Source organism: Triturus cristatus, chromosome 10 (assembly GCF_964204655.1).
Source record: "Triturus cristatus chromosome 10, aTriCri1.1, whole genome shotgun sequence".
Classification (NCBI taxonomy): domain Eukaryota; kingdom Metazoa; phylum Chordata; class Amphibia; order Caudata; family Salamandridae; genus Triturus; species Triturus cristatus.
In genome coordinates this window covers 62,539,760-62,828,117 of record NC_140593.1, presented here as the reverse complement: position 1 = coordinate 62,828,117, position 288,358 = coordinate 62,539,760, and the positions used below count along the sequence as shown (strand labels likewise).

Here is a 288,358-nt window from a genome sequence, read left to right as displayed (position 1 = left end):
TGAGTACGTCACAGACCACTATAAGTGATTTCTTGGGTGAGGCAAGATACAACAGGATGTCATCAGCATAGAGCGATATACGGTCCTCGTGTTCAGGCGACCATCTAAGTCCCCGTATATCCGGGTGCCAGCGCATCCACGCAGCCAGCGGCTCAAGGGCGAGGGCAAACAACAATGGCGACAGGGGACAACCTTGCCGAGTACCCCTCCCAAGCTGAAACGGAGTCGACGCCCGGCCATTTACCACCACACTCGTGAGAGGGCCCTCATACAGCAACCTCACCCAGCTCACAAAACCGTGGCCAAAGCCGAACTTGGTCAAAACGGCCCACAAATATGCCCATTCCACCGTGTCAAAGGCCATCGTGGCATCGAGAGACGCCACAATGGCTGGTTCACGCAGCGTGCCCGCCCTGGCGATTACACCATGAAGGCGCCGAAGATTTAACGCTGTGTTACGGTGCGGGATGAATCCGGATTGATCCGGGTGGACCAAGTCACCGAGTACCCTAATCAACCGGGCCGCCAGGATTTTAGCCAGAATTTTCGGCTCTGCGTTAAGGAGTGAGATAGGCCTATATGAGGCGCACTTATCTCGGGGTTTGCCCTCTTTGTGTATAACCACAATCGTCGCCAGTCGCTGATCCAACGGGAGGGCCCCACTCCCCCGCGCCTCCACGAACATGGCGCGCAGGTGAGGGGCAACCCTATCCGGAAACAGCTTGTACAGGTCGACCGGCAAGCCGTTCGGACCCGAGGCCTTGCCCGAGTTCAACGCGCGGATAGCCCCCGCCACCTCATCGACCGTTATGTCACCATCTAGATCGTCCCTATCTATATCAGAGAGACAGGGCAATGCAATATCACGCAGGAGGTCACGCGAGTCCTCGGGCGGCCTGTCCGACACTGAGGCATAAACCATACGGAAATAGTCCGAGAAACACTGCACAATCCTCTCAGGTTCCACAATCACCTCTCCCCCCTCTCCCGTCAACTCCGGCACTACTCTATTGACCCGTTCTTTTTTGTCCAGCCAAGCCAGGAGTTTCCCGGCCTTGTCACCAACATCATACAGACGGCCCTGCTGTTCCCTACCGAGGGTCTTAGCGGCATTCGTCACCAGGTCCTTATACTCGGATTGCTTCAAGCACAGCTCATGCAGTGAGGCCTCTGTAACCTCCTCCTCCAGCGCTCCCTCCAAAGCCGCGATCTCCTCCTCAACCTGCAAAACCTCGCCATCTCTCCGCCGCTTGGCATCCACTACAAGGGAGAGGGCTTCCCCTCGCAACACGGTCTTAAATGCTTCCCACAGCGACACTGCCGAGTCCACGGATCCCTGATTGTCCTTGAAAAAATGATCTACTGTCTTTACCAGCGCGCTGCGCATCTTGGGGTCTCGGAAATACCAAGGGTTGATAGGGGCCACCCTACCCCCTCCCTCTCGACCCAGATCCAGCCTGACCCACACCGGCGAATGGTCAGATATACCACGCGCCATGTGCCTGGCCTCAGACACCAATGAGGCATGCGCAGCCAGAGTGAGTAGGTAGTCAATCCTAGAAAGGCTACCATGCGCCCCGGAGTGGAAAGTGTATTGGCTCTGTGTGGGGTGCCGGAGCCTCCAGCAGTCTATCAGGCCAAGCGTATCTAGAAAGTCTGGAAGCCACTTCTGAGCCCCCCCAGTGTCTCTGGGCGGGTATCTATCCAGCAGGCCGGAGCCAACAGCGTTGAAATCACCTCCCACTACAAGCATACCCCCCGGGAGATCCAGCAGGGCCCTACCCAGATCTGTGAACGTGGAGGCCTGCAGGGCCGGCGGGACATAAACCGAAACTAAAACCAAAGTTCTTCCTTCCCACCGCCCCGCCACCGCCACAAACCTCCCCCTATCATCAACAATGGTGGAGTCCACCTCAAATGGTAGCGAGGCTCTGACTAGGATGCCCACACCCCTGGACCCAGAGGAGAATCCCGAATGAGCTATGAATTTATAACCCTTCCTATTCAGGGCATAGCACGTATTACCTATAAGATGCGTCTCCTGCAGCAGGGCAACATCCGGCAATGACCGTTTCAAGAATTGCAAAACAATCCCACGCTTAATGCGATCCCCCAAACCATTAACATTCCAGCTTATAACACTTAAACCCCTACCCCCATCCCCAAACGTAAAGAGGCCCACCCCACACCCAAAGAGCCACCATGGAGCAGTCCTGGAAACAATCAATATGCCTTGCGGAAACAAACCCCCCAACAACAAACCCAAAATCCCGGAAACCCCCCCCACCCTGCTCCCCTGCTGCAGCTTACAAAGCCCCCCCAACTTGCAGTGTGCCTGTCGCCCTACCAAACCCAAAATCTACAAAAAGTACCCTAAGGGAGGAAAGAGCTCCCCTCGTCCTCCCACAACCTCCGTATTTACTGCAAGTCATTATCTAAAGTCAGTCCGAGTCAGTCCGGTTCCGAAGACATCAACCTTGTTCATCCCGGCCACTGTCCCCGTCTACGGCAGTGTCCTCTTCCGTGCGTCGTCGAGGCAGAGCGTCCAGCCATTCATCCGCCATGGCAGGCGACTCAAAAAAGAATGTTCGGTCTTCAAACACCACACGTAGTCTGGCAGGGAAGAGCATGGCGTATTTCAGTTCCCTCTCCCGATGCCTCCTCTTCACCCCCAGGAAGCCCTGCCGCCGCCTCTGCACCTGCTGGGTGAAGTCAGGATAGAAATTCACCGACGCGTTCTGGAAGGGGACCGGGCCCGTTACCCTCGAGGCCTGCAGGATAGCGTCCCGGTCTCGAAAATGAAAGAGCCGGGCGACGATCGGCCTCGGTGTGGCTCCCACCTTGGGCCACCCACCCGGCACTCTATGGGCCCGCTCAACTGCGAAGAACTTCCCTAGACCCTTAGGCTGCAGATGATTGAGCACCAAGTCCTCCACGAGCAGGTCCACTGAAGTCTCGTCCGAGGACTCCGGGACCCCGATAACGCGCACGTTGTTGCGCCTGGCCCGGCTCTCGAAGTCCTCCAGCCGACGGGCGGCGAGATCATTCTCGGTCCGCAACTTACGGACCTCGGTCTGCAGGTCCGAGACATCATCGGCGAGGCCCGTGGTCTTGATGTCCAGGGATTTGACCCGTTCATTTGTTTTGCCCAAATCCGCGCGGATCAGATTAACATCCACCAAGATGGTATCCACTTTGTGCGCCAGAGCATCAAACTGTCTCCCAATCGAAGTCTGCAGCCCGTCGAGTGCACCCATGACATCCTGCAGTGAGAGCTCCGGGGCCAAGGGTGAGGCAGTCTTCTGTGTGTCCGGGGACTGGCTCGGTGCACCCGGTGACCCCTTCTGCTGGGCGTAGCGGTCCATGTTATTGGCTTGAGTGTAGGCTCCCCGCCTGGTGGCCTTGGGCTTCGGCCGGTCCACCTCTGCTTTGCCCGACATGGTGGGCTCAAGCAAGTCGGGTCAAACAGGACTGCCCTCTCTCAGCGAGAGAGATCAGGAGTGCTCCGTCTTACGATGGGTCGCCAGTGTGGCATGCAGAGCGTCCAAATGATAATAAAGCAGACGCGAGCACTCCCTGGGCTGGGCAGACAAAGGGCGAGAAAGTGAAAGTGAAAGGATAGGGACCTCCGTCCGGCAGTTCACACCTCGCCTGGCCGCTGTTGTTCAATTAGAGGTCGGGCATCCTGCCAACTCAAGCCCCTGGCATCCCTCGGAGATGGGCCTCAATCTTCCGCCATGCATAACTCCGGTTCCCGGTGGGCGATTCGACCTCGGGTGGCATCGATCGCCTCCCTGACAAGTCATCTACACGATGCCATGCATACAAACAGGATTATATACAGGATAGACGACGGAGGGCACGAGGGTCTCGGGAGCTCAAAGCTCACGCGGCCATCTTGGTCAAGCGCTAGGCTCCTCCCTTCTCTGAGAAAGTTAGTCCTATCACACGTTTGCTCAGGAAGAAAGAAAGATTCATTTGGACGAAGGAAACTGAGGAGGCGTTTCAGTTATTAAAGGAAACCTTCATCACAGCACCAGTTTTGCAACATCCAGATTTGAAGGAACCCTTTTATGTAGAAGCTGATGCTTCAAATCTTGCCATTGGGGGGATTTTGTCCCAAAGAAATAAGGATACTGGTCAACTTCACCCTGTTGCCTATCGCTCTCGTAAATTGTCAGCTGCTGAAGTAAATTACTCCATTGCAGATAAAGAATTATTGGCGGTTAAAGATGCATTTCAAGAATGGAGGCATTACCTCCTGGGTGCTAAACGTGAAGTAACTGTTTTCACCGACCATCGAAATTTACAGTTTTTGAAATCTGCCAGAACTCTTACCCCAAGACAACTCAGATGGTCGCTCTATTTTGCGGATTATAATTTTGTCCTGACTTACAAGCCTGGTTCAGTAAATGGGAAAGCGGACGCTTTATCCCGTTTGAATACTGGTGATGGAAAAGAAAAGAAAGAAGAAGGTCATATAATTCCTGAAGAAAAAACTGTGAGTACAATTGTTTACCCAGAATTGGAAGACAAGATTAGAGCCAACCTTCCTGATGTAGATTTAGCAGTTTGGAAACTGGAAGGTCCAGATCGAGAGGTCAAGAATGGAAAACCATAATTTTAAGGAAAACTCTTCGTGCCAAATGAAGATTTAAGGAAGAAGATCATTCAATTGTTTCATGACAGTCCATTGGCAGGCCACAAGGGAGTTAAGAAGACACTGGAACTTTTGAAACAATCATTTCGTTGGCCATCAATGGAAGCTCAGGTGAGGCAGTATGTAGCATCTTGTGAACAATGCGTAAAAGGCAAGGTGGCTCGACAGGTCCCCCAAGGTCTTTTAATGCCCCTACCGGTAGCCCCTTATCCCTGGCATACAATGTTCATGGATCTTATAGTAGATTTACCTTCCAGTCAAGGCTACTCTGTAATTTGGTTGGTAGTGGATAATTTTTCAAAGATGAGCCACTTTATTCCCTTAGAGGCCCTTCCTAACGCTTCTCAATTGGCCACCTTGTTCTCTCAACATACAGTAAAACTTCACGGAATTCCAAAGATTGTGATTACCGACCGAGGGTCACAATTTACGTCCCGATTTTGGAAATATTTCTTGAAAGGATTAGGTGTGGATTCTAGTTTGTCCACCAGTTTTCATCCACAAACTGATAGACAGACTGAGAGAGTAAACCAAGACTTGGAACAGTACCTGCGTCTGTATTTAATGGATCAGGAGGGTGATTGGCCCATGATGCTAGGTACAGCAGAATTTGCTTACAACAATTCAGTCAATTCAGCTACTGGTTACTCCCCCTTCTATTTGAATTCTGGGAGGCATCCTAACATGTTATTTTGAAAAGTAGAGGAAGATGTCCCGGCAGCTGGGGAGGTAATTCAGAAATTGCAAGGGGCATATCAAAAGGCGTCAGAGAATTTAATTAAGGCCAAGGAATCTTATAAGAAACAAGCAGATAAGAGTCGAAAAGAAAATCCAATTTTTGAACCAGGTGATCAGGTCTGGAGTTCCACTCGACATATGCGGTTGAGGGGAAATCGGAAGTTTCAACCAAAATTTGTGGGTCCATTTCCAGTAGTAAAGATGGTGAATCCTGTAAGTGTCCGAGTTAAACTTCCCAGTAAGTTTAAGGTGCACCCGACCTTTCATGTTTCCCTAATTAAGCGAAGCCCCCCAAATCTTAGATTGGTTGGTTCTCCCGTTCCTATTCAGGTGCAATCAGAAGAAGAGTTTGAAACCAAAACTTGAGGGTGGAGGCTGATCAAATCTGCACACAACAAATGAATACTGTGTCTTATTATTAAATAGTGCACACAACCAGGGAGTACTCCCCTCTATACTCCCCCCCAAAAATAGGAACAAGTCCTACAACAACATTCAATACAAAGAGTTTCAGCACTATGTACATTTATATTAGCATAACATAGCGTTATTCAACAATAGTGGCGCGTGAAGAAGACGTCTAACTCAAGATGTCTGTTTCTTAGAAAAAATGTTTCTTCTATATTTTTCACAAGTAGATGTTCTTTACATTCCACATATCGTATCCTCATAGCCAACGCGTTTCGTCTACAGCGAGACTTCTTCAGGGCTATTAGAAAAATATACATAAATATGATTCTTTAATTTTCTTGTAAATCATCCTAATCTTTTTAAAACATTCTTTTATATTTTTATTTTTTATATCATATATGTATAAAAGAATGAGCCTAAACTCATCAAAAAATAAAGCATATATACATTACTACAAACTTACAGATATTTATAGACATATGTACAAATATTTATTTTTAACTGTAGCCTATTCATGTTATTTATGAAATATTCAAACAGTCAAAAGACTTAATTCCATAAGGCACAGTCATAGAATCAATATTTATCTCCAAACATATTCCATTTATAAATCAGATAACTAATAACAGATCTTAAAGATTAATGACATAGTTAACAAGCATTTGCAATGCATCAGGTCTCGCATTTACGTGAGTTTGAGCTATTGGCATTGTAAATGACAATGCCTTTTATTTATGGTTTGGTTTTTGAAACATAAACAAAAACGCATTGTCATTTACAATGCCAATAGGTTAGACTCGCATAAATGCGAGGCCTATTGCAAATGCTTTTTTGTTGTTGTTGAGCGGACAGTCTTGTCACAGCACACCACCCATTCATGAGTTCATTAATTAACCATGCTCTCAGCCACTACTTCATTCATCCATCAATGCATTCACACATCCATCCACCCGTTCTCACATTCCCCCACTCACCAATCAGACACACAAATTTGCCTGCTTCCAGAAGGGGAAAAATAAAGGGTAAAACACGCTGGACAACATGCAGTGGACATGAGGTGGTCACACTAAATATGTAATTGTAATGGTCCGATAACTTGCGTAACCGGCACCATGGCAATTATCAGGTTACTTGTAATAGGGTAGACTGGTGTGGCTTTTTGTAATCGAAATAAATCGGTCAACAGGGGGGCTACCTCTGCTGTGCTGCCCATACACAAAATGCGAGACCTATTGTTGGAAGTGGGGTTTCTATATTAATATAGCCATCTAAAGTAAACACCGAGCATGGCGTCAGTGATTAAAGAGTCTGCACATGGAAAATGAACCAGAGCAAACAAAACACGAACGCGTCTCACTACAGTGCAGGCTAACATAACAAGAGAAAGGCTTCATGCGAAAGAAATAAAAAGTTCTACTTACACGATGGCCCCTCGCAGCATGCCGCTTCTTATGCCATGCAAGACTAAACAAAAGCACTGGTTTACTAAAACAGAACATATGGATGCTCTTTTAGATTATCAATATGGGCGCATGTGAACAATGGCGGCTCAAGCCCCCTCCAGCTGTGATTTAATTGAAGTTTAAACAGGAAGGCGCCACAAGGCACTTTACATAAAGCAACGTTTTTGCAGAAATTCTGCATGGGTGCGTGTATTTTGTGGCTCTGTGGAGATGACCTCTCAGAAGGGGATACTTGCCCCCACAAGGTGATGAGACGAGTGGGAGGGGGGCTGGCCTCTCAGAGGCCTGGACATTTGCTCAATGTGGGGATGTGTCTCGGGGCTCAGTGGGGAGCAAGTGACTGGCCTGTCAGAAGGCACGAAAGTTCACCCCACCGCGGGGCTGTGTGTGATGGCTTCTATCGGGAGGGGGTCACCTCTACTGATTCTTGCCCACCATGGGTCAGTGTATATGGAGGCTGAGTGGGGCCATAAAACTGATCCCTCAGAAGGAAAGGTTACATATAAAGACACTTCTGTCGTCGGCATGTTTCTTCCGGGTCACTTGTGCATGTGTACTTCCGAGACGATTCTACCCGAGGCATTTTCTAACACAAATGCAATAGCCAGTGGTGATTGCTTGCAAACTGCGTGGTGTGTTTAATTTGGTACACCCTGTGATTATTTTGAATGCTGAACACCAATCTCCGGACAGAGCCTGAGTGCTTTAAACATTACCGCGTTCGGGCGCTGTACTGTAAATAAATAGTTCATTTGCATAAATACAAAAGCTGGCGCATGGTCCGGACATAGCTTGTGTGTTTTAAACATTACCGCGTTTGGGCGCTGTACTGTAATTAACTATGTCATTTGCATAAATACAAAAGCGGGCGCATTGCGCAAGCAGCAACAGGCAGAAAAGCACACGCGGGTACAAAGCTGCAATAAAAGTAGTCCCTAAATGGAATAATAACAGCCCAGCAGCGTACCTACACTGTAGTTGGTCGGTGCTGCTTCCTGCAAAACGGGAGCAAAGCGGAAGTGACGTTTCGCATCGTGAGCCAACCATAAGCAAGATAAGAAAGAGCAATACAATGTTAAACAAATGGTGATCAACAGGACATATTAGCTGCCAATAGGCGGAGTTTCACCCAACATAGAAATTACTTCATGCCTCGGAGAGGCAGCGCATGCGCTGCCCTTTGCGAGACCTAAAAATGGAGCGTTACATTGCAAAAACAGGAAGAGAAACTACCTATCATTATTTGAACATTGATAAAAAGACATCCCATACCTTACATGTATGGCATACAACGTATTTCTTAGAAATCGTGTGATTCAGATCCAATGGTCAATGGTTGTCTATAGATTACACAGTTCTCTACAAAAAATGAACATAAAAAATATAAAGTAAAATATCCCATCTCATTGTGTTCTTTAATAATGTGTATATAATTTCTCGTATACCTCTAGATTCTCTAGGTTTAGTTTTATATTTAGACCATTCTGTCTACCTATACAATATTTCGCACAATTCTTGAATCTAGAGCCTCTCTCCAATTCAAAGAAGTAATATTTAAAAAACTTTATCTGTCTTCTATCACCAACACCGTATTCGGATTCGATTGTCCTGGCAAAAAGCAGTAAAGCAGGCAAATCAATACCCGATAGAGTGTATTGTACTCCAGAATAATTAGAAGCACCAGAGTCACATTCTTAGTCAACACATTTATTACAATGTCAATCTGTGACTATTTATGTGATGAGAGCAAAACCTTCAAGATTATTTCCTAATAAACAGAAACTCTGCGTCTTGCAACATGGTCTGGGACTCATTTAAAGCCTGTTTTAGAGGTGAGGTGCTGAGCTATGGGCTTTTTTTTTTACAGAAACAGGCGAAACTGACCATTTTGGAGCTATATAATCAACTTAAAAAAGCAGAAGAAAGACTGTCTGGTGGTTTGGGGGCTGGCCAGGATGTGACTGATTTGCTGGATAATTTGGCACATTGTAAGGCGAACATAAATCGAATATGGTCCCAGGAAATTGCATTTAAGCATCAGATTTATTAGAAGCAAATGTATGAGTATGGGGAAGCTACTGGTAGGTGCCTTGCCCGGAAAATCCGCGCCAAAGAGGCTAATCAAAGAATACAAGTGATTAAAGATATGGGAGGTTCATTGGTTTATGACCCACAGGAGATTTTAAGTTTTCCATACGTTTTATACAAATTTATATGCAGAGCAGGTCTCTGGCAAACTTCCCCTTGATCTGGGACTACCTCCTTTGCCGTGGGAGCATCTGGACCCTGCAGATTTTGAGATGTTAGAGAGGCCTTTCACCAGAGAGGAGCTGGAACATGCTGTGAGCTTTGTGGCAGGGGGGAAGGCTGCAGGGCCTGATAGGCTCCCCGCGGAGGTATATAAATAGATATGTTTGTTGTATTTCAGGCTGCCCTCCTTGGTAATGCCCCGAGATCTTGGCAGGAAGCTAACATAGTTATTTTTAGGAAAAAAGACAAACCTGCTGACCTCCCAGGTTCGTATCGCCCAATCTCCCTGGTGAACTGTGACGGCAAGCTATATACAAAAATGTTAGCTAAAAGATTATCATTGGTTGTGCCATCCCTGGTCTCGAAGAGACAACACGGCTTTATACCAGGGCGAGGGACGGTCAATCATGTCAACAGAGTCGTGGCTCTTCTCGACATCGCACAGGTCGAGTCTAGGATGTTGGGACTCGTGCTGCTCGATGCCGAGAAGGTGTTTGACCGGGTGGCCTGGGGATTTCTCTGGGGGGTTTTAAACCGCATGGGATTTGGCCCAGGATTCATCCAGGCCCTGCAGGTTCTTTACCGGTCTCCCACTGCTAAGATATGTGCAATGGGATATAGTTCTAAGGATGTTTTGATATCTAGGGGTACGCGACAGGGGTGTCCGTGCTCCCCGCTCCTGTTTGCGTTGTATATCAATCCCTTTTTAAACATGCTTGAACTAAGTAACCATATTCCACCGTTTATGGTGAATAATGAGCATTTCTCTGTGTTAGCGTATGCGGACGATATTGCTGTTATAACAACTGACCCAGATATAGCTATTCCAGAGATCGAACATTTAGCTGGTAGATTTGGGGTTATGTCTGGATACAAGTTAAATATTACTAAAACTCAATTAGTCTGTACAGATCGGTCATGGGTAAAGGATCAGAGAGTAGTGGAAGAAGCTATGTATCTGGGCATTAAAATTAGACCCTGTTTAAAAGATTTAGCACAGGTAAATTGGGACTCCATAGTGGATAAGACTAAAGCAGCTCTGACAAATTGGGAAAGTTTGCATCTTTCATTAGTGGGAAGATCTAACTTATTGAAAATGGCTATCCTCCCGAGAGTTATGTATTTTTTTAGGGCGGTACCCCTTGGGATTCCCAAAACCCAGATTCAACATCTTCAATCATTATGTGCTAGGTATCTTTGGGCTCCAGGGAGATCTCGGAGAGCTGCTCGATTTATGACTCTACCAGTGGATCGGGGTGGGTGGGCAGTGCCAGACTTCTTTGTTTATCATATATCTTGCCTATTGGCTAATATGCGTATATTATTGAACGGGGAAGAGGTGAGCAACCCCGCAGAGTCACCCTCTATCTATCAGATGGTATTGGGTCCTGTGACATATAATTGTCTATTTTCCAGACCTGACGGAAGCTACTATAAGAGGACTCGATTCAAAATTTTGGGGGCTGCCTTTGGGGTGTGGGACATTGTTAGGAAAGCATTTCAGATTCCTAGACTCTCCTTATACACACCATTCTCAGCAGATCAATTATTACCCTCCATTTTCTGTGATCATATAGTTAGGGACTGGAGATTAAAAGGCATTATACGCTTGGGTGATTTTTATGCTACTGATGGGGTTTGTGTTTCCTTCTCTAATTTGATGGATACATATAATGTCTCATCTACACAATTCTTTAAGTTTTTGCAGATTCGTGATTTTTTAATGAAACATGTCTCGTCTGTAAATTCCTATGAAATAGTTGAGGCTATCAGGCGTAAGGCAAGGATAGGAGTGTTGTATCAAATATTGCTAACATCTAGACGGGATGACATGGGGAAAGTCAATCTTAGATGGAGGGATATCTTGGCAGACAGCGTGATTTCGATTGAAAACTCCATTAAAGTTGCCAGAAAAGTATGTCTTACAGCTTCATTGAGGGCACAGCATTACAAAACGGTTTTTAATTTGTATCGTACTCCTGCCGTTATGATGAAATGGGGTGGGGCGGTGAATTTTGTAAATAATGGGAAATGCTTTCGCTGTAGGGGTGACAATGCTGATATGGTGCATATATTTTTCTTGTGTCCCAAGCTTGGACAATTTTTGGGTCACATTGAAAAATGTATATCATTGATTATTGAAAGCAGATTCGATTTTCTGCTAGTATGATGCTGTTAGGGATTGGGGAGGATCTTAAGGAGGGTCAACCTCTGTTTAAACACCGCTTTTTAATTTTTATAGTGGCTGCAGTGGCTCGACTCTGTATAGCCACTTCTTGGTTACCACTTCTTGGTTACAGCCTGAGGCCCCCCCTTTTGAAATATGGCAGGCAAAGTTTTATAACATCTTTAATTTAGAAGTCAGTTTATAAGCACTTAAAAACCCCAGCAGATGAAAGTATGGTTTTGCGATATGGGAACCCATGATTGAGTATTGTAGGGAGTAGCTATCGGTATTAGCGGCGGTGGTATTAATGTATTACTGGATCACTGATCGACCCCGTTGTCATGTATTATATCTCTATGGTGTTTATAATTGTATACAAATGTAAAAATGTTGTTTTTCTTAAAACTATGGATACATAAATAAAGTTATGGAATATGATACTGAAATAATATTAAATCCAATATGTTCTGTGAAAAAAAAAGGAAACACAGTCAATTCCACCCAGATTTGATAGAATCAGGACGGAGGTAACTAAAACTACAGCGGCTGGAGCTTGTGAGGAACCCATGCAAATTGGTACAGTGCGAGGTCCTCTCACCAAGGAAGAAAGAGAGGCAAGTTGTGTATGTATTGTGGCGGAGCAGGCCATTTCATTAATGAGTGCCCGAAGAAACCCAAGAACAACGCATGGGTAAAAGACAGGCTCCACCAGTAGAAGGAGTTGCTCTGGAGGAAGCTGTAAAGGAGCCAACTCCGAATGCTCAGCTTTTAGTGAACACCATGCAATCGTCAGCTCCTCATTTAATTATTTCTAGTCAAATCTTGTTTCGGGATGTAGAGGTGGATGAAGTGTCTGTCATGATTGATTCAGGGGCTACTGGACATTTTTGCGATTTAAAATTTGCTAAGACACTGGGAATTCCTTTAGTCAAAAAGGATAAGCCGGAACCAGTCAGAGCTGTGGACGGCACCAACCTTTCTTCAGGTCCCATCATCTATGATACCGAAGAGATAATCCTGATTAGTCTAGGAAGACATCCAAGTTGGTTAAGTTTTAACCTCATTGATGCCCCTCAATTCCAGTTGATCTTGGGTCTTCCTTGGCTGAGTGGACATAATCCGAAAATAGATTGGGCCAGAAGAACCATAGAATTGAACTCGGAATACTTCTCAGAACAATGTTTTCGCTCTGAGATGATTGAGCCTCGACCAACTCCATCATCTTGTCTGGCAGAACAAGCGCGGATGATTTGTACTGTAGGCGTGCAAAGTATACCAGAAGAGTACCAAGATATGGATGATGCAGTTTTCAATGAAAAAGAGGCCTTGAAATTACCTCCACATCGTGAATATGACTGCAGGATTGAACTGGAGCCTGGAGCGTCCTTACCTTGTAGTCGTATTTATGCATTATCAGAATCTGAGAACAAGCATTTAAAGGAATATCTGGATCAATATTTGGCCAATGGCTTCATCCGGCCTTCACAGTCTCCTGTTTCCTCTCCTCTTTTTTTTATTCCTAAGAAGGATGGGAGCTTGAGAACGTGTATAGATTATCGTGCATTGAACCTTGTCACCAAGAAGAATCGGTACCCTCTACCTTTAAGAAAGAGGCAACAGACGTGCAGAAAGAGGGAAGAGAGGTGCAGAAAAAGGCAAGAAAAGTGCAGAAAGAGGCAAATGAGGTACATAAAGAGACAACAGGGGCACAGAAAGAAGCAAGACGTGCAGAAAGAAGCATGGAAAGAGCAGAATGAAGCAACAGGGGTGAAGAAAGAGGCAAGAGAAGTGCGTAAAAACAGGCAAGGGAAGTGCACAAAGAGGCAAGAGAATTGCTGAAAGAAGCAACACAGGTGCAGAAAGAATCTAGAAAAGTGCAGAAAGAGGCAAGTGAGATGCAGAAACAGGCAGGAAAGTTACAGAAAGAGGGAAGACGAGTGCATAAAGAGACAACAGGGGTGCAGAAAGAAGTAAATGAGGTGCAGAAAGAGGCAAGAGAAGTACAGAAAGAAGCAACAGAGGTGCAAAAATAGGCAAGAGAGGTGCAGAAACAGGCAATAGAAGTGAAAAAAAGAGACAAAAGAGGTACATAAAGAGACAACAGGGGTGCAGAAAGAAGCATGACAGGTGCAGAAAGAAGCATGGAAAGTGCAGAATGAAGCAACAAGGGTGGAGAAAGAGACAAGAGAAGTGTAGAAACAGGCAGGAGAAGTGCACAAAGAGGCAAGAGAATTGCTGCAAGAAGCAACAGAGGTGTAGAAAGAAGCAATAAAAGTGCAGAAAGAGGCAAGTGAGTGTAGGAGAGTAGGATCTGCTTCACATGTTTACCCCCACGAATTGCTGGTGTTTCACTGTTTTTTGACTTTAGTCTGGCTGGGTCCCTGCTATTCAGGGCCCCAGCCTAGCTGCTTCCTCTCTAAAATGATTCCATGTACTTTAGGTACAGTTCAGATTGGATCTGAGGTGCCCTTATAAGTCCCTAGTATATTTTATACTATGTAGCCAGGGCATAGGTACCCCAGAGGCCTACTAGGGGCTGAAGCATGTATTATGCCACCCCTGGAAAGCCACCCAAAATGACACCACAGGTCTGCTACTGCAGCCTGGGTAAGGTGGTGCAGGCACCCCTTACTGAGATATAGGTTCACTCTGTCTCACCATATACTGCACATACAAACCTATCAGTCACCCCTATGGCAGTCCTTATCAATCCTGAAGGCAGGGTGCTTGGTTATATGTGAGGGGGTGCCCAGGCATGAACTGAGCCCCTCTGCAGCCTTCGGAATCTCTTCTCCGGGGTTGTCAGTAGTGCAGTCTGACCATATACAATTAAGTGCATTATAACCAAATGGTAAATGCTAACTTTGGGCTGGCTGCACGGAAACATGTCGTGTTTGGTGTCAAAAACCTTGGAATCATACCCCCACACCAGTAACTGGTGTGGGAGTATGATCCCACCCTTCTGTAGGGAGAGACATGACAGCACTGGTATACCCAGTAGAAACTTAAGAGAGCCCTGGCATCACAAAATGGATGCTGCAGCCACAGACACGGGTCCGGCCTCCTGCTGCTGACCGAAACTCCGGCCTGGACAATAGGTTTCTTGTCACAGGGAGGTGTAACCACCTCCCAGACAGGATTATGTGTATTGGGGTTGGGTGGGAGCACTCCCTAAGTGCTTTGAATTCCTGCACTGGTGGCACATTTGGTGTCTCTGTGCATAGTCCAGCTCAAACCAGTTCAGGGGCTTCCAGACCCTGCTCTGGCGTGAAACTGGACAAAGGAAATGGGTGTATCAACCCCTCTTTCCTAACCCTCTGATAGGTGGGTCCCCAGAGTTAGTCCAACCCCTTCCTTAGGTATAAGTAAGGAACCTCTTTAACCAGAACTTTAGATTACCCTGGATAAAACTCTGAATCCAAATCCTGGACCTTCGACGCTCTGCTCAAGACCAGAGGACTGACGAAATCTCCCTTGGGGTCAAGGAGTGACTCCCCTGCTTGGCAGGCACCTACGAAGCAATTTGCCGGTCTGCATTTCCAAAGCTCCCGTCAGACTCTGAAGTATTTGCAGCCCAGTAAGTAGATTTCCAGACATCTCAGAAATTGACTCGAGTCCCCAGCGAAGCTGAGACCCGCAGCCCTTGTGCGTATCGTGGAACTGGAACTCCTGGTCCCCATGCATTTCTGCAAGTGCATCGACTTCTCAACGTCTCTTGAAGTCATGCTTGAGCTGACTTATAGCCCCCACCTCGAGCACTAAACCCATTGAAGATTGTCGGCCTGGTCATTCTGAGTGACCCGTGGGCCACCATTTTGTGTTTTGTCTTGAGGTTCCTTCGCGATCCCTGGTCCATTGACTGGTGGGTCCCTGAGGGGGTAACTTTGATTTTCCTTGGACTTCCCTGGTTGCTCCAGATGTGCCCCGACTCCCTACCAAGTGGTGAGTCCCACAGACCTTGCTGGTCTGCACGGAAGCATCTTTCTCGTTTCTGCATGGGTTGCTGTTGCCAAGGCTTGTTGTGTTCAATCTGGGCACTGATGCAGCAGCACTCGACATTCTTTGTGGGACAGCTCAAATCCAGCTCCTGGTCATCCTCGACACCTCCGGGTCCTCGTGGCTGAACAGTCAAGCTTCACCTCTTTCACCTGAAATCACCTGACATCGGTGGGCATCTGTCCATCGCCTTCCTGGTCACTGGCTAGTAACCCAGACTGTGTCCCCCTCTGCTTTCACGTTCTTCTCATCTTTGATCCAGGGTTGGATCTCTTTGGACACTTCACATCTTTATGGCAGCAGCAATTCTTCGCCCGCTTCCATTGAAATCGACGACGTAACCCGACACCAAAAGACACCTATGCACCCGGCTTCCCTGGGTGAGGTAACATGAGTACTCCGGTGCTCCCGTGGGTGTTAGCCCTAGAGCTTCCTAATTCCAAAAGGGTTTAGTCCTGACTCATTTCTAAGTGTCCCTATTCTTTAAAAATCTAACCGCGACTTTCCCCATAGAAGCTAATGGGAGCTCGCGGCTGTGTTCACACACTGAACATGGCCCCCATGGGTCCCCTGTGTCCCTACCTTGGGTGTTTCCTTGGGGTCCCAGCGATTCTACAGGCTCTAGGCCTTGTGTCTAGTTAAGTCGTGGTTCTTATACCAGTATATGGTTTGGCTTGCCCCTAGGGCCTGACGTGTATTTGTGCTATTTTACTGTGATTGTTTAAGTGTAACTTATGTGTTTTGACCTCTAGACTCATAAAGACACTAGGAGGGTGTGTTTAGTAAGAAATACATATATTTTATATATATACCTGGTGTGGATATCTTTCATTTAGTGACTCAAGAGATTATAGACTGGTAAAACAAGCTGCTTTTCATTCCTTCAAGACTTAGCCTGAAGGCTGCTCTCCATAGCTACCACTAGGATAGCTTTCAATAAAGGTTGTCTTTAACCTATAACCAATAAGGGCTTGTTTGGACTGATACAGGGTGCCCACTATAACTTGTGGACAGCATATATCAGGCCAACTTCTCACATTGGTGTGCAGTGTGTGGGATTCCAGATTGCTAATGTTTTATCAGATAATCTCAATTGAGTAACTAACTGAAAACCACTAAAGGTACCCTAGGTACATATAATACAAGCTTTAGAATACAGTAAGTTCTACTGAACTTAGAGTTGTGTGTTAAGGGCTAGCACACCCTTTCTACAACTCAAGAGAGTTTAGTAGGCCACACTAGAGTAGGTAGTGCAATACACCACACCACAATAGTAATGTATTCAAGGCCACAAACCAGTAGGTCCTTGCCAGAAGCCAATGGACTTCAAGATTCCCAGTATGATAGCCTCTCATTCATGGAACTGAGAGCATTATGTACAACTAGGAAACTGAAGACAGGGAAAAGTCCAACCACCCAGCATCTCCTAGAGGTACTCAGGCTGGATGACCTCAGCAGATCTTTAGGATCTGAAGGGTTAGGCAGAGTGGGTGGGACAGCACCTGCGGAAAGGCCTAGGGGTGTAACTCCCCACGACCTGACCTCTGAGGCTGGCCAGGCAGATAACAATGATCTGGACCCGGAAAATCCAATTCCCCTAGACAGTGATGGAGAGGACCACAATGGACCCCTATTTGTCCCTCCTGGGAGAGTTGGTGGTGGGCCTAGAAGGTCAAGATCTTCCTCCAGGGAGTCTAACCATTCCAACTCACCTGTATTGACCGCAATCTCCTCTCATAGGTGGGAAACCTCTCAGGAGAAACGGAGAGACTGCTTAATTATGAGGAAGCTCAGCTTGAAATCAGAAGAAAACAGGTAGCCCTAGATAGGGAGGCCATAGAGCTCTACAGAGCTAGAAAAAAGGAGGAGTAGGATGATTACAACAGTCTGAAGAGTGCCTTAATTGATGGGTTTGGCCTAACCTCTGAGCAATACAGGTTAGAATTCAGGGATACCCAAAAGGCACAGACTCAGGACTGGGTAGACTTTGTAGATTGTGTTACTAACACTCTGGGTGGTTGGTTACTTGGCTGTAAAGTGCATGACTATCAAGGATTGTACAATTTGATTATGAGGGAGCAGATCCTTAATAATTGTCAGAATCAGCTGTTGCACCAGTACCTGGTGGACTCAGATCTGACCTCTCCTAAGAATTGGGAAAGAAGGCAGACAAGTGGGTCAGAACCAGGGTGAAGCAGAAGTTACAGAACCAAGGTGGTGAACCCAAGAAGCAAGATCCTAAAAACTCTGACAAGGGTGGGGAGAAAGGTAAAGAGCAGAAGTTTTCACAAGGGCCCCAAAAATCTTCTTCAGGTGGGGATTCACAGTCTACCAAGGAAAAAGGCCAAAAGAAACCATGGTGCAAAATGTGTAAAGAGAAACCTCACTGGACCAGTGATTGCACCAAGTCCAAAGAATCTACTCCAGCCACCATTGCCCCTAAGTCAACTGTTCCCCCTAGTGCAGCTACAATTGGTGGTGGTAATGCGCAGAATAAGGGTGTAGTAGGGTTAACCCTGGGTTCTGAGATGGACTCTGGACTAGTCAGAGTTCCAACTCAGGCTGTCCTAGTCTGTGATGGGGGCATAGATATGTCCCCCTTTGTGAGGCCCAGCAATCTGGGCAAATACAGACAACAGCCTTTAATAAATGGAAAAGAGGCTTTGGCATTCAGGGACACAGGAGCAAGTGTCACAATGGTGACAAAAGATCTTGTGGATCCTGGGCAGATTATACTTGGTGAAATGTACCAAGTGACCAATGCTAGCAATGTCAGAACAGACCATTCTCTGACAGTTGTTAACTTCTCCTGGGGAGGGGTAACTGGCCTTAAGAAGGTTGTGGTAAGTGCAGACCTACCTATACAGTGCTTGCTTGGCAATGATCTAGAGACTTCAGCCTGGGCTGAAGTGGAGCTCGGTACACGTGTAGAAATGTTAGGGATCCCTGCTCATTTCTTTGCTGTGACTAGGTCACAGGCCAAAATGTCTAAAGCTGGGCAGGCCCTGGATTCTGGAATAATGGACCAGGTGCCTCACAAGAGGAGGAGCAGTAGGGGTAAGGCAGAGCCTTCCCACCCGACACAGAATGCTGATCAGTCTCCTCAGGGTGATGATCTTGAGGCTGAAGAAGGAACTGTCCCAGAGGAGCTTGAACCTGACCAGGTTGAGTTCTTGGGAACAGGGGGCCCTTCCAGGTCTGATCTGAGCCAGAAGCAGAAAACCTGCCCCTCTCTTGAACCCCTCAGAAAGCAAGCTGCTGAAGAGGCTGCTGGGAATGCTTGTGGCACCCATAAAGTTTATTGGGATGATGGACTCCTTTACTCAGAGAGTAGAGACCCCAAGCCTGGTGCATCCAGGAGGTTGGTTATACCTCTGAAGTTTAGGGGCTTCCTATTGACACTAGCCCATGATATTCCGCTAGCAGAACATCTAGGCCAGAACAAGACTTGGGACAGAATTGTCCCTCACTTTCACTGGCCCCACATGTCTGAAGACACAAAGGAGTTTTGTCGCTCCTGTGTAACTTGCCAAGCCAGTGGCAAAGCAGGTGGTACTACAAAGGCCCCCCTGATACCACTACCTGTGGTGGGGGTACCCTTTGAAAGGGTAGGGATTGACATTGTTGGTCTCATGGATCCCCAAACAGCATCTGGGCACAGATTTATACTGGTGGTGGTGGATCATGCCACCAGGTACCCAAAGGCAATTCCCCTAAGGACCAGTACAGCACCCGTGTATGGCAAGAGCTCTCTTGAGTGTATTCTCAATAGTAGGATTTCCTAAGGAGGTAGTATCTAACAGGGATGCAAACTTCATATCTAGTTACTTGACTGCTATGTGGAATGAGTGTGGAGTGAACTACAAATTCACCACACCCTATCACCCACAATTCAAAGGTTTAGTTGAGAGATTCAACAAAACCTTAAAGGGCATGATTAAAGGTTCCCAGAAAAGCTTAGGCGAAAATGGGACCTACTCTTGCCCTGCCTTTTATTTGCATACAGGGAGGTGCCTCAAAAGGGGGTTTGTTACAGCCCATTTGATCTTTTGTTTGGTCACCCTGTCAGGGATCCATTGTGTTTGGTGAAGGAAGGATGGGAGTTACCTCTCAAGCCCCCAAAGCAAGACACAGTGGACTATGTACTTGGTCTTCGCTCCAGGATGGCTGAGTACATGAAAAAGGCAAACAATAAACTTGAGGCTTGCCAGGAACTGCAAAAAGCCTGGCATGACCAAATGGCTGTACTGACTGTTTACCAGCCAGGAGAGTTGGAGCTTGTGGCCCCAGCAGCCCTCTAGGACAAATGGAGTAGCCCCCATACAATTGTTGAACAGAAAGGGGAGGTTACCTACTTGGTAGACCTGGGAACCCCTAGGAGTCCCCACAGGGTACTTCATTTCAACAAACTTAAACCATATGTTGACAGGGCAGACATGGGCTTGCTCATGGCTACTGGTGGAGGACAGGAGGAAGAGAGTCACCCATTCCCTGACCTGTTTTCTCGGAACCCTGATGATGGGTCAGTTGATGGTGTAGCCTTGGCAGGCAGCCTCACTGCCCAGCAGCAAACTGACTGCAGAAACCTTCTCAGCCAGTTTAGACATATGTTTTCTCTGACTCCAAGTCAGACCACCTGGTGCACTCTTGAAGTGGACACTGGGGACAGTCTACCTGTGAAGAATAAGATCAACAGGCAACTTGACCATGTCAGGGACTGTATAAGGACAGAAGTCCATAAGATGTTGGATTTGGGTGTGATTGAGCCCTCAGTTAGCCCTTGGGCTAGTCCAGTAGTCCTGGTACCTAAACCTCACACCACAGATGGCAAGAGAGAAATGAGGTTTTATGTAGACTACAGGGGTCTCAATGCAGTCACCAGGATTGATGCCCATCCCATCCCCAGGGCAGATGAGCTAATAGATACTTTTGCCTCAGCCAAGTTTCTAAGCACATTTGACCTGACAGCTGGCTACTGGTAGATCAGACTAGCTGATGATGCAAAGCCAAAGACAGCATTTTCTACCCCTAGTGGGCACTATCAGTTTGTGCAAATGCCCTTTGGTTTAAAGAATGCACCTGCCACTTTCCAAAGGTTGATGAATCAAGTCCTTACGGGCCTGGAAGACTTTAGTGCAGCATATCTAGATGATATTGCTGTCTTCAGCTCCACCTGGGGGGATCACCTGGTCCACCTGAGGAATGTTTGGAGGCCCTGTAAAAGGCAGGCCTAACTATCAAGGCTACTAAGTGTCAGATAGGGCAGGGCCAGGTTGTGTACCTAGGCCACCTTGTAGGTGGAGGCCAGGTTCAACCATTGCAGAGCAAAATCCAGACCATAATGGAATGGGTTGCTCCAACTACCCAGACTCAGTTGAGAGCCTTCTTAGGCCTGACTGGGTACTATAGGAGATTTGTCAAGGGGTATGGATCAATAGTGACATCCCTGAATGACTTAACTTCTAAAAAGATGCCCAAAAAGGTTTGGTGGACAGCTAGCTGTCAAAAGGCATTTGATGACCTGAAGCAGGCCAGGTGCACTGCTCCCATTCTGCAGAGTCCCGACTACTCCAAGAAGTTCATTGTCCAAACTGATGCATCTGAATTGGAGGTAGGGGCTGTACTATCACAATTGAATGATGAAGGTCAGGATTAGCCAGTAGCTTTCATAAGCAGAAGGCTGACCCCTAGAAAGAAACGTTGGTCACCCATTGAGAAGGAGGCCTTCCCTCTTATGGCTAAAAAAAATAAAGGGTGAAAACTAGGGGCGGGCGGAATTTTCGAAATTCACTTTCGCAAATTATCGCGAAAATGTTAAAAATCTCCGCAAACACGTGGAAATATTGCGAAGACGCTGAAGTTTTCTTCCCGCCCGTTTGCGGTATTTTCTGCGTGTTCGCGGCTCGCCAACTTACCCATGCGGTTGCTCACGGGCGCGAGATCTCAATCATCTCATACTCTCGCGGTGCATGATCGCGAGAAGAAAGACGTGATCGCGTGACGAATGACGTGATCGCGTGACAAATGACGTTAATGCGGGCGCAAACTGTCGCGAGACAGCGCAAATGGCTACCAACAATCCAACATCTCGTGGAGAACGTGACCGGATCGGGAAAACTTGTCGGCGAACGCGGGGATTCAGGTAAGGCGATCGCGCGCACGCGAGAATGTATTCTTTTTACAGCGCGAGCAAGAAAATTTTTTCCGGTAAGATGCGGATTGCGGAAATTTTGACATTTTCGCGCTCTCCACGGAACGTGAAAATGTCAAATTATCACAATTTCCGCGAGCGGAACGGAATTTTAGCCCAGGCCTAGTGAAAACCCCAAACTGCTTAGGTGGTCCATTTCCCTACAGGGGATGGACTTTACAGTGGAACATAGACCTGGGACTTTCTATTTCGACTAGAAGATGGAAGAAATCTCCCTTGGGGTCAAGGAGTGACTCCCCTGCTTGGCAGGCACCAAAGAAGCAACTGTCCGGTCTGCAATTCCGAAGCTCCCGTTTGACGCCAAAGTCTCTGCATCACCAGAGGTGGATTTCCTGACTTCCCCGAGGCTACTCTGAGTCCACAGCAAAGCTGAGGCCCTTGGCTATTGTGGGTGATGAGTAAGCCTGGGCAAAGCACTACGCTACGCTCGCGTAGTTTGCGAAGTTCGCGCTACTTCGCACTACGCGAACTGCACGTAGCACAGTGCGAACACGCGTAGCGTAGTGTTGCGTAGTGCTGCGGTCATTTTTTGCTTGCTCGCGGTCCACAACGCCAAGTTGGCGACCGCGAGCAAGCAAAATGACATCCCGGCGAGACTTTTTCCTTCTTCGCGATCAGCAACATCAAGTTGGCGATCGCAAGCATGGAAAATAAACCTCCCGGCGAGATTCCCAACGCGAGGAGGTCAGGTTTCTCATTGCGAGTGGTCGCGTATGCTCGCAACCGCTCGCGATGAGAAACTACCAGTTCGCGTTGAGAAAGCTGCCGCTCGAGTAAAAATCTACTCGAGCAGCAAAAAACTACAGCTCGCACTGTGCAAGATGCCATTTTCAATGATTGCACAGTGCCGATTGCTTGTCCGCACTGTGCAATCATTGAAAACGACATCTGGCACAGTGCGAACAAGGTACTACGCAGTTCGCGAAGTGCTACGCGTAGCTCGCGTAGTGCGAACTGCACTTTGCGTAGCTTCGCGAAGTGCTACTTCGCGAACTACGCCCAGGGTTAGTGATGAGGAACCGTGACCCCTTGGCACCGCGTACTATTGCTTTGAGCGCCGATTAGCCCCAGCCTTGAGCACTGACAGCACGGAAGATCTCTGGCCTCCACTCTACGAGTGACCCGTGGGCCGGGTTCCAGTGCGACCGCTTGAGGCTCCTTCGCAATGGCTAGCCCGAAGGCAACTCCTCTTCTGCTTGGCCTTCCCTGGTTGCTCCAGACATGCCCTGACTTACCCTCGCTGGGTGAGTCCCTCAGACCTTGCTGGTCTGCACTACAGTCCTTTCTCTGATTTCCAGTAACTTGCCGTTGCCAAGGCTTGTTGGGTCCAATCTGGTCGTCGACACCGCAGCACTCAACAGACTTTGTGGGACATCTCGAATCCAGCTCCTTGTCATCATCGGCACCTCCTGGACTTCGTGGCTGAAGAGTCATGACACCCGTCAATTTCACCTGAAGCACCCGACATCTGTGGGCTTTGATCCATCCTGGTCTCGGTCACTGGCAAGTGACCCCGACTCTGTCCCCTCTGCTTTCAGGTTCCTTCCATCCTAGATCCAGGGTTGGATCTCTTCGCATTTCTCCTCTTCACGGCAGCAGCAGTTCTTCGCCAGCTTCCATTGAGATCGACGATGTGACCCGACACCAAAAGACACCTATGCAACCGGCTTCCCTGTGTGCGGTAACACGATTACTCCAGTGCTTCCGTAGGTGCTAGCCCTAGAACTTCCTAAGTCCAAAAGGGTTTGGTCCTGACTCGATCCTAAGTGTCCCTAATCTTTAATTTTCCATCCGCGACATTGCCCATAGAAGCTAACGGGAACCTGCGGCTGTGTTCACACACTGCACATGGCCCCCGTGGGTCCCCTGTGTCACTACCTTGGGTGGTTCCTTGGGGTCCCAGCGATTCTACAGGCTCTAGGCCTTGTGTCTAGTTCAGTCGTGGTTCTTATACCACTTTATTTGTATATGGTTTGGTACGCCCCTAGGGCCCAAACGTGTATTTGTGCTATTACTGTTGATTGCTAACTTGTAAATTAGGTACTTTGAACTCCAGTCTCATAAAGAGACTAGAGGGGTGTGTTTTATCTTGAATACATATATTTTAAATATATACCTGGTGTGGTTGTCCTTTCATTTGATCATTCAAGAGATTATAGATTGGTAAAACAAGCTGCTTTACATTCCTTCAAGACTTAGCCTGAAGGCTGCTCTCCATAGCTACCACTAGCTTTCAATAAAGGTTGTCTTTAACCAATTCACCATAAGGGGTTGTTTTGACTGATACAAGGTGCCCACTAGAACTAGTGGACAGCATATATCAGGCCGCCTTCTCACACTCCCCATCTATTGTTTTTCAGTGTGGCAGCTGATGTGCTTGTCAAGTGCGTTTCTTGTAATAGACAAATATCCACTGCGTGTCTGGTCAGGTAGGAGTGCACCAATCTGTTTTTTCTACGATCATTCAACCCCCATATATTCCAGGTAAGGCATGTAAGTGCTGTCATGGCATTTCTACATAGTGTGGAGGACGTTGAGTGAGTGCATCAGCCATGCATGTTGTCTGTTACCTTGCGTGTCTGTGGTGTATAATATAACCTGGATATATGGCCGTCTATTACTGTCGACATTTGTGAGCATGTGCCTGTGTACGATTTCCTCCCCTTTTGCATTCTTCAGGTGTAGTTTTCGGCTGTAACATTTTACAGTTAACTCCCTTCCCCCTCCCTCCTCCCACACCAACCCCCCAATCAGGTTGTGTTCTTCCCTTTGTCCCCCCAGACAACTTCAACAGAACTCCCAAACCTTGGGAGTTTTCGGGAATCATCCTTCGGGGCTGCGTGGGGTTGCCAGCGAACACCCCTGCCAGTTCCCGCAGGGTGGCCAAGCACTCAATGTATGACCTGGGGTCTATGATCACATATGGCTCCCTGTTGCGTCATTGATGTGACTTCATAGCTTTCTTCCCCAAATTCCCGGACCCCATCCCAGCAATTTGTCTCTATATTGTCTTACAAAGAGTATATTATCTGTTCCAAGATGTAAAACATGTAACGGACCACTTATCTGCGTGTTCATGTGCCCCTGCTGGTTTTCTTGAAATCAGTCATTGTCGCTGAGGTGATTCTCTGTACGATCGTCTGTTGCTGAGTTTCGCTGTTTCTGATCTTTTGCCATCTGTTTAGCATAGTTCAAAGCTGCCTTTGCATCCGTAAAGAAGGTGGGTCTTCCATGGCCATGGATTTTGAGCTTTGCGGGGTAGATCAGAGCATATTTGGTACCAAGCTGTTGGAGTATCTTTTTGGCCTGAAGGAATTCTCTGCGTGCGGCCTGCACTTGTAGTGTACAATCCGGGAATAGTGATACCCCATTGCCCTGATATTGGAGGTAACCCCGTTCTCTGGCTAATCATAAAACCGTGTCCTGATCGCGATAATTCAGAACTCGTGCCAAGATTGGTCATGCTGGCGCTCCTGGCGGAGGTTTAGGGCCCAGAGCATGATGCGCACGTTCTATTAGAAACATTTTGGAGAGCTCGGACCCAAACAGCTCATTTGGCATATTTTCTATGTATTTCTCCATATTTGTTATATCTGTTGATCCTGGAATTCCTGTAATGCGTATCTTGTTCCTGCGTGATCTTGCCTCTAAATCTTCGTTCTTGGTTTTTATAATGTTTAACACTGCGTCCATTTGTAGCATTTTGTTGCACGCCTCCGTTTGGCTGTCCTCTGCTTCCGAGACTCTCCTCTCAAGGGTGTCTAGACAATTTTCATGTTTGTCTACTCCTTGTGTTATTCTGTCCATGTGCCCAGCTAGAGTGTCTATTTTAGAGCCTATCTCTTGTAGGCTTGTTTTGAGGTCTTTGAACATGGCACAGATGTCTTCATCTGGTACTGGGCCAATAGCTGCATCCTCTGCATTTTCTGGTGCGATGTTGTCCCCCTCAGTCTGTTTGCTCATTTTTTTGTCAAAGTTGAGCCGATATTGTCGAGCGTCAGGTTTCCCCATTGTCACTCTAGTTAGGAGTGGACCGTCTTGGAGAGCCTCCACCAGTCTCCCCACGCGGCGTCTGCTCTTTGCGCCGGTGTTATCCACGGTGTTTGCTGGTAATGACCCGGCTAGTTCTTGCCCTACACGCGTGCTGACCAGCCCAGTGGAACTCCTCCTATATCCTCCCCCGAGTATGAGCTGTGTCCACAGTCCCCACAAGTGGCGTCGGGTGTTACCTGTAGCTGCTTGGTTGTGTCTTAGACATTATCGCAACCCTTGTACATACACATACGCTCCCCACCTCGGTGGCTCTTGCGTTGCGCTTCTGTTGCTGTCGTTGTCTTCGACACGTCCTGCCTTGATGTGCCTTTGGATTTGTTGTGCTTCACTATGGAGCTGTGGCCACTAGATTGCAGCAGATCGCGTTTATGTCGTCTCTCCGGTATCAGTTTTGCTGGCCAGCCCAGTTTAGTGTGGCTTTGCTGCTTGTGGGGAGCGGTATGCAGTTTTGTGGGTATGCCCTCAGTTATGTGCCCGGTTCACCTCCGTCTTCGCTGCCTTTCAACAAGATCGCGGCTTGTCTGTCACCGAGCTGCCCTTATCCACACTCCGCCCCTTGTACTCTGTGGGCGGCCTGTACTACGATCGGTCTAGGCCCAGTCAGCACTGTGTATCCTCGCCTCTCTACTGAATGCCTTTTCCGACGGGGACAATGGGCTAATGTGCTGTACCTTGGAGCGTGCGGCCCCAGCAGCGCTGCCCAGCTCCATGTGGTGCTGCTGATATCGCCGCCGCTGCAGGCTTCAGTAGTGCCTTGGATCAGGGGATTTGATATTTATTGTATTTCCCTTTCGGTTGGTAGGCCTCTGAGATGCGGGGTAGCCCCCCCCCCCTGAATCGCCGTGCCGCTTGCTCTGTCTGTCCAGTCGATTTCCTGCGGCTGCCCCCGCGCCTCAAGTTAAAGCACTCACCGCTATTTGCTGAGAAGATTACTGGCAATCGTTGGTGTATTGTTTTGGGCCGCAGTGTTCGTCTCACGGTGTGCCGTGCCGCTTCGGCGATCACTGCTTCATGCTCTCGGCTCCTCCCGCTGCCACCGTGGGCCTGGCGCCTACTTGAGCCCCCGGCTGCTGCCTCTCAGCCACGTGACAAGGCCGCTTCCGGGCCCGGCGTATGTTGCAGCTTCTATTTCTGCAGTGGAGACACGCGGGGCTTATTCACCTTAGTGATGTTACCATGCTTGGTTCTGCTCCGGATTCCGAGTGGTTATGGCAATTTTCCCCTGTCCTGTGTGCGGATAATTTGCGGATTTTGGACTCGGCCGGCGGAGTCGCCTTACAGTGCGGCCATCTCGCTGCTCAGCATAGCCATGCCCCCCCCCCATGTTTTTTCATCTTTAAATCACTCAGGAAGGTTTTTCCTTTTATCCCTATGGACCTGCGCGAAGGAGTTGTCACAACACTGATCTTTTCTAATATAAATTACTGCAACGAGTTCTCTTCCCGACCGCCCATGAGAAAGTCCTGGACAAACTACAAATGGTCCAAAATGCGGCTGCTAGATTGCTTTTGGGAATTCCAAGGGATCAGTCGTGTCCAAGTCCCTCCCCCTACTCCACAGGCTCCCGGTAAAAAAGAGGGTTATGTTCAAGGCCTTGTGCATAGCCTTTAAGGCCCTCCACTCGGAGGGTCCAGCCTCTATTAAGCAACTCTTCCATCTGTACAGCCCTGCCAGAACCTTAAGATCGGCCTCCCAGGCTAACCTGCTTGTTCCCAAGTTCAAAAGAGCTACCTGGGGAGGCAAGAGCTTTTCAGTGGTCACTGCCAAACTCTGGAACACAACGCCACTAACACTCAAAACTTCAGGAAATCTATTCACGTTTCGGGAAGCTCTAAAAACTTGGTTATTCAACCACTAGTTTATCGTGCTCCTCCGCCTCTCTTGTGCTTCACTAGGCTGGTGTTATTTTCATTCGGACCCACCCCGTTTTGGCAGTCAGTGCCTAGACATCCACAGGTAGTAGTGCACTTTAGACATCATTATTTCATTTAATTTAATTTCATTTCATTTCACTCTCCCACGTGAGATCTACAAGCCATGCACCATCAGGCAGTGATGTGCTTTAGTGGTGTGTGGTGCAATATGACTAATAGCTCACGTCTATGTATTCCTTAGGTCGGCTATGGTGCCATGGATCCAATCTTCAATGACAGACATCGTTTTCCATCCTTTTACCGTACTGTCCCCAATGAGATCTACGAGACACGTGCAATTGGCCGGCTGCTCAAGCACTTTGGCTGGATCTGGGTTGGTATCCTGACATCAGATGATGAAAGTGGCAGGAGGGCTGGTGAGGAGCTGGAAAGAGAGATCACCAACAGTGGGGGTTGTGTGGCCTTCTTACAAAGACTTCGCAAGCCCCCTCACACTGGGTGGGGAGAGATGATGAAAATTGTTAAAACAATCGGTGGTTATTCTGTCAATGTGGTGATAGTCCACTGTTCGAGAGCTTACATGGATCCAGTCCTCGTTTGGTACTTGAAAGACCTGCCTGCCAAAGTTTGGATCGCTTCTGCAATCTCATCACATTTGAAAGATTTTAGGTATTACACTGGAGTAAATGTTTTCAATGGCTCACTGGAATTTTCCATTCCCAAGGGACAGATTCCTGGACTGACAGATTTCCTATACAATGTGAATCCTTTCAAATTCTCAGACAATTCCTTGTTTGTGTACTTGTGGGCGCTAACATTCATGTGCGCTCCTGCTTTGCCGGATGGGACTTTTGCCTATGAATCCTTCCTCCCTCGGTGTAAAGGGAATGAGACAATGAGAACGTTGGACCTCTCTAAATATGATGCTTACAATTTCTACATTACTTACAGTGTTTACACTGCGGTCTACGCTGCTGCTCACGCTTTACACAACATGATCTCAGCCAAAGCCACCTCAGGACATTCCTCAGTTAGTGAAAGTCTGAGGAAGGACTTCCAACCATGGCAGGTAGGAGAGGCACTTTTTTATATTTCTAAATGTATATCAACCACATATTGTTACACTCAAATAATGCACATTTTATGCAATTCCCCAAGAGATAAACTCATTTTCGTAACTGACATTTGGCACAGTGCTGCCTGTCACGTTGAAGTCTCTTCTTGAGGTCCTCGTGCCATCGACCCCTGCGACGGTCCTCCTGTCCAGCTTGCCCGCAGACCGTTATTCTCTGCTGCCTTATGTTTGTGCCTCCTCTGCTCCTTTTCTGCCTTCTTTTCTGGTCACTTTCTGCTCATTTGTCTGCCTTTTTCTGCACTCTATTTTTGCCTCTTTCTGCTCATTTCTGACCTTTATTTTGTCTCGTGGTTCTTGTTTCTGACTTTTATTTTGACTCACTCTATTTGCTTCTGACCTTTATTTTTCCTTTGTGCTCATTTCTGACCTTGATTTTTTCTCTTTCTGCTCATTACTGCCCGTTTTTTATCCTTTCAGCTTGTTTCTAACCTGGCTCTTTGACGGAGACGTTGCATCAACAGCACCCCGATACCCCTACGGGTGACAGTGCTGCGCTATACAAATGCTGATTGATTGAGTGATTGACTTCTTGGCCCCTGTCATAATTGGTAAACCCAGGTTCTTGATTTAAAGAGAGCTCATTAAGCCTTTGTGACAGCGCTGCACCACAGCAAGTAATAAAAACTGGAGCGGATGATTGAGAAGGGATTACTGTCCAGTGCAAACATGGATTTTAGGGGCCAATTTATGAAAATGTCATGCAAAGCAAAGCAAAGTAAGTCACTTTGCAGCGCTGCGTGACAGGGAGAGGGCAGGAATGTGCCATATCTAAGACAATACGGCACATTCCTGCCTTTTCCTCTGCACTGGTGCCCTTTTGGCAGCCTAGCGCAAATGAAGGCACCCTTGTAACTTGGTGCATGGGTGCCTGCGTTGCATGCAGGATGGTCTTTGCACAGGATAGAACACCTTCCTGCACAAAAACAATCCTGAGAGGCACATGCCTCCATCTTCCTCTATGTGTGCAAATGAGACAAACATAGAAAGAGGAAGTAATGAGGAGTAATATAGATATTTCCCCTCGTTACACCTCATGTGGGGAGGTGTATCTTTTTGGTGCATTTCCAGTTTTACCAGTTTAAGTAAATCCGGCAGTGTGGAGTTGAGTAGGATAACCCATGCAATGCCTATGGAACCCTTTGCCAGGGCAGAGTAAGGCAATGCAGCGATTTGCGCTGCGTTACATTACTCCAGATTTAGGGAGCCACTCAGTACCATACAAAGTGGCTTCTGTGGTTCAATAAATCTAACTTAAGGTTTACGTCGCTCTTGCAACACGTGTGTTGCAAGAGTGATGCAAACCAGCTAGTAAATAGACCCCTTAGTTTAGTCTTACAAGCAGGAAAAGGGCATTGAAGCTCTCAACTAGCAATATAATTTTGCTAGCTTCAGCCATTTGCAGGGGGGTTGCTGGATGGGATGTGAAGCTGTGCTCTGTTGCAAGTAAGATGCTGACCCTAACAGGGATCCCAGGGTTTCTTCCAGTCAATCTAGACTAAAATGCACTGTATTGTAAAATTGATATTCGATTCTGTCAGTGATGAGCTTAGGAGGCTTTTTTATTGTCAGCTGGCTCCTGAAGGTTGAGGCTCTCTAGGAACTTGAGTTATACATTTCCGAAGTTGGTCAATTAACTTTTTAAATAGACACAGAGGTGCACAGTTTTTCCAAAGCATGAGTCCTTGCATGTTAACACCTGAGAGTACAATATTGATGTGAGGATGGCATGATCTACAAAGCAGATATCTACTTTGAAAGTGATTCCTAGGGTCCTTTCCTTCTATCGGGTCACAGGTGGAGTGTCCATATCTCTTCACTGCAGGGCACATCTGTAGGTGAGCTTGAGACCCTGGGGGTCACCAGGTGAGTGGGATGTGGCCTCCACTTTCCTCACAGAGAACCGTCTGCCCCAGTTGGAGAACCCTACTTTCTAGCTACGGTCCCATCAGCGGCTCCTCTATAGGTTCAGTGAAATGTTGAGCATGCACCATGTTGTTTTGAACCCCGCTCAGCATTTCTGTCTGTTCTAGATAATTATACTCCCAAAGTGGGAATTTGTGTTAAATAATCAACAGCCTTGATGCACTATGAGATGTTTTCCTGCATCTTAGGGGCAATTGATGGATTTCAATACCTGCGACCATCATGCTTCTCATGGGGTTCAGAGGAAGGGAAATCTAATGATTGTTGCCTCATCCTAATCAAGGGATCCAAGAACCAATAGGACAAGTGGTAGGCCAAATGTTTCTGATAGAGGAACCAGCTGAAACTCCACCGATAGAACCACAGACGTTCGCACACCTCTATACATGTTGGCAGAACAGTGAGTTTGGCAGACGGGTGAATTGCCAATTTATGGCATTCCACTTGCTTCCCCAAACTCTAAATGACCCCCTAGTCACAGATATACTTGTCAACTTGTTAACTCACTTACTTGGCCTCTCCAGTACTAACTTCCAACCTCCCTTACTGCTTTGATAAACCTCTTACATGCTCAATGATTTGATCACTGACTCACTTTCCACTCGGTTACTCCCTTTCCACTCACTCACCCAATCACTCACTTTCCACTCACTCTCTTTCACACTTGATTTTTACCCTCAATTTGTTTTGACATGTGCCCTTCAGTGGGATCAAACAAACTCAGTTTTGAAGAAAGGGCATAGTCCAGTGATGAGTGTAGGAAGCTGGCTCTGTATATACTATACCAAAGTGAGGTATAGTATGCACAGAAACCAGGGAGTCCCCAGAGGTATAGCAGAGGCTAAATTAGACAAGTACTAATAGATCTCTTTGTGGTAGTGCTGGTGAGCATTTAGGCTGATCCAGAGGGTGTTTTAAGCATTTATTGTATTCACTCAATCAAGGACTGATTCTACACACTCAGAGACAGAAGGCAAACCAATTAAGTGTAAAAAAGACATACTTCTGCTTTATTTCTAGAACCAAACAGGACTTGGCACAGGTAAGTAAAATATACTTTCAAATGCAAAACTTTACACGGAAATGCAGTTATAGATGAAATTGCAATTGTTACAGGTTTGTATTGGGTTTCAAAAATAGGTTAAATTGCACAGTAATTACTTTTGGAATACTTTTAGATTACTTTGGATTACTTTGGATTACATTGACTACTCGGGTGGAATGCCTAGATACCACACTGGGTATCTCACAATACAAGGTACGTAAGACTTTTTAAGATTTGCAGATCTTTCTACTTTTTCTTTCATACAAAGTTCCACTCAACACAAAACATTTTTAGGAACACAACTCGTAACATTGGTTCGGGAGAAAAAAGGTTAACGGTTCTCAGGTAAGGAAACGACTAATGAGTGGGCTTTTTGGGGGTTAGGAACAAGGTTACCCAAGGTCTTACTAGGTACTCAAATTGTACCACCAGTGGCACTTGGGTGGCCGGATGCAGAGTGCAGGGGCCCAACGTTAGCCAATGCAGCTAAGGGGGCCTTCGGTCAGGGACTAATTTGAGCAGGCCACTCAGGTGTGGGAGCAAATCTCCTGGGTTAAAGCCAGCACTGCAGGAGTCAACAACCAGCAAAGGATCTGCACCACAAGCAGCACAGGGGTGGCCGGGTACAGTGTGCCAAGGAGCCATAAGGGTCCCTGTAGATTCCAATCGAGACCTTTGGCTCAGCAAAGATGCTTCAGGCTGGGGCAGGGAAACATTCTGAAGGTGACCACAGGCTGGAGAGATAAGTTGGGATCTTGGGAGATGCCTGGACACCATCGCTTGGGCCATACAAGTCCATGGGGCGTTGGGTGCTGGGGTGTCAGGTTATTTTTCCCAGCTCTGGTTGCGGTCGGGGGTAACCCTTTAGGATCAGGCTGCAAGCATCGGCTTGATGGAAGTCAGGAATCACCAGATCCCCGGTCAGGATCACTGGGTAGACCTCCTTGTGGTGTTGGGCCACTCGAACTCGGGCGGTGGGCATCGGGTGCAGAGTGGCTCAAAATCGCAGAACCACCTGGATCTGGATTCTGTGGGTGAGGTTCTCCTGCCTCTGGGGAGCTGCTATTCACACCGGGATTTTGCTGCAGTCAGATTGGAATCGGGACAGGCCGGTAGGGCTGGGGCCAAAGCAGTTGGTGTCCACTTCTTCCTGGGTCAGCATGCTTCTCCTTTCCTTCCTCTTTGTTCCTCAAATCTGAGGAGGCAAGGTTCAGGGTCACCCCTCAATACTACATTTAGGGGTGTTAAAGGGATTTGCTGGTTGGGACCAATGGGTCTCTTCCTTGGGGTGGGTACACCCCCTATCACACCACCCTCCAGTGGGAGGGGGACATGAGCCTCTTCCTAATTGGCTGGGTCCTTTCATCTTCAAGATGGAGGGGACTGAGATGTGTGCTTCACCTTGCCTCCCCCACCTGAGGGGTGGGGTTGGCAAAGGTGTGCATAACTCTTCTCCTAGCTTGGTTTTCCAGCCGATTCTCCCTCCCAAAGTGGGGGACAGAACCAGTGGGAGCCAGTTGCTGGTGGCAGCAAAAGGCAGGGACTGCTTGCAAAGGTGGCAGGCCTCTGAAGCTTCCTTTTCATGAACCCAGCCCATCCTAGGGGAGTAGACATGACATCTCGGCCCCGGATGGGCTTTGTTTCTTGACCCAGAGAGCAGAGGCTATCTCCCCAGCGGTCCAGAAACCTGTCTGGTGGTGGAAAAGGGCAGGCAGCCATTCAGGAACCACACCAGGGTTGGTCGTTTTTCAAGGGCCATTTTTAAGATGCTCTCTGAGTGCAATTTATATTAAATCCCACACTGGTATCATTGTGGGTTTAGTGGGCTGAGAAGTTTGCTACCGAACGTCCTAGGTTTTAGTAAAGCCATGATAGAGCTGTGGAGTTTGTAATGACCAGATACCAGACCGGATACTCCTTATGCATTTACTGCACTTACAATGTCTAAGAATAGACTTAAACACTGTAGGGTTACAGAGCTTATGCCTCTGTACTCTCATTTGATGGCTAGTGCACCCTGCTAGAGTGGTGGCATACCTAGGCCTCAGGCAGTGGGTTGTAGACATGGCACACAGGCATGTGTGCCATGTCGACTCTTCAAATGTCTCTGCACCAAAAAACATACCCTGCAATGCCAGTGTGTGTGTGTTAAAGTGTGTGGCACAATAGGTGCTGCAACCCTTAGGGGTCTTCCCTGGTCACAGTTCCCTTGGCACCCTAGTTACCTTTTACAAGGGGCTTACCTGTGGCCAGGGGTGTGCTAATTGTGGGTTCAAAGGTACGGTTTTGGGAAAGAGCACAGGACCTGGGAATCTGATTGGCAGGGACCCAGGGCACATCGAGTCAAGTTTCATCAGATGTCAGGCAAAAAGTAAGTGGGGGTAACCATGCAAAAAGGATCACTTTCCTACAATGAGGCTCCAAGGAGTTCACTTCTATCTAGGGTCATGAAGGGATCTCACAAACCTGCATAGGCAGTGGATTCAAGTAAGAGGTATGCTCCTAGTCCCTTTAGTGAGCCCTGCTCACACTAAGACCATGTGGACACAATGATCGCCAAAAACTGTCAATGTTCAGGCTGAGAGAATAAATTCATGCTGAGATCCACACTGTTTTCAGATAAACTTTACAGACTAGCCCAGAGAAGAGAGGAAACAGGTTAATGTCACTGCAGATTCCTAATGTGGACCCCATTTAGACTGTAACTCCCTTTGTAAGACCAGACTCAAGATGTCTAGCTTAGTCTAAAACATAGAGAGCAAGAGAAAGAGAGAGAGAGGTAGTGTTTGAGTCAGTTGAAGTTGTAACTCTTTCACACCATCCTCTGATTAAAGTAAAACATGCCTGGCAGCCTATTATTTTACTACCAGGGAGTCTTATTCGGGAGTTAGTGACCGGTAAAACTGGGCAGCAGCCCCAACATTGCTTTCACCAAGAAAATCCAAAGATTGTAGCTCAACAATAGTAACCAATGGGGAAGCTCCGTACATGTTAGCTAGGTTATATTTCTCACATTCAGTCATCCACAGCCACTTTTGTATCCAACATACTGCCCCATTTGACAAGCCCTCATGTATGAATCTAAGTAAGTATGTTTGCATGCATGTAGAATTTAGTGTAAATATAACCAAGAAGCAGTCGAGCTCTGTACAAGGTCATAGACTAGAATGAAGTCCAGGAGCGACAGGAGGGGTAGTTGATTTTTGGCCAACTTTTTGCATTGTGACGAAGTGTTCTTTAAAGATGTGAGTTTTCAGTTTTCATCTCTTTCTTAAATTGGAGAAACCTGGGGCGGCCCTGATGGATACATGGATGTGTATAAATAGAAAAGGCCTGCTGCCTTATTTTTTTCTTTTTTAAACTTCTTAGGTGCCGATTACGATCCGGTAAAAATTTTCCCCGTACGACTCGTATCCGGTCTTTTTACCGTACGAATCGTACAAGTGCCGTACAAACTGCCAATTACGATTCGCATGGGAAAAAGACCATACGAATCGCATTGGAAATTATTCCCCACACGTCCTCGGGTCGGAAAATGTGTCCGACACGTCCTCGGACGATTTACCGTACAAATGTGAAAAGTGAAGTCCGACCGCGGAATCACGATCCATCCCGTGCGTCCGATGTTACAACCGTATGGAAAAAACACCGTCCGCACCGAACTCCCATAGCAACCATGGAGACATGTGCCCGCATACGCGGCCAACACTCCCCCCAGCCCCCGTACGTTCGAGTCGTACCCCCCGTGTATGTACACCCCCACCCGTGTATGTACACCCATGTACGTGTCCTACCCCCCCGTGTACGTTCGTGTCGTACCCCCCCCTATTTACACCCGTGTACGTTCATGTCGTACCCCCGGGTATGTACAGCCGTGTACGTGTCGTACCCCCGTGCATGTACACCCGTGTACGTGTCGTACCCCCCGTGTATGTACACCCGTGTACGTGTCGTACCCCCCGTGTATGTTCGTGTTGTACCCCCTGTATGTACACCCGTGTACGTGTCGTACCCCCCGTGTATGTACACCCGTGTACGTGTCGTACCCCCCGTGTATGTACACCCGTGTACGTGTCGTACCCCCCGTGTATGTACACCCGTGTACGTGTCGTACCCCCCGTGTAAGTACACCCGTGAACGTGTCGTACCCCCCATGTATGTACACCCGTGTACGTGTCGTACCCCGTGTACGTGTCGTACCCCCGTGTATGTACACCCGTGTACGTGTCGTACCCCCGTGTACGTTCGTGTCGTACCCCCCTGTATGTACACCCGTGTACGTGTCGTACCCCCCGTGTATGTACACCCGTGTATGTGTCGTACCCCCCGTGTATGTACACCCATGTACGTGTCATACCCCCCGTGTATGTACACCCGTGTACGTGTCGTACCCCCCCCTGTACGTTCGTGTCGTACCCCCGTGTATCTACACTCGTGTACGTTAGAGTCGTACCCCCACCCGCGTATGTATGGAGCGTACCCCCACCACAACATTCTAAGTACGGAGCGCACCCCAGGCCCCAACATCACCACCGCATGTACGAGTCGTACCAAGCCACACACAAGGACAGCACTGTACAACAAAATGGCCCATGTACACACCGTACACACACAAAAAACGCACATACACAACCAGGACAAACCAAAACAACACAAGAATACACCATTCGAATGGCACAAAGCCACAAAACATGTCCAACAACCACTAAAACAACACATTCACTGACCTGCAACTGCCAAAAACAAACAGAGGCCCAAAACACAACCACTCCTTATAACACACCCACCCAAAGTTCAAACACAGCCACACCCACCAATGGACCAATAAAAAGGGCCCACACACACAAACCATGAGCCTTTGCAACAGACTCACTGCTGCCAGACCCCACAGACAACCTACCGCACCATACTAGAAGCTTTACCACACCTTACACTTGCACACCTTCACACACACAGCTTCACAAACACCCCCTCATCACATTCACATTCACACACACACCTGCACAACCACAGCCACACACCCACAACCATCCACACACACCCCCCCACCATCCACACCCACACCTCTCACCATGCCCACTAACAAGAATCCAAAGTTCACTAGCCGAGAGTTGGAGGTCCTTGTCGATGAAATCCTCAGAGTCGAGCCACACCTCTTTGGAACATTGGTCAGACAGACCAGCACTTCAGCAAAAACAGCCATGTGGCAGACCATCGTCGATGCTGTGAATGCTGTTGCGGACACCAGAAGGAACAAGCAGGAATGCCAAGCAAGGTGGTACGATCTGCGGAGGAGGGTCCGAGCCAAGATGACCGATGAACACAACCAGGCCAACGTCACTGGAGGAGGGCCGTCCCGCAGACCCGTACACTACCATCCCTGGGAGGAGAGGGTGATGGCCATACTGCCGGTGGAGGCAGTGGACGGATTAGAAGGACTCCGAGACCCGGGTGAGTACACAAACAACTCACCTCACATGGGGGGAACGTCATCCACAACCAAACTCACAAACAGGCACGCAACCACCCCAAGCTATCGCATGACTCAACCACACTCCATGAACACGCACATGCCACTGGCGCCACTATGCCCCATGCACCCAGCTGGACAATGTCAAGTCACAGGCCACAGAAGACACAAACACATGACACGGTAAGCCGGATGGCGGGAGGGTGGGCCCCAAAAATCACATAGTGCAACTCAGAAGCAGACAACAATGCCCCCTGCCCATATGGCCTAGGTCACAGCCAGACAAACAGTGTGTCCCAACACAGGAATGACTTGCCAGCAAATGGCGGACGCCTTGCATCAACACATGGGGGTGACGGCACGTTCTTGCACATGACAGCAGCGAATGAACAGCCAACACTGTGAAAGAGTGGCAGCACACACCACCACAGCAGCAGTGCAGACACACACACTACACCCAATGGGTGCCTGGAGATCAGAAACAAACTCACATCAACAATCCAAGGGCCATTCAAAGATCTGCTAACAGTGTGTGCACAGTAAGCTGTGCTGAGGTGACAGAGGGTGACACACAGAGGGAGGGAGAGGGGGACAGAGAGGGAGGGAGACACAGGGAGAGCAAATCAGCCTTGTGGTGTGTGGGAATGTCTGCCTATCAGCAGGTGTACTGCGTGCATGTAGACAAGGGTGGCCAGTGCCAGCACCCCCCCTCTCCTCCATGGCAAAACACAGGGCCATGTCACAACCTGTGCACGAGCACAACGACAGCTACCTGCATCATATAAGTGTGTGGAACAACTTCAGGTGCCCACGTACAGTGCTACACGGAAGGCGCCAATGCACGGCTCGCCACACCTGCCCACTCCGCTGCTGACTGCAGTCACACTTGACGCAGCAAGTAAGACTGTGCCACACATAGGTAAAGTCGCCAAAGCTGTGCCCAAGGGACACACCCATGCACAAGTGCACTGTGAGTGGAATGCAAGACATATCCAAATTCCCAGAGGAAATGTTCCAACTTTGAAACGAATGAAACATGAATGTTGCATGGAACAAAATTAACATTGTCTCTCTCACACACAGGTCAACATCGTGGATCACCCCCCAACACTGGGGGGGAAGACTCACAGGACCCGGCTCGGCGGGATGAAGGAGCCACCGGCAGCGACGACTCTCACCACTCTGTGGACCAACCCGACCCCGACCAACCTGGCCCCTCTGGTGTCCAACGACCTGCAGCACCTGCGTCAGGTACAACGGGGCCAACCACCACCCCCACTCCTGCCACATCCCAGGAGACACCCAGGATCCCTGCCCCACCACCACAAAGCAGCCAGGCTGGCCAGGAGGGACACGGTGTCCCGGGCACCCAGGAGGAGGCAGGCGACAACGGCAATGCAACCCCTCAGGGGTCCCGGAGACCCGATGTGCCCACAAGGGCAGGCCAGGTGCAAGTGGGCAGGGGTGGTGGGAGTGGAGGACGGCGGAGACGCCAGCCTGACCAGTTGGCTGGGGAACCGGTATATTCCCATGTCCGAAACATCCTGGACACATACCGGCAGGACACCACGGGCATGGCCCAGGTTGTGTCCACCCTCAATGAGAGGAAGGGGACCCTCGATGAGATCAAGACCCAGCAGGCCCAGCAACATGCGGAGCAACATGCCTGTCTACAGCAACACCAACGGCGGATGGAGGACAGACAGGCTGAGCTTGTGACGGTGTTCACGGGAATTCACAGTACACTCCGTCGGATGGCCGACAACATGGGCAACCCTCCCTGTGCCAGCAGGCGTAGAACATCACCACCCACAGGGAGGGTTCAGGGGGAGGAGGAGGTAACATCCGATGGAGCATCCCAAACATCGTCACGGCCTGCTTTTGAGGGTCCCCGCAGGAGGGCGGGTCATCCACGTAAAAGACCGTGAGGGTCGGCGCTACAGCACCATCTCCCAGGACACCTGGCCTGGCACCTGGCCCACTGGAGCAACAGCAGCACAGCATCAAAAGACATTCTCTGCCACATGGCCTTGCTGGTCACTGTCTGACCAATGTTGACAAAGACTGTGGCATGGACTCTGAGGATTTCAAATGGCAAGGACACCAACTCCCCTAGTGAACTTTGGATTCCACACACCCGGAAAGCCCCTCATGTCAAACCCCCCCCCCCGAAAATAAAGAGTCACACCATGAAGAGAAGATGCCTGCTGGTTGCATTATTACCTTACATGTGTCTTGTAAAGTCTAAACATGCCTGAGTTCTCATTTGACTTCAACCATCCACACCCTGGGGCCTGAGTCTGGCACAGGACACACGGGTCACAGTGTATTAGGCAAGACAGACATGGAGCACCATACACACCCGTGATGGGCCCAACCAGCTGAGGGGGTGGCCGCACAACCGTGCCGACAGACATATTGAGTACAGCAACAGTCATGCGCAGAGGTCAGGGATCATGTCGAGTGTCCTGGGGGGCACCCAGGTATGTGTAGACAGGTGGCCGAACCATGTCCTGCAAGCTTGAGTCAGGTGGATGCAGAGAATGGTGGCCTGGCCAACGTTGGATGCATGGGGATGGCACATGTCACAATACCCACACAGTCATGGACATCATGCACAATACACAGTCTAATCCCACACAAAAAGCTTGCATCTTGCTACTCTACACATAGACACATAGCCACTATCACGGAAAACCATGCCAGATATGCCGGATGCACCGTGGCAACACACCAGCATTGACAGAGAAGAGGCACCTTGGAGGCATAGGGACACCTTTATTAGTCATGTATTTGGGATTGCAGAGGCAACTCGGAGTACACATGAACGGGTCATGTGGAGTAACATGTGGGTCCAATACTGGCACCCCCCTTCTGCAGCACAATAGCGTGATATCCATGGAACTGGCACACAAGTGTCGGCTAACAGCTAAACACCCCCTGCTGCTCACGGAGAGCCTGCCATACACCATTGAACCGCTGATGTGGAAGTCCCACACCATGTCAAGCCAATGCAAACCGTATGTGTCCGAGGGCAGTGTAACACACATTGATGCCATCATCACATTCCACAATCCCATCACTGATGACTGTCAACAAGTCTGACCATCTATTCAGGTGTACCCAGCTGCATGTCATGTGTACCATGGTGATGCAACATGTCTGCTGAGGAACCAAACATCGACAGGGGCAGTGTGCATACATCGTGAACAACTGCCACACCCAATACACCCCTGATGCATCCCTTACCCTAAGGAGACTTCCAAACTTGTCCGTGCGTGTAACGCTGAGTCAGCACACGATGACGTGTCCATGAGGAATAGCAGTGCCACAACAATGCAAGCAGCAGACGGCATGCGCAAGTACCTGGGGAAGAGTGACACACAAGAAGTTAGCCACAAAAAGCACAGCCACTTGCATGTGCATGTACTCGACACATGTATGGATGACAACATGCCAGGTCACAATTATGACTGGGGAAATACACTCATCACTGGCACCATCACTCCAGTGACACATCCACACACACCTCTGACTCACGTGGCATACATGCAGATGGACACACACATCGCAACACATGCCACACGGGGACCAATGCGTGCACACTCAGACACTGGTACTCACCACTAAGCAAAGAAGTCGCGTATGAGCCGAGTCCGGATGTCCTCTTGCGGCTCCACATCCTCCACATCACTAGCCCCATTGCCAGGCCCTTCGTCCTCCACGGGTGGATGGTCCTGATCATCTTGATCCAGGATGAGTGGCACAGCTTTCTCAACTGCCATGTTGTGCAGCATGCAGCAGACCATGAAGATTTTGCAGACCTTCGCCGGGGCATATGGGAGTGCGCCGCCGGTCTTGTGGAGGCATCGGAATCGGCTCTTCAGGAGGCCAAACGTCCTCTCTATCACTCGCCTTGTCCGGCCATGGGCGGTTGTTGTAGCGGAGCTGGGCCGGCGTGATGGGGTTGCGGAGAGGTGTGATCAGCCATGGCATGTTGGGATAGCCAGCGTCCCCTACATGGAAAGCACATGGACATAAGTAGGACAGGAGAAGCGGTCGTGCTGGAAGTCTACGCAAAATACAGGACAGCCAGACTGTACCCACCAACAACACATGCTCATTCGTTGCACAGCTGCGTCATCATTTCAGGCACCCTGCTACGCCTCATGATGTAGGCATCGTGTGCTGATCCTGGAAAACGAGCACAGACATGTGAAATCACCATGTTGAACAGACACACCACAAGGGCATTGATGGAGTGGTAGTGCTTGCGATTCCTGTACGCTACCTCCTGTGCCTGTGGTGGTACCAAAGCCACATGTGTCCCATCTATGGACCCAATGACATGGGGCATCCCTCCCAGGGCATAGAATCCACGCTTGACCCCAGTCAACATTTCAGGGGTTGGGAAATGGATGAAGTCATCCAGGTGAATCAACATGGCCTCTAAGAAATCATGCAGCACACGGCAGAACATGCTCTGGGACATGCCACCAACATGAGCTATGGTATTTTGAAAGGTACCCGTGGCAAGAAAATGTAGGGCTGCCATTACCTTCAGCTTGGGTGTCAGTGCCGTAGGATACCTGTGCAGCGGTTGCAGGTGTGGTGCCAGTCTCGCCGTCAACTCCAGAATCAACCGTTGGGGGAAGCGGTAGCACCGGATACAGTCATTCTCCCGCATGGCAGCCAAGTCCGGAATTGGTCGGGGAAGAGGCGGCGCTCTGCAGTAATTTGGAAGTGACAAGGAAGAGTGAGTGCACCACAACAACAATTTATTTGTACTGAGCACATGTTAATCTGTCAATACACATATGCTACATACGGAGTCAGGTATGTGCCACATGCCCTGGACACGTATGGCTGCCAGGTGACACTCCTACCAAGACCCAGCTACACACGGAGATTGTGAACCTCCACATGCCATGGCATGGGATTAGCTGTGTCCCAGTGTAAGTGAACAGCCAGACGCAAGACAGGAGTGACATACATCCACACATCAGCAGAAGTAGGATGTCGATTGCAGAGACTGGTAGCGGAACACTAGAGCCACAGGTCACATGACATTACACTAGGACAGCCCACACACCTTGGCATGAAGGTGTACATGTGATGACTCACCACACATTCATAGAGAGGATGCAGACATGTCCTTGTTACGCTACTCCGTGTCCCATGCATACATACGCACCTCACATCCGATACGACATGTGGCATGGTGTGCCGAACAGTGTGCAATGTCAATCTACACACAGACACATGTTGGTTGCTGCAACAGCTGCAGCTTTTGAGGGAGCTCCAACATCAAGCTAATGGGAATCCCCCACACATACATGACATAGTCACATCGTGCACCGTGGGTAGTGACATGTCAGGTGTGGTAACCCCTGTACCGGCCCTCAGGGGACACTTGCGTGTGTTGTTGTCTGTGCCATGCCAGTGACGCTCATCCCAAGTGTGCAGTACGACATGCACACATGTCAAAGGAGTCAAGGGCATGCCTGGCACACATTGCACCATCACACATTACATTTGTACACATCTCATCATACATCTGGTGCCTTCTCGACTCAGGAGTAATGCGCCACATCACAGCCTTTCACACCTGTGCCCCACACATGTAGTACTGACCAGACAATGCCTTGATGTCCATCCATGGACAAGTATGTCAGCCCTATTCCTTCCTGTGTGCTGCCTGTCACCACTGTGATGTGTGAAAACCACCGTACTTTCGCTAAGAGGGCCTGTGTACGTTCCCGTATCACTATGAGAGTGCTGCCGTATGTGTACCCATAGTGATGGTGAGCGTACAGGCGTGTGTACGGTCCGTACCACCATGAGTACGCATACGCGAGAACACCCATATTGGTACGGAGCGTACACGTGTGCGTACGTTCACTATCACTATGGGAGTGCTGCCGTATGCGTACCCATAGTGATGGTGAGCGTACAGGCGTGTGTACGGTCCGTACCACCATGAGTACGCATACGCGAGCACACCCATAGTGGTACGGAGCGTACACACGCCTGTACGGGCCGTTGCTATGCATTTGGGGTGCCCCAGGGCCCCGGAACGCACCGTACCTGTGTGTGAAGCTCCAAATTACATAGGGACACATGAGGGACAAGTATAAAGGCCTACATGCATGCTGGTTGTCATGGAGACCAAGTTTAAAGTTTGAATTTGTTCTGGAAGGTGCACAGCAGAAGTCAGTTGGAATGAATCTACTTTGTTGCAATGTGTTTGTGGGGTTGACATCATGCTGAAGTAAAAAACACAATAAAAACCCACTGACTGTGCTAGGTTTGAAGGGATTGGAGGAAACATAGGATGCAAATGTGAGTGACCAATCACTCTGTACTCCTGTGCATGAAACAGGCCAGCAAGGCAGATATAAGGCAGCCAGGTCCCATGAGGGAGCACTTGCCTGCACATCTTTGTATTCCACGACCCAGCTGCTGCTACTGATTCCCTGGAACCATGTCAAGGTCTGTGGAGAGGTCACAGCCCTTCACCCTGGAGGAGAACCTGGCTTTGCTGGATGTGATCCTCCCACAGTACCCCATGCTGTATGGGCGACCAGGGTATCAGGTGAGTGCAGAGTCTACCAGCACAGACTGTGTCCCTTTTTAGTGAGTGTGACTTCTGGCATTGTGTCCAGGTGTGGCACACATGCTATGTACTGTAGGGGGGGTCCCGGGGGGAATGCCTGATGTCTCCCAGCCAGTGCATGCTGTGGTGCATGTCTGCCGTCCTCACTTGCATTGTGTTTACTGTGACAATCACTGCATGGTGCATGCCACATTCTGCCTGTCTTGTCCTCCTGGGAATGTAGCCTCTACAGTCCTCATGTGACTCTGTGCTCACACCAGTGTGACAGGTGACTGTACCCACAGATGTGTGTTAGTTCTGTGTACCTGTGCTGAGAGTGTCCACATGATGTGTTCGTACCCTGGACATCGGTGTGTGTGTAAGTCCCCTGTCATGTGGGTGGGTGCATATGTGGAGTGGAGCACCCCAGCTGCATGAGGGATGGATATACCCTGGCCATGTGATGTGAGCAGGGAGCAGTGCTGTGTGTCTGACGTGCAGAGCCAGCCCCACACCTGTGAGCCCCCCCCCAGTCTAGTGGCACATGTGCAGAGTGAGGTATGTCGCTGCATTTGGCAATGGCAGGTGAATGTCCTGTGCCTGTGTGTGTCTGTGTACTCTGCTGTGGTAGCGTCAGTGGCCTGTGGCATGTGACTGCTTAGAGGTGCTGCACTTTATCCTGGTGTAGCTTGTGATGCACAGTGTGAGCCTGGATCATTGATTGTGTAGTTGCCCTCATTCCACCTGTGTACTTTCAATGGCACGTACTGCTTTTGCCCTACCCCAGAGGATCATGTCCCTATGACAAAGGTGCAATGCGTTGGATGCATACTATGCCTTGTTGTAAACAGCAGATGTGTTCTAATATGTGTCCCTGTGACATGTGCCAGGTGTATTGATGTAGTGTCACTTGTTCATCCTCACAGGTAGGCGCCTCTGCCAAGGAGCAGATATGGCTGACCGCCGTCAGCGCCGTGAGGAGTGCGGATGGTCGGAATGCGCGCCTGTCCCAGGTGAGGAAACGCTGGCAGAATATCCGGTGCTGGACGCGGAGGATCGCACGGGTCCTGCTGGGGGACTCACCTGAGAGCCATAAGAACCGCGGGCGCCGCCGACTCACCCACATCCACAAGCGTGTGCTGCCGGTGGTATTTACAGACTTGGAGAGGCGCTTACAGGAGAAGCAGCAGCAGGAAGGGGGTAGGTACATGTGTGCTTGTTGTGTTTCACCAGCATTTGTAAGTGCACAGTTGCATGGATACACTGCCAGGGTTTAAAGGTGCTGTGCAGATCCAGTTACCCACAGTATAGCTGTGCTCTCCTGCCTCCCGTCCCCTCCTTGCAATGTGTTCCCTGGTCTGTGTGTAGTCACTCCTTCCCAAGGTAATGTAGGCTGGCTCTTTCTCCACGTGAACTATGCCTGTAGCATCATGTGTGGGGGTGGTGTGTAACAGGTTTTGGGACCTTGCCTGTGCCCTGTCCAGTTCAGTACTTGTGGGTTCCATGTCAGTTGGCACTTATGCTGAGTCCAGACATGGGAGTTAGTCTCTCAAGTGTCATGCCTTACAGCACGCATGTCCTATGTTGTGGCCTGTGACATGATGTGCATGAGTGTGCGATACGCATAGTGCAGGGATGGTGGCGTGTGTTGCAGTCATTCCCATTCAGGACCATGGAGTTGTGTTGCCACTACTGTCCCCTGGGGCATATTTTCATAGGTGTCATGTGTGTCATCACAAAACGTGGACACTCTCAGTGTCTACAGCATAGGTTGTGCTCTGTGCCATTGTCCCCTGGCACCATGTATATTGACGTGAAATGTAGTACAAGTGTCCACTGTACGGCCTGACCTGATTTTCCTTGTTCATAGTCACAGTGGCCAGTGCCTGTGTGTCTTGTTACAATCATCTGATGATGGCCATTTGTACATGATTATTTGGACAGGCGCACCTTGGGTATTTGGCGTCCAATCTTGCATTTATGCATCCCCTGTGTATTTCACCCAGACTAAGAGATGTAAGTGCCACCTGTGTCTCAACAAATTGTCTCATGTAGGCGGTGGTTGGTGCGGGCCAAGCCTACATGTCAAAACCAGAATTCTTCTTGCTAGGTCTGGCCAGTGTGTGATGTTTGTCTGGACATACACTCAAGGTGCAGTGAGCCAGTCATGTTGGGCATGTTTTCAGTATTACCTATGCAGCATGTGCCTCAAGCTCATGGATTTGGTCCCTCCTCATCCCTATTGTCGGCAACGCTGTGTGGTGCAGATGCAGTGCTGGATTGTCACCAGGGCCTGGCTCCTATGTCAAACTCCATTTCATGTCATTTGCTATTGTGTCATGCTCTCCATGGATTTTCTGTGGCATGGTGGGTCAACCAACTGTGTGTTGCATGCCCTACATCTGTACGTTGTTTTGTAGATGTTACTGATCTTTCTTTGCAGGCTATGCACTGTGACCTATGTAGATTGGACTCATGTGACATATGTATACAGGTGTGTGATTAATTCCTGTCTGTTCACCTTGCCCACAGCATCGTCGGGGGACACGGAGGGAGACATGAGCACAGACGGAGCGGAGGGACCGAGCACCAGTGCCAGCGTTGACATCGTGGCTGGCACATTGAGTGGCACAGAGGCGGAGGAGAGTGAGGCCGAGGACCTGTCCACTGGCACCACCGAACATGAAGCCGACGGGTCCGAGGATGATCTCTCCGAGTGGGCGGAGGCTGCACCAGCAGCTGACAGCGGAACAACATCGCACCCCGCCCCCTCCATTGCCATCAGCCGCCTTCCACTTGCTCGTGTCCCTTCCCAACGTCCACGGTCACCACATGTCTCCTTCCTGCCAGGCACCGCACCCCCTGCCCCTGTCTCCACTGCTGCCGCCAATGCCGAGTCTGTGGACATCCAGCGGCAGTTGCAGGTTGGTCAGGCTGCGATCCTTAATGTCCTCCATGGCCACAGCCAGGTGCTGCACAACATGGAGGCATACTTGGAAGGCATTTTTTCGTCGCAGGCTGACCAACGCCAGTTGCTGAGGTCCATAGACTCGACACTGACTGCAGCAGTGGGCCTCCTGCAGCGCTACGTCCCACCCCCTACCCCTGCCCCATCCACACTTCCCACTCCCATGCCTGTCCCACATACACCCAGACGTACGCATGCACACACCACAACAGACACAGGCACCACACCAGCAGGGAAGGTCATACGCACACCTCCTGGCACGCACACATAGGGTGAGGTAGGCACACCCACTGGGTCGGGGGGCAAACGTAAGACACGCAGCCAGAGTGGGAGTCCACATTCCACCCAATCCACTCCCTCCAAATCCCCTCCCCTCAGCTCTCCTGGCCACATATCAGGCAAGGACTCCTTCATGGCCGCTCTGTCCCTGAGCCCCACTGTGACACCACCCCGCAAGCGGTCAAGGGAGTCCCCGGTCAGGGTGGTTGAGTCGCCCCCCCTGTCCACACCCTCCCCCAGTGGCGCTGCGACCCATCCCTCCGCCCCCCCCCCCTCCTTGGGGCCTGTGGTTCCTTCGGGTGCAGGGAAGACGCTGGAGGACCTTGCTAAGGTGTGCAGCGAGATCCTGGCCTCCGCCTTTGGCCCTGCCCCACCCCCTGTGGTGGAGTCCTCCATCCCTACACCCACGATGCCTACCCTTCGCCCTCCTGTCCCTGCGGTGCCTGGTCCTTCCCCCCAACATGATGCCCTCCCCACTGTGGAAGATGAAGGAGTCTGACTGTGCAGGCAAGCTAGGGGCCAGCTGTGACTCTTGGACTGCCCTATGGGCTTTGTAAATATTGAACTTTCTACGAACACACTATTTAAGATCATGCTGATTAAAGCCATTTTTGTTTCCTTTGAACACTACTGCTTTTCTGATGTTGCTGTTGGTGGGGCTGCTACATGATTTTGGGTGTTAATCATGTGTTGGGTGTGTGGGAAATGTAGTAGTGTGCTGGTCATAGGGGGGACCCTGGTATCTGTGTGCCATCACACAGTGTTGGCTAGGTTTCTCTGTTCATGTAAGCAGTTACTGCATGGTGAAATTGTCCCAAGGTGTATTCCTTCCTCTGTGTACCCTGACATCTTCCCTGCAGGGTGTTCCCAATATTGAGCGCTGAGCTGTGTGTACATTAGCTGGGTGTGTGACGGACTCCTTCAACTTTGCACATGCATGCTGAGCAATGTCTCCACCTGCATCATTCGTGGCATCCTTGGTAGTCATTGTACTTGTGTATGTGGACTATTGACATGACTTCATGTGGACATGTTTTCTTTTCAGCGCTATGCATGCGTATACTCCCAGCCTCGCACACATGTGGTACATGTACTGCAGGGTCTTTGTGCACCTGACTGACATTTGTGGGCATGGTATCTGTGGCTACTCCACCCTTTGCGTTCCATGGGCACTGCTGGGAGTGTTAGGCACACACCTCTCCTGTCTCTGGGCACTGCTGGGAGGACTCTGCACACACCCCTCCTGTCTCTGGGCACTGCTGGGAGTGATAGGCACACACCCCTCCTGTCTCTGGGCACTGCTGGGAGGACTCTGCACACACCCCTCCTGTCTCTGGGCACTGCTGGGAGTGATAGGCACACACCCCTCCTGTCTCTGGGCACTGCTGGGAGGACTCTGCACACACCCCTCCTGTCTCTGGGCACTGCTGGGAGTGATAGGCACACACCCCTCCTGTCTCTGGGCAATGCTGGGAGGACTCTGCACACACCCCTCCTGTCTCTGGGCACTGCTGGGAGTGATAGGCACACACCCCTCCTGTCTCTGGGCACTGCTGGGAGGACTCTGCACACACCCCTCCTGTCTCTGGGCACTGCTGGGAGTGATAGGCACACACCTCTCCTGTCTCTGGGCACTGCTGGGAGTGATAGGCACACACCCCTCCTGTCTCTGGGCAGTGCTGGGAGGACTCTGCACACACCCTCCTGTCTCTGGGCACTGCTGGGAGTGATAGGCACACACCCCTCCTGTCTCTGGGCACTGCTGGGGGGACTCTGCACACACCCCTCCTGTCTCTGGGCACTGCTGGGAGTGATAGGCACACACCCCTCCTGTCTCTGGGCACTGCTGGGAGGACTCTGCACACACCCCTCCTGTGTCTGGGCACTGCTGGGAGGACTCTGCACACACCCCTCCTATTTAACAATATGTACGCTTAGAACATACACGTGTGTGGGTTTGCTCCATGCATACGAGGTGGGGGTACGGGTCGTACTTACACTGTTGGGGTGGGGGGTACGCTACATACGTCCGCGGGTGAGGGTACGGGTCGTACTTACACTGTTGGGGTGGGGGTACGCTCCATACGTCTGCGGGTGAGGGTACGGGTCATACTTACACTGTTGGGGTGGGGGTACGCTCCATACGTCCGCGGGTGAGGGTACGGGTCGTACTTACACTGTTGGGGTGGGGGTACGCTCCATGCATACGCGGGTGAGGGTACGGGTTGTACTTACACTGTTGGGGTGGGGGTACGCTCCATACGTCCGCGATGAGGGTACGGGTGGTACTTACACTGTTGGGGTGGGGGTACGCTCCATACGTCCGCGGGTGAGGGTACGGGTCGTACTTACACTGTTGGGGTGGGGGTACGCTCCATACGTCCGCGGGTGAGGGTACGGGTCGTACTTACACTGTTGGGGTGGGGGTACGCTCCATGCATAGGGGGGTGGGGGTAGGGTCTGTACATATCCGTCCCCACGCTATGTGATGCTTGTGCGGGCCGTACCCAGGCCTTTGCCACGTGGGTACAGCCTTCCCGCCATTGTTGGGGTGACGTAGGTGTGGGCGGGGTATGACTCGTACCCACGCTCTTAAGGCGTGGGTACGGGACGTACCTGTATTGTTGTGTTGCCGGTTCGCGTCGTCCAGCACTTCCGTTGTGGCGGACGCTGGCTTTGCTGGACACGCCCCCACCCCCTCGTAGTGACCAGGGCCTGGGGGTCAGGTATGTCCAGGGCATGTGTGCTGTGTGACTTTGGTGGGGGTTGTGTGGCCTGCCCCTGGTCCTGCCCCCCCCCTTTCCCCCCTCCCTTTGTTGTTCTGACCTTCTGCGGCGTCTGCGTCCGAACCTGTAGAGGAGGTCGACTGCTATGAGGGCCGGGATGACACGTAGGTTCGGGTCCATGTCTGTCCGTCGCGTGCAGGTACTCCTTGTTCGCGTCGTCCTGATTTCCCGGCAGTTTTTGGCAGCCGGAAAATATTCACCGTGCGGGATGACGTCGGTGCGAATCGTAATTCCTGGTTCGTGAATGGCAGGCTGCGTGCGTCCCGACGTCACGTCGGCACTTTCCCGGATCGCATTTGTATATTTATTTTCGTCGGTCGGGGTTTTGTACGAATCGTACGGAAATGGAGTTTCCGTGCGATTCGTAATTCCATGTTTGTAAGTTTTGACGACCGGGTACGCGTCGGACGGAGAATATGCTCCGTCCGACGGTTCGTACCCGGTTTTTACAGGATCGTGATCGGCACCTTAATCTGTAGCCTGACGGTGACCTGGCCATGGATGCACAGAGATGGTGAGCTTGTCTGCAAGGTAAGCAAGTTGCTGGTTGTGATGGCTTTGTAAATGATGCAGCTGGTTTTGAAGATTGTGCAGGCCTACAAGGGGAACCAATGGGGTTCCTCCAGGATAGGGATGATGTGATCATATTTCTTCAGACTCTGAATTAAATATGCTGCAGCATGTGGGATTCTCCCAAATAGTGCCCCAGGGGCATATGAGAGGCCATGGCACATGGTTTTGCCACCATCCTAATGTGAGAGTATAAGGGCTCGAGCAGCAGTTCTGAAGCTGTTTTCTGGAATAAATAGTTTTATTTTCTTTAGAGGAGATAGCTGGGTGTTTGGCTGGTGTTCATAGTGAATACAAGTAACTTGGAATTTGGTGAAATTTGGGGCTTCAAACCATCAGGGTTCAAGTCAATTAAATGAAATGAAATGAGGAAGAATTTATAAAGAGCTACACCGACCCGCAGGTATCTAGGCGCTAGATAGACAGGCAGGCAGAGAGGTCGAATTGTCTCGTAAGTTAGTGAAGCCAGGTTTTCAAGCTGCTCTTACTAACTTACCAGGTTTGTACTGCTTATTGCTGGCTGTTCTTGACAAATAACAGGAACCATGTCTTGGTTGAACTGAGCTTCAGGTAGGGATGATGTACAGGTAGTGTTTCAGGCATTGGATGCCTGAAACAAAGGAGATGTTGAAGTAGAGTTGTGTTTCATTGGCATATTGGGAAATCCTGATGATGTTTTTTATGAGTAGAGTACTAAGCATGTAGTTGTTGAAGATGACATTGAACAGTATTGGACCCAAGATACTTACAAGGTGATACCGATCTTTTGGGACCTGAACTTGCCCATGGGAACAAACTTGTGCTGGTTTGGAATGTAGGAGGAGAAACATTGAAGGACATTGCTTGTGAATCCTATTCAAGACTCTAGGGTGTATATGAGTGTAGGAGGGTAGAATACATCGAAGGCAGCTGAGAGGGAGGCAAGGTGATCCTCAACTATGATCTGGAGGGCTTTACCTACAATGCGTAAGCCAGTGATGTCCATGTTGCTGCATGATCTGAAGCCAGGCTGGCCCTCATAGTTCAGAATCTTCCCCTCCCTCTTCTAAGGCATTCACATACTGTAAGAAAGTCCCATTTTGGTGTGGGCATCCCATTTTATTGTGAACTAATGCTGTGATTTTTCAACTTTGCACACTTGGCCCTCCTCTCCAGTGTATGTGCTCTGACCCCTAAAAGATAATAAATTGTCTAACTACTTGGATAATGTAACTCCTCAGGAAGGCCAAAATATATGGTGCAGGAACTCCACTAAGGGCACGGAAAGTTAAATTTCACCTGTGGACTGCAGCACAGGGTGTTTCATACACTAGGCTGAAAAAGGAAACATGGGTTCAGGCATACCACTGTAGTCTCACCCCTGCAGCCTTTACACCTGCAGCTGACAGTGTCACAATAAAGTAGAAATCTTACTTTTAAATATTAAATATGTCACCTCTAATTTGTCCTTGTAGCCACATGGGAGGGTGCCTGGTATTTAAAAGTGGAACATTTAAAGATTTAATATTTGTATGGTACATCACTGATTAGCCCCCAAAAATATATTGTTACTATTAGGGCTGCAGCTGTCATATGAGAAAGTACCAAAGTTCAGATAGAAGCTGATTTGCTATTTTTGTTTGCCACAAGCAATATAGCTAATTTAACCAATATTTTTCTAATATTTACTAAAATCAAATTCATTAGTAAAGTAGATGTTCTGAAAATATTTAGAAAAATTTACTTTTAAAAGGTTATCTTTTAATTGTCTGACACTTCAGTTGGCTAATAAGCAGTAACCTAATAACAAATGGCCTGCCAGTGCCTGCTTATTTGGTGTGACAGCTTCTCCCAGAGTAAGATCAAAGGCTTAGACAGGATGACCTGGGGTAAGAAAGGGGACTCATCCGATTCCAGGAAATACAGATGGGGAGTCAGCAGGAACTTCATTACTTTGAAAGAGACTAGGGTAATGCCTGTCCATTCACTGTTAAGTGTAAGGGAAGACTTGAGGAAGGGAATGTCTTTGTTCAGACCAGTGGGTGAGGGGCTGTGCCAGAACCAGATTGGGGTACCTGGTGAAGGCTGAACTACTCATTACTCTAAACACACCCCTGGCAGGGCCACAGGCTCCCTTCAGGTACAGAAGGCCTGTGTCATCTTGAATTTCTCTTAGAGAGGTCCAACGTGCAATAGTTTGCAGAAGGGCAAACAGGATGTGCTGCAAAAGTGGTAAGGGTTGCTCCCAGAGACTATTTTCTCAATGGCTGAAGAATGCCCAGAAGTCACCCCCACTCACTGACTAATAAATCTACAAAAGTTATATCTCACCCACATATCATTAGAGTGGACTGGATCTACTATTTGAGACTGGTTTAGTGACATGAAGTGCTGGACCTGCTCCCACTGTTGCTCGGGTCTATGAAGTGGACTCTAAGGTTGTTGGCTGACCCCACTGTGTGGCTATAAGGACACAAGAAGCTGCAAGAGGCCCTTTTCCTGAAGTGCCCAGCTGACTAATAGCGACTGGAACTGGACTTAAACCTTCTCTTGGCCTCTGATGAAGTGAGTCCTGTGCCTAAGTGGTGTCTCTGAAGTCTTGAGGACTTTATAATTTATTGAGAGGAGCTGTTCCAGAAATTCTGAAATTTTTTGACTTCCAAGAACATTGGGAGTCAGTGGGACCTCACTGCAAAGGTGTCCACCTTCAGTGCAACTTTGTCAGCTACAACTTCAGGCATGTCCCACTGGAGGATTTTGAGTGCCATAAAAGAAGGGGATGATTTAGAGCTTGGCAAAGAGGATACTTGTTAGAAATGAGGGGGCTCTGGTTGACGCAGGTGTGAACCCACAACAAGCAGGGACCCTTTACTTCTTGTCAGGGCGAAGGATGACTCCCCAGAATAACCCCTGTTCACCCTCTAGGTGCGTGGCGCGAGCAGTCTAGGCTAAGTCTCAGGCGTATACGGTTAAGCAAATGCAATTACAGATACAGTAAACCCCTTGCATGCACCACAAACGGACACCAATCAGGAAGTATATAAAAATAAGCTTTTATGTAGATTCAGCAGATTCAAATACAAGGCCCAGTAACGTTGAACTGATGGGGCCACAATTCTTAGGAATACGGTAAAGTTCTCTTTGTTACGGAAAGTTCTTTAGGCGGGCACAAGGTAACTGTAGGCCTCAGTGCACTTCGTGCTGAGGCAGCGCCCGGGAAGCACGCGGTAGATGACAGGGAAATCAGAACGTTGCGGACCCTGGATCCGATGCGAGCTCGCGGTCGAGTTCGTAAGTACAGTACCTTGTTTCTTGACGCGAAGGTGGGTGCGGGATTTCAGCGGCTCTTCGACATAAGGGCGAGGCGGCGTCCGAGGCTCCCACACTTCACGATGGGTGTCTGATCTTCAGGCTCACGACAAGAGCGGGGTGTTGCAGGTGGCGGGTGAACAAAGCGGGGCAGCCGGCCTCGCAGATACGTCCGGGCCGTCCGAGGCTTGGAGATGCTCACAAACGCCGATTCCGGCGGGAGGGTGAAGGTGCACAGCGAGCCTCCAACGAGCGAGGTGACAGGGGCAGTCCAGCACAGCGTAGGGGGAGCGGCTCCGATCGAGCGAGGCTCTTCTCAAGGCGGGGGCGGCTAAGCAGTCCTGGTCACGGCTCAAGGAGGGACTGGGGCACGAGGGTCACAGCTCCGGCGAGGGAAAGGACACCACAGTCCAGCGGCAGGCGAGTGAAGATCAGGTAGAGCCCAATGGTCCTGGGGCTCAGTTCAGGGGGCAAGCTCAGTTCCAAGCCCTTGGAGATCGTTTTGGAAAAGCACAAGTTTTGAAAGTAAAAATAAAGCAAAGTCTTCAGCAACAGTTTCTCTTCTCCCCTTTGGCAGCAAGGTCACCACTGTAGGCCAATCCCCCAGGACAGGGACAGTCTTCCTCCTACAGCTTTCCCGGTGCCTCCTCCTCAGGCAGAGATTCTTCTTGGTCAAAAGCGGATCTAGTTTCTCAGGAGCAGGGCTCCTCCATTTATACAGCAAATCTTTTGTTCTCCCAGGCCAGGGGGTCCCTTGCCTAGTTCAGTCCGGTTTCTGAGCACTTTGTTTACGCGATGCAGGCTTCTTCTTTCAGAGTGCAGGGCAGAGTCCTCAGACGCTCCACAGGGGACGGAGCCGGCATTGAGGTGGCAGAGCACTGTCCTATTCAGAGCCTAGGGATACTCCTCCCACCCATCTACCGGTCGATCGTCCTATTCACCACCAGGCTACCTAGCCCTGCCCTTCTGGGTTCCCCCAGCCCTGTCACTCACACCAGCCAGACATCAGATACACATCACGCAGAGGCGGCTGAAATGTTTAGGCAAGCAAAGGCCAGCTTTCTAAAAGCGGCATTTGCAAACCCGGAATATTAAAATAAACCTTGCGAAAAGATGTACCTTATTATTCCGAGTTCAGGCATACTAAACTCGATCTTCTACCATGTTCCCTGGGTCGGTTAGGATCATAGGGTGTAACAATCCAGGCCGCCCATACTGGCCTATGAGAACAGGGTAGCCTTGCAGTAGTGAACAACAAGATGGCGGTCATTCACTACTAGGACACGCCACGCATCCAGGCTTGTCCTACCTTAGGCTTACAACGCACCCTGCCCGTGGGCCTACCAGAGGGGTGACTAACATGCAGCTAAGGGAAGGTTTCAGGGACCGGCAAGTGTGGGCACTTGCCAGTCAGCATGTCAGTACCAGACTGCACGCAGGTTCTGCGATGGCAGACCTTAGACGTATTTTACCGGCCGCTTCTGTGGGTGGCACAACCCGTGCTGCAAGCCCACCAGCGGTGTTTGTATTTACATGCCCTGGCGCTCCTGGCGCACTTTACTGGGGTCTGACAGTAAATCAAACAATCCAATCATGGAATCCAACCAACATATACAATTTACATAGGGAGCACTCGCACCGCGACACTGGTTGGCAGTGGCACAGCGCGCTGAGCGGCCAACACCATAAAAACACATGAGGCACAGCGAAAAAAGAGGAAGGGAGACTCACGCCAAGGTGCCAGGTCTAACAATACTCCATCACAGCAGTGGCAGAGTACCCTTCCTGCGAATTCCTTGGTCTGCTCATCTGATATAGAGGTGGACTAACTGCCAGATTTACACTGACAGAGTACAATTTACTCCATCAAACTTTCTTCTGTTGACCTGAGGCAGATAAGCCACCTGACCATCTACTCTACTTTTAGAGTGGGCAGGTGGATGGCATTTTATTTTATTCTCCAACAAAGGACACTAAATATAGAAAAACTATTGCCACACTGTGGGAGGACACTCCACTGGTGTGGCTGTCTTTAGTTTTTTATTTTTAAAAAGAAACTCCTGGTTTTGGACTTTGTTTTTGAAAATAAAAAACGTTAGAAAAGTTTGATGGCCGAAAGTAAAACTTTTCCCTCATTGACAGGAACTTCCATGACAGCAGTTCCTGCCAATCTATAGAGATATCTGCAAAGCCAGCAGACTTCTCCTATTGTGGTGGGTGGACTAATGGTAGGGTGGCAAAGGTAAAGTCCTCTGCTACCCTGTCATCCTTTACTCTGTCCCTCAAACCCTAACTCAGGCACCACGCTTGAAAGTAGAACCCTTAACCAGGTGATGGCACAGAAAAACATCCCCTGACATGAGTCTGAGTTTTTCCTGCTAAAACCAACGACCTCAGGAGGACCTAACTCGGTGGCTATCCGAATTTGAGAGGACTTTGGCAGATACAATCTGCAGCCTTTTCCTGCTGGAGGATTGCAACTTCCATTTGAGACACTAAGTCAGAAGGTAAAATCTTTGACTCACATGAACCGCTGGGTGTATCTGACTCATGCTCTCTTGCTGTCATTCTGAAATTGCGCCTACATCCTAGTTTACTTTTTCCTAGCACGTTGTACTTTAAATCTTTGAAAAATCCTATCTCTGATTTCCCTTATTGGATTTTTGTAATTTTGGTTGTCATTTTTCTCTATTTTTCTAAATAAGTTGTGGGGTTTTCATTGTGTTATGTTTTGACTTTTTAACTGTTTTGTTACTACTAAATTCTTTACATATTTTCATCTGTTAAGCCTGTCTGTTCTATTGCATAGCTACCAGTGGCCGAAATTGAAATTATTGGAACTGTCTTTTTCTCAAATTTCTGTTTATTGGCATTTAGGTATTAAATACAATTCTAACCAATCATGGCTAGTAGTCATCTCAACATTCCAAAAGCTATTCATAGCTAATTCAGTCACAGTAGCTTACCATATTGGAATGGTCGACTAATGCGGCTCATCAGTAGCTCTTAATGTAAAGCATTCACAAAAAATACAAATAACTAAAGACCCGAACTCCCAACCCCTCCCTCCCTACCCCCTCTCTGTGGTGGAGGAGAAAACCCATCCCTCCCTTGCTACCTCTCAGGTCTGACTGGTGAAGTGCATTTTTCCCGTGTGGTGTCTGATTAGTGGCATTCCCTTATTCATTAAAAGCCATCTGTATTAACCCTATTGCCAAATCTAAAATTAGAACAGGTGTAGCCCTCTCAGTATAGGTGGACAGGCTGCTAGCAGGAGCCCTTTTGTAAGATATGTCACCAGTGGACCCCACTTATATTCAAAATTCTTATATTCATCTCTGAATATGTCCGACATACGCTCCATCGTGAGTATTTTCCATAAGCGAGAGTGCCATTGCACCAGTATTGGTGCATCTTTTTTCTTCCAGTTAGCCGCTATTGCCTTTTTAGCTGCTCCCAAACATGCCCACATAATTGCTTTGTCCGCATGAGTTTGGTGTTCTAGTGTGTTATCCCTAAGGCCCAGTAGGATTATATCTATGGAGCTCAGGACGGGGTATCCTAGCACATCTTTCATTTGGACCAAAATTTCTTCCCAGAATGGTTTAATTGTCGGGCAGTCCCACCAAATCCCGCACCCTCTCCAGCAGAGATTTGAGGTGAGGGGGAAGATCTTCTTAAGTTTGGAAGGTACTAGGTACCAGTCGAATTACATTTTGTAATGTGCCTCCCTCAAGTCAAGTGAGTGAATAAATTTAGTGATGTCTGACCATAGGTGTTTCCATTCCCCTTCAGTTGTCTCCCTCCTTGGGTCTGTTCCCAGGTAGATCTATGCTAATGCTTGTTTTTGTTGCTGCTTCAACTCATCCCTCCTCTACCCCCACCTCCTATCTGTCTGCCAAAAACAGAGCATTCGATAACCCCGGTGTCACTGGCTGGCTGTTCAGAAAAGAGCAGAGAGGAAGTAAATCCTTGCAATTACTGCACGGAAAAAAATCCCGTCTTTAGGCTAGTCTCAAATCATGATGCTGGAAGACTGAATCTGCCTGTGCGAATGTACTGACAAATGCTGCAGTTTCACGAGCACCAGGCACTCAGTAATTTACAGCTTAGCACTGCAGTCACTGCAAAGTCCTTTTGCTAAATGTGACAAAACGGACCAAAGCCCCTCAACATCAAGGGGTGCTGGTCACCCACCTGCTGCACCCTTTGCCACCACCACCACAGCCAACGGGAAGATTTTCATTACCATTGCTAACAGCCCCCCTCAATGGGCTTTGCTATGACTAAAACACGATCTGCTGTACGGTTCAACCCACACATTAATGATATAATGGGATTTCTTGTCACAAGGCTATACAAAGTTTTCTGGTATAATAGACCAATAGTAAATATTTCACCAGTGTGCCCATTGGTACAAGTGCCTCACGGAACTCGCCTCATAGCACATAGTAAAATAGCATTGAACAATACATCAAACAGTATGAACACTGACAACAGATCATCATGACTGTGGCCATTGGGAAATCCCTGAATACTCAGATTCCCAAAGTACTGCGACATCATGCACGGTGTAAAGAGCTATATAACTGTAGTAAAATAGCATACCATAGCGTGCACAGTGATCCCCATCAATGCCAGGGGCCACCGACACCATCTATACTGGTGCCCGCAGGCCCCATTAGTAAGAGCGCAGCGTCACCAGCTGTGCCAATGTCCAAAACCGCATCGGGAGTCAAAGCAGGGTTCTACTGCAGTGAGGTAAAACGTGCTAATTTCTGGAGAAGACACCTTCCTCCTTCAGAACATGTTTCTTTCTTTCTTTAAATTACCAGGATTAGAAACGCCTGCTCAAAATACTAGAACGGCCTGGAACGCTATCCGACATAAAACTGTGGATGGATAACTGCGAATAAACGTGTTTTTTTTATCTAAAGCATCCTGAGACATCGTAGACCATGCAAGCATCGATCTTTAGCTTAAAAATTAAAAGATCCGATAGCTTGCATCGCCGAGCCTCTAAAGAGAAGAGCTATAAAATTAAACATTTCTGCAGTTTCGTAAAAGTCTTGTTTTTTACAGACTGAATACAACCTGGCTGACTGGAAAGTTTGCCGAACGGGTGAGTTGTACTGGAACACTGTGATTGGTATGTCACAACAAGCCAGCGAGTGCCGCTGCTAATTAAAAACAGATGGCACCAGGCCATGCTGCTGCTCGCTCCCGAGCTCCCTAGGCCAGGGGAGAGAGAAGGTAGGACATGCCCCCGCCTTTGGCCAATTGCATGCTGTCTTTCTTAGAAAGATGCACGAAAAGGCCACTGGCGTGTGATGAAAAAAAAGCACAATCACGAGCGTGTATTCCGAGTTGAAAGGTCCTTACTAGAAGCCTCGCAGAGAAGGCAATGTGCGTTGGCTCAGGCGAGACCTAAAAAGGAGATTGTGCCCTTGGTCGTACTAGCTTTCCACACTAAGGTTTCTATAGGGGTCAGGTTTCTAGTTGCCCCCTCTCTAACCTGTGGATGTAAGGCCCAATGTTTAAGTTGCAGGTAGTGATAGTGCTCTGATGGCGGTTCCCCAAAATCCCGTTGACCACTTTCAAAAGAGAGAATGTCGTAGTTGTGGAATAAATCTGAGAGCATTCTGCACCCTCCCTCTCACCGTGCGTCAAATGGCCTTTCCTTTAGTGCAGGTGGGAAGTCCGGGTTACATTTTATAGGTGTATAAGGAGATGGAAAAGAGGTCCAGCCCAGGTACCTATTTACCTCGTCCCAAATCCTAAGCGTGGTCGTGGTAGGAGTGCTTAGGTATGCATTAGCTGGTCTATCCTTTTAGGGTTTCCACAGCACATCCCAAATTGTCCTACCCACGATGGCCCGGTGCATGTGTAGCCAGTGCTTGTCTGATTCCCGCATGGACCATTTTGTGATAACCCTTAACTGTGATGCTTTGTAATAGAGCTTGATGTCTCGGAGAGCCACTCCTGCCTCCGCTCTAGGTCTCCTTAAAACGTGGAAGAGTAACCGTGCTCTACCATCCTGCCAATGTAGCCGAGTATCATAGATCGCACTCCTTTTATATAATCCTTATTGAGTTCTATTGGGAGTGCCTGGAACAAGTAGAGCAGTTTAGGGAGAAGGGTTATTTTGACTGCATGAATCCTACCCAGCCATGAGATAAACAAGGGTTTCCATCGCTATAGTTTCTGTTTTACCTGTCTAAGTAAGGGTGGGAAGTTAGCCCGGAATAATCCTTCTATACATGGGGTGATCTGAATCCCCAAGTAGGTTAAACTGTGCTTAGCCCATGCAATTGGGGATTCCTTCTGTACTAGTAGCCTCTCCCCCTCTGATAATGTTAGGTTTAGTATAGAAGATTTAGAGAGGTTGACCCAAAAGCCTACCACTCCCTCAAATGCTTTTTATTCCAGCTGTAATGCTCGGAGGGTCGATCTAGGCGCTGTGCGAGTTAACAGAATGCCATCTGCGAATTGTGACACCTTATGTTCATCTCCCCCAAATCTGATTCCTTGAATGTCTGAATTCGCTCTAAGTCGGGCAGCCAGCGGCTCGATACCTAGAGCGAGCAGCAGAGGGGACAAAGGGCACCCCTGCCTTGTTCCTCATCACAGCTCAAAGAAAGCCGAGCTCACCCCATTAACCTGAACTCCAGAGCGCTGACTTGAATAGTTGGCTCTTATCATTTGCAAAAACCTATCTCCAAAGCCAAACCTCTCCAGGGTAAGAAACAGGAAGTACCAGTCCACCCTGTCGAAGGCTTTTTCTGCGTACAAGCCCAACACTATTGCTGGAAGTGAACTTGTTGGCTTTTTCTATAAGATGAAGCATCCTGAGGATGCTGTCATGCGTCTGACTCCCTTTTATAAAACCGGACTGGTCCGGGTGGATAATGTCGGGCAATAGATTTTCTAAACAGGTTGCTAAAATAGCTGAGTTAAGTTTGCCGTCTAGATTTAGGAGAGCTATGAGGCGCAATGTTGCGGGTTCTTCCCCTGCTTTTGAATTACTGTGATGAGTGCTTCTGACATGGAGGGGGTGACCGCCTGTCTCGTTGCTATGTCATTAAATAGCTTTATCAGATGGGGTAGTAGTTGAGATGCGTATGTCTTGTAAAAGAGGGCTGTTAGTCCGTCCGTCCTCGGAGACCTATGATGTGTGACTGCTTCAATCGAGAGTCGCAACTCATCTTCAGCGATTGGGGCATCCAGCTGTTCTTTCCAAGTTTCTGAGATCTTAGGGAGAGCAAGCTAGTCTAAGTAAGTCTTCTGCGCCGTAATGTCAGGGGGTGCTGCTTTATAAAGATCCTGGTAGAAAGCACCAAACAGAGAGGCTTTACCCTTGTCATCTAATTCTAATTCGCCCATCATTTTTTATTCCTCCAATAAACTCCCTCGTCCTTTTTTCCCTAAGCTAGATGTGTGCCCACTTTATTTCCCTATGCATAAGCACTACGACGAAGATGGAGCAGTGTGAATTCAGCTCTGTTTGTATAGATTGCCCCCTGTTTCCCTTTGAGAGTACCCAGCTGGCGCTTTAGACTACGTGTGGGGTTCTTTTTGTATTCCTTCTCCTGCTCCTTTGCTCTTTCCTTGTTTAGTGCCGAAACCATTGCTATACACTTCCCCCTAATGACGGCCTTAAAAGCGTCCCAATTGTTCTGGGCGGAGGTGTCACCCAGGTCATTCATTTGAAAAAACTCTTTAATCGCTAGTCGTAGATCGTCACGGAGCTACTTATCTCGCGTCAGTGAGGCGGGGAGATACCAATACATGAACCCCTGCGTCTTTCCACCCCAGTTCGACAAAACGTTCTTGGACTAGGGTTAGATAGAGAGATGGGAAGGATATTAGCTCCCTGGAGGTAGCCCTGTAATTCTTGGGACATAAAAATGTAGTCTAGTCTGGAGTTAGTTTGATGGGCATGTGAATAGTACGTGTAGTCTTTGGTGGTGGGATTTAGAAATCTCCATGCGTCAAAGAACCCTAGGTTTTGAAATGCTTGTATTAGGGATTTAGGGAAGCTGCCTCCCGAGGACCTATGCAGCTGTGAACTATCGTCTGGAGGGTGCCAGGTGAGGTTAAAGTCCCCCATTACAATTATTTGACCCTCAGCAAAACCACTCACCATATTCAGTAGCAAATTCACAAATGTCCTGAATTGGGAACATAGGCCGAGACAAGTGTCACAGATCTACCCCTGAGCTTTCCTTTCACCATTACCACCTGTCTGTCTTTGTCCATCTGAATGCCTTCAGTCTGAAACTTAGTGCTGTTTTGGAACATCTACGGTACCCCATTATGTTTCGTTTTGGCGGATGACCTATATATAAGTGAATAATTTTATGTGTAAGCCTCAACTCTTCCGATCTTTTAAGATGAGTCTCTTGGAGCGCCACCACATCAAATTGGTGGTCCTCCAGATACTTCCAAATTTTTTGCTGCTTGATCGGCGAGTTCAGGCCCTTCACAGTCCACGTTGTGATTGATATATGGGGTACCCCCGCCCCTTCATCGTATGACCCCCTTGGATATTCCGTATCATAGCTCCCTGCCAGTTTCCTCTCGCCAATGCCTTCTCTCCTCCGATTGCATAGATCACCATTTGGTGTAGCAATATGACCCCCATCCCTCCACTTCTCCAACACCCCTCCCTCCACCTGAACCCTTCCATTGAAGTTAAAACATAACTTTAACGAATAACAGTGTTTATCCGCAGGACCCTTACGTGCCCTCCCATTACGGCAGTTCTCGTTAAGAGCGCCACGCCGGGACTCGGCCCTCGCCCATCACCTTACTGTTTCTGTATCGATATCCAACCTAAGTATAGATCAGTTTCAGCATGAGCCCGTTCTGCACGCTTCGTGACCACTCCTGAGAGATGTGGGGCATACCATACCCCACCCCAGGTCCTTTCTTCTCTCATCAACCTTGGTGCGCAGCCTTATATTGAGCGTCCATAAAGCTCCAATCACTCCTAAGCACTGTGTCATAAAATTTCCGATCTTTCCCCATTGCCGTGTCTGTCCCGTAGGCATCGTTCAGTCAAGGCACGTGTTCAATTTTCGTTGATCGCATCAATACTTTGGGCTGATGTAGGCTAGATTTAGCTCAAACCTCTGTCCTCCTGTGCCTTGTCTGTCATACTTTATGTGGATCCTTTCTTGCACGTTTACAAGTATCAGGCCTTCTCGTGTGTGTCATTTTCTAGTTAAACCTCCCTTTCCCTCTGCTGTCTTCGAGTCAGGTCCTGGAAGAGCAACCTTTAGTGATTGTTTTCCACTGTGTATAGTTAGACCAAGGGGGGTCACTTCTTCCAGACTGTGATCTGGATGCCTCATCTTCCGGTATTGGAATCTTAAGGAGCTCCATACCTTCTTTGAGCTCTGTGACATGCTGCTGTCTATTTTTATATTCAAACGCTAGCCCAAAGGGATAAGTCCATCGATATCTTTTTCAGTCCTTTTGGAGCTTTTCTGTGAGAGGTCTGAAGGATTGTCTTCTCTGAAGGGTCGCCTACGCCAGGTCTTGGAATAGGACACAGCAAAATCCTTGAAAGGTTATGGAGTCTTTCTTTCTGGATTCTTATAGGATAGCTTCTTTAACCTTATATGAATCAAGTTTGACAAGGATATCTCGGGTGCGACGCCTCTCACCCGGCAGAGCAAGACCCACCCAGTGCACTCTTTCGATTTTAATTTTAAGTCGTTTAGGCTGAAGTATCTCTGCAAAGAAGCCTCCCAAAACGCCTCCAAGTCTGGACCTTCTGCCTTCTCCTCCAGGTCCCTGATGTGTATATGCTCTCACCTCGACCTGTTTTCCAGGTCTTCCTTCTTCAATAGGGCCAGTTGGAGTTGCGAATGTAAGAGTTGTACCTTGTTGTTCGTGTCCTTTGTTTGTTTGTCGAGCTCCTGGGTTTGAGACTCCGTATTCAGCAATCTTGTTCCGATGGAGTCCATATCCTGCTGTAGAGCGGTCATTTTTTCTGAGAGATCCGGTTTCAATTGGGCCATGGAGGCCGGCAGGTCCCCTTTTAATTCAGAGTGCAATTCTGCTTTGAAGTCCTTTAGGGAGCTGAGCAGGTTTTCCTTGGTAAAGACCATGACTGGATCGGGGGTCTCCTTCTCCTGTGCTTGTGTCTTCTCCGCAGGCGCAAAGTAAATGACCACCTTAGATGTCGTCTTCTTAGGTGGCATAGATGCGGTCTCTAATGTGATCCCGAGCTTCCTCAGTCTCTCAATCCTCTTCTGTGCGCTTATCTCTTGTCGCTGTGGTCACTCTCTCAAAGGTCCCTGTGGCCCTGTAGACAAATGCTGGGCCCCTCGCCCATGAGATGGGTAAGAGTGTTAATGGGGAAGACCAGCCTTTGGCAGCCATCTTAAGGGTCAGGCACTCAGCATGTGCTCATGGTGTCCAAATAGAGACGCAGTGCCCACTGACCCCCAAAACCGTTATTTGTTTGTGCCCTAGCTGGATGCCATGTAGAGTTTAGGCTTTCATCAGTGGCTCTGTTAGGGGAAATCGATGTTGTGGGCTCAACTCCGCCATTTTGGAGTCAGGCATTGCAAGATAGAGGCTCCCCACCACACTGTCACTGTCTTATGGAACCCCCTTTGCCTCCATTTGCCTCCATTTGGGTGTCTGTAGCCTCTAGTATGAGGCAGGAGCCCCGGGATACCTCTGGAGCATTCAGGAGCCTCTCAGCCTTGATGGACCCCCTCGATACGCACTGACCCTTCTCACGGTGCGGAGCCTGCCAGCGGTATGTCTAACCGCAGGAGTACCCTTGACTGCTTCCTCTCTGCTGTATTGGGCAGTTGCTCTAAGGGTCGCGTAGTGTTGCAGTTCTGGTGTTGCTGTTTCCAATCCTGGCTTGAGGCTCTGAATCAGTCTGAGTGGCCATGCGCCGCCATCTTGGACCTCGCCATCCTTCTCCGCATTCCAGGCTCTCCTGCGGCCACAAAGTTTTTTTTGGGCTATTCTGCTGAGAGCACCATTGCTACTGCAGCTACCCACGCTTGTTTCTCTGCTTCTAGGCTATATTGGGCCTTCAGGGATGCCCACGTCAGCCTTGTGGTGACAAAGCCGATGCAGATCATGTTCGATCAGCCATCTTGCGTGGCTACGCACCCTGGAACTGTCTTTTACTTGAACGAATTAGGAGCCTTAGATCTTGAGGAAGACTTAAATCAACCCCAATTAATGACTCACTTTCTTACATATGCAAAAGAAACAATTAATGGACGGGTTGCTAGACAATGCAAACATTCACCCCCAGTCACAAAGCTCTGGGTTTAATCCATCATTCTCTTGCTCACCACACCACCCCAGTTTGGACCCAGGTATATATGCAAATCAGTCTTGACCCTGTTCCTTGTGGGAACAGTCCAGCCTGAACTGCCAAGCCAGGTACTCCCTGGACTACAAACAAACATCCTGGGACCGTTTTCAGGGCATCACCCTTCATCAGCCAGGCTTGCTTGAATCCAGTGGTGTAGTGAGCACAGGACCCACGTCTGGGCATACCCTTCCAACTTAGGGTAACATATGCAAAAGAAACAATTGATGGACGGAATGCTAGACAATACAAACATTCACCCCCAGTCACAAGGATCTGGGTTTGATCCGTCATTATTTTACCCACCTCACCACCCCAGTTTGGACCCAACTATATGCAAATCAGTCTTGACCATGTTCCTTGTGGGAACAGTCCAGCCTCAACTTCCAAGCCAGGTCCTCAAAGGACCGGAAACAAGCATCCTGGGACCGGTTTCAGACCATCACCCTTCATCAGCCAGGCTAGCTTGAATCCAGTGGTGTAGTGTGCACGGGACCTACATCTCGGCATACCCTTCCCACTTAGGATGACATATGCAAAAGAAACAATTGATGGACGGAATGCTGGACAATGCAAACATTCACCCCCAGACACAAAGATCTGGGTTTAATCCATCATCCGTTTACTCCCCACACCACCCCAGTTTGGACCCAGCTATGTGCAAATCAGTCTTCACCCTGTTCCTTGTGGGAACAGTCCAGCCCGAACTGCCAAGCCAGGTACTCCCTGGACTGGAAACAAGCATTCTGGGACCGGTTTCACGGCATCAACCTTCATCAGCCAGGCTAGCTTGAATCCAGTGGTGTAGTGAGCACGGGTCCTACTTCTGGGCATACCCTTCCCACTTAGGGTGACATATGCAAAAGAATCAATTGATGGACAGAATACTGGACAATGCAAAAATTCAGCCCCAGTCACAAGGATCTGGGTTTAATTCATCATTTGTTTGCTCATCCCACCACCCCAGTTTGGACCCAGCTATATGCAAATCAGTCTTCACCCTGTTCCTTGTGGGAACAGTCCAGGCCGAACTGCCAAGCCATGTCTTCCCTGGACCGTAAACAAGCATCCTGGGACCGGTTTCAGGACATCAACCTTCATCAGCCTGGTTAGCTTGAATCCAGTGGTGTAGTGAGCATGGGACCTACGTCTGGGCATACTCTTCTCACTTAGGATGACATATGCAAAAGAAACAATTGATGGACGGAATCCTGTTAAATGCAAACATTCACCCCCAGTCACAAGGATCTGGGATTAATCCATCATTATTTTACTCACCACACCACCCCAGTTTTTTTTTTAGGAGTTTTATATAGCGCAAACTTGATCCGAGGTCGAGAGCCCTAGCCGTTAGCCCAACTCCTCTGGACCCAGCTATATGCAAATCAGTCTTGACACTGTTCCTTGTCAGAACAGCCTTACCTGAACTGACAAGCCGGTCGTCCCTGGACCGGAAACAAGAATCCTGGGACCGGTTTCAGAGCATCACCCTTCATTAGTAAGGCTAGCTGGAATCCAGTGGTGGAGTGAGCACAGTACCCACGTCTGGGCATACCCTTCCCACTTAGGGTGACGTATGCAAAAAAACTATTGATGGACGTAATGCTAGACAATGTAAACATGCACCCTCAGTTACAAGGATCTGGGTTTAATCCATCATTCTTTTGCTCACCACACCACCGCAGTTTGGTCCCAGCTGTATGCAAATCAGTCTTGCCCTGTTCCTTGTGGCCACAGTCCAGCCCGAACTGCTAAGCCAGGTCCTCCCTGGACTGTAAACAAGCATCCTGGGACCGGTTTCAGGGCATCACTCTTCTTCAGCCAGGCTACATTGAATCCAGTGGTGTAGTGAGCACGGGACCTACGTCTGGGCATACCCTTCCCACTTAGGATGACATATGCAAAAGAAACAATTGATGGACGGATTGCTGGACAATGCAAACATTTACCCCCAGTCACAAGGATCTGGGTTTACTCCATCTTTCTTTTGCTCACCACACCACCCCAGTTTTGACCCAGTTATATGCAAATCAGTCTTGACCCTGTTCCTTGTGGGAACAGTCCAGCCCGAACTGCCAAGCCAGGTCCTCCCTAGACCAGAAATAAGAATCCTGGGACCAGTTTCAGGGCATCATCCTTCATCAGCTAGGTTAGCTTGAATCCAGTGGTGTAGTGAGCACGGGACCCACATCTAGGCATACCCTTCCCGTTTAGGGTGACATTTGCAAAAGAAACAATTGATGGACGGAATGCTGGACAATGCAAACAGTCACCCCCAGTGACAAGGATCTGGGTTAAATCCATCATTCTTTTGCTCACCATGCCACCCCAGTTTGGACCAAGCTATATGCAAGTCAGTCTTGACCCTGTTCCTTGTGGGCACAGTCCAGCCCAAACTGCCAAGCCAGGTCGTCCCTGGACCGAAACAAGCATCCTGGGACCGGTTTGAGGGCATCAGCCAGGCTAGCTAGAATCCAGTGGTGTACTGAGCACGGGACCCACTTCTGGGCATACCTCTCCCACTTAGGGTGACATATGCAAAAGAAACAATCGATGGAAGAAATGCTGGACAATGCAAACATTAACCCCCATTCACGAGGATCAGGGTCTAATACATCATTCTTTTGCTTTCAACACTACCCAAGTTTGGACCCAGCTATATGTAAATCAGTCTTGACAGTTTTTCTTGTGGGACAGTCCAGCCCAAACTGCCAGCCAGGTCCTCCCTGGACCGGAAACAAGCATCACCCTTCATCAGTCAGGCTAGCTTGAATCCAGTGGTGTAGTGAGCACGGGATCCATGCCTGGGCATAATCTTCCCACTTAGGGTGACATATGCAAAAGAAACAATTGATGGACAGAATGCTGGACAATGCAAACATTCACCCCCAATCTCAAGGATCTGGGTTTAATCCGTCATTCTTTTGCTCACCACACCACCCCAGTTTGAACCCAGCTATATGCTAATCAATCTTGACCCCGTTCCTTGTGGGCACAGTCCAGCCCAAACTGCAAAGCCAGGTCCTCCCTGGACCAGAAACAAGCATTGTGGGACTGGTTTCAGGGAATCAGCCAGGCTACCTTGAACCCAGTGGTGTAGTGAGCACGGGACCCACTTCTGGGCATACCCTTCCCACTTAGGGTGGCATAAGCAAAAGAAACAATTGATGGACTGAATGCTGGACAATGTAAACATTCACCCCTAATCACAAGGATCTGGGTTTACTCCATCATTCTTTTGCTCACAACACCACCCCAGTTTGGACCCAGCTCTATGCAAATCAGTCTCGACCCTGTTCCTTGTGGGAACTAGGTCTGGGCGGTAAATTCCATTCCGCTCGCGGAATTTGCAGAATTGGGTAATTTCGTGTTTCGCAGAGAACGCGGAATTGCCCACAATTATGCCTTCTGCAGCTTTGTGGAATGCAGACCTGTACCTGACTTGGCAGTTCGGGTTGGACTGTTCCCACAAGGAACAGGGTCAAGACTGATTTGCATATAGCAGGGTCCAAACTGGGGTGGTGTGGTGAGCAAATGAATGATGGATTAATCCCAGATCCTTGTTACTGGGGGTGAATGTTTGCTTTGTCCAACATTCCGTTCATCAATTGTTTCTTTTTCATAATTCACCCTAAGTAGGAAGGGTATGCCAGACGTGGGTTACGTGCTCACTACACTGCTGGGTTCAAGCTAGCCTGTCTGATGAAGGGTGATGCCCTGAAACTGGTCCCAGGATGCTTGTTTCCGGTCCAGGGAGGACCTGGCTTGGCAGTTCAGGCTGGACTGTTCCCACAAAGAACCGGGTCAAGACTGATTTGCATATAGCTGGGTCCAAACTAGGGTGGTGTAGTGAGCAAAAGAATGATGGATTAAACCGAGATCCATGTGACTGGGGGTGAATGTTTGCATTGTCCAGCATTCCGTCCATCAATTGTTTCTTTTTCATATATCATCCTAAGTGCAAAGGGTATGCCCAGAAGTGGGTCCCGAGCTCACTACACCACTGGACTCAAGCTAGCCTGGCTGATGAAGGGTGATGCTCTGAAACCAGTCCCAGGATGCTTGTTTCCGGTCCAGGAAGGACCTGGCTTGGCAGTTCAGGCTGGACTGTTCCCACAAAGAACAGGGTCAAGACTAATTTACATATAGCTGGGTCCAAACTGGGGTGGTGTGGCGAGCAAAAGAATGGTGGATTAAACCCAGATCCTGCTGACTGGGGGTGAATGTTTGCATTGTCACCCATTCCGTCCATGAATTGTTTCTTTTGCATATGTCACCCTAAGTAGGAAGGGTATGCCCAGACGTGGGTCCCATGTTCACTACACCGCTGGATTCAAGCTAGCCTGGCTGATGAAGGGTGATGCCCTGAAATCGGTCCCAAGATGCTTGTTTCCGGTCCATGGAGGACCTTGTTTGGGAGTTCGGACTGGACTGTTCCCACAAGGAACAGGGTCAAAACTGATTTGCATATAGCTTGGTCGAAACTGAGGTGGTGTGGTGAGCAAAATAATGATGGATTAAACCCAGATCCTGCTGAATGGGGGTGAATGTTTGCAATGTCACCCATTCCGTCCATGAATTGTTTCTTTTGCATATGTCACCCTATGTGAGAAGGGTATGCCCAGACGTAGGTTTCGTGTTCACTACACCACTGGATTCAAGCTAGCCTGGCTGATGAATGGTGATGCCCTGGAACTGGTCCCAGGATGCTTGTTTCCGGTCCAGGAAGCACCTGGCTTGGCAGTTTGGGCTGGACTGCTCCCACAAGGAACAGGGTCCAAACTGGGGTGGTGTGGTGAGCAAAAGAATGATGGATTAAACCCAGATCCTGCTGACTGGGGGTGAATGTTTGCATTGTCACTCATTCCGTCCATGAATTGTTTATTTTTCTTATGTCACCCTAAGTTGAAAGGGTATGCCCAGACGTGGGTTCCGTGGTCACTACACCGCTAGATTCAAGCTAGCCTGGCTGATGAAGGGTGATGCCCAGATGTGGGTCCCGTGCTCACTACACCACTGGATTCAAGCTAGCCTGGCTGATGAAGGGTGATGCCCTGAAACCGGTCCCAGGATGCTTGTTTCCGGTTCAGGGAGGACCTGGCTCGGCAGTTCGGGCTAGACTGTTCCCACAAGAAGCAGGGTGAAGACTGATTTGCATCTAGCTAGGTCGAAACTAGGGTGGTGTATTGAGCAAAAGAATGATGGATTAATTCGAGATCCCTGCGACTGGGGGTGAACGTTTGCATTGTCCAGCATTCTGTCCATCAATTGTTTCTTTTGCATATGACACCCTAAGTAAGAAGGTTATGCCCAGACATGGGACCCGTGCTCACTACACCACTGGATTCAAGCTAGCCTGGCTGATGACCTGAAACCAGTTCCAGGATGCTTGTTTCCGATCCAGGGAGCACCTGGTTTGGCAGTTCGGTCTGGACTGCTCCCACAAGGAACAGGGTCAAGACTGATTTGCATATAACTGGATCCAAACTGGGTTGGTGTGGTGAGCAAAAGAATGATGGATTAAACCCAGATCCTGTTGACTATGGATGAATGTTTGCATTGTCACCCATTCCGTCCATGAATTGTTTCTTTTGCATATGGTATGGGGGATTTGTAAAGCGCACGGCTACTCAGGAGAGGGTCCCAGCGCTAAGGAGGTACCCCTTGAGAAGAGAGATCCTGAAAATGTCCATTCCAGCCCGACATAAATTATTGGTGGAACAGCCAGGTCTTAAGTTGGCATCTAAAACTAAGGAGTTCTGGTTCAAGTCTGAGGGAAAGAGGCAGTGAATTCCATAATTTACCTACAGCCACTTGAAAGGAACTTCCTCCCTTCCTAGCTTGAAGAAATTTTGGCACCACTAACAGATGTTGGGCCGAAGATCTCAGTGTCCTAGCCGGACAATAGGGTGTAATTCTCTTTCTGAGATACTGTGCCCCGCTATCATGAAAGGCCTTACAAGCCAACACCAGCGCCTTCAAATCAATTCTATTTTTCACTGAAAACCAGTGTAAAGTTTTCATATGAATTGCCAAATGGGTCCTGGGCCCAACCATCAAGATAGCTCTAGCAGCCGCATTTTGCACTATCTGAAGGCGACCTAATAACTATTTCGGAATACCCAAGTACAAAACATTTGGCATAATCCAGCCTTGAGGTGATCAAGGCTTGTACTACCGTCTGCCTATGAGACAGAGGCAGTAATGAGAGAAAGTTCCCCATCATTTTTAGGAGCCTAACGCACATGCCAGTCACCGATTGAACCTGCGACTTCATAGAGAGATCTGAATCAAGTAAGACGCAAGATTTTTCACAGTGGTGACAGGGCTGGGGGGGGGGGGAAGTTGGTCCTGAGGTCACCAATTTCGCCATTCATCACCAGGTGTATGTCCAAAAAAGATAATTTCAGTTTTGGCGGAATTGCAAGAGAGTTGGTTCTGTCGAAACCAGTCAAAGACATTGGTCAAACATTGATAGATTTCACTTTCATTAAATGGTTCATCCTTTCCGTATGTAAACAGAAGTCACCCTAAGTGAGAAGGGTATACCCAGACATGGGACCCGTGCTCACTACACCACTGGATTCAAGCTAGCCTGACTGATGAAGGGTGATGCCCTGAAACCAGTCCCAGGATGCTTGTTTCCGGTCCAGGGAGGACCTGGCTTGGCAGTTCGGGCAAAACTGTTCGCACAAGGAACAGGGTTAAGACTGATTTGCATATAGCTGGGTCCAAACTGGGGTGGTGTGGTGAACAAAAGAATGATGGATTAAATCCAGATCCTTGTGACTGGGGGTGAATGTTTGCATTGTCACCCATTCCGTCCATGAATTGTTTCTTTTGCATATGTCACCCTAAGTGAGAAGGGTATGCCCAGACGTGGGTCCCCTGCTCACTACACAACTGGATTCAGGCTAGCCTGGCTGATGAAGGGTGATGCCCTGAAACAGGTTCCAGGATGCTTTTTTCCGGTCCAGGGAGGACCTGGCTCGGCAGTTCGGGCTAGACTGTTCCCACAAGGAACAAGGTCAAGACTGATTTGCATATAGCTGGGTCCAAGCTGGGGTGGTGTGGTGAACAAAAGAATGATGGATTAAATTCAGATCCTTGTGACTGGGGATGAATGTTTGCATTGTCACCCATTCCGTCCATGAATTGTTTCTTTTGCATATGTCACCCTAAGTGAGAAGGTTATGCCCAGACATGGGACCCGTGCTCATTACACCACTGGATTCAAGCTAGCCTGGCTGATGAAGGGTGATGCCCTGAAACCAGTTCCAGGATGCTTGTTTCCGGTCCAGGGAGGACCTGGCTTGGCAGTTCGGGCAAGACTGTTCGCACAAGGAACAGGGTTAAGACTGATTTGCATATAGCTGGGTCCAAACTGGGGTGGTGTGGTGAACAAAAGAATGATGGATTAAATCCAGATCCTTGTGACTGGGGGTGAATGTTTGCATTGTCATCCATTCCGTCCATGAATTGTTTCTTTTGCATATGTCACCCTAAGTGAGAAGGGTATGTCCAAACGTGGGTCCCCTGCTCACTACACAACTGGATTCAGGCTAGCCTGGCTGATGAAGGGTGATGCCCTGAAACCAGGTCCAGGATGCTTGTTTCCGGTCCAGGGAGGACCTGGCTTGGCAGTTCGGGCAAGACTGTTCCCACAAGGAACAGGGTCAAGACTGATTTGCATATAGCTGGGTCCAAACTGGGGTGGTGTGGTGAACAAAAGAATGATCGATTAAACCCAGATCCTTGTGACTGGGGGTGAAGTTTTGCATTGTCTAGCATTCTGTCCATTAATTGTTTCTTTTGCATATGTCATCCTAAATGGGAAGGGTATGCCCAGACGTGGGTCCCCTGCTCACTACACAACTGGATTCAAGCTAGCCTGGCTGATGAAGGGTGATGCCCTGAAAACGGTTCCAGGATGCTTGTTTCCGGTCCAGGGAGGACCTGGCTCGGCAGTTCGGGCTAGACTGTTCCCACAAGGAACAAGGTCAAGACTGATTTGCATATAGCTGGGTCCAAACTGGGGTGGTGTGGTGAACAAAAGAACGATGGATTAAACCCAGATCCTTCTGACTGGGGGTGAATGTTTGCTTTGGGCAGCATTCCGCCCATCAGTTGTTTCTTTTGCATATGTCACCCTAAGTGGGAAGAGTTTGCCCAGGCGTGGGTCCATTGCTCACTACACCACTGCATTCAAGCTAGCCTGGCTGATGAAGGGTGATGCCATGAAACCGGTTCCTGGATGCTTGTTTCCAGTCCAGGGAGGGCATGGCTTGACAATTTGGGCTGGACTGTTCCCACAAGGAACAGGGTCAAGACTGATTTGCATATAGCTGGGTCCAAACTGGGGTGGTGTTTTGAACAAAAGAGTGATGGATTAAACATGATCCTTGTAACTGGGGGTGAATGTTTGCATTGTCCAGCATTCCGTCCATCAATTTTTTCTTTTGCATATGTAACTTTAAGTGGGAAGGGTATGCCCAGACATGGGTTCCATGCTCACTACACCACTGTATTCAAGCTAGCCTGGCTGATGAAGGGTGATGCCCTGAAACCAGTTCCAGGATGCTTGTTTCCGGTCCAGGGAGGACCTGGGTTGGTAGTTCGGGCAAGACTGTTCCCACAAGGAACAGGGTCAAGACTGATTTGCATATAGCTGGGTCCAAACTGGGGTGGTGTGGTGAACAAACGAATGATGGATTAAACCCAGATCCTTTTGACTGGGGGTGAATGTTTGCTTTGGGCAGCATTCCGCCCATCAATTGTTTCTTTTGCATATGTCACCCTAAGTGGGAAGGGTGTGCCCAGGCGTGGGTCCATTGCTCACTACACCACTGGATGCAAGCTAGCCTGGCTGATGAAGGGGGATGCCCTGAAACCGGTCCCAGGATGCTTCTTTCCGGTCCAGGGAGGACCTGGCTTGGCAGTTCGGGCCGGACTCCTCCCACAAGGAACAAGGTCAAGACTGATTTCCATATATCTGAGTCCAGACTGGGGTGGTGTGGTGAGCAAAAGAACGATGGATTAAACCCAGGTCCTGCTGACTGGGGGTGAATGTTTGCATTGTCCAGCATTCTGTTCATCAATTTTTTCTTTTGCATATGTAACCCTAAGTGGGAAGGGTATGCCCAGACATGGGTCCCATGCTCACTACACCACTGTATTCAAGCTAGTATGGCTGATGAAGGGTGATGCCATGAAACCGGTCCTAGGATTCTTGTTTTCAGTCCAGGATGGACCTGGCCTGGCAGTTCGGGGTGGACTGTTCCACTTGGCGCAGGGTCAAGACTGGTTTGCATATGGCTGGGTCCAAACTTGAATGGCATGGTTGGCCAAAAAAACGATGTATTTAGGCCCAGATCTCTGTACTGGAGTGAATGTATGACATTGTTCTGCATTCTATCCATCAATTGTTCTTTTTGCTTTTCTTACACATACACTAAACAGCAATATGCCAGGTTCTCTAGTTCCATGAAGATAATCTATAGGAAAGGTACCACTGGCTAAACAAAGTGCATCATACTACTCTAGGTAACTGTTCATCTTTTTCACTGTGACACTGATTATGTACAGGTTGGACCATTGCAACATGCTCTACCAGGACATTAATAAGACAGCCATTGACAAGTTGCAGCTTGTTAAGAATGCATCAGCAAGACTAGTTTTGGATCTACCTAAGTATCTTTCAGTCTCTACTGCTATTCGGAAGCTACACTAGTTCCCAGCGGCAACATGAATTGCATTTAAGGCCTTATGCATTATTCATAAGGCACCTCACAACGCAGGCCCTGTGGGAGTTAAGCATCTCTTTCAATGAAATGTTCTGACTAGACAGTTGTGCTCTGCTGGTAAAAACCTGTTGGTTATTCCTAGGTTTCTGAGGGCAAGATGGTGAGGGAGAGCTTTTGCTGTGGCGGCATCTAAGCTTTGGAATACTCTCCCTCATTTCATCTCTTGCCTGTAAACTCATTTTCCTTTCAGTAAGTCCTTGAAGACCTGGCTTTTTGCCTTGCAATGTCTTTTTAGTGTAAGGATAATGCTCTTGCCCCCTGGTAGACTAACCGCTTTCATGCCTTGAAGCCCTCTGGCATTTTTTCGTACTTTATAAGTTGCTAAATCAAATGAATCATTGTTGCTGCTTCCTTGTCCCCGTTACTTCAGAAGAGACAGCTGTAAGATCTGGCTCAGGTGGGTTTCAATCCTGCTCACAGTAGTGAATGCATCTTAGAGGCCACATTCCATGACCATTAGATGCAGGGGAAAGCCCTAGCAAGATGCTTTTTTTTCTCTTTGTGGCTTGCTATTGACACAGTAATTGAAGGCATTTTGCTATGGATACAGTGTCACTACATTTTGCTAATTTCTGCACTCAATGATTTTCACTATTTGCATTGCTACTTGAACTTGGGTCTGCTCCTCTGTTTCCTATTCTGCTTCTTCAGTAATGATCCTTAGCTTACAAGTCGTGGTTGACATCATTACCTCCTTCCAAAAACAAACTAAATAGCCCAAAGAGCAATGGTTATTTACTACCCTTATGCCCCAGTGGATACCTCCCCAGTGATGATATTTCTTTTGTTTACCCCTCGCCTTGCCAAAGTACTTGAGGTTTTGCTTACCGCCTTGGTGCTCTGGGTGGAGGAATTATTTAGAGCACCTTGCACTTTACCCAATATGGGAGGTTATAGCATTTACTATCTCATTCCTTTCACAATCAATGGGGAGTCTACATGCTCCAGATTATGCTCTACTAAACATAGGCAATACTTCTTTACATCCTCTGTCCCTCAGAAATTAACAACCAACAAACACTTAGTAAAGCTTGCTCACTTAATTGGTTGGGACAGACTGTTTAGGTAGTTTATTGCTTAAGCACATTCTGCAGAGAAGTAAATGCATCAAGCTAACATTCACTAGATTTGTGAGAGTGTGCAATCTGTTCACACAGATTTAAATCATCTAAATATGGCTTAGAATAGGAATGAATAAATGATGAGATTTATAAAGCGCACGGCTCCTCTGAGGAGTATCCCGGTACTAGAGTTCAGAAAGGTAAGGAAAATGGAAATAGCCACTGAGTGAAGATGGGAAAAGGTGGATATTTAAAGCTTTATGTAAGGCTGATTCGTGTGGCATCCTGAATAGCCCAAGAGGAAGCTAATTCCAAGTTGCACTGGCTAGAACAGAGACGGACCAGCCTCCACTTCTTGACCGACTGAATCGAGGGACAGTGAAAAACATGGCCAAAGTGGAGCGCAAGTCTCTCAAGAGGACCTAATGTTGCAATTGCGATGCAAGATATTTTGGACCTTCATGATGAAAAGTATGATAGGTGATCGTAAGAGTTATGAAAATAATTCTCTTCCTTGGAGCCTATGTCATTTTTGCAGATGTAGAAAAATATGATCTCTTCGGGAAATACCTAAGATCAAATTGGGTGCTGCATTTTACACAAACCTGTATTTTGATCAATTTATCTGATAAACCAAGATAAAGTACATTGGCTAGGTCCACTCTGGATGTGATTAGCGCATGCACCACTGATTTGCATGCAGACATCGGTGAAAAGCCTGAAGGTTTGATTAGCAATCTCAGAAGGGAAAAGCAAGAAGCTTCTACAGAGTTTTACCTCTATTTTGATTTACTAAAGAGGGAGACTTCAAATGTGGCGGCAGTCTGAGGGCCAGCAATCAAACAGCCACTCATCTTTTATATGGCTAAACAGAAGTATCCCCATTTTTATCCCCATTGCAAAGCAGAAGGTTAGCCTTCAGCAGCAGGTAGGCCAGGGGAAGGGGTGGAAATATTAACCTTTAAGAGAGGCTGATTGTCATCTGCGTAAGAGATGTTCTTTAGGCCAAATGATTAAAAAAACTTTGCCAATGGAGCTAAGTACATGTTAAATAGACCGGGGCTTAGTAATGATGCCAAACCTCAATTTATTTGCAGAAGAATGGAAAGGGGGCATCCTAACGCACTGCTCCCTCCTCCAAAAAGGATATAAGCCATCTCCAGGCCTGATCACAGATCCCAATCTCAGAGAGACATTGTAATATTATTTCATGAGAAACTGTATCGAGCGCTGAAGGCAAATCCTAAAGGATCAGAATAGCACCTCTATTTTGCCTCTTTCTGCTCATTGCTGACCTTTATTTTACCTCTTTCGGCTAATTTCTGACTTTGATTTTTCTTCTATCTGCTCCTTTTTGTCCTCTGTTTTGCCTCTTTCTGACCTTTATTTTGCCTCTTTCTGCTAATTTCTGACCTTTATTTTGCCACTTTCTACTAGTTTCTTATCTTTATTTTGCCTCTTTCTGCTCATTTTTCACCTTTACCTTGTCTGTTTCTGCTTGTTTCTTACCTTTACTCTGCTTTTTCTGCTCATTTCTGACCTTTATTCCACCTCTTTCTGCTTCCTTTGCTGACCTTTATTCTGCTCATTTTGTTTGCACATCTATGGCCCTGGTGCCCAACCTTTTAAATAATAAATTTTAAATAAGTGGGGGGGGGTGATCCGCCTGCCCAGGCCGAATGTGGCCCCGGGGAGTCCATCCCCCAGGGTCTGGCCATTATACTATGAAGAGGGGGGAAGTACGCCCCTGGTTCGATTTCTGCCCCGCAACCACATCCCCCAGGTCTCCGCCTTATAAAAAAAAACAATTATTAGCATAGGGTAGGGCTGCACTCCCCTGGGCCAATTTTGACCCAGTGTACCCCATCCCCCGGGGCTCAGTCATTCTACTATGGGGAGGGGGGCTGCACTGCCGCACTGCGGTCTGGTTTTAGCCCCATTAACCCCATCTCCCAGGGCCTGTCAGAGCAATGTTTTCATCTGTTTCATTACAAACATATTTGTGCACAGGGAAACAGATTAAAACTCTGCTTTCTGAAAGCCGGAGCTGTTTGACAGCTGCTTTTTTTGCCCAGCGAGGTATCTGCAGGACCCCCCCTAAAAGGTCTAGGGGCTATGGTATTCCTACCCTGCCCCCTTCTCTTTTTTTAAACTTTTTTTTCTCTGGGACTTGGCTGAAGCTATGTCCTAAGATGACTGCCAACACTTCCTGGTTGAAGTCTTGGCAGCCAATCAGATCTCAGCACGAGATCGGGAGGGTTTGCAATGCCTTTGCGTCCCTATATATACAAATTGTTGTTTCTCTTAATACCTTAAAAATGACTGAATGGATTTACGCTAATTTACAAAAGGAATGCTTTCTGGACCAACAACTCCCTTTCTGCCAAATTTGGCGTAATTGCGTTTAGCTGTTCAGGCTGTAGTTGTGTCTAAGATCTCTAAGGGATTTAACATGGGGAAAACATGTTTTGGGAACCTCCCTTTTTCTCGGCCCTCGCTTGATGGATCACCACAACACATTCAAGGCAGCAGCAGTGAGCATCGAATTAGTTTGGAAAATTATGCAAGGATTTGTCTAACAACGCCAGAGTTATTGGCAAAACAAAAAACACTCTTCCTGTAAACTAGGTCTTAACTATAACTACCTACTGGGGACTGCTAATTTATGACTAGTTTGACTATGGAAAGTTTGAGTGATCTATCAAGTATGGGCCGAGAAAGAAGTGGGGTCCAAACATGCAAAAATCCTTATAAACGTATTGAGAACGGACTACAGCAAAAAGTGCTGAACAGAATTACACCAAATTTGTCATGAAGCGTGATCGTGGTACTGAGACTGTGCTTTTTGCCATTTGGTGTAAATCCATTCTGTAGTTTTTGAGGGATTAAGGTTAAAAAAATATATATGGACAGTAGTTGTCCAGATATGCTCTGATCCACTGGTTAATTTAAAGGGGACTAGTCAATCCTGATTAGTTGATTTCAACCTGAACAATATGCTTTGGTAGCCATAACAAAACTCAGGGACTCGGTCCCTATGTCTTGTAAATTAATTAAAAAAATATGTAGAGGGGACAGAGTGGGGTTGGTCCCAATGTGACCCCCCTCCTTATTGGCTGACCACTACATGGACAACATGCTGTGGCAGCCATTACAGGACTATGGGACATGGACTCGATTGAAATGCATTGTAGTGAAGGTGAGGTTTTAGGGTCACAAAAAGTAGCAGTTTTGAAAGGATTTTAGTTATAATATAAGTCATTTGCTGGTGGTACAATACAAATTTTAGGAATTGTGGTGTGTTCTAAAGTGACTTTACCCTGTAATAAATGCTCACCATGTACTGGGGTTTCGTGAACCTTGTTTGAGAGAAGGGAGTTTTCTCATGATTTTCTCATAGAGGTTATGGAAGGTACTTGAGAAGCTAAAATGGCAACATATTTTCTGTAAATCAACACTATCTTTCTTTGCCATGTGAAGACAAAGTCTGACATTTCCAGTAAATATGTATTCTATGACAGGACCGGAGGTGAGGATTAAGCATAACTTTCTTCACTTTTTATTAACAGCAGATTCAAAGTTAAACAAACAAAAAGCACTGTCCACACTAGGCCTGGGCAGTAAATTCCGTTCCGTTCGCGGAATTTGCGGAATTTGGGTAATTTGCGACCAAAATTCCGCTTTCCGCGACTTCGCGAAATTTTTGCTTGTTCGCGTTCTCAAAATGCGTGTTCGCGAGATATTTCTCCCCGAGCAGGCAAACAGCGATTGTGAACAGGAAAAAAGCATCGCGAACAAGCAATTCCGTGTGTTCGCGGAATTTCTGCATGTTCGCGGAGATTTTTTACCGTTTCGCGGAGATTTGCGTAACGCGATTACGCAAATTCCGCCCACCCCTAGTCCACACTACAACTCCCATGTGTCCTTGGGAGGAGTCCATGGCAAACACAAGCTAATAGCAGTAAAGTCCGTCCCAGTACATGAATCCTCGTTGTCAACAGTCCTTTTTCTTTCTTCTCTGCTGTGACAGTTAAGTCCCTCTTTTCAATCATCCCTCTCTGGGGTTTTCTTTGTGCTTGGGGGTTTATAGGATGGTAAAAGCATGGCTTGTAACTTTTGTGATAGGCACATTGTACATTATAATGTTTTAGCGCAATTTGGGTAATTGTGTGGATCGCGCAGAACACTCTGGCCCAAGCGCTTGCATTTTGCTACTGCTTGGGCCCTCTGGGGGTGCTGCTTCTCGACATCCACAGCCTGTCAGGCGCATCGCAGCCTGTGAGGTAGTGCGCAAGAAAATTGATTCCACTCCTCAGGCTCATGAGCGCAATAGGGAGTTTTGGTGAGCCAGTTACACCCAATAAATGATCATGCAGATTGCGTGGAGACCTCTCCCTCTCTAGCAACCCTGGCATAACACCGCATTCACGGTAGGAACTAATGCTTTGGGCCTATATATATTTTGACATATTCAGACTAGAATTCATTTTCTTTTCAGAGCACCTGCAAGGGGGTTGCTCTCTGCATTTATGGGGTGTTTTTGTTATTTTTCTGATGCTCACACCCTCAGTACAAATGGATCCATACAGGTATCAAGACTTCTCTTCAGTTCTAGGCTTGTAGAGGAATGGCCCCCACAGCACCACCTCCCTGCAGCATCTATCTCAAGCAATTTCTAGGGCTTTGGCACCCCTGTAGGAAAGTGTGGACAAGCTCTCATCCCATGTCTATGGGGGTCCTGGGATCCTTGAGAATATGGGGGCAGAGCCTACATCATATATCAACTTTCCCATCTTCAAAGGCCCATAATTGTAGTGTGGGGCACCTGGAAGGGCTAGACTGATAACTGGGACGACTTCTGTAAGAGTGAGCGCATGTTGCAGAATGCACCCTACCGGAGCGAAGAGTTGCCTGGAGATACTGGCGACAATGTTGCTTTTATTGCAGACCCTGATGAGGGGTTCCCTGATCCGGGGAGGGTGGTGCAGATGAGGAGGGGCTCTCGGATGAAGGATATTCAGACAGGCCTTGGCGCCCCACGTTGGTGGCCTCCAGTTCCTTTGGAGAGGATACTACCTCATCCGACATGTTTGAGCCAGAGGGGATATCTCATTCAAGATCCTCCGAATGGCTCCCAGACCCTAAGGTGAAATTAAATGAAATCCAGTATTTGTAAAGCGCGAACATTTACCCAAGGGTATTAAGGCGCTGGGGGCCGATGGGAAGGTTAAGCAAGCTATTGCTCAGAGTCACATGGTGGTGGGCTAATGGTACCGGCGCTGGATATCGAACCGTGAGCCCAGGTGATCCAGAGTCACCAACACTGGCCGCTGTGCCACACCTCTTCCAGAATATGCCAGAATCTGTGGCCCCAAAAATACGCCAGCCTATGGACAAAGAAGTCCGGTCCAGTCTTCGGGGGGGGGGGGGAATGTCCTAGACCATCCTTAGAAGGAAAGGTGGTGCCATCCCCGACATTGACCCCAAGTTGTCTCCGCCTTTTTCCAAGTGAAGGATAAACCTGGGCTGAGATCACGTAACAGTGCTATGCGGAACTCCGCTAAGCGGTAAAAAACTCTGCAGCGCTGCTTAGTCTGCCTGTTTGTGAGACGTTTCTGCCATATAGCAATGCCGATTGTGTGTTCGAGGGGAACTTCACCACGCGGTCGCGCACTGGTGTGGCCATCTTGTTTTTCTACTCTTGTTTTGGTTCTGGGGCCTGTTTTGAATCCTCCCTAAATCTTTCCAATCCTTTTTCCCAAAACTTTTTTCTGATCCTTTTATTTATTAACTATCCATCTCTTTTCTTAAGTGTATATTTTGCATTTTTTCTACGTTTTGTGTGTTTTTTTACTGCGTTTTGTACTGTTTTTCTATATTACTGCTTTTTCTTATTTTTTACTTCCTTTCGTCTTCCCCTCCCTTACTTTTTTACTTTGTACAATTCTCTTTTCTGCCCTCTTCCCCCCCCCCAGCATCCCGGCAGGGAGTGAAACCCAGGGAAAGAGCAGCCGCCTTCCTTGCATAAGGCAGCGCCCGGAAGGGGTACAGCCCGAGCCTATTTTCAGAGGTGGAGGTGGCAGCTATTGTTTTTTTCAGGCAGTGCCACCTCCCCTCCACTCTGGAAGCAGATGACAGGTCTGGGTCCAGGTACGGGCTCAGGGAGCATAATCAGCCGTGGGTGAGAGAGCGTTGTGCAATGTTTCGCTGCTTTGGGGTCCGGTGCACCCATAACCAAGTGACGCACCTGTGGTCCGATATCCTGGACCGAGAGAAGGACCTGCTGAATGTGTTAGATGGTGAGGTCACGGGGCTTGGTGAGTAGCTAATTATTATTATTGTGTGTTCTATGTTGTTGTGAATAATATTTTTTTCCCAAATAGCAAGAGGTAGTATGCGATGTAATGGAATGCGTTGTAAAGGTAGTTTTTAAAAATGCGTTGTCGTGTCATGCTATGTAATGGAATGCGTTGTAGTGGATGTTGCGTTGTAAAAAATGCGTTGTAAGTGTAGTGCGTTGTAAAAGTTGCCTTGTAAAGGTTGTTCCCCCATGCAGGTAAGTTACATTTAAAAAATCTTCAATTATGTGATTGTTATTCTTCTAGGCAGGTGTTCGGTGCTACTAATCGTACTTGGAGTTGTTTGTAATTTTGCACTCCCTTAAGTTAGGTAATACAGACTAGAGAAACTCCTTTCCTTTATCCTGTCACTAAGATAGTTGGAGTTAGTTACTTAGTGTTTGTTAGTAATTTAGTGGCCCACGTGATGTGTCCTCTCACGTGACTTTAGTCCTTGACTCCTCAGTCCTTAGTAGAACCTTTCGTTATAGTTTGTATAGTGAATGAATAGCAAGCAACCAATTTGGTGTATGCAATATGCATGCCTTCATCTAAGCATTTAAGAAGACTAAATGCAGACTAAGTGAATTGGCCCTTTGAAAGGGGTTGAGATGATTGCAATTGAGATTGGAGATTTGGATTATTTAATATTTATTTAACACCAGTCATTTTTTGTCTCTTTAATTATGTCTTGCATGATCATCAGCATCCAGGGGGAGAACACAACGAGGTCTTCCGAGGCGGGTGCCGGAGCTGGAGGGGTCTCCCATGGGCAGGAGCGCACCTCAGAATATGGCTCTGCTGGACCCAGTAAATCCACTGTCCTGTTATTAATATTAATATATATTTCCCTAACTTTTACCGCTCCTTATGTTGAACTATTATTTCCGTTTCCTAATTCTAGTTTTTCCCAAATCCTCTTCGATCTATCAGTTTCTGAATTCCTGTTATCCTTGCATTACCTTCTAACATAGTTATTTATATATTTCTAGTGTCTGTTTTTTTTTTACCTTAAACTGCCTCTGACTCTGTATTAGTCTGTCTGTAGCTTGCTTTCTTCTGGTTTTTCAGTCAGCTTTCCCTCACCCCTCATATATATTCTGTGGACTGCCTAGTGGTGGTACTGTGAGACTTGGAGAACCCATTGCTCCTTACTAGTACTAGTACTTTGCTGTGCAAATTGCATGCTCAAGTAAGGTATTCTACGCATGATTGTTGAGATAAGAAGCCTTTCTTTTACTTTCGCATGCTCAACTATTAAATGATGGCCACGTTGGACACCCCCAAGGCCTAGCATATTAGCAGCAGTTTTTGGTGAACTGATTACGGTGCGCCATGGCTGGAAGGAAGTATGAGGAGTGCAATAATGTGTGTGGTTTATGTATTGTATTTTAAACCTTGCTTGTGAAAAAAATAAATAGTGGGAGGCATATCTGGCATCTAAAAAAGTGTAATTTTTTTCTAGGCGTACCAGCCACCAGTGCCAGCGGGGAAGGCAACACCAGCTGGAAGGAAGCAAATGCGGCAGCTGCAGGGAGTGAGCCAGCAGCAGTGGCGGGTGCTGGTAATTCATATTCCTTGCTTATTGACTATCAAATTTATACACTCGCTGTACAGTCACTGTACTGTCGAGACTAAGTTGTGAACAGTTCAAGAAGACACCCTTTACCTAGCATTAGCGGCAATTGATGGCCTCTTCAACTCGGCAGAGAAAGTTTTACAAAGAAGACGAAGAGTCAGACCTTTGATGGGTTGAAGGAAAAGGGAAGAAAGAGGGAAGGAGGAAGGACAGGTGACATGTAATATATGAATGCCTGAGAAAGGATGCATGGGTAAAAGGATCCAGGGTTTGCATATAGGTGGCTGAAAGGATGCATGTGTGGTTGAAGGATGGGTGAAAGGTGAAAGAAAGGATGCCTGCCTGGGTGGGTGAAACTTTATAGGTGCAAGGAATCATCCGGGGGTTTGATGGGTCAAACTTCAAGGCATGCAAGGTTGTGTGGGTGGTTAAATGATAAATGTTGGTGAAAGGTTTGTTGAGAATAATAGCCATGTTTGGATGGGTGGTTGCCGAGATGGAATTCAATCATAGTTGAAGACTGGATGAAGAGAATGCAAAAGAAAATTAAAACATGCCAGAGTAGCAAAGCCAACAGTGAAGAATACAAATAATGTTAAAAGGGAAACATCCCTCGGAAGAAGTATAAACAAGGAATATTTTTTCCCCAAGGTTTTGATTCAAAAGTTTGAGGTTGTATTTCAGACTACTCGCTTGACTCACAGTAGTTTGCAAGTACAACATATATATTATGTATATACCCACCCATCATCAATCACCTCCCTCCGTCTCCGAGGCCCACTCCCTCCCTCCCCATGTCATCATTTCGACAAGGTGAGCCATGGGTGGCCTATTGGATGCATGATTGATTACAATAGTAATACCTCATGTCACGTGACGTTGTGCTGTATATATCATTCATATATTCATCTCATCTGCCTTGTAGTAGTCAGGGTGAAAGTGAAATTTAGCATTTGCCAAAATAGAAAAAGAGATACTTGAGTAGTACAACTGCACCACCTGCAGACAATATTAAAGTAACACAAGTCTGTGACATGAGTATGTCTGTCTAGGGCACAAGCTGAGCTTGCATTCCTACAACTACAAGATTAATTTAGCTAAACAAGAGAGATAAGAAGAATACTTGTCTACTCCATAGTGCCTAATGCCTAAAACTCTAATTTAATCCAAATGAGGAATCGAGAATACCACAAATGTAATGTACTGCTAGTGCTTCTGTGCCACTATGTAATAATTGTATGTGTTACTGTTTTGCTAAGAGTACTGGTTCCAATTTATCTTTTTTCTTTCTTGATATAGCTACTCCTGCCAAACAAACATCTGACAGGCAGGAGAGAGCAGCCAGGACCCGGAAAAGAAAGCTGGCGGCCACAAGGGCTCAATATCGGCGGCTGGTGGTCCTGGAGGAGGAGGAGGCAGCAGCTGCAGCCTCCAATGCACCGGGCCCCAGCCAAGCCCCAGTAGTGCCTCCAGTGGTACCGTACCATGAATTACTGGTGCGGAGGGTTCCTGCTGAGGGGCAGAGTCCGGGATGGTAGATCATTCCAATGGAAGGAATCGGGATAAGGTCATATCCGGTATCAAGGAATCCGGAGTCACGAAGGCCCTGGAAGAGAACGGGTGTGTGAGTATGAGTGCGGCAAGGACTGTGAGCATGGGCTAAACCACGTGTGTCAACGATGCTCCAAACTTACCAGGAAAGGAAGCATGAGCCAGAAGTTCAGCAAAAGTTGATGATAGGGTCAGAGCCCCAATCCACAGTTGGCCGGCTGAGGCGGGAGGTAGAGGAGCCATCTAGTGTGTCCTCCCTAAACAAGGGAGAATGGTGGGGGGGGGGGTCAAAGACAGGTGTCCAAAGAGCATGCCGGGTGTGGAAACATGGTAAAGTCAACATCTGGGCTGTAGGGCTTAACATAAGAGAGAAGAATCAGTCCGGGCGTGGAGTAAATCAAAGTCGATTTGGATCCTTGGTCGAAGTGTGCGATCTCCACGAGGCTGCCACGTTTGTGATCTGCTTGAAAGAATCCAAAATTGCAATGAGAGCCGGGCGTATATGAAGAAGTGCACGGGATCCCAATTAGAGCGTGAACGTCACCGCGCAAGTGGGTGAAACGTAAAACATCATCGCGCAAAGGGGCGTGATGGCCTGATGACACCACGGTTGCCAGGGGGACTAGGCAAATGCTAGCGGTGCGGCTGGGAAGAATTACAGAAGGTGGGAAGTGTGCCGTGTCAACAGTAGTGTTGACACCATGGCGCAAGGGGGGGCGTGAAGCGGCGGATGTGAGCCCGGTGGTCAAGGAAACTGGGCAAGTGCTGCAGCGTGATAGGGCAGGCTGTAAGGCATGAAGGAGGTAGTGATGGGAACGTGTGGAAAAAGGAGGGGGGGACAGTTTAGGGTTGGTGGGCTAAACGGACATCAATTGAACAATCACTAGGTAAACATAGTACAAGTATATGCATGCATAGCTCAAGATATTTGCGATTCCTCATAATGGAAAATCGAGGGCACATAAAGCATATATGCTGGCACATACTACATATATACTGGTTCAACTCAGGATTTTGCCAGTTCAACGTGATGGGATAATGTGGGCAGAACTGGATGCAAGTAATCCAACCCAGATGAGCCCACTGTAAGCACGAGGGCTCAATCTTGTAGAGCATGGTGTAGCAAGATTATACCAAAAAGGGCGGGTTACTAGGTTAGTGCAGAGGGCCCAGTTGGATGTGTTAAGCTGCTGGGGGTAACACTGGGTGAAGCCAAGTAACAGTAAGTATTTAAGGCAGATGAGATCTGGGAGTTACACTTGGACAGTACTGTTCCATTCATTAATGGTGTTGAGTCCAACATTTACTGAATTGCATCTAGTGATCCATTTGCATTCTCTCCTGTTTAGTAGTAGTTGAAGGTTACCTCCCCTAGATGGAAGTGAAGGTTGGTCAATGACCTGCCACATAATTTCCAATTTGCGGTGTTGTTTCTTGATGTAGTGTAACACCAACGGGGCGATCATAACCTTGCAAACTCTTGTGTTGTTTTATCCTCTGTTTGACCATTTGGGTTGTTTGACCAATGTAGATCAGGTCGCAGGGACATCGGATGGTGTAGATTACATTACTGGAACGGCAATTGGCGGAGGTTTTTAGTTTGTGGGTCATGTTATTAGTGGTAAATTCCTTAGTGTTCACTGTAAGGCAACAAACCACACAGTTCTGGCATCTGTAGTGTCCAATGATGTGTGGCAGGACCCATGTGACAGTAATAGATTCCTGTGGGCTGGGTTTTGTGGGCTATGTGATAGCATGAACAAGACGGTTGGAGAGGTTGACGTCTCTTTTATAGGAAAAGAGCGGGGGTTGTTGAAATGGTTCATGTGTTCTCAGTATAGATCAGTTTTTCTTGATGATCTTGCTGACCTGATTACTGCAAAGGCTGAACATAGTGACAAAGGGAATCTGAGTGTTGGCTTGTCTGTTCTGGGGCATAAGGAGCTGTTCTCAGTGAGTATACCAAGCTCTTTTGCGAGCTCGGGAGACCAAACGTGGTGGATAACCTCTTTGGAGGAGTTTGTTCGATAGGACGGCGGCTTCCTGAAAGTAATTTTTCCGCCACTTACAATTTCTTCTGATGCAAAGAAATTGCCAGTAATGGAGGCCATCACGAAGACTGCGAGGATGGTAACTGGAGTAGTGTAATAGGGTGTTGCGTTTGGTGGGCTTACTATATAGGGTGGTCCCAATTTTTCCATCCTCAGTGTGCAGGGTGATCTCTAGGAAAGGAAGATCATAAGATCTGCAATCCAAGGTAAACTTTAGATTAAGTTGCGACTGATTCAGCCAAATCATGAAGGCATCTAAGGTATTGGTCGGACCCTTCCATAGTAGGAGAATGTCATCTAGGTAGTGTCGCCAAAGCAAAATCTGGTTTTGGAAGGGATTATGAGGCGAAGGGAAGGGGGTCTTTTCTAGGTTGTAGACGAATAAGATAGCAAAGGTGGGGGCAAAGCATGCCCCCATTGATACTCCCTTGATTTGAAGGTAGAAGGTGTCATGGTATAGAATGTAGTTATTTTCCAAAGCAATTTTCAATAAGTCCATGACAAAGTCCATAGGGATCAAGGTCGGCCTAGATCTAGTTTCAAGGAGGTCCTGAATGAAACTTAGGCCTTCCTTGTGGGGAATGTTGGTGTAAAGAGACTCTATATCGAGTCCCGCCATGAGTTCGGTGTTGGTGTCAACCGGTCTATCCTCAGTGGTGTTTATGAGGTCCATGCTGTCGCGTATGAATATTTCCGTCATGGGTACAAAGTCTTTAATGTCTGCGTCGATGTATTTGCCCAAGGGTTCTAGGACGGAACCACATCCAGATACAATGGGGTGGCCGGGTGGGTTGGTACTATCTTTATGTGTCTTGGGCAATACATAGATAACCGGTGTACGAGGGTGTTGGTTGTCTAGGAATGCAACCTCTTTAGGTGCAATGATGTCCTTGGTCCTGGCCTGGCTGGTTACTCTTTGGAGTTTGGTTTTCAGATCTGGTAAAGGGTCTTTGACTAGTGGACGGTAGTGGCAGCCATTGGCAAGTTGCCTCTTGATTTGTTTATCGTATTTGTCGGTGTCCATAACCAAAATACCACTGCCTTTGTTGCCTGGTTTTCTGATCAACTCCGTCTTTTCTTTTAAGTTAAGTAACGCTTGTTTTTCAGGCCATGGGAGGTTATACGGGATGTACTCAAATTGATTCTTGAGGTCAGCAACTTCTCGGAGGACCAGACGTTCAGATGAGAGTATTTACAGGGGCATGCAGGTGGATGTAGGGTTAAAGGTGGAGGGTAGGTGGAAGGGGCTTCTGGTGGTTAGTTGTGACAATGGTTTGTCAAAAACAAACTGTCGTAGCCTGATGCATCTGAAGAACTGAAGTAAATGTTCTCTGAGGTCTAAGAAATTACTCAGTTCAGAGGGTACAATGGTAAGGCCTCTGCTCAAGAGTGTGGTTTCCTCAGAGGATAGGGTGTGGCTGGATAAGTTAAATATTGGTTTCAACTGCAAGTCCAGGTTGTTTGTTAGTGGCGTACTCATGGTGGACGGGTTCCCGGTGTCAATGGGATTGTCTATTGTGGTGGACCCTTTCGATAGAACTTTCTTCAGGTTTGTCGTTCTCCGGAGTATTGACACTGGTAGTTGTTTCGTGTCCGTCCTCTTCTGCTGCAGCGTCCGTGGCTCTCTTCTAAAAAACGGAGAGGCAGCAGTGGTGGTGGTCTATTGGGGTTCCTAGAGGTGCTGGGACGGGTTTCTGGGTCGGAGTCTTCTATGGAGGCATTGGAAGAGTCAGAGAAGGTGATGGTTTGGTTGTTGCCCAACCTGCCCCAATTGTGAGTTCTTGGTGGATTGTAAGGGGTGTTGTATAACTCGTCCCGTAAGTATGAGTATGTCTTTTCTTTGTCGTAGTTCCTTTTGTCTTTTTGTATTTTCTTGATCTTTTTATTGAGCTCAAAGGTATTAAAGGTGGCAATTGTTGTGTTGATTTTTTCTCTGAGGTTTTTGGCATCTGGTAGGGTATTGTCCTCCAGAATGAGTTTTTCAAGCTCGGCAATCTCTTCCAGTTCCTTATGGCTATGATCAATGGGCCTATCGATGCCTAGCACCATCCAATGATGTGAGCAGGTTGTCGCCAGGAGACTGAAGCCCGTACGGAATTTGGGGTCCTGGGTGAAAATTTCGGGGGTGTTGCGGATTTGTGATCCCAATGGGAGATGTTCGATTTAAGATATTCCGTTAACATGCATGCATGGAGGTTAGTTCCGATTTGTTTTTTCTTTAGTTTTTCAAGTCTTACCAAAAGAATCCTGGAAGTGTTGGTTGCAGGGGTAGAGGAAGTGGTAGGAAGGGTGACAGAAAGTAAGGAGGGGCCACTGAGTATTTGTATATAATCATCCGAATAAGATGGAGTCTCCCTAGACAAACTGTTTACAATAAATCTAAACAATATATGTCAATTCAATTAGCTCTCTCAATAATACCGTTTGAGACATTGTTGCTTTTCTACACTTCCTTACCCAGATCTCAACCTGGTCTATGGGTTCACTCCTGCTGTTTATTGCTATTCTTATGGTGGTAGTCATGTCACGCCCTGAGTCATTCCATCAATCATCTCTGATCCTCCTGACTCTCACTCCGAGTACGGTGTCCAACTCCGAACCAACAGTGTCCCGAGTGAGTCCAGACTCTCCTGACTCAAAATGCAATGGTTCGACCAGTAATAGTACAATTTTGTTATTGAACAATAAAAATGGAAGGATTGACTTGAGTCACTTTTTTGTGTGTGTAGATTATAGTAGACATAATTCACAAAAAACAACAATCACTCAGCGTGCAATGCATGCGATCATTTACCTGTTTTTCTGGGTCGGTCCCTCTGGGTAGGAAATGATAGATAGATAGTCAGGGACCAGGGTTAGAGGCAGGCACCCACTTGTTTTGTTTGTATTCTCCATTCAGTGTCTGGCTTGAGGGAAATTACTTTAGGGCAAGGCTGGACTCTGCAGTCGGGACTTACTTCTTCACTGACTGCACACAGTTGTAAATCCAATCTTGCAATAAAAAAGCAAGACAGTGGGGATGTATTTGTGCTAAATCTTTTTGGTTCTTTTTTGGGCGTCATAGAAAGAAAGAAAGACAGTAACTAGAGAAACTAAAGCCTAATTATCAGGGAAGTAGAGATCGTCCTCAAACTCTGGTGCTTTGCCCAGGAGTGGGTCACTTAATATACTGCTTCCCTGACTTGAGATGTCGTCATCCTCTTCCTGCTGTACTACTTTAGGTATGGTGGAATCCGGTGGTAAAAAGTGCTAATTCATTGTGATCATGGTAAGCCTCTCAACTTTTTGGGGGCAAGAGACTGGTCCTTCTCACTGTCGGAATGGCACCAGCAGCACTGAAAACACACTTAGCAGAGATACTTGCTACCGGGCAAGCCAGGTAGTTTATCGCCAGCCTGCTGAGCACTGGCCATTGGTGCCTTTTCCCATACCAATACAGCAATGGGTTTTGATCAAAGTAGACCTCTAATGAGTCCTCCAGATAGGCCTGGACCATCCACTCAATGATCATGGGTGCTCCGCTTTGCTTGGACTCTTTGGCCTTTGCCTCAGCACTGCCTGTTGAAACCATTCCTTTGCCGATTTTGGGGCTGATGCTCCTGTTCTTGATGTTGTTATTGGTAGTTTTGGCTGCTGTGAGCCAACCACACTGCCCTCAGGCTCTGAAGTTTAACTAGAAGGCTGCCCTGCAGTACTTGTTGTGCCCTGGAGGAGTGGGCCTCAGATTTCTGGCAGTTCTTTTTCAAGCTGACTTCCTTGCACAGTTATCCAAGTTTTGGAGTTGGCAACATCCCCGTCTGAAAAAGGAATGCAAGTGTCCAGTAATGGTTTGTACCATGGATAAAGAATTGTGGCACAAATATAATGGTTGGATGACACAATGTCTCTTTGCAACCTTGTATTTGCAGATAAGCGAAGTATTGAGCTCTCCACCAACTTATATGCTTCTTTTTTTCCTCCACACCAGTGTTCATTGCAGACACCTCCTTTAGCTGATCCTGTAGCATGTGCAACATTGGGATAGCTTGGCCCTTAGTACAGTCCTCCTTGCTGACTACATGTGTGAACATCTCGAAAGGAAGCAGCATCTCAGTTAGGCATTTAGCTAGGTCCCATTGGTCCATCTCAATGATCATGCCTTTCACAGATGCATCCCCCCTTCATTTATTGATTGGTTTGTACTGCTAAAACAGATGTTCAAGCCTGTAATAAGTTGAGTTCCAACATGTTGGCACCTCCTGGATGAGTGCTTTTACTGGCATTCTATTATCACATTGAATGATCCTCAGATGCTTCCGGGCTTTAAAAGAATGGCTGAAATGTGTGTGGATTTTTCTGCAGGTGGTCAGTAAGTTGCTGACTCGGTCTTCTTTTTTCAGAAAGTCTTGAACAATGATGTTAATGCTGTGCGAAACACAGGACCCCGAAATAGCCAACATTGTCCATGGCCTTAACTATATCACTGCCATTGTCCGTGGCAACAAAACCAATGTTAAGCCCTCTTGGTCACAGTGATTCAAAGACTTTAGTGTTAAAGTCTTCCAAAATGTTTGCTGCAGTATGGGATTTCTCCATGCCTACTGTACCATGCTTCCGAGTATCATTAGAAATGTCAGCAGTGCCAACACCTGCAGGCATCTTTTCTCTAACCCCCAAAAAAGAGATCCAGTGTGCAGTGATGCACAGGTAATCAATGCCTTGGCAACTGGTCAACATGTCTGTCATCAGGTGGTTAGTGTGAACAGCACTATGCGGCAAGTCTTGTCCAAGCACTTCCAGTACATCGTGATGTAGTGCTGGACCAGCAACTCTGGCGAAATAGGACCTTCCATTTCGGGCAGATTGCTGCCACAAATTCTAGAGAACCCACCCCTTCCACAAAAGAAAAAGGGAAAAGGGCCAGCACTAACATTTTAGCCAGTTTCGTGTTGTACAAACGTGCCGCTGGGTGATTACGTTTGTACTGCTCCTCCGGCCTAAACATGCTGAGAATTGTAGCGAGGATTTTTTTCTTTTCTGGTGCCACTGATGCCGGTGACTTCTTGAGACCCGATATGCTTGTTTTTTTGTTGCGGTACTCTCTTGCCTTGGACCCCTTGGTTTCTGGGCCTGATTCTTTTGCGAAGCTTCCCATGATGATATGGGCAGTACCACTGCACTGCTGGGGACAGGGCAGCTTTGTGTACCGGAGACAATGTCTCCCTCTTATTCACCTTCCACCGTGATCGGATGGCCATCCCCTCCACCAATAACACTTTGCAGTTTTTTGGCCGCTAAGGTGCAACTCCCACTGGATCTAGTGGTGTTTTCTCAAATAGGTTGTTTGGTCTCCATTACCATAGTTTGTACCAAGCTTACCCTGACTAACGCCTACTCCACAAATGGAGCATATAGCAATGTTCACCTCCTTCTGGCTAACTAAAAAGAATCCCCAAACCGTGGAGATCAACTTTCTGACACTGCTGGTGCCACTTGCAATGTTCGATGAACTGGTAAGTAGGTGTGACGTTTTACTCTCTACAGTACCTACTTCTACTGAGGTGATGGTGGTGGATGTAGGTCGCTGCCTGGCCTTTGTAAATATGGCAGCTGGAGTTGGTGTTGGTGGTATCTGTGTTAGTGGTATCCGTGCCATATCCCTCACATCAATTTGGGATGGGGTAATGTTGTTCTCCACTAGGGCAGGGCTAATGTCCATGATTATTGGCTTGTCATCATCCTTCTCTTCTACATCTATCTTCATAATTCTATTGCTTTCTGAAACCTTCCCTTTCCTTAGTCTTGTGTCGTGGCATGTCTCACTCTCAGACTGAGGTGGGATCTAAGTGGCATCTAGATCATCAGAAAGGGGGCTTGCAGAAGAAGTTGATGGACTCGCCCTCCTTTTCCTTGCTGGGAATCTGTAAGACAATGGATCTTCTGAAAGAGTGGCTTGCTCTTCTTCTTCTTCTTCAGGAGGAAGCTCGATCTCCTGAACTACCCCTGCTTCCAGAGGGACTACTACCAATGGGGGTGGTTGCGGCTGTTGTTGCCCACTTATTTGAGTTTCCTGCATTGAATAAGTACTTCTTTGCAATAATGATAAGTCAATTTCAACATCACTGCTCGTCGGCGTAGATGTGATTAGACTTGCTGCCTCTGCGACAGACATTGGCTTGGACCTAGGTTGGTGGGGTGGGATCAGTGATGCAGGGGTGCTGCTCCCAACCTGTTTCTCGGGGACACTGCTACTGCAGGCTAAATTTTTGGTTTCCCAAAAAAGGTCTTGGGTGACATGCCAGTGGTGGTAAGTGGCAATCAATCAATCAATCAATCAATCAATCACTGCATTTGTAAAGCGTGCTACATACCCGAGAGGGTCTCAAGGAGCTGGGGAGGGGGGGTGCTACTGGTCAAAGAGCCAGGTCTTGAGGAGTCTTCTGAAGGCCAGCAGGTCCTGGGTCTGTCGTAGGATGGTGGGGAGAGTGTTCCAGGTCTTGGCGGCGAGGTAGGAGAAGGATCTGCCACCGGTGGTGGTTTTTCGGATGCGAGGGACTGTGGCGAGGGCGAGGTTGGCTGAGCGGAGGCTTCGGGTGGGGGTGTGGAAGCTGAGTCGGTTGTTGAGGTAGGTGGGTCCGGTGTTGTGCAGTGCTTTGTGTGCGTGGATCAGGAGCTTGAAGGTGATCCTTTTGTTGACGGGGAGCCAGTGCAGGCCTCTCAGGTGGAGTGTGATGTGGTTGCGTCGGGGGACGTCGAGGATGAGTCGGGCCGAGGTGTTCTGGATGCGTTGGAGTCGTCTCAGGAGCTTGTTTGTAGTTCCTGAGTAGAGGGCGTTCCCGTAGTCGAGTCTGTTGGTGATGAGGGCCTGGGTAACGGTTTTTCTCGTGTCGAGGGGGATCCATTTGAAGATCCTGCGGAGCATACGGAGGGTGTTGAAGCAGGACGCGGAGACGGCGTTGACTTGCCTGGTCATGGAGAGAGTGGAGTCGAGGATGACCCCCAGGTTGCGTGCGTGGTCCGTGGGTTCCGGGGCTGTGCCTAGTGACGTGGGCCACCAAGAGTCGTCCCAGGCTGATGGGGTGGGTCCGAGAATGAGGACCTCAGTCTTGTCTGAGTTCAGCTTCAGTCTGCTGTCCCTCATCCAGTCGGCTACGGCCTTCATTCCTCTGTGGAGGTTAGCTTTGGCGGTGTGGGGATCTTCGGTGAGGGATATGATCAGCTGGGTGTCGTCGGCATAGGAGATGATGTTGAGGTTGTGTTTAGGGGTGGGCGGAATTTGCGTAATCGCGTTACGCGAATCTCCGCGAAACGGTAAAAAATCTCCGCGAACACGCGGAATTGCTTGTTCGCGATACTTTTTTCCTGTTCGCGATCGCTGTTTGCATGCTCGGGGTGAAATATCTCGCGAACACGCATATTGAGAACGCGAACAAGCAAAAATTTCGCGAAGTCGCGGAACACAGGTTTTTGGGCAATTTCGCGTTCTCGCGGAACGCGAAATTACCCAAATTCCGCAAATTCCGCGAAAGGAACGGAATTTACCGCCCAGGCCTAGTTGTGTTGTCGTGCGACGTGGGCAAGGGGGGCCATGTAGATATTGAACAGCGTCGGGCTGAGGGAGGATCCCTGTGGGACGCCGCAGATGATCTCAGTGGTTTTGGAGCGGAAGGGTGGGAGGCGAACGCTCTGGGTTCTGCCGGAGAGGAAGGATGTGGTCCAGGCCAGGGCCTTCTCTTGGATACCGGCGTCATGGAGGCGTGCTGATAGGGTGTGGTGGCAGACCGTGTCAAAGGCTGCTGATAGGTCCAGGAGGATGAGGGCAGCTGTTTCTCCTTTGTCCATCAGGGTCCAGATGTCGTCAGTGGCGACGATGAGGGCGGTCTCGGTGCTGTGGTTGCTGCGAAAACCGGATTGGGAAGGGTCCAGGATGTTGTTAACTTCGAGGTAGCGGGTCAGCTGTTTGTTGACAATCTTCTCGGTCACTTTTGCCAGGAAAGGGAGCAGGGAGATGGACCGGAAGTTCTTGAGGTCCTTGGGGTCCGCCTTGGGCTTCTTCAAAAGGGCGTTGATCTCGGCGTGCTTCCAGCTTTCTGGGAAGGTTGCTGTCTCGAAGGAACAGTTGATTGTTTTCCGGAGGTGGGGCGCGATGGTTGCGCTGGTTTTGTTGAAGACGTGGTGAGGGCAGGGGTCCGATGGGGATCCGGAGTGGATGGAGTTCATGGTTTTGATGGTGTCTTCGTCGCTGACGCTGGACCAGACGGTCAGGCGACTGGTGCGAGTGGTAGTCACAGGGGTGGTGGATTCGGTGGTGGGTACGGGGGGGTCGGAGTTGAAGCTGTCGTGGATGTCGGTGATCTTGCGGTGGAAGAAGGTGGCCAGGGAGTCGCACAGGTCTTGAGATGGCGGGATGTCGTTGGTGTTGGAGCTGGGGTTGGAGAGTTCTTTCACGATGCTGAAGAGCTCTTTGGTGTTGTGTGCGTTGTTGTCTAGGCGGTCTTCTTGGCAGTCCTGATGAGTTGGTGGTGTCTGCAGGTGGCGCTCTTGAGGGCTGTGTGGTTGTCTGGTGTTCGGTCGTGGAGCCATTTCTTCTCCAGCTTCCGACAGGTGTGCTTGGAGATCCGGAGGTCCTCGGTGAACCAGGCGGCTTTCTTGTTGGTGTGGTTGGTTGTAGAGGTCTTGAGAGGGGCGAGGGTGTTGGCGCAGTCGTTGATCCACAGTGTGAGTTTGAACGCGGCGGTGTCTGGGTCGGTGGGGTCAGTGGGTGGTCTCAGGGCGAGGGCAGTAGTCAGTTGGTCCTCGGTGACCTTGCCCCAGCAGCGGCATGGTAGCTGTTGGGTGCGGTGGTGTGTAGTGGGTTTTCTGAAGGTGAAGTGGACGCATCTGTGGTCGGTCCAGTGTGGTTCGGTGGTGTGGTTGAAGGAGACGTGGGGGCTTGCGGAGAAGATGGGGTCGAGCGTGTGTCCAGCGGCATGAGTAGGTGTAGTTATGAGCTGTTTGAGGCCGAGGTTGGCGAGGTTGTCGATCAGGGCGGTGGAGTTGGCGTCGTTGTTGTTCTCGAGGTGGAAGTTCAGGTCCCCGAGGAGGATGTAGTCTGTGGAAGCGAGGGCGTGGGTGCTGATGAGGTCAGCGATGGTGTCACTGAACTGTGGGCGGGGTCCGGGAGGTCTGTAGATGAGAGTTCCTCTGAGGGTGATGTTGGGGTCGGTGTGGATCTGGAAGTGCATGTGCTCGGCGGTGGTGAGGGTGTCATCGGTGTTCGTTGAGATTTTGATGGAGTCTTTGTGGATTATGGCGATTCCTCCTCCCACTCCGTTGGTGCGGTCTCTGCGGGAGATCTTGTAGCCCTATGGGATGGCTATGGAGATGTCTGGTGCTGAGGTGGCGTTCAGCCAGGTCTCCGTCAGTAAGGCGACGTCGGGGGCGGTGGAGTCTAGGAGGTCCCAGAGTTCGATGGCAGTGCCTTCCTCTTCTCACTGGCAACTTGGCACTTTCTTGGTACTGGCACCTTTCTTTGGGGCCATCTTGAAGATGTCAGTTAGCACACAGCAGCACTTGTCTTAGATTCACAGTCTGAAGAGATGTCTGAGGCTATACTTCATGTGACGTCGTGTGCAAGGTGCAGGCCTTCTGCCTGGCAGTACAATGGGTGATGTTGTCTCCTCCTCATTTGTGCACCTAAAACAGAAGCATGAAGAATATCAGTAAAGCTTGGCATTGTTGTGGTTCGATTACTAGTACAAATAAATATAATGTTATTTAGTGACTGGTCATACTCGTTAGTGTTATTATCTCAGTTATTAAAACAATTAATAATACAGTGTAACCATTTGTGAGACTTTGACAACAACAAGGGCTTTGATGGTGTAACTGTACAGTACACTCAGGAAGGATAGGAAAGAAGTAAAAGAACAACAAAAATACAAATGTAATTGTTTGGCATTGTGCATCACGTGGGGTGCAGCACTCAGGGGGCTACAGCTGACAAATAACAATGGAAGCAATAAGCCATAAGCCAAGGGGAACAAAGGGATGACAGACATACAGGCCTATATTCCAAAAGCACACTGACTGCCTTCACAAAATGGCCATCAACAACAAGCAGGAGGCCTGAAAAACAATGAACTCAACAGGCCTATAAGGACACATACTTTACAAAATGGACCCTGGTCATATGGGGAGGCTCAGCCAAGACAAATTCTGGCCACTATTACAAACACACTCAGACACTGGCCAGACAAAGGAGGCATGCTAAACAATACATCTTTAATGGAACACTGACAAAAATGAAAATCCACAGGGCTGAAAAGGTTTACAAGTTACAACCACACACATCTAAAAAAAGGCATTTAATTAAAAAAAAAAAGGAAACACACATGAAAACAAAGGTGAAATACTACCAAAAAAATCATTTTGTATTTTTAATCAAATGCCATCCATGGCAAAATGCTATTTAAACTCAACAGACTCCACAGAAACAGTTTGTTTCAATCACCCATGAGTAGCTCCGGGCATATTTTTTGGAAACCCCATTGGCAGGCTAGGCCACATGGTGAATCAATTCAAATCAATATTGCAAATATATCAAAAACATGGATAAAATGTGGTGAACTGTGCTACATTTTTGTTGAATAAAAGAAGAAAGATTTGCATGCAAAATAACAACCAGCAAGAAGACATTGCCACCACAAAGAAGGCATACAGGCCTATGGCAAAAGCACACTGGCTGTCTTCACAAAATGGCCACCAGCCACATGACCAGGCCACAACAACAAGCAATAAAAGGCCACCAGCCACATGGCCAGGCCACAACAACAAGCAATAAGCCTACAAAGGGAAAACAATTCAGGCCAATGGCAAAAGCACACTGGCTGCCTTCACAAAATGTCTACCAGCCACATGCCCAGGCCACAACAACAAGCAATAGGCCTACAAAGGGAAGACTATGCAGGCCTATTGCAAAAGCACACTGGCTGCCTTCACAAAATGGCTGCCCACCACATGGCAAGGCCACCACAACAAGAAGCAATAAGCCAAGAGGAACAAAGGGAATATGGCGAAAGCACACTAACAGCCTCCACAAAAAGGCCGCCAGCCACATGGTCAAAACAGCAACAAGCAGAAGGCCTGGAAAACAATGAACTCAAGCAGGCCCATATGGACACAGGCTTTACTAAATTGCCCCAGGCCATATGGGGAGGCTCAGCCAAGGCAAATGATGGCCTACTATTACAAGAGCACTCACACACTGGCCAGACAAAGGAGGCATTGCAAACAACACATCTTTAATGCAACAATGCCAAAAACAAAAATCCACAGGGCTAAAAAGGTTTGCTAGTTATAACCACACACAACCAACAAATGCATTTGATTTAACACACATATAACAAATGTTTAATGCCACAAAAAACACATTTTGTATTTTTAATTTAATGCTATCCATGGCCAAAATGATGTTTAAATTCAACAGACACTACAGAAACAGTTGTTTTATGCACCCATGAAAAGCTCTGGGCCTATTGGCTGAGAAAGGCCAATTTTGGCAGACTACTGGGCTACATAGTGAATTAGATAAATATTGCAAATTGATTTCAAAACATGGAGAAAAATGTAGTGAACTTTGCAACGAGTTTTCTTTATAAAAGAAAAAAAATACTTACAAAGAAACAACTAGACCCTACTGAAACTACAGGCGACCCCCACCATAATACATTTTTTAAAAAACAATAAAAACAATAAAAAGTACAAATAAATCTAGGTACATGGCCCCAACCAAACAAACAACACCAATGTTCCAACTTATTTGTGAAATCTCAAATTTAAAGTCCTCAAATCCAATTATATATTATGCAGCAAACACAAAGAGTGATCCTTCCAGCTCCAAATCCAAAGGAAAAGTGACTAGGAGATGGACAACGCACTGGGAGGAGCCTGCTGGACTGGAACAGGAAGTTGGAGACTCTGGGTCATGTCCTTCCTCTTGAAATAAAAGTAAAAAAAGAAAAAGGACTCCTTGCACAAAAAAGTATAGCCAAATATCAATTTGATGAGTTTTTTACTTCAAATCATCATTTCGAGAAGGTTTTGATTCTGCTCAGGGAGAGAACCATCTCCAGATTGTAGTTGTGGTAGATCCTGCACGTTTAGAAATGTGATCTTCACAAAACCCCCGCCGGAACTCCACTAGCTCACTCGAAATTGTGGGACCATGCGGCTGCCTAGCAAATCTCTTGGCACTTGTGAATTTCTTGGGAAATCTCGTTGGTGATCGCAGGCACCAAGTAAGTGGCTCCAGCACGCATGAAAACACGTTTGCGGAGTGCAGAGTTTTTCGGAAACTCCGCATTCTACTTGGAACACGGAGTTGCCAAAACTCTGCAAAATCCACGAGTGGATCAGAGTTTTATGTCCAGGCTTAATGAAGGACCCAACGAAGGGTATTGACCGCTCCTGGAGGGCATGTCAAGACAAATTACTTGACTTTATGGACCCCTTACCAAAATTATAGACCTAGCTGAACAATCTAAGCAATCAGGGAAACCCTTACCTGTGGATATCGTAGCTGGTTGGGCGCAACGGGCAATTCGCCTTTTGGGCAATGCCAATAGTGCCTTGTAGGCTGAGAGCAGACACTCCCTTCTTTTAAAAATATAGAAATAGGAGAGCTCTCCTCATCTGAAGCGGGGGCCATAGAGATGGGTAACTTGTTCAGGGATGCTTTCGTGAAGGAGCTGGGTAAATTTGTAGCCACCTTTTCAGCCCTTGATAAGGCCCGGTTCTCCATCAAAAACATTCTTCCCGGGGAAGTTTTTTGCCGGTGCCAGAAGAGGCAGGGGTCGCTCCTCCAGCCGCGGTTCTCAGACACACTCCTACAGAGGCCAGACCCTCTAAAAAATGGCTGGAATGATTGCAGACAGAGCACCTTCTACCCTAACCAATGAACTGGAAGAGGCAGAGCCAACCAAGCCAGAGGTGAAGCTAATGCCCCAGGAGGTTTTAATGATAAGAAATACCCTTTCTTTCCCTCAAGATTTAGGAGGGAGACTACAAATGTTCGCTCTCAAGTGGGAAGAGATCACGTCAGACCTGTGGGTCCTGGAAAAGGTAAGGGGCTATCGCATAGAGTTCTACAGAACTCCGATCTAGTCATCTAGACTGCACCCTTTAGTTTTTCCAGATGCAGATATGGCACTGATTGACTCAAGGTCCAGGATCTTTCTTCCAAGGGAGCAAATTGGAGGTTGATCCTGCAGCCTCTGGGTTTCCTGAGCAATCTCTTTCTGGTAGTAAAGAAAGAAAAAGGGTTTCGACCGCTGATAAACCTAAGAAGCTTCAATGAGTTGCTGGTATATCGCCACTTCAAAATGAAGGGCATCCACCTCGTAAAAGATATGTTATTACAGAATGACTGAATGGTGCGGATGGACCTCAAGGACACCTATCTGATGATTCCCAATTTCCTAGCTCATCACTGGTTCCTTCAGTTTGCTTGGAGGGTTTCAGGTGTCTGAGTTCCAGTCTCTACCTTTTGGCCTTTCCTCAGCACTATGGTGCATCACAAAACTGCTCAAACCAGTGGTGGAGATCCTCCAGATGAAGGGCATATGGCTGATCATCTATCATGACGATCTTCTCTTGATGGAACAATCGCAATCCCAGCTTGTGTCCCATTTGAACATGACTGTCGCATTACTCCAAGTGTTAGGGTTTGTGATCAACAAGCAGAAGTCAGAATTGACTCCATCTCAAAACTTGATATTTTTTGGATTCCTCATAGACTTCATGATGGCCACACTTAGGCTACCGGAGCTGAAGATCTAAAAGATCAAGAAGGAGCTGACCAAGGTCTTACGCAGAGACAGGATCTCTCTCAGGCAGTTAGCTAGGACATTTGACTTATTATTGTCTTTGATCTAAGCCATCTTTCTAGGCCCACTCCACTACCGAGCACTACAGCAGCTCATCAGGAAAGAATTTCAATGGTGGACAGACCACATGTAAGCGTGAAATGGGAAGGTGATCTTCGGTTCCCTCTCAGACTTGTTGATAGAATCAGTTGCCAGAAGTCTGGCCTGGCGAGACAGATGCAGGGATGTGTCCATGGAGGGGACGATGGAAAAGACGAATTGAACCTACACATAAACTGTCTTGAACTTTGCGATCCACTCTTTGATGAGGGACAGTGGTTCAGCATATCAACCGACTGGGGGGTACCACATTGATGGCACTGGCAGAGATGGCCAAGGACTTATGGCACTACTGCCCAGAACAACAGATCTCTGTAACGGTGGAATACCTGCCGGTTCCCTGAATACAGTGGCGGACAAGAGCTCCAGACATTTCACGGATACCAGCGATTGGCAAATAGAACCAGTAATATTGCAGGCCCTGATGGGATGGTGGGATCCCTGCTCCATCGACCTGTGTGCATCCAGACTTAACGCACAGATTCATCAGTACGTATATTGGAGACTGGACATTGGAGCTACGGCAGTGGATGCTTTCCTGCAGGACTGGATGAGGGGGCAAGCTTACACATTCCCACCTTTTATCCTCATACACAGAGTAGCGGTTCAAGTCTGACGTCAGAAGGCATCTTTAATTCTGGTGGCACCAATCTGGAGATCTCAGGCATGGTTCCCCTGTCTTCTGGTGCTCTCAAGGATGTAACTACTTTGACTTCCATCATTCCCCGAGATCCTGCAGGATCCCCAGGGCCGTCCTCATCCTATGCCCACTTTCAGCTCATGGCGTGGAGGATTTGAAGTGATGCTGGCAAGACGGCAGACTTTCGGATGACACTGAAAGACTCATCCAGCGGACATAGGCCCTTGGGACCACCAAGCAATACAGATCGACTTGGAGACAATGGATTCGTTGGTGTGTAGAGAGATACCTGGATCCAGTAAGGGTGCAAATTACTGACATCCTGAATTTTCATGCTGAACTGGCTGGCTCCGGTCTAGGTTATTGCATGGTCAATTCCTTCTACTCGGCCATTTCTGCTGGGCACCTGCCCATTACCAATACCCCAGTCGGGGGATCACCCATGGGTGTGCAAATCGCTGAATGGTATCCAAATGTCTCATCCCCCAGAGCCTAGATACTCGGGCTTGTGGTATGTGAACCAGGTGTTACACTTTTTGATGGGCTGGCAAGATAACCAATATCTATTTAGGATAGAGATTTCTGCAAAGCTGTCCATGCTTCTCTGTCTCATCTCTTGCAAGAGACTATCTGATGTCAGAGCCCTAGATATCACAGCACAAGTATTTACCCCAGAGGGGGTGACATTCATCATCTCTAGGAGGACCAAGACTAATACCAGGTCGGTAAATTATCCTGCTTTTGAAGTGGGTCCTAAGCTTTGTGTAGTAAGGTTTCTTAAGGCCTACAAGGAGATGACCGTGGAGGTTAGACCTCAGGGTGAGAAACAATTACTGATCTCTCTTAGAAAACCATCCAGGGCTGTCTCTTCTCCTTCCATTGCCAGGTGGCTATGATGGATGCAGCGAATTGATCTTCAGAATCCACCCTTAATAGGTTTCATTTCAAACCAATCCATGAGGCCGCATCTTTGGTGGTAAGTAAGCTTTAAACATGCATAATCCTCACCACCGGTCCTGACATAAAATGAGAAATGTCTTAGCTATAGTCAGCTGCGGCCTATGCAGGTAAGACGGGCGACAATGAGGGAACATTAATTATTTATTTAATTTTCTCTCGCTGTCATCTTTCAAAATACCCCCCACCCTTCCCCACTGCCTCCTCCCCGCTCTTACCTGAACGGCCGCTGCTGGCTATAGTTAAATAAAACTTTTAATTCTATTAGGGACGCGGAGGCGAGGATTATCCCACCTGCTACGTATTTACGACAAGCTGCCCGCCCTCTGGTCTGTATTACAGTAAGTATCTCTTTATCTCCTGCGTATTACTGATGGAACCCCATGTCTGGTGGCTAACAGGAAGTATCAATCTGATGATGATGTTTCCTTGGTATGTTTTGTACAGGTTTCACTATGTTTCATATGTTATATATGGCATTCATGACAGGTAAAGCTTTTGAGTAAATGTTCAAATCTAGTTATCATGTGGAGATGGTGTTCATTTATATGTGAATAATTATCTTCGGAATGAATTCACTTAATGAGTTATTTTATTCGTAGGCTCTGATGCCAAAATGGAGTGACTCCGCATGACTTAACTTCCTGCAGCAAGAAAGAGGAAGGACTGCTGACCACAAGGATTTATATGTTGGGACAAACTGTTCTGCCATTAGCTTGTGGTTGCCATGGACTCCTCCCAAGGACTCATGGGAGTTGTAGTGTGGACAGTGTTTTTCGTTAGTTTAAGTTTAAATCTGCTGTTAATAAAAAGTGAAGGAAGTTATGCATAATCCTCGCCTCAGCATCCTTATTAGAATTAAATGTTTCCTTCACTATAGCTAGGAAATTTCTCATTTCCATCAGCAGCTCCTGTCAGATGATACCCGGTGTTCTACTTCAGGCTTCCAGAGTGTTCTAAATAACAACTAGAGCGCTAACAGTCTTACTTATGACAAAAGTGTGGCACACCTGAAGTCATTTTGGGTGAATGAAACTGGTAAAACATAAAAGTTTTCATTTGGAAAGAAACACAACATCAAAATGATGGTTGTGCTGTAAAAAGAACAATTAGGACACATTTTAAATGAGTTCTCAAATATTATACTCTTCTTATTAATTAAAACATTCTGACATACAGAATGAAACATGCACTTTCAACACCAGCAGCAGACTGCCTGTTAACTCCCTGGTGATCAGCAGCTTTCTCATAGTGTTTTAAGGAGGAACTAGATTCTATGTCAGGACCGGAGGCTCCGATTATGCCTCTCATTTCTTTGCATTTATTACACAGCAGCCAATAAAAACACTTTTTTATTACTAAAACTACAAATCCCATGAGCACTAGAGTACCCTATATAAGGTCTCACAGAGGTAATCACTTCCTCTTTCTTTGCTGCTCGGCAGCCAGTTAAGTGCCTCTTCCCTTATTATTCCCTTTATGTGGTAGTGTATGGGTTTGGGGTCAAAACTATTGGATTGAGTGTTTACGCTTATGCTCTTTATATATTTACTGTGCTCAAACCATTTCTGGTAATTTATGCAGGCTTGCAGTCCTTATTTACCTTGTGGTAGCCTTCAGTGTTCAACGCGGCGCTCCCCAGTGCATGGTGTCTTGTAGCACTCGTTTCTCGCGGGTGTTGGGAGCACGTTGGCCTCCGCCTCGTGCCCAAAGCAGAGTCAGGTGGAGTGCGAGTGCGGGGCAAGGACTGTGTTTCGCACAATCGCGCGAGTTCTCTTTTCATTATGAAGGACGGCCTCTACTGCCCATGCGTGGTGGCCATTTTATGTCACTCGCAGGCTGAAATTGACTAGTTTACCGGAGCCGGAGATTTCTCCCAATTTGAAAGTGCCTGTTCCGTCTTTTTTGCCCCGGTGATGCCCGACGTGACTGAGACGCGGAGGGCTGTATAATAAGCATAGGCCTTGCCTAGAGAGGTCTGGCAAGCCCTCCCTCCAACACAAAATATACAGTTTATCGCCTGGCTTGCCTGGGGCTCCTCTCCCCCTGACTCCTCAATACCTGTGGGCACACACTCAGTTGGGTGTTCTATATCTAATTTGGTGCCCTTTCACTGTGGATCATATACATTAGCCGAATTCTTCTTCGAAGATGATTATTTGGAGGACGAGCCGTCCGGCTCTCTGGAGAACGACCTCGTGGAGGCCTTGGATGCCGGGGTGCAGCATTTACTAAACACTGCCCTAGTAAGAGCGATTGCAGCCCTTAAGCGGCATTTGAAAAAGTATGCGATCCAGCAGGGGTGGATTCCTGCATCTAGCACCAGACCGCCAGCCAGTAGTAAAAAAAGGTCCTAACCCTCACAAAGAGGATTTTACTCGGCACACCAGGTCTTTGGCGAATGACCATCCATATATGGCGTCTAACGAGTCTACCGACTCCGTTCAGGGTGAGAAAGGGTACTCTTCATCGGACAAGGAGTCAGAGGAGGATGAAGCACCCCGACCAGCAAAAAAGTCTAGGAATGAGCACCACCTTGAGGTTACCAGTCAGCCTAAGCTCCTTACGTTTGACCCGATGGACATTGTCCACCCTAACTCCACCGTGTGGCTCCCGTCGAAGGAGGTGGTGGATTACGTGCAAGCGCACCTCTGGCGTCCCTTTGACAAGGACGTCAGGACCCTACTGCGGCTGGAGTGCCCGAGGCCTGATTTAGCGGCGCAAGTTGCGGAGACCCCCAAGGTGGACCCTGCCATGATCACATATTTGAAAAAATATGCCATAGACCCCAAGAATGGCATAGACCGTGCCTGGCAGACATGTCAGGTTAAATTACTAGATCTATCCGGACCACTAACCAAGATACTGGAAATAGGATTTCAGGCCAAGGAATCCAGATCCCCTATAGATCCAGATGACCTGATCGAGTGGGCACAGCGGGCAGTGTGCCAGTTGGGCAATGCCAGTTGCACCATGTCAAGTGAACGGAGGCGCTCTATCCTCCTCAAATTGGATCCAAAGTTGGCAGAGTTGTCCTCCTCGGAGGCGGGCCCTGTGGCCCAGGGTCTTCTTTTCGGTCAACCATTTTTGAAGGAATTGACCAAGTTTGTGGCCACCTTCAGTGGCCTTGACAAGGTGCAGGAATCACTCAAGCGCGCCTTTCGCCCGGTTTTCAACATGGCTGGACGAAATCGAGGGCGGTCGTTCGGCCGTGGGTACAATCAAGGAGCCCCACGTGGCCAGCAGCACCAAAGAGGAGGCTACCAGGATCATAACTCCAGCAACACCTCCTTCTATCCCTCTAGAAGAGATTGGAACCATTTCAGAAAAGGCCGATATGGTGGCAATCAGGGAAACCACCCAGACACCAGAAAAACAGGTGAGGCTCATTCTGTGTTCAGAAGTAACTTTAGGAGGTCGGATTTAATCTTTCCTACAGGTCTGGCAGACGATCTCGCAGGATGCTTGGGTCTTGCAGACGATTCAGGGGTACAAACTGGAATTGTACGATACTCCCTCCCAGGGTTTCCTTCCTCCTCCCATTCATTTTTCCCATCAAGATCAAGCTTTCATTACAGACGAAATCCTCGCCCTTCTCAAGAAAGGGGCTATCGTGGCCACGCAACCCCATCCTCGAGGTTTCATCAGCACGGTTCTCTAAGTAGAGAAAAAAGGGGGCGGATCCAGATTGGTCCTGAATCTGAAAGAGTTCAACGGGAAGATAATTTACCGACACTTCAAAATGGAGGGCATCCATTTGTTGCGGAAACTTCTACAGGAAGGAGATTGGATGTTGCGTCTCGAGCTGAAAGATGCCTATCTTTCAGTACCCATCTACGCTCCGCACCGGTGGTTTCTTCAGTTTCTCTGGCAGGGCGTCTGCTGTGAGTACAAGGTCCTTCCCATCAGACTTTCGCCGGCACCTTGGTGCTTCACGAAACTCCTATGCCCAGTCATGGAGTCATTGCGAGCTCGGGGAGTTCGCTTGATCGTCTATCTAGACAACATCATTATCATGGCCCGTTGCCATTGACTGGTACTCATTTACCTAGAGTGGGCAATAGACTTGCTTCAGAGCCTGGGTTTCGTGGTGAACCCTCAGAAATCCATTCTGTCCCCCATGCAATCTATAGAAATTCCTGGGTTTTCAGGTCGACTCTCGGAGCTGCCAGCTTCTCCTTCCCGTGCAAAAGATCATAGCAATCAAGAAAGAATTGAGATTGATTGTGAACAAGCAGATTGTATCCTTGAGGGCGGTGGCTCGAGTTGTGGGCCTGTTAGCCTCATCGATCCAGGCTATATTTCCGGGACCTCTGCATTATCGAGCACTCCAGCGCTTGAAGACCCAGCATCTCCGCAAAGGCCTCGGATATGCAAAACAGATTCCTCTTTCCTAGGAAGCGAGGTGGGAGATGTCATGGTGGTTAGATCACATGGAGTTGTGGAATGGCAGAGCCATATTCGGATCGAGTCCCGAGATTGTGATCGAATCGGACGTCAGCTGCGGTTCGATTTTGACAGGGGGTCGGTGGCCTCCGGAAGAGCTTTACCTACATATCAATTGTCTGGAGCTTCTGGCAGGCTCTTTTGCAATTCGCATTCTCTCCCCCCAGAAGACGAACTGCTGTATCCTCTTACGGATGGACAACGTATCGGCAGTCTGATATGTGAACAAGCTGGGCGGGACAAAGTCACGGATTCTTGCAGAAATCGCCAAGGTTTCTTGGCATTATTGTCTGCAGCGCAAAATATCAGTTGGGGCGGAATATATCCCAGGGCGCAGCAACGAGGTGGAAGATTGGCACTCTTGTTACCTACGCGATTACAGCGATTAAAGGCTTCATTCTCGAATCTTTTGCTTCCTGAATCAGACATGGGGTCCTTGTCAATTAGACTTGTTCGCATCTCGCCTAAACACACAACTCCCGAAATATTTCAGTTGGTGTCTGGACCCGGAGGCGATAGCATCGGACGCGTTTCTGCAGGTCTGGCCTCCCGGCCTTTGCTATACCTTCCCACCATTTGTAATGATCCCTAGAGTCCTGGCGCAGGCCAGGCGTCAGCAGGTGGAGCTTCTTCTGGTCACCCCGTTGTGGAGAGCACAAGCTTGGTTCCCGGTTGTACTGGAGATGTCTTGTGCTGTGCCAATGTTACTCCCACAGACATGGAACCTGTTGCTGAACCCTCTCAAGCAACCCCATCTCTTAGTATTAGCAGAGCAACTCCCTCTGGTGGCATGGCGAGTTTCAGGGATAGATGGCAGATCCCTGGCCTTTCAGGAGACGCTACCGCCTTCATTAAACAGGCTTGGTCCGATAATACCCACAAGCGCTATTCATCAGCATGGAACAAATGTTGTAGCTGGTGTGCTCAACGGGATATCGATCCCACTACTGCAAATGTCTCCATGATCATGAATTATCTGGCTTCCCTGGCCACTTCAGGTCTCGCTTACTGAACAGTTAATACCTTTCGATCTGCGATATGGGCAGGACATATTCAGCTGGATGGCAAACCCGTGGGAGAACATCCCTTGGTCTGCAAGCTGCTAAGGGGGATTCGTATGGTAAACCCCCCCATGCCCAAAGTACTCGTTCCTATGGGACGTCGCAGTGGTTCTACGATTTGTAAAATCCTGGTCTGCTAATAAATATCTATCGCACAAGCAGATTTCGGCCAAATTGGCCATGTTGTTATGTTTGGTCTCCTGCAAGAGAGAGTCTGATATCCGAGCTTTGGATTTGGCTGGTCGCCGTTTCTCCCCAGAGGGGGTCATTTTTAACATATCCAGGCGTACCAAATGCAATACCACCTTCGTTTCATATCCGAGTTTCCCGGATAATCTGAAATTATGTGTAGTTCAATGTCTTAAAGCGTAGGAGGTAAGTACAGCTGAGTTTCGTTCTAACATGCGAGGTCAACTGTTTATTGCTTTACAAAAACCATTTCACCCGGTGACCCCAGCACTGGGTGCGTTGACTCATGAGTGAGGCAGGTATTGATGTTTCTAAGTTTGGGGCTCACTCTGTTCGAGGGGCAATGGCCTCTAAGTCACATGACCTGGGAGTAACGCGTGCCGATATAATGACGGCAGCGGACTGGTCGACAGAGTCCACATTTAAGTCTTTTTATTATAAACCGATTGTGGATGTGGCATCGGTAGTGGTGGCTAAGCTTTGAAGAAGCATAATCGGAGCCTCCGGTCCTGACAGAATTAAAGATTTGCAAACAGTCATGACACGAATTTTCAATTCTATTAAGGACACGGAGGCAAGGCTTATCCCACCCAAGAGTATATGTTATTCTGAATCATATGTCATGAATTGCAATTTGCTGTCAATGTTACGTGATCGTATTATTGACTTGTATTTCCCACCCTAGTCAAATCATTTTGTATACGACAAGTTCTAGAGTGACCGTTATTACGGGATTTTCTCTGTGTTTCAGATACGAATAGTAAGTAAACACTTCTGCCTTCGCCTTCCTGGTTTCGTTGGAGTGTTCTTCCTCCTTTGAAGTGCGGCAAGCGTTCGCCGATCTCAAGTCGCAGAGTTTTTCCTCCCTGAGAGCTGGAGTATCCCTGTTGGACTTCAGGATTTTGGTTACCGTTCTCGATTGTCTGGGTTAAAGACAATGTTCAAGATTGAATGGTTATCTCGAGACTTTGGACTTGATGGTTTTTCAAATGGATCATGCAAAAAAAGAGGAAGTGATTACCTCTGTGAGAATTTATATAGGGTACTCTCTATGGTTATGGGTCACCTAGTGCTCATGGGATTTGTAGTTTTATGAGTTAAAAAGTGTTTTTATTGGCTGCTGTGTAATAAATGCAAAGAAATGAGAAGGATAATTCTCGCCTTCGTGTCCTTAATAGAATTGAAAATTCTTGTCACGACTTTTGGCAAATTTTTAATTACTGACGTTCTGAATTTATGCTGAAAGAGTGGGAAATGTGTAGGTCTGGCTAAATTTTCGTTCCGCTCGCGGAAATTGCGATAATTTGACATTTTCGCGTTCTGCGGAGAGTGCGAAAATGTCAAAATTTCCGCATTCCGCAGCTTAGCGATAATTTGTTTCTTGCTCGCGCTGTAAAATAATACATTCTCGCGTTCGCCGACAAGTTTTCCTGATCCGGTCGTGTTCTCCACGAGATGTTTGATTGTTGGTAGCCATTTGCGCTGTCTCGCGACAGTTCGCGCCCGCAGTAATGTCATTGGTCGCGCGATCACGTCTTTCTTCTCGCGATCATGCACCGCAAGAAGAGTGAAAACAAGATGGCCGCGCCCGCGAGCAACCGCATGGGTAAGTTGGCGAGCCGCGACCACGCAGAAAATACCGTGAACGGGCGGGAAAAAAACTTCCGCATCTTCGCGATATTTCCGCGTGTTTGTGGAGATTTTTAACATTTTCGCGATAATTTGCAAAAGTCACTTTCGCAAATTCCGCCCACCCCTAGAAATGTGACCGCTATCTTGATGGAATCAAAGTGGAAAACTGAAAGTATTTTCTACTGAGGATAGTGCAGTAAATGAGGAAATTTGGGAGCTTCATAACAAAAGGGTTTCCAATGGGCGCAGAGAAAATGGGCCCAAATGTAGCACACATATCAACCAAATGTAGCCCAAGTATATGCAATGACACAAGTGTGAAAAAGGCTTAGTTTTTTTTTTGCACATTTATATAGCACAGACTTGACCCAAAGATATTGGCGTGCTTTACATGAGCATTGATTACATTACACAAGGACTCATTCATTTTGGTTTTAGGCATGGGGAGATTAAGTGATTTCCCCACAAAGACAGAGGTGCCGATTCCGATCCGGTAAAACCGGGTACGAATGGCTGTATGGAGCGTATTCTCCGTACGAGTCGCACCCGGGAAATGCACCTTACAAACCAGCAAGTACGATTCGTACAGAAATACCATTTCCGTACGAATCGTAAAAAATCCGGGACATCGCGTACGTGACGTCCGGATGGAGTGAGGCAGCGTTCTACAGACCAGCAAGCATGATTCGTGCCTACGTCACTCCACACGGATCATTTTTTACGGCAGCCAAAAACTCCCGGGAAAGTGAGGACGAAGCGAAGAAGGAGCTGCGGGACGCGACGGACAGCCATGGACCCCATCCTACGTGTCATCCCGGCCCTCCTAGCCTATGACCTGGTGCACAGAAACCGACGCAGATGCCACAGAAGGTCAGCACAACATCCAGGGGCAAAGGGGGGGCGAGGGGCAGAAAACATAACCTCCACCAAATTTGTAAAATACCATATACTGTCCTAACATTACCTCCAGGGTCTGGTCACTTTGGTGGGCATATCCACCAATCCCCGCGTACGCGTACCCGTCACCACTACAATGGTGGTGCGGGCCATAACCACGCCCTCAGAGCGTGGGTACGGCCCGTACCACGCGTACCCCTACATCACCACTCCAATGGTGGTACGGGCCGTACCCACACTCTGAGGGCGTGGGTACGGCCCATACCACCATTGGAGTGGTGATGTAGGGGTACGCGTGGTACGCGCCGTACCCACGCCCTCAGAGCGTGGGTACGGCCCGTACCACCATTGGAGTGGTGAGGTAGGGGTACGCGCCGTACCCACGCCCTCAGAGCGTGGGTATGGCTCATACCACGCGTTCACCTACTTCACCACTCCAATGGTGGTACGAGCCGTACCCACGCCTTCAGAGCATGGGTATGGCCCGTACCACCCTTGTAGTGGTGATGTAGGGGTACGCGCCGTACCCACGCCCTCAGAGCGTGGGTACGGCACATACCAAGCGAACACCTACTTCACCACTCTAATGGTGATACGGGACGTACCCACGCTCTGAGGGCGTGGGTATGGCGCGTACCACGCGTACCCCTACATCACCACTACAATGGTGGTAAGGGCCGTACCCACGCTCTGAGGGCATGGGTACGGCGCGTACCCCTACATCACCGCTACAATGGTGGTACGGGCCATACCCACGCCCTCAGAGCGGGGGTACGGACCGCATCACCCGTACCTCTAGGGCACCAGTACATTAGTGATACAAGGTGTACACATGCCACAAATGTTGGCTTAGGGCCTGGTGCAGCATATAACCAGTATATTGGGGTGTGTACATGGCCAGGACAGCAGTGTATAGCACCAAGGGTACGGGTGGGTGGGTGTCTGCCAAGGAGTCCCAGCAGTGGACATAGACATGTGAGGGGTGGGTGCAGAGGACTCCCAGCAGTGCCCAGACATATGAGGGGTGGGTGCATATCACTCCCAGCAGTGGCCAGAGACATGTGAGGGGTGGGTGCAGAGGACTCCCAGCAGTGGACAGAGGCATGTGAGGGGTGGGTGCAGAGAACTCCCATCAGTGGACAGACATATGAGGGGTGGGTGCATATCACTCCCAGCATTGGACAGACATGTGAGGGATGGGTGCACATCACTCCCAGCAGTGGACAGACATGTGAGGGGTGGGTGAAGAGGACTCCAAGCAGTGCCCAGACATATGAGGGGTGGGTGCATATGACTCCCAGCAGTGGCCAGAGACATGTGAGGGGTGGGTGCAGAGGACTCCCAGCAGTGGACAGAGACATGTGAGGGGTGGGTGCAGAGGAATACCAGCAGTGGACAGACATATGAGGGGTGGGTGCATATCACTCCCAGCATTGGACAGACAAGTGAGGGGTGGGTGCATATCACTCCCAGCAGTGGACAGACATGTGAGGGGTGGGTGCAGAAGACTCCCAGCAGTGCCCAGACATATGAGGGGTGGGTGCATATCACTCCCAGCAGTGGCCAGAGACATGTGAGGGGTGGGTGCAGAGGACTCCCAGCAGTGGACAGACATATGAGGGGTGGGTGCATATCACTCCCAGAATTGGACAGACATGTGAGGGGTGGGTGCAGATCACTCCCCGCAGTGGACAGACATGTGAGGGGTGGGTGTATATGACTCCCAGCAGTGGACAGACATGTGAGGGGTGGGTGCAGACCACTCCCAGCAGTGGACAGAGACATGTGAGGGATGGGTGCAGAGGACTCCCAGCAGTGCCCAGACATATGAGGGGTGGGTGCATATCACTCCCAGCACTGGCCAGAGACATGTGAGGGGTGGGTGCAGAGGACTCCCAGCGGTGGACAGAGACATGTGAGGGGTGGGTGCAGAGGACTCCCAGCAGTGGACAGACATATGAGGTGTGGGTTCATATCACTCCCAGCATTGGACAGACATGTGAGGAGTGGGTGCAGATCACTCCCAGCTGTGGACAGACATGTGAGGGGTGGGTGTATATGACTCCCAGCAGTGGACAGACATGTGAGGGGTGGGTGCAGACCACTCCCAGCAGTGGACAGAGACATGTGAGGGGTGGGTGCAGAGGAATCCCAGCAGTGCCCAGACATATGAGGGGTGGGTGCATATCACTCCCAGCAGTGGTCAGAGACATGTGAGGGGTGGGTGCAGAGGACTCCCAGCAGTGGACAGAGACATGTGAGGGGTGGGTGCAGAGGACTCCCAGCAGTGGACAGACATATGAGGGGTGGGTGCATATCACTCCCAGCAGTGGACAGAGACATGTGAGGGGTGGGTGCATATCACTCCCAGCAGTGGACAAAGACATGTGAGGGGTGGGTGCAGAGGACTCCCAGCAGTGGACAGACATATGAGGGGTGGGTGCATATGACTCACAGCAGTGGACAGAGACATGTGAGGGGTGGGTGCAGAGGACTCCCAGCAGTGCCCAGACATATGAGGGGTGGGAGCATATCACTCCCAGCAATGACCAGATACATGTGAGGGGTGGGTGCAGAGGACTCCCAGCAGTGGACAGAGACATGTAAGGGGTGGGTGCAGAGGACTCCCAGTAGTGGACAGACATATGAGGGGTGGGTGCATTTCACTCCCAGCAGTGGACAGAGACATGTGAGGGGTGGGTGCAGAGGACTCCCAGCAGTAGACAGAGACATGTGAGGGGTGTGTGCAGAGGACTCCCAGCAGTGGACAGACATATGAGGGGTGGGTGCAGAGGACTCCCAGCAGTGGACAGAGACATGTGAGGGGTGGGTGCAGAGGACTCCCAGCAGTGGACAGAGACATGTGAGGGTTGGGAGCAGAGGACTCTCAGCAGTGGACAGACATATGAGGGGTGGGTGCATATCACTCCCAGCGGTGGACAGAGACATGTGAGGGGTGGGTGAAGAGGACTCCCAGCAGTGGACAGAGACATGTGAGGGGTGGGTGCAGAGGACTCCCAGCAGTGGACAAACATATGAGGGGTGGGTGCATATCACTCCCAGCAGTGGCCAGAGACATGTGAGGGGTGGGTGCATATGACTCCCAGCAGTGGATAGAGTCATGGGTGTGTGTACATCATGATCAGATGAGCACAACTCCATGGGTGTATGTACGCATCCGTAATGTTCGACTATGTTGATAGTTTCATAACAAATGCACAGGAAAAGAAGCCGTTGCACACCTTTTTATCCATTTCATCTTAGTTATCGATATAATCCTTTTTTTCATTTTATGCGTGCAGTCTGGGGCCGCGCCTCACCTCAGTGCGCAGATTATGTATTAGACATATGAGGGGTGGGTGCATTTCACTCCCAGCAGTGGACAGAGACATGTGAGGGGTGGGTGCAGAGGACTCCCAGCAGTAGACAGAGACATGTGAGGGGTGTGTGCAGAGGACTCCCAGCAGTGGACAGACATATGAGGGGTGGGTGCAGAGGACTCCCAGCAGTGGACAGAGACATGTGAGGGGTGGGTGCAGAGGACTCCCAGCAGTGGACAGAGACATGTGAGGGTTGGGAGCAGAGGACTCTCAGCAGTGGACAGACATATGAGGGGTGGGTGCATATCACTCCCAGCGGTGGACAGAGACATGTGAGGGGTGGGTGAAGAGGACTCCCAGCAGTGGACAGAGACATGTGAGGGGTGGGTGCAGAGGACTCCCAGCAGTGGACAAACATATGAGGGGTGGGTGCATATCACTCCCAGCAGTGGCCAGAGACATGTGAGGGGTGGGTGCATATGACTCCCAGCAGTGGATAGAGTCATGGGTGTGTGTACATCATGATCAGATGAGCACAACTCCATGGGTGTATGTACGCATCCCTAATGTTCGACTATGTTGATAGTTTCATAACAAATGCACAGGAAAAGAAGCCGTTGCACACCTTTTTATCCATTTCATCTTAGTTATCGATATAATCCTTTTTTTCATTTTATGCGTGCAGTCTGGGGCCGCGCCTCACCTCAGTGCGCAGATTATGTATTAGAATCAACAAAATGCAGCCTAAATAAGCTTATACAGAGAGTTTCATAACAACACATCACTGACAGCAGTGTCCCACTCCCATGAGGATGGCTGTCTTCCCCCCACTGCATGACACACCACATGTGGGTGTGAGGACAAATAACACATGCATAACCACCCCTGGCGGATGCAGCACAATACACACACAGAGATCATGCCACAAGACTGTATAGTCATGTGAATGGCCACTACACTAAGAGAGCCAAAGGGAACACACACTGTCACGCACATCCCAGGACTGATAGGAATGTACAGGTGCCGGGACAGCCACCAAGATGTTGCCCCTCATGGAAGGAATAGGGTGGACTTCCCACAGATACAATGCCCACAATTGTCAGTCAGGTGCTCAAATACCCTGCAGAACAAGTACCAAATGTGTGCTAGGCTGGGATAACACACATGCATAGTGTGGAAAATGCTGATTGTCGCCATTAAGGCATGACAACATACTCAATACACAAGTACAGTGACTAGCAAGGATGGCACAGAGGATGCAGCCGGAGACATTGCTGAGCAGGCATGGCCATAGTTGAAGGGATCCGTCACCAACAAAAGAAATGTAGACACAGGTCAGCACTACAAAAGTGCAACTCCCTGCAGGGTAGATGTCAGGTGCCACAGAGGAAGGAACAGTCCTTGGGACAATGTCTCCAAACACAAATAGCACACACAACCCAATATACCTTGCAGAGACATTGTGATGGCAGGCAGATACCATGGTCCACCCCATTCGCATCAGACGACAACTTTCTCCTGACACATAACACATTACCACCACCCCAACTCCGGGACCACCAGCACCCACATCAATACCTGAAATGCAAATGTGTTTGAACGGAAAACAAAATGCTTTATTCAGCATTAAATGAAAAAGTAGTTAACAACACTATTAACAAAGGCACATAGCCAGTCCAGATCTGAAGTCCTTGGGGGGGACACATGGCCACGCGTCTCCCCTAGCTTGCCTGCACATTAGAACCCTCAGGTTCCTCGACTGGGGGGGGGTATCATGTGGGGAAGGACCAGGCACCGCAGGGACAGGAGGTGGAAGGGTAGGTGTGGTGGGTGCAGGGACGGACGCCTGCACCACAGGGGGTGGGGCAGCACCAAAGGTGAAGATCAGCTCGGCGCTGCACACTGCTGCCAGGTCGTCAAGCGTCTCCCCTTCACCCGAAGACAACACTGCCTCAAAGGAGGGGGGGGTCGGAGTGATGGGGTGCAGCGCTATTGGGGGTGGGGAGGGACAGGGGGGCTCAACTCCCCCACCCGTGCAGTGCCGTTCCCGTTTGCGGGCTGGAGAGACAGAGGGGCTGAGGCCCAGCCCAGCCAAGTAGGCCTCTTTCTCTGGATGTGTGGTAGGGAAGCCGAGGGGAGTGCCTTTGGAGGGACTGGTTAGTGCGCCATGCGGCCTCGGACTGTGGCTGTGTGTATGCCTGTGTACGCCAGACCCAGTGGGTGTGCCCTCATCCCCCTGAGTGTGCGTGCCAGAAGGAGTGCGCTTGCCCTTACGTGGTGGTGTGCTGGCTGCGTCTGGTGGGGTGCGTGCTAGTGAATGTCTGTGTGTGCTTGGGACAGCTATGGGAGTGGGAAGTGTGGACGGTGCAGGGGTAGGGGGGGACGAAGCGCTGCATGAGACTCACTGCTGCCGTCAGTCCATGGACCTCAGCAACATCCGTTGGTCAGACATCGCTGATGACATGCCCTCCATGTACGACACCATCTGTGTCATCATTCGGGTCTGGCCATGGAGAACATTCAGCAGCGATGTCTGTCCAACCTGCAACTGACGCAGAATGTCCACAGACTCTGCAGTGAGGGCAGCAGGGGGGACAGGGGCAGGGGGTGTGGTGCCTGGCACGAAGGAGACACGGTGTTGCCTAGCACGGACAGAAGGTACTGGAGCAACTGGGAGGGCGGTGATGGGAATGGAGGGGGCGGTGACAGATGTAGTGCTGCTGCCAGGTGTCATAGCAGCCTCCGCCCCCTGGAGGAGTTCAGCATCGGACCCGTCTGCGTCGTAGTCAGTGTTGTCAATAGACAGGTCCTCCGCCTGACTCCCCTCGCCCTCCGTGCCACTTGCTCCTGCAGACTCCGCAGCAGTGGTGGCAACGGTGCTGGATCCCTCTTCCACGTCCGTGCAGGTGTCTCCCTCGGTGTCCTCCGATGATGCTGTGGGCAAGGTGAAGAGACAGAAAATAATCAGTCACCTGTATACAACAGACACATGAGTCCCAATTAAATTGTCACAGTGCATATCAGGAAATGCATCATGAGTAACATCTAGGATAGTCCGCACATATGTAACCCTGCACTCCCCAGTTGGTTGACCCACCATGACACTTGGATACAATGGATTTCATGAAACAACAGCAAATAACTTGATATCGAATTATACTGAGAAGCTAGCGTCTGGGGACAGTTGAGCACAGCAAGAATATTAATCCATGCCACCTCTTCTTCACTGTGAACGAAACAGTATTGGTGCACCCAAGGCCAAATAACACACCTCAATACTGAAGGTGTCCCCACACTCTGAGACCTGCGAGTACTTAGGAAACCATAGCCAAAAACATTGCAATCCCTTGGGACTCACAACACTTTACACAATGTACATGTTTAGAATGTGTGAATGTGCCACTTTGTGAAAAGAAGACACATCTGCCTGCATGACAGAAGTCACACAATGATGTGCACACAAAAATACTTTTACACAGTCATTGTATGAGCTGGCAGCCGAATTCTAAAAAGCCACTGTAAATAAGAAATGGTGTATAAGTAAGTACATATTCATGGCACCACGGTGGTCTGGATGACTTGACACTCGTAAGTTCGTATCAGCACCAACCAAGGACTAACACACATGCAAACACACTGTGTGAACATGGATATGTATATTCAGAAGACAAGTGGTAATCAAACTGTGCCTTCCAGTGATATGTGTCTGCGTGTCCACGGAAAGTGTAAAAGTACTTTCTTTTGCACTTCCCTGGGAGACATCTGTCATGCAGGCACATTATTGTCCTTCACAAACAACTAGAAAAAAGAAGCATAAGAAAAATGCAGACATGTTGACAAGTGTAGTGAGTGCCAAGGTACAATACCTATTGACTGAAAACTTGAATCATGCCACCTGTCACATGGCCATCCGTACCATGATGACACAGTTGGCAACACATCTGACCCACTGCCTGTCATGTGGAGTGGCACACATGTCCAAACACAGGACAATGCATTAGCTAATGGGCCTGCAATGTGTCTGGATAAGGAGCACCTGCACTGAGGAGACACCCTCATGGCAAGAAAGAATGTCCACACAGATGTCAGCACACACAGACCAAACTACGTAGCATCTCGCCCACACACTGGTGGCAGAAATGGATGAGCATGAGCCATGTATTTCCATTGTTGACACATGCTGCAAATCACAAACATTAAACCCAGCACAACCTGACTGGCTCACTGCATGTAGAGGGTCTGTCCAGACAATTATCACACACAGGTCAGACACGGCAAGGAGACATAAGGTTTGGACATGTAGGCCTTGCCCGCACAAACCCCCCATACCTGAGACAATGTGATAGAGACAGATCAAGAAGTGACACCTCTTAATCTGGGTTTACTCCAATGTGCATCACACATTTCTAAATGTACTCCACATCACCTCGTGAGGCTGCCAACACATATTTGTGACTAACAACCATCAACAGATAGTTGTACATAGACACACAGGCACTGCCCAGTGTGAGGATGCACAAGCTAAATGGGGTCAGCATGTACAATGGGCACATGTAGCACACTTCAGAGAAATACAAATGAGGGCAGGGAAATATGCCACAGAGGCCAAACTATGCTGAACACACAGAGAATGGGCACAGTGTTGGATGACACACATGATTCTGAGGCAAGGGTGTCTCAGGGGACTGTAGTGGGCACACTGCTCCATGGTCCTGGAATGATCTGACTGTAACATGAGCAACCGTCCCGGTACTATGAATATCTCCCACTCATGCACATCATGTCTGAGGCCACAACATTGTTAATGCATGCTGCAAGTCTGTTCATTTGAAAACTCACACTCCTATGTTGAGACTCAGCATCAGTGCCAACTAACATGGACACCCAAATGACTGTACAGGACAGGGCACAGGCAAGGTAACAACACATGTCTCAGACCCACCCCCACATGATGCCGAAAGCAATGTGCACTTGGATTAACTGGCAGCCTAGATGACCATGTGCAATAGTGATTACACACAGACCAGGGAACACATGTCATTTAGAGGAAGGGAGGAGGAACAGCCCTGTTTGACTTTGGGGAACATGATATGCACTGCACAAATTAACCCTCGCTGTGTATCCAGGCAGCTGAGCACTTACAAAAGCTGGTGAGACACAACAAACACACATGTACCTACCCCCTTCCTGCTGCTGCAACTCCTGTAACCGCCTATCCAACTCAGGGAAGACTGCCGCCAGGACACGCTTCATCTGTTGAGTCAGTCGTCGCCCCCCGCCGTGCTTGTGTGGAGGTGAGTCCTTGAGCTGCCACCGGGCGATCCTCCGGGTCCCGCACCGGATGTCCTGCCAGCGTTTCCTCACCTGGGCGAGGCGCCGACTGCGACCCTCCACAGATCTCACGGCCCTGACGGCCTGCTTCCATATCTCCCTCTTGGCGTAGGTGGTTACCTGTGAGGATGACAAAGTGAGACAACATCACTACACCTGCTCCATGTCACAGAGACACACATTTGAACATCTTTGATATTTAGAACAGGGCATATTATGCTGGCAACCAATTACACCTTTCTCATAGGGACATTAGCCTATGTGGAAGCCCCAAAGCAGTACATGGCATTGAAAGTACACAGGTGGCATGAGGGGTGCAACACACTCCATGATCATGGCACACGCTGTGCATCACATGCAACACCAGGCTGATGGACAGCACCTCCAAGCAGTCACATGCCCCAGGCCACTGATGCAACCTCAGCAGAGTACACAGGCACAGATCACTCACCTGCCATTGGCAACAGCGGATACAAACCTCACTCTGCACATGTGCCACTTGCCTGTGGGGTGTCACAGGTGTGGTGCTGGCTCAGCAAGTCAGACACTCTGCACGGCTTACTTAAACCCCTCAGATGGGTGGAGCTGTTGCCTCCTCCATGCAGCTGGGGTGCAACATTCCACATAGACACTCACCCACATGACAAGGAACATTCACACACATCAATGTCCAGGGGGCGTACACATCATTTGGACACTCTCAGCACAGCTCCACTCAACTCACACACATCTGTGGGTACAGTCAACTGTCACACCGGGGGGGCCAGGGAATCACCTCTGGGCAATAGGACACCATTTGGCATAAGGATTGGGTAGGCTGAATGTGCCATGCACTATGCAGTGAATTTCACAGTAAGCACAATGCAAGTGAGGAGTGCACACAGGAGCTACATCATGCTCTGCATGGGAGACATAAGCCATTCCCCCCCGGGACCCACGCTAAACAACATTGCATGTCTGTCACACCTGGACACAATGCCAGAAGTGACAGTCACAAAAAAGGGGCACAGTCAAAGCTAGTGAAGTCAGCACTCACCTGCTCCCCTGGTCTCCCAGACAGGCTGGGGTACTGTGGGAGGATGACATCAAGCAATGCCTCATTCTCCTCATGGCTGAAAGGCTGTGCCCTCTCCACAGTCCCTGACATGGTCCCAGAGGAATCACAAGCAGTAGCAGTGGTGTCGAGTGTAAGGTAGTGCAGGTAAGTGCCCTCTCATAGGTTCTGGCTGACTTATATCTGCCTTGCTGGGCTGTTTCATTTACAGGAGTACAGAGTGATTGGTCAGTCTCATAATCTCATTTGCATCCTACGTTTCCTCCAATCCCTTTAAACATACCCCAGTGAGGGCCTTTGCATGGTTCAAAATTTGAGCATGATGTGAAGTCAAGAACCACTTTGCAACATTGTATTTAGTTGGCAACTGCCTATTCCAGGCCACATGATAGAAAATTTTAACTTGAAAATCGGTATCCATGACAACCAGCATGCATTTAGGACCCAATACTTGTCCCTCATGTGTCCCTATGTAATTTAGCTATCCACACACAGGTACGGTGTGTTTCACACGTACTCCTACCGCACCAGTTGCACATTGCGTTAGCCACGGACGTGTACGACCAGTGTGTATACGTATGTGGACTACCAGGGCGTACACGTACGTGTACGACCAGTGTGTACATGTACGTGGACTACCAGTGTGAACACGTACGTGGACTACCAGGGCGCACACGTACGTGTACACCCTGGTAGTCCACGTACGTGTTCACACTGGTAGTCCACGTACGTGTACGCCCTGGTAGTCCACGTACGTGTACACCCTGGTAGTCCACGTACGTGTACACACTGGTCGTACACATACATGTACGCCCTGGTAATCCACGTACGTATTCACACTGGTAGTCCACATACATGTACGCCCTGGTACTCCACGTACGTGTTCACACTGGTAGTCCATGTACGTGTACGCCCTGGTAGTCCACATACGTGTATGCCCTGGTAGTCCACATACGTGTTCACACTGGTAGTCCAGGTACGTGTACACACTGGTCATACACGTACGTGTACGCCCTGGTAGTCCACGTACAAGAACGCCCTGGTAGTCCACGTACGTGTACACACTGGTCGTACATGTACGTGTATGCCCTGGTAGTCCACGCACATGGTCACACTGGTAGTCCACATACGTGTACGCCCTGGTAGTCCACGTACGTGTACACACTGGTCGTACACGTACGTGTACGCCCTGGTAGTCCACGTACATGTACACACTGGTAGTCCACGTACGTTTACGCCCTGGTAGTCCGCGTACGTGTTCACACTGGTCGTACACATACGTGTACGCCCTGGTAGTCCACATACGTGTTCACACTGGTAGTCCACAGTGTGTACACACTGGTCGTACACATACATGTACGCCCTGGTAATCCACGTACGTATTCACACTGGTAGTCCACGTACATGTATGCCCTGGTACTCCAGGTACGTGTTCACACTGGTAGTCCATGTACGTGTACGCCCTGGTAGTCCACATACGTGTATGCCCTGGTAGTCCACATACGTGTTCACACTGGTAGTCCAGGTACACGTACACCCTGGTAGCCCACGTACGAGAACGCCCTGGTAGTCCACGTACGTGTACACACTGGTCGTACACGTACGTGTACGCCCTGGTAGTCCACGTACGAGAACGCCCTGGTAGTCCACGTACGTGTACACACTGGTCGTACACGTACATGTACGCCCTGGTAGTCCACGTACGTGTTCACACTGGTAGTCCACATATGTGTACGCCCTGGTAGTCCACATACGTGTACACACTGGTCGTACACATACGTGTATGCCCTGGTAGTCCACCTACATGTACACACTGGTAGTCCACGTACATGTACGCCCTGGTAGTCCACGTACGTGTTCACACTGGTCGTACACATACGTGTACACCCTGGTAGTCCACGTACGTGTTCACACTGGTAGTCCACAGTGTGTACACGTACGTGGACTACCAGTGTGTACACGTATGTGGACTACCAGGGCGTACATGCACGTGGACTACCAGGGCGCACACATACATGGACTACCAGTGTGTACATGTACGTGGACTACCAGTGTGTACACGTACGTGGACTACCAGGGCGTACACGTACGTGGACTACCAGGGCGTACACATACATGGACTACTAGTGTATACACATACGTGGACTACCAGGGCATACACATACGTGGACTACCAGTGTGAACACATACGTGGACTACCAGGGCGTACACGTACGTGTACGACCAGTGTGTGCACGTAGGTGTACAACCAGTGTGTACACGTAGGTGTACACACTGGTCGTACATGTATGTGTACACACTGGTCATACACATACGTGTGTACGGTCCGTACACACACCCGTACTCCAGCGGGAACAACAGTGTGATGATACGGACCGTTCGCAAGCCCTCAGACCGTGTGTACGGTGCGCTTCACAGCTTACACAGGTGATAGGAGGCGCACACGAATGGAATGGAGGTGTCAGACTCGTTCACGGCTGTACATCAAGTCATAGTCATTCCAGTCCTACATGTGCAGGGCCTAGGTGTGTCAGGCAGTGATGTGGCACATGTCTCCTCATCTTTTAGCACAATAGATGTGTTATGACCTGTGTACACATGTCATGTGTGATGGGGCAGTATGTGGCACACTTCCCCTTCCCACAATGCACATGTGTGCATGTAGTACAAACGTGTCAAGCACTGCATCACTGGTATGGCACAGTCACCAACACCCGCAAATGGCCAGGGACAGGGACACTAACACCTGACATCTAAGTAACAGCTTGCCCCGATGTGAACATGTCCTGTGTGTGTCATGTGTTCCCATGAGCTTGCTGGTGTTGTTCCGTCAACTGCATCTGCTGTTGCTGCATCCAACATGTGTCTGTGTGTAGATGGGCATGGCACACATATACGCACACCATGCCACATGTGGATTCACACGTTACGTGTGTCTGGATGCTTCAAAGATGATTTTATGACATGAGGACATATCTGCACCATATCCATGTCTGTGTTTTCGTTTTTTCACGTGTACCCCTTCATCGCTATGTATATGATCTGTACATTTCCAATGACATGTGACCTGTGCGACTAGCTTGCCGCCAGCAGTCTGTATGAGATGACATCCTTCCAATGCAGATTTGTGGATGTATGTCACTCCTGTGATGTCTCTGGCTGTTCACTTACACTGGCCCACAGCTAGTTCCGGGCCATGTCATGTAGAACGTGACTATCAACGGGTGTAGCTGGCTTGTCGTAGGAGTATCACCTGGCTGGCATACGTGTCCTGGATGTATAGCACAGACCTGACTCTGTATTTAGCTGATGTGTAGTAGCAGTTGAGCATGTGCTCAGTTCATTGACATTGATGTTGTTAGGTACTCACTCTTCGTTCTTCCTTCCAATTATCTGCAGGGCACCGCCTCTCCCCCGACCAATGCCAAACTTGGCTACCATGAGGGAACGTGACTGCATAAGACGTTACCGCTTCTCACAACAGTTGATTGAGGACTTGACCGCAAAGCTTGAACAACACCTCCAACTGCGACACAGGTATCCTACTGCGCTGACCCCAAGATGAAGGTGATGGCAGCCCTACATTTTTTTGACACCGGTACGTTTCAATTCACCATAGCTGATGTTGGTGGTATGTCACAGACCATGTTCAGCCGTGTCCTACATGATTTTTTAGAAGCCATGTTGGAGCACCTGGATGAATTCATCCATTTTCCAACTCGTGAGCAGTTGACAGGTGTCAAGGGTGAGTTATATGCCCTGGGAGGGATGCCCCATGTCATAGGGTTTATTGATGGGACACATGTGGCTTTGGTACCACCACAGGCACAGGAGGTGGCCTATCGCAACTGTAAACATTACCACTCTATAAATGCCCTTGTGGTGTGTCTTGCTAACATGCTGATTTCCCATGTCTGTGCACGTTTTCCAGGGTCAGCACACGATGCCTACACCATGAGGAGTAACAGGGTGCCAGAAATGATACTGGGGCTGCACAACGAACGAGCATGTCTTGTTGGTGGGACCCCAGAACAGCTGCAGATCACCGATACAACAACACACATGGGCAGACCAGGCGAGTGATTGAGAGGACGTTTGGCCTCCTAAAGAGCAGATTCCGGTGCCTTCACAAGACAGGCGGGTCCCTCCCATATTTCCCGGTGAAGGCCTGCAAGATCTTCCTCGTGTGCTGCATGCTGCACAACATGGCAGTGGAGAAGGCTGTGCCACTCATCCTGTATCCGGATGAGCAGGAACCTTCCCCATGGAGGATAAAGGGCTTGGTCATGAGGCAAGTGACGATGAGGAGGAGGAGGAGGACAACATCCGGAATCAGCTCATACGCAACTTCTTCTCATAATGGTGAGTCCATGGGTCTGAGTGTGCACGGCTGGAGCCTTGTGTGGCATGTGTTGCAATGTGTGTGTCCAGCTGACTGTATGCTAAGTGACTTAGATGTGTGTTCAGATGTGTCACTCGAGTGATGATGTCCTTCCACACATTTTAGCTTACACACTCAATTGTAATATAGCATGGTGACAGACTTATTCCTGTAGAGTAAATTACCATGCATGCGGATGACAATCTCTTCCCTGACTTCTTCTGTCTCTGTCATCCCCAGGTTGTTTGGCATGCTGTCTGCTCGTGTCATCGTTGGACTCCCGCTATTCCTCATGAGTATTGCAACATGTGCTGAATCAGCGTCCAATGCACGGACATGGTGTTGTGTGTCTTGCTAACATGCTGATTTCCCATGTCTGTGCACGTTTTCCAGGGTCAGCACACGATGCCTACATCATGAGGAGTAGCAGGGTGCCAGAAATGATGCTGGGGCTGCACAACGAACGAGCATGTCTTGTTGGTGGGACACCAGAACAGCTGCAGATCACTGTTACAACAATGCACATGGGCAGACCAGGCGAGTGATTGAGAGGACGTTTGGCCTCCTGAAGAGCAGATTCCGGTGCCTTCACAAGACAGGCGGGTCCCTCCCATATTTCCCGGTGAAGGCCTGCAAGATCTTCCTCGTGTGCTGCATGCTGCACAACATGGCAGTGGAGAAGGCTGTGCCACTCATCCTGCATCCCGATGAGCAGGAACATCCACCCATGGAGGATAAAGCGCTTGGTCATGAGGCAAGTGACGATGAGGAGGAGGAGGAGGACGACATCCAGAATCAGCTCATACGCAACTTCTTCTCATAATGGTGAGTCCATGGGTCTGAGTGTGCACGGCTGGAGCCTTGTGTGGCATGTGTTGCAATGTGTGTGTCCAGCTGACTGTATGCTAAGTGACTTAGATGTGTGTTCAGATGTGTCACTCGAGTGATGATGTCCTTCCACACATTTTAGCTTACACACTCAATTGTAATATAGCATGGTGACAGACTTATTCCTGTAGAGTAAATTACCATGCATGCGGATGACAATCTCTTCCCTGACTTCTTCTGTCTCTGTAATCCCCAGGTTGTTTGTCACGCTGTCTGCTCGTGTCATCGTTGGACTCTCGCTATTCCTCATGAGTATTGCAACGTGTGCTGAATCAGCGTCCAATGCACGGACATGGTGAAAAGTCTATTTGGTTAAGGATTGCTGCACGGCATTTTGGTCTTGGTAGGTGTTTGTAATGTGTGGGCACTGCTCCTGTGCATGTTGTGTTACTATATATACATGTCGACTCACCATGGGGCACATGACATGTTGCATGACTCCAATGTATTGATAGTCACCCTTCGTAGCAGTCATCTGTGATGGGACAGTGGATTCTGATGAAGGCATCAATGTGTGTACAACTTCCCTCTGAAACATATGGGATGCTACGGGTGGACATAGTGTGGGACATCCCCATGAGAGGATAAATGGGGAATTGAAGCCCCTTCGTGTGCAGCAGGGGGTGTTTGGCTCACACACTTCACTTGTATGCCAGTTCAATGGATTTACAGCATCTGTGTTGTGAAGGGGGTGTCCAGTGTAGGTCTCACATGTTCTGCCAAATGACCTGTGAGTCTGTTCCTATTGATGCATTTCCCTAGGTGTGAACCTGAGTAATAAAGGTGTACCTCACCCTCCAAGGTGCCTCATCCCTGTCAATGCTGGTCTCTTGCCACTTTGCATGCGGCATCTCTGGCATAGTTGTAAAAGATTGGGCATATGAGTCTATGTGTAGTTTAGCAACATGCATGCAGTTCTTTAGGGATTAGAATATTCATTGTGCATGATGTCCATGGTTGTGTATGTATTTGAGCATGTTGGTTGCCACAAAAGACCGTCAACACCTGCTGAGGGTGTGTATCCTGTGTGCAGCTCGTCCTTCAGTTTAATGATCCGGTGTAAGTCATCTTTGGGGATTGTGCATCCATTGTCTCTGGGTGTGCCATGGGGAACCGGACACTCCTCCTTTACATACACCTGTTGCAGTAGTCCTTTCTGACATCCTTGTCTTTGTGTGCAACTAGTGGCATAGTTTCAATGTCATGCCGCCTGCTCCTGCAGCCCCTGCAGAGAGGGCACTGAGAGTTTACAGATTCGGCAACACACATACCTCAAAGATGCTCCTTCCTTCCTCCCTCCACCCATGCATTTGTCTGGCATCAGCTTGTCTGTGCCACTGTTGCGCACACGCGGTGCCAAAGGCTGGACCTTAAGCACATGCAACATGCACATTGCATGAACCTCATGTCCTCACATGACCCACATCACACTACAGTCTGATGTTGCAGCCACCCTCCAAGCATTCTCCATCCAAGGAGCTACCGCCTGCTCTCAGCCATAGCCTAGACGGACACACAACACCTTTGCATGATGATTGTGCAACTCCAAATGCCTACACAGCGCTGCCCCGCCTTCCAGGCCCTGTCACAGCAACCAGGTAATGTCCCTCCTAATCCCCACCGGCTCCGTACACCAGCAAGGCCATGGGAGTGGGACTCATGCCTTCAGCATGTAGTATAGTGGCATAATCTGGCACATGGCCCAGGTATCATCTCTCAGCGTGTCAATCCTCAATGTGTCCAGGTCCCCCTCACCGGCATCACATGCACACAGCACCTCTTCATCAGCTCGTATGCCATTGACAGCCAGGTGCTCCTCACACTCACCAAAGACGCAGCCATTGACAGTTCCAACATTCAAGAAGGCATGAGATCCATTGATGAATGGCTGAACATCAACCACCTGAGGATGAACTTGTACAGGACTGAGGTAATCATCTGAGGATTGTCCCCTTACAGGTGGCTCAACTGCTTGTGTCCCACCCGCAAGAGCCCTGCACATGCACCCAGTGGCCACGCACACAAGATGGTGTGCATCATGGAATTGTCACTCACATTTGCCATGCTAATCACCAGCATCTGTACCTCAGGGTGCAACACCCTCTGCATGATGCACATGATCCACAGATAGATCCACTCCAGGGAAAGACAGACCATGCCCCAGGAGCACAACACCAGCCGTGTCAACTACTGCCCCGCCCTCTACAGAGCAAGTACATCCTAACACCCGGGAAACCAGTCCACATCCAGGCTGCATGTGCACAGCTCAGCTTCAACATCATGCGCCCCAGCCACCTCACCGTCCACCGGAGATAGCTGCAATGTATCACTGTGTGCTGCAGGATGACCTTCTGACTCCTCACCCACACTCAGGAGGCAGGACACAACCCCAGAGCCCACACCAACCATGGCCGTCTGTCATCCGAGACCCCGTTGTGCCACCTCCGTGCATCCAACCTTGCCCTGGCCACCATTCTTCACATCCACCGTACTCCAGCATGCTGGACATAGTTCTCCCACCTGGCAAGACATACCTGCTACTCCCTCCTCGGCAACATCCACATGAGCCATGACCTCTACGCCTTCAGGATACTCTTCCCAATTGGTCTGTCTGCACAGTAATGCATGCCCCCCCTCAGCAGCTTGAGGCCATCACGGGTGAGTATTGTGCTCCATGTCTATATAGTATGATACATTGTGACCCATGTGTGTCCTGTCCCAGACTCAGATTCCAGGGTATGGATGGCTGGAGTTAGTTCTAGGGGTGGGCGGAATTTGCGAAATTAACTTTCGCAAATTGTCGCGAAAATGCTAAAAATCTCCGCAAACACGCCGGAAATATCGCGAAGACGCGGAAGTTTTTTTCCCGCCTGTTCGCGGTATTTTTTGCGGGATCGCGGGTCGCCAACTTACCCAAGCGGTTGCTCAAGGGAGCGGCCATCTTGTTTTCACTTGTCCCGCCCTCTCGCGATGCTTACTTCCTGTTCCGGGTCGCGCAATGCATGTTCGCGCCCGTTCGCGGTCGAAATTTCCTGTTCGCGACCGCTTTAACTTGATCGCGTTGCTTTTTGCTTGCTCGGGGAGAAAATATCGCGCGAACTTGCGCACGTGGTCGCAATGGGCGCGGCCATCTTGTTTTTCACTCTATTGCATGGTTCTGGGGCCTGATTTTCAATCCTCCCAAAATCCTTTCAATCCTTTGTTTATAGCCACTTTTTTTGGATCTTTATTACTTATTATTTCTCTAACTATTTTCTTGCTTCTATATTTTTGGTTTTTGTCTACTTTTTTTTTGTTTTTTAGCTACTTTTTCTCTTTCTATTGCCTGCTATTTATTTCCTTTACTCCTTTATTTATTTTACCTTTTCTTTCCCGCCCCGTCCCCAGAACCATGTCCAAGGGTAGGGCTGTTCGCCGGCGCAGCCAGAGCCGCGACCGCCTTCGCCCACAAGGGGTGCAAGCACAGGCCTTATTTGGGGAGGAGGAGTTGGCTGCACTAATTTTCTATGCGCAGCGCCACCTCCCCTCAACCCTGGCAGCAGGTGGCAGGCCTGGGTCCGGGTACGGCCTCCGGGAGCGTCGGCAGCGGTGGGGGAAGGTGCGCCGGGCAGTGTCGTGCATCTCTGGGGTCCGGCACACCCAGGCACAGCTGACGCACCGGTGGTCCGACATCCTGGACCGTGAGCAGGACCTGCTGGACCTGCTAGGAGTGGAGGTCCCGGGGCTTGGTGAGTACATATTTAATTACTACAACTTTGTGTCTGTTCTTCTGCTCTGTGTTATATATTGCGAATATTTTTTTTCCTTCCAACCAGCTAGAATGTTGCTGCTTACAATACATTCCAGGTTAATAACGTTTAAAAGTCTTCTGTGATTATGGTGCTCTTCTGCGCTACTACTAATCTTACTTGTTTGCAGCTTTGCGTTTGCGCTTGCTTAGCGTGATTCTTTACGAGTTTATTTTAGAGAAATTAAGTTACGTAATGCTACAGTGACTCTAGTCCACTCCTTACTTTGTCCCGTCACTAATAGATAGGGGCGGATTGATGTTTAGGTACACTACTTTGTATGAGCTTCTAATTTGTTAGTGGTATGCTTGATGCCCCCTCACTCAGTTACGTGACGTGCTGCTAGTACGGCAGTCTTTAGAACCTTTTCTAGTTTGTTCAATGAGTGGTGGTAGGCTAAGCAGTTACTTGGCAGTAGCAGATCAGCATCAATCAAACCAAAATTTGGTGTATACAAAAAATGTAGTCATGTTCATGTGTCCTCCATGATTTGACCATACGCATTGTTGAGGAATACAGTGGAAATGCATACTTAATGTACAATTGGCATGCCTGGAATAGGTGGGCTAGGTTGGGTGGTACGTTGTACTTAGGCTTAGTTGTAACTTAGTTTTCTGGAATCAGAATGGAAGACTGGATTACTGTTGATAAATAGTAACTTAAGTAGTCGAACTGCGAATCCCCCGATATTACATGTTGACCAGATGAGATCGGTCAATGTAGTTATTGCAATCGTTGTTTACATAAGTGTTTTTTGACCGTTGTTGAAAAATATTGTATTTGTTTGACACCATCCATCAATGTTTGTCTCTTTCTTATATCTTTCCTGTTCATCAGCACCCAGGGGCAGACCGACAGGGACTGGGCAGTCGGCGGGACAGGAACAACACCACCAGGAGGACACCGCTGAAGGCTCCTCTGCTGGCCCCAGTAAGTCTTCTTGTTTTTAATAATATTTCTTATTCCATAACTTTTACTGCCCCATATTTTTCTTGAACTATTGTTGGTTTCCAAATGCTATTGTTTTACCACCAATTATCCTTCGATCTGTACGGTTTCAAAAATCTTATCCCTGCCTCCGCTATGATGACTCTGAGTACTACTACTACTACATACTATCAGTCTGTCTGTACTGTAGTAGCTAGTCTTGCCCAGTTGGCCAGTGCCACTCTTTGTGAAAGGTTGTAATATAAAACTCATATTCACCAGTAGCTCGAGCCATTGAGTCCAATCCGTTGGGTCGTCGTCTTGTACTACTTTTACTCTTATTGATCTTGAGGCTTTGAAAATTCACAGCAACAACAGCCCTACCAGATTTATTACTATTTTGATATGATACCCTATAGGACATACTACTGTTGTAGGGATCTTGCACATACATTTGCACCAGAAAATAGGATGTTGGTGATGGTAGGTTGGACCTTCCTTGCACACCTCAATCAGAAATTCCGCACCCACCACAATTCCACTGCTTGACTATAGTACTGTCTTGTCATAACTATTAGGTCTCGGAACCCTCCCCCCAAGATACCCAACAAGTAGACAACTCAGAACATAACACACCCAACCTCTCAGTCGTGGAAGCAATTCACATGCACACCCTTACTTTAATTTGCTCACTCGTGTAAGTTAGTCCACACCAAATACCACCAAGTCTATGTAAGTTCAAACTGTTTATTTCAATTTGAGAAGGTCTGTACACTGTTTTCTTAGCAGCACCAACCGGAAAATCAATAACATTAAAACAATATACAGTGTTACACTTATACAGTTGGGAATTAAATCATGATAACTGAACAGTGGTGGAAGGCAGCACCACCATCCCATAGCAATTTAGTTTATATAAATTTATAAAAGAAGATGTGAGTGAAGGGACCCCTCACCTTAGAAGAACCTAGTACTGGTAGTTGTTGCATCATTCAGAAGCTCTGGTTCGTAGAAGGGAATCTTGCGTCTGTAATGCGAAAAAAGAAATGGTGTGCGTTAGTATATTGCAACTTGCAAGCATTTCTCAGCCGTGCCAAAAAGTGTAGCATCTATGGATAAGCAATATGGACTAACAGTAACAGTAGTACACCAGTACTTCCTAAAAAAGTGGCTTGTTAATGTTTGTGGACCGCTTGTACGCAGCGCGTAGACTAGACAGTAGCAGTGTGAGGCAGGTCATGTGGGCTTAAAGGTGTCTTAAGAAGCTGCAAGGTAAAGGTAACGTCACATGTGCAAAAATAAAAGCCACAAAGGTAAAATGGTAGCATGGCTAGGGCTAATTAAGCAAAGGCTACAATGATCATATATAACTATTAGTGTCTACTCTACTACTACCTGATTTGTACTAGTGATGTATGTTAGTATTAACTCATTTTTCAACCTTGCAACTGATCAATAGGGGGGAGGTGTATATGACGCCCAATAAATGTGTAATGTTTTCTAGGCGCACTACCGACCACCAGTGCCGGGGCCAGCGAACAAGGCGATGCGGAGGGAGAGGATGCGGCAGTTGCTGCCGATACCGAAGATGGAGCGGTAGGGGGAGTGGCAGCACCAGTGGCAGGCGGTGGTAAGTTAGATTCATAATCCTTAACTATTGTTGAACTTGACAGCACACTCACTGCAAGGGTGTACTGTATGTATATGTATACTGTACAGTTGTGACTTAGGGCCCCATTAGGATGGTGGGCGTATTGCCCCCGCCGGGCTGGCTGGAATTCACTGCCGACACCGCAGGGGCAAACCTCCGCCATCCCTGTAGAAATTATTCAGACCCCCCACATGTCGACCAGGCGGAAAAGGGTTCAATATGCCGGAGGTGTCTCTCTGAACACACCGCCAGCCATATAATCTGCATTTTGGAATGCCTTTGCATGGCGGCATTGCCGTCCGCCACGGAAAGGCATGCAGACATTGCAGAGTATGCTTGGGTGCCCCCATGGAGGGTACCTACCTATGCTATGGTACCCCCCCCCGCCTTTCCAAGCAAAACGTGACAGGCTCCGTGCGGGGCCCGTCATGTTGTGCTTGGAAAAGCAGCACAACATGTATTTTTAGCATTGCTTTCGGCACCGCCAACCAGAATGTAAAAAAAACAGGATGCGCCAGCCACTGTGCCGGGCGCATCATCCTAATTAATTGTCCCCACGGGACCCCCACCCTTTTCAGCGTGAGGATGGCGGGCGGACAAAGTCCGCCCGCCATACGATGTTGTAAGTAGTAAGTATGAGTTGTTGTGAACGTTTGAAGTGTGAACTATAAGACTGGAATCCCTTTAATTGGCATAGGAGCGGGAGTATTGAGTAACCAATGGCCTCATCTATCTAATTTCAACTCCGCTTTGAAAGTTTTATGGAGAGGAGCACCTGGTGCACTGTTCAACTAAAAAGTGAAAGACGGGTGGAAGGAAGAAGGACGGGCGCGATTTAAAATGTTATGTACTACTGTGCTTTATAGTGCTACTCTACCATGCCACTATGTGTATAAATAATTAACTTGTCTTACTGTTTTTCTAAGAGTATATTTTACAATTGTCTTGTTTTTTTCTTTTTGATACACAGCTACTCCTAAACTAAATCGAAGGGAGTTGGCCGCCAAGGCACGGCGCCGGAAGCTGGAGGCAATCCAGCGAGAATACCGGCGGCTGGTGGTCTTAGCCGAGGAGGAGGAGGAGACTGCGGCTGCAATTGGGGAAGCCTCCTCTCGTGGCCCGGGCCCCAGCCACCACCCTCCAGTGGTATGGCGCCACCGTCTGGCGGCTGCCCGCCGCCACCGTGCCATCTCCGGTGCCCCCCCCACTGTGGCTGCAACTGCCGCACCCTTAGATGCCGCGTCGCCCGTTTAGAGGGCGAGATGCGCCAGATGCGTGTCCTCCTCGAGTCCCGCCCCACCAGTTTGTCCCTGTCATCCTGTTCTGCCCCTTTTTTAATTCTTGTTCTTAACTTGTTTGGGCGTTACAGACTTTTTTCTACTATGGACAGTGGTTGGGGTTAGGAAGGGGGGTGGGTCAGCTTTTGTGGGTTTAGTTTATTTTTGTTAGGGTAAATTAAATATATTTTTCTATGTTACATGCAATGTTGTTAGTGTTTTGTAGGTGGGGTAACTGTTTAAAATCACACTGTTTCCTTGCTGGTGCATGGCCGCCCATAGCCTGTGTATGATTTCAATAATTGGCTGACTGTATAAGACACAAACAGATAGATGAGAGACACACCTCACTCATTGACTGGTCCTTCTAGTACTTTGTCTGTCCTCTAGTCTATGCATTCTTTGTACTGGTGTGTGAAAACGAAATCATTGACATGTCCATTATTAATTCTGCCTCCCCCAAACTTGTCTCTTACCGGTGCTTGATGTTTATGTCCAACTGTGTCACAGCACTGGCTGGATGGTGAAGATGGTTTCCTTTTTCATACATGCCATGATTGGGGTGGTGGTGGTGGTGGTGGTAGTATAGTAGTAGTAGTAGACACTGGCAGGGCGGCAGCATTTCCAAAAAAAGAAAAGGAGACAGTCTTTGAGAGACTGTTAGAGGAGTAGTTGAATGAAGTACAGTACAGAACTTACCGAGGAACAATAATATGCTCAAATATTTGACAAAAAAACTGAATGGTGGTTAGGAGGATAGCCTACTAGACAGAGTTACAAACTATAGTTGTGTCGAGTCACTTGACTATGCCTACAGTCTAACAGTTAGTGCTGTATATGAGGAATGACAACAAACAAATCCAATCAATGCCGGCAATTCATGCTGAGGTATATGTGCCTTTGTTAAATAAAATAACCTCTGAAATATCCCACTCATGGGTGGCCAAGCAGAAGAAGATCATCGCTCTGCCGTGAAATTGAAGTAGTGTTGCTTTCTCCACATCCGCCCCAGCAAGTGTGTGATTAAGTATTGGTGTACATTTAATTAGTTACACCTCGACAATCAGTCTCACAGCCCGGGGGAAGAGGGTTAGGGTTTGTTGAATGGATGGGAAGGGGTTTTTTGGGAAAGGTTTGACATAGAAAAACAGTATGCATACATAGACAAACAAACGACAATCATTGAAGACTACCATATCCATATGTTAAGGGAGAAAAAGGCAATGCATGCATGATGATGAGAGACCCGGATTACATACACTTCTAGTTCTTGTTCTGTTGTTCCGGCATTAATACTTTAACACATAGCAAATAGAAATTTTAAATATTGGTAGGGAAGAAACGTAAACACAGAGCACACCTAATGATGATAACAACTCCAAAAACACACTGTTGTAAAGATTGTATACAAGATAATAATCAAATTATTTAAAAGAAGATAAAAGTGGATACTGTTACTGTCTTATCCCGGTCAAAAATGTGGACTGGATTTGCATCTCGGCATTCCTCTTGCTCCTCTCGTTCATCAATCTTGGGTGTGCCTCGCCACTGCCCGGCTGGAAAAAAAAAGGTGATGGATTGGTAAGGTAATTAATATGCATTGTAATGTTTTACAAAGTTTAGGGCAAGGCCCGGCCTGTAATTGTAGATGGAAAACCAAAGGGGATATTGAGAAAGAAAGTGAAAACAAATGCACAAGTGATGGTGTAGTGCAACAAGAACACTTTCCGGGGTGGCATGTATGCATCATCTCTACTCTAGTCTGTTTCCAGCATTGACTTTCAACAGTAACAGGAGAGAGCAGGCCCACAGTGCTTAGCATTAGCACATCCTACGTTCACACTTTAGAGTCCTTTTTTTTTCTCTCAAAGAGTTGGACAAACGCAAAGCACATTATCCATTCCAAACATAGCATTTTACAGTTTAAGTTAGTAAAATCAATGCACTGCAGTCATCCCACCGCTACACTCTATTCAACTTCTACACAGACATTTGGGTCTGCTGTGGTTGTTGTTGACGTGTTTACCTTTAGGCTTTTCCGTTTTATGCCACTCCTGAAACATCCTCCTGACTTCATCATCATCTCTGATACTTTTACTGACTGACTGAAGATCGGCCTGCAGTATAAGTTAAATTTTTATGACACAACAAGAGTAGAAATATAAATATTACTGACTTGAGTCATTCTTTATTGTGTACAGAAAGATAGATTACTACTAGTACACTTTGACATCACTTTGTGCACAACAAACAAACAACGCAAACACAAAGACCAATAGCTCAGAGTCAGGTGTCCAATGCATGCCATTATTTGTCATCATTCATTACCTGTTCCTTCTCATCTTCAGTTAACGGGCCATCTCTTTCGCCATCATCATGATGGACGGTGCTGTTGAGTCACAGTCATTTGCATTGCGCAGATTGAGTGAGTCCCCTTCCTGTATTGAATTAAAAGCAATGTATCACCAAGATGCAGGAGAAGTACACATTTCTTATTTGCAAGAAGGGGAAAATTAGTGTGTTCTGTAGAAAGTTGATTAGTGGCAGTGCACAATTACATAAATTCATGTGTAACAAACACAACAAAATCGACATCATTCAGTCTGCGACTCTGCGGCCAATGCATGGCATCAATCATTACCTGTTCCATCTCATCTTGATAACGGGCCGTCTATTTCGCCATCATCATCATGGACGGTGCTGTTGTCTCACAGTCATACGCATTGCGCAGATTGAGTGAGTCCCCTTCCTGTATTGAATTAAAAGCAATGCATCACCAAGCTGCAGGAGAAGTACAAATTTCTTATTTTCAAGAAGGGGAAAAATAGTGTGTTCTGTAGGAAGTTGATTAGTGGCAGTGCACAATTACATAAATTCATGCACAACAAACACAACAAAATCTAAATCATTCAGTCTGCGACTCTGCGTCCAATGCATGGCATCAATCATTACCTGTTCCATCTTATTTTCAGTTAATGGCCAGTCTCTCTCGGCTCTGAAAGGAGGATAGCTATAGTAGTCATCTAATTCATGGTCCACTTGTTTTGGAAGGAAGAGGAAAGTTTGAATTTGTTGTTACCATCATCCAATCATCATTCATGAGGGCAATGGAATTGAGCAGGAGATTCAGTATGATCGAGCGGAGGAGCTGGATTCGGAGGACTGTACTGTCAAATGGCAGACACCTGAAACTTGTATATTAAATTAGAAGAGTAGAAGACGGTGATAATGGATTTGTTGCGATTCACAAGTTTATAACCGGAACGACAGACACATAAACAAAGGGGGAAAAAAGGGAGGAAGACAGTAAGTGCGAGCCTAATTGTCAGGGAAGTATTGCTCGTCCTCAAACTCTGGGGGTTCTTCCAGTAGTAGGTAATCATCTGACACAATACTTCCGTCACCTGAGCCGCTGTCCTCATCTTCCTCTGTTGATTCATGTATTCTGTAATTCGGTGGTATGAAGTGCTGATTCATTTTGATCATTGTTAACCTCTCCACGTTTTTTGGAGATAGACTGGTCCTTCTCAATGTTACAATGGAACCAGCAGCACTGAAAACACGTTCGGAAGAGACACTTGCGACAGGGCAAGCCAGATAGCTTATCGCCAGCCTGCTGAGCTGTGGCCATTCAGACCTTTTCCTATACCAATACTGCAATGGGTTTTGATCAACGTACACCTCTGTTGGGTCGTCCAGATAGGCCTGGACCATCCGCTCAATGTTCAGGGTTGCTGATGGTAAGCTTTTGTGCTGTTTTTTCTGTGCATCAGCACTGTGCTTACAATAGCCCATCTTTACATACCAATCCTGTAATGATGATGATTGTACTCGGCCTAATGATCCAGTTTTTGTTTCTGTAGTCGATAGTGATGGTGAGTGTTGTGATTGTGAGCCAACCGCACTGCCCTCAGCCGACAAAGTTGCACTTGATTCTGCATGGCCTGCTTCAATATCAGTACTTGTTGTGGGTTGATGTGGCGGGCTTTTAATTAGCAGCCCTTCGTTTTCAAATTAATGGCTGCTTCAGCTATACAACTTTTGTAGCGGGCAACATCATTGTCGGAAAAGGCAAGGAATGTCTTCACTAGTCCTAATTTTGCACGTGGATCCAGAATTGTGGCACAAATGTAATGTTCTTGTGACGAAATTTTATTTTGTATCCTTACATTTTCAGTTAAGTGCCTGGATAAGCTCTCCACCAAGTCATGGGCTTGCCTTCTGTCCTCTACACCTTTGTAGGATTCAGACACATTATTCAGCTCATGCTCTAGCATTTGCAACAATGGGATAGCTTGGCCCATTGTACAGTCCTCCTTGCTGACTTCACGTGTGAAGACCTCAAAAGGAGACAGCATCTCAGTCAGGCATTTAATTAGGGTCCATTGCTCCCTCTGAAGAGTCATGCCTTTAACACTAGCATCACTGCTTTTGTACCAGACATATTCATGGAGGGACTTGTGCTGTTCGTACAGACGATCAAGCATGTAATACGTTGAGTTCCAACGTGTTGCCACCTCCTGGATGAGTGCCTTGACTGGCATCCTAAATTCACGTTGGATGATCCTCAGCTGCTTCCGAGCTTTAAAAGAATGGCTGAAATGAGTGCATATTCTTCGGCAGATGGCCAGTAAATTGCTGACTATGGGTTCTTTTTTCAGAAAGTCTTGCACTATAATGTTTATGCAGTGTGCCAAACACGGAACCCTGAAATAGGAACCAAGTTCCATGGCCTTAAGTACATTACTGCCATTGTCTGTGGCAACAAAACCAATACCAAGCCCTCTGGGCCGCAGCCATTCCAAAACCTTGGAGCGAAACTCTTCTAAAATGTTTTCAGCCGTATGAGATTTCTCCATGGCGAACATGGCTACAGTTGCATGTTTCAGAGTACCTTCAAAAATCGCAGCTGTGTCAACAACACCTCATGCAGATAGTTTATCTCTAACCCCCACAAAAGAGATCCAGTGTGCAGTGATGCACATGTAATCTGTGGCTTGGCAACTGCTCCACATGTCTGTTGTCAGGTGGATATTGTGCACAGCACTCTTCTCCAAAGCTTGTCCAACCAATTCCAGCACATCATGATGTAGTGCCGGAACAGCAATTCTTGCGAAATAGGACCGGCTGGGAACTTTCCATTTCGGGCAGATGGCAGACAGAAATTCAAGGAAACTCACCCCTTCCACAAATGAAAAAGGAAGAAGGTCCAGCGCTAACATTTTAGCCAGCTTCGCATTGTACAATCGTGCCGTTGGGTGGTTGCGTTGGAACTGGCCCTCCAACCTAAACATGCTCTCAATGGTAGGCTGGCTTACTTTCCTTAGTGGTGCTGTTTTCATTAACCCACTAAGGCTCAACGACACAGATTGTCTCATTGAGGTACTCGCCGGTCGCCTTGGTGTCTCACCCACACTCTGAGTATGGCTCTTACTGCGGTGCCACTCTGATGTTACTGAGGAGGATGTGGGCGTTACCACTGCAGTGACTGCACTACTGGAGACAGGGCTAGAAATGCCTTACTGTTCTTCACCTGCCACCACAATAATATCGCTCCCTGATTCTGAATCCTGACCAACTTCAATGGGTTTAGTTTTTCTACTTTCTTTTAACTTAAGTAGGTGATCCTCCCACACGATAGTGTGGTGTATTCTGAGATGACTTGCTTGTCCTCCGGTACCATAGTTTGTACCAAGCTTACCACGCTGAACACCTTGCCGACAAATTGAGCATATAGCAACGTTCTCCTCCTTGGCGCTAACAGAAAAGAAGTCCCAAACTGGGGAGGAGAACTTTCTGGCACTGCTGGATGTGCCACTTTCTTTTTTTTTTTTTTTTTTTTTTTTTTTTGAAAACCTTTATTGACAGTTCAATCAAGAACAAGTATGGGCCTACAACCCCCCGGGGCCGGCCTCTAAGCAGTCAGAGCAAAAACAGGCAAGTGTAAACACAGGCAGCACTTCGGGGAGCAGAATCGTAATGCTATACTGTAAACAGCGTAGGTAGGGCACCAGGAGAAAAAGGTTTTCATTTTATGATGAAACAAGGCAGAAGGATCAGGTGCCAGACAATTTCAAACAACAGGTACAGGCATGCAGGGTAATAAACGTAAGCGATTTATAGCAATCCATTAAGTCAATGGCGCAAGCACAAGTACATCAGGATGGGGAAGAATATCATAAGCAGTCGCGCCTGCAGTCCCACGCCAGAACTCCCGGAGAGCACCCCGGAAATTGTGGTACACATGGAGCAGCAACGAGTCATAGCAAAGGAGGCGTATCACACTGATCCCAGAAAAGAAAAACGAAAAGAATCAGAGAAGAAAAAGGAGGCCATGGAAAAGAGATAAAAGACTAAAGAACCCCCTCCCCCAACCCCCCACCCTGCACCTCTGCAGATGAGTACGGCCCCCCCCCAGCAGTGTGCCTGTCGCCCTGGAACCAGACCCGAAATATAGGAGAATAGGGAAAAAGAAGTAGGAAAAGAACCCCACCAGACGGGGGGGTAGAGAAAGTATTAATAAACTGGAGGAGGGCCTTCAAAACATACCCCCGGCTTCTCCCACCCGCACGGTAAGTTTCCCCCAAAGTGAGCAATACACGGCACAAAATCTGTCTTCTCAAAGAAAAATGGGGAGCATTACGCACCTATTATGCTGTTAGCTATGCCAGGAGAGCACGCAACCCCTGAGCCCGCCCGTCCACTAGATGACCACCCCTGAAGGATCAGCCTCATCCCTGACCACTCTTCGGGAGTCTGCCCATGCCTACCCCTCGACCCAGCACCATATCCGATGTTCCAAGGTAGAGGATTGTCCAAAAACGTCCGAGGAGCAACGCACACAGGTGGGGTGGAAGTCTCTGAGCATCAACACAGTCCGCAGCGTGGAGAAACCGGCTTCCCAGTGCTGCCCAAGGATATACACCGCACTCCAGGTCCAGGAAGGCAGAATCAGCCAAAGCAGACAATAGTTGCTGGAGTTGTCTCTGGGTCGCAGGAGGGCACGTACGGGAAAAGGCTACCACATCCCACTCAGGTCTAATGCCTCCGGGGCAGATCAGGTCCTCCGCTGGACGAACACACTGTAGCATATCGGCCGGAGTGTCCAGCTGTGCACTAACCTCAGGGGTGGCCGCCAAAGTGTCCTCCTGTGCGCAGTGTGGGTAGTCCCTGTGTACGTGCGGACAGGCGGGCCGCCGCTGCCCCAGCGCCGACGCCACCCCGTCGAGCTTACTCCCCAAGACCCCGACACCATGAATCAAGGAGGAATGGAGAGCACCAAGGGCCTCGAGGAGGTCGCCGTACCCCGGCACAGCTCTCTGCGATCGCGCCGCAACACTCCCGAAAGTTGCACTCTCACAATCCCGCTGCGACCCAGCGGACAGGATGGTAGGCTTCATCGCAACAAGATGGCCGCCAAGTATGCCCGACCCTCACCGGGGCCGGGACCCTGGGACAAGCGTCTCGATGTCCACGTCGCTGGTGACCGGGTTCCGGGGGCAGGCGAAAAGTTATCCGTTGCGTGGTCACGGGCAACAGTCGTCCCCACTACGGAACAGCTCCCGTAAAAAATTCGGGGGCGGCCCACAATGATCAGGGCAGGATACGGGCGGCGGCCGGGCAGCTCACCATCAAAGGCAGGGGCAGCCACCGGAGGGTCTGAGCATTGCACCCCCGGGCATGCACTCGGTCCGCCACGCTAGACAGTAGAGACGGTCACGACGAAATGTAGGCCGAGTTTGGCACCGCTCCGGTGGACCGACACCACCCAGCCACAACAGGCCGCTGTTGTTGAACTGCCACCCGGCCACGGCGTCCACTCGAGGTCCCGGCTCCAGGGCCGCACAGGCCGCAGAGTTCAAATGCCCATTTCTCCGGCGATACCGCAGCCAGAAACTTCGGAGTCACACAGTCGGGTGCCACTCTCCTTCAGAGACACGACCGCGTAGCACAGGTTAAGGATCTCGTGCAGGATATCCGTGCGGGATGCGGAGGTTCACGGAGCCGGGAGTCTACGCTGCCGTCCCGGTCGCCATCTTGGCTCCTCCCCCCGGATGTGCCACTTTCAACACCAGATGAACTTGAGGGGGTGCTTGAAAATATGTGACCCTGTCCACCTACACTGTGACTTTTACTACCACTTCCTTCTGAGATGGTTGAGCTGGATGTAGGTCCCTGACGGGCCTTGGAAAATATGGCAGCTGGAGGTAGTGGTGGTGTAACCTGTGTTGGTGAGATCCGTGCTACATCCCGCTCAGTAGCAGCCTTTCTGGATAGGGTGAGAATGTCAGTCTCCAATCCCTTTGGGGCGGGAGTAATGTGCGTGATGACTGGCTCGTCTTCATCAACATCATCACCCCCCTCTTCTACATCTACCTCCATAACTCTAAGTTTTTCTGGGACCTTCCTTATCAGAAGCATTGTCTTGTGGCGTATATCACTCTCAGACTGAGCTGGTGGGACCCAAGTGTCATCACGATCATCAGAAGCGGGGCTTGAAGAAGAAGATGATGGACTAAGCCTCCTTTTCCTTGCTGGTGGTCTGGAAGACAATAGATCTTCTGAAACAGTGGTTTGACTTTGCTCCACTTTGTCTGCAGGAAGCTCGATTTCCTGAAATGCCCCTACGTCAGGAGCAACAACTACTATGGTGGGCTGTTGCGGCAGCTGCTGCTGTTCTTGTTGCGGCGGCTGCTTTAGTTCTTGTTGCGGCGGCTGCTTCTGTTCTTGTTGCGGCGGCTGCTTCTGTTCTTGTTGCGGCGGCTGCTTCTGTTCTTGTTGCGGTGGCTGCTGCTGTTCTTGTTGCGGCGGCTGCACACTGATCTGCTGAGTTTGCGCCTGCGTTGAACTTGATTGTGTACTACTTTGCGGTAATGACATTTCTTCAACATCGCTGCTCGTTAGTAGACTGGCTACCTCTGCGACACTAAAGCCCTTGGGCCTAGGTTGGTGGGGTTGGACTGCTGTGCTGCTCCCAGCTTGGTTCCCGGACAACGCTTTGGTGCCAAAAAAAACATTGGCCGGCACACCACCAGTCATGGTTAATGGCACTTCCTTTTTCTGTTCCTTCTTCTCACCGGCAACTTTCTTGGTACTGGACCTGGTACCTTTCTTTGGGGCCATCTTCTTCAGATGTCAGGCAGGATGCAGATGCACAACAAGTTCTGGTCACACGTGGACGTGATGCGCAGCAGGACTTCTGTCTGGCTGGCAGTACAACAGGTAGCCGGGTGATGCTGATGACACCTCCTACTCTGTCTTTTGTGCACCTGAAAGCAAATAAGACAGGAGAAGAACATCAGTGAAAGGTTGCATTTGTTGTTGTGGTTCAGTTACTTAGTACTGTACTAGTGCAAACAAAAGATAGTCTAGCCATTTATGACTTTTTTTTTTAACTAGAGCTATGTTATACTACTGTGTACAGCCACACACTACACTCTCAGGAAGGATAGGAACGTTAATAATAACCACCAAAATAAAAATGTAATGAAAGTGGGGTGGACCATTAAATTATTTGAGCATCTCAGCATCCATGGAGCTGCTGCTGGCAAAGGGGGAGGATGGATGGAAGCAGTAAGCCAAATAGCCAATAGGAAAACCATGCAGGCCTATGGCAAAAGCAGGACACTAATAACTCACAGTCAAAACACCAAAAAAGGCCACCACCCACATGGACACTCACAAATCACAAACAAGCCGGGGGCCTCGGAAACACCAGGAGCTGACAAAAGGCCTATAAAAGCCAGGTAAAGGATGCATGCTAAAGCACACTGCTCTGCCTTTTTAATGCAACAAAATGGAAATACGAACATTCACAGGCCCCAAAAAGGTCTGCAGGGTGCATGCATTGCACACCAACACACCAGACACATACAACAAAAGCATGTCTTTAAGACAACCAACATCAGAAAGGCCACCCCAAAAAACACACTTCCCCAACTCAATCCAATGCCATCCATGCCCGAAATGATGTCTAAATTCAACAGATCACTCAGAAAACACTTGATTAATAAAGCTGTGGCTACCTGCTCTGATCCTAGTGGATCTAAAAGCAGGCCTGTTGGCAGACAAGGCCAGGCAAGCTTGCAGGCCTAGGCTTCAAAATGGCCACCAGCCACATGGCCAGGCCCAACAACATCACAAAGGCCGCCCCAAAAAACACACTTCCCCAACTCAATCCAATGCCATCCATGCCCTAAATGATGTCTCAATTCAACAGACCACACAGAAAACACTTGATTAATAAAGCTGTGGCTACCTGCTCTGATCGTAGTGGATGAAAAAGCAGGCCTGTTGGCAGACAAGGCCAGGCAAGCTTGCTGGCCTAGGCTTCAAAATGGCCACCAGCCACATGGCCAGGCCCAACAACATCACAAAGGCCACCCCAAAAAACACACTTCCCCAACTCAATCCAATGCCATCCATGCCCTAAATGATGTCTAAATTCAACAGACCACACAGAAAACACTTGATTAATAAAGCTGTGGCTACCTGCTCTGATCCTAGTGGATGAAAAAGCAGGCCTGTTGGCAGACAAGGCCAGGCAAGCTTGCAGGCCTAGGCTTCAAAATGGCAACCAGCCACATGGCCAGGCCCAACAACATCACAAAGGCCACCTCAAAAAACACACTTCCCCAACTCAATCCAATGCCATCCATGCCCTAAATGATGTCTAAATTCAACAGACCACACAGAAGTCACTTGATTAATAAAGCTGTGGCTACCTGCTCTGATCCTAGTGGATGAAAAAGCAGGCCTGTTGGCAGACAAGGCCAGGCAAGCTTGCAGGCCTAGGCTTCTAAATGGCCACCAGCCACATGGCCAGGCCCAACAACATCACAAAGGCCACCCCAAAAAACACACTTCCACAACTCAATCCAATGCCATCCATGCCCTAAATGATGTCTAAATTCAACAGATCACACAGAAAACACTTGATTAATAAAGCTGTGGCTACCTGCTCTGATCCTAGTGGATGAAAAAGCAGGCCTGTTGGTAGACAAGGCCAGGCAAGCTTGCAGGCCTAGGCTTCAAAATGGCCACCAGCCACATGGCCAGGCCCAACAACATAACAAAGGCCACCCCAAAAAACACACTTCCCCAACTCAATCCAATGCCATCCATGCCCTAAATGATGTCTAAATTCAACAGACCACACAGAAAACACTTGATTAATAAAGCTGTGGCTACCTGCTCTGATCCTAGTGGATGAAAAAGCAGGCCTGTTGGCAGACAAGGCCAAGCAAGCTTGCAGGCCTAGGCTTCAAAATGGCCACCAGCCACATGGCCAGGCCCAACAACATCACAAAGGCCACCCCAAAAAACACACTTCCCCAACTCAATCCAATGCCATCCATGCCCTAAATGATGTCTAAATTCAACAGATCACTCAGAAAACACTTGATTAATAAAGCTGTGGCTACCTGCTCTGATCCTAGTGGATGAAAAAGCAGGCCTGTTGGCAGACAAGGCCAGGCAAGCTTGCAGGCCTAGGCTTCAAAATGGCCACCAGCCACATGGCCAGGCCCAACAACATCACAAAGGCCACCCCCAAAAAGCACACTTCCCCTACTCAATCCAATGCCATCCATGCCCTAAATGTGCTTGAAAATGAAATACATAAAAAAAAACAAAAGGAACAGTTGCTTCATCACGCACACACACACCCATGAGGCCATGCCCATGGCTAGCTCGGGCCTACTACTACTACCCACAAAATAAAAAAAAATAAAAAAAGGAATGAAGATAATTAATTATCAAAAATAATTTGTAGTTACAACAACTGCAATGCCCACAATCAAACAAACACAACAACCACTTACTTGTAAAATATCCTATTCCAAAAATCCTCAAATCCAATTGCAATGATAAAGCAGACAAAAAGAGTGATATTTCCAGCTCCAAATACAAAGGCAGAATGAGCAGGAGATGGACAAAGCACTGGGAGGAGCCTGCTGGACAGGAACAGGAAGTTGGAGATTCTGTGTCACTTCCTCCCTCTCTCCACCTTTTAAAAAAATTACTCCTTGCACAAAAAAGGAAAGCCAAATGTCAATGTAAGGAGTTGTTTTCATCCAAAATCAGCATTTGCAGAAGGTTTCATGCTGCTAGAGCCGATATTCCTCTCCAAATTGAAAATTTTACGTTGTTGAGTTCTCGAGCTTCACATTACTTCGGCCGGCGTGTCGAAAACGACATGATCACGTTCTCTTCTTTGTCCCTGTCGCGTTGGATATGACGTGTTCGGGGTCTCTTTCTCCGGTTCGCGTTCGATTAGACGTGCCCGCGTCCTCATCCTCTGGCTCGTGATGTAGAATGACGTGTTCGAGATCTCAATCTTCTCATACTCGCGCGGTGCATGATCGCGAGAAGAAAGACGTGATCGCACGACAAATGACGTGATCGCGCGACAAATGACGTTAATGCGGCCGCGAACTGTCGCGAGACAGCGCAAAATGGCTACCAAAATCCAACATCTCGTGGAGAACGCGACCGGGTCGGGAAAACTTGTCGGCGAACGCGGGGATTCAGGTAAGGCGATTGCGCGAACACGAGAATGTATTTTTTTACAGCGCGAGCAAGAAACAAATTATCGCTAAGCTGCGGAATGCGGAAATTTTGACATTTTCGCGCTTTCCGCGAAACGCTAAAATGCCAAAATATCGCAATTTCCGCGAACGGAACGGAATTTTGGCCCAGGCCTAGTTAGTTCAACACTCATGCCTAGTTTGACATTTCCCCACATGTAGGTTGTGTACTCATACAAAGTGAATGCAACATGTAATTGTAGAAAAAGAAATTTATTCTCGGTGGGGGGCCTGTTTAGTGTGGACAAATAGGTGCTATACAGTGTGCATGGAATCCAAAGTTGACAGGGGGAGATGGCATCCTTGCAAGTTGGAGTCATCAGAGTCCAGACCACAGTGTTAGTCATCATTGGTCAGACTGTGACCAGCCAGTCCGTGTGGCAGAGAATGTCATTGGATGAGGTGCTGCTGATGCGCCAGAGGGCCAGGTGACAGGCCATGTGACCTGGGAGATGTGGATGGTCCGCTGCCTCTGACGGTCTTTTCCGTGGACGACCCACCTTCCTCGGGGGACCCTCCGATACAGGCCTTGACGATGCTTGGGACGCTCCGTCGGATGAATCCTCCTCCTCCTCCCTCCCTGTGGCTGGTGCTGGTCTTCGCCTGGTGGCACAGGGAGGGTTGCCCATGTTGTCGGCAATCCGACGGAGTGAACGGCTTATGACCGTTTGCACCGCCATGAGCTCAGCCAGTCTTGCCTCCATCCGTCCTTGGTGTTGTTGTTGACTGGCATATTGCTCGGCCTGCAGGTTCTTCATCTCGTCAAGGGTCCCCTTCATCTCTGTGAGGCTACCCACTACCTGGCTGATGCCCCTGGTGTCACGCCGGTATGTCTCCAAGATGTGTTGTATGTGTGACATACCGGTTCCCTCAGCTGGCTGGTCAGGTTCCCTCCTCCGCCTGCCTCCACTCCCACCACCCCTGCCCACACGAGCCTGGCCTGCCGTTGTGGGCACATCAGGTCTACCGGACCCCTGAGGGATGGCATTTGCAGGGTTGTCTGCCTCCTCCTGGGTGGCTGGAGAACCTTGTCTCTCCAGGTCAGACTGGCTCAGTTGTTCTGTGCGGGCAGGGCTCCTGGGTGTCTCCTGGGATGTGGCAAGAATGGGGGTGGTGGTTGGCACAGATGTACCTGACGCAGGTGCTGCAGGGGCTGGGGCACCAGAGGGTCCAGGTTGGTTGGGGTCATCCACAGAGTGCTGAGAGTCGTCGCTGCCGGTGGGATCATCTTCCTGCCGAGCCTGGGCCTGTGATTGTTCCCCTCCAGTGTTGGGGGGAGATCCATGACGTTGCCCTGTGTGTGAGAGGGAGACAATGTTAATGCATTTTCATGCGACATCCATGTTTCATACATGTTCAGGTTGCCACAGTTCCTCCAGGTAGTTGTATGTGCCTAGCATTCACATCATTGTTCACTTGTGGATGGGCATGTTGCAGGGGACAGATTGAAAGGTTATCCATGATCTTTAACATGTCACATTTGGCCTTGGATGCTTTTTTGGCTGAGGCTTGATCTTGTTGTGTCACATGTCCATTGTGAGAGTGTGTGACTCCCTTGGCTGCCCCGCGGGTGTGCTTGTGTGAGGGGTGAGTGATCATCACTCAGCCCGACGCTGTTCAACATCCACATGGCCCCCCTCACACAAGTGGTCCGCCACCACAACCTCTAAGACATCTCCTACGCCGACGACACCCTGCGCATCCTCTCCCTCACCAAGGACCCTCACACCGCCAAGACACACATCCACGAGGGTCTGAGGGCCATTAGACGACTGGATGCGGAGTGGCCATCTGACACTGAACTCGGACAAGACAGAGGTCCTCATCCTGGGAACCACATACTCAGCCTGGGGAGACTCCTGGTGGCCAATTGCTCTGGGGACATCACCGACACCCACCAAACACGCACGCAACCTAGGATTGATCCTTGCATCCTCCCTCTCCATGTCCAAGCAGGTCAACGGCGTCTCCTCCTCCTGCTGCGACACCCTACGCACGCTCCGCCGGATCTACTAGTGGATCCCGACTTAAACAAGTAGAACAGTGACACAGGCCCTCGCCAGCGGCTGACTGGACTACGCCACTGCACTCTACGCAGGACTCCCATCCACACACCAACGGCGGATACTACGCTTCTGCAATGCCTCGGTACAAGTGATCGGCAACGCCCCCCGCCACAACCACATCACCCCCCTCCTGAGAGTCCTGCACTGGGTCCACATCGACAAGAGGATCACCTGTACGCTCCTCAGCCACGCACAGAAGGCACTCCACACCCATGGACATGCCTACCTGCACATCAGACTCAGCTTCTACACCCCCACCCGCAAGCTCCGCTCCGGCATCCTCGCCCTCGCAGCTGTCCCCTGCATCCAACGTACGCCCGCCTGCAGCAGATCCTTCTCCGACCTTGCCACAAGGAGCTTGAACATACTCCCAACCCACCTACGACTGACCCAAGACCTACTTGCCTTCTGATGTCTCCTGAATACCTGTCTCTTTGAGCAGTATTGGAACCCCCCCCCCCCAGCACCTTGAGACCCTCACAGGTAAGTTGCGCGCCTTACAAGTACCCAGATTGATTGTCGATTGATTGACGGTGCCTGCTGGTGGGTGTAGTGTGATTTTGCGGTTGGTCTCCCAGGTGATGTATCTGTCCCCCCATGGCGCATGCTGCCATGTCAGTGAGTGTGAGTTCCTGTCCTAGTTATCTGAGCTGGTTGTGTTTGTGTTAGATTTTTCAGTTGTCACAGGAGGGCCTTGTGCTGCCTACAGCAGGGCCAAGTGTCAGCTACCTTGTCAGTACTTTGGCAGTCCCTGTCCATTGTGCATGGTGCATGGGTATGTACCTGGGCCATATGGGCTGAGGGTATTGGTGTCTGTTTCTGAGTTTTACTATATGTTTAATGATCCCCACCCTCCCAGCATCCCGGACATCCTGTCTTGGGTTTGTGGTTTGTGTAGGCTGGGACATGGCATGGTCTTGCTTTGTAAATGGGGCAGACTCATGTTAGTGGCCTGAGAGTTGTTGAGAGTGTGGTTGTGTCAGGTGAAGGCTTGGGGGTATGTGAGTGCATTTGTTGTAGTTGGGGTGTGGATGCCATTCCCCCATGTTACGTGAGTTGTTTTTGTACTCACCAGGCTCTCGGACTCCTTCGACTCTGTGTACTCCCACCGGTGGAAGCAGGGCCATCACCTTCTCCTCCCAGGGATGGTAATGTACCGGTCTGCGGGGCAGCCCACCCCCTGTGATGTTACTATGGGCGCATTCCTCATTCATTTTGCGCTTGACTGCCCTGCGCAGATTGTACCACCTGGCTTGACATTCATTCCTGGTCCTTCTGATGGGCGCAACAGCATTCACCCGATCGACGATCCTCTGCCACAGGCTAGTTTTTTGGGATATGCTGGTCTGTATTGTGGTAAATATTCTTTTTTTACCTAGACTGAATTTCATACGGAATCTAAAATAAAATAAAATAGCTCAGAATAACAAGAGGCAGAATCCGTGGTATAAGAGATTTTCTGAATGGGCTTTATTCCAAAATGGCCGACTCGAGTGGCGGCCTTCAGGTTCCGTCACCACGAGAGTTCAGGAAGTGAAGTACAACACTTTATTGACAAGAAGTAACTTTTATAGGTCATACATTACAATGAAACGAATGCAAAAGGCGTAACAATTGATAAGAGAAATGACATAGTGATACGTAATCGAAACTAGGCGTAATAAGGAGCAAAAAAGAAACATGATTGGTTCTGATTATCATACATAGGTGGATCTATAAGATAATACTTAACATAGATGCGCGCGCAGCAGCATGACGTGTGATTGACGTGCAACTAGGGGGTGAAGGGGACTTGACTTTTAGCTCTACATGTGGAGACGAGAAGTCTGGGGGGTCAAGTCAACCTAATCCCAAATCATATCTAACATCCTATGTTTAGAGAACTATGTTATCCACAAGGAAAGACTCTCGGACAGGAATCTATTCTATACTGACTGCGTGTGCGTGTACAAGCGTCTAAGTGTCTATATGAGATGCGAGGGGCAGAAAACTTTCCATGGCAACAGGGCTATGAATTACTGGCAGAAGGACGGAAAGGCCGAGTCCTTTGCTTGTGAGCTAAAGGAGATGTTTACCTAAATCACTAGACAGGAATGCATCGGCTGGAGAGCAAAGTAGATAATTCGAAGGTGAAATACAGCTTCTTGGCAGGCAGGCAAAACTGGCCGAGGCAGGCACCGTTAGCTGCACAGGGAGTAGGACAAAGTTCATGGATACAGATGCGAGCTCAAGCTGAAGCTGTCAGAGACAGAGAGCAGGGAAAGGCTTTGAGGACAGAATCGGGCCTACTTGCCTGAACTGTAAAAATGGAGTAACTTAGCCATATAAAGTCGGTGGCCTGTCATACTTAGGAATCGAATATCCAGCCCATTGATGGCGGATCTGACAGAGAACATGTTGACGGTGGACGCACATATGTTTGCGTTTTGGAAACTGGAACTGGAGGGATCATACATGTACTTGTGACATGCACATAGAACCGTTGGGGTCCAAGATAGGGGACATAACTGATCAGGAAAATCCATATTTCCACATTCCCTCCTTGTCCCCTACTTGCCCTTCAAGAGATATCAATCTTCATTATTCCATCGATTTGCTCATGGAGCATCATTTCTTCTTCCTTCTTCTTCCGGCATTTTGAACGAGAACTTTGATATGGAATGCATGATGTGGCACACAGACCACAAATCACTGGTCCACATTGTAGGCATAAACAACAACTGAAGAGCATAAGAAGGCCAATACCTAGGAAGGATAGAACTCTCCATCCCCAGGCTGATATCACACTCCAAAACCACCCAGACCACGTCCAAGTGCCTGGATTCTCGTGTATCTGGCTTACAATCTTATGAAGGCGTGTTATAGCTTTATATACAGATGGCGAATTTTCTGGTATGAATATGCAGCAGCTGGATCCGATGACCCTGCAAGCTCCGCCCCTATCGGCCAGGATGACGTCAAGGACAAGACGATTCTGGAGAACAACAATTCTCATCACTGATTGTTCCTCTGTCAGATTGCCTAGGGGGGCTATAGTCTCGTTTACTACAGCTTCAAGAGTCTTGGTTAGTCTGCGTATCAGCTTACTATTTGATATTGTACCTATATAGGGAAAGATACCTTTATTGAAATCTACATACTTGTCCCATGCCGTCTCAGTATAATCGACAACTGGGAGATCTCTTCGCTCTCTATTGTGTACTAAATGAACATTTCGATGATAATCAGGGGGAGCTAGGAAAACAGGTGGCAAAAGGAATGCTATGTAACAGGTACCATCCCAATCTAGAGGCAGACGCATATATGCCGTCTGACCACATATAAAGTAAGAATGGCGAGAAGCTCTGAATGAAGATTTACCTTGATCACTATATTCTACTGTAGTAACGCATTGGCTATGGCCCATATGTATGGAACCAACTTTTCTTACACATAATTCACCCTTAACTGGAAATACTGACATAGTGGGCAGAATTATTTCAACTTCGGATTTGACATTCAGAATCATAAGATTAGGTGTAAAATTACCTAATTTATACACTTCATTTTCTAGATCAGTTCCTGTTCTACTGGGGTGACCCTCCTTATTAGGATGACAGACTTTGAATAAAACTAGATTCAGATTTCCCCATATCCAATGTTGTTGATAAACTGCTGTGTCTGGGTCTATGGAATTTAGTAAACTAAACCATGCTCCACAGGAGCCATTGTGTGTGAACGGATGTGGAAAGAAAGGCAGAACTCCTTTGTTATTCTGATAGGGAGGGAGTCGGCCACACACCCAACAATTGGTGGCATTACTAGTCTGATGGGAATGATGTAACATACTAATGAAGGTGTTATTGCGCAGCGCAAGTCTATAAGATAATTCATGTGGCGGTAGGTCACTAAAAGAATGTTCAGCAGCAACACTATAAACATGTCTAGAAATAGGATGATATATGTGCAAAATCACACTCGTAATAATTATTAAAACACTCAATAAAAACAGAATTAATAATGTCCTCATACAGTAGCTACGCAGTGATTTACAATACGCCTGTCGTTTCAACATTTCTCCGGTATTTTCTCTACTCAGGTCCAAGGGATACATGTCAGAGACAATTCAACCGCTTCACCTTGGAGAGGACTTAAACAATCAAATTGCTCGACTGTTTGGGCCTAAGCTTTAATTTATAGCACTGAGAGTCATTCTGTTCAACAAAGGGAAGTTTTGAATCAGTCTGTGAGGGAGTGCAGGGCACAGTGTCCATATCCGAGGATAGTCCATGAAATTTCTTAATGTGGCTGGAATGTATCCATCCCTTGCGGCCCTCAACTTTCACAGCTGTTCTTGTGGTCAGCAGGACTAGCTTCGGTGCTTTCCACCTGGGCTCCAACTGGGTCTTCCGATCAAAATTTCTCACAAGCACCAGATCTCCCGGAGCAACGTCATGGGGTTTCACCTCAGTGTTGTCAGGAAAAGCTGCAGCTACCTGTGAACGACAAGATTGTAGTGCAGACATCAAGGAAGCCAAGTAATCTGTCAGCATATTACAATTAACATCAGTTATTTTACGTGGTATAGGTGTCCCCCAGATATTTGGTGGCCTTCCGAGGATCACCTCATACGGGGATAGCCCTGTTCGAGAGTGTGCTACCATTCTTATGTAAAATAGTGCAACTGGTAAGGCTACTATCCAGTCAACACCTTTCTCCTTACATATTTTAGACAATCTGATTTTCAAAATTTGATTATGTCGTTCCACGAGACCTGCTGCCTCGGGGTGTCGGACACAGTGGAATTTCCACTGATATCCCAACAAAAGTGAGACATGTTTCATTAATTCGGATGAGAAAGGCTGGCCGTTATCTGAATATACAACACGTGGTAAACCGTACCGTGGGAAGAATTCTCGAACTAACTGTTTGGCAGTAGTCGGGCCGTGTAATCTGATACTGGGTACGCCTCAGTCCATCGGGAGAGAGCGCAGACAACTACAAGAACATATTTGAATCCTCGACATCGTTCCATCTGGATATAATCCATTTGGAGCACTTCAAAAGGATGATTAGGAGTCTGGAATCCACCCTGTTCTACGGGAACACTTTTTCCTGGGTTGAACTGACAACATATCATACAGGTACGGACTTTTTGTTTAGCTGCTGCTCGTAAATGTTTATTGAACCAAATGTGTTGAATGCTATCTAGCATAGCTTTCTCTCCTAAATGCGCTGGGCTGTGAATTGTAGCTATAATGGCTTGGACCATGGAGTCAGGAAGAAACCATACAGATTTCTCCTTCGTCATCCATCCCTGATCTGTCTGGATCCCTCCTAGTTCAGTCCATTTCTTTAATTCTTCTGCAGTAGCATGTGTCTGTATATCAATTACGTCAAGTGCGGGATCCTTAATTGTCATACATTGTGTTGGTGTCTGAACTATTGGCTTTGTCATGTCTAATGTGCGATTCTGAGCAGTCTGTTTAGCTGTTCTGTCAGCTAAATCATTGCCTTGAGAAATGATATCAGTAACCTTCGTGTGTGCTTTACATTTCATAATCGATATAGCAGTGGGTAGATGTATTGCGTCTAACAAGGCATGAATGAGGGGTCCGTGCTGAATGTGGGCACCATGGGAGGTTAAATAACCTCTCTCTCGCCACAGCACGCCGAAGTCGTGTACAACTCCGAATGCATAACGTGAGTCAGTGTATACATTAACTTTCTTATTTGTGGCTTGAATACAGGCTTGTGTTAGAGCAATAAGTTCTGCTGCTTGGGCTGACAAAGTATCTATACAATTTGTCTCAATAACTTCAGTGTCTGTTGTGACTGCATACGCGGCCACTAAATCTCCTGTACTTGCTCTCATGCACGATCCGTCTACATACAACGTCAGGTCTGGATCTAACAATGGAACGTCTGTCAAGTCTTGTCTAGGTTTCGTCTTTATTTCAATGATTTCAACACAATCATGAGCTAGTGGGTCTGTTCCAATTACAGGTAATAGCGTAGCAGGATTCAATGTATTACACCGTCGGATCTCTATGTGTGGCTGAAACAATGTCAGTTCATAACCGGTAAGTCTTGCTATGGTCAAGTGTTGTGTTTGTGTTCGGTTCACAAGAACTTCTACTGCATGTGGTACTTGTACTGTCAATGGATGTCCTAACACTATGGCATCGCTTTGTCTGATTGCTAAAGCTGTTGCTGCCACTGATTTCAGGCATGCAGGCAAAGCCTGAGCTACGGGATCTAATGTACTGGAAAAATAAGCACATGGCTTGCGTGATCCTGCTTGATCCTGAGTGAGTACTGACAAGGCAGTACCTTCACGTTCTGTAACAAAGAGTGTAAAATGTTTGCTATAACATGGTGTTGCTAAAACAGGTGCTTGACATAAAGCTTCCTTTAGGCTTTCAAAAGCTTGTGTATGTTCCTGAGTCCAAGGGAGAACAGTCGATGTGGCTGCCTCCTGTGTGGTTAACTGAATGAGTGGTTTTGCTAGAAATGCGTACTGAGGGATCCACTGCCTACAATATGAAGTGAGGCCTATGAAAGCCCGCACCTCCTTTTGTGTCTGGGGTATTGACATGTTAGCAATTAACTGGATGCGATCTGGTGTAAGCTGCCTTCCCTCCTTGGACAGCGAGTGACCAAGATAAATAACTCGCCGGACACAGAATTGCAGCTTAGAAGGAGACACCTTGTGCCCCTTGTCGGCTAGAAAATGTAAAACTGTCAGAGAAGCCTTTTCACATTCAGGTTCGCTTCTCGCGGTGATCAGCAGATCATCGACATATTGAAGCAGTGCAGTATTGACTGGCATGTGGATACTGTCAAGTTCTCGTTTCAGTGCTTGGCTGTAGATGCTGGGGCTTTCTGTGAATCCTTGGGGAGCGCGTGAGAATTTAAAGCTGCGCCCATTTAAACTGAATCCGAACAAATATTGGCTTTCCGGATCTATTGGGACGCTGAAAAAGGCATTCTTGAGATCAATTACAGTAAAGAATGTTGCTTCGGAATCAATTGCTGTCAATAATGATGATATATCGGGGACCACAGGAAATTGTGGTACAATGCACTTGTTTAGTTCACGCAAATCAATAACCAATCGGTATACTGGCGGAGCAGTAGGATCAGTTCGTTTAAGAATCGGAATTATCGGCGAATTACATACATTGGAGTCTGTTTCTACAACTACTCCTTGGGCAATTAGCTCATCAATGATTTTCAGCAAAGCCACTACAGCATCTTGCGGTAACTTGTATTGTCGCATTCGTGGTAATACCACTCCTGCCTTGAGTGTGACTCGGTATGGTGTAATGTTCATACAACCAACATCAGTAGGGCCTTGTGCCCATAGATGTGCTGGTAAAGTCTGTAGTCGGAGATCCATGTCTCTAGACACATAGTGACCTTTAAAATCACGTAAAAACAACCTTACTCCTTCCGGAGAACAACATATTATGGCTCCTAGGGCTTTCAGAGTTTTAATTCCTAACAGATTTTCTGGGCATGATTTAGTAAGCAATAAATCTGTAGTTCGTGTCAAAGGTCCTATCGTAAATGGAAGAGGCTGTGATACTTCATTAACAATAGGTTTTCCTGAAAAACCAAGGGAAACATTTTGAGAGCCTGAGAGGGGTGCCCCTGGAACTTCACTACGTTTTATAGTTGTTCGACTTGCCCCTGTATCGAGTAAGAATTTTCTATCTTGACCTAATAATTTACTATGTACATAAGGTCCTTCTTGATCTACAGGAATCTCGATAAGCGGTAAGTCAACTTCCCTCTCTAGGCTTGTTCATGCGTAACGCTGATACTCAGGATATTCATACTGTGCAGTCTGATACATTTGTCGTGTTGTGGTTTGTGTGGCAGTAGCAGGCAACGGTGGTGCAGCTGGCACAAACTGTATTGGCTGTTGTGCGGCTGGCATGGCCTGGGGATGCGGCATAGCTCCTTGTTCATTCTGATCTTGTCTGAGTGGCCGTGATCTTTCTTGTGTTTTACCTATGGCGATATTATGTTTTAAAACTGGACAATCGTGTACGTAATGACCTGGCTTTTTGCAATAATTGCATGTTCCTTTTACCGGTCCTGTTGAATCGGACTGTGTCATACCCTTTTTATGTCCTTCAGCCGGTACTGTCTGAGACACTAGCATTTTCATTTTTGTATCTTTCATACGTCTTTGTTCGTGTTCTTGTTCATCTCTAATTCTATTGTGATGATACTGTAACATTTGTAGCATTTGTGACGGAGTGTTACTTTGCCAGGTACTCTCGAATTTCAATATTCTATTCTTTACTGGAGGTAATGCATTTTCTACTAATTTTGTCACAAATAAGTGTGGATACGACTCACTACTTGTTTTTATACCACTATTTATTCCAAAACATTTTTCAAATCGGGCATAATAATCACTTGTGTCTTCATCATGCTTTTGTTTACAGGCCGTGATTGCACCCCAATCTTCCTTTTTCGTAGTTAATAAACGTGGCAGTACTTGTACTAGTAAACCTGGTAATGCTTTGACTTTATCCCCGAGCCCTGAACCTGCAGTTCGGTCCTTTTCTTCCGTTTCTAATGCTGTCCAATCTATTTTTTGGTCGCCCACTTCCCACTCTTTTTCTTTCAGTTTTTCATAAATGCCAGCAGGTAATAGCACCTTTAATATCGTCATAATATCAGGATAGGTATACTCTCCCATCAGTAACATGTCCTTAATTTCTCGGTGGAAACCCGCTGGGTCTTTGTCATGACTTGGTACTACTTTCTTCATTTCTAACAATTCAATTTTTGATATGGGTGTGTATACAAATACACGGTGAAACTGATTGTCTTCGCCTTTTATTGGGTGCACTTCTCGTAAGGGATTTTGTCTATCCATATAATACGGTGTTCTTTCTCTGCGGTGCAGCGAGAAAGAGTCCGGACTTACAAAAAGGACATACTGTTTACGTGACACTAATATTTCTTTAATTAACTTGTTACTGGAACCTCTCCACCTGTTCGTGAGTAGTTCCGTTAATATATCAGGTAAAGGACCAGGGTCAGCATGTTGGCTCTTATATAGTATAAGAAGTTGCTGAATCATATAGATTCCAGCTAAACGTTGTTCATCTGCACTAAGGTTAAAAAACGTATGTGCTACGGTCTCATCACCGTATTTTTCAGGACTGTCAATCCAGTGAACGGCTGATCTGGCCAATTCTTGCTCATCCATGGAATCGAGGAGGTGGTGACCCCTTCGTTCCCGTAGTAGTTTATCTGCGGCTTGAAACAAATGTTCAGGAGACTTTAAATTTATTACAGGCGTCGGATACGTTCTGCTATTATTTGGACATTCAGAGTGTATGGGATCAGAAAAGCATCTAGTATTATCACAGGATCTTCCTCTGCCTACGTATGCTATGGTTTCTGACTGTCTTGCGGAATTCCCTGATTCGGATACTTCATCTTGCTCGAACTCGTCTGTTTCCAATCTTTCTTCGTGAATACGTTCTATTTCTCTACGGATTTTTCGGCACATGGCTATTATACAGTTTTTCTTATCGTGTCTCCCTTCTGATATATTCTGGCTCCATCTTGTAAGAATAAGCATTGCATTCGGGTCTACCCCCGGACGGTCTTGATTTCTGATCACACAGTTTATGAGGAAACGTAACAGTTCCCCCTGTATCTCTACTTTCTGGAATTCCATAGCTCTGTTAATACATTCTGGGTCTCGCCCTGTTTGGACAAAATGATATATTTTATCTAGATGCGTAGTCATTCCTGGTAACCTCGCTAAATACTCTGCGGCTCGTCTGATACGTAATGATGCCAGGACCATTTCGTCCTCTTTACCGACCACCGGGTCATATCTACAATCTATAAGCAGTTCCTTAAGCGTACGTTCACTTACGAATTTGGGTGTACGTGAATGCGCTGATTCTTGAAAAACAAGTTTATTTATTCTAGGTGGCGTAAAAGTATTGCTTGCACCTCCCGTAGCCCCTTCAGGGGCGTCGGGTGTGAATGGATTCGTCGAACGTGACACAGCAACTATAGGTGTCGATACCACTGTAGAATCGATTGCGGGGACAGATGCGGAAACAGATGTGCTTGCCGGAGCTTGTGTCGGGACTTGCTGTTGCCCGGGGACAGATACCTGATCCTGACGTTGAACCCCTCCGCCAGACGGTCTATGTGGTGTGGGGTTAGCATACTCGGGAGCTGCGTCATCTAGATATGAGGAAAGAAAAACATCTTCTGCGGTTCTGGGATGCCCTTTTTGATGTACCTTAATTGGAAATAATGGGGGTGGCAAATCTTTTGGCATCTCTGGAACAGCCTTAGGTAGTCCTTCGGCTAGGAGGGGATACATACCACTCATAAGAGCATTTCTTTGTCTATCTACTTGTTCTGATTTCACTCGGATACCTTCCTCAATTAATAGATTTTCTTGAACTTCCTTTGAACTCTCTTTACTCCTCTCTTTTTGTCTACGTGCTTTTTCTGTACGTCTATGAGATTCTTTACGCCATAACTCAACAGCGTCTTTCTGTGACTGTCTGACTTTTCTTTTCCATAACTCTTCCTCCACTTTCATGATGCACTCTGCATCCCAGGTTCCCGCTGCGGGCCACCTTTGACTTTCCGGCAATCCCTTGGTATAATCTACCCATAGATCAAGAAACAATATGGCATCTAAGCCATGTTTGTGATACATAAAATGCCCTGGAGTGTCCCTAGGAGGAATAGGAACTGCTTCTTCAAGCACCCCTTTTCTGGTAGTGATCTGTCTTAACTTCGAGAAGAGCGGCATCTTGACAACTGATCTGATACTTACTCTTGAATTCACTTAATACGACAAACACAATAATGAACGGTGAACAATGAACAATCATTCATACCACAATATGCAAGACATTTGAACACTTTAAACATTAAACATTAAACATTTTTTTTTTAAAAATGACCGACAATGATGACAGTCTGCATAACTAATCACCAAGCTGAATTCTTGACAATAACTGAATACTTCGGAATACTTGATATACTGCTAAACAGTACATATACACTGCTAAACAGTGCAGACCGGATTTGTGTACCCAAATCCGTCTTGACCGGCACAACCTATGTGCGCGTCAACACGCCTCCCCGGTGACGGTACTCACCGAGTAGCTCCTTGAAACGGAAGGCCTCAGAGAATGGACGGGACTCGATGACTGCGGACAGCGGACCCTCTGGACATCGGGATTTCGAAAACCTGGTGGGCCTCTGTATACCTCGGATCTTGCTCTCTCAGCTAGGCTCTGGTCGGGATACTTCGCACTTCTCACCGCCTCGTCTGGGTTGATCGCAGCCTCAGTCGCCCCCGCTTGACCGGAGGGAGCTTACAGGAAATCCTGCTGGTACGCGTTTATGGTCCGTCCAGCTGTGGCAGGAGACCGGGCCTGCAACGCACCGCCGGCGCGTGAGATGAGAAAGTGTCCCTGTTCGGGCGCCATTATGTGGTAAATATTCTTTTTTTACCTAGACTGAATTTCATACGGAATCTAAAATAAAATAAAATAGCTCAGAATAACAAGAGGCAGAATCCGTGGTATAAGAGATTTTCTGAATGGGCTTTATTCCAAAATGGCCGACTCGAGTGGCGGCCTTCAGGTTCCGTCACCACGAGAGTTCAGGAAGTGAAGTACAACACTTTATTGACAAGAAGTAACTTTTATAGGTCATACATTACAATGAAACGAATGCAAAAGGCGTAACAATTGATAAGAGAAATGACATAGTGATACGTAATCGAAACTAGGCGTAATAAGGAGCAAAAAAGAAACATGATTGGTTCTGATTATCATACATAGGTGGATCTATAAGATAATACTTAACATAGATGCGCGCGCAGCAGCATGACGTGTGATTGACGTGCAACTAGGGGGTGAAGGGGACTTGACTTTTAGCTCTACATGTGGAGACGAGAAGTCTGGGGGGTCAAGTCAACCTAATCCCAAATCATATCTAACATCCTATGTTTAGAGAACTATGTTATCCACAAGGAAAGACTCTCGGACAGGAATCTATTCTATACTGACTGCGTGTGCGTGTACAAGCGTCTAAGTGTCTATATGAGATGCGAGGGGCAGAAAACTTTCCATGGCAACAGGGCTATGAATTACTGGCAGAAGGACGGAAAGGCCGAGTCCTTTGCTTGTGAGCTAAAGGAGATGTTTACCTAAATCACTAGACAGGAATGCATCGGCTGGAGAGCAAAGTAGATAATTCGAAGGTGAAATACAGCTTCTTGGCAGGCAGGCAAAACTGGCCGAGGCAGGCACCGTTAGCTGCACAGGGAGTAGGACAAAGTTCATGGATACAGATGCGAGCTCAAGCTGAAGCTGTCAGAGACAGAGAGCAGGGAAAGGCTTTGAGGACAGAATCGGGCCTACTTGCCTGAACTGTAAAAATGGAGTAACTTAGCCATATAAAGTCGGTGGCCTGTCATACTTAGGAATCGAATATCCAGCCCATTGATGGCGGATCTGACAGAGAACATGTTGACGGTGGACGCACATATGTTTGCGTTTTGGAAACTGGAACTGGAGGGATCATACATGTACTTGTGACATGCACATAGAACCGTTGGGGTCCAAGATAGGGGACATAACTGATCAGGAAAATCCATATTTCCACAGTATGACCAATGTTCCAAAGAGCTGTGGCTCGACTCTGATGATTTCGTTGACAAGGATGTCCAGCTCCACCGTTGTGAACTTTGGATTCTTGTCTGTGGGCATGGTGTGGGGTGTGGGTGTGGATGGTTGTGGGTGTGTGGGTGTGAAGGTGTAGGTGTGTGTGTATGTGTAGAGGGGGTCTGTGTGAAGGAGGTTGTGTGAAGGTGTGTGAGTTAAGGTGTATGGGTGCAGTTGTTTGTGTGTGATGTTTGTCAGCAGTGAGTCTGTTGCAAAGGCTCATGGTTTGTGTTTGTGGGCCCTTTTTATTGGTCCATTTGTAGGTGTATCTGTGTTTGACATTTTGGTGGGTGTGTTATAAGAGGTGGTTGTGATTTTAGGCCTCTGTTTGACTGTTTGGATGTGCCAGGTCAGTGTTTTAGTAGTTTTTTGTCCTGTAGACGTCTTTTGTGGTGTTGTGCAAGTCGAATTGACGGTCCTTGTGCTGTTTTACAGTGTCCTGGTTCAGTACGAGTCTTTTTCGCATAGGTAAGGTGCGTCCATGGCTATGTTGTTGTTCAGTGTTCACATGTGCAATGGTGTTGTACGACTCGCACATACGCGATGCTGGGGTACGGTGTTGGGGTACGGTGCGTCCAAGTACGGGGCTAGGGTGGGGTGTACGGGGCGTACATATGCGGGTGCTGTGGTGGGGGTACGGCACTTACATACACGTGTGCTGGGTACGGCGCGTACATGGGGGGATGCTGGGTTACGGTGTTGGGGTACGGTGCGTCCGAGTACGGGGCTGGGGTGGGGGGTACGGCGCTTACATACACATGGACTGGGGTACGACGCGTACATGGGAGATGCTGGGGAACGGTGTTGGGGTACGGTGCGTCCGAGTACGGGGCTGGGGTGGGGGATACGGCGCTTACATGCGTGTGTGCTGGGGTGGGGGGGTACGGCACGACCATATGCAGGTGCTGGGGTACGGCGCTTACATGCGCGGGTGGTGGGGTGGGGGTACGGCGCGTACATGTGCGGGTGCTGGGGTGGGGGGTACAGCGCGCACATGTACGGGTGCTGGGGTGGGGGGGTACGGCGCGTACATACGCGGGTGCTGGGGTGGGGGGTACGGCGCGTACATGCGCGGGTGCTGGGGTGGGGGGTACGGCGCGTCCATACGCGGGTGCTGGGGTGGGGGGTACGGCACGTACATACGCGGGTGCTGGGGTACGGTGTGTACATGCACAGGTGGGGTGGGGGGTCCGTACGACTCGTACCCCGTGCATACAAAGTTCGCTCCATACGGGACGTTTTCCTTATGCTTGGGGATTCGGAACGCCGGTACGGATCGGACTTGTGCGCTCGGACTTCAGTTTTACGAATCGTACGGAAATATGTCCGGGGATGTCTCGTAGACTTTTCCCGAGGCAATTTGTATGTAATTTGACAGTACGAATCGTACTTGCCCGTTTCTACGGGACTTGTACGACTCGTACGTAAAAAACATACGGATGCGAGTCGTACAGGAAATATTTTTACCGGATCAGAATCGGCACCAGAATGTTGAGGAAAAGTTAAAACTCAAACCTGGTTCCCCTGTTGCCAAGTAGGTAGCTCTAGCTGTAATGCTATATCCTATACCCTGGGTGCAACAAGTAATTAAGTGAACAACTGGAAACAAAAACATTGATATAGCAAATAATTTGAAAGCACTTTGTCGCTATGTGAGAAGTCAGAAATGAGTGCTCAAGTTACTTCTTTAGAGGAATCACCATAATTTCAATTTGAAAAGACCCCCTCATGTTTATAATGTGTAAAGGAAATGCTTTAGGTATTATAGTTTTGATTCCATCAAGATGACACCAGGCATGACACACTTTTGTAATAAACATAGAATGTTAGTTATGTAGTTGTCCATTAGAACACGGTGGGGAGGCAGAGGTCAGGGACATGCACTTGGACAATTGAGGACAGGGAGAAGGGGCAAAGGCAGCAAGTTGACCATGCTGTGCTGGCAGGAGGGACAGTGGCAGCACAATGGACCATGGAGGACAGGGAGAAGGAGGTCAGGGGCAACAAACCAACATTATAGGGCAGGTAAGGGAGGCTTCGGCAATAATATATACCATTGGAGCACAAGGTAGAGGCAGTGGCAGTACAACCATACATGCCAATTGACCTGATTCAGGCAGGAAACTCACAATGTTTTTAAGCCCGAAAAGGACTTTATTTTCACCGTCTTCAGCCTAAAATCTCCTCTTTTTCAATGTAAGTCAATGGAGAAAATCAATTCCCCAGATTTATTTTCTTCAAAATCTTCCTCTTACCAAGTTCATGGACTCAGTAAATAGAGGGCAGGAGGGAGGTGTGTGAGAGCGTATGGTGGCATTTTAATATTGTAAGTTTCTTGGGGACTGGTAGGATTGCATCCTTATCTTGATCATTAAAATGCGTGCAATAATGGTTCGGTGTGGGGGTATGGGGCGGGGAGGCAGTGTTGGGGCTCTATAATCACGTTCTAATGAAAAAACTTGGAGAGGGCTTTGGGCTTCGAAGTGCAAATTAGAGTTTAACACTTGGCCCTTCTGCCCACTCAAGGACCCCACCACTCAAATATTGTTCCTTCTGAAGGAGCCTCCGTAGTCTAACGATGTGTCTCCTCCAATGGCAGCTTCTCCGCTATGGCAGAGGAGCGTCGCCCCACTGCTTTTAAGCAGTACAAAGTAGTAACATAAAATGATATTAACTTTGAGTTATTATCAATTTATGCTTCGTGCTGCTCTACAGGCGGGCAGGTGGGCTGAGCCACTCTCCCCTCAGAGCAGGGGAGGAGTGGTTTTTCCACTCCTAAGTGCACATAACTGTTTGGCTGGCCCTCTTGGGCCAACCAAAACAGTCATTCACACTTTCCCCATTCTCCATGCAGGCTGCATCACAGCCTTTGTGGAGAACATGCCCAGGCCCCCATTCCCCGGCTGAAAGTTGAACCAGGATGCTCAGACCAATTGTGATTGGTCAGTGGGGTCTGGCTGTGCTTCCTGTTCCTCGAGTTCGACAAGGTAAGTTTTTCTTTTTATATATTGTGCAACACACCGCCTCCTCCTCACCACCCGTGAGCCAAATCGGCCGCCACTGGTTTCTTCCATCATTGGACAGTTCTGGTCTGCCCTCTATGGGACACCACGGCATACCCAGCCTCCCACACGCTGCTCCCTCGAGCTGTGGTGGTACTGCGCCTCTACCACCACTTAAGCTCAGAGATTCACATACAGACGCATTCCGCTACACCTACTTAATTACAGTCCCACTGTTTCTTCTTCTACAGCTTCCCTGCACCTTGCTGCAGCATTGCAACTGATGGTGTCAATATGGGCTACACTTCAGGATGGATGTATCAGTGCTAGACAGCCACAAGTACGCCACTGCTGGGAGAAAGCTCAGGAGCTTCTTATCTTAATAGTTATGGTGGTTTTCAACTCTTTTCCATTCACACAGCAAAGCACAGCAAGTTACCTTGCTGCGTGAATTGTAAGTAAACCTGCCCTGAATATCAGATTTAGTCAATATTCCAAAAAATGCATTATACATGTATAGGTCCTTTAAAAGACTGAACATGCTAAAGCAACCCCACATTTTATGAAGACTGCTTTTAGGCTCATCCTGCTGAGTAGACTCTAACTTCCAATTTCCTCCTTAAATTTTATTTTTTCACTTTTATGTTAGTGCTTTGATCTATCCAAATAGAATTTAGTGTTTCCTCACAAAACCTCTAAATAAATAAAATAACTATATTAATAAGGAAGCCAATATCAAAATACCCGGGCGGTTAAAGCGATATCTATCCAGGTATTTTTTTAGACTTCACTTTGTGATCTCGCGCAGCCATGAGTATCTCTGCGATGACCTCTGCATGAACACAACAGATTCTACCCACCCACGCTTCCCCTTCTTCTTCAATAAATAGTACATGACCACAGACATAGACACTTTGGGGCAGATTTACTAAGAAGTCATGCAACGCAACGCAGCGGACAACTTGCTGTGATGCGTTGCATGACAGGGACAGATCAAAAGTGTGCCATATCTACTAAGATATGCTGCATTTCTGCTCACCCCCTGCGCTGCTGCACTCTGTACTGCCTAGCATCCAACTAGGCACCCTCGTACCATGCTGCAAGGGGGCCTGTGTTAAGAGGACTGTTTCAATCTTATGAGGTATTTTCCTTTTTCTGTGTGCCACAAAATTCTGTTTAATGAGGAAATAATGATGAGAAATAAAGTTATTTCTCATCATTACGTCTCACTTGGAAAGGCGTGCCATGTAGACGCAACCCCACTTCACTATTTTTTATTGTATCCGGGACTGCACCAGTATCAATGGGTGGATGCAAGGGATCGCTCATGCTCCACCTTTGAAATACTTTCTCAATGCAGGGTACTCCAAGGCAGCACTTGGGCTGTAGTGAGTTACTCAGGATTTACTAAGCCATGCAAGGTGGCTTTGTGTGGCTTAGTAAATCTCATTCCAGGACTTGCATTGCCTTGCGTCACCTGCCATGACACAAGGGGAATGCAAGCCCTTTGTAAACCTGCCCCTTTGTGACCAAGTCCTGCCACCCCAATCCTGGCACTGTCCACTGAATGACTCCAGTTATTGCCATCATGGCATGACCAACTACTGCAACACCTATCACTTCAATCGCACCCATCTGCTGAGCACCAGCATCCAACGTCCCTTCATCAGGCACAGTGTGGTCTCTCCCACTGAAGCCATCTTGTTATTTCTACAGCACATTCCCTGCCTCAACCTAGCATGGCAGCAGCTCTTCACTGAATGTTCTGTCTGCAGAACTACACCTGGACAACTGCAGTTGTCCTGAGCTGCATTGGATTGGACCCTTTATGACCTCTCACCCACCAAACGTGCCTTATTCACAACCTCTTCTGCAAAAATGTTATGTCTATGAGGAGCAGCTAAGTCATGCCCTGCCCAATGCTATATGTATTATTGCAGCTAATGGTTATTTATTTGCTGTGTCCTCTTTCAATTTCTCTGTCTTCTTCCAGTTACATCATTACATGCAGAATCTTCATTTTAAAACTTCCTCTGGTGATGAAATCTACTTTGATGATGGAGGGGACCCTCCCACGCGCTTTGACATTTTCAGTTGGATTTACTATGACCCCAATAATGCCACAAGGATCCCAGTGGGAAGCTTCCAACTAAACCCTCTCGGGGAAGAACAGTTCGTCATTGATGAAGGAGCCATTCACTGGCACCCCGACTTTAAAGAGGTAATGGCTCCTGTCTGATTTGGGAACAAACTTGGAAAAAGGTGAGAAACATGTGGATGTGAAAGGACGATAATAATCAAATGGAAAAGTAATTGTTGCCTCAAGGACAGTTTGTATCAGCGGGTGAATCCCAGTAAATCACAGTTCAGCTGCCCCACTAAACTAAACACGTCACTTTGCTGCGCTACTCTGTGTCAAAAGAAAAGGGCAGGAATGCGCCATATTTATGGGCTATGGCACATTCCTGTGCTTTCTCACTGTGCTGGGGCACAATTCGCTGCCTAGCACCAATGCAGGCCCCCTTGTTTTTGTGCACAAAGGGACACCTTCCTGTACAAAAAAAAAATCAATGGAGGCGTTTTCCTCCTTTTATGTGTGCTGCACATTGGAGCACACAAAGAAAGAGGAAAAAAACAAGGAGAAATAAAGTCATTCCCAGCATTACATGTCCTTGTAAATCTGTGGCAGCCTCCAAATCCATGGGTGTTGCATGGGAACACCCACCGCGTCACCCATGGAATGCCTCTTTGATGCAGCGTAAGGTAACGCAGCGACTTGCTCTGCTTTGCCTTGCTGCATATACAAGGCCATGAAAGGCCACTCAAAGTGGCTTTGCGTGGCCTCGTAGATATAGGTCAGCACTCTGCGCTGCCGGTGCATCAAAAAAAGTGCCACTGCTTCATTTAGAGGTGGAACAATGTGGGATTTTCACAACAGAGCCTAAATTGGCTCAGATAGCAGAAAACGTTAACCTGACGGCTTGTCTTCAACTTGACCACCAGCTTACAGTATCAGATGCAGGTGCTGTACTGGGCAGAACGAAAATCAACACATATCTCTGGGCCACCATGCCCGGCTTGGCGACCCATGACACGGGAATTGTTAAATGACACCCACACTCAGGGGCAATGTTGGAAGCTGTGATATTTTGGTTGGAAGATATGAAGATCCATCCAGGCAGAATCCACCACCCATGTCAAGGGCGGGTGATTACACTCACTGTATAACCTGTGCTCACCCTTGGGTAGCTTGGCACTGAGCAGTCAGACTTATCACAGAGGTAATGTGTAAAGCATTGGCACAGCACTCACTAACGATAAATATCCAATGCATTACAAAAGAGATTTCACACAAGACGTATGTAAAAATCGTTTGTATTCAACACACGTATGCAATCATTGCAACACACTATACACCCCAGGCCCACCACAACAATCCTTATAATTCAATCCCACACAGTTATAGGGGGCACACCAGCTCACAACAAAATCAGAAACATATACATTTAGGAAATTAGACCACTTTTTAGCAGTATCTCAGGCCGGGGCAATCAGTTATAACCAGTGTTATATGAAAGGTGCCTTTGCTATGAAATCAACTCAGAAAACTGCACTGCCAGCCAATGTTGTGAAACACTGGCAGTACGCACACTGTTACTTCCACACACACTCACTCTGCACTGCTACATGGTGCCACTGATACCAGCCAGTCCATACGGAATGCTCTTACACTCATATGCACTCAGCACCCTAATGCGGTGCACTGATACTCAGCAGGCCAACTGACAATACACTGGACACCGCGGCCCAAAGCTCCCTCCACCCTCTAGTTCACCCTGACTGTCTCACAACCTCTCAGATGCATGATTCCCAGGCCTAACTCAGTATGGGTTTTCAGGAACAGGTGACGGAAGTAACAAGTTTAATTAAGAGTTAGACTTAAACAACGGGGGTTTGGCTGCCACTCAGGAAGTCACCCACAGGCCTTAAAACACAAAGGAGTCACGCAGTCTCTTGACCCACTTCTGAACTGTCTCTGAAGCGTTGCTTCAACTCAGTGAATCTCTCTCACTACTCCCTGGCACCACAATGTCTTTGGGAGAGTCCAGGTCAGAAGAGGCCAGTTGGTCCGCCGAGATGATGGTCAGGAAGGGAGCAACAATGAATGGGGAATAATACCGGGGAGCCTCTCAGAAGCAGAAGGAACACCCTTAGTTACACAGTAATCTGTGTCACATCCAGGCAGTCCAGGCACAAGGTCTGGTGCTTATTGGTATGAGTCACACCATCAATGTTTCCTATTAATTGCTCCACTGCAAACCACTGTTGCAGCCCGAAGTAATGTCGAATACTTCTCCATGTTAGCCTATGAGAATAGCAAGTCTCATAGTTAGTGAAAACATGCTTTGGTATTTTACACTACCTGACCGCATGAGCGCTAATGCGCACACAGACATGCAATAGCAGGTTGGACACAGACCTAGGCACCATCAGTGCCAGTGCGCTCACAGAAGCCTGAAATGGCAGACTGGATATGGGTTTAGCAATCCTGGGTGCAAGTGCTCACCCACAGGCCGGCAATGGTAGGCCGGACACATATCACTTACACCATCAGTGCAAGGCCAGCAACTACAGGCCTAACCCGGGTCTTGGAACATCGCTGTCGTAGCTATGCACACATTGGCCTGCGATGGCAGGTCAGACACCTATGTAAGTGTGCTCCCACAATCCTGCAGCGCCAGACTGGACACGTATTCAAATCAGCACAAGGGCCAGTACGTGCACCCAGGCCCGCAATGACAAGCGGACACACACAGGTGTGCTATGGCAGAGCAGTCCATATCTCAGAACATTGTGTGGGCGCCACTTCCGAACATGTATAGGAAGAAGGTCATACTGTCACATTGTCTGTATGGTGAGAACGTGCCCCGGTCCTAAGGCCACACAAGAGCATTGCCAACACCTCAGGAGTGCCCTGTGGGGAGTCAAACTCCAAGGCAGATGAAAACCCGTGTGTGCTCCTCACTACCTAGACAGAGGACAGCCATCTCTCCCCGCCCTGCCTTCAGACGACCACCGCGTGCCCCTCTGGGCTTCCCTGGGAGGTGTCCGCGTGGTATTAGAAGGCCCACTCAGAATTAGCTGAGGCGTGAGTGACGGCATCATAAGCAGGGGTGCAATGGCACCTCACAGGCCGGCGATGGCAGGTCAAATACATGGTTGACAGGCTATCCAGTGGGTGGCACACTCAGTGCTACCTCCCACTACTAGCCAGTGTTGTACTCGCCCCGGGTATGTCGTGTAACTGTTTATGGAGTATGTGTAGGTACGGCACTGAAACCAACAACGTGCACACCCCTTCCTGGTGCGTGCTGGACGGGCGTGCACCTTCCCTCTGCAGTTCAGCGGGAAGGTGCCCGGAGACCTAGGGTCAGGCAGAAAGATACAGCAAAAGCTAGCAGGGAAAAAGCTAAATGTTTTGGGGCAGCTTCACATGGAAAGCCCATGTCCACCAGACAAAATTCCTTAAATTACAGGATAATTGACTTTTTGTTGCTCAAGAAGAAACCATCATCATCATCATCATCATCATCATCATAACTTTATTTCGATTTCCAGGATCATAAAAGTAACAACGTACATAAAAAAAACATAAAATCACAATCATAATGAATGTCATCAGAGATCAGAAACATTCATACATTGATGTAAAGTTCATTATCCTAGAAGCTACAATCTAAATCTGCATAACACTATGAGATTAAAAACATGTTGGCTGCGTGCTTGATATGTGTTTAAAGAGAAACTGTGGACCCCAGAAAGCACAAGCGCCTCCCAGCTGCATTTCCCTCCCCCTTCCCCTATATAATGGTGGCTGCTCTGCGGACACACGCAGCAGGTGCGCCGCTGGCGTGCCAAAAGTGCGCCAAAGGCAAGCCCGTCTGTGTCTGTCAACCACGCGACCGCGACCAGCGCCAGACCCCCTTGATCTCACACCATCTACCGCTACAACTCAGCGCCCCTCCTCACACTCAACCCCAGGACAAACAACAACTGCCAACATTCCACTCCGAGCACTACCCACGGCCAGTTCTCCTGCCGCCAGACCTTCACCACCGCCCCCACCGCAAACACCACCAACACCCTGAAGTGCATCCTCCTCAACGTACACTCCATGCACAGAGTCGCCGTTGAGATCTGGAACCTCCTAGACACCCCCTTACCCGACATCACCTTCTTTAGAGAAACCTGGACCAATGCCACCTCTGCCCCCAACATCTTCAGCGCCATCCCGGACGATTACAAGATCCAGTGAAAAGACTGCCTCAACCTCCGTGGAGGAGGACTTGCACAAAAACTCCCCCTGCCTCCCCACTTCAAGTGACGCCTTCTCCTCCACCGAACACCTGCATTTCCAGGTCCAGACCAGCCCCAACTCCACAGTCTGCGTCACCCTCGCCTACAGACCCCCTGGTCCCCTCACCCCCTTCGTATTCACCATCAACCCCATCTTTGCAGGAGGAAACAGAACCCTTTTCACCCACACCACGCAACCCACATGGACTGACCACCACTGTATTCACTTCCTTGACAACAAACCCAAACTACCCAAACCTTCTCCGCACCCTCCGCGAAGAAACTTGAACAGAATCTCCGAGGAGCAGCTCAACTCCACCCTCAACTGCGACACCCCCATCGCCACAATTGATGCCAACCTCGCATCCAGAGTGCTTCACACCTGGCTATCCAGCTGCGTAGACAAGCTCGCCCCACTACACAACTCCGACAGACAGTGACACAGAAAAAACACGTGATTCACTGCGGACCTCCAAGAAGCCAGAAGCACTTGCAGATGTCTGGAGAAGAACAGTAGAAACAACAAGACGCCTGACAACCACACCACCTACAAAAATGCCTTGACGCAATACCACCCACACATCAGAACCACCAAAAGACCCTTGATCCACCACAAAATCCTCGCCACACCAGCAACTCTAAGGAGATCTTCAGCATCATCCATGAATGAAAATCAAGAACCTCTATGACAATTTCAATGACCACACACCTACCCCTGCAACCACCGCACACTCCGGCAGCACCAACAAACCGACTATTGACTCCTGGACACTGGTCACAACAGAAGAGACCGCCTCGACCATGAAAGACATCCACTCGGGGGCCCCCACGGACCGCTGCCCACTGCACATCTACCACAGAGCCCCCACCACCATCGCACCTGAACTATGATGCACAATCAACACCACCTTCATGACAGGCACATTCTCTGATGACTGGAAACGCACAGAAGTCAGACCCCTGCTTAAGAAACCTTCAGCTGACCCCTCGGTCCTCAAGAACTACTGGCCCATCTCTCTCCTCCTTTTCATGGCAAAAGTCGCTGAAAAGACCATCAACGCACAGCTAACAAAGTTCATGGAAGACAACTCCATCCTCAACCCCTTCCAATCCAGATTTCGCCGCAACCACAGCACCGAGACAGCCCTACTCGCCACCTCAGAGGACATCCGCACCCTCCTCGACCGAGGCCACACTGAAGCCCTGATCCTACTCGACCTGTCAGCAGCTTTCGACACCGTCTCCCACTGCACATTCACCGCCAGACTACACAACGCCGGCATACAAGGAACCGCCCTAAACTGGATCTGATTGTTCCTCACCGGCAGAAGCCAACAAATCATGATGCCGCCTTTCCTCTCCGAGCCCACGGAAACCAACTGCGGAATGCTACAGGGGTCATCACTCAGCCCAACCCTCTTCAACATCTACATGGCCCCCCTTGCCACCATTGTCAGACAGCATGGCCTCAGCATAGTATCCTACACCAACGACACCCAGCTCATCCTTTCCCTCACCAAGGTCCCCACCACCACCAAACTCAACTTCCAAGAAGGAACGCAGGACATTGCATCCTGGATGAGCAACAGCTGCCTGAAGCTCAACTTGAAAAAGACAGAAGTTCTCGTACTCGGAACTACACTGTCAGCATGGAATAACACCTGGTGGTCCACCACCCTCGGCAGCCCTCCAGCCCCCACGGACCACACCAGAAACCTCGGCATCATACCCGACACCTCCCTGTCCATTAGCAAGCAGGTCAACGCCGTCGCTTACAGCTGCTTCAACACCCTCTGCATCCTCCAGAAGACCTGCAAATGGATCCCCCCAAGTCAAAGAAGACAGTCACCCTGGCACTCATAACCAGCAGACTGGACTACGGAAGCCGGCATCAACAAGTCCCTACTCTGAAAACTCCAGACAATACAGAACATCACAGCCAGACTAATGCTAGGCATCCCCCAACACAAGTACATCAGCCAACACCTACGGAATCTCCACTGGCTCCCCGTCGAGAAGAGAGTCACTTTCAAGATACCCACCCATGCCTACAAATGTCTACACAACACAGGACACCAATACCATAACCAAAGAATCACCTTCCACATACCCAAAAGAAACCTCCGCTCCACCAACCTCACCCTCACCGAAACCTGTGCATCTGCATAGCAAGAACAGGGGGAAGAGCCTTCTCCTACATTGCGGCCAAGACCTGGAACAAGCTCCCAATAGACATTAGATGCTCTCCCTGCCTGAACAGCTTCAGGAAGACTCTCAAGACCTGGCTTTTTGATTAAGCGGAACTGCTACCTCTTCTCCTCCCCCAGCACCGTGAGACACACACTGGTAAGTAGTGCGCTTAGGAATAATCACAATAAAGGGGGAGGGAATCGGTGCAGAGAAAAACATTGAGTTAAAAATTGGGATCACAAGTGCCAAAAGTGACAATCCCAATACTGCCATAATGGCATTCTAGAACATGGGCTGGCTTGTCCCTGTGGGTTACTTTGCCCCCAGTTGGGAGATGTTCAAATCTGCATAAAGTGTTATATCCGACATCCTAGATGGAACATGCAATCTCACAATGCATTAATCTCAAAATTGTTAAAAGACACAAGAACATTAAAACCATGAGTGGTGTTGCAGGGACTCTGCGCAAACACAGAACTATGCATAGGATTATGGGACCTTGGTATATAGGGCCTGAGTCATCCTACTACCTTAGTACCCATGGGCCCAGGACTGGCTAGCTATAGTGTCTCACTTGCCCTCCTACTCACTTACAGAGGAACAAGTGATTAGACACCCCAGAACACAGCACTCCCCACTCTCTCAGGAATCGCTGTTACAAAGCACACCCTTTCGCTCACACTCTTGTACTTGTTCACAATAAGATCAGACAGAAACAAGAACAAGTTTAAAATATTTGTTTTAATGAACGTGCTTTGATATGCAACATACGTTCTACAATAAGCAGAAAAATGCATAACACAAATTCGGTAAGAATGGCAAGTAGTCGTAAATCATAAACAGAGCTGCCATAGTGGGAGACAGCATAGCCTAACCTCCCTCCCCTTGCACAAAAGCAGAATGATTATATATTAGAAGATCTCTGGGTGTTACCTGCAGACCCCGTACCTCAGTTTATAGATGGTAGGTCAACATCATGGGTGCTGTCATGCTCCTCTCCCTGGAAAGGTCCTTCTCCAAGTGTGAGCTACCTATCCATGTATTCCAATATGCCCAAAGTACGTATTCTCAACCAACAGCTGCATCTGTATGATTTGTCTAGGTGCTAGGGCCTGACCAGAACAGAATAAAAAGGGGCATTGTTGTTCGACCTTGATCATGATGTTCAGACAAAATCCCAGGAACATGCAAAGCGTGAACACAGCGATAGGTTCTCATGTGAAAATATCAACGGAGACGGCGTGAGGTCGGGTAGATGCACAGACCTCCAAATCCTACGAGGAACTATCTCCAGGGAACCCTCAGCCGATTCTCATGGGGATTTCTTCCTGCTTAACTTGGAATACTACTTCTTTAACTTCACTGTGGCACTAGATTAATTATTATAGGCCACATATCTATCACCACACTCTTTCTGGTCCTGAAGAAGAGCATGGGATCTAATCCTAAAACCATTGAATTGCGCGAAACATGTTGACCTCAAAAAACATGCCCATTAAGGGTGTGTTGTGAACCTAGCTACAGAGGCCCATTATCTCCCTCACAGCAGCACCTCCTTTTTGGTTTTTTACTAATGACAGAGGGACTCTCTTTCTCAATAAAAATTTCTAGGCACCCCTCCAGCCATTTTTTCACTCCACGTTAGGACACCACTGCCACTCGGCCCCCACACACCCTCACTGCTTTATCCTGTAAAAATCTCCAAAAAAGTGACCCTTCGGGGGACCCGTAGGGCATTGCAGCGCCGGCCCGACGAGGAGCAATAGCCGTGTGATGAAGCGTGACATTCTTCGGGGTGTGTGAGGGCACCAAGAACAGAACACACTGTCCCCAGTGATCACAGTATTAGAACTACCATTATTTCTTCCTCTGCCTATCTCTGATAGGAACAGTAACTCTTGTGGGATATCATGATGTTCAGACTAAATCCAAGGAATATGCAAAGTGTGAACACTGCGATAGAATCTCATTTGAAAATATTGAAAATACATTTGCAAAATAAACTCATGTAGTGACGTGCTCAAAGCAGCGGACAGTCTGCAGTGGGCTCATGCTAACTTAGGGAAGATGACAATGTCCCCCTGGGCCACGTGACAGTGGGTTTACTCCCATCAACATGACTCTCTCTTTTTTGTCAGTCAGACTTTACCATTTCCTAAACTGTTACTGCTTGTAAACACTTACTACGCCAGATCCAAGATGACATTAGAAATCTGGAAATCTAAGAAACCATCAGTCTACTTGTGCCAGTGCAAAGAATTCTATATGCCTCCATATATCACCAAATCTACTAATATATATGGTGCTCTTTGGCTCCATTAAAGTGCTGGCGCACCCTGTGCTGCCTAGCACCAAAGCGGGCATCCTTATACCATGCTGCAAGACAGCCTGCGTTAGGGGAAAAATTATTTTTATGCGGGAACGTATACCTTCCTGCAGCAAAAAATCTTGTAATGAAATTTCAACTTCCTCTTTGTGATGGCGAATGCATCACGCCTAGCAAGAGAAAGTAAAGAGGCGAGATTAATGTATTTCTACTTATTGCACCTCACTGAGGAAGGGGTAGCATTTCTAACTGTAGTAAATCTTGGAATGCGCCAAAATCCATAGGTGGATCCTGGGGAATGCACATACTCTACCAATGGAATGTCTCCAAGTTTCAGTGTAACGCAACACAGCACACGGCACTGCATTGTGTTACATTTAGTTTACCAAGCCACGCAAGGTGATCGTCCATCGAGTGGCTTGATAAATACCAACTAAAATTTTGTGTCACAGCCGCATCTAAAAAGTGGCCCAACCACAACGAAAAATTATAGTAAATCTGGGCCATAGTGCAGTCACTTCCACCGCAGCAGCTACATGAGGTTTATGACAGCATCTGCAGAGACGACCCCACATTCTTGAACAGCAGACTACAATAAGATCCAGGGTGCAAAGCAGGCAGGCACTTACCAGGACTGTTAGACCCCACATTGATTTGCAGGATTGTCCACTTGAGGTAGAAGCATTCAATGCCGAATATGCAGCAGACAATGAATAAGACATCAAATGCTGGTTTATACCTTTAGGCAACAATATTAATTGGAATCCAGAGGTATTTGCTCATCCCTCTAATCTTTGCCTGTGATTAAAGTTAGTACTGTCTAATAAAAATGGAAGGCTGTCATCATCTCTTTTGCTTGTAAACGTATATATCCCCCCCTGTGAAGTCATATACTATTTTAGTCAATTCCATGCTTCCATTTGTTCATAGCATCAGTAGTCTGGAGCAATGCTCTTTGGTCAACATTGTAGGGGACTTTTTTAATTTTTTTGCAGAGTTTTATATAGCGCAAACTTGACCAGAATCCAATCAGGTATCAGAGCGCTCTACATAGCACCAGTTACGTTACATGAGAGCACACATTCATTTTTGTTAGGCACGGGGAGATTAAGTGATTTGCCCAGAATCACCGGATGTTTAGCGTCATTACCGAGACTTGAACCCAGTTCCCAGGTCGAGCGCCCTAGCCGTTAGGCCAACTCCTCTCCCCAATACTAAAGTTTCAATACTCCTCCTTCAATACTAAAGTTTCAAATTCTGCCTGCATGACCTTTGGCATCACCAAAATGGATGAGGTTTGATGCATCCATGAAGCTGTTTTACAAGAAAATGTTAGAGCTTATGTTTCCTGAAAATCGTGAGATTAAGACCGATTTATTTTCTTAAATTGCAGATTTCCAGAAGACTCTCCAGTCTCCTACACTTTTCACTCCCCTCGAGGGCAATCCCTAATTGATTATATGGTGGTATCCTATCACATTTATGCAGTGTGTACACAATTGGAGGTATTGGGGACTGATTTCAGTTACCTTAGTATTGTTTCCATGTCTATTCATTTAAAGTTTAAACCTCTCGATTCCTGGGACTCCGGCAACACAGTGTAGTCTATAACAAATCTAATGAGCACACTTTCTGGTCATATGACAACATACAGAACCTGGGATATAGCATTTAAACAGAAAGCGGGCCACCCCCTGACTTTTCATTAGATGTCCCTGTCTCCTGGTTCAAAAAGCAGTTGACCTTTTTTCAAACATTTGGGAGTTCCCCGCATCTCTCACTCCCTGGATCCCTGTTACTGATACTGCCACATGCGCCCTACATCTCTTCATCAGTGTATCCCTCGCACTGCTGCAATCACATGTTCCCCGCATCTCCCCCTCCATGGATCCCTCGCACTGATGCTATCACATGTTCCCCGCATCTCCCCCTCCATGGATCCCTTGCACTGATGCAATTACATGTGCCCCGCATCTCCCCCTCCATGGATCCCTCGCACTGATGCAATCACATGTGCCCCGCATCTCCCCCTCCATGGATCCCTCGCACTGATGCAATCACATGTTCCCCGCATCTCCCCCTCTATGGATCCCTCGCACTGATGCAATCACATGTGCCCCGCATCTCCCCCTCCATGGATCCCTCGCACTGATGCAATCACATGTGCCCCGCATCTCCCCCTCCATGGATCCCTCGCACTGATGCAATCACATGTGCCCCGCATCTCCCCCTCCATGGATCTCTCGCACTGATGCAATCACATGTTCCCCGCATCTCCCCCTCTATGGATCCCTCGCACTGATGCAATCACATGTGCCCCGCATCTCCCCCTCCATGGATCCCTCGCACTGATGCAATCACATGTGCCCCGCATCTCCCCCTCCATGGATCCCTCGCACTGATGCAATCACATGTGCCCTGCATCTCCCCCTCCATGGATCCCTTGCACTGATGCTATCACATGTGCCCTGCCTCTCCCCCTTCATGGATCCCTTGCACTGATGCAATCACATGTTCCCCGCATCTCCCCCTCATTGGATTCCTCCCTCTGCTGCAATCACATTTTCCCCGCATCTCCCCCTCCATGGATCCCTCGCACTGATGCTATCACATGTGCCCCGCACCTCCCCCTCCATGGATCCTCGCACTGATGCTATCACATGTTCCCCGCATCTTCCCCTCCATGGATCCCTTGCACTGATGCAATCACATGTGCCCCGCATCTCCCCCTCCATGGATCCCTCGCACTGATGCAATCACATGTGCCCCGCATCTCCCCCTCCATGGATCCCTCGCACTGATGCAATCACATGTGCCCCGCATCTCCCCCTCCATGGATCCCTCGCACTGATGCAATCACATGTGCCCCGCATCTCCCCCTCCATGGATCCCTCGCACTGATGCAATCACATGTGCCCCGCATCTCCCCCTCCATGGATCCCTCGCACTGATGCAATCACATGTGCCCAGCATCTCCCCCTCCATGGATCCTTCGCACTGATGCAATCACATGTGCCCCGCATCTCCCCCTCCATGGATCCCTCGCACTGATGCAATCACATGTGCTCCGCATCTCCCCCTCCATGGATCCCTCGCACTGATGCAATCACATGTTCCCCGCATCTCCCCCTCCATGTATCCCTCGCACTGATGCTATCACATGTGCCCTGCATCTCCCCGTTCATGGATCCCTCACACTGATGCTATCACATGTGCCCAGCATCTCCCCCTCCATGGATCCTTCGCACTGATGCAATCACATGTGCCCCGCATCTCCCCCTCCATGGATCCCTCGCACTGATGCAATCACATGTGCTCCGCATCTCCCCCTACATGGATCCCTCGCACTGATGCAATCACATGTTCCCCGCATCTCCCCCTCCATGTATCCCTCACACTGATGCTATCACATGTGCCCCGCATCTCCCCCTCCATGGATCCCTCGCACTGATGCAATCACATGTGCTCCGCATCTCCCCGTTCATGGATCCCTCACACTGATGCTATCACATGTTCCCCACATCTCCCCCTCCATGGATCCCTCGCACTGATGCTATCACATGTGCCCCGCATCTCCCCCTCCATGGATCCCTCACACTGATGCTATCACATGTGCCCCGCATCTCCCCCTCCATGGATCCCTCGCACTGATGCTATCACATGTGCCCCGCATCTCCCCCTCCATGGATCCCTCGCACTGATGCTATCACATGTGCCCCGGATCTCCCCCTCCATGGATCCCTCGCACTAATGCTATCACATGTGCCCCGCATCTCTTCCTCCAAGTTTCGCTCAAACTGATGCGCTCACTTGTGACCCACATCTCTCACTCCCTGGATCAGGTACAATGACGCTATGATAAATGGCCTTCTTTTAATTCTCCTCTTATCTCTCATATGAGCATATATGCAAGTTATCTTGCGATCCGCTGCTTTTGTGATAATGTCACATCTAATGTTTGCCTCTTCCCCGGTTAATTTCTCACATATGCCCTTGTTCGCCTCCTCTCCAGGTCCCTCGCTCTGTGTGCAGTGAGAGCTGTCCTCCTGGGTACAGGAAGGTCCCTCTGGAGGGCCAGCCCATCTGCTGCTACGACTGTGCCCTCTGCTCAGCAGGCGAGATTACCAACAAGAGTGGTAGGTGATCAAACACTACATGCCTATCGATGATCCTTTCCAAAGACCCAAATAGGAAAAAATTCACATGTAAATTACTCACAAGTGTAAGTTACCTTTATGAATCGCTTCTTTAGTTTGTAGCTATTTCGTTTTCATATATTCCCTGTGGCCGGAACATGGAATAAAGTTATTTGAACAGAATGATACCATTATTTTAGGTTCTGCCAAAGCCAGAATTAGTCCATTGTCAGCAACTAAACCACATTCTCAATCTCTCTTTCTCCTCCTCTCTTTTGCTCTCTCCCTACCTACTCCCAACCAGTGCTGGCTTCAGGGTAGAGTGACCAACGTAAACGCGCCAGGTAACAAGATCAAGTTTGCGCCCTCTGCATGGCAGGCTGAGCCGATATAGGAGCCGCCTGCAGAGATCTTTGTAGGCACAGAATTTAGCAGTGATAATTGTAATGGCATGATACCTCTGGTGGTTAAAGCACTACAGGGAGAGATCTGCTATTTGTCTAGTCACAGTTTTGAGTAATGATAAGGTAGCCTAGGGCCACATGTACGACCAAAGCCTTTTGCGAGTTCCTAATTGCAACTTTTTGCGACTCTTAATTAGAAACTCACAAAATGTGATGTACAACAGCGTCTCAGACACTGTTTGCGATTCCCAATGGGGTTGCAATTGACCTGCCTCATCAATGTTCTTGAGGCGGGTTGTAATATACGACCCACTGGGAATGGCCTGTAATTACAGGGATGGTTGACTTCTGGGGTCAGCAGACCACCATGTCTCTTATTAATTTGTAAACAGAGCATTTTTTTTTCATTTAAATGCAGCTTGTTTTTGGGAAAACAGGATGCATTTCAAAAATAAAAGATAAAAGCTACCTTCTAATTTTATAACAGTAGGCAGTGGTCCATGGGACTACTGCCTGCTCTTAAAAAAAGTTGGCACCCACATTCGCAGCCTCCTTTGTGGAGTCGGTAAAATATGAATGTTTTGTGACTGCATTCTGCTTGCAAAACATTCATACGTGTCCCTGCGACTCGCTATTAGGAAGGGATGCACTTGGCACGCCCCTTCCCAATACCGACTCGCAAACCATATTTTGTGAGTCGGTAATAGCTTATCAATTCGCAAAAGAGGGTTGGTACCTGCCAAAAGCTGTTACAGCGGTCACTAATGGCCCGATTCTGTTAGTGACCACTAAAACTAGTCGTACATGTGCCCCCTAGTGTTAATAATTCTGCCGCAAAGCACAATGTGTGACATGCAGTAAACAGATTAGTATTTTCTGCAGATTGCTTAGTGGGTTATTGCTTTTGTAACAGAGATCCTTTTATTATTTGGAGTTATAATTTGGAGTTCAGAAGTTCAGAAGGCACAATGAGCAATAATGCAGCATCAAAGTGCTGCATGTAAATAGAAAGGCATAGGTTCAGAAATGTATTGTTTATTCCCCTCAATCTTCCATTATTCTAAGGTTGCGAAAGAGGACTCCTTTGGGTAGAAATACCATTTTAATAGCAATCATTGTGTTACACTTATGGTGCAGATTTACTAAGAGTTTGTTCCTGGTTTGCATCAGAAAAGTGATGCAAACCTGGTGCAAAGTATTGTTTTGAGGCTTACTTTCCAGCGCAGATCTTGAATTGAGTTGGACATAGCCCTAATTAATACAAAGTAGCACTATGAGCTAGTGTACGCCATGGAGGCGTACCATGCGTGGTACATGGATGTTCCCATGCACTCACCCATGGATGTTGACACTAATCCCTATCTACTAACTTTAATAGAAAGGGCAAGGCATCAAACAATTATGCATCCTCAGGGCAGGCGTAAAGTTGGAGAAAAGTTTGAAAAAATATTTCCAAATTTGCATGTGTGCTGCACCATACATTAATCATACAAAGTGGTAAAATGTTAAACTTTGTCAAACATTGAATTTTGTGCTGGAAGGGTGCACTTTCAGTATGCATTGGTGCAAGGCAGTTAAGGTACGCCAGCACTAGAGGACAGAGCAACAGCACCATATCTTAATAGATGACTTTGGTTGCTGCTCATGTGGAAACAAGTTTAGTTAATTATTTAGCTAAGGGGGGTGGGAAGCAAAAAAGATTGACTCCCAAAAGAGTAAGTCAGAAAGCAGTTGTAAATGCATTCCAGCTCAGCCTGGATTAAGCCCAGCACCACAAATGACCAAGCACTGGTACTTCAACAACCCTCTATCCATATTAACAGAGACAGGGACTTATAATATCTAACCCTGGGTGTAGCTGGCGTAGCAGTACTCCGGGGCATTTCACGGAGTTACTACAAAACTCCATGAAATTCCGCGGAGTACTGTGGCGGGCGGAGTCACATATCCCCCCGTACCCCCCTACTAAACCCCTGGCCTGCCCTTCTGCTAAAACCCCCAGTTCCCCCACCCCCTCCTCCTGCATAGTGTAAGGCCTGCACTGCAGTAGTGCTGGCCAGGAAACTTACCTTGGCTTCTTCCTAGTCTCAAGGTGTCCTACTCCTGCGGCTCCACTTGTCATCCTCTGCACTGCTCTGCTGCTCCGGAATTAATTAACAGGAAACCAGGAAGAACTGCAGTGCGCATGCCTGACGTCAGGAGTGTGTAGTTTTGAAAATCCACAAACTTCGCTGGCGGAGCGGAGTTATCCGCCCAGCCTTAATAATAACACCATACAGCAAATATTGTTAAAATAAAATAATGTACGTAGAATTTGAAAACATATGCGCACTGCAGATCTTCCTGCTTTTCTGTTAATTGATTCAACCGGAGCAGCAGAGCAGCGCCGCGGAAGGCAAGTGGCGCCACAGGAGCAGGCAGGAGCAGGGCACCAAGGGTACGTGCTACTCCGCTCCACTGCAATTGTGGAGTTTTGGAAAACTTCACACTCCAGAGTGCGTAGTTTTAAAAATCCCCAAACTTCCCTGGCGGAGCGGAGTTATCCACTCAGCCTTAATAATAACACCATACAGCTAATATTGTTAAAACAAAATAATGTACTTAGAATTTGAAAACATATGTATAACTCTCATTTAATGTTAAATAAGTAATTTATTTTATAATAATTATTTGTTTATTATGAAACACTTTAACACATTTCTAAGCTTAAAAATAAGCATAACTTTCATTATTTAAAAATAATTCAGTTAAAATTAATTCTATAAAATATTCTGGTAATGTTACCACATAATAATTAAATATCAACATGTTATTCAAGTAGTAAAATACCTAAAATACATTTTCAAAAATATATGTCATTAAAATTTAATATATTCAATTTTTTTAATATTTAATTATAAACTAAGTTTATTGTGCTGTAGTAGTTCTTATTTTTCTTCACTGTTAAAGTACATATATACAATTAATTAGCATTAATATTTAACATAGAAGTATTTACGGGCCATATGTATCCAGCCTTTTTCCCATTTGCAAACGGGCCAGTTCTCAGAATCTGCCCGTTTGTGAATGGGAAAAAGGCCATCACAAAATAGAAAATTGCTAAATTTGCGATTCTCTATTTTGCGAATGCAAGTAAGGAATTGCAAATTGCAATTCCTTAAATGCAATTCTGGAAGCACCAGAAATTTGCTATTTGGCCTTAAGGAATCGCAAATTACCACCAAATTCAAGTTGGTGGTAATTTGCGATTTTCTTTAAAAAATAACTTTTTTGATTTTTTTAATAGTGCCATATGTCGCACATACATGCCCTTGGGGCATGTATGTGCGCAAAATGCGCACACATTCATATTTCAGTGGTGCAACAGGGTGTCCTTTGCCACCCTTGCAACCTTGAAATTACATTCTCAATTTTTGATTCTCTAATTGGTAATCGCAAATTGAGAATGTCTTCCCATTCATTCCTATGGGCCTCCTAGCCCATATAAATGAATGGGAAGGTATTCCTTATTTGCAAATCTCAATTTGCGATTCGCAAATAAGGAATGTGTAGGATTTCCAGATTTTTACATACATTGCATTTTGCGATTCTCTAATTGCGATTCGCTTAAAATCGCAATTTGAGAATCTCAAAATTCTTGTTTGATACATATGGCACAAAATAATTTATTTTAAAGGTTAATAAAGTTTTACAAAATGTCCTGTACTTTACCATCAGGAGATCTCTTCCCAGTGGCTATGACTTTGTGTCAAATGTTACTAGTAGTAACATTACACTCTTGAATTGTGGCTCTACCTCCTGGTTTCAGGGGATAGGGACGTTTAGCATTGTGTATGGCACATCTTTCTTTGCCATTAGTCTTTCTGTGCATGTTAAATTGTACAGCAAAAACTACTCTGTTGCGTTCAGATATTTTCATGGCACACAGTTTGATTTTAAAACCTGCAATGTCCAACTCAATTTCACAATCTATCTCAGTTGACTTTGCCCATGCTGGAGGAGAGACATGTCATTCTGTATTACATCAAATACTGATGATACAATATTATTCCAAGAATAAATTGGAATCAACGTTATACAGACAGAATATCAAGTTGAAAATGTCCACTTACACAAATATCGAGTTGGAAATATCGACAGCAAGAATATCCTGGTCAAACATTTAAGGTGAGAAATATAGTTTTTAAAAATATCAAAGTCATTAAAATCATTTGCAAAAATATAGTTGTATAAAATATCGATTTTCTTTAATTAGTGTTATGTATTTTAGTATGTATTTTAAATGTCCTTGATCTATTTTTTGTATAAGTATTGTTTTTGTTTTTTAATATATGTGATACATTTTTAGAAGTTATGAATTTTATTTTAATTAAATTTTGCATTTTTTAGTTCTGTAGCGGGTTGTGGATTGTAAGGAAGTAATTTAATTATAATAAATGAATGATTATTTTTTATTTAGTAATAGTGATTTAATTTAGATTTTATAGTGTTAATTGTGGGAAGTAATTTATTATTAATCAATTAATAATTTATTAAAAACCAGTTTTTCTATATTTTTGGAGAGATAATCATGCAAAACAACTCGACACTGTTATGGGGAAGGTAAAAATTTGCTCCTGGAATGTGGCTGGGCTTAATGATAGGGCCAAGAGCGCTAGTATTTATGAATTAATTAGGCAAGGGTCCTTCGACATTCTTTGTTTTCAAGAAACTCATATTACATGGTTAGATAGGGACTTACTAAAAATGCCTGGGTTTAACTTATTATTAACTTATTAGCAAATACTTCACAAACCTCCAAAACCTGCGGTGTAGCTATTTTTGCCAGAAGCTTCTTGGGGCAAGCGAAACGCAAACTAGTAGACGCCTCTGGTAGATGGGTCATCATTGAGCTAGAACCTGGAATAACACTTTGCTCAGTTTATGCTCCGAATCATGATGACCCACACATATTTGAAGAGTTTGAGCTTGAGTTGGCTTCCTGGCCTAAGGTATTGATATTGTGTGGGGATTTGAATATTTCTTTTAAACATTTAGGAATGCCTTATCACCAATATCTGTCTACCTACACAGGAAGAAAACACAAAGTTTACAGAGCATTCTCCCAACTAAGAGAAAGCTTTGACTTAATTGATGTCTGGGCTTTCAAACGACATTTTGATCCCGGTTATACTTATTTTTCATTTCCACACAATAAATATGTGCGAATCGACTATATGTGGTTGGTCAGTGAACAGATCTCGGGTGCAGAAATCGAAAAAAGTCCCAAGACACTCTCTGACCATAATATGCTTACTCTTACTATTAATGTGTCCAACTTGCATAGGCCCCGTTTTAATTGGACTTTCGACAGAAAACTTCTCGCTAATAAAGAGTACATAGATTACATCAAGACTTGGACACAGGGTTACTTTGACTCTAACCGATATAGCACGCCGAGGGCCATAGTCTGGGACTGTTTCAAGGCTGCTCTTAGGGGTGAAACTATCAGCTTCGTAGCTAAACAAAAGAAATAGGCAGCCCTGGTTAACCAGCGGCAGATGTTAAACCTTGCCGAAGTTGAGCAGGAACACACTTCCGATATAACTAAAGGAGGTGATGTTAAAGCCACATTATGCAAATTGCTAATTCTGAAAACTACAATCAATAGCAAGATTAATCAGAAAGCAGCCGAAACCTACCAAACTAGCTGTCATAAATTATACGAAGACGGGGAAAAGGTTGGAAAACAACTAGCCCTTCGCACCCGACAGAAACAATCACTTAATAAAATCAGTCACATATACGCAAATGGTGAAACTTGCAGTGAACCAGACAAGATACTAGAGGTCTTTAAGGGATATTATGAGAATCTTTATACTAACGAAGAGACTCTCGAGTCGGACGGAATTAAAGAATTACTACAGTCTTGGCTAACGCAATGTGAAATGATTAATACTCTCGATGCAGCCACTAGAGATGACTTAGATAAAGACATTACGCTACTCGATGTACAAGCAGCCTTATCCGACCTGGCCTTTGGTAAGGCAGCTGGTCCAGATAATATCCCCCTAGATTTACATAAAATTCTGGGATCGGTCATTATACCATACATATTAGATCTCTGTATAGGTATACAGGGGAATGGCATTACGCCTCCATCTTGGAAAGAGACCAATATAGTTATATTTCCTAAGAAGGGTAAGTCCCCAGAGCTCCCCACTTCGTATCGCCCGATCTCATTAATAAATTCAGATTCGAAAATATATGCAAAGGTCTTGGCCAATCGGCTCAGGAGGGTGGTAGAACATCTGGTCTCCCCGTTACAGCACAGATTTATTCCCCATAAAGGAACTACGGATCATATCCGTAGGGTCATATCACTATTCGACATCATGGCGCGACTGGGGGCCGGATGTCTATGATCCTCATGGACGCCGAGAAAGCCTTTGACCGAGTTTCATGGAAATACCTGTGGGCGATAATGGGTCTTAACAACTTTGGGGCTGGCTTTGTTAGATCTATACAAGCAATGTATCAAGATCCAATTGCTAAAGTTCAGACGATGGGCCTAGAATCTAGACCATTTAACACTCTAAGGGGCACAAGGCAGGGGTGCCCTTGCTCCCCAATATTGTTTGCCCTTTATATTAATCCACTGATTATGAAACTACTGGCAAGTACTGCGATTATACCTATTAAAACAGGCAAGCATGATACTAAGATACTTGCTTATGCCGATGACGTAGCGGTTGTAACACCGAACCCTACCGAGGCAATCGGAGAAATTGAAAATATAACTCGGTCCTTTGGGGAAATGTCCGGATATTCTTTGAATCGTGAGAAACGGTTGTTATTTGTACAAACAATATTTTATTTAATGACCCCAGAAAAGCAACAAATGCTGTTTATTTAAGTGTCTCTATATCCCCCAAGATTGAAAATATTAATCAACTTAATTATGATCAAATGCTCCAAAACATAAAGAAAGACCTTTTGAGGGTTAATAGCCTTAATCTTTCAATTATTGGTAGGGTTAACTTTGTAAAAATGAATATTTTTCCGAAGATACTGTATTTCTTCCGTGCAATCCCTTTAATTATTGAGGATAAGATGATTACAGCCATAGAGTCACAAATTTCTAATTTTATTTGGGGATATGGTAAAATTAGGAGATCCTTTAAACTTTTATCCCTTCCACAGGAGAGAGGAGGTCTGGGGCTTCCAAATATAACTTTGTATTTTTGGGCTAGTTTTCTCCAAGGGATCCTTCCACTTTTTAATATAAAACCAATAAGTAATATTTCAGGCCTGATCGGGATCCCCTCAATATATGAATTATCTGTAGGGAAGAAAGCCAAAGGTTTATTGCTGAGACAGATAGATCCATCGTATTATAAAAAAATTAAGTTAAAAATTATTGAGAGTGCTTGGAGGATATGGAAGAAAACTTCCAAACATTTGGATATCCCCAAAATTAATAAATATACGCCTTTATGGCACTCCTTTCTTCTTTTTCCCCAAATCAATGACGACATCGCCAAGAGGTGGGAGTGCCTTGGACTGGTATCAGTAGGAGATTTTCTTGACACTACGCCCAGCTCGAGGTTCACGAATCTTCAAATAAAATTTAACATTCCGACCTTTGACTTCTTTAAATATATTCAGATTAATGCCATACTGTCTGCGAAACTCCCAAATATTTCAATGTTGAATATTTCTATTTTTGATTATATTGGGGGGAAGAAAAATTCTAGTATAAGTATATTTTACGAATTGTTACTGGCACAACAACATGACGATTTGGAGAGAACAGAATCTCTTTGGGCATCTAAATTGATCAATCCAAATGTTGATATTGACAAGGTTCTCTCTCTCGCCGGGAAATCTTTTTTAACATCAACTCTTAAGGTCCAACTATACAAGACCATATACAATTTATACTTTACACCGGCAAAATTGTATGCATGCATGGGGGGAAAAGAATAGACGATAAATGCCCCAGGTGTGGCATAGGTTCGGCCCACTTAATACATATGTTTGTCGAATGTCACAAATTAACTGCTCTCAAATTAAAAATATCAGATTTCTGGGAAGAGGTATTTGGTCATAAAGTTCTTATGTCCCCGACCCTCTTCCTACCAGGTCATGACAATATCCTTGGGCACAGTAAAGAAGAAGAGACATGCTTGTTTTTGGGTATGGCTGTATACAGATTGATATTGGCTACAAGATGGAAAGATATTGATCCTCCTAATTTTCAAGTTTGGATAACGCGGTTCTTGGCGATTTCCAATCACGAAATGGCAATCTATTCAGCCAAGGGCACGAAGGCTAGACAACGTGGCACTCAAATTTGGTTACTTATTATCTCCTGGAAAGATAGGTTTTAGTGTCTTTCTTTATTTAGTATATATGTCAGATTTTCTTTTGTCGTAATACGTCTTAAAATGTATAGAATTTACATGTTTTAACATGTCATTTGACTTATTATTTTTCTCTCAATAGACTTTATAGAACTGAAATATTGTCTTAATTTGTTCTATATATTTCTGAACGCATTGATGTTGCCTAATAAAAATGTAATTAAAAAAAAAAAAAATGTATCTTGTGCTGGTGATATTTTGTTTGTTTTTAATTTTGAACTGACCGGAGTGGGAATATTATAGTATTTTCTACCCCTCCGCTGTCCAACACTTTCCCTACTGTTGCTCTCACTGGAGTGGAAATAGTAATTTTTACCCCTCCGCTATCCAACATTTTCCCTACTGTTGCCCCTCACTGGAGTGGGAATAGTCATCTTTATTCCTCCGCTATCCAACACTTTTCCTACTGTTGCAATCACTGGAGTGGGAATATTATTTTTACCCCTCCGCTATCCAACACTTTCCCTACTATTGCACTCACTGGAGGGGGAATAGTAATTTTTACCCCTCCATTATCCAACATTTTCCCTACTGTTGCCCCTCACTGGAATGTGAATAGTCATCTTTATTCCTCCACTATCTAACACTTTCCCTACTGTTGCACTCACTAGAGTGGAAATAGTAATTTTTAACCCTTCCGCTATTTAACACTTTACCTACTGTTGCACTTACTGAAGTGGAAAATGGAAGTTTAAAGACTTTTAAATAGTTTAATGTTTTAATTTATAATATATACTGTTTTTTTAAATTAAATTTGATGTTATTTGTGTATGTATATATATATATATTTTTCCAAACTTGTCCCAAAAACTGAGACCGCACTCCACAACAGCTAGGTTCCAACCATTTATTTAAGGCATGCAGCTTTCAATCCCCTCGTACTGTCTCTGGCCTGACGCGTTTCGAAGCATTGGCTTCTCTTCAGAGGCCCGTGTCAGCAGCCCTTGCTGTTCATTTGCAACCAGCATCCCCTGCGTAATTTCAAAATTCTCGGCTTCCAGTGTGCCTTCACGTTGAGCCTGTCCAATAAACGATGCACGCTGGGGTCTGTAGTGCTCCTCTTTATTTAAATACCCTTCAGTGGGTTTAGCTGCTGTTACGTCATTTAAGACACAATGTATCGCCCTCCAGTGGGCTTCGGGATTAACTGCTGCATGTCTGCAATCATAAACCTGCTGTGCTCATTAAAAAGTGAAAAGTTCACTCCTCCGAGTTCGTTGTAATTTCTTTGACGGTGCGTCGTCCCATGCGGCTTGAGACTGCCGCTGCATATTTTTCCAAACTTGTCCCAAAAACTGAGACCGCACTCCACAACAGTTAGGTTCCAACCATTTATTTAAGGCATGCAGCTTTCAATCCCCTCGTACTGTCTCTGGCCTGACGCGTTTCGAAGCATTGGCTTCTCTTCAGAGGCCCGTGTCAGCAGCCCTTGCTGTTCAGTTGCAACCAGCATCCCCTGCGTAATTTCAAAATTCTCGGCTTCCGGTGTGCCTTCACGTTGAGCCTGTCCAATAAACGATGCACGCTGGGATCTGTAGTGCTCCTCTTTATTTAAATACCCTTCAGTGGGTTTAGCTGCTGTTACGTCATTTAAGACACAATGTATCGCCCTCCAGTGGGCTTCGGGATTAACCGCTGCATGTCTGCAATCATAAACCTGCTGTGCTCATTAAAAAGTGAAAAGTTCACTCCTCCGAGTTCGTTGTCATTTCTTTGACGGTGCGTCGTCCCATGCGGCTTGAGACTGCCGCTGCATATTTTTCCAAACTTGTCCCAAAAACTGAGACCGCACTCCACAACAGTTAGGTTCCAACCATTTATTTAAGGCATGCAGCTTTCAATCCCCACTTTTTAATGAGCACAGCAGGTTTATGATTGCAGACATATATTCTACTGCTACGGTATATAGACGACCTATTGGTCATTTGGAAGGGACCAATACATGTGTTAGAAGATTGCATTCAAGATCTGAATCACTACAATCCCCGCATACAGTTTACCTCAGAAATCCAAACAAATGAAATACATTTCTTAGACATTGAAATTTCCAAAACACCCACAGGTCTTCAAACAAGAGTATACAAGAAACCTACAGATGTCAACAATGCGCTGCATTTTTACAGCGCACATCCGTATTCCCTGAAAAAACATCTTCCGGTGTCCCAATTCATAAGGATTAAGAGGATAACCTCGGAGGATACACAATGCACTAAACTAATAGAGGCACAAAAAATGAGATACATCGAACGGGGATACACAGAGGAAGTGCTTTCACAAGCCCAAAAGACAGTGACACTTAAAAAACGAAAGGAGCTTCTTCAACCTTCACAGAAACAAACTAAACAACGCGAAGTGTTCGTCTTAAAATATTCAGCACAAACCTCACAAATAAAGAAAATCATCCACAAACGTTGGGAGATCATCTCACAGGAAACGGATTTCAAGGACTTGTATAAAGGCCCTCCCTTATTCGCCCACACTCGATCTAAGAACATTCGAGAATTATTGAAACCGAAAGATTCATCCAGAAGACAAACCTACAAAGGTATGCAAAAGTGTCACAACTGTGGCCAATGTGGCAATGTAATCGTGGGCAACTCATTCTCACATCCACAATCAGGACAAAAGATCACTTTAAGACACTCCTCGGATTGTAACACCGAAGGCGTCATTTACGCAATTCAATGCCCTTGTGGATTAGTGTACATGGGGAGAACTTCTAGGAAAATAAAAACGAGAATAGTGGAACACAAAAGCACTATACGCAATAAAAATTTCAAATCATGCCTAGCAACACACTGGGTAAACACCTCACACACAATACCACAATTACGCTTCACAGTGTTAGAAAAAATACAATCAATGCCAGGCACTGATTTTAACACGACCCTAGCACGAAAAGAAACTGTTTGGATAAAAAAACTTGGCACCCTAACCCCGGGCGGCCTCAATGACCATGTGGAATTGTTATGTTTTCTGTAAACAGCTCTTCTATCATATACATCATTAATCAAGAGTTTTGTTCTTATACAAACTCAACACAGAAGATGTACCCATCAGTTGTAAAGGATTTGCACTCCTTTATATTCTTTTAATCCCTTACCTTATATTCTTTTAATCCCTCACCTTTTCTTTAACTCATTTTCCCTTCATTTAATTTCCATCTATTTTTCTTATCTCTTGTAATTTTGTCAATGCTCCATAAAGTTTTTCAACTCGAGTTGCCTAATTGAAAGGGAGGCCCCTTTAAAAAAGTCTCGGGAACACATGCGTCATCATGCACGTTCTCTGGAGACGACGGAATCTGCGTTCGGCCGGAGCCCATCCAGATCAGCTGGTAAGCGGCGTTTTGTTATGCACTATAATTCCGGTTTTTAGCTTCTAAATTTCTTCTCGAGTTTCATTGCATTTAATATTATACTCTTTACAGCCTATTTTGTGAACGTGTGGAACGTGACGGCCCTTTGGGTAAGACTTCAGTTTAGACACCCGGGTGTTTGTTAAAGGGCAACACACGGTATAAGACTCAAGAGAGACTATATTTTATATTTTACATTTATACTTCACAGATATCTACTTCTTGTGAAAGCGACGTATTCTTTAGTGACACTCACCCACAATAGACCGCGCTGTGAGTATATCACTCAGGGACAATATATCTTGTGCACTGGATTGCTCAGTACACCAGCTTCACGTAGTTTCTTTCTCTTTCGTTTCTTCATAACACCCGTCAATTGGTTTTAATCGCGTAACTACACGCGTATATTCTTGGCACATTTGGGTGACTTTCCCACAAGTAAAGCTTTTCCCTATTTTCTCCTATTTTTCCCCCCCTTTCTCTAAAAGTCAAATGCACTTTTTCACAGCTTGCTTTCACGAGTGTTTTCACGAGTGCAAATCCTATTTTAGAATGCTGTAATTTCTTAAACCTAGTCAATTAGACTTTCTGTTTCGTTGTAGCTCTCAGAATGGTGGACCATGTTGAAAATTGATTTCTCCTCTACAATGCGTATCCCCTGAAGAAGGGTTTCGTTAACCCGAAATGCATTGGGAACTTTCATTGTAACAAAGAGAATAACATTTATGTTGTTTTTAGAGTCATAAACTTTGATGGATTGAATATGTTTATGATTCTCTATACTCTCAGGATTTTGTACAGCAGATGTTTGTGCTCACGTTGACTATTATATGTTTTGACCATAATATGTTTTGACAAGTTGGCACATGTAAAAGAATTTATGTATTTTGATGCTTTAATTATTTAAAAGAATATTAAATCAAGGATATAGACTTATACAGTCTTTTGTAGTGCGTCATGTAGGTTTGGGTCACTCCACTCCTCCACTTTTGACATTTTTCACTAAGGGGTTAGGGCTATACCCCTGCACATGACAGCACACTTCACGGTTTGAACCTCCTTAAATTCAATAGAGAACGGAAGAACTTTTGCTTTACTGGAGTGCAGGTTCAACCTTCTTCTTATTAAACGTGAAAAGGGGGCAGGGTAGAGAGTTCCTGACCCCCTAGCCTTTGTCAGGGGGTCCCTGAAGGACCCCGAAGGCAGAAAAAAACATTTAAATTTTTTTTCTTTTTAAATCGCGGGGGTGCGCGCACCGTGAAAAACCATAAAAAAATAATAATTTAATACGTAGTTTATTGTAAAATAAATATATAAAAAAAATAATACTTACATAACTTAGCATTTAAAAAACCGTACAAATTCAATGAAAAAAACATAGGTTTCACACACGTTATAGTTAGGAATTAGCATTTAAAAAACCTTGCAAATTCACTTAAAAAGCCATAGGTTTCACACATGTTATAGTTAGGTGGATATTTCACTCGTAAAAAACCAATGAAATTCCCCCGTTATAGTTACTTCAGATAACTATAACTCGCGCCACCGCCAGTCTATCACAAGGATGATGTCATCAGTGATGTCAAGAGTGATGCCACTGACCATGTCATGAGTGATGTAATATGTGACGTCATGAGCACAGGATTGCGGGCGCGCGAGTTATAGTTATCTGAAGTAACTATAACGGGGGAATTTCATTGGTTTTTTTACGAGTGAAATATCCACCTAACTATAACATGTTTGAAACCTATGTTTTTTTAAGTGAATATATATATATATTACATTTTATATGCGTATGTTTACATTTTTTATTACATTTATTTGTTATATTTGTTAAAATGTATATTAAATCTAATTTATTTTTTTAAGTTAATTTTATTATGTAATATATTTAATATTATTTTTTATACATTTAATAAAATCAATATTTTGTACAACTATATTTTTTACATGAATATGTTTTCGATATATTTGTACTTACCTCTTTATAGATATAAGATGTCGATATTTTTAACATCAATATTTATAACTCGATATTTGTTATTGAGATTTTTTGGGGGTCGATATTCTATCAGTGAACCAGAGTCAACAATATAGTCATGCCATTATCCCCAACAATCAATGCTTTTTACAAATTTATCCTGTCAATTTTTCATAAGCGGTCAGCAGCTTCCTGCAGAGAATTCCATTAAAAGTGGCATAAATGAATCTCCTAAAAAGTGGTGACCTACGACCCAACAAGAAATCTTGTAAGCCCATGTCCATGTAAATCCATTTAATCGGAAAGGAGAAAAAGACGTTATTTAACCCGTTCGCTGCTAGGCCTCCCCCCGCTGTACTAAGCCTTTTTTTGGTTATTTGGGGTAGTTCAATCAATCAATCAATCAATCATGGCATTTGTAAAGCGCACTACATACCCGCGAGGGTCTCAAGGTGCTGGGGGGAAGCTGCTACTGTTCCAAGAGCCAGGTCTTGAGAAGTCTTCTGAAGGTCAGAAGGTTTTCGGTCTGCCGCAGGCGGATGGGGAGGGTATTCCATGTCTTGGCAGCAAGGTGGGAGAATGATCTGCTGCCGGCGGTTACTCTTCGGATGCGGGGGATGGTGGCGAGGGCGCAGTCTGCGGAGCGGAGCTGGCGGGTGAGGGTGTACAGGATGAGTCGGCTGTTGAGGTACGTTGGTCCGGTGTTGTGGAGGGCCTTGTGTGCGTGGGTGAGGAGTTTGAAGGTTATCCCCTTTTGACAGGTAGCCAGTGTAGGTCTCTTAGGTGGGGTGAGATGTGGCTGCGGTGAGGGATGTTGAGGATCAGGTGTGCGGAGGCGTTCTGGATGCATTGAAGCCATTTCAGGAGTTTGGCCGGGGCTCCTGCATAGAGTGCGTTTCCGTAGTCCAGTCTACTGCTGACGAGGGCCTGGGTGACCGTCCTTCTTGTTTCGGTGGGGATCCACTTGAAGATCCTGCGAAGCATGCAGAGGGTGTTGAAGCAGGAGGAGGAGACGGCGTTGACCTGCTTTGTCATGAAGAGGGGAGAGTCGAGGATGACCCGTAGGTTGCGTGCGTGGTCAGTGGGTGTTGAGGGTGTTCCTAGTGCAGTCGGCCAACAGGAGTTGTCCCAGGCCGAGGGGGTGGATCCGAGGATGAGGACCTCTGTCTTGTCCGAGTTCAGCTTCAGTCGGCTGTTCCTCATCCAGTCGACGACGGCCTTCATTCCTTCGTGGAGGTTGGTTTTGGCAGTGTGGGGGTCCTTGGTGAGGGAGAGGATCAGCTGGGTGTCGTCGGCGTAGGAGATGATGTTGAGGTCGTGCCGTCGTGCGATGTGGGTGAGTGGTGCCAGGTAGACGTTGAACAACGTTGGGCTGAGGGATGAGCCTTGGGGTACGCTGCAGATGATCTCGGTGGCTCTGGAGCAGAAGGGGGAGACGGACACTCTGTGTTCTGCCGGAGAAGAAGGAGGAGGTCCAGTCCAGGGCCTTCTCTTGGATTCCGGCATCGTAGAGGCGTGTTCGTAGTGTGCGATGGCAGACCATGTCGAAGGCGGCTGACAGGTCCAGGAGGATGAGGGCCGCGGTTTCCCTGTTGTCTAGCAGGGTCCTGATGTCATCGGTGGCAGCGATGAGGGCAGTTTCGGTGCTGTGGTTGCTGCAGAACCCGGACTGGGATGGGTCCAGGATGCTGTTCTCCTCGAGGAAGCTGGTCAGTTGTTTGTTGACGGCCTTTTCGATGATCTTAGCCGGGAACAGGAGCAGGGAGATGGGTCGGAAGTTCTTGAGGTCCTTGGGGTCTGCCTTGAGTTTCTTGAGTAAGGCGTTGATCTCTGCGTGCTTCCAGCTCTCCAGGAAGGTCGCTGTCTCGAAGGAGATGTTGATGGTTTTCCAGAGATGGGGTGCGATGGTGCTGGTGGCTTTGTTGGAGATGTGGGGTGGGCAGGGGTCTTCCAGGGATCCGGAGTGGACGTGTTCATGATCTTGATGGTGTCATCGTTGTTGATGTTGGTCCAGGCGATCAGGCGGTTGGTGTGGGTGGTGGTCATGGGAGCGGAGGTCTCAGTGTTTGCCGGGGTGGTGATGGCGTTGAAGCTGTCATGGATGTCTGCGATCTTGTGATAGAAGAAGGTGGCCAGCGAGTCGCACAGGTTTTGTGAAGGTGGGATGTCATTGGTGTTGGAGCTGGGGTTGGAGAGTTCCTTCATGATGTTGAAGAGCTCTTTACTGCTGTGTGCGTTGTTGTCTAGGCTGTCTTTGAAGGCGGTCCTTTTGGCGGATCTGATGAGGTGGTGGTGTCTGCGGGTGGCGTTCTTGTGGGCTGTGTAGCTTTCTGGTGTTCGTTCACGGATCCAGTTTTTTTTTAGTTTTCGGCAGGTTCGCTTGGAGACCTGGAGGTCTTCGGTGAACAAGCTGGCTTTCTTGCTAGTATGGGTGTTGGAGGGCTTCTTGAGGGGGGTGAGGGTGTTGGCGCAGTTGTTGATCCACTGTTTGAGGTTGCGAGTGCCGGTGTCGGGGTCAGTTGGATCTGCGGGTGGGCTCTGGGCGAGGGTGGTGGAAAGCTTGTCTTCTGTGACTGTGCTCCAGCAGCGGCGCGGCATCTGTTGGATGCAGTGGTGCGTGTTGTGTTTCTGGAAGGTGAAGTGGATGCAGCGGTGATCGGTCCAGTGGAGCTTGGTGGTGTGGTTGAAGGAGACGTGGATCTTGCGGAGAAGACGGGGTCAAGCATGTGGCCGGTGGAGTGGGTGGGTGTAGTGACGAGTTGTCTGAGTCCGAGGTTGGCAAGGTTGTCGATCAGGGAGGAGGAGTTGGTGTTGTTGTTCTCGAGGTGAAAGTTCAGGTCCCCGAGGAGGATGTAGTCCGTGGAGGTGAGGGCGTGTGTGCTGACAAGGTCAGTGATGGAGTTACTGAACTGTGCTCGTGGTCCGGAGGGTCTGTAGATGAGGATTCCTCTGAGGGTGGTGTTGGGATCGGTGTGGATCTGGAAGTGCAGGTGTTCGGCGGTGCTGAGGGTGTCGTCGTGTTGGTTGAGACTATGAGAGAGTTCCTGTGGACGATGGCGATTCCTCCTCCTACTCCATTGGTGCGGTCCCTGCGGGTGATCTTATAGCCTTCCGGGATGGCTATGGCGATGTCGGGTGCTGAGGAGGGGTTCAGCCAGGTTTCCGTCAGGAAGGCGACATCTGGGGTGTTGGAGTCCAGTAGGTCCCAGAGTTCCACGGCGTGTTTATGTGCGGAGCGGGTGTTGAGAAGGATGCATCTGAGTTGGTTGGATTCTTTGGTAGGTGGGTTGGCGGGCTGGATGCTGGTGAAGCTGCAGTTCGGCAGGAGAAGGGTCCTTGGGTGCGCTTCAGGGTGGCCAGGCAGCAGGTGCATGGTCGCCCGGCGTTGAGTGCGTGGAGGGTGCTGGAGTCGTAGCAGAGGCGGGCGTCATGGCGTTCGCGGGGGCCAGGGGTCCTGGTGCTGGGCGCGGACCAGGCGCGGACGGGCGCTGACGGGCTTGCCTTAGGCGTGCCTTCGACGCACCAGCGGCGTGGCCGCGCAGTGGCCGCCATATATGGGGAGGTGGGAGGGAGGAGCAGCTGGGAGGCGGTAGGTAGGGGCAGCGAATCGACAGTCAGGGGGGCGGGGCCGCAGGGGACGCAGCGGCGGGAACTGGAGCAGTAAACGGCACAGAGGGCAAGGGCACAGAATCACTGGGGTCACAGAAGGCAAAACGGGCACAGATTACGGGGGGCACAGAAGTGAAAACGGGCACAGATCACGGGGGCACATAAGGAAAAAAGGGCACAGATCACGGGGGTCACAGAAGGAAAAACGGGCACAGATCACGGGGGCACAGAAGGAAAAAAGGGCACAGATCACGGGGGTCACAGAAGGAAAAACGGGCACAGATCATGGGGGGCACTGAAGGAAAACCAGCACAGATCACGGGGCACAGAAGGAAAAAAGGACACAGATCACGGGGGCACAGAAGGAAAAATGGGCACAGATAACAGGGGTCATAGAAGGAAAAACATGCACAGATCACGGGGGCAAAGACCACAGAAGGAAAAAAGGGCGCAGATCACGGGAGTGACGATGGGAACAGAAGGAAAGAATGGTACAGGAAAAAATACAGGCTCAGGGATAAGACAGACAACAGCAGTCACAGACAGCAAAAGAGAAAACGAAACGGGCAGTACAATGAACAATAGAACAGACCTAAGGCCTACCACTGGCCACCAGGGATGCGGCGCAGGTGGTAGCCTGCGTGTGGAGGAGGGCCTCAACTTTCCTCAGCAGTCGCAGCTGGGGCAGGGACAAGACGCACAGGCGGTGTTGTGCGGAGGGGGAGCGACCTACCTAAGAAGGTCAAGGGTCGCTCACTTCACCGCGCAGCAGCCGCCATATATGGGAGGTGGGAGGGAGGAGCAGCTGGGAGGTGGGAGGAGGAAGGTAGAGGCATCGAATGGACAGTCAGGGGGGGCGGGGCTGCAGGGGACGCAGCGGTGGGAACGGGAGTGGTGAACGGCACGGAGGGCAAGGGCACAGAATCATGGGGTCACAGAAGGAAAAACTGGCACAGATCACGGTGGCACAGAAGGAAAAACGGGCACAGATCACGGGGGCACAGAAGGCAAAAAAAAAAACAGATCACGGGGGTCACAGAAAGAAAAACGGGCACAGATCACGGGGGCACAGAAGGAAAAACGTGCACAGATTACGGGGGTCACAGAAGGAAAAACGGGCACAGATCATGGGGGCACAGACCACAGAAGGAAAAAAAGGGCACAGATCACGGGGGTGACGATGGGAACAGAAGGAAAGAAGGGTAGAGGAGAAAATACAGGCACAGCGGAAAACAGACAACAGCAGTCACAGACAGCAAAAGAGAAAATGATATGGGCAGTACAATGAACAAAAGAACAGGCCTAAGGCCTACCACTGGCCACCAGGGATGAGGCGCAGGTGGTAGACTGCGGGTGGAGGAGGGCCTCAACATTCTTCAGCAGCGGCAGCTGGGGCAGGGACAGGACGCACAGGCGGTGCTGTGCGGAGGGGGAGCGACCTACCTAACAAGGTCAAGTGTCGCTTCCTAAAGGTAGTTCACGCTTAGACTCCTGTAACTTTTTGACCACATAAGGTATCCACGCCAAATTTGCATCCTTTTCGTCAAACACCATGGGGATTCTAATGGCACCCAGGGTTTGTGGATTCCCCAGGAGAAGACCCAGAAATTGGCCAAAATATAGTAAAAAAGTTTTTGAGGGGGGGAATGGGAAAAAAGTGTTGCAAATGAAATTGTCTTTTTTTTCCCCTGCAAATGTTATCAACAAAGGGATGAAATCACCATTTTCCCAGCTTTCAGGGACTGACAGTCTTTTGTCAGAAAACCAACATTTTATACACAGTTTTGGCATTTTCCTGCGACACAGCCTATTTTTTTTGCTATCAACCTTCATTCAGTTAATGGTAGAAATGGGTATGAAAACAATAAGGGATCCTGATAACCTATACATTTTGGAAAAATAGACACAATTCTGAATTCATTAAGGGGTCATTTGTGTAGATCCTTCAAGGTCCTTTTATAGAAACTAACAATTGCAAATAGGAAAAATTGAAAATTAGTTGAAAAAACAGCCATTTGTGCCAATGTTTTCACCTGTAACTCCTTCTCATTATGACAGATCATTGAAAGCAATATACTGTTACATTTGCTTAACCTTCCTGGGTGTGGGGATATTTAGGACTTGTAGGTTCACCAAGAACCCGACGAACCCAGAGCCAATAACTGAGCAGCGTCTTGCAATGTTTTTTTATTATGTACTTGGTACATAGCAATTTATTTGGGAAAATATATCCAGTGAAAAATCGGGATGAAAGACACCTATGTATTTCAGAAACTGGAACAAAATATAGAGTTTACAAACAGTAGCTATTTGCACATATCCGAATTTGTGAGCATCCATACTAGCATGAGAATTACAGGACATTTTTCAAAGCGACTTTTTTTTTACACATTGGTGCCAATTACGATCCTGTAAAAACCGGGTACGAACCGTCGGACGGAGCATATTCTCCGTCCGACGCATACCCGGTCGTCAAAATTTACAAACATGGAATTACGATTCGCGCGGGAACACCATTTCCGTACGAATCGTAAAAAACCCCGACCGAACAAAATAAACCTACAAATGCGATCCGGGAAAGCGCCGACCTGACGTAGGGACGCTCGCAGCCTGCCATTCACGAACCAGGAATTACGATTCGCACCAACGTCATCCCGCACGGTGAATATTTTCCGGCTGCCAAAAACTGCCGGGAAATCAGGACGACGCGAACAAGGACTACCAGTACGCGACGGACAGACAGGACGACGCTAACAAGGAGGACCAGTACGCGACAGACAGACAGGACGACGCTAACAAGGAGGACCAGTACGCGACGGACAGACAGGACGACGCGAACAAGGAGTGCCAGTACGCGACGGACAGACAGGACGACGCGAATAAGGAGGACCCGTACGCGACGGACAGACGTGGACCCGAACCTACGTGTCATCCCGGCCCTCATAGCAGTCGACCTCCTCTACAGGTTCGGACGCAGACGCCGCAGAAGGTCAGAACAACTAAGGGAGGGGGGAAAGTGGGGTGGGGTGGGGGTGGCAGGACCAGGGCAGGCCACAAACCCCCCACCAAAGTCACACAGCACACATGCCCTGGACATACCTGACTCCCATGCCCTGAGGGGGTGGGGGCGTGTCCAGCTAAGCCAGCGACCGCCACAACGGAAGTCCGTCGCGACGCGAACCGGCAACACAACCACACAGGTACGTCCCGTACCCACGCCTGAAGAGCGTGGGTACGAGTCGTACCACGCCCACACCCACGTCACCCCAACAATGGCGGGACGGCTCGTACCCACGTGGCAAAGGCCTGGGTACGGGCCGCACAAGCATCACATGGCGTGGGGATGGATATGTACGGACCCTACCCCCACCCCGTATGCATGGAGCGTACCCCCACCCCAAAAGTGTAAGTACGACCCGTACCCACACCCGCGTACGTATGGAGCGTACCCCCACCCCAACAGTGTAAGTACGACCCGTACCCCCACCCGCGTACGTATGGAGCGTACCCCCACCCCAACAGTGTAAGTACGACCAGTACCCCAACCCGCGTACGCATGGAGCGTACCCCCACCCCAACAGTGTTAATACGACCCGTACCCCCACCCGCATACGTATGGAGCGTACCCCCACCCCAACAATGTAAGTACGACCCGTACCCCCACCCGCATACGTATGGAGCGTACCCCCACCCCAACAGTGTAAGTATGACCCGTACCCCCACCCGCGTACGTATGGAGCGTACCTCCACCCCAACAGTGTAAGTAAGACACGTACCCTCACCTCGAATGCATGGAGCATAGCCCCACCCCAACAGTGTAAGTACAACACCTACCCCCACCTCGAATGCATGGAGCGTACCCACATCCGTGTATGTCATGAGCGTACATATTGTGAAATTGGAGAGGTGGGTGCAGAGTCCTCCCAGCAGTGCCCTGAGACAGGAGGGGTGGGGGCCTATCACTCCCAGCAGTGCCCTGAGACAGGAGGGGTGGGGGCCTATCACTCACGGCAGTGCCCAGAGACAGGAGGGGTGGGGGCCTATCACTCCCGGCAGTGCCCAGAGACAGGAGGGGTGGGGGCCTATCACTCCCAGCAGTGCCCAGACACAGGAGGGGTGGGTGCAGAGTCCTCCCAGCAGTGCCCAGTCACAAGAGTGGTGTGTGCAGAGTCCTCCCAGCAGTGCCCTGAGACAGGAGGGGTGGGGGCCTATCACTCCCAGCAGTTCCCTGAGACAGGAGGGGTGGGGGCCTATCACTCCCAGCAGTGCCCAGAGACAGGAGGGGTGGGGGCCTATCACTCCCGGCAGTGCCCAGAGACAGGAGGGGTGGGGGCCTATCACTCCCAGCAGTGCCCTGAGACAGGAGGGGTGGGGGCCTATCACTCCCAGCAGTGCCCTGAGACAGGAGGGGTGGGGGCCTATCACTCCCAGCAGTGCCCTGAGACAGGAGGGGTGGGGGCCTATCACTCCCAGCAGTGCCCAGAGAGAGGAGGGGTGGGGGCCTATCACTCCCGGCAGTGCCCAGAGACAGGAGGGGTGGGGGCCTATCACTCCCAGCAGTGCCCTGAGACAGGAGGGGTGGGGGCCTATCACTCCCGGCAGTGCCCAGAGACAGGAGGGGTGGGGGCCTATCACTCCCGGCAGTGCCCAGAGACAGGAGGGGTGGGGGCCTATCACTCCCAGCAGTGCCCAGACACAGGAGGGGTGGGTGCAGAGTCCTCCCAGCAGTGCCCAGTCACAAGAGTGGTGTGTGCAGAGTCCTCCCAGCAGTGCCCTGAGACAGGAGGGGTGGGGGCCTATCACTCCCGGCAGTGCCCAGAGACAGGAGGGGTGGGGGCCTATCACTCCCGGCAGTGCCCAGAGACAGGAGGGGTGTATGCAGAGTCCTCCCAGCAGTGCCCATGGAACGCAAAGGGTGGAGTAGTCACAGATACCATGCCCACAAATGTCAATCAGGTGCACAAAGACCCTGCAGTACATGTACCACATGTGTGCGAGGCTGGGAGTATACGCATGCATAGCGCAGAAAAGAAAACATGTACACATGAAGTAATGTCAATAGGCCACATACACAAGTACAATGACTACCAAGGATGCCACGGATGATGCAGGTGGAGACATCGCTCAGCATGCATGTGCAAAGGTGAAGGACTACGTCACACACCCAGCTAATGGACACACAGCTCTGTGCCAAAGTCAGGGGACACCCTGCAGGGAAGAAGTCAGGGTACACAGAGGAAGGAATACACCTTGGGACAATTGCAACATGCAGCAACTGCTCACATGAATGGAGAAAGGTAGCTAACACCGTGTGATGGCACACAGATCCCAGGGTCCCCCCTATGAGCAGCACACTACTACATTTCCCACACACCCAACTCATGACCAACACCCACAACCATGTAGCAGCCCCACCAACAGCAATGCCAGCAATGCAGGAGTGTTCCAAGGGCAAAAAATAAATAGCTTTATTCAGCATGAGCAAAATACTAGTATGACGTAAGTCCAATGTTAACAAAGGCCATAGGGCAGTCCAGGAGTCCCAGCTGGATGGGGGACACAGTGGGATGCGTGTCCCCTAGCTTGCCTGCACAGTTACAATCCGTTGTCTTCCACAGGGGTCTGGGCATCATGTGGGGGGGAAGAAACAGGCACCGCAGGGACAGGAGGGTGAAGGGTAGGCGTCGTGGGTGCAGGGATGGAGGACTCCACCACAGGGGGTGGGGCAGGGCCAAAGGCGGAGGCCAGGATCTCGCTGCACACCTTAGCAAGGTCCTCCAGGGACTCCCCTGCACCCGAAGGAACCACAGGCCCCAAGGAGGGGGGGTCAGAGGGATGGGTCGCAGCGCCACTGGGGGAGGGTGTGGACAGGGGGGGGACTCAACCACCCTGACCGAGGACTTCCTTGACCGCTTGCGTGGTGGCGTCACTGTGGGGCTCAGGGACAGAGCGGCCATGAAGGAGTCTTTGGGGGAGATGTGGCCAGGAGAGCTGAGGGGAGGGGATTTGGAGGGAGTGGATTGGGTGGAATGCGGACTCCCACTCTGGCTGCGTGTCACACGTTTGCCCCCCGACCCAGTGGGTGTGCCTACTGCACCCTGTGTGTGCGTGTCAGGAGGTGTGCGGCGGACCTTCCCTGCTGGTGTGGTGCCTGTGTCTGTTGTGGTGGGTGCATGCTTACGTCTGGGTGTATGAGGGACAGGCATGGGAGCAGGAATTGTGGAAGGAGCAGGGGTAGGGGGTGGGACGTGGCGCTGCAGGAGACCCACTGCTGCAGTCAGTGTGGAGTCTATGGACCTCAGCAAGTTGCGTTGGTCAGCCTGCGATGAATGAATGCCCTCCAAATATGCCTCCATGTTGTTGAGGACCTGGCTGTGGCCATGGAGGACATTAAGGATCGCAGTCTGACCAATCTGCAACTGCCGCTGGATGTCCACAGACTCAGCATTGGCGGCAGCAGTGGAGACAGGGGCAGGGGGTGCGGTGCCTGGCAGGAAGGAGACATGTGGTGACCGGGCACATTGGGAAGGGACACGAGCAAGTGGGAGGCGGCTGATGCCAATGGAGGGGGCGGTGCCAGATGTAGGGCTGCTGTCAGATGGTGGTGCAGCCACCGCCCACTCGGAGAGATCATCCTCTGACCCGTCAGCTTCATACTCTGTTGTGCCAGTCGACAGGTCCCCGGGTTCACTCTCCTCCGCCTCTGTCCCACTCGAAGTGCCAGCCCCGATGTCATCTCTGGCACTGGTGCTCGGTCCCTCCGCGCCGTCTGTGTCCATGTCTCCCTCCGTGTCCCCCGACGATGCTGTGGGCAGGGTGAAGAGACAGAAATTAATCATACACCTGTATACATATGTCACATGAGTCAAATCTACGTAGGTTACAGTGCATAGCCTGAAACAAAGGATGAGTTACAACTACAAAACAAGGTACATACGTAGGCCCTGCAAGACACATTTGTGTGACCCACCATGCCATGGAAAAACTATGGAGAGCATGACACAATAGCAAATGAGATGACATGGTATTCTGACTGAGGAGCAAGGCCCTGGGGACAATACAGCACTGCATCTGCACCACACAGCGTGGCAGGAAATTGGGATGAGCAGGGACCAAAGCCAGGAACTAGAGGCACATGCAGCATAGGTAATACTGAGAACATGCCCACCCTGACTGCCACGCTGCACCTTGAGTGTATGTCCAGACAAACATCACACGCTGGCCAGTGCGAGCAAGGAGATGACAGGTCTTGACATGTAGGCCATGCCCGCCCCACCCACCCCCTACATGAGACAAATCTGTGGAGACACAGGAAGCACTTACATCTCTTAGTCTGGGTGAAATACACATGGGATGCAACAATTCAAGATTGCACACCAAATACCCAAGGTGCGCCTGTCCTAATAATAATCTACAAATGGGCATCATCAGATGATTGCAACAAGACACACAGGCAATGGCTACCGTGAGTATGTACTTTGAAAATCAGGTCAGGCTGGACAGTGGACACTTGTAATACATCTCACGTCAAGAAATATGGTGCCAGGGGACAATGGCACAGAGCACAACCTATGCTCTAGACACAGAGATTGTCGACATTCTCGGATTACACACATGATACCTAGGAAAAGATGCCCCTGGGGACAGTAGTGGCCACACAACTCCATGCTCCTGAATGGGAATGACTGCAACACACGCTAACATCCCTGCACTATGCCTAACGCACACTCATGCACATCATGTCACAGGCTACCACATGGGACATGCCTGCTGGAAGGCCTGGCACTCGAGAGATTAACTCCCATGTCTGGACTCAGCATTAGTGCCAACTGACATGGAACCCACAAGTCCAGAACTGGACAGGGCACAGGCAAGGTCACAAAACCTGTTACACACCACCTCCACACATGATGCTGCAGGCATTGTACACTTGGAGAAGGTGTCAGGCTACATAACCTTGTGATGGAGTGACTACACACAGACCAGGGAACACATTGCAAGGAGGGGAAGGGAGGCAGGAGAGCACTGCAATACTGTGGGGTACAGGATCTGCACAGCACCATAAACCCTGGAAGTGTATCCATGGAACAGTGCACTGACAAATGCTGGTGAAACACAACAAACACCACACATGTACCTACCCCCTTCCGGCTGCTGCATGTCCTGTAGACGCCTGTCCAAGTCAGGAAAGACCACCGCCAGCACACGTTTCTGGATGTGGGAGAGACGGCGGCACCCGCGGTTCTTGTGGCTCTCAGGTGAGTCCCCCAGCAGGACCCGTGCGATCCTCCGTGCCCAGCACCGGATATCCTGCCAGCGTTTCCTCACCTGGGACAGGCGCCGCTTCCGACCATCCGCACTCCTCACGGCGCTGACGGCGTCCAGCCATATCTGCTCCTTGGCAGAGGCGTCTACCTGTGAAGATGAACAAGTGACACTACATCAATACACCTTGCACATGTCACGGGGACACAGATTAGAACACATTTGCTGTTTACAACAAGGCATAGTGTGCATCCAACGCATTGCAACTTTGTCATAGGGACATGATCCTGTGGGGGAAGGCCAAAAGCAGTACGTGCCATTGAAAGGACACAGGTGGAATGAGGGCAACTACACAATCAATGAGCCAGGCTCACACTGTGCATCACACCCACCCCTCCTGTCTCAGGGCACTGCTGGGAGTACTCTGCACCCACCCCTCCTGCCTCTGGCCACTGCTGGGAGTACTCTGCACACACCCCTCCTGTCTCTGGGCACTGCTGGGAGTGATAGGCCCCCACCCCTCCTGTCTCAGGGCACTGCTGGGAGGACTCTGCACCCACCCCTCCTGTCTCAGGGCACTGCTGGGAGTGATAGGCCCCCACCCCTCCTGTCTCAGGGCACTGCTGGGAGGACTCTGCACCCACCCCTCCTGTCTCAGGGCACTGCTGGGAGTGATAGGCCCCCACCCCTCCTGTCTCAGGGCACTGCTGGGAGGACTCTGCACCCACCCCTCCTGTCTCAGGGCACTGCTGGGAGTGATAGGCCCCCACCCCTCCTGTCTCAGGGCACTGCTGGGAGGACTCTGCACCCACCCCTCCTGTCTCAGGGCACTGCTGGGAGTGATAGGCCCCCACCCCTCCTGTCTCAGGGCACTGCTGGGAGGACTCTGCACCCACCCCTCCTGTCTCAGGGCACTGCTGGGAGGACTCTGCACCCACCCCTCCTGTCTCAGGGCACTGCTGGGAGTGATAGGCCCCCACCCCTCCTGTCTCAGGGCACTGCTGGGAGACATCAGGCATTCCCCCCCCTGGGACCCCCCCTACAGTACATAGCATGTGTGTCACACCTGGACACAATGGCAGAAGTCACAGTCACAAAAAAGGGACACAGTCTGTGGCAGTGGACACTGCACTCACCTGATAACCTGGTCGCCCATACAGCATGGGGTACCGTGGGAGGATCACATCCACCAAAGCCATGTTCTCCTCCAGGGTGAATGGCTGTGACCTCTCCACAGCCCTTGACATGGTTCCAGGGAATCAGTAGCAGCAGCTGGGTCGTGGAATACAGAGATGTGCAGGCAAGTGCTCCCTCATGGGACCTGGCTGCCTTATATCTGCCTTGCTGGCCCATCTCATGCACAGGAGTACAGAGTGATTGGTCACTCACATTAGCATCCTATGTTTCCTCCAATCCCTTCAAACCTAGCAGTCTGTGGGTTCTCTATCGGTTTCATTCTCCTGCATGATGTCAGCCCCACAAACACATTGCAACAAAGTAGAAGAATTCCAACTGACTTCTGCTGTGCACCTTCCAGAACATAATAGAAATTTGAACTTGGTCTCCATGACAACCAGCATGCATGTAGGCCTTAATACTTGTCCCTCATGTGTCCCCTATGTAATTTGGAGCTTCACACACAGGTACGGTGCGTTCCGGGGCCCTAGGGCACCCCAAATGCATTGCAACGGCCCGTACACGCGTGCCTACGTTCACTATCACTATGGGTGTCCTCGCGTATGCGTACTCGTAGTGGTACGGGCCGTACACACGCATGTACGCTCACTATCACTACGAGTACGCATACGCGAGGACACCCATAGTGATAGGGAGCGTACAGGCATGTGTACGGCCCGTACCACTACGAGTACGCATACGCGAGGACACCCATAGTGATAGGGAGCGTACAGGCGTGTGTACGGCCCGTACCACTATGAGTACGCATACGCGAGGACACCCATAGTGATAGGGAGCGTACAGGCGTGTGTACGGCTCTACCACTATGGGTGTTCTCGCGTATGCGTACTCGTTGTGGTACGGGCCGTACACACGCATGTACGATCACTATCACTACGAGTACGCATACGCGAGGACACCCATAGTGATAGGGAGCGTACAGGCGTGTGTACGGCCCTACCACTATGGGTGTTCTTGCGTATGCGTTCTCGTTGTGGTACGGACCGTACAAATGCCTGTACGCTCGCCATCACGATGGGTACACATACGGCAGCACTCCCATAGTGATATGGGAACGTACACAGGCCCTCTTAGCAGCAGTACGGCGGTTTTCACACATCACAGTGGTGATAGGTGGCACACAGGTAGGAATAGGGCGGACATACTTGTCCATGGATGGACATACTTGTCCATGGATGGACATACTTGTCCATGAATGGACATACTTGTCCATGAATGGACATCAAGGCATCGTCTGTGCATTACTACATGTGTGGGGCACAGGTGTGACAGGCTGTGATGTGGAACATTACTCCTGAGTGGAGAAGGCACCAGATGTATGATGAGATGTGTACAGATGTACTGTGTGACGGTGCAATGTGTGCCAGGCATGCCCTTGACTCCTTTGACATGTGTGCATGTCGTACTGCACACTTGGGGTGAGCGTCACTGGCATGGCATGGACACCAACACACGGAAGTGCCCCCTGATGCCCGGTACAGGGGTTACCACACCTGCCTTGTCACTACCCACGGTGCACAATGTGACAATGTCATGTATGTGTGGGGGCTTCCTATAAGGTTGATGTTGGAGAACCCTCAAAAGCTGCAGCTGTTGCAGCAACCAACATGTGTCTGTGTGTAGATTGACATTGCACACTGTTCCGCACACCATGCCACATGTGGTATCGGATGTGAGGTGCACATGTATGCATGGGACACGGAGTAGCGTGACAAGGACATGTCTGCATCCTCACAATGAATGTGTGGTGAGTCATGACATGTGCACCTTCATGGCAAGGTGTGTGGGCTGTCCTAGTGTAATGTCATGTGACCTGTGGCTCTAGTGTCCCGCTACCAGTCTCTGGAATCGGCATCCTACTTCTGCTGATGTGTGGGCGTATGTCACTCTTGTCTTGCGTCTGGCTGTTCACTTGCACTGGGACACAGCTATTCCCATGGCATGGCATGGGGAGGTTCTCAATCTCCGTGTGTAGCTGGGTCTTGGTAGGAGTGTCACCTGGCAGCCATACGTGTCCTGGCCATGTAGCACATACCTGACTCCCTATGTAGCATATGTGTATTGACAGATTTACATGTGCTCAGTACATATGAATTGTTGTCGTAGTGCACTCACTCTTCCTTGTCACTTCCTAATTACTGCAGAGCGCCGCCTCTTGCCCGACCAATTCCGGACTTGGCTGCCATGCGGGAGAGTGACAGCATCCGTTGCTACCGCTTCACCCAACCGTTGATTCTGGAGTTGACGGCGAGACTGGCACCACACCTGCAACCGCAGCACAGGTATCCTACGGCACTGACACCCCAGCTGAAGGTAATGGCTGCCCTACATTTTCTTGCCAAGGGTACCATTAAATATACCATAGCTCATGTTGGTGGCATGTCCCAGAGCATGTTCTGCCGTGTGCTGCATGATTTCTTAGAGGCCATGTTGATTCACCTGGATGACTTCATCAAGTTCCCAACCCCTGAACAGTTGACTGCGGTCAAGCGTGGATTCTATGCCCTGGGAGGGATGCCCCATGTCATTGGGTCCATAGATGGGACACATGTAGCTTTGGTACCACCACACGCACGGGAGGTAGCGTACCGCAATCGGAAGCACTACCACTCCATCAATGCCCTTGTGGTGTGTCAGTCCAACATGGTGATTTCACATGTCTGTGCTCGTTTTCCAGGATCAGCACACGATGCCTACATCATGAGGCGTAGCAGGATGCCTGAAATGATGATGCAGCTTCGCAACGAAAGAGCATGTGTTGTTGGTGGGTACAGTCTGTCTGTCCTGTATTTTGCATAGCCTACCAGCACGACCGCTTCCCCAGTTCTAACCATGTCCATGTGCTTCCCATGTAGGGGACTGTTGGACTTGGCCCTTCTGGCAGGTTCACCCCTGAACTTTTTGCTTTTTATTTGTGACTTGGTGTGGTGATTTGTTTGGTTCCTGCGCACTTTCCCTGTGTCCCAGGGTAAAGTGCGTGCGTGCTCTGCGTGCATGTGGTGAGATAGGCCTGCCCTCCCATAGGAATGCATGGGGAATGTATGTGTCCCTAGTAGTTCCTGATGCGTGGGGTGTGCAGGCCCGAGTTTGGTATGTGCGGACTCGTGGGAGTGAATGCTGCGCGATGATGTGTGCGGCGTGCATGTACCTAGTGTGGAAGTGCCACTTCTAGAAGTGGGCACTTCTGTGTGCAGTGCGTCTGGCGTGTGATTGGCTGGAGCTGGCTGGTGAGCCTGGCTCCAGGAGTCTGGTTGGGTCTGCCCCAGTGGTGAGTGTGAGATTAGCATGCTGATGGCTGGGGAGGAGTGCACCTTGGACCTGAATAGGGCAGGGTTTTCCCCACACACTGCTGGCTCCGCCCCCTGTGGTGCGACTGACGACCCTAGCCCTGCCAATGAATAGAGTGAGGGGCTGAGCACATCAAGGGTGCTCCCCAACCAGCTGCGACTGGTTTTCCCCCTCACCCTGAACCCAGACAAAGGGATTTGGTGTATAAAAAGGGGCTGTGTCCCCTTACAAAATGTTCTTGTTCTAACTCGAATCTACCAGGGGCGTGCTGCTGCTGGGGCCCAGGGGAAGGCTTGCCTCCCTGGGCCCTGCCCAGCCCCTGGATGCCAGATGGACTTACTGGACCTTTTTCCTTGGCTGGGAGCTGCTTTGCTCCCTTTTCTAATGCCCAGGACTGATTAGAACTTTTCCCTTTGCCAAGGCTTGTTACAGCCGACCAAGGGCCCTGGGAGCGCGTGGGCCTCGCAGCACGGCGCTGCACAACGAGCAAGAGAGAGGGAATCCCCAGCGTAGGGATTCCCCCATGATGCTGCTTTCGCGGGTGCCCACCCCGCTTCTTTGGTCATTAATAGCGGGAGCCTACTCCGCTTTATGTTAAGTATATGCGGGTGCCCACCCCGTGACTTTGCCCGTGATGATCGCGGGTGCCCACCCCACGTCATGGCCGCCTTCTAAATATTTCTCACGTCGCGGGTGCCCACCCCGCGACGTAACTGTCTCCTCAATCACCGCTGTGGCCCGAGTCGCGGGAGAACCGGAAGCCAGGCAGCCCGCGCCAAGACGTGGGCGGGGCTTGGCCCAGCGCGAGGGAAGTTCCGGCCAGCGAGCCGGGAAGCGGAAGAAGCCGTTGTCTTCCCCCGGGGCTCCCGAGAGCGAGGGAGAGCCCCGGGTGACCAGCTGAAGTAAGGAGGCGTGGTTGCGGGCCGAGAGGGGCTCCCAGGGTGTTGAGAGAGCCCCGCCCGTTGCACCGGTGAAGCCTGCGGCGAGAGTGGTGGCAGCTGAATCCTCGGCGAGGCTCTCATGAGCAAGAGAGAGCCCCGCCTGCTGCCTGCTGCATCTGGAGAGGAGTCCCCCCTGAGAACAGCCCGGTGAGTAAGAAGGGGCTGGGGGGGGATGCTCCGTATGGCCTCTGGTTGGTGCCTGATTGAGGCACGATGCGGTACTGCCAGTTTCGAGCGGCCCCGTCTTGCAGCGGGCCGCTCCCACGTTATTCTGGGCAATCTATGGTTTGGGCCCACGAGGCTCCCACGGGGCCATCAGTAGTCTAGAGCCAGAGGGCTCCAACGCTCTGGGGGCCCCAGTTAATCACGGAGCCGGTGCGCTCCAGAGGGGCTATGTATTTCCAGAGCCAGATGGCTCCAACAAGGGGGCAATATTGTTTCTAGAGCCTAGGTGGCTCCAACGTTGTGACAGTGTATCAAGGACCGTTGGAGGGCCCATGCCTCATTTTACTTCCACAGCTGCGCAGCACTTAGTGCCAGCTGCAGCGTTTAGGCCCTGCCTTGTCCCCAGCTGCCCAGCAAGTAGTGGGCAGCTGCTACGTTTAGGTTCTGGCGCAACCTGGACTCTGATGTGATTTGGGTGCTAGGAAATGTACGGTGTAGTATGTTTTGCGCACCCTGTGTTCATGCTTTTGGTGCTAGGAAATGTGCTGTGTATAGTATGTTTGGCGCACCCTGTGTCTTATACCTCTAAATGTGGTTATTCCTGCCTAGAAGGTTGTTTTACATGCTCAGGTTGATGGTAGGGAGAACGTACTTCCCTGTGCGATGTGCGCCCCTAGTATAGTTATACCTAGGTGGTTAGGTCTAATGAGTTAGACCAATGAGAATTGCATAATGTGATTTATGCCCCTGTGATAGATGCAGGATAGGTTTTACACCTGATGCTAGTGTGATGACGCTGAGGTCATTAGTGCGCCAGTAGAGACTGGTTGTGCTCCACAGTTACTGTGTGTTATGTCCTATGTTTACTATTGGCGATTTGTGCTATGTTCTAAGTGCCAATTCCTGACAGTGGTCCATGTGGCCCTGTCCCCTGTACATATAATCCCTTGTAAATTCTGCCCGTGCCTGTTGGCACATTGTAGAGTGTGTGTTTTTATCTAATGTGTTGTGTATAATACAAAGGTTATTTTTATAGAATACCTTGTGTGGAGTTTCCTTTGTGGTGGGCCTTGGGTGTTGTTGCTGGGTGCGCGCGCAAACGCTTTACACATCGCCTCAGGGATAAGCCTGACTGCTCGTGCCAAGCTACCAAGGGGGTGAGCAGGGGTTATCTTTGGCGTGTAACTCCCCAGCCCTGACTAGAGTGGTGGTTTCTGCCTGGCTTTGGCGCCAGCCTCAGCCAACCAGAAATCCCATTTCTAACATTGGTGATCAGCGGTGGGATTTGGACTTGCGTTTGCGCTGTACCGCAGCAGCAACTGGCCGCACTACAAAACTCTGCATTTAGACAAATCACATGGTATAGGGATTATTGTTTTAAAGTTTGCTTTTAAATGTCATTTCTTTGGAAATGTGTTCTTGTGCACTGTGAGTTAGGTGTCCCTAGCTCGGGAGGGTAGATCATCCCCCTTAGTGCGTTGTGTTTTCTGGATTCACCAGAGGGTGGGATCCAGTGGTGGCAGCAGATGTGTGTCCAGTGCATGTATTCCCATTCCCAGTTCCAGGGGTAGTGGTACCTGTGTCACGTGGTGGTCAGGTTGAGAAATCAGGGGCGGTAGAAACTGTCTTACCAGTCTTGGGAGTGGTTTGGGGATGAATGTGTAATGCGCTGGATGAATGTGAATGTCCCATTCCCAGTTCCCAGAGTAATAGTACCTGTGTCACGTGGTGGTCAGGTTGAGAAATCAGGGGCGGTAGAAACTGTCTTACTAGTCTGGGGGGTGTGTGTGGGGATGAATGGTGTGAGTTCTCTGAAATAAGGAGCTTGCTGAATTCTTTGGTGTGAGTTCTCTGAAATAAGGAGCTTGCTGGTTGATTGGGTGTGAGTTCTCTGGGATAGGGAGCTTGCATTGGGGAGTGATTCCAAAAGTAGTGGCTGAGGTGTCTTCCAGCCCAGCGTGGTGGAAGAGGTTCAGAGTAGCCCAGCTAGGTCTCGGTGTAGGGGCTCACGGCCTGTCTCTGCGGAGAAGGAGTGGGTGGGACTGCGTGTCTCCAGGTGCCCGAAACCCAGTGTCAGGGCCTGGATGGTTTCTTTAGGGAACATCAGGTCGGGGGCCTAGGCTGTACCAATAGGTCACTTGAGGAGGATCTCCCAGTGTCTAGAGGACGTGGAGCGTCTGTAATCAGAGCTCCAGTAGTCCTGGTGTCTGGCGGTACCGCTCCAGTTGGGAGGGTGCAGAAGTCCAGAGGGAGGGGTGAGAGGGGGAGGGATTCCCCAGTGGGAACCAGTAGGTCAGGGACCAGCCGGGAGGGCTGTGTCGCCACTGAGTGACCGTGGTGTCGCCACTTCTGTCCTGGGGGGTCTGCACGCACTGTCAGATGGACAGGAGGTAGTGAGATCAGCGCCAGGCAGACTGTCACACGACCCATTAGTTATGTGTCACCCTCGTTAAGTCCTGGTTCGCCAGGCATCTGACCAAAGGGTACGTCCCTCGGTTGGGGAGCCAGTAGTCGGTGTTTCCGGATCTGGACGTAAGGGCAGCTGTAGTCCTGAGGGCACGTGGGGCTCATCTTAGGTGAAGAGACCCTGCTCTACAGTGGAAGGGGGTGCAGAGGGAGGGAGTCCTCGCCTCTGACCCCTTGGATCCCAGGTGGTAGACCAGTTGGTGGAGAGAGGTCCTAAACTGGTGGGAGAGTTGTGTTCTGGTGGGTGCTTCCCTGGGAGGGTGCGGAACCCCAGAAGTAGAGGTAGGGTGGGGCATTCTTGCCCGTGACCTCTGGTCAGCCTGAGGGTGCGGACCCTAGGTTGAAGGATCAGTGGTAGTTGGGAACTACACTGAGAGGGAGAGTGGAGAATGGCTTGTATGCCAGGGGTTACTACCCCCCACTCTGGGTTTGGCAAGGACCAGTGGCATCTGGGTGGCCTAGGGCCTGGTCCTGGCCGTGGACAACTAGGTAGTACCAGTGGGGTAGCCTAGTTGGGCCTGAGTTCTTTTCGGTTGTGTTTTTTTTCAGATGGAACCATGTTGATTGAGAATGGCGTAGAACCGGAGAGTGTCCCTGCAGTGCGGGCCTGCGTCCGTGTTCTATCGCCCCAAGCAGGGAAGACCATCACGGTGGTGATTGGTCTGCCCTGCGTTTTGGCTGGAAGGGGGTTGTGTTGGACTTGGCCCTTCTGGCAGGTTCACCCCTGAACTTTTTGCTTTTTATTTGTGACTTGGTGTGGTGATTTGTTTGGTTCCTGCGCACTTTCCCTGTGTCCCAGGGTAAAGTGCGTGCGTGCTCTGCGTGCATGTGGTGAGATAGGCCTGCCCTCCCATAGGAATGCATGGGGAATGTATGTGTCCCTAGTAGTTCCTGATGCGTGGGGTGTGCAGGCCCGAGTTTGGTATGTGCGGACTCGTGGGAGTGAATGCTGCGCGATGATGTGTGCGGCGTGCATGTACCTAGTGTGGAAGTGCCACTTCTAGAAGTGGGCACTTCTGTGTGCAGTGCGTCTGGCGTGTGATTGGCTGGAGCTGGCTGGTGAGCCTGGCTCCAGGAGTCTGGTTGGGTCTGCCCCAGTGGTGAGTGTGAGATTAGCATGCTGATGGCTGGGGAGGAGTGCACCTTGGACCTGAATAGGGCAGGGTTTTCCCCACACACTGCTGGCTCCGCCCCCTGTGGTGCGACTGACGACCCTAGCCCTGCCAATGAATAGAGTGAGGGGCTGAGCACATCAAGGGTGCTCCCCAACCAGCTGCGACTGGTTTTCCCCCTCACCCTGAACCCAGACAAAGGGATTTGGTGTATAAAAAGGGGCTGTGTCCCCTTACAAAATGTTCTTGTTCTAACTCGAATCTACCAGGGGCGTGCTGCTGCTGGGGCCCAGGGGAAGGCTTGCCTCCCTGGGCCCTGCCCAGCCCCTGGATGCCAGATGGACTTACTGGACCTTTTTCCTTGGCTGGGAGCTGCTTTGCTCCCTTTTCTAATGCCCAGGACTGATTAGAACTTTTCCCTTTGCCAAGGCTTGTTACAGCCGACCAAGGGCCCTGGGAGCGCGTGGGCCTCGCAGCACGGCGCTGCACAACGAGCAAGAGAGAGGGAATCCCCAGCGTAGGGATTCCCCCATGATGCTGCTTTCGCGGGTGCCCACCCCGCTTCTTTGGTCATTAATAGCGGGAGCCTACTCCGCTTTATGTTAAGTATATGCGGGTGCCCACCCCGTGACTTTGCCCGTGATGATCGCGGGTGCCCACCCCACGTCATGGCCGCCTTCTAAATATTTCTCACGTCGCGGGTGCCCACCCCGCGACGTAACTGTCTCCTCAATCACCGCTGTGGCCCGAGTCGCGGGAGAACCGGAAGCCAGGCAGCCCGCGCCAAGACGTGGGCGGGGCTTGGCCCAGCGCGAGGGAAGTTCCGGCCAGCGAGCCGGGAAGCGGAAGAAGCCGTTGTCTTCCCCCGGGGCTCCCGAGAGCGAGGGAGAGCCCCGGGTGACCAGCTGAAGTAAGGAGGCGTGGTTGCGGGCCGAGAGGGGCTCCCAGGGTGTTGAGAGAGCCCCGCCCGTTGCACCGGTGAAGCCTGCGGCGAGAGTGGTGGCAGCTGAATCCTCGGCGAGGCTCTCATGAGCAAGAGAGAGCCCCGCCTGCTGCCTGCTGCATCTGGAGAGGAGTCCCCCCTGAGAACAGCCCGGTGAGTAAGAAGGGGCTGGGGGGGATGCTCCGTATGGCCTCTGGTTGGTGCCTGATTGAGGCACGATGCGGTACTGCCAGTTTCGAGCGGCCCCGTCTTGCAGCGGGCCGCTCCCACGTTATTCTGGGCAATCTATGGTTTGGGCCCACGAGGCTCCCACGGGGCCATCAGTAGTCTAGAGCCAGAGGGCTCCAACGCTCTGGGGGCCCCAGTTAATCACGGAGCCGGTGCGCTCCAGAGGGGCTATGTATTTCCAGAGCCAGATGGCTCCAACAAGGGGGCAATATTGTTTCTAGAGCCTAGGTGGCTCCAACGTTGTGACAGTGTATCAAGGACCGTTGGAGGGCCCATGCCTCATTTTACTTCCACAGCTGCGCAGCACTTAGTGCCAGCTGCAGCGTTTAGGCCCTGCCTTGTCCCCAGCTGCCCAGCAAGTAGTGGGCAGCTGCTACGTTTAGGTTCTGGCGCAACCTGGACTCTGATGTGATTTGGGTGCTAGGAAATGTACGGTGTAGTATGTTTTGCGCACCCTGTGTTCATGCTTTTGGTGCTAGGAAATGTGCTGTGTATAGTATGTTTGGCGCACCCTGTGTCTTATACCTCTAAATGTGGTTATTCCTGCCTAGAAGGTTGTTTTACATGCTCAGGTTGATGGTAGGGAGAACGTACTTCCCTGTGCGATGTGCGCCCCTAGTATAGTTATACCTAGGTGGTTAGGTCTAATGAGTTAGACCAATGAGAATTGCATAATGTGATTTATGCCCCTGTGATAGATGCAGGATAGGTTTTACACCTGATGCTAGTGTGATGACGCTGAGGTCATTAGTGCGCCAGTAGAGACTGGTTGTGCTCCACAGTTACTGTGTGTTATGTCCTATGTTTACTATTGGCGATTTGTGCTATGTTCTAAGTGCCAATTCCTGACAGTGGTCCATGTGGCCCTGTCCCCTGTACATATAATCCCTTGTAAATTCTGCCCGTGCCTGTTGGCACATTGTAGAGTGTGTGTTTTTATCTAATGTGTTGTGTATAATACAAAGGTTATTTTTATAGAATACCTTGTGTGGAGTTTCCTTTGTGGTGGGCCTTGGGTGTTGTTGCTGGGTGCGCGCGCAAACGCTTTACACATCGCCTCAGGGATAATCCTGACTGCTCGTGCCAAGCTACCAAGGGGGTGAGCAGGGGTTATCTTTGGAGTGTAACTCCCCAGCCCTGACTAGAGTGGTGGTTTCTGCCTGGCTTTGGCGCCAGCCTCAGCCAACCAGAAATCCCATTTCTAACAGGGACGCTGGCTATCCCAACATGCCTTGGCTGCTCACACCTCTCCGCAACCCCATCACGCCGGCCCAGCTCCGCTACAACACCGCCCATGGCCGGACAAGGCGAGTGATAGAGAGGACGTTTGGCCTGCTGAAGAGCCGATTTCGGTGCCTCCACAAGACCGGCGGCGCGCTCCCATATGCCCCTGCGAAGGTCTGCAAAATCTTCATGGTCTGCTGCATGCTGCACAACATGGCAGTTGAGAGAGCTGTGCCACTCATCCTGGATCAAGATGACGAGGACCATCCACCCGTGGAGGACGAAGGGCTTGGCAATGGGGCTAGTGATGTGGAGGATGTGGAGCCGCAAGAGGACATCCGGACTCGGCTCATACGCGACTTCTTTGCTTAGTGGTGAGTACCAGTGTCTGAGTGTGCACGCAATGGTCCCCGTGTGGCATGTGTTGTGATGTGTGTCTCCACCTGCATGTATGGCACGTGAGTCAGAGGTGTGTGTGGGTGTGTCACTGGAGTGATGGTGGCAGTGATGGTTGTATTTCCCCAGTCATAATTGTGACCTAGCATGTTGTCATCCATACATGTGTCGAGTAAATGCACATGCAAGTGGCTGTGCTTTTTGTGGCTGACTTCTTGTGTGTCTCTCTTCCCCAGGTACTTGCGCATGCCGTCTGCTGGTTGCATTGTTGTGGCACTGCTATTCCTCATGGACACGTCATCGTGGGCTGACTCAGCGTTACAGGCACGGACACGTTTGGAAGTCTCCATAGGGTAAGGGATGCATCAGGGGTGTATTGGGTGTGGCAGTTGTTCACGATGTATGCACACTGCCCCTGTCGATGTTTGGTTCCTCTGCAGCCATGTAGCATCACCATGGGACACGACATGCAGCTGTGTACACCTGAATAGATGGTCTGACTGGTTGACAGTCATCAGTGATGGGATAGTGGATTGTGATGATGGCATCAATGTGTGTGACACTGCCCTCGGACACATACGGTTAGCATTGGCTTGACATGGTGTGGGACTTCCACATCAGCGGATCTATGGTGTATGGCAGGCTCTCCGTGAGCAGCTGTGGGTGTTTAGCTGTTAGCCGACAATTGTGTGCCAGTTCCATGGCTAACACGCATTTGTGCTGCAGAAGGGGGGTGCCAGTGTTGGACCCACATGTTACTCCACAAGATGTGTTCATGTGTACATCAAGTTGCCTCTTCAATCCCGAATACATGACTAATAAAGGTGTCCCTATGCCTCCAAGGTGCCTCTTCTCAGTCAATGCTGGTGTGTTGCCACGGTGCATCCAGCATGTCTGGCATGGTTTTCCCTGATAGTGGCTATGTGTCAATGTGTCGAGTAGCAAGATGCAAGCTGTGTGTGTGGGCTGAGACTGTGTATTGGGCATGATGTCCATGACTGTGTGGGTATTGTGACATGTGCCATCCCCATGCATCCAACGTTGGCCAGGCCCCCATTCTCTGCATCCACCGGACTCAGGCTTGCAGGACATGGTTCTGCCACCTGTCTACACATACCTGGGTGCCCCCCAGGACACTCCACATGATCCCTGACCTCTGCGCATGACTGTTGCTGTACTCAATGTGTCTGTCAGCACGGTTGTGCGGCCACCCCCTCAGCTGGTTGGGCCCATCACGGGTGTGTATGGTGCTCCATGTCTGTCTTGCCTAATACACTGTGACCCGTGTGTCCTGTGCCAGACTCAGGCCCCAGGGTGTGGATGGTTGAAGTCAATAGAGAACTCAGGCATGTTTAGACTTTACAACACACATGTAAGGTAATAATGCAACCAGCAGGCATCTTCTCTTCATGGTGTGATTTTTTATTTGGGGGGGGGGATAAAGTGAGGGGCTTTCCGGGAGTTTGGAATCCAAAGTTCAGTAGGGGAGTTGGTGTCCTTGCCATTGGAAATCCTCATAGTCCATGCCACAGTCTTTGTCAACATTGGTCAGAGAGTGACCAGCAGGGCCATGTGGCAGAGAATGTCTCTTGATGTTGTGATGCTGTTGCTCCAGTGGGCCAGCTGCCAGGCCAGGTGTCCTGGGAGATGGTGATGTAGCGCCGACCCTCACGGTCCTTTCCGTGGACGACCCGGCCTCCTGCGGGGACCCTCAGCAGCAGGCCGTGACGATGTTTGGGATGCTCCGTCGGATGTCTCATCCTCCTCCTGATCCCTCCCTGTGGGTGGTGATGTTCTACGCCGTCTGGCACAGGGAGGGTTGCCCATGTTGTCGGCCATCCAACGGAGTGTATCACTTGCTCAGCCTGTCTGTCCTCCATCCTCCGTTGGTGTTGCAGTAGACAGGCATGTTGCTGGGCCTGCTGGGTCTTTATCTCATCGAGGGTCCCCTTGATCTCATTGAGGGTGGACACAACCTGGGCCATGCCCGTGGTGTCCTGCCGGTATGTGTCCATGATGTTACGGACATGGGCAAATACCGGTTCCCCAGCCAACTGGTCAGGCTCGCGCCTCCGCCGTCCTCCACTCCCACCACCCCTGCCCACTTGCACCTGGCCTGCCCTTGTGGGTATATCGGGTCTCCGGGACCCCTGAGGGGTGGCATTGGCGTTGTCGCCTGCCTCCTCCTGGGTGCCCGGGACACCGTGTCCCTCCTGGCCAGCCTGGCTGCATGGTGGTGGTGGGGCAGGGATCCTGGGTGTCTCCTGGGATGTGGCAGGAGTGGGGGTGGTGGTTGGCACAGTTGTACCTGACGCAGGTGCTGCAGGTGGTTGGACACCAGAGGTGCCAGGTCGGTCGGGGTCGTCCACAGAGTGGTGAGAGTCGTCGGTGCCGGTGGGATCGGGCTCCCGCAGATCCGGGTCCTGTGAGTCTTCCCCCCCAGTGTTGGGGGGTGAACCACGACGTTGACCTGTGTGTGAGAGAGACAATGTTAATTTTGGTCCATGCAACATCCATGTTTCATCAGTTTCACAGTTGGCACTTTTCCTCTTGGAATTAGGATCTGTCTTGCATTCCACTCACAGTGCACTTGTGCATGGGTGTGTCCCTTGGGCACCACTTTGGCCCCTTTAACTATGTGTGGCACAGTCTTACTTGCTGTGTCAAGTGTGACTGCAGTCAGCAGTGGAGTGGGCAGGTGTGGCGAGCCATGCATTGGCGCCTTCCGTGTAGCACTGTACATGTGCACATGGAGTGGATCCACACACTTATATAATGCAGGTAGCTGTCGTTGTGCTCGTGCACAGGTTGTGACATGGCCCTGTGTTTTGCCATGGAGAAGAGGGGGGGTTCTGGCACTGGCCACCCTTGGCTACATGCACGCAGTCTACCTGCTGACGAGCAGACATTCCCACATACCACACGGCTGATTTGCTCTCCCTGTGTCTCCCTCCCTCTCTGTCCCCCTCTCCCTCCCTCTCTGTCCCCCTCTCACTCCCTCTCTGTCCCCCTCTCCCTCCCTCTGTGCGTCATCCTCCTCCCTCTGTCCGTGTCCCTGTGTCTCCCTCCCTCTCTGTCCCCCTCTCCCTCCCTCCGTGTGTCAGCCTCCTCCCTCTGTCCGTGTCCCTGTGTCTCCCTCCCTCTCTGTCCCCCTCTCCCTCCCTCCGTGTGTCAGCCTCCTCCCTCTGTCCGTGTCCCTGTGTCTCCCTCCCTCTCTGTCCCCCTCTCCCTCCCTCCGTGTGTCAGCCTCCTCCCTCTGTCCGTGTCCCTGTGTCTCCCTCCCTCTCTGTCCCCCTCTCCCTCCCTCCGTGTGTCATCCTCCTCCCTCTGTCCGTGTCCCTGTGTCTCCCTCCCTCTCTGTCCCCCTCTCCCTCCCTCCGTGTGTCAGCCTCCTCCCTCTGTCCGTGTCCCTGTGTCTCCCACCCTCTCTGTCCCCCTCTCCCTCCCTCTGTGTCCCCCTCTCCCTCCCTCTCTGTCCCCCTCTCCCTCCCTCTGTGTGTCACCCTCTGTCACCTCAGCCCAGCTTCCTAGGCACACACTTTTGTCAGACCTTTGGATGGCCCTTGGCTTGTTGATGTGAGTTTGTTTCTGATCTCCAGGCACCCATTGGGTGTAGTGTCTGTGTCTGCGCTGCTGCTGTGGTGGTGTGTGCTGCCACTCTTTCACAGTGTTGGCTGTTCATTAGCTGCTGTCATGTGCAAAAACGTGCCTTCACCCCCATGTCTTAATGCAAGGCATCCGCCATTTGCTGGCAAGTCTTTCCTGTGTGGGGACACACTGTTTGTCTGGCTGTGACCTAGGCCATATGGGCAGAGGGCATTGTTGTCTGCTTCTGAGTTGCACTATGTGAATTTTGGGGCCCACCCTCCCGCCATCCGGGTTACCGTGTCATGTGTTGGTGTCTTCTGTGGCCTGTGACTTGACATTGTCCAGCTGGGTGCATGGGGCATGGTGGCGGCAGTGGCATGTGCGTGTTCATGGCGTGTGGTTGAGTCATGCGATAGCTTGGGGTGGTTGCTTGTCTGTTAGTGATTTTGGTTCTGGATGACGTTCCCCCCATGTGAGGTGCGTTGTTTGTGTACTCACCCGGGTCTCGGAGTCCTCCTAATCCTTCGACTGCCTCCACCGGCTGTATGGCCATCACCCTCTCCTCCCAGGGCTGGTAGTGTACGGGTCTGCGGGAGGGCCCTCCTCCAGTGGCATTGGCCTGGTTGTGTTCCTCCAGCATCTTGGCTCGGTCCCTCCTCCGCAGATCGTACCACCTGGATTGGCATTCCTGCCTGGTCCTTCTGGTGTCCGCAACAGCATTCACAGCATCGATGATGTTCTGCCACATGGCTGTTTTTGCTGCCATGCTGGTGTTTCTGACCAATGTTCCAAAGAGCTGTGGCTCGACTCTGAGGATTTCATCGACAAGGACCTCCAACTCTCGGTTACTGAACTTTGGATTCTTGGTAGTGGGCATGGTGAGGGGTGTGGGTGTGGATGGTGGGGGGGGTGTGTGGATGGTGGGGGGGTGTGTGGATGGTTGTGGGTGTGTGGGTGTGGTTGTGCAGGTGTGTGTGTGAATGTGATGAGGGGGTGTTTGTGAAGGTGGTTGTGTGAAGGTGTGCAAGTGTAACGTGTGGTGAAGCTTGTAGTATGGTCCTGTGGTGTCTGGCAGCAGTGAGTCTGTTGCAAAGGCTCATGGTTTGTGTGTGTGGGCCCTTTTTATTGGTCCATTGGAGGGTGTGGCTGTGTTTGAAGTTTGGGTGGGTGTGTTATAAGGAGTGGTGGTGTTTAGGGCCTCTGTTTGTTTTTGGCAGTTGCAGGTCAGTGAATGTGTTTTTTTAGTGTTTGTTGGCCATGTTTAGTGGCTTTGTGCCTTTCGAATAGTGTATTCTTGTGTTGTTTTGTTTTGTCCTGGTTGTGTACGTGCGTTTTTAGCGTGTGTACGGTGTGTACATGGGCCATTTGGTTGTACGGTGCTGTCCTTGTGTGTGGCTTGGTACGACTCGTACATGCGGTTGTGATGTTGGGGCCTGGGGTGCGCTCCGTACTTAGGAGATTGTGTTGGGGGTGCGACTGGAACGTACTGGGGTGTACATTGACGATGGTACGACATGTACAGGGGTGGGGGTACGACTCGAACGTACTGGGGTGTACAATGATGGTGGTACGACACGTACAGGGGTGGGGGGTGTACATAGACGGTGGTACGACACGTACAGGGGTGGGGGTACGACTCGAACGTACTGGGGTGTACATGGACGGTGGTATGACACGTACAGGGGTGGGGGGGTGTACATAGACGGTGGTACGACACGTACAGGGGTGGGGGTACGACTCGAACGTACTGGGGTGTACATTGACGGTGGTACGACACGTACAGGGCTGGGGGTACGACTGGAACGTACTGGGGTGTACATTGACGGTGGTACGACACGTACAGGGGTGGGGGTACGACTGGAACGTACTGGGGTGTACATGGACGGTGGTACGACACGTACAGGGGTGGGGGTACGACTCGAACGTACTGGGGTGTACATGGACGGTGGTACGACACGTACAGGGGTGGGAGGGTGTACATAGACGGTGGTACGACACATACAGGGGTGGGGGTACGACTCGAACGTACTGGGGTGTACATTGACGGTGGTACGACACGTACAGGGCTGGGGGTACGACTGGAACGTACTGGGGTGTACATGGACGGTGGTACGACACGTACAGGGGTGGGGGTACGACTCGAACATACTGGGGTGTACATGGACGGTGATACGACACGTACAGGGGTGGGGGGGTGTACATTGACGGTGGTACGACACGTACAGGGCTGGGGGTACGACTGGAACCGACTGGGGTGTACATGGACGGTGGTACGACACGTACAGGGGTGGGGGTACGACTCGAACGTACTGGGGTGTACATTGACGGTGGTACGACACGTACAGGGCTGGGGGTACGACTGGAACGTACTGGGGTGTACATTGACGGTGGTACGACACGTACAGGGGTGGGGGTACGACTCGAACGTACTGGGGTGTACATTGACGGTGGTACGACACGTACAGGGGTGGGGGTACGACTCGAACGTACTGGGGTGTACATTGACGGTGGTACGACACGTACAGGGGTGGGGGTATGACTCGAACGTACTGGGGTGTACATGGACGGTGGTACGACACGTACAGGGGTGGGGGTACGACTGGAACGTACTGGGGTGTACATGAACGGTGGTACGACACGTACAGGGGTGGGGGTACGACTGGAACTTACTGGGGTGTACATAGAGGGCGGTACGACATGTACAGGGGTGGGGGTATGACTGGAGCGTACTGGGGTGTACATTGATGGTGGTACGACACGTACAGGGCTGGGGGTACGACTGGAACGTACTGGGGTGTACATTGACGGTGGTACGACACGTACAGGGGTGGGGGTACGACTGGAACATACTGGGGTGTACATGGACGGTGGTATGACACGTACAGGGGTGGGGGTATGACTCGAACGTACTAGGGTGTACATGGACGGTGGTACGACACATACAGGGCTGGGGGTACGACTGGAACGTACTGGGGTGTACATTGACGGTGGTACGACACGTACAGGGGTGGGGGTACGACTGGAACGTACTGGGGTGTACATGGACGGTGGTACGACACGTACAGGGGTGGGGGTACGACTCGAACGTACTGGGGTGTACATGGACGGTGGTACGACACGTACAGGGGTGGGAGGGTGTACATAGACGGTGGTACGACACATACAGGGGTGGGGGTACGACTCGAACGTACTGGGGTGTACATTGACGGTGGTACGACACGTACAGGGCTGGGGGTACGACTGGAACGTACTGGGGTGTACATGGACGGTGGTACGACACGTACAGGGGTGGGGGTACGACTCGAACATACTGGGGTGTACATGGACGGTGGTACGACATGTACAGGGGTGGGGGGGTGTACATAGACGGTGGTACGACACGTACAGGGGTGGGGGTACGACTCGAACGTACTGGGGTGTACATTGACGGTGGTACGACACGTACAGGGCTGGGGGTACGACTGGAACGTACTGGGGTGTACATTGACGGTGGTACGACACGTACAGGGGTGGGGGTACGACTCGAACGTACTGGGGTGTACATTGACGGTGGTACGACACGTACAGGGGTGGGGGTACGACTCGAACGTACTGGGGTGTACATTGACAGTGGTACGACACGTACAGGGGTGGGGGTATGACTCGAATGTACTGGGGTGTACATGGACGGTGGTACGACACGTACAGGGGTGGGGGTACGACTGGAACGTACTGGGGTGTACATGGACGGTGGTACGACACGTACAGGGGTGGGGTACGACTGGAACGTACTGGGGTGTACATTGACGGTGGTACGACACGTACAGGGGTGGGGGTACGACTCGGACGTACAGGGGTGTACAGACACGGGTGGGGGTGTACATACACGGGGGGTACGTCTCGGACGTACGGGGGCGGGGGGGAGTGTTGGGCGCGTATGCGGGCACATGTCTCCATGGTTGCTATGGGAGTTCGGTGCGGACGGTGTTTTTTCCATACGGTTGTAACATCGGACGCACGGGATGGATCGTGATTCCTCGGTCGGACTTCACCTTTCACATTTGTACGGTACATCGTCCGAGGACGTGTCGGACACATTTTCCGACCCGAGGACGTGTGGGAAATCATTCCCGATGCGGTTCGTATGGACTTTTTACCATGCGAATCGTGATTGCCAGTTCGTACGGCACTTGTACGATTCGTACGGTAAAAAGACCGGATACGAGTCGCACGGGGAATTTTTTTACCGGATCGTAATCGGCACCCTTGTCTTTCATTTGAAAGCCAGAAATGCATCACAAGTCGATAGGTAATAATAGTTGATTTACAACTCTGTGTTTCCCTAAGTCTCCCTATAAAAATGGCACCTCACTTGTGTGGGTAAGCCTAGTGCCCGTGACAGGAAACTGCTCGAAACACAACGAGGACACATTTCATGTTTACTATGAAAACTGACGCTTTTTTGCAAAGTGCCTAGCTGTAGAATTTGTACCCTAGCTCTGCCGGCACCTAGGGAAACCTATCAAACCTATATAATTTTTTAAAACTAGACACCCAGGGGAATCCAGGATGGGGTGACTTGTCTGGCTCTCACCAGGTTCTGTTACTCAAAATCCCTTGCATACCTCAAACTTTGTCAAGAAAACCACATTTTCCTCACATTTCCGCGGTGGAAAGTTCTGGAATCTGTGCGGATCTACAAAATTACACCCACCCCGCATTCCCCAAAGTCTTCTGAAAAAAATGGCACCTAACTTGTGTGGGTAGGCCCTAGGCGACAGGAAACGGCCCAAATTGCAACGTGGACACACCACATTTTCACGGTGAAAACAGACCCCTTTTTGCAAAGTGCCTAGTTGTAGATTTTGAACCCTAGCTCTGCAGGCACCTAGGGAAACCTAGTAAACCTATAAATTTTTTAAAACTAGACACCTAGGGGAATACATAATGGGGTGACTTCTCTGGCTCTCTCCAGGTTCTGTTACCCAGAATCCCTTGCAAACCTCAAACTTTGTAAAAAAGAAATATATTTTCCTGACATTTCTGTGGTGGAAAGTTCTGGAATCTGCATGGATCCTCAAAAATCCACCCACCCCGCATTTCCCAAAGTCTTTCAAGAAAAATAATATCTCACTTGTGTGGGTAGGCCTAGTGCCTGCGACAGAAAACTGTCTGAAACCCAAAGTGTACACAACACATTTTCACAGTGAAAACTGTTCCTTTTTTTGTAAAGTGCCTAGCTGTGTATTTTGCACCCCAGCTCTGCTGGCACCTAGGGAGTAGGAGTGGGCGGAATTTGCTTAGTCGCGCTACGCAAAGCTCCACAACGCTGTAAAGAACTCTCTGCGAACACGCAGAAATTCCGCAAACACGCAGAATTGCTTGTTCGCTATGCTTTTTTCCTGTTTGCAATTGCCGTTTGCGTGCTCAGGGGGAAATATCTTGCAAACACACATTTTAGAACGTGAACAAGCCAAAAATTCTGCAAAGCCGCAGAACGCAGAATTTGAAACAGAACGCAAAATTACCCAAATTCCGCAAGCGGAACGGAATTTACTGCCCAGGTCTACTAGGGAGACCTAGCAAACCTATACATTTTTTAAAACTAGACACCCAGGGAAATATAGGCTGGGGTGATTTGTCTGGCTCTCACCAGGTTCTGTTACCCAGAATCCCTTGCAAACCTCAATCTTTGTAAAAAAAAACAAACATATTTTTCTCACATTTCTGTGGTGGAAAGTTCTGGAATTAGCGTGGATCCATACATTTCCTACTACACAGTGTTCACCCAGGTCTCCCTATAAAAATGGTACCTCACACTTGTGGGTGGCTCAAGTACCCGTCACAGGTAAGGGCCCAACATGTATTGCGGAGGGGGAACAACCTTTACAACGCAACTGTTACAACGCACTACACTTACAACGCATTTTTTACAACGCATAATCCATTACAACGCACTACACTTACAACGCATGACACTACAACGCATTTTTAAAAAATACCTTTACAACGCATACTATTACAACGCCTACCATTACAACGCATAATATTACACTACACTATCCAACACTTACCCTACTGTTGCACCCCCTGGAGTTAGAATAGTAATTTTTACCCCTATACTATCCAACACTTACCCTACTGTTGCACCCCCTGGAGTTAGAATAGTAATTTTTACCCCTATACTATCCAACACTTACCCTACTGTTGCACCCCCTGGAGTTAGAATAGTAATTTTTACCCCTGTACTATCCAACACTTACCCTACTGTTGCACCCCCTGGAGTTAGAATAGTAATTTGTACCCCTATACTATCCAACACTTACCCTACTGTTTAACCCCCTGGAGTTAGAATAGTAATTTTTACCCCTATACTATCCAACACTTACCCTACTGTTGCACCCCCTGGAGTTAGAATAGTAATTTTTACCCCTATACTATCCAACACTTACCCTACTGTTGCACCCCCTGGAGTTAGAATAGTAATTTTTACCCCTATACTATCCAACACTTACCCTACTGTTGCACCCCCTGGAGTTAGAATAGCAATTTTTACCCCTATACTATCCAACACTTACCCTACTGTTGCACCCCCTGGAGTTAGAATAGTAATTTTTACCCCTATACTATCCAACACTTACCCTACTGTTGCACCCCCTGGAGTTAGAATAGTAATTTTTACCCCTATACTATCCAACACTTACACTACTGTTGCACCCCCTGGAGTTAGAAAAGTAATTTTTACCCCTATACTATCTAATACTTACCTTAAATGCAATTAAATATTATGCGTTGTAATGGTATGCGTTGTAATGGTAGTTTTTAAAAATGCGTTGTAGTGTCATGCGTTGTAAGTGTAGTGCGTTGTAATGGATTATGCGTTGTAAAAAATGCGTTGTAAGTGCATGCGTTGTAAAAGTGTGCGTTGTAACGTCATACATCCATTGCGGAGACATCAAAATTACCTATCGTAAAACAACCTGGTTTTGCAAGTGGGGATCAACTGGGTTTTTGGCCCAGGGCTCGGCGGCCATCTTGCGAAACCTACCAAAGCCACATATTTCTGAGAACTAGATACCTGGAAGAGTCCAGCGAGGTATGGCTTGCGTGGGCCCCCCAATATTAGATGTTTTTGGTGGTAGGGGCTCTCAGGGGAAAGGCCTTTTGGTACCGGGTGGAATAGTCCACGATTACTAGGGCGTATTGATGTCCTTTTCTGGTTTTCGGTAGAGGACCGATTGGATCCATTCCCACCCGTTCGAACGGGGTGCTTATAACTGGCAGGGGCTGTCGGGGTACTGGGGGAGGCCGATTTGGGTTCCTTTTCTGACAGATTTCACACTCCTGACAATGTCTCTTTATGTTGCCATACACCCCAGACCAGTAGAAATGTTGTAATACACTCTGTGTTTTTTTCTCTGTTCTGGTATGACCAGCGGTGAGATGAGAGTGAGCAAAGTAGAGTATCTGATCTTTAAAGGCTAGCGGTACTAACAACTGGGGTGCATCCTCTCTTGTACCCTTCTGGTACAGCAACCCATCTTTTACGAAAAAATTGGGGTAGGTCGTGGGAGGGCTAGTGCTATTACTAGTGGCTTGGGCGTCCTGCCAGGCATTTTGGAGGGTAGGGTCATTGACTTGGGCGAATCAGAAACTCCTATCTAGGAGCCAGGGTTCCGGGTGATAAGGGCCGACTGAGCGATTTTCCCGGGGACACCCCATTCTTCCCTACTCTTCTGGGTGTGTATGCTGGTTAGGAACATTCCAAGAAAATCGGGATTATCGGTCCCTATTATCAATTCTTTGGGGAGATCAGCCAATACCCCCACCCTGATGATAGAGGGGCACCCACCGACAGGGCTAAGGAATACCTTTGCTACTGGATACGGTTGAATGTCCCCATGTACACACCGTATGTGCATCAAGGTGTCTGGTATGATCTGAGTGGCATTAATCAGTTCTCCCTGGATGACGGATTGCCGACATGCCGAGTCCAAAAAAGCCCTGACCCACTGTCTGTTCATCTGTACACTTACAGGAAATGTACTCCCCAATTCCGCTGTGTAAAGGATCGACTTCGGGATATAGCCGACCTACATCAGCTCTTCGGTAGGTTTTTTATGGGGCACAAATGGGCAATGTAGCCCCTTTCACTGCATTCAAAAACACTGGGGGCCCGATGTATATGGACTTCGGGCCTGTAGGGTCGGAGCTTCTGAGGTTCTGGTGTGGGTCAGTTGATGCTCTTTTTGTCATACCTCCCATAAGTGGAGTGAACTGGTTTCTCTGGTTCCCAAAGAGGAGTACGGGGCTGTGCGTGAGAGAACGTGGTGGCCATCTCGACCGCCTGTTCCGTGGTGAGGTGGGTGTGCTGGGGTAACCACCTTTGCGTGTTATATGGAAGAGCCTCTGAGTACTGCTCTAAATAGAAGTGGTCCATTATCTCCTCCTTGCTGCTTTCTGAGGGTTTTAGCCACTTGTCTGCAGCTGCTTTGAGGCAAAAAACAGTCTTTACGTTTTCTCCAGGGGCTCCTTTTTCTTTCCAGAAGCGCACCCTGTATGCTTCAGCGTCCATTCCCAAATGGTCCAGGATGATGGGCTTGATTTCTACATAAGGGGTGTTAATTGTAGAGTTCGCCTCCTGGTAGGCTGCCGGTGCCTCGCCGGTAAGAAGAGGTGCCAGAAAGAAGGGCCATTTCTCAATGGGCCAACCGCAGGCTTTGGCTGCCTGTTCAAAATTGAGGAGGAAATCGTCTGGATCCTCCCAGGTAACCTACTTCTGAAGGGATATGCCGAGTGGTCCCTGAGGGCTGCTTTTAGCGTCTCGTAATCTGAAGGTTAACTGGACCTGATCTTCTGCAAGTTTGTGCAGCCCCTCCATTTGGATAGCCATTGTGTTTTTGAATATGTCCCGGTCTGCTTTGGCAGAAGTCATCTGGCTCTCTACGGTCCATTCTAACCTTTACCGTCCTTTTACAAGGTGTTGGAGTAGGGTGTCCATTATTTCTGTTCTAACGGACAGGTTGCCCACATTCTCTCCCACTTGTGAGGTTTTGCAAGGAACGAGATCCACACTTGAAGGGTTTTGCATGTCTTTTATTTCTTTGTACACACGGCATCTAACAAAAGCCAGAGTTCACAACAAAGATAATTCTTCTTATCCATTGTGGGTGTTCTTAGCCTCGACTTCCCAATTTTGCTCTTGGGGTTGGTTTGTCCTCAGAGGGAGAAAACAAAGAAGGAGCAGTATGGTAAGCGAGGTTGTCTGGGTCTTTCGCCTTGGGGAAAGGGAGTGATTGATCACCAAGTGCCTCGATTGGGTTCTAGGGACGTGAGGTAGTGCAGGGAGTGGGGGTCAGGAAGGGAGGAGTCGTGAGGGCTTGCCCGCTAATCGCCGACCTTCTCCCTCCTCCCAGCCCACCCTGAGAACCGCTCACGTACCTGGATGAGTCAAGCTCCTCCAGGAGTGTGGCAGGGCGCAGCATGGAGCCTTTGGCCTCCTGGCTCTCCCGGTCTCCCGGCTCCCACGTGTTTCAATGTCAGGAGCGGAGTCTCCTCTTCGGCTGTCTTTGTCTCGTCTTTTTCTGATCCCGGGTCAGCGTCCTCTTCTTTGCGTCTTCCAGGTTCCTTCATTTCAGCTCCGGAGTTGGGACTTCCTCCTCCAGTTATTGGTCCTTCGGTCGTGACGAAAGGACCATGGGCGAAGTCCTCTGACGAAAGGTCCCAGTTAAAGGAGCCTTGTTGGTAGAAAGCAGATCGTATTGCAGGTACGGGGCTCCGAGACATAGTCCAGTCCAATGGTCCTTCTGGCTGAAAAAAGAGGAGAGGATCTGTTGCGCGAGGTGCATGCCACCACTCAGCCGTGCTGTCAGTACCCTCCCGGGGGGGTTGTATGATTTTACTTCGCAAACAATTACCACGCATGGCAATACAACGCAATTGTTACTTCGCAAGTGGCATTACCATGCTGCTTTTTACAACGTAGGATTTTACCACGCTTACTTTCATTATGTAAATTTATTCTGAAACTTCAAACATCCCTAAAGCACGTATTCCCATTGAATATACATAATAACATTGATTGGTTAAATAATATTACGTCATTTTTATTTACGTTTGTCTTTCGTCACTTTCAGGCACCCTCTACAAAGGTGTCCCCAAGCAAGATGGCTGCAATTCCTTTAAGAAGGTCACTTGGAATTTTCGAATCCACATTTTAAAATCCACATTTAGTCACGTTTTGTAATGTTTTTAAAGGCAGATTCCAAAACTTATTTTATTTAAAATTATTGTTGTCCCTTCATTACCATATATAAAGGGCCGTCCACCATTTTATGATCAGTTGTTCGCCGCCATCTAGAGTGTTCACACTGTTGTGTGCAACAGGAGAAAACAGATTCTTACTTAGACCATCACTGCCATCTAGTGTCAGAAGTAAGTACACGATTTAAGTACACACAAGCATTAATATCTAAGCATAGTAAATTGCCTGTAACAATTTTACAAAATTATTTATAAATTACACTTTACAGAACTTATCTAAGGAGAGTGACAAGGTCATCCAACCGTTAACATCAAATCACAGAAATAAGGAAAATGTTTTTTTGCAACTTTTTTTAAAGAATTGCTTTTATTAACAAAATGACAAACATTCTAAGATACCATAGAAACCATTGTGTGTCATACAGTTTTTACACACCTTATGTATGTGATGTATGATATATATCTACATTTAACAGAGGAGTGAATGTAACCAATTAAATATTTTTAAGTTAGTGAGTAGAGGAAAAGTAGCACAAATTAAGAAACTGGTCAATAACTTGAGTGAAAAAGTATGTATGTTTTTAAATGTTAAAATGTTAAATTTTCTGTACAGTAACTGAGAGGCAGTTATAGATTGTTTTTTTTTTAAAAAGGTGTGTACTTATTTTCCTCAAGGAAGGTGTTTGGCCTGTGTTTGGTGGCAAGATTTTGTATTCTTAGTCCGCAAGGTACGTACCTTAGGGAAGGTGTTGGGCAGTGTCTGGTGGCAAGATTTTTTTTATTCTTAGTCCGCATGGTACTTACCTCATGGAAGGTGTTGGGAAGTGTTTGGTGGCCAGATTTACTAATCTTAGCCTGCCAGGTACTTACCTCAGGGAAGGTGTTGGTGAGTGTCTGGGGGCCAGATTTACTATTCTAACTCCGCTGGGTACTTACCTCAGGGAAGGTGTTGGTCAGTGTCTGGGGGCCAGATTTACTAATCTTAGTCCGCCAGGTACTTACCTCAGTAAAGGTGATGGAGAGTGTCTAGAGGCCAGATTTACTATTCTTAGTCTGCCGGGTACTTACCTCAGGGAAGTTGTTGTCCTTTGTCTGGAGGCCAGATTTACTATTCTTTCTCCGCCGGGTACTTACCTCAGGGAAGGTGTTGGTCAAAATATAGTAACTTCGCAAAGTAAATTACAACAAAGAAATGCAATAGATCTAAATTATAATTATAAAATATGCTATGTCTATGTTTTTCTAACCAGATATCTCATAGAGAGCCACTTCCATCAATCCATAAAGTGGTAAAAGGAAGATCAACTTAAAACATCAGTTGCATGAAAGAACAAAACATACAATCTTCAGGTACAAATGAAACAACTTTTTAATTTGCCTTATCTATTTTTTTAAACGTCTACTGGCGGAACAATCTAACTCTGTTTTCTGGGAGCACGTTTTACTATTCTTACTCTGCTGAAAAGTTACCTCAGGGAGGGTGTTGGGCAGTGTCTGGGGGCCAGAATTTCTATTCTTAGTCCGCTGGGTACTTACCTCATTGAAGATGTTGGCCAAAATCTAGTTTCTTTTGTCATAAAGTTTCAACAAAGAAATTGACTAGTTCTAAAGTTTAATTAAAACATATACTTGTCTTTGTTTTTCTAACCAGATATATCTTAGAGAGCCATTTTCATCGACCCATAAGTGAGAAAAGGAGGTACAACTTGAAACATCAGTTGCATGAAAAAACAAAACAACAGATCAACAAGTAGAAATGAAACAACCTTTTAATTTACCTTATCTTTGTTTTGAACCCTCTAATGGAGCAACCATCTTACTCCGTTGTTCTTTAAAATGTAAAGGTTTTTAAAGTAATATTAAATAATTATCAGAGAGTTAAGCTAACTTTAAAAATATTTTTTTTAATTTGCAGTTTAACCAACTATTATATGTCAACTATTCTAATCCTATTATTGATACTTGTCATTGCGGCTACCTCTATAACATACACCTGGAATACCTATCAGAGTTGAAAATAGAGAACAAACTAAAGCAGCACTTCCAACAATACTTTTACAACCAAAACTTCACCACAGAAGAACAAAGAAATGCAAACCTCTGGTACAATAGAAAACATTTCCCTTAACCTCAAAAACAATTCTATCATTACATTTTCTTTTACTCAGGTATTAAAACTGTCAATAGTATCGCACATTATAAAAGGTTGGATGACGTTACTATGCATTCCGTCGCAACGCATGTCTTTACCACGCAATGTTTTTTTGGGGGGGAGACCCCCCAAACCCCCTTTTTTAATTTTAGCTTTACCATGCATGCGTTACAACACGAATGCCAGTACCACGCATAACCTTTACCATGAAAATGCCTTTACCACGCATATGTTTTCAACGATTTTCGTTGTAAAACCATGCATGTTAATGGCATATTCTTGCTAAAGATTATCTCCGATCCCTGCCCCTGTAGGCTCAGAGAAGACAGGTAAGAGGGAGCGGAGCGCACAGTAGAAAGCTTGCGCTAGCATTTAAAAGAACACATATCGGTTGAATAAGCGTCATTGCTGAAGCGACCCCAGTAATAATAGACAAAGGATGTCTCAAACTGTAATTATTGCCGAACTTAAAACGCACCTTGGTGGTTTGCCAACCAAAAGTCTCTGCCTCCGCACATATGTGTAGTTGCTCACCAAAGATACCGCTACACATCGCCATCACAAGACACTGTTGCATAACCTTTTTCCACATATGACGTTTTTTCAGTGGTCGAACAGTTAACACCCCACTGCAGGGGCCGACCTAAGTCCCCAAAGACCATATTTCAAGTACATGCGCCCTCCCCTCTCCAGGTCTCTTTTTTTTATATAATACCCCTTCCCTGCGTCGCACGTCATAAAGAGGAAGCAGAAGTGTCTTTCCGTTTCCACTAACGACGCTGATTGCCTCCACATCGTGACAGAAACAGGTGCGTTATTTTGGGGTGGAGATCCCCCCAACCCCCCTCTTTTAATATTAACTTTAGCACACATGCCTTTACTACGTATCTCGTAGTAAAGATATGCGTAGTAAAGGCTATTCATGGTAACCACGTATGCATTGTACTGCAGGCGTGGTTATGGTTATGCGTGGAAACAGCTGCGTTGTAGTGGCCGTTTCCCGTTTTAAAGAGTTGTCTTACATCCATTCTAAATCAGAATTAATCTTGATTTTTGCAATTCTATTTAGGAACTATAAATCTTCTGTAAAAATAACACCAGTAGTTTTAAAAACTGTATACTCATTTACCATCATCCTTTATTTACAGGATCATCAACAGAATATTCCAGTCGCCGAACAAGTTACGTACAATCAAAGCGGGGTAACAGGTTATTGAAATTTGGTGGCTACATTTACTGTAAGGAACGTTTAACTGAGCCGAGGAGTCATTGGAGGTGCGTAGAATATTTCCCATCACATTGCAAAGGCAGAGCGGTTACTCTGGGAGACATAGTGGAGAGGTCCACAGAGCATAACCACTCTGCCTCTGCATTGGAGATAGAAGTAAGGGAAAAGCTACAGCAGATTAAATTATTGGCAGCCACCTCCAATGAACCCTGTGGCTCAGTTTTACAGGAAGTTGCACAAAACATCCCCATGCATGTTGCCAGTAATATGCCAACAATCCCTAATTTAAGGCGCATGATCCAAAGAACTAAACAGGCCATCAATCCACACGCAATAAGACCACAAACTTTCTCCGATATTAACATACGCCCAGAACTGACTGTAACTTTTACTAACAAAACTTTTCTTTTACATGATAATGATAATTCTCTAAAACGTCTTCTAATCTTCTCTAGAGCATGTAATTTGGCCACCCTTGAAAATACTGAAATTTGGATGATGGATGGCACTTTTAAGTCTACACCCCATCCGTTTAACCAAATTTATACTATTCATGGCAATATTAACAACAAAACTGTCCCCTTAGTATTTGGTTTGCTGCCTGACAGACAATCTTCCACTTACACTGAGTTTTTATCAGTTATAAAAACCAAAACTCTCAACAAAAGTCCTAGGAAAGTAATAATTGATTTTGAGATACAAATGATAAATACTATCTCTAAACTATATCCAGAAACCCAAATTCAAGGATGTTTTTTTCACTTTTGCCAGGCGTATTGGAGAAAAATACAGAAAACATCCTTAGCAGAGGATTATGTGTCAGACAGCAAACTACAATATGAACTTAAAAAACAGCTTTTCTCAACATGAAATTACTACGCTAAATGTAATGTATTGCATTGACATGTGTCCACTTTCATCTCAACTAGGAGGAGACCAAATCTGCATCGTCCCTTTACAGTGCTGGCAGACAAGGAGAATGAGGAGATCATCCAGAAATTCCGTCTGGATAGAGCCACCCTACAGACCATTTGTGCTCAGTTGGAGCCCCACCTGCAGCCTCGCAGAACATATCCAACAGCTTTCACCCCCACGTCTAAGGTGATGGCAGCCCTGCATTTTTTTGCCGCTGGATCGTTCCATCACACGGTGTCCAGTGCAGGTGGGATGTCGCAACCGATGTTCAGCATGATGCTACGGGATGTCCTGTCCCCCATGATGTTATACAAGAACACATATATCCATTTCCCCAGGGTGCAGGAATTGGCTGCTGTGAAGGGAGATTTTTATCCCCTTGGACACAACCCCCATGTAGTTGGTGCCATTGATTGCACCCATGTTGGGCTTGTACCACCATAGGCACGTGAGTACATCTACCATAATCGGAAACATTTCCACTCCATAAATGTGCAGGTGGTGTGCCAGGCAGACATGATCATCTCGCACAGGTGTGCCAAATTTCCAGGCTCGGCCCATGACTCCTACATCCTGCGGAACAGCATTGTACCACAGCTGATGGCTAATCTGCTTCCCGAGCGGGCATGGATTGTGGGCAAGTATGCCTAGTCAAATAGCGTGCTGTGTGTGTGGCATGCTATCCTCTGACCCAGCAACATTGCAATGTGTATCTGTGTTTGTCACACATGGGTGACTCTGCATATCCCAACCATCCTTGGTTGCTGAGCCCACTGCGGAATCCCAGGACACCAGCTGATGTCCGCTACAATGATGCCCATGGGAGGACACGTCGTAGGGTGGAGCGCACCTTTGGTCTGCTGAAGTCATGTTTCTGATGCCTGGACAAGACCGGAGGTGCACTGATGTACTCGCCCGGGAAGGTGTGTCAGATTGTAGTTGCATGCTGCATGCTCCACAACCTAGCCATCGCAAGGAGATCCCCCTGATCCAGGATGATGATGAGCAGCAAAGGCGCCCGCCTGCAAACCAACCCGTGTCCAGTGATGAGGACAGTGGAGAGGAGGAAGGTGTTGACCTGCGTCAAAAGCTCATCACCCGCTACTTCACTTGAAGGTGAGTGACAATGTACAACAGATCCATTGTCTGATGATGTTGCTGTTGTTATGAAGGTGTATATGGGCTTTGTGACTGCAGCCGGTTATTGACTCAGTGGTGGCTGACAATGTTTCTGGAACAAGGCAGTTTTGTACTTCGAGAGGATGTGTATGTTGGCCATTGTTGCCCATTGTGATGTGTGCATGTTGGATTATCTTGACTGTAGGTTCTGTGTGATGTCTGTGATGCCACACCCAGACTTGTGAATGTTGTTCTGTTGTGTTTTCCTAGGTGCCTTCAACATCTCCTTGCCTACATACATTCCATACTCCTGGTACATTGTAATCATGTTGAAGACAGCACATCCTGTAATAAAGACGTAGCAGACACAACGACGTGTGTGTAAGGATTTTTTATTTACAATGGTGACATGTGAGGGGGGTGAACATTTACATTGAAGTGATTAGTGGAGCAGTGAGTTGACAGTTATGGTAGATGAGATAATTGAGTAGCCACCACATTGATGTGGTGACCCAGTCCAACAGGCAGATGCCATTCACAAGGCAGTGTGGGGAAGGACAGTCCAAAAAGTCAATGCAGTGGTGAAGAGGGTTGCCATCAGGGCTGGCTCCATGACTGGCTTTTGGCAGGTGCTTTACCTCCAGATACTCCCAGGTTTTCTTAGGACGACCCCTTCGTCGCTTGGCAGGGGGGGCCCTGCTGTAGGGCCAGTTGGGTCTGAGGACTCACCTCTCTCTGTGGGTGCAGGGGAGGATGGTGAACTGTCATCCTGCGGCCCACTAGAGGGAGGTGGAGGTGTTGGTTGTGGTGCAGGCCTGTCCCTCAGTGCCGCCACTTGCTGGCTCAAGAGGTCCACAATTTGTCCCATGCAGGTGTCAATGGACCTCAGCAGCAGGATGAGCTCAGGGAACACTTCTTTCGACCGGCTCATTCGTCCCTGGGACCGTTCGTATGCCCCAAGGACTCTGTTGATGTTGTCCAGGGATTGGGTCCCAGCCTCTTGTTGTCTGTGAGTGACACTGCCCCTCCCACCTTCCCTGCCACCTCAGAGCTGTTGTCTCACCACTGTAGGCACCTGCATCCTCTCCCTGCCCTCCTCAGTTGGTAGGGTGGGGTGGTCATACTCTGGGACAGGGGGAGTTTTGCAGGCAGCACTGGTGGTGGTGATGTTGGTGGTGGTGGTGATGGTGGTGGTGGAGGACGCACAGGCCATAACAGCAGGGGTCTGCAGAGATGTTGTTATTGCAGCAGATGTGGTGGGGGGGACAATGGGGTCCTGGGACCTGTTGCGCCCTGGCACACCAGAGGGGCCGGCTTGGAGCTCATCGTCCAGAGAATCCTGGGAGTCAACATCCGAGAGTCCATGTAACCGGGGAGACTGGCTCTGCAGGTTGCTGGTGTTGTCCTCTGCAGTGAGGTCTTGGTCACCCGTGGGTCAGATGTGAGATGGTCATTGTAGTGTACACCAAAAGCTTTGTGTTAGCTGTATATCATTCAATGTTTGTACACCACACAGTTGACTAATCATCACACTTTTTCTATATGCACTACTGTGCCTCCTGACATGATGCTGTGGTACATGCATTACTTGTCCATGGTGTGAGGTGTCCAAACCTACCATGCGCAACGCGCATAATTGTGAGTACAGGGCAGGATGCGCATAATTGTGAGTACAGGCCAGGACGCTCCCCCCACCTCCCCAGCGTTCCCTGCTGGTGCTGTGTCCTCTGGCTGCTGCCCCTCGCTGCTGCTGGGAGTTCGAGGCCCTCCTCCACCCGCAGGCTCCCGCCTGCGTCTCATCCCTGATGGCCCAGTGGTGGGCGGTAAGTATTCGGTTTGATCTGCTGCCTGTTTCCCGTATTTGTATTGTATTTGTTGCCTGTTTTCTCTGTGCGCTGCCTTAGGGACTGTTTCCTGTATTTGTATTATATCTGTTGCCTGTTTTCTCTGCGCGCTGCTTTAGTGACTGATCCCCGTTTTTTTATTGTATTTGTTGCCTGTATTTGTTGCCTGTTTCCTTTCTGCTGTGTTTCCCGCATTCCTTTCCCACCGCTTCGTCCCCTGTGGCCCCGCCCCCCTCCTGTCCCATTCGCTTCCTGCCACCCGCCTCCCAGCTGCTCCTCCCTCCCTCACCCCTTCTTAATGCAGGACGCTGCGCGGCGAGGGTGCGAACCTTGACCTGTTCTCAGTCCAGGACACTCCCCCCACCGCCCCAGCGTTCCCTGCTGGTGCTGTGTCCTCTGGCTGCTGCCCCTCACTGCTGCTGGGAGTTCGAGGCCCTCCTCCACCCGCAGGCTCCCGCCTGCGCCTCATCCCTGGTGGCCCAGTGGTGGGCGGTAAGTATTCGGTCTGATCTGCTGCCTGTTTCCCATATTTGTATTGTATTTGCTGCCTGTTTTCTCTGTGCGCTGCTTTAGTGACTGTTTCCCGTATTTGTATTATATCTGTTGCCTGTTTTCTCTGTACGCTGCTTTAGTGACTGATCCCCGTATTTTTATTGTATTTGTTGCCTGTATTTGTTGCCTGTCTCCTTTCTGCTGTGCTCCCCGCATTCCTTTCCTGCCGCTGCGTCCCCTGCGGCCCCGCCCCCCTCCTCTCCCATTCGCTTCCCGCCACCCGCCGCCCCGCTGCTCCTCCCTCCCTTCACCCCTATGCAGGATGCTGCGCGGTGAGGGTGCGAACCTTGACCTGTTCTCAGGCCAGGACACTCCCCCCACCGCCCCAGCGTTCCCTGCTGGTGCTGTGTCCTCTGGCTGCTGCCCCTCGCTGTTGGTGGGAGTTCAAGGCCCTCCTCCACCCGCAGGCTCCCGCCTGCGCCTCATCCCTGGTGGCCCAGTGGTGGGCGGTAAGTATTCGGTCTGATCTGCTGCCTGTTTCCCGTATTTGTATTGTATTTGTTGCCTGTTTTCTCTGTGCGCTGCTTTACTGACTGTTTCCCGTATTTGTATTGTATTTGTTGCCTGTTTTCTCTGTGCGCTGCTTTACTGACTGTTTCCCGTATTTGTATTGTATTTGTTGCCTGTTTTCTCTGTGCGCTGCTTTACTGACTGTTTCCCGTATTTGTATTGTATTTGTTGCCTGTTTTCTCTGTGCGCTGCTTTACTGACTGTTTCCCGTATTTGTATTGTATTTGTTGCCTGTTTTCTCTGCGCGCTGCCTTAGTGACTGTTTCCCGTATTTGTATTATATCTGTTGCCTGTTTTCTCTGTGCACTGCTTTAGTGACTGATCCCCGTATTTTTATTGTATTTGTTGCCTGTATTTGTTGCCTGTTTCCTTTCTGCTGTGCTCCCCGCATTCCTTTCCCGCCACTGCGTCCCCAGCGGCCCCGCCCCCCTCCTCTCCCATTCGCTTCCCGCCACCCACCTCCCAGCTGCTCCTCCCTCCCTCCACCCCTTCTTAATGCAGGACGCTGCGCGACCGTGCTGCTGGCGTGCGGAGTCGAGCCAGATGCAAGCCCGTCTGCGCCTGTCCACGCCTGGACCGCGCCCTGTGCCAGAACCTCTGGACCCCACGCACCCCACCGCACCACACCCAGCCTCAGCTACGACGCCGACTCTCTCCATGCTCTCAACACCGGCCGAGACCAACGCTGCAACCAGGCCACCCTAAAACGCACCAACGGACCCTTTACCTGCCACAGCTGCAGATTCACCTGCGACAGAACCACCAAACCATCAAGGACCAGACCCAACCACCTCCGCTGCATACTCCTCAACACCCACTCCGCACGCAGATACGCCACCGAGCTCTGGGACCCGCTCGACGCCACTGCCCCGGACGTAGCCTACCTGACCGAGACGTGGTGGAACGACTCTTCTGCTCCAGACATCGCCATTGCCATCCCAGACGGCTACAAGATCACCCGCAGGGACCGAGCCAACGGGATCGGAGGAGGAATTGCCAATGATCCACAAGTTCACCCTCAAGGTCACCACCCACGCAGACGACACTCTCAACGACGCCAAACACCTGCACTTCCGGATCCACACCGACCCCAAAACCACCCTCAGAGGAACGCTCGTCTACAGACCCCCCGGACCTTGGGCCCAGTTCAGCGACTCCATTGCTGACCTCGCCAGCACCCACGCACTCGCCTCCATGGACTACATCCTCCTCAGGGACCTGAACTTCCACCTCGAGAACAACAACAACATCAACTCCACCACACTGATCGGCAACCTCGCCAACCTCGGCCTCAGACAACTCGTCACTGCACCCACCCACGCCACTGGCCACACAATGGACGCCGTCTTCTCCACAAGCACCCACATCACCTTCAACCACACCACCGAACCCCACTGGGCCGACCACTGCTGCATTCACTTCACCTTCAAAAAACCAACCACGCACCACCGCACCCAACAGCTGCCTCGCCGCGGCTGGAGCAAAGTCACTGAAGACCAGCTGCTCACCACCCTCTCCCAGAACCCACCCACCGACCCCACCAACCCAGACGCCGCAGCCCACAACCTCAGAAAGTGGATCGACGACTGTACCAACACCCTCGCCCCACTTAAGAAATCCTCCAACATCCTCGCCAGCAAGAGAGCCACCTGGTTCACCGACGAGCTCCTGGCCTCCAAGCGCGCATGCCGGAAACTGGAGAAGAAATGGCTCCACGAACGTACACCGGACAACCACGCAGCCCACAAGGACGCAACCCGCAGACACCACCACCTCATCAGATCAGCCAAGAGGTCCTCCTTCAAAGACCGCCTGGATAACAACGCACACGACAGCAAAGAACTCTTCTGCATCGTTAAAGAACTATCCAACCCCAGCACCAACACCAACGACATCCCGCCCTCACAGGAACTGTGCGACTCACTGGCCATCTTCTTCCACTGCAAGATTGCTGACATCCACGACAGTTTCAACACCACGACTGACCCGACCACACCAGACTCCACCCCTCTTCCGAACACCAACAACGCCAACCGCCTTACCTCTTGATTCAACGTCAGCGACGATGAGACACGCAAGGTCATGAACTCCATCCACTCAGGATCTCCGACAGACCCATGCCCACACCACATATTCAACAAGGCAGACGCAGCCATCGCCCCCCAACTACGGAAGGTCATCAACATCTCCTTCGAAACAGCGACATTCCCGGAAAGCTGGAAGCACGTCGAGATCAACGCCCTCCTCAAGAAGCCCAAGGTGGACCCCAAGGACCTCAAGAACTTCCGGCCCATCTCCCTGCTCCCGTTCCCAGCGAAGGTCATCGAGAAAATCGTCAACATGCAACTGACCCGCCACCTCGAAGACAACAACATTCTGGACCCGTCCCAATCTGGATTCAGGCAAAACCACAGCACCGAGACTGCCCTCATCGCCGCCACAGACAACATCAGGCGCCAATTAGACAACGGCGAAACATCAGCCCTCATCCTCCTGGACCTCTCGGCCGCCTTCGACACGGTCTGCCTTCGCACTCTAAAAACACGCCTCCAAGAAGCCGGTATCCAAGAGAAGTCCCTCGACTGGACCACATCCTTCCTCTCTGGCAGATCGCAGAGCGTCCGCCTCCCACCCTTCCGATCCAAAGCCACCGACATCATCTGCGGCGTCCCCCAGGACTCCTCCCTCAGCCCAACACTGTTCAACATCTACATGGCCCCCCTCGCACAAGTGGCCCGCCACCACAACCTCAACATCATCTCCTATGCCGACGACACTCAGCTCATCCTCTCCCTCACCAAGGACCCACGCACCGCCAAAACCAACATCCACGATGGAATGAAGGCCATCGCCGACTGGTTGAGGAGCAGCTGGCTGAAACTGAACTCAGACAAGACGGAGGTCCTCATCCTCGGGCCCAACCCCTGGGACGACTCCTGGTGGCCGACCACTCTCGGGACAGCACCGACACCCACCAACCACGCACACAATCTAGGATTCATCCTCGACTCCTCCGTCTCCATGTCCAAACAGGTCAACGCCGTCTCCTCCCCCTGCTACAACACCCTCCGCACGCTTCGCAGCATCTACAAATGGATCCCGACCGAAACAAGAAGAAAGGTGACACAGGCCCTCGTCAGCAGCAGGCTGGACTATGGCAACGCACTCTACGCCGGAATCCCAGCCAAACACCTTCGACGACTACAGTGCATCCAAAATGCCTCCGCCCGATTGATCGTCAACGTCCCCCGCCGCAGCCACATCACCCCCACCTGACAAACCTACACTGGCTCCCTGTCGACAAGAGGATCACCTTCAAACTCCTCACCCACGCACACAAAGCACTCCACAACACCGGACCAGCCTACCTGAACAGCAGACTCAGCTTCCACATCCCCACCCGCCAGCTCCGCTTCGCCAGCCTCGCACTTGCTGCTGTCCCCCGCATCCAACGAACAACCTCCGGCAGCAGATCCTTCTCCTACCTCGCCACCAAGACCTGGAACACCCTACCTACCCACCTGCGGCAGACCGAAGACCTACTCACCTTCAGAAGACTCCTCAAGACCTGGCTCTTCGAGCAGTAGCGAAACTCCCCCCCCCTCTCAGCGCCTTGAGACCCTCACGGGTGAGTAGCGCGCTTTACAAATACCATGATTGATTGATTGATTAATACAGGGACATGTTGCCATCTAGGGACTAGCGCAAAAAAAACTTTCGGTGAGGACTCTTTTTTGCTTACTCTGCCCTCTCAGACGTTACATCTGGCCATGAAATGGCCATTGTCATCTCCTGCATACCTTTGACTTGGCATGTGCATATCTGGATTTGTACCACCAACCATGCTTTCTTGTTTCTCATTTGGTCCTTGCTGCTCTGGCCCTTACATATGGAATTCAATGCTGTGCATGATTGTGCCCAGACTTTCTTCTACATGTGCATTGGTGTGTCACACTTTGGTTGTTGTGACAGTCTCATTTTCTTAGCTGTGTGCACACTGTGAGTGGCAATAGGATCTGTGTGTATGTGTGTGCAATGAGAGGGCTGGTGTTGTCATGTGGCACCATGCTTTTTGTCGAGAATGGCTGTGTGCACATACTGGCTACTTACCTGTTCTGTTTTCCCACTTGGCTTTGACTTGACACATCTGTGTGTGTGTGTGGTGGAGGCTTGCATCCAGCTCAGGGGTGTGACAAGCAAGCATGATGTGTCTACCTACCTGTTAGTTTGTTTGTAGTGATACAATGGCTGACACATGCATCTGGGTGGGAAGGTATGCTCCATCTTTATGGTCTGTGGGACGAGGGGGCCTGGGGTGAGTTGTTATGCAGGCATCTCACCCCCAAACAGACCTCCCAGGGAAGATGTCTGCCTTCCTGTTAGCTTGTTTGTAGCGAGCCAATGGCTTGGAACTGGTTCTGGGTATGGAGTGCTCCATCCTGCTTGTGTTGGGACAGGGCTGCCTGGTGGGAGTTGTAGTGAAGGCCTCCCTCCCCCAAACAGCCTTTATGGCAAGATAGCTACCCACCTGTTAGTTTGTTTGTGGTGGGACAATGGCTCCCAAGTTCTTCTGGGTGTGGAGTGCTCCATCCTGTTCAGGTGTGTGCCTCGGGGCCTGGTGGGAGTATTACTGCAGTCTTCCCACCCACATACATCCCTCCCTGTGAAGATGGCTACCTAGCTGTTAGCTTGTTTTTATTGAGACAATGGCTTCCAACTGCTTCTGGGTGGGGGTGGTGCTCCATCATGCTCAGGGGTGGGACAGGAGGCATGGTGGGAGTTGTAGTACAGTCTTCACAACCACAAACACCCCTCACTGTTAAGATGGCTACCTACCTGTTAGTTAGTTTGTTAGTAGTTGGACAATTGCTTCCTGATGCTTCTTGGTGGTGTTGAGTGCTACATCCTGCTCAGGGGTGGGACAGGGGGCATGGTGGGAGTTGTTGTGCAGTCCTCCCACCCCCAAACAGCCTCCATGGCAAGATGGCTACCTACCTGTTAGTTTGTTTGCGGTGGGACAATGGCTTCCAACTGCTTCTGGGTGTGGAGTGCTCCATCTTGCTGAGCTGTGGGACAAAGGGGCCTGGTGGAAGTTGTTGTGCTGGCTGCCTGTGCACATGCCCCCATGGTGATGTTGCTAGCTGCATTTCGGGTGGACGTGAGTGAGTGAATGTTGGATCTGTGAGACATGTGTTGGGGAGTGTGTGGTGCTTGTGAATGTACTTGGGTCTAGGAGGTGTAGCTTTGTAGTTGTGCAAGACAATACATAGCAGTGTGGTGGTAGTCATTTGTTTGTACTTACCAGCCTCCACTCCCCCAGCTATTCCTGTGAGCCTCTCTGGATGCAGTATGGCAGCACCTTCTCCTCCCATGCATTGAATGGTTTTGGTGGGATGGGAGGGCCACCGCCAGTCCTCTGAGCCAGCTCACGGTTCTTGATCCTCTTCTGTTTGATAATACTCTTCAGGTCATGCCACCGCTTCATGATTTCCATTTTTGAGCGCGGGGTGGTCCCCACTGCTTTGACCTTATCGACTATCCTCGCCCACATTTGTGCTCTTGTGGCTAATGGTGTCTGTTGGACCAGGCTACCAAACAGTTATGGTTCTACTCTGAATATCTCGTCTACAATGACTGTCAACTCACTCTCTGTGAATTTTGGCATTTTATGTGTGGCCATGGTGTGTGATGTGCAAAGGGGTTATGGGTGCAGGGGTGTGAGTGGTGGGGATGATGTGTGTGGTGTGTGATGTGCAGGGGGTCAAAGGTGCAGGTGTGGAAGTGGTGGTGGTGCTGTGTGTGGTGTGAGTAGTGCTGGTGTGTTGCTTTGCCTATCCTTTGTTGTCAGGGTTGGTGGGCTTCAGTTTTTGAATGTTGCAAAGGATTGTGGTCAGGGAAGGGGCTGGCTTTATACACAGCTATGTGGGTGTGTCCAAATGGGGTATTGTTGCCAGGTGTGTTGTGTGGGTTGTCCTGGGATTTGTATTTTTGTATTTGCCATGTGGTTGTCTCATTGGGGTGTGTTCTGTGTTTTTGGGGGCATGGCTAGTTTGCTGTGTACACTTTGTGGCCTTGTTGTGGGTTTTTTCTTTCGTCAGCCATATTTGTCACGGAGCGTCCGCAGCGGTGGCTGTGCTGCAGCTCTTCTGCCGGCTCTCCCATTCATCACTGTTTGTGACCGCGGCAGTCGGATACTGCGGAACATACCGCGTGGGCATCGGGGGTTATCCTAATTTTCCATGCAGTGTCTTCGCTGTCCTGGCGGTGGTTTGATTGTTTACCGGCGTGAATGCGACTGCTACGGACGGGTTTTGGCCATCTCTGCCCGCTACGGGCGTTTTTTCTTGGCCTCGTTCCACAGCGGTCGGTGTTTTTTGGCGGTTGTTCCTAATTTGGATGTCAGACTTTCCACTGTGTCGGCCGGCGGTTGATTTCCAGATCCATGGCGGTCAGGGTGGTTTTCTGCCTGCCATCCTAATAGGCCCCTAAATTTTCACAAAAAGTGTACAACCCGTCAACCTCACAGTGTTTTTGCAGATATTGAAATACCCTTGCAAAGAATAATACTCATTGTAAACGTCATGCATTTTAAACAACGGCCCACCCAAAATCACAAAAGAGGGTGGAAAAACACTACTTCTGCTTTTAGCCATGAGCAAAGGAGAAATTATGGCATAATGATAGCACCCTTCATGGTATGACGGGCTGCTGGGAGCTCGTGATTCCTTATCAGAGACAGATCTGAGTTGAGGGCGCAAGATCGGGAATTTGAAAAAAGAATTGACCTAGCCAATAGCAGTGGCTTACATTTCCAGTTATGCTCCAGACCTACTGGCTTTACCAAACATCTTCAGGAGAGCTGATGAGTGTGCACACATTTAAACTGTGGAAATCATCGCAATATAGAATCTGTCTGTGCAGTTCGGATTTGGAATTTTAAAAGCTTTGAGTTTTTTTCCAGCCAAGCTGTGTCCTCCAGAATGCAGTGAGACACTGAGGACCCCCTTAGGGCAGACAGATCAGGGAGCCAGAGGGCTATGGTGCCAAAGCCTCATGGTGGGAAGTGCATAGTGGTGCCTGCAGTGGTGTGATCTTGGGGAGGAGAGCACAAGTAAGAGGCAGAGCCTAGAGGCTGACACAACTTCCCTGGGACCAGTGCTTTACAGCGCGTCAGTGAGGAGACATGCTGCACAATCAACTTGGTGCACACACACCCTGCTATCTGAGCACACAGTGTTGGGCAAACACGGACCTGCGGGACCTGAACCAGACATGGCCAGTTCCTTCACTGTTCAGGGAAGCTTGTCTGCCTGCGGTCTGCTGGAGCCTCAAGCCCCAGCCCTCACAAAGTCTGCACGCTCATAGAACTCCTTGTAATCGCACAGAGTTTTCCAGCAACTCCACAGAATTCTGTGGAGTGAAACTCTGCAAGCTACGTTCAGGCCTCATGAACATAGGACAATGCTTCTGGGTCAATGTAATGTAGCATAGATGCTACTCTGGCAGAAAACAGACCTGGACTGTTCTTATACCCCTGAGGAAGTCAGCAGAATTTCCCTTGAACTCTCAAAGCACTGAACACCATAAGTCTCTTCTTTCAGGTCCTATATTTTGTCAGAAAAAGCCAGTGGAATAGTCCAAAGTGGTTTTGTATTATTTGTGCACTACGTTGTTCATTAGTGCTGTGCTGTGTGCATTTATAATCACAAATGTGCATGTGCATGTATGACTGTTCAAACATCTGTAGTCCAGAACTAGATAATAGGAATGATCAGGCGTCATAGTGCAAAACTCCAGACTTTTCTGGCAGACAGTGAATGAGGAATATTTCTGTGATACACAAAATAGTAACATTGATTTAACTATTATGCCGGAAACTTGGGTGAAACATTTTACTGACCTCTATGGTAATAGTACCGAATCATCTAGTGGCATTTATACTCAATATGAGGTATCTCCCCTGCAACCCCCGACCCTAGATGAGGTAAATAGGGCGCTTAGCCAGACTGTAAAGAATAAGGCTCCTGGGCTTGATGGGGTACCTGTGGATTTATTTTTAGCAGATACAACCTTGTGGCTACCAGTGTTAACAAATATACTAGGCTGCTACGCGGCCCTGGGCCCACCAGATTCCTGGAGATCGGTAATAATAGTGCCCATATATAAAAAGGGTGACAGGTCAGTCCCCAAATGCTATCAACCAATCTCCCTAATTGATTGTTCTTGTAAAATTATGAGTAGAATAATATTGGAGAGATTGGAGGTCTGGATGGCAGACAATTGCAAATTCTCCAGTATTCAGTATGGATTTAGAAAAGGTCTGGGTACAGTGGAACAGTGTCTCAATCTGCACCTAGTCATCAGCAAATATACCATGGAGAAGCCAGGGACCTTATACCTTGGGTTTATGGACCTGACTTCTGCCTTTGACTGGGTGCACAGAGGGAGACTGTGGGAGAAAATGCCGCTCATGGGCATTGACCCATCTATCGTCCAATCCTTAGCAGCAATGCACCACAGAGTCACAGGGAGAGTACGTTATGGAGCAGCTGGTGAGCTTACCCCACCAATAAAGATGGATTGTGGGGGTCGCCAAGATGCGTACTCGCTCCATTTTTATTCTGCTTATATATAAACGGCCTAGAAATAACATCAGAACTGGTAACATAGATGCACCAATAGTAGATACCAGGTCTTTACCGGCCCTACTATATGCTGATGATTGTGCTTTAATGTCGAGAACTGGGGTGGGATTACAAAGGCTTTTAACTACTTTTAACGATGTTATGAGTGACCTCGGCCAAAAAAACAGTTGCAAAATCACATGTAATGGTAACAGGTAAATCTCCAACAAAAACAAAAACTGTTTATATAAATAATAAAACACTGTCCCGGCTATCAATTTTTTCTTATTTAGGCATACTTTTTAATGGAAAAAATTCATGGACACATCTAGTAGATGCAAGGATTGGAAACTTTAATAGAAACGCTGAGGCCATCTTCAGATTTACAAAAAAATTAGGCTCTCGCCCAATCAAAGCCATAATAGACATTTACAAAGCACGGACATGTGCCGTTGCTTTCTATGGTGCTGGAGTATGGGGGTTTACCAAAACCTTGGGGCTTCAGTGAGCGGAAAATATGATGTTAAAACGCATATTGACATTACCGAAAAGCACTCCAACCACTATGTGTCACAACGAACTAGGTGTAACATCGTTGACTTTTTATGCGCAATTAGCTCCTCTGAAGCTCTGGCACAACATATGGACTGACTAAGGAGGAACCAGTCCTGAACCGTGATATCATTTTAGATTGTTTGAAACTAGACTCTGTAAAAAAAATTCCCTTGTTATCTTTTATACATGAACAACTAGGGAAGCTGGGTTTAGAGGACTGTTTCAGCACACCGGGTGATATTTCTGCAATCTCAAAAAATAATCTGAAAAAGGATTTTCTCTTTTACTGGAAGCAAGTACGAGATAGTAAAGAGAAGGCAAAAAAAAAAGGGTTGTAGAGCACTCACTATTAGTTAGCTCCTCAAAAATTGAACCGTATCTCTCCTTCTATTTTAATCAGGCCAAGATGTTTTACCTGATTAGATTCAGGATGGATATTGCTCATCTCCTGGTGTTGTATCCATGTAATGTATACTGTGATACTAAGCTAAAAATGTGTCCATGTGATTCTACACATAGCACTTTACATTTCATGTTTTTTTTGTAAATTTTATTCTGGCCCGAGACGCACCTTTTTAAAACCATTATTAAGATTTTTAAATATTAGAACGTGCCAACCTGCGCTACGCCATTTACTTCTCCTAAACGATGAATTCATTTGTTTAATGATTTGTAAGTTTAGTTCCTCTGCAGTTCGGCGTCGTAAAATTGGAAAAAAATGATTCATGTGTTTTGATTTTGGCAAAGATGAATTTTGCTATGTATATTTATGTAATTCAAATGTTTATTAATGCTCTTTTATGGCTAATTTAGCCGAATATAGATCTTTGACTGACTGACTGACTGATCTGGTTTGGCCACAGGAAATAATGTATTATTTTTTATTGCAGAAATTCAAGGCCTAATGATGCCTTGACACTCTAATTGTAAGCGAATTTCATTAACTGGGCATTTCGTTTCATATTTTATTGGGTATTATGCTTGCAATTGCTGGCTGGGCCGTATGGGTATAACATGATAATGTGAGTCCTCATCCCAGCCTACGTGATTGCGATATAATGGCGGGGCTTGTGCAATAGCCCATTCTGCAGCATATGCTTGTTAGTCAATGTCAGGAACAAGAACAGAGAAGGAAGGTATGATGACGTCTTCCCCTTGTGGGACTTTTTCAGCAAACTCAGGTGGCCAATCCATTTCAGTTAAGAGAATGTCATAGTTGTTTGTTAAATTTTCCTAGAACATTATTTTAATAGTACGCAGTATGACACCTTCAATTTGGATGTAATCTGTTGGGAGGGCTAACCCACTGATCCGGTGTTTCAACTTGAATAAATTCATTAGTTGCTCTCAAAACAAGACACTCTTGAAGATTCTGGCAAACTATTGTGACCTCTGCTACACTGTGTATCAGTGTAGTTGCCCACATCTTGTTCTGAAGAAACGTTCTCAATAGGTATGGTATGTTTAGTAGCAATACCTGCCACTTTCTTCTTTCTTAATTAGGGTTTTTTGTTGTGGAAGTTTGTCTTCCATTTTTAGGATAATGTTAGTTGAGCGTTGTGAATCCTTACTCGGTTTCATTTACTCTTCTTGCCTGCAACCTGGACATCACCCTTTCTCCAAACATTTGTTGGGTGAGTCCTGAAAGGAACAAGAAGGACATGTTTTAGTATACTGATACCTATCAGGCTGTTTAAGTGTATCATGGAAACATATATTATGTTTTTAAGTGGGCTCTGGTTGTGGAGATCCTCTCCTTGTTTTTATTCTATCTTTATTTCTTTGTTTATCCTTGTGTTTTAGAGACAACTCGGGTGCCTGTTTGATAGTATCTTTTTCAAAATTGCCCTTAAGCTGTGGCTTATTAGGTCTGCTGACCAAATTATCTTAACCTAGTGATGTATAGATCTCAGCAGTAATTTTTGCTAATTTGCTTGCTTTGCCTTTGACAAGGACCTGAGTTAGGTGTTGGAGTACCACCAGTGCTGATGGCTCCCTTTTAATATTACTTAAAATAATTAAGGAAACTGATAAAATTGCCAATTGTTTTCATCCCCAAGTCCAGGGAAGGGACAGCCCTAAATTTATTTTAAATCTGTTTTAGCACTTTAGTCAAAACAGCGATGGATGGTGTACCATGTGTACCATGTGTTATGGTATATAAGACAGCAAAGTTTGTGCCCCAAGTTGCACACTCCTCCACTGGGGGAACCATACCAAGTGATAGGCATATTGTGAGAATTCTATATTTGTGTTTGGTCCCGTGTGGGGAAACACTGCTTCAAGTTGATTTGTTTTTTGTGCAATTCAGAACAGAATTTTCTCCCACCTCGGGAGAACTTTACCCAAAATTACGTTGATAGTTAATGGACTAATTGCTGGCACAGCTAAATGTGGTTGTACAGCTTGAACAGGCCTCGCTAACGTAGTTGGTATTGTACCCAATACAAACTGTGTTAAGTGTTTATATTATCTAACTAAAGCAATTCACAACAAAAGACTGAGATGTGGGGAAAAATACATGCACTGCAAATTCCTCAAAATGATTACCTCAATTAATCATCTATCAACACACTAAATTCATACATTCATTTATTCATTCATGTCGGGATGTATTCATCAATTCTTCTGTACACAAATATCTGTTGCTATATGGTGTCACATGATAAAACTATAAGACCAAACAATAAACAAAACCTATACAACAATTCATCAATCAAGACACAAAAATATACATTAATGTTAAACAATCCTAAAAAGAACTCCTCTTCTTTCCTTGAATATACAGTGTAGGCTTTGCTATAGTGTAGTGTGGGTTAACCACGCCCTATGTACAACGCTAAGTTAGCATAACCTCGATGGCTGTTAGAAAGCCAGCTTGCTGCTTCTGCTGCTTTTGCACGCGACACTGTTGTTACATGTTATTCATTCGAGAACTGCTGACTCGACTTTGCTTCACATGAGAACCGTCTGTTGTTTAACATCCTTAACAGTGAGCAGTGACCTTGGTCTGTACACCGCGTAAGGAACGAGTCTGGGTCACTAGACGGGGCAGGTTGTTGTGTTCAGGTTGATCGTACTACTTCTTAGCCATAACATACATACAGCTGCCAATACCTGAAAGACGAGCCCTTTAATATTACAGAGCAGCATGTTTTCCATTACATTCGAAACGAAGAGCTGTTGCAGGAGAGAGCCTAGCTGATCCTGTGATGTGATTCCACTAAGCTGATCTATAAGGTATGGGGTCCCCCATTCAAGCCTAAGAGACCTTCTATTAGTCTAATAATACCTTACTAGTTGCTAGAGAAAGGAGGGTGGTTGTGTTCCACGGTCATTATTATTATGATTGCTCCTTTTATTTTCTATGGTATTGTAACAATGCTGATGGTGCTGATCCTAACCATTTGTCTGCTTGTGTTAGCCAAAGTACTGCATCTTAGGACGCAAGGTTTATAAAATAAATCTCTTTAAACTTTGCCGTGTCTTTGTTATTCTGTTGTGGACTGATACATAGCTACCAACGGGTATTTCGGATTCCCACCACTCCTGAGAGTATCTAAGTCGCTTGTTCTGGGTTGTCTATACATTGGGACCGCCGAGCTAAATCTCGGATAACGAATGTGACACTCAGCTAGTCGGATAGGGGTTCTTAGTTCTGAGGGGAGTTTCTGGTACACCACAATTCTCTGAGGTCCTGGTTTCCTGCGCATAGTTCTGTGCATAAGCAGAATCCTTGCAACATGGCGCACCTAACGTTTGGTCTTTTGATCTGAAACGCCTTAGTAGTGCTTTTATTAGTCCACAACGCCCTCACTCTAGTTTCCGGATAACCTGAGTGATGGCTTAACCGACCTAGGTTTCGACTAGAGGTTCTTTCAAGCTTGATAATTAAAAAGGTTTTCTTTTTCTGAACCCCAGTGCTACAGTATAGCTTTTCGTTGTTCTTGTAAGTGTCCCAATGGCGGTCAATGTTGCCGCGCATAGTAGGGTTCCCCTGACCGCACATTTGAGGGTCTATGGGGTCCCGGATGATGGCTTGGCTGTTATTTTAGTAGTAGGCGCTGATGCGGCGTTCCCGTATGAGTTGTTTTACTCTTGGGTGACGTTTGAAAAAGTGGATGCAAATGACAATTTGTTCCACGAATATACTCACACCGCGATGCCTGCTGCCTATGCCCCTTATCGGACACTTGAATTTCCCCTTAGTGCCTGGCAGCATACTATTTGGTTTAATGGCACCCTTCCCCATGTGGTAGCGCCGGCGAGAATGGGCCCGTTGTCAATTGCAGGGGCCACATGGCCGGTGCTAGCCGGTTATACACCCCATCCCCGCTACATGACTGTGGCGGTGGCGGAGTTACGTGTGCTACACACTGCCCTGATTACGGTCCATAGGGCGTTAGTGCAGTACGTGTCTCGCAATGTGCAGGTGGGGGCACCTGCGGTTGCGGGACACACGACTGACCATCATGCGGCGGTCATCAGTCCAGTTATGGTTAATTCGGTTGTCGGCAAGCGCCCCCAAAATAGGGATGAATTCCCTTACTGGCTTGCTGAAAAATTTGATCAATTTGAAGCCGTGTTTCCCAATACTTCTCCTGTGGATAAACACAGGATCCTCACTATCACATTACCTAAGGACCTAGTCCCGGATATTGTCGACTGTGACAATTGGGGCAAGGTCTTTGCTGCGACCTATGCGAAGTGCTACGGCACTCCGTCTATGTCTGCACTGCCCTCGGTCATCAAGAAGGTCCAAGAGAATCATGGTGCCGAGGCAGCAATTGAGTTGGGATTGAGGCTTGTCGATAGCTTCGATGTGGTTTGTTCCATGGTTATGGGCAACCTCAAAGGAGATGCCATGCAATTCCAGGTGTGCAATATGATGGCACTTGTGGATCCGGGCGACAGGCCAAAGGAGTTCGCTAAAATTATAGCGAAAGCCTACAGAATGGTGGGTCGTAGCGCCTTGGGTGTGAAACCCACCGTGATCATTCCGACTGCAGCACAGCAGCCTAAAGTGAGTTCGTCTACAAAAGACGAAAAGCCTAACTTTCCGAAACAAAGTTGGCGAGCTAAGAAACAGGGGAAGCAGCAAGAAAAATGGAGGTCTCGTTCTGCATCACCGGTGCAGACACAAAGTGAACGCACTTATGATTTGCACGTTCGTTCTAATATAAAGTCACCTGATAGATTTCAGGTTCCTGAACTACGCTCTCCTCTTTCTTCACAGGAAACATCGGCTTATCAATCCGGTGGCGGAGATCGTGGAAAGGGAAAGGGTGCTCAAGGTCGTGAGCAGCCCCGTCAGACTGACGGTAAAGGCAAACAGGACGAGTCTGCACGTCAGAGACCCCCGTTTCAAAAGAAGGTTGCTGCTCTAACTGCGATATATGCCTCAGATGGTACGGACACAGCTTCTGAACCAGACATGGGCGCTAACGCTGATAGACAGCGCGGCGGAAGTTACAATAGTGCGACAAGCGCTGCGTCCGTTTCTGGCGGCGACAGCAACTGATACATTTGTAAGTGTTGAAACTGCTTATACTCGCGTAGCTCCCCCTGAAAGAATGTTTAAAATTACCCTTTTAATTGAGGGTGACATACAACGTAAAATTAAAGTGGTATTTTGGGATCATCTAACCTCCACCTATGATATACTTTTGGCAGAGCAGATTGGCCCCCAGCTTTCATGTTGGAGGCTCCTAGAGGGGAGGTGGTAATCCTCCCTTCCTTTGGGCACACTGTGCCATTGGAACATTCTAACAGGTTAGCCGGGGAGTGGGCGCAGGTGCTTGCGCCTGCGTTGTACCGTACTCAGGTTGGATGGGACAAATGTTCTCCCAATCATAAGATTCCGTTGCGGTCAGAACCCCAGCCACAACCCCAATACCCCATGCGTCGCGAAGCCCGATCTCACGTCGCGTCCATCCTTGAGCAATTGGAATATCAGGGAGTAATTGAAACATGTGTGTCACCCATGAATAATCCTTTATTCACTGTGACGAAGCCTGACGGATCGTACCGCCTAGTTTTGGATTACCGGCACTTAAATTCACACTGCCGGACATGTGCGGTACAGAATACACACAGTTCGGCTCTCGTCGATAGTCTTGTGAGAAAACATTTTAAAACTACTCTTGACATCTCTAATGGCTTTTATAGCCATAACCTGTCTCCTCATAGCTATGAGTGGACGGCGTTTACCTTGGGTGGCAAACAAAAATGGTTCAAAAGGCTCCCAATGGGCTATAAAAACAGCCCCGGGGTCTTTGCTGCTCGTGTGGTCTCACTTTTGGAGATGATTGACCAGGAAGCATATTCGTATGTAGATGACATCTACCTAACGGACGACGAGTTGCTTCCACACCTTGCTCGTGTGGATAACATAATTACTATGTTTGCAGACTATGGTTACAAGTTCAACTTTGCCAAGTCCCACATTGCCGAGTTCACAGTGTTGTTTTTGGGGTACGAACTCAATTATGAGGGTCGAGGCTTGGCTCCGCAATTCCTTGAGAAATGCGCACGCCTCAGTACTCCTTCGACACTGAAGAAATTACAATCTTTCCTGGGTTTTCTGAATTTCGGTCGTACCTACATTCCTGATTATGCCCAGCGTATCAAGTCGCCTTATGCCTTGGTACAACCTACTTTTACCAAATCTTGCTGGCTGCCTGAGCATTCGGCTGCATTGCAATCATTGCAGTCTGATCTTCTAGCTTCGAAGTTTTTACAAACTCGTGATAACCACACAAACCTGGTCATTAGAATCGTACCGGGTGCAGTGGGTTCCACCTACTTGACGTTCAATGAGGGAGACACAGTCCCCATTGCATACAAATCTCATCTGTACACTTCGGCTGAGCTGCGCTTCTCCGCTGTCGAGAAAGTACTGACAGCAGTTCAGATGGCGATCTTGAAAGAGCGAGCGCTATCACAGGGGAAGCACATGCTGGTGGTAACACCGTACCCTGCCCTTGAGGCGGTTACTAAAGCCAGTGTACCTAATTCTAAGGCTTTGCATCCAAGGTGGATACAATGGGCAACCTCCTTGACTTCGCCGGATGTCACATATATCTTTGACGCGGCATTACAGACACAGGAGTTCTTGGAGTATGAATTTGTTCATCCGGCTCCTCTGACTTTGCGCCCGCTCGAGGAGTACCATTGTGTCATATACACTGATGGGTCTGCGCAACCCGCAACTGGATCAAAGCACGCCTATTCAGCGGCCTGCGCAATCGTAGTAGGTACTTTCGTGAACGGTGAGTTCCAGTCTGATGTCGTGCATACGCAGTCATTGGGTGATTGTACCGCGCAGTTGGCAGAGCTGAAAGGGCTGGTGCTTGCACTGGAGTTTGCTGATCCTCGGGTCACCACTCTTATAGTGAGTGACTCGTTTTATTGTGTTTAATCATACAACGAGAATTTACACTTTTGGAGTCAGAATGATTTTCGTGATTCGAAAGGTAGCACAGTAAAGCACAAAACGCTTTGGGTTCGAGTGGCAGAACTTAAAGAAGGCCTGCCACTCGTGAATGTAATTCACACTCTTGGTCACCAACGTGTTGGTGTCCATGCTGTCGGTAACAGTTTGGCTGACGAGGCAGCAAAAACCGCAGTGGCGACATATTTAGTAGCAGCAGTTACGAGATCCAAAACTAGGATTGATGATGACATCTTGGCAGCTATTGCTGCGTCCGAGACAGGGACGGGCTTTCCGAAAGGATTCCCTTCCCGCTACCATTATCGTTTAAGTCCTGATAACGTCCCGTTAGTGAGGATTAACGACGTTGGTGACAGATTGATTCCCAACGCGGACTGCAGACCATCTCTGATTACAGCTGCCCACAAAGGTGTTGCGTCTGCGCACGCCGGCGTTTCGGCAACTGTATCTCTTTTGCAGCAACGTTACTGGTGGTACGGTTTGTACAAACAAACGCGAGCTTATGTCCTTTTATGTGACATTTGCCAGCAGATTAAACCTTCTACTGTCGCGCGTCCACCACAAACGAAGCTGTTTATATCTAATCAACCACTTGCGTGTGTTTATTTAGATCACTGCGGTCCTTTTTCCTCTGATACTGCGTACAAGTACATCTTGGTTGCAGTGGATTCGTGCACACGTTTTCTGTGGGTGTGGCCGCAAAGGAGTACTGATGCCCGGACGGTCATCAAGGATTTGCGTGTCTTTATTGGGAGTTTTGCATGTGGTACCCTTCATTCTGACCAGGGCCCTGCGTTTGCCTCTAGGGCTTACAAAGAAGCCATGAGAAGTTTGGGGGTCCAAGTCAAATTTTCGTCTCATTACCGGCCTGAGGGCAATAGTGTTGTGGAGCGAATGAACCGTGACCTAAAGCAATCTTTGACAGCAAGGGTACTAAGTACAGGCCGAAGCTGGCTGACCCACTTGTATGACGTGCAACATGCACTTAATAATCTCCCTAGAAGGTCTCTGGGTGGGCGGACCCCATACATGATGCTCTTTGGAGTAAGAATGTTTGTTCCGGACCTTGAGGGTCTAGACATGGCGGCGGCTGCCGCGCCTTTTGACTTAGATGATCACTGTGCTGTATTGCAGAATCTACAAGAAGCAAGAGACACTCTGGCGAAGGAACACGTACCCTCTACATGCGAAGCTGAGCTCCAGATTCTGGTAGTCGGCTGGCTACCTCGAGTTGGTGATCTGGTCCGTGAGAAGGTGGAGAACAAAAAAGAGTTTGGCCCCTCTTATCGTGCACCAGTCCTGGTGCTTGGAGTCCAGGGTACACGTACTGTCATTTTACCACCACTTCCTGGTCGCAAGGAAAACAGGTACATCTCGATTGACAATGTCAAGCTACAGCGAATGGCCGATACTTCATAGTATGACACCTTCAGTTTCGTGCCCTTCCATTCTGCGAAATTCTGTTGTGATGCCGCCCTTGACCATCATGCCTGAGGTTGCCGTTGAGATGCATGCTGTTGCTTCCCCTCTTTTACCGCCTGTTGATGGTGGTTTGTCTGATGATCCTGAGTATGCTTATCCTGCAAATGTCCCGTTGCCTCTATTGCATTCAACAGGGATTGACCAGTCCCGTTCTTCCTTTGACACTGAATCAATGACTTCCACTGCCCCTTCCAAAATTGCTATATTTTTTGCCTGGTTCAAGAGACATTTTTTAGTGGCACCATGGACTTACATCTGGCTGGTGCTAATCTGTATTTTATTGTTCATGACAATTGGCTTTGTGGTAGTGTTTTTTAAAATTATAAATGGACACTACCTGAATGAGCGATCTTCGATTGAATCCATTGCTGGAACTTTGGCCCCCCATTCCTCGTCACACATTATGAAAAGGGACCAGACTTTTGTGCACATTACTGCCTGGCCTGTGCGTGATGGGATCGCTTGGGATGCTGTTAAATTTCAAATTCATGGACCTACGGAAGTGATTAATGTGCCTAATGTATTTCGTGTTTCTATGGGTGATGTAGTTAAACAGAATATTAGATCTGATGATTGGGATGTACACGCCATAGAAGCAGTATTTTCTGATCTGAAATATTATGCTGCATTTGATGCTGAGGATTTATATTTAAATTCTGCTAATTATGGTGAACAATTTTGTTATCAACATTATGGCACACATTTCCTACACAGAGAAAATACCTTTCGAAATTTTGTTAATTACACACAGTGGGAACATTGGGCCCGATTCACAGAACTAACTTAAGACAAAATCCTAAACTTACTACCATTTTCGTATTCACAGAAGGCACTTACTCATTTTGGTATTCACAGAAGACACTTACTCATTTCGGTATTCACAGAATTTAGTAGTCCTAACTTTAGGACTCCTAAATGCCTTCTGTGAATACCGAAAGTCTTAAAATTTAGGAGTCCTAAAGTTAGGACTCCTAACTTTACTACTACTAAACTGAGAAAAATCCTAATTTTAAGACTTTCGGTATTCACAGAAGGCATTTAGGAGTCCTAAAGTTAGGAGTCCTAACTTTACTACTACTAAATTGAGAAAAATCCTAATTTTAAGACTTTCGGTATTCACAGAAGGCATTTAGGTGTCCTAAAGTTAGGAGTCCTAACTTTACGACATCTAAATTGAGAAAAATCCTAATTTTAAGACTTTCGGTATTCACAGAAGGCATTTAGGAGTCCTAAAGTTAGGAGTCCTAACTATACTACTACTAAACTGAGAAAAATCCTAACTTTAAGACTTTCGGTATTCACAGAAGGCATTTAGGAGTCCTAAAGTTAGGAGTCCTAACTATACTACTACTAAACTGAGAGAAATCCTAACTTTAAGACTTTCAGTATTCACAGAAGGCATTTAGGAGTCCTAAAGTTAGGACTCCTAACTTCTGTGAATACCGAAATGAGTAAGTGCCTTCTGTGAATACCAAAATGAGTAAGTGCCTTCTGTGAATACCAAAATGGTAGTAAGTTTAGGATTTTGTCTTAAGTTAGTTTTGTGAATCGGGCCCATTGTCCGGCCCCTCATCAGGGCAGTTCTGCGACGTTAGTGAACAAGTTCACATACTTTTCGGATTTTAGTGTGTCAAAACCAGCCTCCTTTTATTTTAAGATGGCACCTGAAATCGCCTCAAAGGTAAGGTTGACACATACCAAATTATTATATTCCAAGTCCTTTATGGACGAATTGGCGGTCGGAGGCTATGAGCTATGGAAAGCTACTATCGATCTTAAATCGGTTTGGGGTACTAAACCGTGGCAGGTTCAGGGGACAGAAGCTTTGCATCATGCCTGTCTTATCCCTAACCATATTTTATTTTTAAATTCATCTATTTTTCAGACGACTTGTTTTGGCTTGTCTACGTCTAAAAGAATGAATTCCCCCACAATCCCGGATCTGGGTGCTTATCCCGGCTGGGGTAATTACACAGATATTTCCCTTACCAAGTTTCAGTCCCTTCTTTCCAACACCACCTTTAATGTTTCGGCATTTAATCCTGAGGGTTGGTTGGTTTGGCAAACTGGTTCAGATTCTTGTCAACGTCGATTTTTAGCACTGGAACCTGGGTACACTCAAGTCAGGGTAGATCCTCGTTTTGAATCATCACACACTGTAACTACCTACTCTGTGGGTAAGTTATGCCAGTCATGGCTGCAACATTCCACATTAGCGTCTGTTAAGCTTCATTTGTCACGTTTAGACGACAAAATTGATTTAAATGATTTTATTAGAGGTCCTGCAGTAGGCAGGTCCAAAAGATGGGTATATGCTATTTACAACGAAGTTTGGAAATTGTCGCAAATTGAGGCTGCCTCCAGATTACGTGCTATTGACCAGGCCAATATGGAAAAAGTGTTGGCTGTGATTGATAATAGTATAAATACCTTGTCTTCTAGAATTTACACTTTAGATAATATTGTTTCATCTGTCGTAGATATTGTGCAGGATGATTTGTCTGTGTTGTACAATGGCCAGAATCAGTTGCGTTCTGTTATGCAATTTGCATGGACTTTGCAAACGTTAAAGGCAGGGAAAGTCCCATGGGATTACATGAATGTTTCCTCTTTGTTCCTCCCTTTTAATTTAACTGCAAAGCAACAGTTTATGTCTATGAAGGATGCCACTTATTCATTACTGCACATTGAGAAATTAGAACCTTTGCCTTACTCTATTGCCGAGTTAAATTCGGCCACGTGGCTTATCCACGGCGTAATCACTTTACCTTTTTCGCTTTTTAAGTTTAGTTCATGCATGAAACATTATGCTCTTGGCAGGTATGAACAACTTGGTAGTGCGTTCCTGCACGAAGTTTGGTCGCTCCCGTTTACATATAGATGCATGCGGGAGGGCACTGAGGTTTATCTGAAGGGTGAGGAATGCACTTCTGCGCCTGATCATTCTGTGGTGTGTAGACACATACAATTACATGGTGATGGCAATGTACACGCTCCTAATTTAGCTTGCGTTTTGAAAGGTGTACCTGTACCAGTTATAACCCCTTCATTCACACTGCTTGCTAACGGTAGTTATTTGCTTCTAAATAATGAAAATTGCTGTGGGATGCTAAAGGGCATTCCGTACATAGTCACTGTTTCACAGTGTGTAGTTTGCTGTAATAATGTCCTTTTCCCACCCCCGCATGGCCGGCTCGATGTTTCTATCTGGCCTTCGATTCCAACCTTGAGCGCAGAGTTCAACCAGATGAGCAGAATAAGGGCTCTTTTGTCTCAAAGGGAGGTCGCTTTAACTTCTTCCTGTGAAACCTTTCTTCTTCACGTGGCAAACACCTGCACGGAGGTGCAGGCGCTTTTGAATACTGACCTCCCCTTCCATTTTGGAACATTGATACAGACAATCTTTAATGCCTCGTCTACGACCGGCATAGTTCATTTTTTTTAAACTGGTAGGCTCCGGCCTCGTGACCTCCTTTCAGACTATTTTTGGTGTGATTCCCGCATTTTTTCATTCTATTTTTTCCAGCGTCTTTGGTGGTCTTCCTTTGCTTCTTGCCCTTATTGCTGGAATACTTTTGCTGGTTTGCGTCCTACGCAATGGCTGCGCAACTTGCGTACAGAGACAACATGCCCCGGATGTTTGATCTGCGCAACCGGATGCTTGAATACTATGGCACGTTGCCTCTGGCGACTTTAAGTGTCGCGTATGGATTATCCTTCCGGTTTCCCTTCTTTACTTGTGTGCAACCCGTCTTTCACTGCCTGGATTGTCCATTCCAGTGGGCTCAGGATTTGTGCCTTTCAACCTCGGCGTCACCTGTACCGGATTTTGGTCAACTGATGGGCCCCTTAACGGCTCATGAGTATGAATGTTCTGGTGTTGGGTTTATGGCCTTGGGTGCGGCACATGGTGTCCTTGGTAATTGGGCCATCGAAGAGGCTGCGATTGACTTTCTGGAACGAAGTTATATCGAGGAACCTTCCTGTTGTCCCCGTGTGGTGCTGGAGGCTCCGATTGTGAGTGAACACGTGTGTTCCTTTCCCTTGTTAAACTGGATGGCAGATACTTTTGCGGAACGCTCCAATGATTTCCTCTTGGAGGCTGTTGCAACTTATTGTGCCTATACTTTTATGGATTGACTTTTTATCTTGATCGACCCTTGATGTATCGATCGGTGTCGTTTTTCCCCATTTCTTTCATGTTTTTTTTCCACCTGACGACATCTTTTTTCTATTTTTCTATTTTTTTCTTTTCGAACTTACACTTACCTTATATTTGGCTTATAGTTCATGCCCTTGGTTCCGTTCTTTCTAACTTGAACTCTGCATTCTTGATAAGTGCGCCCCTAGTGGTTAGTAGTCTGATCAAAGGGGGATGTAGTGTGGGTTAACCACGCCCTATGTACAACGCTAAGTTAGCATAACCTCGATGGCTGTTAGAAAGCCAGCTTGCTGCTTCTGCTGCTTTTGCACGCGACACTGTTGTTACATGTTATTCATTCGAGAACTGCTGACTCGACTTTGCTTCACATGAGAACCGTCTGTTGTTTAACATCCTTAACAGCGAGCAGTGACCTTGGTCTGTACACCGTGTAAGGAACGAGTCTGGGTCACTAGACGGGGCAGGTTGTTGTGTTCAGGTTGATCGTACTACTTCTTAGCCATAACATACATACAGCTGCCAATACCTGAAAGACGAGCCCTTTAATATTACAGAGCAGCATGTTTTCTATTACATTCAAAACGAAGAGCTGTTGCAGAGAGAGCCTAGCTGATCCTGTGATGTGATTCCACTAAGCTGATCTATAAGGTATGGGGTCCCCCATGCAAGCCTAAGAGACCTTCTATAAGTCTAATAATACCTTACTAGTTGCTAGAGAAAGGAGGGTGGTTGTGTTCCACGGTCATTATTATTATTATTGCTCCTTTTATTTTCTATGGTATTGTAACAATGCTGATGGTGCTGATCCTAACCATTTGTCTGCTTGTGTTAGCCAAAGTACTGCATCTTAGGACGCAAGGTTTATAAAATAAAACTCTTTAAACTTTGCCGTGTCTTTGTTATTCTGTTGTGGACTGATATATAGCTACCAACGGGTATTTCGGATTCCCACCACTCCTGAGAGTATCTAAGTCACTTGTTCTGGGTTGTCTATACATTGGGACCGCCAAGCTAAATCTCGGATAATGAATGTGACACTAAGCTAGTCGGATAGGGGTTCTTAGTTCTGAGGGGAGTTTCTGGTACACCACAATTCTCTGAGGTCCTGGTTTCCTGCGCATAGTTCTGTGCATAAGCAGAATCCCTGCAACAATAGATTTTACGCACAAACACAATTGAAGATAGTCCCTTATATTAGTACATATACAGGAAGTGTAGTTGTTCTCTTCAATTTCCTAATGATGTGTACTTGATGTTGAATACACAGCTGCTTTTCTTTTGTGGAGACTTCTTAAAAGAAATGTCGATGCATTTCGGCCAAATATTTTTGGCCTCTTCAGGACCGATGAAACAAGCATTACACAAGGTCAAGAAACCATGTGTCCCAGCCACCGGCTGGCCACCTATCCTGGAGCTCATGGACCAGATAACAGATCCCCTCAATTGCTTGTTAGTCCACGTCAAGCCACAGTCCATCGAAAACTGATCCGAAAGAGCCCGGTGGGCCTACTAATACTGTCGATATGTCCTTTAGAAAAGTCTCCACAAATATAACAGCCATGTAGTCAACATCAAGTATACATCATTAAGAAATTGAAGAGAACAACTACACTTCCTGTGTGTTGACTCCACATTCCCTGCCCCTTTAGATTTCCTCCACGGGAGACTTGGCCCAAGCTACTCAAGACAACCATACATTAATTTGCACAATAAATTCAGAGGATGCCGCAAACACTCCCTTATGAAGGGAGCCTTTTTGGTACACCGGTCAGAACAGAGCATCCCACCTTTGTGGCTAATGGATAGGCCCAAGTCCACAACATGTGTCAAATCAAGATCTTTTGCAATTCAAATATTTAAACACTTCGGAAGAAATTGGTTTTAGTGGTTTGCCACTTGCGTTCCAACTTCCTACAGACTGCTTTTTCTGAGAACCAGGGAGACTTGGCTTCCTAAGTTTTGACTATGTGTTTTGGGAGCGATGATTTCGAATGCCTGGGTAAATACTTCCTCAAAATCCTAGAGAGCAAGATTAATATCTCTGTGAGCGGTAAGGAGGAAAACAGTAAAATGTGAAGTAAAGTTCTGGAGACACCTCTCTCCATTGTCTGACCTTTCTAGGTGCTACGGTCCTGAGGTCCAGAGATTCTCCCAAATGGAGATGAAAATTGATAGCGAAAGGGTCTGTCCAATTCTGAGGCATGGGTGATTCCACCTATAGGTTAGCAGAGTTTGTGAATAGGAGATTGTAAGAAAGTGGCTCTGTATATACTGCACCAAAGTACGGTTCAGTGTGCACAGAGTCCTCAGTCCCCAGACGTTTGGCAGAGGCTAAAGTTAGATATAACCTTACTCTCTAAAGTGGTAGCTTGGTTGAGCAGTAAGGCAGTATAAGAGGACAGTGTAAAGCATTTGTTGTACACACTCAGTCAGCAAATGGTCTCACACACTCAAGAACTGAACTCTAGGCCAATTGTTTTGTATATAAAAATATATTGTTGTTTTATTTTAGAACCACAAGTAGGTATCAAAATACTTTCTCAGAATGAGATGCTTTAGTGAAATACTTTCAAATAGCAATAGACTTTTAAATGCAATAGTTACAGTTGTTGCAATAGGCAACACAGGTTAAACACAATCATAACATTCAGCTCAATGGGAATTTTTAAGTAAAGGCAATATTAATTACTTTGCATAGGTTTTTCTTACTCAGGGCTGGATCCTGCCTTCAGCCCTGGTGCATCTCCTGTAAACAGTTGAAAGAAATCGTTTTTGTTACACTGCAAGGAATATTTGTATGTTTCAAAAATCGACACTTAGAAGAGGAAAGAAAAACAGGCAATGTTATCCTATGGAGGAAAGTTTTGTTATCGGAAAATCACAGTTGTAATTGCTTTGTAGGGTCAGTGCTGGGCACAAAGAGCCAGCACTGGGATCTCTTCTGATAACAGGTGAGTAATTTCGTTTTCGTTGATCGGGTGATTTTTAGTGAAAATTTCAAAGTTTCAAAATTCGACACTTTGAAGAAATTCCAAGTGAAAACCAGTCAATGTTACCCTATGGAGGAAAAGTGAGTTATCGGCTTTCAGGTAAGTACTCGACTGGCAGAGTTAAGGTTCAGGGGATAGACTCAGGGGTCTCCCAGGGTCAGGTAGGTACAGTTGTTACACCCTCAGCGGCACAGGGGCAGCCGGGTGCAGAGAGAGTAGGCCCAATGTTAGCCTATGGCGGGCAGGGGGCCTTTGGTTGGTGGCTACTTGCAGGCAGGACACGCGGCTGTGGAAGCTGAGCTCCTGGTCACTGGGGAAATAAAATAGAACAGATGCTGCACTTCCAGGGGCACTTGAGCGGCTGGGTGCAGGCTGCTTTTGAGACGTCGGGCGCTCAATGTATTTCAATGGGAAAGCTGCAAGACAAACAAAGACTGCAAGCCCGGTGACGGAGATTCTTCAGGTGCGACCACTACTTCGAGAGGTAAGTTAGGAAGCTGTAGGTTAGGTAGGCACCCAGAAGTTGGGCACAGGGGACCGCAGGGCGCCAGGTGCAGGGGTGTCTTTTGGTATCGGGAAATCGTACCCTCTCCTGGTCGCGGTTGGGGGAGTCCCTGGAGTTGAGGCTGCAGGCGTCGTCAGGAGCGTCGAGGAGGGTCCTTGTGTGCTGGATTCTTGGTCACAGTCGCCGGGGGGACGTCCTCGTGGTCTTTGTCCACTCAGGCACAGGCCGGGCTCGGCGGGTGCAGAGTGTGCTGGATTCGCGGTTCCTGGCTTGGCACCAGGGGTTGTTGCTTGTTTGAGCAGACCCACTGCTCGTGGGAGTCCCAGTCTTTTAGAGGAGCAAGGCAGTCAGGTCCTCCAGGGTTTTTGAGGTTGGAGACCACTGGAGATGCCGGAGTTTAACAGGAGCAGGTTTGAGGATCGACAGACCTGTAGGGCTGGGGCCAAGTCAGTTGGTGTTGTCCTCTTGTTAGCAGCTGCACTGCAGGTCTTCTTTCTTCTTGTTCGTCTTGTTTCGGAATCGGGATCAGAGGAAGGAAGGTTCAGGGTGCCCCTAAATACTAAATTTAAGGGCGTTACAGGTAGGTGAAGGTCAGGGACCAATGGGTCCCTTCCCTGGGGTGGGTACACCCCCTATCCTGCCACTCTCCAGTGGGAGGGGGGCAGGAGCCTAGTCCTGATTGGGTAGGGCTCCCCATCCTCAAGATGCCTCACCTCGCCTCCCCCACCTGAGTGGTGGGCTTGGCAGAGGCTGGCACACCCCCTTTCCTCACTTGGGTTTTCCCGACGATCTTCCCGCCAGAGTGGGGGTCAGAACCGGTGGTGGCCAGTTACTGAGTACAGCGAGTAACCTGGAGAAGCTCACAAAGGCGGCATGCCTTTGAAGCTTCCCCTGACCATCCTGGGGGAGGAGGCCTAGCACCTCGTCCAGGATGTGCATTGTTGCAGACCCACAAGAGCGGATGGCTCTCTACCTAAGGGGCCAGCAACATGTCTGTTTGGTTGCAGCCTATGCAGCCTCTCAGTCAGGACACGGGTTGTTGGTTAGTTTCAGGGGGCAACTCTAAGTTGCCCTCTGTCGTGCATTTTACATTAAATCCCACCCTGGCATCAGTGTGGGTTTAATGTGCTGAGAAGTTTGATATCAAACTTCTCAGTCTTCAGTGTAGCCATCATGATGCTGTGGAGCTCGTGATGACGATCTCCCAGTACCATATACTCTTAATGGCAGCACTGCACTTACAGTGCCCAGGAATGGATCTGGGTACTGTAGGGGTACAGGGCTCATGCATCTGTACCCACACCACTGGCATACGCCACCCAGCTAGAGGGGTGACTGAGGTATGCCAGGGCAGTGTGTTTTTTGGGCATGGCACACAGAGATGTGTGTCATGTCGACTCTCTATTTTGTTCTGCACCAAGACACTCAGTCTGCAAGGGCAGTGTGTGTGTGAGGGCACAGGGCCTCTAAGGTTGGCACAATAAGTGCTGCAGCCCTTAGGGGCCTTCTCTGGTCACAGGGCCCTGGGTACCTAGGGTACCATTTACCAGCGGCTGACATGTGGTCAGAGATGCCAATTGGGTTTAGGCTTCAATGCAGTTTTAGGGAAGGAACACAGGCCCTGGGCACCTGATTGGCAGAAACCCAGGGCACACTCAGTCAAAGTACATCAGCAATTCAGCAAAAAGTGGGGGCATACCATGCAAGAAAGATGGCACTTTCTCCCAGAAATCCAATGTGTGCCCATCTATGTGTGTTGGGCCTACTTTGCTTGGATAGAGGTGTAAAGAAATTACACTGTTGTTAAGGTTTATAACGTTCACTTGTATTTTAGTAAAAATTTAACACATTGGAAAAAATCTAAGTTTTCCTCTGCTCATTTCTTCAGTCTCCAAACATATTAGACTTTTGTGGTTTATAGTAAGATATTTATCTATTTAGGGTTTGAATGTTTATAGTGAAAATGTTATTTCAAGCAAAAGAGAGATGCGCATTGAGGTATTGGGGTTCAAGAATAGGGAGAGGAGTCATTTCAAGATTGGGTATGTACTGCAGTGGAGGGGCCTTGATGTTTATGAGGCGTATATAAGGTCAGGAGATTAGATTGAAAAACTGGCATAGTCACATTGTGTAGCAGAAGGGGCAGCATTTCTAAACCAGCAGCACCACTGAAAATCCACTATGGAGACTTTTTGCAAGCAGGGGCCGGACTGACGTTACAGGTGCAGCTCCATGATCCCTTCTCTAAAGACAGATGTAAACTTCTATTACAAACATTCAAATCTGGGTACAATTTTATTGCTTGAGGACATGCCTCTGTGAAAAAGAGAACCTTACTGTTGCCTGTGTGCATGCCCCCATTACAGACCATTGCACACTCATGCATACTTTTATGTAGTCAGGAAGAGTGTTCGCTAGGGGTTCTAGTGTACGCACATTCTACAGCCAGTGGCGGCTGGTAAGGTATGGGGGTGGTGTGGCAGTTGGGGTTTTTTAATTTTAAAAAAAAAACCTTGCCGATGTATCTCCCACATCAAGTGAGCCTCTTCTGGGAACCGGGAAGCACCCAGGCTCACCACAGCCAATCACAACACTGCAATGCAGCGTTGTGATTGGTAAGCACTCAGACTCCCCTGAGCCAATCACAACGCTGCAATGCAGCATTGTGATTGGTCTGAGCTCCGTGGTTTGGCGCTTAGCTAGGGAATGGGGGCCTGGCCATTTTCTGCATGCAGGCTGTATTGCAGTCTGCATGGCTAACATGCAAAGTGCTCATGAATGTTTAGCCGTCCCGAGAGGGCCGGTCAAACATTCATGCACACTTTACAGAGTGCACAACCACTCCTCCTACCCGACCTCAGGGGAGCGAAACCACACCCTTGCCTGAAAATACCAAAATTGAAATGATAATAACTTCAGTTATTATCATTTTATTTTTTGGTTTACACTGGTCCATGAGCAGTGGGGACATGCTCCTCCGCCTTAGCAAGGAGCTGCCAGCCAGTAACTTCAAAACTTTTCTGGTACTATTCCTAGGTTTGTGAAGGATTTTCTAACACGCTCAAGGGTTGGGGAGTGACCACCGCAAGCTGTCAGTTCTTCCTCAGACTGTTCTCCCGGCAGCCTCTATGGAGATGCTTGGTCAATGTGTTTTTGTTAATGAGTTGCAAGGCCCAGTGTGTATGTTGCACAGACAGTACACCCACCTACAGGTGCATCGCTAGCCATAGGACAGGTCATAATACCATCACTGTGTCACATTCCATTCATCTATATAATTTTTCCCTACTTGAAAACATCTTCTGTAATACTGAACAACATTATTTTCATGCAGATATGCCAAACTGCCTATCATGCCCTGAAGACCAGTGGTCCAATCAGAAGAGAGATTCCTGCATTCCACGGATAGTGGATTTTCTGTCCTATGAGGATCCGCTGGGAGTTGCCTTAACCTCCATTACAAGTTTGTTCTCCCTCCTCACTGCTGGAGTGCTGGGAATCTTTATTAAATACAGCAACACGCCTCTGGTGAGAGCCAATAATCGGGATCTCAGCTACATTCTCCTCCTCTCCCTCATGCTGTGCTTCCTCTGCTCTTTTTTGTTTATTGGACGCCCTTCAAAGACTTCCTGTCACCTCCGTCAAACTGCCTTTGGGATCATTTTCACTATTGCTGTTTCTTCAGTTTTAGCAAAAACTCTCACAGTTATCATCGCCTTCAATGCCACAAAGCCGGGCAGTAAACTCAGAAAGTGGGTGGGCCCTCGATTGTCCATCTCTGCAATGCTTGGCTGCTCACTTGGTGAGGTGGTGATCTGCACTGTGTGGCTTCTTCTGTCTGCTCCATTTCCAGACACTGACACCAAATCAGAAACTGGGAAGATGATCTTACAGTGTAACGAAGGTTCTGTTGCTGCATTTTTTGCTGTGGTTGGTTATGTGGGATTATTGGCTTTTCTGAGCTTTGTTGTCGCCTCCATAGCTAGAAAGTTACCGGCTACGTTTAATGAGGCCCAGTTTATCACCTTCAGCATGCTGGTGTTCTGTAGTGTCTGGGTCTCCTTCATCCCAGCATACCTGAGCACCAAGGGCAGGTACATGGTGGCCGTGGAGATCTTCGCCATCCTTACTTCCAGCTCTGGACTGCTAGGCTGTATCTTCATCCCTAAACTCTACATCATCCTCCTTAGGCCTGAGCTGAACGCCAAGGACTATCTAATGGGAAAAGCAGTACACACCGGAGACTTATAGCACAATACTGAGTGACAATTATTGACCTGCAACAATACCAAGTGCAGAATATTGGATAGCACGGTCTCTTCAATGTAGGTATATATAAGTTTGTGTTTACATTTAATATTCTTAACTTCACATGCATTTATCTTGACAACATATAGATCACCAAGGCACATCGGTGTGGAGGTAAACATATTAAGGGGCTTATTTAGGTCGGCTTTGTGTGGCCCTGCGCCATGCAAGGGGGCCCAAGGGGGATGGAAAACCTCTGATTCATCAAGTCACGCAAGGCTACCTTGTGTTGCTCTGAGTGGCTTGATAAATCGAGAGAAACACAACGCAGTGAAAATCGCTGCATTGTGCTACTCAGCCCTGGGAAGGCACTCCATGGGTGGAGCATGGGTGTTCCCTGGCATCCACTCATTGATTCTGAACTATTCCCATATTTATCATTACTGGTAGACCTGGGAATGTGTCAGAATGCTACACCTTCCCATATGAGGCGTAACAAGCAGAAATATCAGTATTTCTCCTTGTTACTCCCTCTTTTTATCTGTGCTTCATTCTGCAGCACACACAGAAAAAGGTAAATTACCTCAGGGGATCGCTTTTGGGCAGGAAGGTGTCCGTTTCTGTACAAATACAATCCTGCTTACAACGCAGGCACCCTCGCACCATGGTTCAAGGGTGCCTGCATTGGCACCAGGCAGCACATTGTGCACCAGCACTGGGCACTGGGAAATAACAGGAATGAGCCGTATAGTGTTAAGTACGGTGCATTTCTGCCCTTTCCCCATCACGCAGTGTAGCACAGAAAGGTGACACCCTGAGCTGTGTGAGATCTTTGTAAATATGATCCTAAATCTAGACTTGCCTTGACAATACAGTTGCATACCCCATCCTGACTTGATATTTTTGCAGGCCAATATTCTGCATTCAACTTTGTGCTAGAAAATCCACTAGAGCCCAATGAAGAACAAGCAAAAAAAGTGTAATGTTGTACTGGGGTACTTTCACAGTACTTCATTTACATACAAATAGCTTTGTACTGTGCAAATCACAATTCTACTGCCTTGAACATGTGATCCTTGAGGGAATACTTTATCAGCTTAGCATTCTAGCAATAAAAGCTTTACAGCTGAGAGAGAGGATTTCAAATTATTTAAATTTGTGTCTATCAATATATTTTTGTGCTAAAACACACTGTGTATTTTCCTGTACTTGTCAAAACTAGGTGCAAACTAGACATAAACTCCATTTTGAATTCGAAAGCAGCCATGATGTACATTTTCATTTCTCCTCTGTGTTGACATGCTGTTCTTAAAGAAGCCTAGAGGAAGACTTTACTACATTCCAAGGCTCCTACTGTCTGCACTACTGTGGCCCACTTTCTTATTTTGAGATTGTAAGTGTTAAGTTTAACTTGATGTGTACTGAGAAATCTGATTGCATTAGGTAATATTCAACTAGGGGTTGTGTGGGATGGTGTTAAATCATACTGCATTACATGTTGTATGCTATTTGCCAATTGTGCGTAATGACACAAACACCTTATGCTGACAATGTAATTTTCATTGTGAAATTTGCTACACCAAGAGTTGTTTTTGGATGTGAGCTAGGTCTGGTTTTCCCTGACTTTAGAGAGTTTACTCTAAGATTTTACTTCATGTCATTCTCTTTGCTGCATTTGACTGAATCTCATGTAAATAATTGACATAGTGTGGATTTTGACAATTTATTTTGGCTTCTACATTTCACTTTATTAGTAGATAAAACGTCATGGTTTCAGGGCTCAAGTCCCTTCTTGATTTAAGGCTTATTCAATCAACTAGGCTGATTTATTTGCTGTCTGCTATCTGGGCACATTGCTTCATATGTTCTTGAGGTTAACACAGTCCCGGATCCTGCACAGGTGCTTTCTCTTAGATTATCTGATAAGATAGGGTGAACACTGTCTTGAATTATTATTATTACTTGAATAGGAGGTCTGCTAGTAACTGCATAATATTGGGAGGGGATGTGCGTCAGATTTTATTGGTAATTCTAGAATTGTTTTATTATGTTACAAAAGAATGAGAGGCTGTTGCCTGGTCAGCTTGAAATGGCTGTCCAAGGGGATGCACCATCTGCCACAATGTTTAAGGAACTGATTAAAAGCTCTGTCCCCAAAGCTGGTCCCATTGTGGTGCTGCAGCATTTATTTGAAGACGAGTTGGCCAGCATTACAGAAGCGGAGTCCGTGCTTGATGATACTGAAGACCCACATTTGATTGCAATCACTGCCCACTTTGCTCTCTCAAGATGACATTGGGGTGAAGATCAAAGCCAGTGACAAGTCAACTCATCATCGCCTCACAATGTGACAACTATTGTCCAGGTATTGTGTATTATTGTGTTTCAGTGTGACAAAACTTGTTCAAGTTTCTCATAACTACACTGAAGCTCAGTGACTATAATGGAGTTCCCACCAGGGAGTATTTCTGTAAGGTGCAGAAGGAGTGCTCTACTCTTGTGTTACACATTGTTATCTTGTTCTATGGCATGTGCTCGTTTACTATAGAAGCCTGAGCGCCTCCTCTCCTCACACCTCCAGTGTGGTTATTCACCACGAACTATATGCTCCACGAGTCATGTCTACCTCAGCAACAGTCTGCATGCCTGTTCCAGTTTGCTAGTGGTGACGGGCTGGGTGGTGATGAGGGTGGCAATCCATTAGGCCTCTGTTACTTTCTCCCAGCTGCAATCAGAGGAGATGAGGGGCTTGGTGCGGTTATCGTATTAGCATGAGGTCATTAAGAACACATATAGTCCAGATAGTCAAAAGCAGAAAGCAAACCTTGTAGAGCTGAGCCAGAGACTCTGTTTATAAAACAATGCGTTCTACACACAAACATCTCTATCAGCGTCTTCTATAAGAATGTTTTCCATGGATGATTGCATGACTTTTCAAGATGTCCTAATAAAAGGGGCCATGAAGCTGAAAATATAAATGGAGGCCCCCAGATAGGCTGCCTCAATAATAGTTGATACTTTCCAACCACAAGCTTTCATTTGACCCATCGTAACATTGGCCTCAGGTTTTGCAGAGTTAGCTTAAGAAGAGTCCCTGACTCCAGCTACAATCAGGTCTGCTACTACAAGGCTTCTCAATAAATACAGACCTTTGGAGCAGGACCAATTTATTTGAAATAAGAGCCTAAGACAGACTAAGTGATAGTCTTGACTGTAAGAAAGAGAGACCCTTCTTCTCCTGAAATTAGATCCATTTCCATTTCAACAACTTTACTTCAGTCATAAAAGGCCATAAAAAGTAAAAATTCATATACAAGTATAGCATTGATAGACAAATCTTAACAATTCATTGATGGCGTATTACATGGTATTTCCAAAAGAAATGTTTTTTTGTTTATCCAATATATTTACACCAGTTAAAAACAAAAATGGTTAAAACCAGATAAAAGATGTTAAAATTTTAAGACTAAAAATGTCAAGAGTGCAAAGTACATTTTTTACAATTATAGAGATGTGCTAAAAAAAAGCCCTACTCCTGTGCCACCTAGAATTAAGAAAACGGGACACACCAAAGACTATAGGGGGATGTGTGTTAGATCTTGCAATTCTATACGCCTCCAAACACTGTGTACAGCCCATGTTTCTACATAATGGTATGAGCCAACGCCGTCTGGCAAATTTATAGCCAGGGCAGAAGAAGAGAACATGCATGTCGGTCTCATCAGATCCACCAGATGGAGAAAGTCAGAGGGTTGATGCTATAGGAAGTGAAGTGAATGATTCTGTGGCTGTAGCTTTCATAACAGCTAGCGAATCAGCTTTGTTGGGGCAATATGACTGAGCTCTTTAAGAATCACTTACTACCTTTGCAGACGACTTGCCAAAAGATAGAAAACAGGACATTTTGAAGGTAGTACAGGAAGGCCAGATAGTCTTCAAATAATTGGGACTATTGCTTCTGCAGTTTGTGCTATCTCAGAGTTTTGTCACAGCATCTCACATTTCTTTAGTCGTCCTGGCTGAAGTTAACCACACCAATCTAGACTCAGAAAAATAAATCTCCCCTTTTCCATGGCAGTCCTTTTAGGACCTCATGTGGATAAGCAGATAGAGTGTATGAAGAAAGAGCAGGAAATGCTATGGCAGTGGTATAAAGGAGAAATGTTACTGCTTTCATTTCAGACACAGACATAATAGGTACCAGCCTAGGATTCAATCCCTTCAATGGTCCTTGTATCCTCAGACTCAATGACAGCAACAGAAGCAGCTAGCCCAGTACCATTGCGGAACCAGTCGATGAAGAGGGCAACAGCAGCACTGATACTAATTAGGGAAGTATTTCTCATCAGTTCCTCTAAAACCAACTCTAAGACATCCGTTGTCACTTTTAAGAAAGGAGGTACACACACTGCTCCATAAACATGATATAGAACCAGTTCCTTCATCTTAAAATGGAAAACGAATCTATGCCAGACATTTTTTGCTCCCAAGACAAACACAAAGAGGCATTCCGGCTGATCCTTGATCTGGGACAAGCCGACAAACGGATCAGGAAAAAAAATTCAGAATGCTAGTTTTGCATCAGAGATATCCACAGCATATGACGGGCGATTGGATGTGTTCTGTGCATCTACAGGATGCTTTTTTCACAAACCAGTGACAGCAAAACAAAGAATGCATGTATATATATACGTAGTATTCTATAGTGGGAGCCAAGCCAAAAGGCAGCCGGGTACTGTACGGGGTCAAAGACAAGCATAAAGTCAATGAGTGATTCTAAAGGTACCTAGTTTGTGTACAGTTAATGCATTGTGATGTAGGGTTCTTCAACTCTTCCCTAAATCAGAGAACTGTTGAGGAGGTCTTGAGGGATGCAGGAATGTTGTCTCAATTCCTGGGTCCCTTTGCACTTCTTAGTCTGCAATCTGATGGACTTCTTGCTGTGGGTATGTAGAGAACCACCATAGATGGTGAACCTGTCTGAACCATCTGAATGAAAGATTCTACGATTCATGGAAACCAGTCCTATTATTAATGCGAGGCTGCAAATCCCTTCCCTTCAGCTGCAATGACTTTCTCAAAGTGCATGGCTGTAATTGGCCGCTCACCTTAGGTGGGAAAAGTTCTACATCTGTCCCTACCTGGGCAACAGGTTGATAAAGGAATGCTCTGCACAACAGGCTCAGTTGGACTTCAATGTCAATTCCACTTGTTCATCAACCACTAGAAGTCAAATGTTGTCTCTGGTGCAGATTCTGGATGACCTAGAAGCGACACTAAAACATAAAAGGAAGATGTGTATCCTTCAGGGGATAGATTGTGTAACAATTTTCAGAACTGTCACTAGTTGCTGCAAACACCACTGCATGTCAGATTCTATCCCGATTGCAGTCCATGGCATCATGTATCTTCCTAGGCCCCAAAGCTCATCTTCACATGAGGCTGCTACAACAGTGCCTGGGGGACCAGTTGCCCCAAAGTGAAGTCCACTGGGGAGACAGTCTGAATCTTAAGATGCATGTCAAACAGTCCTTCAAATGGTGGTGCAAGAGACAGTCTTTTAAACTGAATTCCATTTCACCAAGCAGGCCTGCCAACCCAAACAGTTGTGATGGATGCTTCCCTAGAAAGATGGGGGGCTCATCCAGAAGATCTCACAATGCAAGGACTGTGGTCGCTGACAAAACACCTTTACCACATAAATGCCTTCAAATTAAAAACATGTTATCTGGCACTGAAAGCTTTTGTACCATCTGTAATCTCAAACAGCAACTTGATACAGGCAATACATCTACAATGCACTAGTACAACAAGTAGAGTGGCACCAGGTCAAGGATCCTGTCATGGAATTCCAAGTCATTTCGCATTGGCTACTAGCAGACAACTTGTCAATTGAGGCATTTCACCTACCAGGTCTTCAAAATTGTCAGGCAGGTCTCCCAAGTGGACAGTCACAAATGGGAATAAAAAGATGGAGTTTAGCTAGACATTTTTCAAGACTGGGGCTTTCTTGATAAAGACATCCACAATCGGTCAAAACGTAAAATGCAGAAACTATGCATTCAGAGTTTGGGAACGATAGTCATTGGACAATGTCCCTTTGAGCAATTGGTTAGAAAAGATGCACTCACCTTTCCACCAGTTGTGATTGAATCCTGGGTAGGAGCAACATAGGTTAAGTGCGAATTCTTGTTGATTATTTTGTCAGTGTTGATCAAACTCGAACTATCTAATACAAAGATGATTTTAATAGCTCCAGAGCACCCGAGGCAGTGGTGGTTACCAGAGCTTTTTCACCACCCCACAAGAAACTGAAATGCAAAAAGGACCTACTATTGCGAATGAAATTCAAAATTGTCCATCTGAATGTAGTCATTGAATTTGGAAGCATGGTTCCTTATGTCAGTTAATAGGGACATCTAACCTTACCACAAGATTCAATGAAAATACTTAAGGAGCCAAAGTGTCAATCTACCAGAGGCCTTTATGCATTTAAGTAGGAGAAATTTGTATTTTAGTGCTTGAACAACAACAAACCTTTTAGCTGTCAGAAGAATGTGATCATTCCTTATCTTCTCTTCCAACCTTTGTCAGGAGTTCAGTACTGTTCCATCAAAGTCCTTCTTGCTGCCTTCAAAGTGTACAGAAAAGGACCTTCTCAAGAAATCTTTCTTTGCAATTCCTGTGATAAAAGATTTTCTAGAAGGAAGGAAGTACATTTTCTCACCAATTAGGCAGCCTCGTATGGCATCGAAGTTGAAACTGGTTCCATCCAAATTAACAACTCTTTCTTTTGAGCTCATACATAAGTCCTCATTGTAGCACCTTTCCTGAAAGGTAGCTTTTCTGGTGGCAACTTAGACAGACACATGGAAAAAGCAGGCCTCCTCCCCTGCAGGTTATTCCCTGCCTTAGCTGAAGATACCCCAACAGGGACCCCTCATTAATCCTGATCCCATACACAACCATTTTGATGTCAAACATCTTTGCTTCTGACGAAAAAACCAATCAAGGAAGTCCTACTCCCGATGGCAGGGAAAGGGTACTGCTCTAGATAATTCCCATGAAGGGGAAGGGGCTTTGTCATATCCCAGATATGAGATTACTTTAAAAAAAAAAGATGCTTGCAAAGCAGCAAGTCAATGACTGTTTGATCTTTAGGAATATATCTGTATGATTACCCTGGACTTAAATAATCAACAAGAATTCACACTTAACCTATGTCGCTCCTACCCAGGATTCCATCACAAAATAGTTACTGACCCACTTATATTTTTATATGCATTTAATTTTTCATTATTTTTATCTTATTTCACAATTTTCAATAGAAAGTTCATCAGTAACACATTTCATTACATTTACAAAAATCAAATTTTTCATATACTTATTATACAGTGAAAACTCAGTCCTTACAAACCCAAATCTGCTCTAAATACTCCCTCTTCAACTTCTTGAACCACTTCCACTCCATCACCATTAACATCCCAGTGTTACATGCTTTACCATTAAAAGGCATGCCCTTATCACAAACGATGCCCCTCACCCATGTGCTCCTAGTGAGAAATACATACATTAAAACATTTAGGGGCCGATTCCAATCCTGGAGAAAGGCTGTACAAATCGTTGTATGGAGCGTTTTTCCCGTACGACTCGTACCCGGTAAACTTTTCTTACAACCTAGGAAGTACGATTTGAACAGAAAGCCTCTTTCCATACAAATCGTACAAAAGACCATACGGCTAAAATAAACCAACGATTCTGATCCGGAACAGCTTGTACGCGACGTTTGTACGTATTTAAGCAGCGGTTTCCGGCCCAGCAAGTACGATTCGCCCCTACGGCACTCCGTACGGCTCTTTTCTTACGGGAGCCAAAAACAGCCGTAAAAGCAGAGTCCCCAGGGGTACGAGTCGTACAGGCATACACCCCCATGCATTGTGTATGTACGGTGCGTACCCCCAACATCGCGTACCCCTACATCGCGTACTCCCAACATTGCGTACCCCTACATTGCGTACCCCAACATCGCGTATGTACTGTGCATACCCCCAACATCGCGTACCCCAACATCGCGTACCCCAACATCGCGTATGTACGCACCGTACATACGCGATGTTGAGGTACGCGATGTTGGGGGTACGCACAGTACATACGCGATGTTGGGGGTACGCACAGTACATACGCACAGGGGGTACGCACAGTACATGCGCACTGTGGGTACGCACCGTACATACACAACGCACGGGGGTGTATGCCTGTATGACTCGTACCCCTGAACAACTTTTCCCGGGATACGAGTCGTACAAAGTTCGCTTCGTAGCGGGTAATGGGACGTTTTCCGTACAAATCGTAAATCGGAAAGCCGGTCCGGATCGTACTAGTACGGTCGGACTGCATTTTTAACATTTGTACGGAAAAGTGTCCGGGTCCGTCTCGTACAACTTTTCCCGATACGATTTGTACGGATCGGGCCGATCCGTACAAATCGGATTGGGTAAAGTTGTATTTTTCCCGTACGAATCGTACTTCACGGGTCGGACGGGACTTGTACGATTTGTATGGAAAAATTTACTGACACGAGTCATACGGGAAAAAATATACAGGATCGGAATCGGCCCCTTAATCTTGCATTTATCCATCATACCTCTCTTAACTAGTCATCACCTTCTTACTTAGCCCAGAATATCCATTCAGCGATTATACATGAATTCAGATGGGAAGCATTGCTGGATAAGTAAATCCTCCACATGAAGATACCATGATAGTCAGATGTCAATTACATTTTGTCTTTTATAACACTGATGTACTTTGTTAGGTATAATGGGGCAGATTTATGAGCCCCTTGCGCCACTTTTGCGTCACTTTTAACATGGGAAAAGTGACGCAAAAGTGGCGCAAGGGGCTCATAAATCTGCCCCGATGTATTTATAGATATGTATAACTAATTTCCAACTTGAAGTCCAATTCTGTTCTTATGTTATTCAAAGTGTTCTTTCTTTTGCCATGTAATGTTCCTATCAATGTTTTGAACTAGCTCCTTAGTATTTCCAATGTCTTGACTCACCAAAGTATCTGTACTGCTGCAGAAAACTAAAACATTCTAACAAGCACTTCATAGGGGCCTCCACTTCCTTCCAATGCTTTCAATGCATCTCCTGGTTCTGAATTAATATATTTAATCCATAAGGATATAAAAGTTCTAATCATGTCCATATTTGTACTGAAACACACCATTCAATAACTTTTATCAATCATGTCCCTAGATAGAAACTTCCAACAATATGTAAACTTCTTGGTCATGTTCTTAGTCCACATTTACCGTCATGCTCATATGATAATCTAAGGAAAGTTTGCGCTGCATTACCAAAATGTCAACATGATGCTGGTTTGTGCTTTTACTGCAGTACATTAGCCAATTTCATTTACTGCTCTTAATACAAGGCCACATCTATCATACTTACTCTGATGTTGATTCTCCCTCTTTCATTTGTGATTTTCATCTGCACATATTGCTATTCGGAAAGACCAACCATACCAATCTTTACACCGTATTCGTAGATCTTCACGGTCAAGTCAATCAATCAAACAGCATTTGTAGAGCGCAGCACTGTCACCCCTAGGGCTATCAGTGTGCTGAGTCTCCATCGAAGAGCCAGGTCTTGAGTCTCTCTCTAAAGTCTGCCATCGAGGGGGCTGAACGGAGCTGGAGGGGAAGGTCATTCCAGGTCTTGGCAGCAATGTAGGAGAAGGAGCGTCTACCAAGACAGCTCCAATGGATACAGGGGATGTGTGCGAGGGTGAATGAAGAGGAGCATAGGTGTCCTGCAGCTTGATGTAAGTTCAGTCGATGTTTGAGGTAGACAGGTCCTAGGTCATGGAGGGCTTTGTAGGTGTGCATGAGGAACTTGAACTGGCATCTTTTCTGGATGGGGAGCCAGTGGAGTTCCCTCAGGTGGGGGGCGATGTGGGTGAAAGTGTGGAGGTCCAGGATGAGCCTGGCTGCAGCATTCTGTATGTTCTGGAGTCTTCCGAGGAGCTGGATGGAGGTGCCAGCAGAGAGGCCTTTGCCGTAGTCGAAGTGGGTGATGATGAGTGTCTGAGTAACGGTCTTTCTGGTTTTAGTTGGGATCCATATGAAGATTCTGCTGAGCATTTGAAGTGTGTGGAAGCAAGAGTAGGTGAGTGCACTAACTTGCCGTTTCATGGTCAGTTGGCTGTCGAGTATGATGCTGATATGACGTGTGTAGGCGGTTGGCGTGCATCCCAGAGGTCAAAAGGCACTGCTGGGAAGACACCTAATCTAAGATCACATGATTGTGACTACAACCTGAGCACCATCCTAGAAGTGTTCATTTCTTTGAAAACATACCAAGGGTGTGTGGCCAAGTTGGCGGAGCAGTAGAGTACACTGTCCTGCTCCTCTGACAGACCATCACCGAAGAGAGCTTTTAAAGCGGAGGTCCGGAAACCTGAAATCGACCATGAAGAAGCGGACATGCTGGGGAGCTGCATGCTATAAGCAAAACAAAGCTGGAGTGCACCTGCCCGCCAAAATAAGTACAGTACCACCTTGAGAAACTGTGGCTGGGAGGAAATCTATCCCGAGTGCTATGCTCCATGGGACCTGGCAGAACTGGGCCACACCAGAGCTTGAAGCCCACTGAGAAACGGCCTGCTGCACCTCACCAGGAGAAGTGTGATGATGAGTGGGGCTGGGGGGGCTGAGAGTAATGGAGGTGATGATGACCATCCCCGGTGGCAGGCTGAGAGGCATGGTGAGGCCGGGTGGCTAGCATTGCCTGTGAAACCATGCCGCCCGTAACTGCCCAGCCAAATATTTATTTTCTGCATCTTGCATATCCTGAGAGACGTTAATATGCTACAGGCTTGAAGCCACTCCTGGGCCACACTGGCTGACACAGGCATTTGTCCCTCAGCAGCAGTACCCCTATGCCTCTGCTGCCCAGTGGGTCTGATTCTCAGCCTGTGACACTTGAGGTGAAGACTCCCATAGAAGGCAGCATCTGTATAGTGCTTATAGAAATGGGCCCGGCTGGTGGTGACGCTCAACAGCGACCTCCTCAAGAAGATCATCACTGCGGGTCACTATGGCAGCCAACAGGGGAAAGAAGAAATGCTCTCTCAAAGAGAAGCTCACAAGGTTGTCTCGGGCGGTGGTTGGGGAGGGAACGCTGGCTCTGAGACCAGCCATAGAGACAGATGGAGGCTAGAAGAAGGCCCCATTACCAAGATCATTCATGGAAGCACTCTTTGCGTCTCTTCATGAGGATATTCAAACAGTCATGAAGGAGCTCTGCCGAGATCTTAAGGAAGTCAAACAGGATCTGACAGATGTTGGAGATAGGGTGTCCATTCTCAAGGATCATAAGTCTAGCCATGATGAGGAGATTGAGCTTATCCAGCAGGAAATGATTAAGAGAACTAGGCCTGGGCCAAAATTCCATTCCGTTCGCGGAAATTGCGATAATTTGGCATTTTTGCATTCATCGGAAAGCGCGAAAATGTCAAAATTTCCGCATTCCACAGCTTAGCGATAATTTGTTTCTTGCTCGCGCTGTAAAATAATACATTCTCGCGTGCGCGCGATCGCCTTACCTGAATCCCCGCGTTCGCTGACAAGTTTTCCCGATCCGGTTGCGTTCTCCACGAGATGTTGGATTGTCGGTAGCCATTTGCGCTGTCTCGTGACAGTTCGCGCCCGCAGTAACGTCATGCGTCGCGCGATCACGTCTTTCTTCTCGCGATCATGCACCGCGAGACAAGTGAAAACAAGATGGCCGCGCCCACGAGCAACCGCATGGGTAAGTTGGCGAGCCGCGACCAAGCAGAAAATACCGCGAACGGGCGGGAAAAAAACTTCCGAATCTTTGCGATATTTCCGCGTGTTTGCGGAGATTTTTAACATTTTCGCGATAATTTGCGAAAGTGAATTTCGCAAATTCCGCCCACCCCTAAAGAGAACAACAAGAGGGCCTGAAAGCACAAACCGAGGACCTTGAAAATTGCTCGCACAGAAATAATGTCCGAATTCGAGGTGCTCCAAACAAGGTAGAAGGCTCAGACATTCAGGCTTAGGTGAAGGCCCTATTCTTGCCCATCCAGGGTGCACAAGCAGGAACGGAGGTGCAACTAGACAGGGTGCCCAGAGGACATTCTTGTCTGCCTACATGATTTATAGCTGAAGGAGTCCATTCTGCGCAAAGCACCTGATGTGCAACCCTTGCAGTTCAGAGGCCATGCCCTAACATTATATCAAGACCTGGCAGCGGTCACTCTCCAGAGATGACAGGACTTTCAACCTATCACTTCTTTCCTCCAGAACAAAGGTATCCTCTACAGATGGGGGCTTCCATTCCGCCTTATTTTCTACTGGAATGACATGCTACACCAACTCAATACCTTGGCGGAGGCCTTCCGCCTCCTGAATCTCCCAGAGAAGATGAAGAGACCTCGACACGCAGAGCCACCAGATGCAGGGAGCGACACTGGGACCATGGACCGGATCCTGCTACTGAGGAAATTCGATTTTCGATCTCGCTTTTATTCAGCCACCATTTTGTGTTCCACCGCCATTTTATGTTGCCCTCACTCAGGCAGCACAATGAACGAAGTTTTTCTGCTGATCTTACTGCGACGTGTCAAATAACCTTCTGCCTCTGTTTACAAGACTGATGTCAGGGACTGGCTGAGTCCACTAATCCTCGTCTGGTTTGACTAAACTCTGTCTCAACTGTCTGTCGGTTCACACCATTCTTTCCTGACTTTATCTTATCTTCTGGCCTTCGCTATTCTCTACTTGTATTCTCTCATTTCACAACTGTCCTCCAAAGCATACAAATATGTCCTGCCACCTGCAAGTTGAGTTGTAGACATTACCACTGATTAACTTGTGGGAAGGGGTGACAAAAACAGTTGGAAGAGAGGTTTATTTGGGTTACTTGATATCTTGTTTTCAAACTTTTCTCATTGGTTATATCTTGTTTTCAAACTCTTCTCATTGGATAACCATGTATGCATTGGGAGTGTTCTTGGTGAATCTATGTGCTATAAAAGATTGTGTGCCACGGAGTAAAGTGGCAGTCTCCTAAGAACATACTGAGTGTACTTCTGGGACATCTGTACTTAGCTGCAGCTAATAAACCTGATCTCCTACGCTCAACAGAATGTCCTGTGTCTCTGTTCAACAAAGCAGGTGAACTCAGGAGATTAAGGCGTGCCCTGCGTCGCCAGGCCCATAAGGCCCTGGTTCTTCAATTGGTGCCCTCTCTGAGGTGGCTTCAGAGGTAGCGATTTTGCCTGAGGGTCATGAGGAACCCCGCAAGAAAATTCTGGAGGAATCGCGAACCACGTCAAGCAACCCCTGTATGTCGAAGTGGTCCGAAGGTCTTTTTCAGCACGGTTTTCTCCTTCCTGACGGCTGCTGACGACTGCTGCCCTGACTGCCGCCTTGCTTTGGCCCCTTTTGGTGATGTATGGTATCGCAAGACGTTAGACGGGCCTCTGTTGGCGTAAGAAGACACTTAGTTAAGTATTGGTGGGTAGCTCCCACTATTTTTGTTTTGATTTGGGTCTTTGATTCGGCTATTGCAAAAGCCGAAGCCGAGGGGTGAGTACGTTTGTGCTATATTATTTTATTTAACCCCTTGATGTTTGTGAACAGTCCAGTGAAATAACGATGCCTGGTCTGAGTAAGTTTAGAAAGTTTTGTTGTTTTGGTTGTGATAGGGATTCCCGGCTGGAGGACTCTTGTCCAATTCCTCCGGTTGGAACTCCCACTTATGAGCTTTATTCTAAACATGGTGTTGGCCCCATTGCCTTTAATGAGGCATGGATCCGATACACGAAGAACGATGGTGTTCTACAGTGGCCACAGAATGGTAGCTTTGAGCCTGACATATTAGATAATTTGGAAGCAATTTTGTTTAAAACAAAAACCCGGCCGGCAATGTTTGATTCTTTCCGCCTCTGGCGTAAGGAAGCCAAACAGAGAGAAATTAAACAGGCAAAACGAGATAAGAAAACACAAAGTATGACGATTATACAGGCTGCCCAGCAGTTTAAAGATAATGAGATTAATCATGAAATGGAAATTTCAGAGAGACAGCATTGTATGGCGATAGATAAATGCTATCCGGTGTTGCCTATTTCCCCTTCTGATAAAAGTAAGGATCCGGAGGAAGACCCTTTGATGTCCCACTTATTGAGATTGCCTCCTCCCTATGTACAAGGTGCTAATGCACCCCCATTGTTACAACCAGTTCAGCCATTAGTTGCGCCTCCGCCTGCTCCGGCTCTTCCGCATTTGCCCCTTCCGTTAGTGCAGCCCCACCTCTTCCGCCACCGACTTCTTTGCCTCCGTTTCCTGAACACCAATCTCCTTTGCCTTTGGCTCCCCTTATAACTGTGAATTCTTCTGTTAGTTCACCTAATACCTTGTCACCTGTTCTTATGTCTAATTCTCCTACTGTGCGTAAACGAATCACAGATACTGTCTCTGGGTTTCTGTCTCCTTTCTTTGAGACTTTGAATATGTCTCCGGCTTTTACTCGAAGACAGTCTTGTAGTCAACTCCCAGGTTCCGACGAACGGGTGGTGTTGGACTCTCTAGCTCGCAAATGGATCGAGAAGGGTCCCCAGTATAGTGTGAAAGATATCATGATCACCTTTCATCAGTGGGAGGCGCCCACGCAGAGATATGTATTTAATGTTATGTGTGACACTCTCGCTAAAGAATGGGAGGATATGGATTTGGGTTTACTTCCTCAGTGTTTGTTAGATGTTCAGGCTAATTTCGATAAGGGAGTCATTGTGGGTTCTAAGGTTGAGGATGCCGTAAGGACACTTGTCACTTTTAGGTCCTTATTTTCCTCACAGACTTTTTTTGATTCCGATCCTGCTGTTAGGCTGACATCCAAACACTATCCCATGAGAGAGGTTCCTCCAGTGTGGAGAGAAGCGGTTGCACAAGCAGGTGCTAATCCAGCTGTTCCCACACAATTCCAGCGTATATGGGTACATGTACCCTGGAAGAGATCTGAAGTTTTGGCTCTTATACAGTCTCTACCGGATCCCCGTAAAAACCCTGCTGGCTATTATAAGGAGGTGTCCCAGACTGTTGATGCCTGTATTATGAATTTAGCCGATATTGATATGTTGATGGGAAATGTAGTCCCACTAGCATTATGGGCTCGGATTCGTAGAGAGGATCACGCCCAAGCATTGGGTGGCGAATGGGCTGCTATAACTGCCGCGAATGCAGCCCAAGTGGGTGGGGCTAAGCCTGATGTTTTGATTTCAGAACTCCCTGGTAGGATTATTACTTTAATGAAAACGATGATGCCCGCCTTGCGAGTTAATTGGGATAAATTAGCTGCGTGTAAGCAGAAGAAAGATGAGAGTGTCTCTGATTTCTTCACTCATTTTGAGGAGACGTTTATTGATCACAGTGGTCAGGATATGACTACGGAGGGTGGACAGCGATTATTTGTAGATAAATTCGTATTTAATTTGCTTCCTGAACTGTCAACATAAGTTGAAAGACTCCGAGAGTTCATGGGCTGTTTCTTCTACTGCCCAGATATTGGCTACTGCTCAATATTATGAGAACAGGGATAAAGAGGAGAAAGATAAGCAAGAGAAGAAGACGAAAGAATTAAAAACGAAGGTTCTTCTGCAACAAGCTTATCCTCCTCGTTATACTCCGCGCTAGTTTCAACAGCCTCCACAGTTTCAGAGGGTGTATCAAAAGCCTGAGCCCTTTATTCCGCTACCTTTATTAGGTCCTAACCAATGTGCCTATTGTAGAGAGGAAGGTCGTTTTAAGAATAGCTGCCCGGTTTTATTGCAACGTAAGGGAGAACTATCTACTCCACGAGGCCGTGGTGGTTTCCAGATAATATACAGGGGTAGAGGTCGAGGTGTGATGCCTCAAGAACAGCGTTCCTTACCCCCTCCAAATTCTACGAACTACTTCGATCAGCAGAATACTCAGTCTACACAGTATTACAATGATGATTATCATGTTGAAGGTGAAAATGAAAGCCTTCACTCTAACTAGGACAGCCATAGACAAAGTGAGAGAGTTGTATCGATTCCAGTAAATCAGGATGGGCCTTATGTAAATGTCACTACAATGGGTGTTTCAGAGCCATTTCTTTTAGATACTGGTGCGATGAGAAGTTCTATCATTCATTCTAAACTCCCTGGGGCACCTTTGTCTGGCTTAACAAATGTATCGGTAGGATTTTCTGGCGCCCCAGTTCGTAACCCGATCTCCTGTCCTTTGCCTATTTCAATTGGCCCTTATGATATGGAAGCTCCTCTTCTTTTAACGACTGGTTGCGGCGAGAATCTGTTGGGTTTGGATCTATTGAAAAGAATGCATGCAACGATATATTGTTCTCCTTCTGGTGTGCATCTTACTTTAGGGCAGAAATTGACTTCTTCAATGTATTTGTCTAAAGATCAATTCCCATCTGAATTGCTCTCTCTTCCTGCAACGCTCTGGGCTACGGGTCCAAATGATGTTGGTTGTCTTGAGATCCCGCCTTATGTTGTTACTCTCAAGCCCAATGCTAAATTGCCACGCATTCCTCAATACAGAATTTCGAATGAAGGTGAAAGAGCGTTTTTGGATATCATTTATCAGAAGGGTGTGATTGAGGAAACAAGAGGAAATGTATGTAATAGTCCTATTCTTCCTGTTCTTAAATGCACTGATCCTTCTAAGCCTCATGTTTATCGTTTTGTGATTGATCTTCGGGAGGTCAATAAAATTGTTGTACCACAGTTTCCTGTTGTTCCAGATATCACTGCCCTGTTAACTATGATACCTGCCTTAGCGGCTTGGTTTTCTGTTATTGATCTGAAAAATGCTTTCTTCAGCATTCCCATTGCCAAAGAGAGTAGGGATTTTTTTGGTTTCTCTCTAGGAGGCCGAAGTTTCCGGTTCAAGCGCGCACCCCAAGGCTATTGTGAAAGCCCCTCCATTTATAGTCAAGCTCTGAAATGTCAGCTCGGTGTTTTTCCTTTGCCCCCAGGTGCTACTCTTATTCAATATATGGATGATTTGTTGATTGCTGCTGATTCAGGGGATGTCTGCAAGAATGTGACTGTTGCACTGTTACGTCACTTGTCTGATCTTAATCATAAGGTTTCGCCTTCTAAACTACAATATGTCCGTCGAGAGGTTACCTATTTGGGTCATCTCTTATCAAGGGAGGGAAGGTGAATAACCCCAGAACGAATTCAAGCAATTGCGCAAATGTCTGTGCCATCTACACAAAGAGAGGTACGCGCCTTTCTGGGCATCACTTCTTATTGAAGACAATGGATTCCGAATTTTTCTTTGTTGGCCAAACCTTTGTTAGCACTCACTTTGAAAGACACACCCCAACCCCTTCCTTGGACTGACGAATATCAGAAGAGTTTTTCTGATTTACGTACTGCTCTGTGTTCTGCTCCTGTGTTGGGTACTCCAGATTACAGTAAGCCCTTCACGCTCTATGTCCATGAAAGAGAGGGTTGCGCGTTGTCAGTCTTAACACAACGATTTGGAGACAAACAGCGGCCATGTGGCCTATTTTTCAGCTACGTTAGACCCAGTAGCCAAGGCATTGCCTAGTTGTCTTAAAGCTACAGCAGCAGCAGCGATTTCTATTCGTCAGTCTGCTGGAGTGGTGCTAGATAATACTCTCATTGTTATGGTACCACATGCAGTGGATACCTTGCTAAATAGGACGAAAACACAACATCTTACAAGTGCTCAATTGTCTGGATATGAGCTGACGCTCTTGGCTAGTCATGTGCACATCAAACGATGTAATCTTTTAAATCCAGCCACACTGTTACCTCTTCCAGAAGAGAAAGATATTCGGAAACAACATGATTGTTTTCTCCATACTGAGGAGGAGACAAAAGGCAGGATTGATCTGAAAGATACGCCGTTAGTGGATTCAGATGGGATCCAATGGGTGGATGGGTCTTGTTTCAAACTCCCAAATGGTGAGACAACTTCAGCTTATGCTGTTACCACCTTGTATACAATCGTGGCGACAGCACGCATCAGACATAATTCAGCTCAGGCAGCTGAACTGATAGCTTTGACCAGAGCGTGTGTGTTATCTAAAGGAAAGAGAGTGAATGTGTATACCGACAGCCAGTATGCGTTCGGTGTGGCGCATAGCTTCGGTCGTTTGTGGAAAGAAAGAGGATTCCTTACCTCCCACGGTACTAAAATACAGCATGGTCAATTGGTAACTGATCTTCTTGAGTCACTTGTTTTGCCTACCTAGATAGCAATTGTGAAATGTAGGGCGCATAAAAAGATTACTGATGATGTTGGTTGCGGAAATGCTTTTGCGGATGAGGTAGCAAAAAGGACAGCCAGAGATGCCACAAGTCGCATGTATGTTGCGGGCCCTGCAAATTGGGTCAGGGAAAGGGGGATGTGTGAGGACACAATAGAAAGTGTGAGATCGATTCAGGGAGATGCTACAGAGAAAGAGTTGAGAAAGTGGAAAGAGAGTACAGGAATGTTAGATGCGACAGGATGTTGGATAGAATTGTCAGAACACCAGTGTTGGCTGTTACCAGACGCCTACGTACTGCCTGTAGTTACTATGGCGCATGGTCCAGCCCACATCAGTGCAAAAGGAATATGTAAACTTCTGGCTCCAGTGTGGCTGAACGAAGGGATTCCAAAATGTGCAGATAATGTGGTGAAGCATTATATCATTTGCTTGATGTACAATCCGGGAAAGGGAACCCCAACTCCGGCAGTTCATTTTGCTCCCCCA

At 48.1% G+C, this 288,358-nt stretch overlaps 1 protein-coding gene across 1 annotated transcript; it reads left to right on the top strand.

Annotated features, from left to right (window-relative positions):
• Positions 1-105,573: 105,573 nt before the first annotated feature.
• On the top strand, positions 105,574-269,543 carry LOC146788834 (vomeronasal type-2 receptor 116-like). Its single transcript, XM_085630978.1, has 5 exons — positions 105,574-106,537; positions 164,632-164,720; positions 166,374-166,601; positions 179,266-179,389; positions 268,627-269,543. The coding sequence occupies exons 1-5, from the start codon at positions 105,574-105,576 to the stop codon at positions 269,541-269,543; spliced, it is 2,322 nt and encodes a 773-aa protein (XP_085487104.1).
• The last annotated feature ends 18,815 nt before the right edge of the window (positions 269,544-288,358 follow it).

Coding starts and splice junctions, on each gene's coding strand:
- LOC146788834 (XM_085630978.1), top strand. CDS start 105,574: ATGGCGTCTAACGAGTCTACCGACTCCGTTCAGGGTGAGAAAGGGTAC. Junction 106,538..164,631: donor CCCAGACACCAGAAAAACAG/GTGAGGCTCATT, acceptor CTTCTTCTACAG/CTTCCCTGCACCTTGCTGCA. Junction 164,721..166,373: donor TCAGTGCTAGACAGCCACAA/GTACGCCACTGC, acceptor GTCTTCTTCCAG/TTACATCATTACATGCAGAA.